The sequence below is a fragment of the Acomys minous genome (genome assembly GCF_964271855.1).
Source record: "Acomys minous genome assembly, chromosome: 19".
Lineage (NCBI taxonomy): Eukaryota > Metazoa > Chordata > Mammalia > Rodentia > Muridae > Acomys > Acomys minous.
In genome coordinates, this window is record NC_140499.1 from 41,311,265 (window position 1) to 41,599,622 (window position 288,358).

Genomic DNA, 288,358 nt, shown 5'->3' on the forward strand with positions numbered 1-288,358 from the left:
ACTTACCTGAAATCCATGATATATACACAGAATAACTGGTGCACACCTATGCAGGCCCTGTGCGTGCTGCCTCAGTCTCTGTGAGTTTATATGATCTTTGCTCATGTAGATTTAGAAGGCCTTGTTTTCTTGGTGTTCTCCATCCCTTCTGGCTTTCATGCTCTTTCCCTGAACTCTGAGGGAGGGATTGGATAGATACATCCCATTTGGGGCTGAATGTTCGAGGCTCTCTCCCACTCTGCATAATGTCTGGCTGTGGGTTTCTGTATTTATTCCCTATTGTGACAGGAGGAAGCTTCTCTGGTGAATAAGTCACTGATTTATGAATGTAGCAGAATGTAGGAATGATTTTATCCCTAATTTTTTTCTTTTTTTAGATCAGTATTATTTGAGTTTGCCCTAGATCTCTGGGATATTTAATCTCTGGTTCTTGGTCACCCAAGTAGTGTCAGGTAGGGGTTCCATCTCATGGAGTGGGCCTTAAGTCAAATCAGGTATTGGCTGGTTATTCCCACAAGCTTTGTGCCACCATTGCCTTGGCATATCTTTGAGGTAGAATATCATTGTAGATAAAGGGTTGTGGCTGACTTGGCATATGTATTTCTCTTTGGAGAGTATGCAGAGCATGTTCCTGTACAAAAGATGCTGGAACATAGAGGTAAAGACTATGTAGGCGCTGGCTCAACAGCTCCATCTTCAATGAGTTATATAGGCGTTGCCTTCAGCAATGGGGCCTTGCTGTCAGTTTGTATAGGACAACCTATAGTCTTGGGAAGAGCCTGGGTTGTCTGGGGATTCCCCGTGGGACCCCTTTGGCCAACAACTCAATTATATGTAACACAATTCCAGTACTGGAAGTTTTGTTTGGTGACAAGCTTGGGACTCTATCTCTTTCATTACCGGCGATTTCATTTAGATAACCTTCACATATGTTTGTATTTTAGGAATTTTCCACTGTATTAGTTTCCAATGTCCCCCTCAAATGTCCCTTAATTCTAGCTTTCTCTCTTTGTATTCCTCCTACAGTCCCCTCTCCTTTCCCCCTCACTTGATTCTCTCATTCCATCCCCCCATCCACCCATAACTATCTATCCCATTTTCTATTCATTCATTCATTCATTCATTCACTTTACATCTTGGTTATAACCCCATCCTTCCTCACCTCCTGGTCCCACCCTTCCTTCCTCTCCACCATTCCCTTCTCCTATTCCTCAGAAAAGAGGAGCCCTCATCTCCCATCCACCCCAGCTCATCAAGTTGGATCAGGACAGAGCCTGTCCTTTTATTTCCTGTGGCCCGGGAAGGCAGTCCTGCTAGGGGGAAGTAATTGAAAAGCTGTCAAGAGAGTCCATGTCAGAGAGAGCCCCTGCTCCCCTTACTAAGGGACTCACATGAAGCCTGAGCTGCCCGTCAGCTACATCTTTGTAGGGAGCCTAGGTCCAGTCTATGCATGGCCCTCGGTTGGTGCTTCAGTCTCAGCAGGGCCCTCTGGGCCCTGGTTAGTTGGATCTGTTGGTCTTCTTATGAAGACCCGGTTATCTCCAGGTCATTTTGTCCTTCCTCCCACTTTTCCACAAGGCTTCCTATGTATCACCCAATGTTTGGTTTTGAGTCTCAGCATCTGTTTCGAGGTGCTGCAGGGTATGAGAAGGACTCTAGCAGAGACTCCTAGTAGGAGGGGCCATAGAGATTTAAGAGGACATCCTCTAGCTAGACAAGTCCCATAGTAGATGGAGGGGAACACCAACCTTCCCACAAAAACTTCAACTCAAATTTCACCCTGCCTACAAAATGTGCAGGGATAAAGATAGAACAGATAGAGCAGAGATTGAGGGAAGGTCCAACCAATGTCCAGCCCAACCCAAGACCCATGGGAAAGAACCAACCCCTGACACTATTAATGATACTCCACTCTGCTTGCAGACAGGGGCTGAGCAGAGTTGTCCGTTGAGAGATTCCACCCAGCAGTACCTTGAAAAGATGTTATTTCCCCTTCTTAATGAGATCTATCTGTTCACTACTGCCCCATAATCTATGCTTACCCTTTGTAGCTCTGTGTATTGTTACTTGGTCATCATGGACTTCACAGCTAATGTCCACATTGTTGTCACTCAGGATGATTTTTTTCTCCAGTTCAGTTCATTTACCTATAAATTTGATGATGATTTTTTGATGACTGAGTAATACTCCACTGTATAAATGGATCACATTTTCTTTATTCATTCTTCTGTTGAGGTACATCTAGGTCATTTTAAATTTCAGGCTGTTATGAATAGAGCAGCAATGAACATCGTTGAGCAAGTGTCTCTAGTAGGGTGAAGCATCCTTTGGGTATATGCCCAAGAATGGTACAGCTGGATTCTTATCTTCCCAAGGAACTGCTGCACTGATTACACAGTGGCTGTACAAATTTTCACTCTTACTAGAAATGGATGAGTGTTCCCTTTATTTCACGTCCTTGCCAGCATGAACTGTCACTTGTGTTTTATTAATCTTAGCTATTCAGCAAGTGTTAAGATGAAATCTCAAAGCAGTTTTGATTTGCATTTCCCTGATGGCTAAGGATGTTGAACATTTAAGCATTTCTCAGCCATTTGAGTTTCTGCTATAGAGAATTCTGTTTAGATATGCATGTCATTTTTTAGCTGGGTTATTTGTTCTTGAAAGTTCTTGATATATTTTGGATAGTAGCCTTCATTTGGATGTGTTCTTTCGAAGTCTTTGCTCAATAGATTTGGATTTTGGAACCTCACAAGCTCCTTTCCCTGTAATGCATGTCAATTACTCGTTTTAGTTTACTTTTGTCAACAGAGTATTACTGCATATTTGTAAACTACAGTGTGATACCTTGCTTTGTGCATAATCACTTGTCTTTTTCTTTCATTAATCCCTCTGCACCCTTCCCCATTGAGAATTTTCTTTGGTCTTGGACAGGTGGCAGTGTCTTGGGTTGGGAGAAAGAAAGTGAACCACATTTATTTCAGACTTTTGTTTGGCTCTCGGTATTCACAATTGAACTTCTGGAACCTAAGCAACCATTTGTTTTTCAGACCCCTTTTTCCAACTAGTTCATTTAGTCTTTAAGAGGTTGTGATTGTTAGTATTCTGCTTCAGTCCACCTACCTATGATGTCATTGCTTACCTGCCATAGGGGTGTGACCCTACCCAGGGCCATATAAAAGGACAAACCTCTTTCTCTCCACTCTTTTTCTCTCTCTCTACCCCTCTCTCTACTTTCTCTATCCCTCCCTCTCTCTCTCTCTCTCCTCTCACTCTTCCTTCTCTCTCGGGGGTACCCCTCCCTCCTTTTCTCCCCCCATGCTCATTTAATAACTCCATATAACATAATATCTGCTGCCTGGTACCTTCAATCTATCATTGCTTTAATTATTAAATATAACATGGGTGCCCTTCTTATATCTTGGTACCTTGTATTCTAGCATCTGCATTAATTTTTACATATAACAGTGATGGCTAAGACTCTATTTGGATCTTGTGGCCATGAGTGTAATCTTTTGTCCTTGCTGCATTAGAAGCATACTGGGCACAGAGAACCCCTCGGCCAAGGATACCTGAGAGGAGGGTTTTTCTTTTTTCTTTCTTTCTTTTTCTTTTTTTTTTTTTTTTTGAGACAGGGTCTCTTTGTTAGCCTTGGCTGTTCTAGACTCGCTTTGTAGACCAGACTGGCCTTGAACTCACAGCAATCCGCCTGCCTCTGCCTCCCAGTGCTGGGATTAAAGGCCTGTGCCATCACGCCTGGCCTGAGGAGGCTTTTTCAATACTTCAAAAATTACCTGCAATGTATTCCTGGCTCCACCTTATGCTCAGTTCCTTAGCCTTGGGGGTCCTGGTGGGCTAGCGGCTCTCTCATGTTTTCATTTTCTGTCTTTTGTTTTTGCTTTGTCCCTATTGCCTAAAACATTTATAATTGTAAATTGGTAAATTATAGTTTCATATAGTTATAGGGTAGAGAATGATTGTGATTTATGGGTACAATGTGGAAGAATTCAAACCAATTAACATATCCATCATTCAAATACCTACCATTTTTGTGGGGAGAGCACTTGAGATTTACTCTCCTGGTGATTTTGAAACATACAGTGTACTTTCAGCTACACTTACATGTTATGCAGTCGATCTTGAAAAAGCAAGCCCCTCCCCCACCCCCGTCTAATTTGAGTTTTGTATACTTTGAATATCAACCCCCTGCCCCCATTCTTGCATTCCTTCCTTTCCTTACCATTCCAATGCCTTTCTGTTTGAACTGAGCTCAGTGGCTTTAGATTCCATGTGTGAGTGAGAACACACAGCGTTTGTCTTTCTGCGCCTGGAAACTCTCAGCGGCTCTAATGCTTTCCAGCCCTGCACATGTTGATTTAATGATAGAATTTCCTCATTTTTAAAAGCTGAATGGTATGCTGTGTACGTCCTCACCACATATTCTTTACTCATTCATCTACTGAATGACTTTTGGGTGGATTCCATAGCCTGACTATTATGAACAGTGCTTTAAGAGCCATGGGGATGCAGACAGCTCTTTAGCATGCCAACTATAAATCTCTAAATACCCAGAAGTAGGATTGCTGGCTTGTAAGATGATAATTTTTTTTTCACTTTTTGAGGAGTTTCTACACAGCTTTCTGCAATGGTGATGCAGATTTATGTGCCCACTAGTAGTGTGTTAGGAGCCCCCTTTCTCTACACCCACTGTTTTCTAAGCAAGGGTCTGCTTGGCTTCTCTCACTTCTAAACCTTCCACAGAGTGAGGTCTCAGAACTCCCCTCCATTAGCCAGGCCACCATTTTGTATAGCTGTCCACATTTTAAGCTTTTGCCTCCTGTCTCCTCTGGGAACCTCACCTCTTGGTACAGTCTTCTGTTTGCTTCCTGTTACAGCTGTTGGCTCTTCCCACAGCTACTCCACATCACCCAGTCTCTCTGCTTCGTAGGAGCACAGCCAAAGTGTTCCTGTGTGGGAGGCAGGGTGCACATGTGTGGGGAAAGCATGGCCCAGTGAGTGAGGTGGGCCCTGAACAGTTATTTCAAGAAAGGTAGCATGTTCCCAGGTCGACTGCTATGAAGATAGTATCGTAAACTTTCTCACTATGTAGCTTTGGCTGTCCTGAACTAATTATGTAGACCAGACTGCCCTGATTCACAGAGATCCACCTGCCTCTGTCTCCCTAGTGCTGGTGTTAAAGACATGAGCTACCATACCCAGTTAGGAAGCTAATTAAAAATTATAACACATACAGCCAGGTGAAATAACCCTCACAACCTAAAACTTTACCAATATGACTTTGTAAATGAAAAAAAAAATCTGAGAAAATATGTTACAACAAATGAGTTCCCCAGCAGGCAGACAGTAAAGACGCTGAAGATAAAATAGTCTATTTCAAACACTTAGAGTAATAAAATATCCACTAAACAAAACAAAGGAATGAAATACTTTTAAAGTACTTAGAAGAGTAAAAGAATCTGAATCCAGGAATGGAAATATGACAATTGAAACAAAAACTCGGTGCACGGAATATGGTAAGGACACAACTGGAGAATGGAGGTAGATGTAAAACAATTATCCAGACTGTGGCACAAAGAGATGAAAACATGCAATAGAGGCCAAAACATAAAGACAAGATATGGAGAGCAAACAAGCATTTAGAAGATGTTTCATTCCATCCCTAGCATTTCAGCCAGTAGAGCAAGAGCCTACCACAGAGCGTTTCACTTAAGAATGCTTATGGCAGGTCTTACTCACTACAGCCCAAACTAGAAACATCGCAGTGACTACATGCTGGCTAGTAGATAAACACACAGTACATTCTAATTGGGGCACATCAATCACAGAGGTGGAGATGTTAGATTGAGTGAAAGAAGCAATACATAGGGGAACACATACTCTATAGTCCTGTTTATGTGACCCCGTTTAATCCAGGGAGGAGGCCTCTGGAGAGAGGCATGAGGAACTTTCTGGAATTATTATAATATTCTGTATTTTGCTTTGGCTGTTAATAATATGGCTTTATGAAACTGTAAAAGCTCATAACTGAACAAGTGTGCTATATAAATTTTATTGCAGGTAAATTACACTTCCCCAATATGTAAAAATTAAAGTATTAGAGAGAAACAAAAGATGCATACATGAAACATACAAACATTCCTTAATTTGATGTAAGAAGACAATAAACAACTCATTGGGGAAACATGTAAAATATAATTAGGAATTCAAGGAATGGAACATTTGTAAGCCAGCAAACACATGGAAAAAGCACAATCTCACCAGTTAGCGGAGACACACGAATTCAAACCCCACCACCTTGGTGCCTATCAGACATAAACATAATTTAAGCCTAAAACAATTCTAAATTGCTGGAAACATCTGTGAGTGACAGACACTGGAATAATCAGTTTGGATAATAATGATTTGGAACTAGAACGTAAAGGAAGTGTGTCAGCTTCATTCTGGGATCTACCTTAGGTCACAAGTTTACACACTTTCTGAATGTTCTTCCTGTCTTGACCTCTGGAGTGCTGAGTCACCACAATCCGACCACTCAGGGCTGGGCTTGGTGCACGTTAGGCAAGCCCTCTACCAGCTGAACTCCATCCTCTGCCCTCAACATTTCATTTATGTATGTGCACCACTGTCCATAGGTGGAGGTCAGAGGTCAGAGGTCAGAGGACAACTAACCTGTGGGAGTTGGTTCTCTCCCATCACGAGGGTCCCAGGCATCAAACTCAGGTTCATAGGCTTGGAAGCAGGAACTTTACTCACTAAGGTATCTCTCTGGTGTGGATTTATTTTAAAACTGACTGTGAATGCCAAGGAGCTTCGGTTTAAGTAAATTGTATCTAATGACACCACACTAGAAGTGAGAAAACACTATGTGCCCGTTGTGTCACCTACCAACACCGGAGGCACTCACTCCCTGGAAACCGGCTGCCCACACCAGCCAGGGACTTAGGCAGGCGGGCAATCTTATTCCCTTCCCCATCCTCCAATTCCAATTGTGTGTGTGTGTGCTTTTAAAATTAAGCTGATAAAATTATGCTTACCCATGGCCTTTTCAAACATCCTTAGGGTTATTTCTCCTTTGGTATTTTAGCCCTCTCCTTTGCTCAGTGTGAAACCTGAAATGCTGAAACTTCTAGAAGAAGAACATAGGCAGTATTCTACATGATACAGACCAGGAAGGGCCTTTCGAGATAGGACCCCACTCACTCAAGAATTAAGGCCGACACCTGCCAAGCAGGCCCTCAGAAAATCACAGAGCTCTGTACTGCAGAGGAAACAATGAGTCCAGTGATGAGGAGGCCCCAGCCGGACACCTGATAGAGGATTCACATGCAGAATAAACAAAAGACAAAGAACCGAGAAAACAATCAGCCCGACTGAAAGTGGGCTGCTGATCTAATCAGGGCGTCCTCAAGAGCCGACATAAAAATGGCAAATACATAATGAAGGGATGTTTGGTATCTTTAGCAATTAGGAAAGTTCAAATGGAAATGCCTTGAGATTTCATCTTACTTGAAACAAATGCTGCTGGGGATGTGGGGGGCATAGGGAACTTCATTCGCGGCTGGTGCGATTGCAAACTGTTACAGCCAGTTTGTAAAGCAGTGTGGAGACTTCTCAAAACACCTCAGGGCAGATCTACCACCTAACCCGGATTATACCATTCCCCGGTAAATGCCCAGAGGACGTGGAACTCTATTCATGATAGGTAGGAAATGGGTCAACCTGAACGCCTTTTAACTGATGAACGGGGAATGAAAGTGTGACGCACAGACACCAGGGAGTTCTATTCAGCTGTGAGGAAGAATGAAACCATGAACTCTGCAGGTAAACGGATAGAAGTGGAAAATATTACACCGAGTGAGCTAACCCAACTCAGAGAGACAAATGCCACCACATATTCGTCCTTATTTTTAAATCCTAGTTCCAAATCTTTAGATTTGAACATATAACCCAAGGGGCCTTCAGAAGCTAGGGAATTAGAAATGAACCATGGCAGAAGGTGTGGGTAGGAAAAGGAGCTCTAGAGAAGAGTCTAGAAGGATACAGATGTTATGAACAAGGGAAATGGGGTTAATGGAGTGAGACTTACTATCTTTCTTAAAGCCGTAGACAAGGCATTAGTCACCTTTGAGTCCTAGGGTCGCAGTTTCACGCCAGGCATATGCTGAATGCTCACCAAGTATTGGTTAAGTTAACGCCAGAATCGCATTATTTTCAGGGATGTCCCAGGAAATGGGAGCAGAAATGATATGTGTCCACAAGAGGGAGAAGCAGGGCTGGTGATTAGAAGTTAGGACGGGCAGCATTTTAAAAAGAACCATCACTAGCAGTGAGTAACCTAATGGGAACCAATATTTGAAAATGCCATTGACTATTTGCAGCTCTGAACGACTATGAGACTTTTATTACAGTTGAACGGGCTTTTTGTGGTGTTTTTAGTGTTCTACAAGATATCCAATTTCAAAGTCAGAGCAAATTATTTTAAGGAGAGGCAGACTGATGAAGAAGCCATGGTCTCTCTGTCTCGGAAGGGAGCAGCTAGAAATGGCGCCGGCCATTGAGGACAAGGAGGAGGAAAGGTCAGGAAGCTCTGCTTCTGCAGTAGCCTGAGATACTGTTTACTGATGGGACATGCTGACGCCCTTCCTTGGGAGAACCTGGCCCAGCTTACCCGGCTGCTCCCGTTCTGCTAGTGACTTTGTTACATTGGCTGTAGAGGCTGCAACAGAATTTAACTTTATCTAAACGAAGCGGGTTCAACAGATGGTGACATTATAGTGATGCCCCAAACAGGTGATCTTACAGCACTTGTAAAAGAAAAGCAAAAGATATGGCCCTGTGAGATACCTGCATGACGAGTGGTTACAATGTCCTCAGGCACATGTGTCTGCAATATTATGGTTAATTTTCCAAGACAGACATGTCCAAATAGTGGCTTTGGCTAGATTAAAAAGATGTTGTCTTCCCAGATTTTGGAGTATGTGAGTTAGCTTTAAAAAACCAAATCATTGTTTTTCTTTTGTAAGTGAAAAGACTCTTGAGTCATTTCTTCCATATTAGGATAGATCCAAGTAAGAGGGAACAGAACATCCTCAGAGGAAATTTGATGTGCAGAACTGACTGGTAAACACAGTGGAGCATGTGTGAGCTTTCTGGCCATGCATGACACCCCAGTCTGGTGGTAATGGTGTTGATGGTGGAGAGATCAGAGATATAAATTTAATATAAAGTAATATGTGATAAAGTCAATTTCTACAAAGCAGCGAGCAGTTAGCGTGTCCTCACACGTGTGAAATACTTGTATACAGATCTATCCTGTGGGTTGTCTACTAACATGGGTGGACTGGTAACTGAAAACAAAACAAGGTAAGAAAGAATTCTAAAAGAATTCAAAATAAGAAAAGCTGATTTCTGAGTGTTGGGACCCGAGAGTCTTGGTTTCTAATGGGACCTCACAGGACTGCTCGGTCAGTGAGTCTGCCACTTACGTGCTTTGTATTTGGACATTATCTGACTGCTTTGTGACTCTTCTGGAGTCCCAGGACCAAAGTGAAATGTAGTTGCTTATTCACTGAAAAAACAATGGAATACATTTTCTTTCTGTTTCATGGAAGCACAACAGTTTGTATAACGAGGCATAAGCAATTATGCAAGCAAAATGCATTTGGTGGTCATTTTATAGACAAATGCACAAGGAAGCCAGGATTTCTCACCGACTGAGGCCCCCAGAGATGTTTTCTCTGAAGTAAACAAATTCAGTGTGTTCCGTGAATGAGGCTGGGGAGGAAATGAAGGATTCTTGAATCTGGGATATGCTTTGCCAAAGATGGGCTTCTAATGTCAGCAGACCTGCCGGGGCTGGTGGCTGCTGTATCAATACATGGCTGCAGGGCCTTGCGAAGCCTGGCAATAAGAAAGAAGACACATAGCAGCGGAAATCTGTCATATGGCTCATACAGTGGGAAAAATCATAGCTCAGCAAATGCATATACAAGCTAGCCCTGGGAACTGTGTCGCATCTTTGAAGGTCATAGAATCACAAGCACCTAACCATCCTTGCTGTTCTCTTTCTCTGCTTCTCCAGCTGCCAATTTTGCCTCTCTGTTTTGTCTTTAGTATATTTATTTTGAAAGTGTCTTCTGGAACCACTCTTCCAACATCACAGCCGATCAGGAGTCAGAGAAAAAAACCTGAAATCAATGGTAATAAAGCCTTCAAAGGCTTGCCCCCAGAGACACACTCCCACCAACCACAATCAACTAAAGGCTACACAGTCTCCCAAGACCAAAACACAGGTTGGTAGCCAAGACTGTACGCTTGTATATGCACATTTCAGATTTAAACCCTAATGGGAATCAACAAGCGGTCGCACCACCAAATGTTTGCTAACAAAGGAAGACATAGAGCCACAAATACAGTTATGCTGTATTTTCTTATTGAAATAGACAGGAAAGAATTACATACCAAGTCAGGTGCCCAGAGTGAGGTAACTGCTAGATCCTCCTGAATTAGTTTTAAAACCTTTTAAAAAAGACCATTGCTTGGAACTATTGTTAATACGATGTATTGCTGTTTCATTGGGTAGCATTTTTATCTCTTACTAGAGAATTATATAGGGCGACTTTCTCAAGTTTCTACTAAGGTGAGATTCTGCAGAATATTTTATATGAAGCATTACTTATATCAGACCTGTTCTTTACATGCTATTCTGCCCAGTCCCCAGTCTGGAGACGAAAGAGGAGAAATTGCTAGTTAACAAGCTCCTTTCATAAGGTAATGATTTGAATTCTCATGAGTCCATGCTCAGAGAATAATGGCATTTTCCTAGCCTCTATGCCACAGAAGAGATTTTAAAATTCCTTTGTCTTTCAGGAACATCTCTGGGGATGAATGGAACAATGGATCTTAAGTAATTTCTGTTTTTTTTTCCTTCCGTATAAAAACTTAGAGAACTGGACGTCCTTTTTAGGGTTCTTAAGTCATGGTATTTGTTTCTCTGCAATCCCCCTTAGCTTCTGCCCAAGTCTTTCCCTCTCATCTCGTCCCATCCTGTCTCATCTCACCTGTGTTTATGTCAGCATCACAAACAGGCCTTTGGCTCCCATGGAAAGAAAGAAGGTGGATAGAGGATAAACCAGTTACCGGGTATTTTCACAAGACTGAGCAAAGGTTAGTATTAGAATTTATTGAGCACTTACGTTTTACTAAATTAGTAAGTTCTCAAGGAATAATCAGATATGTATATTTATGTTTTAAGGATTTCTGCAAGAAATAGGAATCAACATGAAGTGAAAATGAAAACAAATTGAATTTCTGGCCACAGTTACATATTTAATCATGCTTTTTAAGGCTTCAGCATATTTGGAAAAGTGGTTTCTTCTTCAGTCTTGGGAAAGCCTGTCTGCATTGCTCCTGAGGCGACAGCTATGGAAGTGACAGAAATTTCCTTGGGTGACAAATGATTTTGATGCTCAATGGTTCTGAACCCAGGGTGGAGTTTACTTGCCTTTGAGATTATGCATCATGAAATGAAACTGGATGGATCTGGTTCACAGGAACCAAGAGCCAAATTCTAAATTAGAGGCATCTAGTTAACTCTGTCACAAAGACTCTGTAATCAGTAGTAAATGTAGCCACCTGCCCCCGCAGAATTGGAAAGTCTATGCTCTTTATAGTTAAGTTTTCAGTGGGGAAAAAAAAAAGAACTACAACTTGGCCATTTTTTAAAAAAGGATTTATTTTGCTATTTATTTGTATACAGGTGCATGTGTACATGTGCGTGGTACCCTTGGAGGCCAAGAGTGTTAGATTCCCGGGAGAGGAAGTTATAGGTGGTTATAAGGCCACCCACTGTGGTTCTGGAACCAACGTTAGTCCTCTGAAAGACCAGGAAGTGCTTCTCCTGACCCCAGAAGCAATTTTCCAGCCTTCCAACATTATTTTATTAGAATCTCTCACTGTGAAAGGTGTGAAGGCAGCATTGGCGGTTACCTTAGTAACTGTCTTGTCAAAGAATCTTCAGAATAATAAAAACATCTTTAAATGCCGTATTCTGTAGGCCTCTGAGGTTTTTAAAGACCTTATTTAACTATTTTACCTCATGTATTTATAGAATCATATCTATCTATTAGACCTAGAATATATATTCTTGTGATAAAATTAGACTAGTTTTTGACATGAGCATGATTTGCATCAATATACAAAATTCAATACCATTGAATTAAAAAAATAACCTTACTTGTGAGTAACGATTGGGGCCTTGAGATGCGGAGTAGATTCAATAATCTACCTTTTGTTCTATCCTCCCTCTGTATTTCTAGATTCCTCTTTCTTTCCTTTCAGCTCCTATCTCCTTATCTACAAAAGAAAGATAAATGAAAAGAGAGATGTCCCTGAGTTAGACCTAGTTTCTTCTCTGTAAAAGACCAGTAATACTTGTAACCAACTCCCAATGAAAATTAGCATCTGTAGACCAAGAGAGTAAACAGAAACCTATCCAATCCCCCTTAGAGGAAATGGGACATTATTGTGGCAGTAAACTAACTCAGTCATTTTTTTTTTTTCATTTTTGGAAGCTACTAACCTGCACTCCAGGTTCACTCAGGTATTTCAGTTTCATTCCTTCTCAAGTCTCTGATGGGTCTGAAGACCAGATAGTTTAGTCTTTCAGTTAAGCTTAGTAGGTTCAGGGTTAAGATGTTTTTAGATCAAGATAGATGTCTTAAGTTAATAGAGATAAGATATGATAGATATTAATCTCAATTCAGAAATTTAGACCCAACAAGATAGGAAAGATATTTACTTCAAGTTTGCCAAATACAAACAGCCAAGTCACTATGAATGTAACGTTTATATAATTCCTGACTGTCTTGTGGTTCTTCCTGCTGTATGTAGTTTATTTTACCCACGTGTAATAACATAAATGTATATGTTAAAAAGAAACATCATCATCATTATCATCATCATCATCATCATCATCATCATCATCATCATAGGGGCTGATAGTGGCTGGAGAGACAACCCAGCAGTTTAAACGTGCTCGATGCTCTTCCACAGGACCTGGGCTGGATTCCTCAGCACCCACAGTGTGCCTTATCTGTAATTCTAGCTCCAGGAGATCTGACACCCTCTTCTAAGCTCCATGGGCACAAGGCACACTCATGGCACATAGCCATGAAGGCAAAACACTCATGCATAGAACATAAAAATATTAATAAAAACATCTGTAAAGAAAAAAGAATGTTCTGGCAGATTGAGAAATATCACACAGATAATAATTTACAGCCAGGATTATTCTCATCCTCTTCCTGCCCAACTTAAGAAATGTCCCTCCAGTCCCCCATGACTCCCCTGTGTATACTCTGAGTATCTACCTTAAAATTAAGTTTATGGACAAAGGTTGATCACTGAGAACTGAATGCAGTTAAACAAGGCTAAGAAGTTCTGGTGTGCCATTGTGTACTGTGGGCTGGGAGAAAGGATTTTAAATGCTGTTGTATAAAGTGCTGAAAATATTTGAATTGATAATGTTTATATTGATCATACAGTGCAGTATGTACCAAGGGACCACATCATACTCCGATAATATGCGTGATTTTTTTTTTTGTATTGTTTTGGTTGTTTTGAGACAAAGTTTCTTTGTGTTGTCCTGGACTCACTCTGTAGACCAGGCTGGCCTTTACTGCCCAACTGCTGCGATTAAAGATGTATGCCGCCACCACCTGGCATGCATGAGTTTTAAATATACATACATACATATATATATATATATATATATATATTAAGTTAAAGTATATTTAAATTTAGTAGTCTCTTGTAGATGGAAAAAAATTAATCATTTTTCTTCTCAAATTGTTGCTACGTTTTCTGTCTTGGGGAACATCAACATCGCCCACACAGTACCCTAGGCAAGTGCTTAGGAATCGGCATACCCATTCTTTTCCATTTCCGCTCTCCAGCTCCAGCTGGTCACCAGTAATTCCTAGTTCTACTAATTCTCTTGCCTGGCCATTTGTTTCCCATTAGTGCAATCAAATACCCAAGTCTGGATAACTTTGTAAAGAAAGGCGGTGTCTTTAAAATAGTTTTTTGTTTTGTTTTGTTTTGTTTTTTTTAGGTCCAAGGCCATGACACTGGCCTAGGTTGAACTCTAAAGGGACACTGTGGCAGATGTCATCAGAATGATGACAGCATGTGCAAGAAGGAGAGATCATCTGACAAAACAGGAAGCCAGTGTGGATGGGGAAGGGCCAGGTGTGCTGTTTTTGACAGTCCTCTCTCAAGAACTACCCAGGGTTCCTCTACATCAGTCTCTTGCAGGGGCAGTGCACTCCCTGACCTAGTTTGTCCTCACTCTAGGCCTCACTAACTCCCACCATCTTCATCTGAGAACCAGATTCCTATGTGAGCCCTTTCAGGGTGGGGTAAATCACACAAACCATATCCAAAGAACGGCATCGCTTCTCTCTATTGTGTCTGCTATTACACCAGTCCAGGTCTTCATCTTAGAGGAGGCGTCCAACTTTTTTTTTTTTTTTTTTTGGTTTTTTTGAAACAGGGTTTCTCTGTGTATCCCTGGCTGTCCTGGACTCACTTTGTAGACCAGGCTGGCCTCGAACTCACAATGATCCACCTGCCTCTGCCTCCCCAGTGCTAGTAGGGTTTTTTTCCTATGCAGTTTGGGAAAGTGAACCTAGGCCATCACGCATATTATGCAAGCACTCTGCCACCAGGCTACCATATCTTTCAAACTTTGCTACAACTTCTGATACATAGTCTATTAGGCTGTCTTAACACCTGGTGATGGTGCTGTACCATCTTAACAACTTGCCTTTTCAGGAATGGATTGCTACTTTGTTCTTTGTTTATCCACAGGGTTACTATTAGTTCATGAAGCCTGGGTTATTCCATAGTTCTCCAGGGAAACAGTGATGTGGTGCATTTAAATGTGTCTCCTCTGTTTTCATAGGGGTGTGTGTATAACTTTATTAAGACACTAGACACAAGACATGTGAACTTTTGTTGTCTGTATCTGTCTCTTTTACTAGACATTAACTTCTTGGAGAAAGAAAGGCATTTTGTTTTTGCTTGTTTTCTTGGTATAATTGACCTCAAATAGCCCCCCAGCCCCCTAAAGCCCCCAACCCCTCAAAACAAAAAACCAAAACCAAAACAAAAACAGTATCTTCATGTGCTTTACTCGTGTGTGTGTGTGTGTGTGTGTGTGTGTGTGTGTGTGTCTGTTTTCAACAAAAATTTGGTTGAGTGCTGGGAGAAAAATAGAGGTTGTTTATTTTCTTTGGAATTTCCAGGCCAAAGTATGGCCCCTTTTGCTTAGTAGGTACTCAGAAAATTGCTGTTAATATAGATTGCACCTCTCTCTCTCTCTCTCTCTCTCTCTCTCTCTGTGTTTGTATGTATAGTACATGTATGCAAGTATGTGAGTGCTCATGTATGTGGAGGTTAGAGGTTCCTCTGAGGTTCTCTTCCTTTTTGCCTTGATACAGGGCCTTAGTTACTTCTCTATTGCTGTGACCAAACACCAAGACCAAGGCAACTCTATAAGAAACGGTTTATTGGGCCTTACAGTTTCAGAGGGTGAATACACTTCCATAATGGTAGGGAGCATGGCTGTAGGCAGGCATGGTCCTGAAGCAGTAGTTAAGAGCTCACATCTTGCGACAACAATCTTGTGACGGGATGGTTGTGGTGATGGTGGTGGTGGTGGTGGGTAACTTGAAATGGCATGAGCTTTTGAAACTTCAAAGCCTACCCACCAGTGACACACCTTCTCTAAAAAGCCTACACCTTCTAATCCTTCCCAAATAGTTCCACCAACTGGGGACCAGGTAGCCAAATACATTCGCCTTTTGGGGTCATTTTCATCCCAGCCACCATACAGGGTTTCTCGTTGAGCCAGAAGCTCACCATTTCAGCTGGACTGGCAGGGTACGGAGCTTCTGGGATCCACTTGGCTCCAACTCCCAGTGTGGGGTGACAGGGCCCTAAAGCTGGGCTTTTCCTGTACCTGTTTCTGTCTATAGGCAAGCTCAGTCATGGTGGAGACATTTTCCTGGACCATAGATACAGAACTTGACAAACTATTCTCTCTCACATGTAGCAACTTTGCCTTTGTCTTCCCTTGCCTATATTTATTAAATTGTTTTCCTTCTTAAGATGAATTCACTTAGAAACAAAATAAGAAATCATTTATCTATCCGTGCTCTTTCACCTAACCTCACCTTTCAAAGAATTACAATAGGACAGTCAATTAGTGCAACACAACCCATTGAAAGTTAACTTTTACTCCATTGTTCGAATGAAATCATTCTTACCAGTGACACCGATTGCTTCCTAATTATGAAAGTCAAGCTTTAACTTCAGGATTTCACATTTTGACATCCTGAAAATCCTCCTTAATTTAGCTTTTGTAACACATTGTCTCCTGGGCTACATCATCTCTGAATACTGATTAGCTAATCTAATCTGCCTTTGCTTAAATATTGGTACCCTAAGCAGTCATCATTAATTCTTTCATTTCTTATTGCCCCTCAGTAATTGCAGCCAATTCCGTATCTTTCACAATTACCTACATATGCATTCGACCCAAAATGTGACCCCTTGAACTCTATTTTCAATGTGTAATAACTTCTGTGGCTCGTAATATCCTCAAACTTTACATGTTAAATTGAATTAAGTTTCTTTGCTCAAATGTGACCCCTTTTACATTTGCTATGCCAACGAGTTAACAGTAGTGTCAGTGTAGTGACAACTTAAGTCTTTTTCCAGGCTTCTATACCAAAATACATCATAAATAAATTTCACAGAAAAAAAAGTTGTCTTTGATATATTACCAGGAGGTTTTATATGAATTAATCAGTGAATAGCAAGGCAGCACATAGTTTGCATTTAAAGCAGGATACATTTTTATTGCATAGTTTCTGTGGGGGCAGGAAGCCATCTTATCCAGGACCTCTGATCAGAGCACACACGGCTGCCACCAAGGTCTGAGAGGCTCACTGTTGTTTCAAGGTCACAGGGTTGTTGGCAGAAGTCATTGTTGTCTTACAGCTGTAGCGCTGTGGCAGCGTATTCAAGCTCTTGAGGAGAGTCTGACATGTTCAACCTCTTCTAAGTCAGTTAGCTGACTAACCCGGCTATTCAGGATGTATCATTTTATTAAAGGCATCTGAGGGACGATAATTCATATGTTAATTTTAAATTTCTGCTGTAATGTAACATAATTGTGGGGTAGACTAGCCTATCACCTTTGCCGTAGTATGTGAGTTAGAAGCCAGCTTCAGGTCCCACGCTCCACTCAAGGGGTGGAACATTATCGCGGGTCACTGGAGGTCACCTAAACTGCCCTATGACAGCTTACTTCAAAATTATATATGGGTAACAGCAAAAACCAATAAAATGCTTACAGTTTGGATAATATGACACTTAATACAGAGAATAAAACCACAGAATTTTTAACTAAAAATCTTCAAGTTTAAGGATGGTGATGTACATTAAAAAAAAAAGAAGAGGAAAAGCTATCTTTCTATTCTAATTCTATCTATACTTACTGCCTCGGACAGCAGATATAACCACACGTCTAAACAATAAATTCCAATTTACACTTTAATAAGAGCCCAAATTTAACTATGTAACTGCATTAAGAAGCACTGTATCAAGTGTTAGCATCCTTTGTGCCGAGAAGATAACTACAAATGAAGTGATTTAAGAGGTAAATAAGCCCCATAAGGTCACAAATTTGAGCACTTGGTCCCATTTGTTAATGCTGATTGCGGAAGTTATGGAACCCTTAGAAGGTGGAGCCTCAGCAGAGGAAGTAAGTCAATGGAGGCGGGACTTGTGCTTCCCTTGTGCGAATGAAAATCCAGTCAGCTTCCCGTTTCTGCTGCCATGCTTTCTTCTGCCTGCTGCTGGATATTCCCTGCCACAATAAACTCTGACTCTCTGGAACCATAAGCTAAAATAAATCCTTTCTTCTCTAAGTTACTGCTGTTAGAATATCTGATTGCAGCCACAGAAAGGTAACTAATATACTAAAGGTAATAGTTTTCTTCAGTGTGCATTAGTTCACCTCTTCCTAATGGCTTTTTAAAATACAGTGCTTCTAATGTACTGGTTTCCTTCAAGGTAGATCTTTCAGGCACATTTAAAAAATCCTATTTATTTATTTATTTATTTATTTATTTATTTATTTAGAGCATGAATGTACCATGGTATGTGGAGAGCAGTGGATAACTGCCATGAGTTGGTTCTCTTCTTCCACCAATTCAGTTATGGGACTAGAACTCATGCCATTGGGCTTGACTGCAAGTGTCTTTTACCTGCTGAGCCTTCTTACTGGTCCCACTTATTGTCTTCTTGCAGCCATAAATCGCATAGCTACAGAAGTTCCATATATATGTGTGTCTATAATTTTCCCTTCCTGACCCACATGTTCCGGTATAAACTCCGTGGCTTCTTTTTCTCATGTACTTCAGGCAGAAACCTTGGAGTTAAATACAAGAGCTGTGAGGGTGTGGGATTTACTGAGAACCCTGCCACTTTAGGCTCTCCTTAGGGATAATGGTTTCACTGGTATTCAGTGAAACCCTGTAATGCCGTGGTGGTTTTTCTCTTTGTGTTGACTCTGGCAATGCCTATTATGCATGGTCATAAGAGGCAGTGTATGTATCCCTACAGATATGTGGTCACTTCTCTGCTTTCCCTCTCTTTTGCCTGGGCCAGGGCCACATTGATGCACTGCAGCCACTCTTCTGCATTTTTCTCATCCTTGGCTTTGAAAACATAGGTCTTATTGTCTGTGAAGATTTCAAAAGCCCGAGGGAGAGAGCGATCCCGGCGTTTCTTGGCCACAGCTTTCACACTCTGTACTTTGCTGAGTTCTATCGGGGAGTCATCGGGATCATCTTTCTGAAAGGAATGGAAAGAAGACATCGTGAGCTGGCTCCTACTGCTGCCTCTGTTTCTGTCTCTTGGAATTTCCCAAGAGAGCCAGGTCCTTTCACATCCTATGGCTCAAGACTCTTCTGTTTGGGGTACTAAAGCCCCAGAGAATCATTAGGACATCAGAAGCCAAAAAAAAAATTTGGCCTCTGTTATACTACTATAAGTCAGCACAAGATAGCCAGTTTACTGAAAGTTATTATAAGTGAAATTGGGAAAATGTTTAACTCACAGTTCTTTATTTTTCTGTCACCTCCTATTTATACTAGCACTCTAAATAGAGCAAAAGGGAGCAGTGAAATCTGGAATGCTTTTACCTCCAACTTTCAGCTGAGGAGACATAGTGCTGGGTTTTTCTCTGTGGTCCTTCTGGGAAAGGGCATGCTCCTCCTGAATTAAAAACCAGGATTCTGGTGTCCGAGTAGTTTTTGGAATCTCTGCGCTAGAAGCATGCTCTGTCTCTAGATATTTTGTGATGCTACATTCGTGTGTTGGGAAAGCAGAGGCTTAGGGATCTTTGCCATACCAGAGTTAACATACTGGGATAACATGGATCATTTTAGGACAATTAAGAACGTCTAAAGGCAATGAACAAATTTTGTCCACTTGAAAATGTACTTGTGATTGGGCATCTTGCCAACTGTTCTTTCATACTCCCTCTCTGACCGTCATCTCCCCTGACTCTGCACTGAGTCTTCTTACTCATCACAAATGTTCTAGAGTGAATGTCCAGCTTGGAAACCTCAGGAACACTGGGGAAAAAACCCTATAATTCAACATATTGATGTTAGAGAAGCACTGACTAATTAAGACTCCAACATCAATTTTATTAATAGATAGCATTTCCTCTCTTGCCCCCCCCCATGCCGTGTGTGTGTGTGTGTGTGTGTGTGTGTGTGTGTGTGTGTTGTAGAAGCCAGAGGCCAACATCAGATGCCTTCCTCTATCACTCTCCACTTTATTTTTTTAACTTAATTTTTTAATTTTATGTACATGGGGATGAGGGTGTCAATGCTACTGAATCTAGAATTACAGACAGTTGTTAGCTGCCCTGTGGGTGCTGGGAATTCAACCCAAGTCCTCTGGAAGAACAGCCAGTACTCTTAACAGCTGAGCCCTCCACCTTATTTTTTTTGAGGCAGAGTCTCTCTTTGACCTAAGGCACTGTTTTGGCTAGCCTGACTGATCAGCAAGCCCCCGGGATCTACCTTTCCAGTCTGGGGTTAGAGACAAGGGTCCCCATGTCTGGGGTTAGAGACAATGGTCACCGTGTCTGGGGTTAGAGACAAGGGTCACCGTGTCTGGGGTTAGAGACAAGGGTCACTGTGTCTGGGGTTAGAGACAAGGGTCACCGTGTCTGGGGTTAGAGACAAGGGTCACCGTGTCTGGGGTTAGAGACAAGGGTCACCGTGTCTGGGGTTAGAGACAAGAGTCACTGTGTCTGGGGTTAGAGACAAGGGTCACCGTGTATGGGGTTAGAGACAAGGGTCACTGTGTCTGGCCTTTACACAGGTGCTAGGGATTCAAGTGCAAGTCTTTCTGCTTATGCAGGAAGCACTTTACCCATTAACCCAGCTTCCTGGTCTAGAACTTCCATTTTAATGTTTAATATTGATTAAATGTGGCATTATACTTAAATGCATTTATAAATGATATAACTTAAAATGAAGAACTCAGTCAGAAAGAGAAATACTTAGAAATTGGTGGTCACAAAAGTTAAAACAATTAAGTTTCAATTTATGCACATGATTTTCTTATACTGGAAAATGACAGGGGAGGACTGGACAGATGACTCGGTGGGATTAAGAGCATTAGTGCTCTTGGGGAGGACCTGAATTCAGTTCCCAGCACCCGCACTGGGATGCTCACAATCATCTGTACCTCCACCTCCAGGTGGTCTGCTAGCATCTTCTGGCTCCCATGGGCCTATACTCATGTGGAATACCCATATATGGACACATATTGTTAAAAATAAAATTAATCTTAAAAATAAACAGGAAACTGAGGCAAATTGCTAGAGAGAGGTAGTATAGAAATATGAGTTCAAGAAAAACAGAAGCAATGCAAATATCCCCACTAAAGACATTAATATATATGTTTAAAATATGCATGAGAATGACCTCAAATCCTTGGTAATGAGGATGATAACGGAGGAAACAAATAAAATTCGAAATCAGATGCAGGAAGATGCAGCCAAGCAGGTGCGAGACATAAAAGAAGCACATAGAGTGGAACTGGAAAATTTTCAGGAAAATGTAAACAACCAGATGAAAGAAATAAAAAAATCTGTTCAAGATATGAAGATGAAAATGGATTCAATGATAAACACACAGACAGAAGAAAAACGAGAACATGAGGCCTCAGAGAAGAAGGCGAATGACACAGTGCTGAGCTTTTCTAACAGAATCCAAGAGATGGAAGAACGAATCTCAAGTCTAGAAGATACAATCACAGATCTTGAAGCAACCATTAGAGAAAATGCCAAATCTGGAAAACTCCTGACACAAAACATCCAAGAAATTAAGGACACCATGAAAAGAAGAAATCTGAGGATAATAGGCATTGAAGAAAGAAAAGATATCAGACTCCAAGGCCCAGAAACTATTCTCAACAAAATCGTAGAAGAAAATTTCCCCAATCTAAAGAAAGAGATGCCTATAAACATACAAGAGGCATAGAGAACACCAAATAGAATTGACCAGAAAAGAAAAACTGCCCGTCACATAATAATCAAAACACAAAACAGACAGAACAAAGAAAAAATATTAAAAGCTGCAAGGGAAAAGGGCCAAATAACATTTAATGGCAAACCTATCAGAATTACACCTGACTTCTCAGCAGAGACCATCAAAGCCAGAAGGGCCTGGACAGAGATCCTGCATACCGTAAGAGACCACAGATGCCAGGCCAGACTACATTACCCAGCAAAACTATCAATAACCATTGATGGAGAAAACAAAATATTCCATGACAAAAACAAATTCAAACAGTACCTATCCACAGATCCAGCTTTACAGAAGGTACTAGAAGGAAAACTCCATCCCAAAGGGTCAAGCTACAACCAAAACTACTCAGGAAATAGATAACTATACCATGGCAAAAACAAAACTACACAAACGCTCAACTGGAACCAACATCAAAATTAAGACTCTTAATAGTAACTGGTCATTAATATCTCTCAACATCAATGGTCTCAATTCTCCAATAAAAAGACACAGACTAACTGAATGGGTGCATAAACAGGATCCAACATTCTTCTGCATTCAAGAAACACATCTCACCCATAATGATAGGCATTACCTCAGGATAAAAGGTTGGAAAAAAATATTCCAAGCAAATGGTCACAAGAAGCAAGCAGGCGTAGCCATTTTAATATCGAACAAAATAGACTTTCAACCAAGATTAATCAAAAGGGATGAGGATGGACACTTCATACTCATCAAAGGTAAAGTCAACCAAGATGACATCACAATTCTGAACATCTATGCTCCCAATACAAGGGCACCCACATTTGTAAAAGATCTGCTAAAAAGGCTTAAACCACACATCGATCCCCACACAATAATAGTGGGAGACTTCAACACCCCACTCTCACTGAAGGACAAGTCATTGAAACAGAAACTAAGCCGAGAAATAACATCATTAACCAATGCCATAGGTCAAATGGATCTAACAGATATCTATAGAACCTTTCACCCAAACAAGAAAGAATATACCTTCTTCTCTGCACTCCATGGAACCTTCTCCAAAATTGATCACATCGTAGTTCACAAAGAAAGCCTCAACAGATATAAGAGGATTGAAATAATACCTTGTATCCTATCAGATCATCATGGGCTTAGGCTGCAATTCAACAACAACAGAAATAACAAAAAGCCTACACGTATGTGGAAACTAAACAACTCTCTGCTAAATGACACCTGGGTCAGGGAAGAAATAAATAAAGAAATCAAGGAGTTTCTGAAATTCAATGAAAATGAAGGAACAACATACCCAAATTTGTGGGATACATTGAAAGCAGTGCTAAGAGGAAAATTCATAGCACTAAGTGCCTTTAAAAAGAAATTGGAAGCATCACACATAAGCACCTTAACGACACAACTGGAAGCCCTAGAAAAAAAGAAGCAGAAACACCCAAAAGGAGTAGACGTCTGGAAATAATCAAACTCAGGGGTGAAATTAACAAATTAGAAACTAAGAAAACAGTCCAAAGAATCAACAAAACCAAGAGCTGGTTCTTTGAGAAAGTCAACAAGATAGACAGACCATTAGCCAAACTAATTAAAAGGCAGAGAGACAGGCCGGGCGTGGTGGCGCACGCCTTTAATCCCAGCACTCGGGAAGCAGAGATAGGCGGATCGCTGTGAGTTCGAGGCCAGCCTGGACTACAAAGCGAGTCTAGGACAGCCAAGACTACACAGAGAAACCCTGTCTCGAAAAAACCAAAAAAACCAAAAAAAAAAAAAAAAAAAAAAAAAAAGGGCAGAGAGACAGTATTGAAATCAACAAAATCAGAAATGAAAAGGGAGACATAACAACAGACACTGAAGAAATACAAAGAATCATAAGATCCTACTTTGAAGGCATATATGCCACAAAAGTTGTAAATCTAAGGGAAATGGATGATTTTCTTGATCAATTTCACTTGCCAAAGTTGAGTGAATAACAGATAAACAAGCTAAATAGTCCCATTTCCCCTACAGAAATTGAAGTAATCATTGATAGTTTCCCAACCAAAAAAAAGCCCAGGGCCAGATGGTTTCAGTGCAGAATTCTACCAGACCTTCAAGGGCGAGCTAATACCGATACTCTTCAAGCTACTCCAAAAGATAGAAAGGGATGGAACATTACCAAATTCATTCTATGAGGCCATAGTCTCATTGATACCTAAACCTAACAAAGACTCAACAAAGAAAGAGAATTTCAGACCAATTTCTCTGATGAACATCGATGCAAGAATACTAAATAAAATACTTGCAAAATGAATACAAGAGCACACCAAAGATATCATTCATCATGACCAAGTAGGCTTCATTCCAGGCATGCAGGGATGGTTTAGTATACAGAAATCCATCAATGTAATCCACCACATAAACAAACTGAAAATAAAAAACCACATGATCATCTCTTTAGATGCAGAGAAAGCATTTGATAAAATCCAACACCCATTCATGTTTAAAGTTTTAGTGAGATCGGGAATACAAGGCACTTTCCTCAACATAATAAAGGCTATATATAGGAAGCCAATAGCCAAAATCAAAGTAAATGGTGAGATACTCAAGGAAATTCCTCTAAAATCAGGAACAAGGCAAGGCTGCCCACTCTCTCTATATCTCTTCAATATAGTACTCGAAGTTCTAGCCAGAGCAATAAGACAACAAAAGGAGATCAAGGGTATTCAAATGGGAAAGGAGGAAGTCAAATTATCCCTATTTGCAGATAATATGATAGTCTACATAAGTGACCCTCAAAATTCCACCAGAGAACTCCTACAGCTGATAAACACCTTCAGCAAATTGGCTGGATACAAAATTAACTCCAAAAAGTCTGTAGCCTTCCTATACACAAAGGACAAGCTTGCAGAGGAAGAAATTAGGAAAACTACACCCTTCACATTAGCCACAAGCAATATAAAGTACTTAGGAGTTACTCTTACTAAGCAAGTGAAGGACTTGTTTGAAAAAAATTTCAAAACTCTAAAGAAAGTGATTGAAGATGACATGAGAAGATGGAAGGATCTTCCTTGCTCATGGATCGGGAGAATTAACATAATAAAAATGGCCATCCTACCAAAAGCAATCTACAGATTCAATGCAATCCCTATCAAAATACCTACACAATTTTTTAAAGACATTGAAAGTTCAATTCTGAACTTCATATGGAAAAACGAAAAACCAGAATAGCTAAAACAATCTTGTACAATAAAAGATGCTCTGGAGGAGTCTCCATACCTGATCTCAAACTGTACTATAAAGCAATAGTAATTAAAACAGCATGGTACTGGCACAGCAACAGGCTGGTTGATCAGTGGAATCGAATCGAAGACTCAGATATGAATCCACACACATATGGTCATTTGATTTTCGACAAAGAAGCCAAATCCATTCGATGGAAAAGGGATAGCATCTTCAACAAATGGTGCTGGTCTAACTGGATGTCTATGTGTAAAAAAATGCAACTGGACTCATATTTGTCACCTTGTACAAAACTCAAATCCAAGTGGATTAAAGACCTCAACATAAAACCAGAGACACTAAGTCACTTAGAAGAAAAAGTGGGGAAGAACCTGGAACATATTGGCACAGGAGACAACTTCCTGAACAGAACACCAACAGCCCAGACATTAATGTCAACAATTAATAAATGGGACCTCATGAGGCTGAGAAGCTTCTGTAAGGCAGGAGACACTGTCAAGAGAACAAAGCGACAGCCTACAGACTGGGAAAAGATCTTCACCAACCCTACATCTGACAAAGGTCTAATATCCAAAATATATAAAGAACTCAAGAAATTAAACACCACCAAACCAAATAACCCAATTGAGAAATGGGGCTTGGAACTAAACAGAGAATGCTCAACAGAGGAATATCAAATGGCTGAGAAACACTTAAAGAAATGCTCAACCTCCTTAATCATCAGGGAAATGCAAATCAAAACAACTCTGAGATTCCATCTTACACCCATCAGAATGGCTAAGATAAAAAATTCAAGCGACACCACATGCTGGCGAGGATGTGGGGAGAGAGGAACACTCCTTCATTGCTGATGGGAATGCAAACTACTACAACCACTTTGGAAATCTATCTGGTGCTATCTCAGAAAAATGGGAATAGAGCTTCCTCAAGACCCAGCTATTCCACTCCTTGGAATATACCCAGAAGATGCCCCAGCACATAACAAGAAAATTTGCTCAACCATGTTCATAGCAGCCTTATTCATAATAGCCAGAACATGGAAACAGCCTAAGTGTCCCTCAATAGAAGAATGGATAAAGAAACTGTGGTACATATACACTATGGAATACTATTCAGCTATTAAAAACAAGGAATTCCTGAAATTTGTGGATAAATGGATTGAGCTAGAAATGATCATAATGAGTGAGTTAACCCAGAAGCAGAAAGACTCAAATGGTATATACTCACTTATATCTACATATTAGCCCAAGGGGCATGTCCCAGGAAAGCCTTCACTTACCAGGAAACTGAGACAGAGGGGAGGACATTCTAGTGGGACTCTAGATGAGAGAATCATGGAAGAATGGCAAAGTAGAAGGATCCAGAGGGTCCTAGAAGCCTACAAGTAGAACATTATGATAGGCAGATTTGGGCACAGGGGTCCCAAAATAAGGCACCAGCCAAGGACAATACAGGCGGTAAACCTTAAACCCCTACCCAGATCTAGACAATGGACAGAACACTCTCCACAGTAGGGTGGAGAGTGGGATACTACTTTCTCACATACTCTGGTGCCTCACCTTTGACCATGTCCCCTGGACGGGGAGACCTGGTGGCACTCAGAGGAAGGACAGCAGGTTACCAAGAAGAGACTTGATACCCTATGATCATATAGAGGGGGAGGTAATCCCCCTCAGGAACAGTCATAGGGGAGGGGAATAAGGGGAAAATGGGAGGGAGGGAAGAATGGGAGGATACAAGGGATGGGATAACCATTGAGATGTAACAAGAATAAATTAATAAAGGAGAAAAAAATAAATAAAAAATAAAAATTAGGGGAAATGTTAATTACCCTTTGGATTATGTTGGTGGCTCAGATTTCAGAATTGGAACATTAGCTATTTCCAGAAAGTGTTAGGAGCATGAGTATAATGTCAGGTAAACCTTTTACCTCCTTTTACCTTTAACATATCTTCTTCCAAGTTTTTCTATACCCACACATGTTTTTACATATTTGGGCCTTTTATTATTTTGCATTAATTTGACATTATAAGCATTTCCTCAATTATTAAATTGTTTCTGAATATAATTCTTAGTAGCCCTATAATAATACATAGAATGTATGTTTATATTGAATTTCATAATTATAATGATAATGTTTTACTCTATAAAATAAATGAATATTTTATTTGAGAAAAAAAATATGCATGAGCTGAAATGCCATGTTACGGTATTTTATATTATTCTAGTAATTATATTTAAAGAGAAAATAAGTTCTTTTTATAATGTCAACATTTGTAGCTGATAGAAATATCATAAGAAATAAACTTATGATAAATGTGTTGATGACATTTAAAATGTTTCAAGGCATTACATAGATTTTTTCCCCAAACATTCTTTTAGAGGCTACACAGCACAAAATTGGAAGACATCTGTACTGCATACTTTATTAGCCTAATTTGGTTTATATTAAGTATCTGTTGATAATAAACTGCTTTGAGGCCAGTCTATATCACAGAAATTGATACACCATTACTGATGGAGAAGAAAGAGTTCCTGTAATAATGTAAGGAGACTAGGTCAATTAAGGTAGGAACGCAGAGGGGCTGAGGAGATGGATGGCTCAGCAGCTAAGAGTACTGCCTGCTCTTCCAGAGGTCCTGAGTTCAATTCTCAGCAACCACATGATGGCTCATAACCATCTATAATGAGATCTGATGCTTTCTTCTGGCATGCAAGTATATATGCTGATAGAGTACTCATACTCATATACATAAAATAAATAAATAAATATTTAAAAAGATAGCAACATATACACGGGGGGGGGGCAACTGCTACCTAGCGGGGTTGTTGAAATCAAGACCATAAGAGTGTGAAAAATGTACTAGAGTCTATATTTGTCTTTCAGCCTGTGTTTTCACACATTTCTAGAAAAGACGACTAACTAGTAAGGATGTGACTGAATTTCAGCAGCACTGCTAACCCTGGTGGTTTTTTTTGTGACCTTGTGATCAGAGGTATTTTGTTGTATATTATTTCCCACTGTTTGAGACACATGTTCTGTTAGATTTCTATAATGCCAAACTGTTATTTCCCGATAAATATGTCAAACAAGTTACTCTTTAGGACTCAGTTAAATGGTTAAAAGTTAGGTGAGAAGTGTGTTGATCATCATTTGAGTACTTAAAATAGTCTTCTAGACTAGTTCTGTGTTTGTGCTGAGAAGCCTGACAAACACTGTATCTTCACGTCTATTCCTGAAGTCTAGAGTAAGTGTAGAAAGTTCAGATGGTCATTTCAAACACTTAGAAAAATGCCTCAATGTAAACTCATGCCAAAAAATATTTCTTTAAAGTCCACCTATGTGTGACATAAATGGAGAATGTTACATAACTTCAAAGTATCATAAAGATACCTTTTTTTTAAAATTAAAAATCATTTTGAGCAGGGTCTTATTAAGGAAATACTTTTTCAGAATTCATCATAATTTAGATGTACTATACTTGACATTCACTAAAAAATAAAATGCTGTTATAATGTCTGTAGTGAGAATTCTAAAGATATGGTGCATTTGTCCAGAGAGAATTGTTACTCTGTAAGTACTTTAACCTCTTTAATTTATTAATAAAGCAATAGTTTAGTTTATATGATAGTTAAAGATATGGGTCAACCTGACTAGGCTAATGGGGTCCCCAGATAACCTTTAAAACATGACTTTTGAGTATGCCTGTATGTTTCCAGAAGAGACCAATATCTGAGTCAGTGGTAGAAAAGATAGTCTGCATCCACACCCTGTAGAACAAGATGATGGAGGAAGGGCAATCTATGCTATGCTGGTAACCCAGACCCAGAAAGACACACATGGTATATACTCGTTTATAAGTGGATTTTAGTCATATAGGACAGGATAGCCATACGGCAATTCACAGACCCAAAGAAGATACGTAACAAGGAGGACCCAAGGGAGGATGCTTACATCTCACTCCAAAGGGGAGATAGAACAGACGGTGGAGGTGGGTCCAGTGAGGGAACAGGGTAAGAGAGGGAGCGCAGAGAGAAATGAGGGTGGAGAGCAGACCTGGGGAGAGTGGGGAAGGAGGGCTTGCAGAGAGAAGAGAAACCTTGGGCGGGGCTTCTCTGTGACAAGCTGGCTACCTAAGATAGGGTAGGCTTCTGGGAGGATGTGAGGGCGACTTTACCTGAGAGTCCTAGTAGCAGGAGTCATGGAGACTGAAAAGGCCACCCTCTAACTAGACAGGACTCCTAGTATAAGGAGGGGGACACCAACCCGCTCACAAAAACTTTGACCCAAAATTTACCCTGCCTACAAGATGTGCAGGGACAAACATAAATTGAGGACATGTTCAACCGATGCTTAGCCTAACCTGGGACCCACACTTGTAGGAAGCAGCCAATCCCTGACACTGCTGGCAGTACTCTGCTATGTTTGCAGACTGAAGCCTAGGATAGCTGTCCTCTGAGTGGCTCCACCCAGCAGCTGATGGAGACAGATGCTGAGATTCACAGCCAGACAGGAGGGGAATGCAGGGAGTCTTGTAGAAGATTGAGGGGAAAGTTAGAAGGACTTAGGGGGTGTCAGGAGCTCCACAAGAAGACCAACAGAGCCAACTAACTAGGGCCCAGGTGGACCTGTGGAGGCTGAACCTCCAACTGAGGACCATGCTTGGACTGGACCTAGGCCCCCTACACAGATGTAGATGCGCAGCTTGGTCCCACACTAAGGGGAGTGTGGGCTGACTCTGACATGGACTCCTTCATCTGCTCTTTGATCACTTCTGCCTGGAGGGGCTGCCTGACCAGGCCGCAGGGGAAGAGGGTGCTCTCAGTCCTGATGTAATTTGGCATGCTGGGTTATGTGGGTGGGGCTCCCCTTCTTTTAGGAGTAGGGGAGAGGGGATAAGGGAAACAAGGAGAGATGGTGAGTCCAGGAGGAGAAGAGGGAGGGGGGCTATGACCCAGATGTAAAGTGAATAATTAATAAAACAAAAGAAAGAAAAATAATATCACCAGCACCACCAGCATCGGCACTGCCACCTCCACCACCACACACTGGTGCCTGGTGTGGTGGCACACTCTAATTCTAGCACTCAGGAGGCAGAGGATCACTGTAAGTTCAAGGCCAGGCAATGTTATATAATAAGACCCTGTTTTAATACCTCCCTCACAGCGTCAGCATCTTGGGGGACAGAGGTAAAAAGACACAGCTTTACTATCACCCTCAGCAGCCTCTTAAGAGACCCCGACTCAGGCCAGTCTGGGATTTGTGGCTTCCACAGAGCAGGCTCAGGCATGAGGCCCTCACAAGATGAGACAACACCCAAAAGTGTGGTTGCGGCCTTCTGAGCCCCACAGCCGTGCTTTCACAATACTCATCTCTAGGGTTTTGGCGGGATGTGAAGGAAAGAAAAACAATACAAGTGTAAAAATGTGTCAAGGAACTCACAGATTTTCCTTTCTGAAACAGAAGTTGGTTACCAGCCAGGGTAAAGTAACGAGTTTTCCACCTCCTGATGAACTTCCATCTCACTTGTTTCTCTTTAAGTTTTCCTTCAATGAGAGGCTGGCCGTCTTGATTCACAACTGTGGAGGGAAAGGGCATCATCAAGCATTTATTTGCCGTTATCCATTTGGCAAGCGATCAAAGGTCAGAAGTGTTAAATGAACCAGATCCTGGTGAGCACGTTTGAAAAATGGCCAATGTGGGACTGGTTAAGAGTGCTCGATGCTCCTGCTGAGGCCCTGGGTTTGGCTCCCAGCACCTGCACTACGCCTTGCAATGCCCTGTAACTCGAGTTCCAGGAGATCCATACTTTCTTCTGGCATCTGGCAGCACCTACAGCACATAGTTCACATAAACCCACCCAGGCACATACAAAAACATATACATAAATAACAAGTAAACAAATAATTAAAAACTTTGAAGAGGAAAAGTGCCAATTAGTTGTCAGTTTGCTTATACTTTCTGCTTTGTGCTAAAAGGATTGTTTCAGGCATGATAATAAGAAAGTGTTGGAAGCCCTCAATGAGTTGTTTCTTTGCTTTTCTTTTTCAAAAAGATTTTATTTTTAATTATGTATGTGTATGTGTTCGTGCAGATAAGTGTTGTGCCCATGGAGGCCAGAGGAGGGCACCGAGACTGCCTGATGTAGGTAATGGGTCCAGCGATTGCCTTTACCCACAGATCTCTTTCTAAAGCTCCCCTTGATGAGATTTGTTTCTTCACGGAATTAGGTCATAATAGGAGAGTTAGAGGTGTTTAAGTCCGGACACCCGCTTCCTGTGCTTCTGGGCTGCCTTGTGTATAGCATCCCGCTCCTTAGATTAGATCAGAATGACCGAACTTGACATTTTAGCATAAACTATTTAATAATGCCATAAGCTTTTTTCTATTGTTGCTTTAGCTCATACCTAGGTAATGAAACACATGTTCATGCTTCATGTCACATGAACTACCTATACCTAATCATAAGCCTAGTATATTTAAGGCGTTTCCCCCAGCAAAAATCACCTCAGTGGTCTGAAGGACGTTTTCCCACGGCTGTTATACTAAGCTGATATTTTGTTTTCTGCTGTATACATATCCTTTCTTCTCTTCATCATCCTTAGTAAAAATAAAAATTATATATCCCATATATTAAGTCGTGTTAAGGACTGCGATGCATAAAATAAGAAGTGAGCTGCGGCTGGTTTGTATATACTTAAGAAGCCAGGAAATGAAACACCCAGCCTACTTCAAATAATATAACGAACATCAAAGAACCTCCTTATGGAGATGGCTTCAAATGTGATAAACAAGCCCCTGGGAAAAATGTCCTTGTTTCTACCATAGACAAGATTCTGCCTAAAAATGGGCAAGCTTGGATGTAGGCAGAGTTGACGGCCAAACTGCCAAGACAGGGTAAGCAAGTCCTCAATAGTTCCTGCCTCACAAATATGTCTGTCAGATATATTGGGCCAGAAGGCTGAAGAAGATGCTCCAACATTATAGAGAGTTTTGGGTGACTATTCAGGTAGCAAACTGTCTCTATCATCTTCTCATTTGGGAAGCTGCTCACCTGCACTCCCTGTATACTCAGGTAATCAATTTTATTCCTTCTCAAGTCTCTGATGAGGTTGAAGACCAGATAGTTTAGTTTTACAATTAGGCTTAGTTGTTAGGGGCTAAGATGTTTTTACATCTAGATAGATGTTTTAAGTTGATAGAGATGAGATATGAGAGATACTGATTTACAGTAAGAATTTTAGGTGCACCAAGATAGGAAAATGTTTTCCTCAAGGCTCAAATACAAATAGCCAAAACACTATGAATGTAACATTAATATAATTACTTGTGGTTCTTGTTGCTGTCTGTAGTTTATTTTATATATGTGTAATAATATAAATGAATATGTAAAAAATTAAAAAAATTTAAAAAAAAAAGAAGGAAAAAGCTTGGCTGTTGGAGGGACTGTTGATCTGAGAGCTCAGTCATAAGAGACTGCTCTATCTCCTCAGATGCCCCATGATGCCCAGAGCTAATGGCAGGAGACAGGAGAAACAGGAGCTCAAGTCACATTAATCAGTATTTAAAGAGGTATTTGAGTTCTTCTGTCTTTTTAAAATTAGAAAGCACCTGGACTAGATGGTTACTGCAACAACGCTCTTCATACATTTGAGTTCTTCATAAACACGGTGGTTGCTTCTTTTGTGCTGCTCTGCGCCCAGCAGTGGAAACATGGAGACTTGGGGACACTCAGTTCCCAGGTTGGGAACAGAAGATCCAAGAAGGAAAAAGAGGCAACGAAACAAACAAAACCAACCACTTCCATCTCGGATAAAAATGATTTCATGCGAAACCTTTTAATAACTGCATTTTCTTCTCTGTGTCTTTTAAGTAATACTTAAGCACATGGATTGATAGGATTTGCCACTGTATTTCTCAAGGTAGAACCAAATGATTTATTTGAAGGACCTATTTGACAGAAGTTTACTTTTATTGCATTGACAACACTGCTGAAAGAGAGGAACCTTTAGAGACACAGAGTGAACAAGGTATGTTACCCACAAAAACTGAAAGAAGGGCACCCTGAAACCATCAGGAACCCAGAGTGAAGAGCTTCAGAAATCTGCTGCCACCCCAAGGTCTCACTGCAGCCTAGTGAAAATTATCTCAGCGAGAAAGTTCACGGGAAGGATAAGAAATGTTAGCAAAACCTTAAAAATGCTGACTGTTAAAAATCAAATTTAGAAAAAAATATCAAATTTAGGCACTGTGTCAGAGAATTTAGTAAGAGCCTAGTAATCAACACAAAAAAGGAGAAAGAGAAAGAGGAAGGGAAGGAGAGAGGATAGTATTAGGATTTATGCAGCGAGTTCAGAAATCGCACCACACAGCAGATCCATGTGAGAGGTTTATTGTGGGGAGGGCTTTACAGAGACAGTCTCCTCTGGGGATTTGAAAGGTGAGAAGAAAGTGGGGGATGAGTCCCTTATAAGATGACTCAGCGCATGCGCAGAAAGTGCACATGAGGATTAGGAGCTGGTGATGGTCCCTTGTTGCTGAGTCTCTGGGGTGGCCTCAGAGATGCCTTGTTGTCCCATTGTCAAATCCTCTGCAGCTGGCTGCAGATATGTCTGACTGCTAACAGATAAAAGAGGCAGGGAAATAGACATAGAATTCTTTTCCAGATGCTAACTTATGTCTTGCAGACATTTTTGTTTACAACTCTATGTAGCTTATATACTATGGAACATGTGTCGTTTAAATAAGCTTTTCGCCCACAGAATTTCCTTATAAAAAAGCATAATATGATAGTACTGTGTCTTTATAGCCAAAATGTTGAACTATTTTTTTTATATCCCTAAAGATTATTGAATTTTATTGAAAACTAAGACATTGAGTAATGGGATGAATAAATAGTGTTTGCAATACACGGAGGATATTTCAGATTTTCTCACTTTCTCATCAACATGTTACTTTACCCAAAGCAACATGATTTGGCTAGGCCGTTCCCTACCCACCTAGGTCTATTCTTGTTCTTTAAATATCAGCAGGCTGAAAGGATAGAGTAATAAATTGAAATTGTTACTGTACTTGTAATCCCAAGTATTACCACATTTATCAACTAAAACACGTTTCGGAATGCTAACTCAAATACTTCCTTAACCGTTATCATTAACCTCTTTTGTGCTCCAAGAGTTGAAAATAAAATAATAGGAAACAAATCATGAAGATGATATTTACTCGAATGAAGTTGTGAATAAGACAGAAGCAAACAATAGTAGATCAATCAATAGCAGGCTGAGAAGCTCTCTAGCAGGAGGAGTGAACGGAACAACAAAGAATGTTCACCTAGCCATCAACCATCCATCCACCTTCCATGTAGAACCTGTCTTCCTGGGGGACTTAAGTTATGGTATAGGGTAGTTAAACACTTAGAAACTTGCACTGCTCGACAGAGGTTGGTGAGTGACGTCAGAGGAGGGCAGCCAAGAGGAAATCCTGCTGTTAGCTGAGAAGAGAAGAAGTGAGGAAGAACTCTGCAAAGAGTGCAAAAAGGTGTGTGTGTGTGTGTGTGTGCGCGCGCGCGCGCGTGCACGTAAACAACTTAAAAGAAGCTTGAAGATTCAGTAACGCAGAAGCAAGTTCCAAAGCACTTGCTTGGGGAGAAAGGCCTGGGCTGAGGGCCGAGGAAGTAAACCAGTTCAAGACTTTGCCCCATTAAAAGACTGCCAAGGGGCCTAGGGCCTATGAGGTGGCAGCAAGCACTCCAGGAAGCCTCACAGGCCCCAGGTAGGGTCTGCTGTATGACCTGCAGGGCCCTAGCAGGAAGGAGATTACATATTCAGGAAGCTGGGTAATTGAGGGGCCTTCATAAAGTACTGTTGACACAGGTGTGAGCAAGGGCAGGAAACTATAGCACTCTGAGGCCAGTGGCTATTCTGGCATGACAGACCCCTGCTAAAGAGGAAAGGGAAGCGAACAGTTAGGGTCCTGGGGGAGACCTGTCTGGATGGTGCTTGTCAGGGCCTGTGGCCTGGAAAAGAAGACTCAGTCAACCCTTACTGACCAAGCAGGGTGAGGGTTTGTGAGTAAAGAATTCCATCTCATTCTCTTCTGTTCTGCTAATCTGCTGGAGGAGGGGTCTGTGTTGATGTGCCTCCCTCTCCCATGAGAAGCATAACTGAAAGCCAGAGGTAAAGGGGACCATGTGTACCGTCTCTACATGGTAGCCTGTGGGACATGGAGTTTGGTGCAAGAAAGAAAAAGGACATTGTGTATCTAGTTGGGCCAAAGTTGGACTATATTTGGTACCTTCAGTTTGCCTCTTTATAGGTAGTTTGTAACTTTCTCCCAACTAGGGTAACTAATGTACCAAGTGCCTTAGTTAGAGGTGGGATAAGCAAGAGGAGAAGAAGTCCATGGGTCCAAAGGAGAGATGTAGCCCTTTTAGGCTTTAGCAACAGCATGGGCTAGATGTGCATGGGATGCCTACCATGGCTTCCTATCAGTTAGGAGAATTAAACGGTCCCACAGTTCTTGTCACAGAATAATGAATTCTTCTGTTTATGAAGGCCAAAGGAACTATCATCAGGACCATCATAATCCTGAACATGATGCAACTGTAGCCATCATTTCATCATAATCAAGAGATGTGCTTTAGAAATGCTAAACCTGATGGCTTCAGGAGAGAAGCAACTCCCTGCATTTATTAATAATGTAATGGAGCATATAAAAGGGTTTAAAACATTTATTTACTACCCCACTCCGTGTGTGTGTGTGTGTGTGTGTGTGTGTGTGTGTGTGTGTGCGCGCGCTTGCATACAAGTGGAAATTAGTAGACAACTTGTGGTTAGTTCTGTCCTTCTACCATGTAGGATTCACAGAATCAGGTTTGGTGTTGTTGCTTGCTGAACCATCATCACTCTGGCCTTATTTTTTCCAAACAGTAACTTATGTATAAGTGTTAGGAATAATGAGAATTCAAAGCGAGACGGGACCTTTCAAGGGCAGCATGGTAGGTGTGAGAAGTCAGTCTGACAAGGAAGGAGTGCACTTTTTGAATAACTGATTGACTTATCTGCCAAGCTGTCACCAGTGACTTGGCTGCACTGGAAACATCACCATGACATCTGTGCTTGCTCTCTTTTCTTTCTAGACCTCACCCATGTTTTTGCAATAGAATGAGTAGGCAGTAATGTTTGCATTGCTGCTAATCATTGGGCACACTGACTTCCACTCAGGCTTAGGAGCGCTTTGTTTTGCTTGCTTTTCTCATCTTGGAACACCTCACGGCATGGGGACAACCATACTTCACTGTATATAAACAACCATATCTCACTGTATTAAAAAACCATATATCACTTCACATAGACAACCATAGCTCACTGTATAGAGACAACCAAACCATACTGCATAAAGACAAACATACCTCCCTGCACATAGACAACCATAGCTCACTGCATATAGACAAGCAAACCACACTGCATGTAGACAACCATTCCTCACTATAGACAACCATACCATACTGCATACAGACAGATAATGATACCTTACTGCACATAGACAACCATATCTCACTGCACATAGACAACCAAACCTCACTGCATATAGATAACCATACCTCACTATATATAAAGAACCATATGTCACTGCATATAAACAGTCATTCCTCCCTGTATATAAACGACATATTTTGAGGCCATCACAAATTTTATTTGTGATATCTGAGCTTCATATATTCCTTTTTGGTTTGTTATAGGTAAATGGATTTAAAAGAAGGCATATTCTGGGAGAAACTACATATTTCCCGAATACTGAGTTTCAAAGTAAAGAGTTTAAAGTAAGAGCTGAGAAAAGGCATACAGTTGCCCTTAAAAGACTGCTGCTGGGAGCTGTGGCTTCTCTGCAGTCTATAGGGAATGTCTTGGTTTATATTGAGAGTCTCAAATTTTTCTTGGTAGTGTGTGTGCCAGTTCTAATAGAGGCAGCAGCCAGTACAGAGGACATGATCATAGGGGATGGAAGCTTTAGCTGTGGGTCTTGGGAGCCACATAGACTGAGTGCGGTTTTTTGAAATCACTAAGGATCTTAACAAAAGCCATCTTTCTCATGTACTTTAGAGTATACATTTCCTTATTGGGGTGGATAAATAAATATATACAAACACAAAATAATCAGCATTGTCCCTGTAAGAGGCTGTGGGAACCAAAAGAGGGACCTGAGACAGCAGCCTCGTGAGGGTACTACCACTTGATTAAGTGCCTCACAGCTCAATAGTTTCACCATGGTATAGGCCGTTTTCTAGATTTCTCTGATCAACTGCTTAGAATCAATGTCTGAGCCGGGTGTGGTGGCACACACTTTTAATCCCAGCACTCGGGAGGCAGAGGCAGGTGGATCGCTGTGAGTTCAAAGCCAACCTGGTCTACAAAGTGACTCCAGGACAGCCAAGGCTACACAGAGAGACCCTGTCTCGAAAAAACATAAAAAACAAAACAAAACAAAACAACAAAATCAATGTCTGTGAAATTTGACTTACATTATCAAGGAAACAAAATTCCTTTTTCTGTGTGTTTGTGTGTATAACATGTATATATATGTGGGTGTACATGTGTGCACGTAATATGTATATGCAGGTAAGAGGAAAACTTGGGGTTCATTTCATAGGGTATCTCTGGCTCACTGGCCTACGGCCTCACCCAGGAGGCTAGACCAGCAAGAGTCTGCCTGTTTCTATCTCGGCCTCTCACTCGGCATTGATGGGCAGTCAATGCAGGCCACTTGGTCTAGCTTTTTGTGTGTGGGGATCCGAACTCAAATCCTTACACTGCAAGATAAGGGCTTTACTTACTGAGCCGTCCCCAGTTGGGTTGAAGAAACCAAATAAAATCTAAGAAGGGAGCCTTCCAGCAGTTCTGAGGGGTTTGTGTGGTTACCTGCGTACTCTCAGGAGAGACGCAGGATGGAAACTGCCTCAGGCTTGATGACTCATGACTCACGGGTACCAATGAGAAGCGATCAGGAAGCAGAAAGGAATGGGGATAATTGTTCAATCTTAGGATTCAACTTTTAACAAGAAAGAGTTTCATATGCATATCTTGCGCAGGTCCCACTTGGTCTCATTAATGAGATCCTATGATAGGATATTACTGGCAACATCTTGTAACTATAATTTCTGAGCTACAGCAGACTCTTCGTGCTGAGAACTGAGTGTGGAGACAACCCACGGAGAAGGAAGCTGACCCAGGGCTGATTTACCTTCTCCCAGGAGAGGACCGATCAAGCGGTGTGACAGCAAAATCTACATATTATCTGGCTTATTTATTTATTTATTTATTTATTACAAAATTTTAAGGCTGCCACAAGCATGGTAGAAAGAAATTTGTTTCTGTTTTTGTTTTCCCTTCCCTGGTTGGTCAAACTGTAAATAAATCCATTTTTCTTTACCAATTTCTGTTTCTTAATCTGTTCGGGAATAATGGGGAAACAAAGATAGCAGGCCATGGACCTGTCTATCTGCTAATCATTTTGGCTCAGCCGTCTAGGAAGAAAACTTGTGGCCACCCAGTCCTCCCAGTTTAAAGCACTGAGGAAAGCCCAGCTGCCAGGAGCTTCCTCGCCTCACCCACCTTGGGTGGTGATTGCCTGTAAACACATATTGGTGAATTGGTGATAGAAAAGGCTTTTCTATAGTTGTTTGGTGTTACGATTTGGAAAGTCTCCTCCTGTGCTGGAGACTTGGCTCTTGGGCAACTTGTAAGGAAAGTTTGAAGTGAAACCAGACACATTTGATATGCTTATCATGCTGAAGGCTCAACGGAGCCATTTGCTGACGGCTTGCTTGGTTGTCTGACAGGAAACTTCTGGTTTTGTTTGGCAGAGCGTTCCCTTTGCCTGCATTTCTGCAGCCAGGTTTGGCGTTAGCGAACCACAGGGCCTGGCTGAGGCAGGCCTTTGCTTGGCAAGGCACTTATTTTGTCTGGGTGTACCCACCTATTATTGTTGGATTTGGCACTTGTGTGTTTGGATTTTGGTTTGATATTTGTCTTTACATTTGAGGCGTGACTGCTGTTTGGACTCCCTTTGTCACTTTGCAGCACTACTGGATGTGAAGTAAGTTACTACAGATGAAAATCAAATCAGGAGGCTAAAATTTCCAGGAAAGCTGTCTGCATTTGAATATATATGCACACACACACACACACACACACACACACACACACACACACACACACACATTAATTGGTATAAACATGAGGAATACTAAATCTGAGCTATCTTGGTGGTTGAATAGTTTTTCTGGAGTATACATATGCGGTTATATAAATACTAACTGACAAATACTTAGAAAGCTACCAATGAGGCTATGGGGTAAGTTTGGACACAAACTAAAATTCTAAGGACTTTTGTAATTAAGTGTTATTTAGGACATAATATCAGAATTCTTGGCCTCAGCAGGCTTAATTTTATTTGATGTTTTTTTCTTTTCCGTATCTCAAGACAAAGCTTTTAAAGAGGAAAGCAGGTGACTTGAGCACATCTATGGCTTCTGACCCCTGAGACACCATTATCCCAACCATCTAAAGGCTATGCTGACCAACCTAACAAGGTGAAGACTTTCCTGTAGTCACAAGAGGCTTGGAAAGAGAGTTCTTCCAGGGGAAGTTCAGGGGCATCTAGGTTGGCTATAACTAAAGAGTTCTTTAAACCACTTTCTAGTTCCTTGTATTCAAAGAAACCAGATTGCCTTAGAGTAGTGATCCAGTTTTAGTATAGTGTATGAAGAGGCTAACTTTAAAAAGACAAAAATCAAATATTTAAAACATGATTTCATTAGTTGTTGTTGTTGTTGTTTTAGCAGTGTCAGGCTCAATTAAATTTCTCTCTGAGCTGAAACAGTTTCAATGGCCACATTATAGTTTTAACTAAGTAGGCCTCATTTTGTAGACCAGGCTGGCCTTGAACTCACAGAGATCTGCCTGTCTCAGCCTCCTGGAGTACTGGGATTAAAGGTTAAAGATGTTAAAATAAAAGCGTCTGTATAACTATGACGCTGATATCTTTCTTTTTTTCTTTTCTTTTTTTTTTTTGTTTTTTTGTTTTTTTTTTTGAGACAGGATTTCTCTGTGTAGCCTTGGCTGTCCTGGACTCACTTTGTAGACCAGGCTGGCCTCGAACTCATAGCTATCCACCTGCCTCTGCCTCCCGAGTACTGGGATTAAAGGGATGCGCCACCACACCTGGCAGCTTGATGCTGATTTCTTTATCAGCATCTCTGATCCCCTGGGATACAAGTCCTCTTAGAACGTAAAGCCTATACATGCTTACCAAGCGGCTGTCATCAAAACAAAAATGATCAATAATGATAATTTTAATATGTATGGTCCTAATTATATTATGACCATTATTTTGGGGCACAAACAACTACACACACACACAAGCACATCCCATCCTGAGCAGAAGTGATTTAATAGTTAACAGGCTTAAACACTGGCCTTGCAGAGTCTCCTTCATGTAATGATGTGCACAGTGGGTCAGTGAGATAGTCAGACGCTCCTAACCTTTCTGGGTTTTGTTTTTGTAACTTTCTTTTCGAGCATTCTAGCTTATGTCCTCATTTTCTGTTTCCAAAGGAAGAAGAAAACACTCATAGATTTCAATGACAAAGTTAGTTTTTTCTTTTCTTTTCTTTTTTTAGTTTCACCGGTGTTTATTTTATTTTTCAATTTTATTTTATTAATTTATTCTCATTACATCTCAATGGTTATCCCATCCCTTGTATCCTCCCATTCCTCCCTCCCTCCCATTTTCCCCTTAGTTCCCCTCCCCTATGACTGTTCCTGAGGGGGACTTCCTCCCCCTTTATATGCTCATAGGGTATCAAGTCTCTTCTTGGTGACAAAGTTAGTGTTTTGAATAGGCATATCAGGAGGCTGAGGCAAAGGCCCACCTTTCAGCCAGAGGACAAGGGGAAACTTCTTTCTATCAGGCAGAGCATAAATGGACACAGAGACAAAGCTCCAAAAATGTGGAAGGCCTGGGGAGTTTCCCCACATGAGATGCAAATTAGTGAAGCATTTATAATAGATTTGAGGTAAACTCAGCCTAAGACCCCTGATTTCTAGATGTCTGCTGCTTTAATTTGATCTTTGACTCTGGCCTCTGGCTGCCTCCTCCTTCCCAGTCTTGGGCCAGATCAGATAATCAGGGGAATCATCTCATCCTGGCAATGGCGGGCAGCTAAGCAGCAACAGCTGCAACATATACAGAGAACAGGGGAGAAATAGAGTCGAAATGATGTAAGGTCCGAGGCCAAGTCAGTCTGAGCTCCAGAGACACTAACAAAGGTGAGTCACTGTGCCAGTGCTGAAGCAAGAGGCTACAGAGAAAGGGTCCTAGGCGATGTTTATCGATTCCAGCCTCACCCCTACATATATTTGCTTTTGATAGTTCTTCTAAGAATGCACATATTCCAGAAAATTTCACATCAGCTCAAGAGCACATGGCAGAACATGCCAAATCCCTCAAAACTGAGGAATGTCCAAGAAAGAAGGAAGACTGTGAGAGCAGAACTTGGAAAACCACAACAGATCCTCCATGCTGAGGGCTGGCACCAGGAGGCTGCTGGCTGAGCACAGCCAGAACCTGCTGAGACTAGAGGCAAGCAACCTGGGTGGCGCTAAGCCATCTCACAACAAAGCCTGCTTGAGACCCTGGCTTTTGGCTCATGTGTTTCTATGAACTGTAAGTCCAACGTAGTGGTGAGAACTTGGATTCTTTCTTTCTTCAGTTCAGCTAAATTTTAAATCAATTCATTTTCCCTTCTCACTTTCTGATTTTTAACTTCTTTTGGAATAGCCAGTGAGTTGTGGACCTGAATATTCAGCAATAACTAAGCCAATAGGGTTTTTTTTTTTTGTTATTTGAAAATTTTTGATTTATTCACTTACATCTTGATTGTAGCCCCTCCCTTATCTCCTCCTGGGCCCACCCTCCCTTCCTCAGCCACCTCCCGCCTCCCCTAGTCCTCAGAAAGGGGGAGCCTTCCTCTCCTATCATCTGACCTCAGCCTATCAAGTCTCATCAGGACTGTCTGTATCCTTTTCCTCTGTGGCCTGGCCTGGCTGCTCTGCCAGGGAGAAGTGATCAATGACTAGGCAGCCCCTACTCCCTATAGTATGAGACCCACAGGAAGACTAAGCTGCCTATCTACTACATCTGAGCAGAGGGTCTTGGTCCTCATCATGGATGATCCTTGGTTGGTGCATCAGTCTCTGCAGCACACCTCCACCTCCACGCCTCTTCCCCCTGCACCAGCCCAAATTTGTTGGCTCATTGGTCTCCTGTGGAGCTCCTGTCCCCTCCAGGTCCTTCTATCCCCCAACTCTTTTTTTTTTTTTTTTACCACTTTTTAAAATTAATTTGTTCATATTACATCTTGATTGTTAGCCCTTCCCCTGTTTCCTCCCATTCTTCCCTCCCTCCCACTTCCCCAGAAGCAAAAAGAGACAAACGGTATATACTCACTTATATCAAAACACTAGTCCAAGGGATACGTCCTATCCCCCAACTCTTCTGTAAGATTCCCTGTGCTCGACCCCAAAGTTTGGCTGTGAGTCTTAGCATCTGCTTTGATCTCCCACTTGGTGGAGTCTTTCAGAGGATCTCTATGGTAGGCTCCTGTCCTGTTCCTTTTCTTAAAATGTTTCCGGTGTCTATTCTATTTGCCCTTCTGAATGAGAATTAAGCATTCTCCCTAGGGTCCTCCTTGTTGTTTAGCTTCTTTGGATCTGTGGATTATAGTATGGTTGTCCTGTATTATGTGGCTAATACACACTTATAAATGAGTATATACCATGTGTGTCTTTCTAGGACTGGGTTACCTCACTCAGGATGATTTTTTCTAGTTCCATCCATTTGCCTGCAAATTCCAAGATTTCCTTGTTTTTAATAGCTGAGTACTTTTCCATTGTGTAAATGTACCACAGTTTCTTTATCAGTTCTTTGGTTGAGGGAGATCTAGGTTGTTTCCAGATTCTGGCTATTACAAATAATGCTGCTATGACCACAACTGAGCAAATGTCCTTGTTGTATGCTGGAGCGTCTTTCGGGTATATGCCCAGGTGTGGTATAGCTGGGTCTTGAGGTAGCACTATTCCCAATTTCCTGAGAAAGCACCAGACTGATTTCCAAAATGGTTGTACAAGTTTGTACTCTCACCAGCAATGGAGGAGTGTTCTTCTTTCTCCACATCCTCGCCAGCATGTGCTGTCACTTGAGTTTTTGATCTTAGCTAGAGTTGTTTTGATTTGCATTTCCCTGATGACTAGAGATGCTGAGCATTTCTTTAAGTGTTTCTTGGCCAGTCAATATTCCTCTGTTTAGAATTCTCTGTTTAGTTCTGTATAATTAATAAATGGGAGCCCATGAAACTGAAAGGCTTCCGTAAGGCAAAGAACACTGTCAACAGAACAAACAACAGCCTACAGACTGGGAAAAGATGTTCACCAACCCAACATCCAAAGAGGGCTAATAGCCAAAATATATAAACAACTCAAGAAATTAACCACCACCAAACCAAATAATCCATTTAAAAAGTAGGTGGATAGTTTTGAATGTTGAATACTTTCTCATACTCTCAGGATGTAGTAGAGTTGCCTAGTGTTGGGGTGTATAAACATGACACTGTTGGCTCTGTTTTTTAAGAATTTGACTTTATTATACAACCCACCTATCCTATACATGAGGGAAAAAAGGTTAAAGGGAAACAAGAATAAACCTTCCGGGTATCAACTCCATGGGGATGGATCCCTAGGTGTCTCCGGGCCTGCACGCTGATCCTCTCCCTGATAGAAGCGATCCACATCCTTGTGGTCTGAACCTGTAGCCTTCTCCTCTCCTCCTCTCCCCTCCCCTCCTCTCCCCTCCCCTCCTCTCCTCTCCTCTCCCCTCCTCTCCTCTCCTCTCCTCTTTGTCTGCATCTCTCTCTAGAGCCGCAATTCCTGGTCTCTCCTCAGGTTCCCTCAATAGCCTGCTGGAGTCCCCAGTCTGTTTCCTGAAATCTGGACCCAGGATGGCTCTTCCCAGTCTATCACAATGTCCATCTCAGTGGGGTGCCTGTGGTGTTTCCAAGGGGCAAAGCTGTTCAAGACAGCTTTCACCTGGGACAAAACCTACCATCCTCCCACATGACATAGTTATGCAGTTGTGATAGAAAGGGCCAACCTGTGGAGTGCATTCTAACGACTGTCCTGTCTCTACGTGTATGGTATTTTGGACTTGAAGGCATTATCCATAACGTTTCCGTGTGATTTAGAAAAGAATGCAGCAGTTTTCATCTTATAGTGCAACAGTTGACCTCAAACTTTTGGGCAATAAACAAAAGATTAGAATGTCTGTGCTAGAGGTATTGGCTATACCATGTGCTGTATATTTTATGTATATAAACAGACAAGCATACGTGTATATAAGCACATAGGTTTTCAAGATACACCTATAAAAACCTCATGCATCTTTTTAAATAAAATGATCTTTTTATGAGAGTGCTAAACTGGGGATGGTGGCACACGCCTATAAGCCCAGCACATAGGGAGGCAGAGGCAGGTGGATCTCTGTGAGTTTGAGGCCAGCCTGGTCTACAAAGTGAGTCAAGGACAGCCAACGCTACACAGAGAAACTCTGTCTCAAAAAAACAAATAATAATAATAATAATAATAATAATAATAATAATAATAATGCTAAAAGGACTTGTTTATGAAAAATTTGTTTATATAAAGAGGTAAGTGAGACAAAATAGATGCTGCAAATGTCATTGAATGAACTTCTACTTTTTCCTCCTAAAATGAATATTTATGCTTTGCTACTATTGACTGAGAAAAATGACACTGCTGAAATTGTTCTAAGATACAAGCTTTGGTTGTTGTGTAACAATTGTCTCCAAATTGAAACATTATCTCTAGGTAAGATGGGGTAGCCTCATGAGATTCAGAAAGTAAGCAACTCACAAATATTAAGAAGTTCCTGAAACAAACAAGAACCACAAGACTTCCTATGCAAACACTAAACGTATACCACCGGTGAAGACTCCACAACCAGCTGCAGTGTGGGGAGGAGACTGATCTGTCCAGGTGCCTGCAGAGAACTTGAGATGCAGCCTTTATGAGTCCTCATCCAGGCTGGGTCACCTTATAGTGATGCAGCCGCCTGTGTGTCATTCATGCTGTAAGCCATCTTTTGCCTAAGTTCCTCTAAGTTTGTAAAAAAAAAAATTCTCTTAGCCATTATTTTTCTTCTTTTGAGAACTTTGTTTAGTTCCACAGGCCCTAAGAGTTTCATAGGCTCCTTTTTAATTGGGTTGTTGGTTGCCTTAGTGTTTTGTTTTTTGAGTTCTCTATATTCTAGACACAAATCCTCTATCGGACATGTAGCTGGCCAAGACATTTTCCCCACTCTGTAGCCTGCCTCTTCAGAAGATTGTTTCCCATGCAGTACAGACTCCTGTGACATCATGAAGTCCTGCTTGTGGATTGTGGGTTCTAGTTCAGAAGGTCCTTACCTGAGCCTGCATCCTGAAGTCTATTCCTCATTCTTTCTTCTAGAAGTTTCAGAGTTTCAAGTATTACACTGAGATTTTTTTAAAAAAAGAACTGATTTGTGTTCAGAGTGAGAAAGGAGAATCAAATTTCATTCCTCTATGTACAGATATCCAGTTTTCCCAACAGTGTGCTAGCTTTTCTCCAATGTATTTTTGACACCCTTGTCAAACATTAGAAGGCTCTAGCTGTGCTGACTTATAGCTGGGTCCTTGGTTCTAGTGCCCTGTGCCGTGTCCACTGACCAACAGCTCTTGCTATGTTGCCCAGAGCATTGTCCACATCGAGCCTCAAGTGCTCCCTTTGTCCCAGTCTCTTGAGTGACCGAAACTACAGAAATGGAGTGCAATGCTGTTTTTCTTTCACAAACAAACAAACAAACAAAAACAAAACAAAGCTGGGCATGGTGGTGCACGCCTTTAATCCCAGCATTCGTGGAGGAAGAGGCAGGCCGATGTCTGTGAGTTTGAGGCCAGCCTGGTCTACATAGCAAGTCCAGGACAGCCAGAGCTATACAGAGAAACCGTGTCTCCAGAACAAAAAACAAGTAAGTAAGTAAGTAAGTAAGTAAATACATAAATAAACAAAACATTTGTAGCTGGATTTCAGAGTATGCACGGTAGATGAGAAATCATTTCTCAGTAACAAACTGAAGAAGAGTCAGGATAAGGAAAAAACAATCATTCCAAGAAGAGAAAGAAGTGTATTCAAAATTAACAAAAGCAGCAGAAGTGCTCTTATGTCTAATTCTGCCAAGCTTTTTCCATTAAGCACTAGCCACCCGAGGCTATGTGAAGGGGGTGGGGTGGGGGGGTGGGGGGGTGGGGGTGCTGGGGGGGTGGGGGGGGGTGGTGGGAGGAGGGGGGTTGTCTCAAGAGGGTTTGAGGACCTGCATTCGCACACTGCAAAGATAACCATAGCCAGCAGAGGGCGCTGGTATGCAGAAAAGGCAAATTACTACTTCAGCTCTGCAGAAGTCACTGTGGACTTAACACCAGCTTAAGCCATAGGAAATACAGGAGTCTGCAAGTTCAGTGGACCCCATTGTACCTGGAAGAGTTCAGTTCTGGAGAAAAGAAAACCAAAGAATCGGGCCCAACCCCCTCCTCTTTCCTGCCTTGTTTTTCTGGCCTTGCACTGAGTAGGTAATGAAAGATGACCTCGAACTTCTGACTTTCCTGCCTTCACTTCCCAAGTGGTGGATCACAGTACTGCACCACCATGCCTTGTAGTACTGTCACGAACCTGGGTCATTCATGCTAGGCGAGCACTCCACACTCCACCAACTGAGATACGTCTCTAGTCTTTTTATTTATTTTTTTAAATAAAGGTTTTACACTCTTATTTTTGTTCTCTGTTTACTTTCTTAGTTATGTTTAGTTTCTTTTTCATAAATATTGGGTGAATTTTTCCTTATCCTTTGTGCCCTGCCACCTTTTGCTTTACTGTACTCCTGGTAGCATTTTTACTTTATCTTATTTCTTTAAGCTTTATATTTCTAGTTTTTGTTCTCTTCCTATATTCACCTTATTTTCTCATTGTTTTAAAATTAATATTTTAGGTTAGCATGCAAATAGTGAACTTCATTATGGCGTCATCATATTTACTAAATTTTTCCATAGTAGGTAAGTATTCCCCCCCCCTTTTTTTTTTTGTATTTTTCCTTTTTATACCTCCTGTTCTTCTTCCCTTGATGGAATTCTTCTCCATTATTCCACTTTCCCCTCCATTTATTTAATGCCTGTTAAAATTTGCATCTTTTCTTCTCCCTCGTTAATTTGCTATTGCTACATTTACCCTATATGACATTTGACTTTACAGGACACTTGACATTGTTGTTGCTATTTTCTGTCTTGTGGTTGTTAGTGGGTTTGTATCGATTTTAAGTATATTTTTCTGTCTTGCTCAGTGTGGTAGTGTTGCTGTTGCAGTGGTTTGCTTTATTTTCTCTAAGCGGTACTAAGGACTGAGCTCTTGAGGGAAGGCTGACCCTTAGGAAAATGCCTCAAAATAAAGCTATGTGGTCCAGCTAAACCACTCAGGGAAAGTTAGCATACTTCAGTGATGCTGCCCAGCCATGCTTATTACTGCATCCAGTAATAAGCTGTGCAGCCAGCCTGGATGCCCTGGGTGAATGGATAAAGAAATATGGTGTCCATACACAGTGGAGTTTTGTTCAGACATGAAGGAGAAGGAAATTATTTCATTCTCAGAAAGGTGGGTGGAACCGAAGAGAATCATGTTAAGAGAAATAAGTCACACCTAGGCAAACATCTAATGTTTTCTCTCTTATATACACTACTATGGGTTTATGAATATCTATTATATCTTTGGCCTACAAGTAGAAGGGGAAGAAGAGATGTCAAGTTAAGGAGAGGAGAAACAAGAGAGGGTAATAGGAGACAACATAAAATATTGCTTCTGTCATATATAGAATATGGCTTTAACATTTGTAAACATATGTACACACACAATATATATGGGAATCTTAGAGTAGGAGGGAGAACCACAAAGCCAGAGGAGGTGATGGGAGGTAAGATGAGTTAACATGAGCAAATTACAGTGATGTGTATGTTTGAAAGTGTCATGACGAGATCCACTATTTTGTATACCAACTAAAAATAGTTAGTTCAAAAGGTGACAAGACATTAGATTTTGTTTCTGAGACCGAGTCTCACTATGTAGCCCTGGCTGGCCTCCAAATCTCAATCCTCCTCCCTCCGTCTTGCAAGTTCTGGGATCTTTCTAACTTTGTATTTCAAAACCGAATCCAATTTTCTATGATGGCTATGCTGCCACTGACATGATTCACAAATTGCTCAATTGTCCATCTATTTGTCAGTGCTTATTGAGCATGGCTGTGAGCTAGACCCGGAATCACACATGGTTCCTCTTGCAGCTTACTGTCTCTTGGGCAGTCTAATGCAGACGTACAGGCAGAAAACCCAAAGGGTAAGCGGAGTGAGAGTTTATTCTGCCTCAGAGTAGAGAGAGTGTGTCTTATATAGAAAGCTAGATTCTATATATTACAGAAGCAATATTTAATCAGTTCTCATCCATTACCCTCTCTTGTTTTCCCCTCTCCTTCCGCTTGTACGTGTGTGTGTGTGTGTGTGTGTGTGTGTGTGTGTGTGTTTGTGCCCGTGTGATGCTACAGCATTGAACTAGAAGTCAAAGGATGAGGAAAAGGAAAGGGAAAGAATTTCAAGGTGATGTGCATGATGGGAGGAAAGATGTAAGACAACCCCAACGTTGGGTAAATCCAAAGTGGGCTCTCATATTGAAGTTCTGTGAAAGTTACATTGTAATTAAAATGGGAAAGTTCCATATTAGTTGACTCACAAGCTATTTGTGGGTGTGAGCTGGCCACTCTTGGGTTGTTTAGCCCATATTCATGTTGGCATTTGTCACAGAGAGGTATTTGGCTGAAAGAATGGTGTGTGCCGAGTCACACCGCAGTCCCTAGTGTCTTTAGAGCTTGGAGACAGCCTCGTCACCATGGAGGCCCCATTCCACACTGATTTTATTTAGAACTCCCTTCTGTTTGTTTGTGGGACAGAAAGGGCAGCTTGCTCTCATACAGCAAATATTTTAAAATCAGGTCTAGAGAAGGAATCACGACAGAACATTGTTCCGAAAAGAATTCCACTTTCTTTTAGAATCCACGGAGACCTCCTACTGACAGCCACATTCAAATTCCAAATATCAAATGAGTCAGAGAGTGACTGCATTGGGGGATTGCTCAGTTTTATAGAGGATACGAGTGCCAAAATGCTAAGCTGTTCCTTTTTTTTCCCTTCCTCTCGCTTTTTTGAGGTTACAAAAACTAAGTCACCTCACATGGTTCAGGCAGCAAGAGTGAGGTATGAATTACTTCTCCCTCCTACTTAAAAAAAAAATGTTCTGCCAGCCCCAGGCAGCTCACTGCCTTCTTCGACGGTTACAGGGCCTGCAGTTCCAGGACTCCCTGGCAGCTAGTACAGAGGCTTTGCATAGTTTTCCAGAAGTCAGTTATGTTCGGCTAAATCTTCTTGCTCAACCTCTGTTCTCTCCTTCATGTGGAGTAATGGGATCTGCAGTAAATATCACCAGACAGGCCTCAGAGGGGGTACTGCGTTATTTCTGGGATTTTGAAATCAACTGCTTTGTACCTTTATAAAAATGACTATTGGTACTGAGTCAGCAATTGGACTGGAAAGAGTTTCTATTGTAATCATTGGCCACATATAATAATTACCCATTCATTATCACATCAAAGTTCCCACTCTTGTAAAACAAATCCAAGAGGCAGATCACATCTAAGCAATTAAACTTCCTTTCAGTGTTTGCAACACACTATAGCATCGTGGAATAATTGTTACTGAAGTTTTTAAAATTCCATGTTTTAATTTGGACTGACCCTAGAGATTGAAACGCCAATTTCTGGAATTAGTTTATGCAAAAAATTTGCCAGTTCTACCAGTATGTGACTGTGTGACCTCAGGGGGGCTGCGATTAATGAATCTGTGTTTTCTTTCTTCCTTCCTTCCTTCCTTCCTTTCTTTCTTCCTTGTAAAATGAGGTCAATAGTGATAATGAAAGAAGAAAAACACATGTACAACATGCAACAAGATATTAGTTAAAATGATAAAGTGATCTCAGGGCCTCTCTACTGTTCTAGCGTTTAGTTTTCTTCTGGTTAATTTCAATGTAATGGTATTGATCACTAAACAGTAAGCTCCAGTGAGTTTCTGTGTGATGCTGAAAGAGATGCCGAAGACAGTGGTAAGAATGTCAGCTGGAATGGGAGGGAGGGAAGAATGGGAGGATACAAGGGATAGGATAACCATTGAGATGTAACAAGAATAAATTAATACAAAACTAAAAAAGAAAAGAATGTCAGCTGGGCTAGGAAGTATGAGAGGTGACGACACAAGCTAGTTCCTGACTGTTGACTTCTGAAAGACTCAGAGCCTTAGTATGAACCTTCTAAGAAACATTTTATTTTTATGAATTTCTTTCCTGATGGGTAATTGCCTTATGACTTGTTTCTCACTCATGGAGAGGCTGGACAGGAAAAACAACTGGAACATCTGGGCATGGTGGCACATGCCTGTGTTCCCAGCATTTGTGGAAGCAGAGGCAGGCAGGTCTCCATGAGTCTGAGGCCAGCCTGGTCTACAAAGTGAGTCCAGGACAGGCAGGACCAGAGAAACCCTGTCTCAAAAACAACAAAAACAAACAAAATTGGACCACAGACTATTTGAGAACAATTACTGCATCACTGGTTAGTCCATGGTGCGAATGGAGGATCAGTATAGGCAGTCTTTTCCATTACAGTCCTAGCCTACATCTTCAGAGTCCTTCTCTCACAGCTGGCAGGGCATCTGGCTAACGCATGCCGGAGTGGGGCCCATGGTTGTGCACAGTGCACAGCTGGGAACAACACAGCCAGCTGAGAGGCTCACCGTTTGGTTCCTATGTGGTAAGTTCTCTCATGGAAGAAAGAGGACCTTCTCTCAGTGCCCTGACTATGGTACAGTGGTATGCATTTGATATGGCTAACGCATCATCACAGCCTTGAAGTGTCACATTCTAATATCAAGGAATATTTGACATTTGACTTGCCATTTCTAGATATTATACACACGCCCAATCATTCAATAAATGTTTAGTGTATGCTAAAGAACACATGAAGAAGAGTGCAAGCTTTTCTCTTGGAAGGCTCCTGGCCCTGACTGGATTGTGTGTGGATCCCTTCCAAAGCAGAGGCTCTGCACTGTCTTCATGTGTCGACTTCCAGGCATCCTGAAGGAGACACTTAGCCCGTGCAAAAGGCACATCCTGCATATGTGAAAAATAGGCCTAAATGTTCATTTGTATGTCTTAAGTCATCTTTCATGATGGAATTTAAGCACAATAAGAATGCAAATGCCGTCTCCCTGAAGAGTACATTTGGCTGTGGGATTATGCTAGACCTTTCACTTAGAGCAAATATATAATTTATATGCCTATATAAAAAGAAGAAGATGAAATCAACAACATATATATACTCTTCAGGGACTCATGAGCGTGAAAATAACAGTTTAAAAGAGGATTTCTCTCTGACTCAAATCCTCTTTCATGTAGCCCAAGGAAATGAGCAAGGAAATCCAAACACACTGACGTTTTCGGGGCCAAGCATTTTGATTCAATGTGTTCTGCTATAAAGTATTTGGCCTTGTTAGAGCTTTTATCACTCTGTGTTCCCAGTCTGTGCTTCATGGTGAGAAACAAAAATAAGATGGTGATGTGCAAAATGTTCTTTTCAAGTGTGTGGCAGCAAATTTGAGAAAATACATATTAAAGGAACGCCTTGTAACACTTAGCTCCATTCCCGAGGCCTCCCTCAGTTTGACTCAATATTTATCGAATTAAGGACTTAGCTCACTTGGAGCAAACACCCTGAAGGGCCTTCTTAGAGCCACCTAAGAGAAGTACTTTACTTCACCATGCTCTAAAGTCAAGTTTCTTTCATGTCCTGTCTTTTTGCAGATGTGCGGTAAAGCTCTAATTAGAAAGTTTTGCAATGGAGGCCTTCAATCCCCCAATTTCTTGTTTGCTGGTATGGCTTAGTGTAGACACTGTCATCAGCCCACAGCCTGTGCCTCACAAAGGCACCCTTGCCTGCCAGCTTCATCCTTCTGAACTTCTTCTGTGGGGCAATGCATTTTAATTGGTACCTCTCTGTCTGCCCCTCGCATCTCCGCCTGGTCAAATACCCTCCCCGCCCCCTTTTTAAGATTCAGCCTCACCATCATGGCAGTTAACAGGAGGATAGACTTGACACAGTGGGCTATCTTTAAGGTGATAAAAATCCCCAAATAGGAGGAGAAGGTACAGGAGACCCAGCATTCACCTCAATACTGTTGTACTGATGAAGGGAAAAACAGGCATCTGGCATGCATAGCACGGGGCTTTGCTTGTATCCGCTAACAGTTGCTTTTAGTCAGGTTGGTAGATAAATTCCTTGAGCAGCAGAAAGGATGAGGGATGGCTGCTGCCAATTAGCAGGGTAAATGGTTCATCCATCAAGGAATAACTACACGACAATACGAACAGGTGCTCAGGCCCTCAGTTACTGTGGCCTCAGTTTTTTGAGGCTCTGGAAGCCAGCTGGGCAGAATGTTTGCTTTCTCCAATCTTTAGGGTCATTTGGGTGAAATGATGACATTTTTTAGAGTAAAACATTCCTTCCTCCCTCCCTCTTTTCTTTCTCCTTCCTTCATTCCTTCCATTCTCCTTCCTCCCTCCCTTCCTCCCTCCTTCCCATCTATCTTCCTCCCTTCCCTCCTTCATTTCTTCTTTCCTCCCTTCTCTCTTCCTCCTTTTAAAAAATACTGGAGACAGAGCTTAGGAGTTCACACTTGCTGTGCAAAGGCTCTCCCACAAATTCAGCCCAACCTTGTTGTCTTGATAACCACAAAGAGGTCAAAGATGCTCCCCTCTCCTTTCTGGCTCTGTCTCTTTCCTTTCTAGCATCCTGCTGGTTTTTTTTTTTTTTACAACCACTCCAGTGAGAAGCCTTTCTTAGTATGAGACTGAGACCAGACACTACACTGTAAATTAGTACAACGTGGGTGACTTACCAAAAAGAAGGCCAATCAGAGGCACTGACTCCCAGATCCCCGCAGCTGAGGGGGGCCACTCACCGGTTGCCTTTTCGGGGTTGTTGCACATGAAGCATTGCCATGCCCCTGCCGTTTCGCTGAAGCCAAACACGTCAAAGAACCTCACTTCTTCCAGATGGAGCTGAAGCTGGTCCAGATCCTGTTTCAGGAACACAAAGCACAAAGGAAATAAGCCTGGCTGCTTGCTATAGAGCATCTCATGCCAGAAAGAGGGGACGTGGAGTCGGAATGGCTGATGCGCAGTAGCGGTACGGAGACCAAGAGAACACTGGGAAAGCGCACTTAGCTCAGATGCCTCCTGGGACAGTCTTTCACTGTATAGTGAGGCAACACAGCCTCAGGCCCGAGGCTTAGGGAGCCGGGAGAGACGTCAGAACCTGAAGTGACCCAGAATTTTCCTGCATTTGAAGCAGCTTCGAAATTTCTGTAAAGAAAGGACATCTGGGTGGGACTGTGGTTGGAGGACATGCTGCTGGAGAAGTGGCTTTATATTTAAGTCGCATATAAAATGGAGAACTAATTATTCACACCCCGAATATTATTTTCACAAAGCTGGCTTTGTAGACAGTGATGGAAAATTCAGGAATGGGCTCCTTTGCCCTCAGCTCCAGTACCAATTAGCTCATGATTTATCTCAGATCTCATTGCAGATGCTGTTTCCAATTTCATAGTATAGCTCTATTGGTTTTAGTGAGAAATCATCTCTGAAATTGTTTATCAGTAAATTCCTCATTGTTTTGAGTAGTTGAGTGGAACTGGACACACAAAGATGGCTCATCTTTAGGGGGGGGTGCTGTGGCATGGTGCCAGTGTCCTCTTCTTTTGGAGATGGAGTAGAGAGGGCCCATTAGACTGTCAGTAGATGGAGAGCCATTAGCCTAACCAAATGAAATTTCTCTACTCCCTCCCCCGGAGGGGGGGCTTTCTGTTATGTAAATAACCCACATCTTGTGGTACCAGGTAGCATGGCACTGCACTCTTAAGAGCTTGATGCTCCTAAGAAGGACCTGCCTTCTTGCTAGCCTTGCACTCACCTCTTCAACCCACTTTGTGTGTTGAGTGCTGGCGTACTGTGACGTCACTTTCTGGCCTTTGGTCCTGTACTTTCATCTTTCCTACTTATAGGAATAGCCAGCATTTGGAAAGGCCAAGTGATGTTTGTGCTGTTTGTGTGGCCTCAGATGGAGAATGGGCAGTCGGCTACCCAGATCGCACCCTAGAACTATGTCTTCTCTATTTGTTGACACAGATGAGAAGCATACTAGACTCTGAGCCATTTGAGAACAAAACCCAGTCTTCTTCTTTTTTTAAATTTAATGTTATTAATTTATTCAGATTACAACTCAACTGTTATCCCATCACTTGTATCCTCCCTCCCTCCCACTTTCACCCTATTCCCCTCCCCTAGGTCTAAGACCGAGGAGGACCTCCTCCCCCACTATATGGTCATAGGCTATCAAGTCTCATCTTGGTAGCCTGCTTATTCTTTCTTTGAGTGCCACAAGGCCTCCCCACCAACCAAGGACAATATAAGTAGTAAACATCGAACCCCTACTCTGATCTACCCAATGGACAGGGCATTCTCTGTGGATAGCGGGGACTGACTTTGACATGAACTCTGGTACCCCAGTCTTCTTTGATAACAGCTGCACCCCAGTGTCTATCGAGTATAGCCCCCAAAATAGAGTAGTATCAGTGGTTTGTAGGCGCAGGACAAATCCCATTTGCCAAAGAGCTATATGAGAGCATAATGGCAACGGAAGACCCTTCTTAGAGAGCATTCATACTCACTGGATGATAAACACAATCAGGACAGCGATTTTGTTTGTTGAGTTGGATGTTTGGAACCTCAGCCTCTGACAAACATGTGCTAAACAAACCCTTCTAATGAAAACCACAGACCAGGCCTTTCAGCATCTTTATTAAGACAACCGTGCTTTACACTCTGGGATTGGACATTTTGGAGGCTTATCATGCTGAATATAGTATTTTGGATTCCTAACATCAGAGGCATTTCAATAGGTCCTGCATATGTGCTTGTGCAAACGCCACACACACACATACACACACACACACACACACACACTTACACATGAATGTTGTTTTAACAAAATGATTTAGAATGTGTTCATTAGAAAAAAAGAGACTTAAAAAAAAAGAATGTTCCCCAAGATAAAGACCAAAGGAGCACCTGGGAGTTTTGTAGGTTTCAAAGGATGAAATCCATATTAAAATTTATGGGGAGAAAGCAGATGTTCATAAATATCTGTTTCAAAACTGCAAGGTCTCTGAAGTCTGTCCTGGCCATCGGCATGCAGATCAGTCTTTGTTTTTCATACAATTAAAGATCAATTCTTCATTCCCCACAAACACTACCAGCAAACAAAGGACTTAAATACCACTTTGGGCTTCCTTTATTTCTCCTGTTCTGAGACCAGGAATGTCCCAGGTTACTGCCTATGATCCACACTTGCCTTGGCAAAAAGTTACTTGAGAACATTAAGACAGATGGTGAGCTACATCCCAATGCTCAAGTTCTGGAGCCAAGAGCAGGCTTAGCCCGTCAGAGGATTTAGGTGTTGTGCAAAGGGAGAGGAAGATGGCTGGCAGTTACGCGAACTATTGAAGTTGGCGGAAACAGCCAACTTTAAATAGACAGATGAAGCACACGGAGGTTTAAATATCTGTGGAAAAACCAAAGTAAGTGAGTCACGAAACAAGTCAGTACAGACTACCAGTGACATGTTTGGGGACTGTACTTTTTAAATGTGCTTAGGGCCATTATTTGTTTTTGCCCACTTATCGTTACCCTCTGACTCCTCAGTTTTGCCCACCTCTTCTCCTTTCCTCCTCCTTTCATCTTCTCCAAAACAAAAGAATTGATGTAGAAGACTATGAGCTTCCTTTTAGATATCTAGACTATAGGAGAATGATAAAGTAATTCCTGTCTAATTCTCCGTCCCTTTCTGGGTATAGCGGTTCTCTAATGGGATTGGGGCAGATGGGCCTTCAGACAGATGATCTACCAATAATTTTCATCTCTTACTGCGCATCTGCTCATATAATCATATGCCATTGAGTACTAGAGGCTCCTCTGTCTTTTCAGACAATGGCCCAGATGACAGACTGACAGACTATCAATCTCATAACACACACACACACACACACACACACACACACACACACACACACACACACACAGACACGACATACATAAGCTCCATCTTGCTAACACATACCTAAAAAGGAAAGGCTTCCTACTGGCCTTGAAGAAACAAGAAAGTCAAGGTAATTGTGAGTAGTTTCTGGTAGTTAGCGTGAGATCAATAATTGTGCTTGTACAATGACGGACAAATGGTTTTCGCCAACAACCTCGTCTTTGGGCTCTTCTCAAAATGAAGGACAATCGTCCCCAGAAGAGGAAGAGTCAGTCTCACAGGGACTCTACAAACCAGGTCTCAGTAAAACCCGAGTGATAATGAAGCTCAAATCGTTTATGTGGACTTGGGAAGAGTTACATAATAATGGCAGTAAACATGTTCTGAGAAGTATTTTCCCAGCAAGTGTCACTTAATGAAAACAGTTAAAGAGTCACTGGAGGGAAAGTGGTCTTGTAAAAACAGTTGTTTAGATAAGTTTGTCTCCAACCTTAGAAAAAAGTCATTAATGAAGTAAAAAAAAAAACTGGAAAACTATAAAGAAGCTTGTTGTAAATCCACTTAGGGAAGAATAAACCAGGCATCAGGAAAGATGAGTGGACATTTACAACATTGTTTCATTATATTCCATAAAAGATTGTGTAGGGAAAGGCAGTGGGTGGGGGTGGGGATGGAGGTGACAAGATAGCTCAGATGCTTGGGTAGAGGGGATTTCCAGCAAGCTTAATGACCTGAATTCAATCCCTGGGATGCATGGTGTCAAGAGGGCACCTTTCCTTCAAGCTGCCCTCCAACCTGCATGTGCACACATGATGTGCATGCCACACCCTCCCCGAAGAACATAGATGTATGCATGTTTGTTTTTACAGTGTGAGGTGGGCTCTGGAGCTCACACCGTGGTCCGTGTTCTGAGAGAGAGTACCGTGGAAGAGCTTTCCCGAGAGCAGCCAGAGAGTACATCTGGAAGAACTTTGGCTCCTGGTACATTTCAGTTCTGTTCTAAAGCTCTGTGTGTCCAGAGAGAAAACACGGGCTTGCCTCGTGTGCTGTGTGTGTGCTTCTGGTTAGCAGCACTTCCAGCCTCAAAGTTCAAGTGTCTTATAAAAAATAGAAATGAAAAATTTCAAGACATCCCTAATATTTTTGCATATTAATAAGAACGTCCTGCCTTACTAGTTCTTTCTAGAGCACCCACTCTAGGTATATGCAGTCCCACGTGAGAAGAATTTAGTGAGGAGATATCATCAATGCTTCATCTTAATGTTGGCCTTCATTGCAATACTATATTGAATGCAAAAATTAGTGAAAGAGATTTTAAAGAACGCCCATCCTATAATTTAATCTTTTTATTCTTTCAGCTGCTGAGCTCAATTAATACAATGTAGTGTTAGAGCAGCTGGTGTGTCAGCGACTGTGGATGAAGGGATGCAAGTGGCATAGTTCTGCAGTCCCAGAAAGTGGGACAGGACCCTGCAAGAGGCCCTCCATATGTGTATGGTATGGCCACTGTAGAGTCTCCTGCTATGTGAACTTTGACCCTCCACTAAATGATGGCTTCGTCCCAGGAAGGCTGACTTTTAAACCATTTTGCAACTTTTGGAAATTCAGTGAATAGTAATCTGTTCATAGTATATTTCAATAAATTGTTATTTTAATAATTGAGGTACATAGATCTTCTAATTTATGACATTTGGGCTTTCTATTTCCATGCTTATTTGAGTATGCCCATTAAAGATTTGCAGAGTACTTCTTTTTTTTTGTCTTGCAAAAGATTGGTCTCGCTTTGTTTCCCAGGCTGGCCTCAAACTCTTGTGCTCCAGATAATTTGCCTTAGCCTCCTTACTTGGGACAGGAGGCATAGGCCACTATAGTTATCTAGAGAACATTTCTTTTCATCTCTAATCTGGAAGTTGAGGACGTAGCTTAGTGCTAGAGTACTTGGCTAGCATGTGCAGTGCCCTGGGCTTGCTCAGTCCCCAGCAATGCAAATATCACACAATACAATACACCCACATCTCTATGAGTATTGTAGTAATTAATTTTTACTTAAGAACTATTTAGAATAAAATCAGTAAATGAAGAAGGGCAGGAGTCTGCATCTGTCATTGTGGCCTGTTGGTTTTTTTTTTTTAAGACAGTCAGTTTTCCCAGTTCATTAGTTCTCATTTGGATTCAACACCAGGGATCCTGGGGGACCTGTGGCAAGCATCATATGCAGCTCTCATCTTTGACACTTCTCAACAGACTTTCCAAGACCTTCTGATGTATGCTGCCTGGAAAACTCTACACCTTTGGGAACAGATGTGGAGATGGCTGACCTGTGTCTAATAATTGGTATTTGAGGAATTTGCCAATTTCCTGCTGCATCTGCTCATACTTTCCCCACAGTATTTGGTTTCATGTGACAAAGTATATAGTCGGTCCTCAAAAGCACAATGTTCATTTAAAAAAAAATCAGAGATGCCATTATTCCAAATTGAGCACTGTGGAAGGAAGAGATGAGCTGTGCAAATCACTGGGCCTCCTTCAGGCATGGGTAAAGTGCTTCAGTGCTTTGGGAAGAAGGTGAGCACCAGGTGAGAGACAGACACCTAGCAGCGGCAGCATGGAGCCAGTCCTGGCATGTGGGATTCAGTATTTCAGTCTTTAACATGGATGCTACATACATGTAAGATAGGGTCCATTGGTTCTCAGTTTTCTAGCCTACACTAATAAGGGAAATCTAGGAATCCGTGGCAGGCTTCCCACTATGAAAAGAAGTCACAGATTGTGCTCTAGTTCTTGGTGTCCTTCAGGAGTCTGTGTCTGGCAGTCTAGGGAGGTCATAACTCTGGTTGTGTCACCAAGTGGCTGGACCAGAATGCCCATATTTGATTCATTTTAGAGTTCTGGAAACACTTTTATGTAAGAACTAACAAAGATAGTAGAATATTTGATTTAGTTCAAAAGACAAGTCTTCATATTCACTTAAGGATAAGACAAAAAAGAATATGACTAGAGAGTATAGGTTGATGACATAAGAGTTTAAGCAAAAATTTATGGAAAAGGTCACAGGAGAGTATGGGGTCAAGTAGAAAATGAAGGTAGCAATTTGCATCATGATACACATGCTTTACATGTATGTTTTTCTCATGTGTCCCAGGCTGGCTTTGAACTTGTTATGTAGCTGAGAATCATCTGGAACCTCCTATCTTCTTGTCCCCCCCCCCCCACTTCCAGGTGTGGATTACAGATGTGCACCACTATGTCCAGGTTTATACAGTGCTGCGAGTGGAACCGGGAACTTTGTGCATACAGGGCATCCCCAGGCCCACACATCACTTCTTTACAAATCAAAACTATTTTAAACTTTATATTGGTAAAACCTGTAATATATCTTATCAGTGTGAAAACAAGGGCAATAGATTACCACTGTGCAAAACACTGAGAAAGCTTTGAGGTTGTTACTGCGGCGTCAGCAGAAATTATAGCCAGCATTTCATGTTCTCTTTTTGTGCTGGAAAATGAAGAACTTCCGTTCTTTTCTTCTAATTGAGTACGATCATCAACATTTAACAGGGATGCTTTGAGCTTCTACTGTATGGCAGTAGCAAGCCGCTTTGCAGGGACTTGCTTTTCCCTCCTTTAGTAAGAAGATAAAAGAACTGCATTACTCAGTCAGGAGTGTCACTCTGCAGGAAGCAAGGTTCTTCTTTTACTCCCTTTTGCCCCTAATTTTACTCTTCCTCTCAGATTGGTCCCCACTATCCCCTGATACAGGTACTTCTTAAGTTATGCTACAGGTCCATCCCCATGAACTCATCATAACTGAAATGTCCCAAGTTCAAAGGCATGTAGTGCATCTACTCTACTGTCCTATTAGGTTTCTGTTGCTGTGATAAACATCATGACCAAAAGCAACTCAGGGAGGAAAGGGTTTACTTAGCTTACACTTCTAGACAGCAGTCCATCACGAGGGAAGTCAGGGCTGGAACCGGAAGGTAGGACCTGAAGTAGAAACCATGGAGGAACACTGGCTTGTCCCTCTGGCTCATGCTAAGCCACATTTCCTGTATAACCTTGGACCACCTGGCATCACTCATAGTGGGTGTCTTAGTTAGGATTTTATTGCTTGAAGAGGCACCCTGACCACGGCAACTCTTATAAAGGAAAACATTTAATTGGCTCTGGCTTACAGTTTCAGAGGGTTAGTCCATTAGCATCATGGGTGGGGGGGGGGAGGCATGGCGGCATGCAGGCAGACATGGTGCTGGAGCTGCCAAGAGTTCGACATCTTGATCCATAGGCAGTAGAAGGAGACTGTGTGTCACACTGGGTGTAGCTTGAGCACAGGAGACCTCAAAGTCCAACCCCCCAGTGACATACTTCCCCCAACAAGGCCACACCTACTCCAACAAAGCCACACTTCCTAATAGTGCCACTCCCCACATGCCAAGCATTCAAACACACGAGTCTATGGGGTTCATACGTATTCAAAGCACCACAGTGGGCTAGGCTTTTCCACATCAATCAACAATCAAGACGACTTCACACAGACATAGGCACAGTCCAGGCCTGTCTGGGCAGTTCCTCAAGTGAGTCTCCCTCTTCCCAGGTGACTATTGGTGGCATCAAGGTGACAATGAAAACTAGCCAGGACATCTGCTGAACATCATAGTCTCAGGCAGGACATGGCTATTGCCATCTTGAAGTCAGAGCAGGTGCGATTACCTGAACGAAGCCTTCACTTGAGACACAAGCCACCCACTCACTTACTGTAGTGGCCTCCCCCAGTCCTCAGCTACATATAATCCTGCCCAAGCGATGAGTCTCAGGATGAACTAGGCTATAGAGAGATGGACAATTAATTGAAGGGGGGACTACGAAGCATTAGGAAGGTCATCACCACTGCAACAGGTAGGACGTTTTGGTGATACAGCTGATTTATAACCACACGTGCCCCTGTAAGTAAGTATATGTTCTTATTTGTGAACCCAATAAACTCATTGGATCCATTTGCTGCAATGGGTTGGAATTTTTCTTCAGTTTCCTGGTGTCCTATCTGCGGTGTATGGACGTTTGTTTGCCTCTCCTGGAGACAATCATACAGCCACCATAACATAGGCTGCCTGCTGTTTCCCCTGATGATCTCCTGGCTGAAAGTGCTGCCTGCTGAGCAGTGCAAGAGAGTGTCTTGACACAGCTCACCCAAAATTCAAAATCTAAATTACAATTACTCTTCAAGGCATACAACTTTTATGATGCTAAGCAAGGTAGGCATGGACTCTTATTGGACACATCTTTAAAATATTCCTGTGGTATTTTTTTTTTTCAATTAAAATTTTGGGTGAAATGTTAGCATTCCCAGAGGATTCCTGTCCACTATCTTTCTGATGCAAGCTGAGCATGCTCAACATCTTCCTGACTAGCTTTTCAGACACGGAACACGTGCATCACGACCTTGAGCTAAGCATGCTCAAAAAATGTGTTCGACACCTATCCTTGAATGGAGCATGCTCAGGAATGTGCAGACCCCTGAGGTGCTTTCCTGGGAATATGTGCAATCTCAGTGCATCTGGTTACACTTTCACACCACCAACAATTTGAGAGATCTTAAGTCAAGCCATTGTGAGATGAGCTTTGTTTATAAAGTTATTCATTCTATGACTTGTATCTCAGGACCAATATCCATTCTTGAAAAGTGTGTATCAATGTTTAGTAGCATTTTCACTTTTACAGTTGGTCTTATACCATAGACTTCATTCTGCTTAGTCTACTCAAGATCTCTGCATGAGGGCAGGGGAGATGGCTCAGGGAATAAAGTGCTTGCTACACAGGTATGAGGACCTGAGTCTGAATTCTCAGAACGGACACAAAAGCCAGCAAAATGCTGTGTTCCTGTTAACGCAGTGTTGAAGGCTTGGGTCAGAGACAGGTAGTCTCTCTTGCTGAAACAGTGAGATCCAGGATTAGTGAGAGACTCTGTCTCAAAAGAAAATAAGACAGAGAGTAAGAAATAGTCATGTTGGCTTGTCCATATGTGTAAGCATGGGTAAGGGTACCCCCTACATTCACAAACGTGTACACCCCCCCTACACACACCCACACACACACCTTCATCATGTCTTGCCCACCAGCCACCATATTTCTAACTATTGGTACCCATTATCAAGGGGCTGTGTAACTTTTGTCCTCACATGAAACAGAGAGCATCGTCACCTGTCGCTCTTGTAGAATGAACAGGGACAGAACAGGGTTCTGGGATAGTCTCTGCAGAATGGAATTTCTGAGTCATAAGGTGTTCATGTTAGGCTGTAGAGGAGTGTGTGTGTGTGTGTGTGTGTGTGTGTGTGTGTGTGTGTGTGTGTGTGTGCGCGCGTGCGTGTGTTTCTCCACAGTTAGGGCTTTCTGGGAACTTTCTACTGAACAGTGTGACCTAATTTAATGGGTGGCTAGAACGTGAGATACAGGACATTTATTTTCTTAGAAGTGTTTATGATTCCGTGCGGGATGAGACCAATGACCCTGAGAGAAGTCCTTGTCTGTTTGGGTGTCCAGTGGGGCCTTTGGTCTCATCTCTTCTCTGCAGTAGGTTATATATATTCCAAAGGACAAAAGTAGGAACCCAAGCCTTTCCCCAAGGAACATACATTTTCTCTTCCCTCCTTTCAGAAGGTGAGGAGGAGGCAACTGTCACCTCCCTCCCCCTCCCCCCTGCATATAAATGACCAGAGTCAGCTTTTCAGGGTTCTTGCCTGTAGTACAGACCCAACAATGTGCTGGATGACATCTGGTTCTCATTGTGTTGCTGGGGGCTAACAACAGAAGCCAAAGGGAACTGGCAAGGCTATTTGCTTTCAGAAAATAATAATCTGCTCAACTCCAGAAACTTGGTTTCATGAGATACTAAACATTTTATATTATGCATATCCTTCATGTCACTGGGTTCCGCCAAAGTGCTTTCCAGAATGGCCTTCAGTTCACTGCCCGCCAGCTGAACCTCAGGGTTCTCTTTCCACCCCAAAATGGGAAACCTTTCTGGGCTCAGAGTTTTCTGGGGGAAATTAGAGTGTAAGCTTTTTCTCATGTCTGACTAGGCTTTTATGGACCATCAGTATATGGGGCTTGATTGTCTCAGGTGCCTGCAAGGCTCTGCAATGGCTTCTTAAGTGGTTGCCTCTTAAAAACCAGCTATGTTTCTATAAAGAACATTTTGTTCTTCTCTTGTTACTGCCTCTTGATGGTGAGAAGCATTCCAGGTTCTGGGAATCACAGCAACCAATTTAAGTGCCAATTATTTTAACATGCCAATTCATGTCAATGTTTGATCAACATTTAGCTGTAAGAATTATTTTGTTGCGTGGCTGTGGTGGCACACACCTTTTATCCCAGCACTTGGGAGACAGAGGCAGAGGCAGGCGAATCTCTGTGAGTTTCAGGCCAGCCTGGTTTACAGACTGAGTTCCAGGACAGGCAAGGCTGCACAGAGAAACCTGTCTTGAAAAACAAATGAAAACAACGTACAAAAATTATTTTGTTGCTGTGTGTTAACTTGAAGTAGTAAAAAGGAGATAAAGCTGATTCTAGTGGGTCGAGAGATGGCTCAGCAATTAAGGGCATTTGCTGCTCTTCCAGAGGACCAGAGTTTGGTTCCCAGATCCCAAACTGGTCACTCTCTTCTGGACTCCGCTGACACTGGCACACATGTGGCATGCACTTATACACGCCCCCCCACATGCACACATGCATGCACGCACGCACAGAGACAGAGAAAGCTTAAAAACACAAAAAAAGCCTGCCTTGATTTCAGTGCTCCAGCACCCCTACAAGCATGGGGGAACGGTCCTAAAACCCACCAAGCTTTCTATAAGAAATATGGCAAACACACCCCACAAGTGGCACAGTACCCGAAGGGACAGAAGCAAAGTGGCCTCGGTGGGCAGATGGAGTCTATTTTCAGTAAAATGGCTAAAACTACAAAGAAGCGAGTACTGAGGTTTGTGGATGCCGAGCCCAGCTGCAGACTGAAGAGGATGCTGGCTATTCAGAGATAGGAGCATTTTGAACTGGAAGATGATAAGAAGAGAAAGGACCACATGTTCTTTAGATAGAAGGTATTGCATCCATGATGTTGGATTTTTAAATATCATTATTTAGTCATTCAACAGACAGAGCTAAGCATAAGTGAAGTAACAGTGACCCAGGCAGAGGCCATCAGCAAGACAGTTACTATGTGGATGAGAAATGGACACAGCTAACTATGGTTTCTTTACACAATCGGATCTTATAGAGATGGTAAAGTGAGGTGATCAACACGCATAAATATACTTCAGTGTTATTTGTTATGAGCATGATGATGATGTGTGAGTGATGTATGTGTGTATCAGCATGCATGCCATGAGACCTGTGTGGAGGGCAGAGAACAACTCCATGGAGTTGTTACTCATCTTCCTGTCGTACAGGGTCACAGGAATCTAACTCAGATCACCAAGCTCAAAAGGCAAGCTCTTTATATACTGAGACAGCTCACTGTTTCAGCGAGATGTGCAGGCTAGCGTAACTGTCGTCTGAGTGGCTTCACCCGACAGTTGGTGAAAACAGATGCAGAAACCCACAGCCAAACATTAGGCGGAACTTGGGGAAATTTGTGGAAGACGAGGGGGAGGAAGGGTTCAAAGAACCAGAGAGGTCAAGGACACCACAAAAAACCCTGCAGAATCAACTAACCTGGGCCCATCGGGGTTCACAGAGACCAAACCACCAACAAGAGAGCATGCATGGGACAGGCCCCCTACAAGTATGTTACAGAAGTATATGTTGATCCTCCTGTGGGACCTCTCACAGCAGGAGCAGGAGCTGTCTGACTCTGTTGCCTGCCTTTAGATCCCTTTCCCCTAACTGGACGGCTTTGTCTAGCTTCAGTAGAAGAAGATGGGCCTAGTCCTGCTACAACTTGATGTGCCAAGGCAGGTTGATACCCATGGGCGGTCCCCCTTCTCTGAGGAGAAAGGGAGGGGGCGTAGAGGGAGGGGGTGGGACTGAGCAGAGGGGAGGGAAGGGAAGCTGTGATGGGAATGTAAAGTAAATGAATTAATTAATTAATGAAAAAATTCTAAGTGCAGAAAGCATGCTGCAAGCGTATAGGAAGCATGGTTATATCTTATCTTAAAGCCCAAACAATGCTACAAAAATACGTATGGGGAGCATATGAGCCAATCCCAGTAGAGAATCTCTGACTATTTCTTCTTCTAGAGGTTGGCACTTGAAGCAACTGTCAAAGAAATATAATCATTTTCTATCTATGTTGAGAAAGGTGACATGTTTCTGTGCTTATCTGAAATTTGTGAACCATTTTTAGGTCCTGTACATGTTGGGCTGCCTTGATGTCCCTCTAGACACTTGTGGAGTAGATGTATGACTTTGCCTGTGCAAGGCCTCTCTTGGTAGGGAAAGCCAGTAAAAGACTGCTTGCCCTCCTGATTATGTATCTATCCTTGTCAAAGGGCTCTATGTTGAGGGTTAAAAAAGGAGATATTTGTTTTTTAAGTGTGTGTGTGTGTGTGTGTGTGTGTGTGTGTGTGTGTGTGTGTGAGAGAGAGAGTGAGAGAGAGAGAGAGAGAGAGAGAGAGAGAGAGAGAGAGAGAGAGAGACAGAGACAGAGACAGAGACAGAGACAGAGAGACAGAGACAGAGAGACAGAGAGATACACAGAGAGAGATGGAGATGGAGACAGAGGGAGAGAAAGAAGGGAGGAGGGAGACGGGGAGGGAGAGGGGGAGGGGTAGAGGGGAAGGGAGAGACTGCCTGTGAGTGGAGGTGCTCAAGGAGTGAGATGTGTCACATGTCAAAGCTCATGGAGTTGGAGTTACAGGCAGCTCTGAGCCACCTGACAGGAACGAAACACAAGCCCTCTGGATGAGCAGAAGTGGCCCTAACTACTGAGTCATTTCTGTGGCCTCATTTTCAAGTTTTTACCTAGTTCTTCAACCTTGGAGACAAAGAAACAGGCATGAAATAAAAATATATTCTTTTTTTTTCTTTAGAAAACAAAGCAGAGTTAATTCTGCTCTTAGGAAGTATCACAGAGTGGATTGAATGACCCAGGGGTTACTTCAAATAAGGCTTTTGGGGGGTGTACACTGTGTGCTACATTATAAAGGACAGACTAGAGCAAGAATAGTTAGTGTCATTCACTATCATTATCTGGAAAACATCCTTATTTCCTTAAGGCCTCCAATGTGCCCTTCCAGCATAATACAATGACCCCTGAACTTCAGGGAGGAGCTGCCACAGCATTCGTGGGAAACTGATATACATCGAAAACTGTAGAGAAATAATAAAAGTAGTAAGAATGACTTCTAAAAATGAGGCCAAGCCTCCTTTCACATACATAAAATATAACGCTTTGGATCTTTGAGCTAAATAAGTATATGCATTTTTCTCCCTGCAATGAATGACTCGTTTAAGAAACACCGAAAGTCTTCTAAAAGCAAGACATAGTTATCTGCCTGTTTCTGTTAGTCGGTTGTCAGATGTGGGAGCAGTGGACGTAATGGGATGCCAGCATAGAAGGCTGTGAGGCAACATGGATGTTTCAAGGGGCAGTAATGACATGCACATGCTGGATGGGGCCATAATGAGGCAGACACATAGCAAAGCACGCAGAGCCATGCATCGGTAATGGTAATGATGCGACGAGATGCATAAATGGATGAGTGTAATGTTGAAGACATGGCGGCATGGTGTGATTTGTAAACGGGAGCTTTAAATGGGAGGGGTGGGGAGGGCAGCCCATGATGAGAAGCAGAGGGAAAGGCGGAGGCTCTGTGTGGGAGTGGGCCAGCTAATCGCACGCGCATGCTGAGGAGGTAATGAGATAAGAAATGGGATGGGATAATGATGTTCACAGATGGAGGGGTGCAATGCGCTGTGTGGAAAGGGAGGAGCGGCAGCAAGCATAAAAGGAAGGGTTTAATAGCTAGAAGAAAGAAACGGCATCAAGAGATGCGAGGACTGGAAGGAGGTGCGGAAGAGAGGGATGCTGGGGAAGAGATGGAAATAACAAGACGAGCCAATTAGCACTCTAATGAGGTACCGACATGAAACGGTGCAATGAGGTGTGTCCATTTAGGGAATAATTAGACGTCCACATGGGACAGCAGTGACGAACCCAGGTTCTGATGAGACACAGATCAGACTCTTTAGTTCTTACCAAGGCAGTGAAAACTGGGGAAAAAAATCTAGAAGAGGCTACAGAGAAACACTGATGGCTTTTTTTTTTTTAAATAGAAAAGATGGCAAAGCAGGTGGTTTTTAGAAGACAGCCTCAAGGTTGGTGAAGAGATGGGTTTATGGCTGCTGTGTCTAAGGCCCTGTTCTGGTCCAGGCTTTCTTGTTACAGTATTTTGTATCCGTTCGGCCTACAAAGCAAATAACTGACACAGGGAGACTGAAATGTACTTTAAAGCTGCCAGCATCTTGCCGGGCAGAGTTTGAACTGATTCTAATCTACTCGTAAACTAAACATACTACTCTAAACCTTATAACATACATATATTCCAAGCACTTGCCACTATGACCCCGGGGCCGGTCTGTGTCAAGTTCCCACTGTCCTCCTCCAACTGTCAAAAAACCCCCATCCCTCTCCAACCATCAAACTTTTCTCCTCTCCTCCAGGAAGTCCCGCCTTCCACTTCCTGTCCTTCTGCCCAGCTGATTGGCTAAACAGCGCTTTATTGATGGTTGATACATTCACTTAGCACTCCTCCACACTCTCCGCTAAGCTTTTAAGAAACTGTGTGGCCTTATTGCACCTTCCTGTGAAGCCCATGAGGGATGGAGCTCATTTCTAGTTTGAAAAAATGAGCCGTAGTTTGAAAAACTGAGCCGCAGTTTGGGGGTGTCCATTTGCCCAGCACATTAACATATGGGTTGAGGATTTGGGAGTCCTGTCAGTGGGGTTACTACAGCTTTTGACTCCATGTTGGTGTTTTGGAAGATCTCGTGGCCAACACCTATTAGGATCACCTGGCGTCTTGGTTGCTTTCTATCACTGTGATATGACACTGCAACCAAAGCAACTCATAAAAAGAAAACATTTAATTTGGAGCTCACAGTTGCAGAGGCTTAGAGCCCATAGCCATCCTGGCAGGGGACAGGCAGCACACTGGAACAGTTGTAGCTGAGAGCTTACATCCTTAGCTGAAAGTAGGAGGCAGGGAGCTAACTGGAAATAGCCCCCAGTGGCCTTTGAGGGCCACACTCTCTAATCCTTCCCAAACAGTTCCATCAACTGGGGAGCAAGTATTCAAACTTATGGGGCCAGTCTCATTCAGACCACCACACGTGGCAGAGGTACAGAGATACGCATTCACCCCAGTAAGTGCACCATTTGCAAAGTGTGCAGAAGCTCCAGGAACTGATACTGCCTTTTAGCAGCTCTTTGTTTGTTTTGTTTTTTCTTCCTTTAATTTTTTTTTAAAGACAGGGTTCCTCATATCTCAGGATGGTCTTGAACTCCTTAGGTAGCCAAGGATGACCTTGAACTTCTGATCCTCCTATTGGCATCTCCAGAGTGCTGGAGTTGCAAGCGAGCACAGCATGTCTGATAGTTTATGTGATGCTGGAGATTGCCAACAGGGCCTCTTGCATGCTGGGCTGGCATTCTACCAACTGAACTCGAACTCCAGCCTCGCCCTGGCATCAGAAGTAGCTCCTAGGCCTGGGAGGTACTCAGGAAAATCAGTGCTAGTTTGTGTGCTGACCTAACGCTATCCTCAGTTCCAGGGAGAAGAAGGCTGTAGAAGCATGAGACACCTGGGTTCACTACAAAGGGAGCTGCCAGAAGTCAGTCAACTCTACCTATATGAGGCGTCAAGTGATTCCATGGACTGTCATTTACCATGAAGAATTTTTATTTCTTTAAAACAGGTTCTCTTCCTTTTAGACTGATATTCAATACGAATACCAAGTAATAATGAATATAAAAATAAAAATGTACTGGAAACACATTTTGGCAGTGATGTGGTCCTAGAATCACGTTTGCCAATTTGCAGGCAACTCAGGATTTTACCATTGAAAACAAATGCCACCGACTACTTCTCTTCCCTTGTGTATCTGTCATTGAGAGGTGTAGACTGGTCTGAAATTTCATGGACAAACTAGCATTTATATTTCAAAATTAGTGTTAAACCTGAATGGCTACTCATATTTAGGGGCCCAGGATCTAAAAACAAAACAAAACAAAACAAAACAAAAACCCTAGCCTTTGAGACTTTCCTTGAAACCTTTTCAGGAGTTGGAATTGTTCTGAGAGTATTTTTTATCATGGAATAAGAGAATATAAGAAACACATTTCATTGCTCCCATGTAACCCAGCTTTATGTGTGTGTGTGTGTGTGTGTGTGTGTGTGTGTGTGTGTGTGTGTGTGTGTGTGCGTGCGTGTGTGTGCATGCCATGGGGGCAGGTAGAGTCCAGAGGACACTCTGGGATGCTGTTTCTCAGGTGCTGCTTACCTTTACTTGGAGACAAAATCTCTCGCTGGCCCAGAATTCATCAAGTAGGCTGCTCCCATTGGCCAGGGATCCTGGGGGAGTCTACCCGTCTCTGCCTTCCCAGTGTTGGGATCACAAGGCTATATGCTACCATGCTCGTTTTTAAAAATGTGGGTTCTGAGAATTGAACTCAGGTTCACACATTTTCCCGACTAAACTATCTTCCCAAGACTGCAGGCTAGGGTTTTTTTTTGTTTTGTTTTTTGTTTTTGTTTGTTTTTCTGAGACATATCCCGATTGAACAGTTCCCTTCTATAATGTATTTGGACACAGATAAAATTTGGGTTGCTAATGAAAAGGAAACTCATTTCCAAGTGGTGAAACTTTTGTTATGATGAAGAGCATATAGCCTCATGGGTATTGGGGAATGCAGACATGAGTGGGAAGACCTTGATCCCACAGGTTACAAGAGGCACAGAGGCACTAAACTGAAGCGACTCTGCAGTATGCTGATTGATTTCCTAACAGGTATAAGGTTATAGGAACATGGCCGAGGAAGTAATTTTGTTTGGTGGAGACGTGCAGAGGAGTTGTGACGCTGTAGCCCTCCCTACCTCTTACTGAGCTCCGACTGTCTGCCACACACTTGCCAAGGATTTTGTATACATGGTCTCATAAATCTAGAACAGCCCCATGGGTCTCTGCAATTTTCATGCAAAGAAGCTGAGGCACAGGGCAGTAAAAGAGCAGGTAAAGTAAACAGCAGGGACAGGAGTCAAGCCCGGGTCCTGTATATTTAGTCACGTCGCTATGATGTTGCATAAAGACGTTAGTGCCTAGTGCTTGCAGGAACTTACATGCTATTTACAAGAGCAGTGGGGGAGATTCCTTCTGCGCCCATAAAATAGAGAAATTTTATGCTTGCACTGATCACTTAGAAAACAGTGCAAACTTCCACTGGGTTAGAATAGACATTTCTGAGGGATTGCATACCTCTGTTCCCCTAGGAATAGAATTATTTTGTTAACTATTCGTGAAAGTTAAAAAAAAATTCCTTGACTGATACAGAACATCTGGTTGACTGCAAAGGAATGTTCATGACAGTAGTAAAATCGGCATGCTTCATCATCAATCTGGCTTGAGAGACAAGGAGGAAATACAATACGATGATAGACCTCACTATCAGCTAGCTGAGAAAACATTTCTATGCTAACTTAAAAATAATTTAAAGCAAATGCACAGGATAAGTAAAGTGCATGTGGACAGCAAGTAGAGAGAAATGATAGTATAATTTATTAGACGAGTGTAAGGATAATGATTTCCTAGGAGGGATAAGAGTATTCAAAAACAAGGATGGTAAAACAACAGATCAGTGTATAACAATGAAAAGAAATATGTTTTTGCATGGTGAATACACTGCCGTTTAGGCAGATTCATTGTGGCTACAAAATCATATGTAATCACTTAGCATAATGGGCCACAGGGACAGAGCTGTGTAAATAGGGACCCTGAAGGATAGCTGTCAAGGGAAAAAAAGTAATATAGTTGAAGGTAGAGATCTCTTAGGGAGGCAAGAGTCAGAATCGGGCTGGATCTCCAAACCTAACAGTCCCACAGTCTTCTGTAATAGGTATGCTTGTAGAAATGTCTAAGGCCACCAATTTTTCTTTCATGGACTCCTCACCTTCTAACCCCTCTTCCTATAGCAATTATGTTAATGGCAGATAAATGAGTTTGGCTGCAAAGGTGGTGGAGCATATAGTCAGTCACAAAGCAAGCCTCAAAAGATACAAGAAAATTGAAATAATTCCCTGTATCTTATCAGACCACCATGGACTAATGCTGAAGTTCGACAATAATAGAAATAACGAAAGACCTGCACACACATGGAAACTGAACAATGCTCTACTCAATGACAACTGGGTCAGGGATGAAATACATAAAGAAATTAAAGATTTCCTAGAATTAAATGAAAATGAAGGCACAACATACCTAAACCTATGGGACACAATGAAAGCAGTGCTAAGAGGAAAGTTCACAGCACTAAGTGCCTTCCTAAGGAAATTGGAGGCACCTCATACAAGCAACTTAACAGAACACTTGAAAGCCCTAGAAAAAAGAAGCAGACACACCCAAGAGGAGTAGACTCTGGAAATAATCAAACTCAGGGCTGAAATCAATAAATTAGAAACAAAGAAAATGATTGAAAGAATCAATGAAACCAAGAGTTGGTTCTTTGAGAAAATCAACAAGATAGAAAAACCCTTAGACAAACTAACTAAAAGGCAAAGGGAGAGTATCTAAATCAACAAAATCAGAAATGAAAAGGGAGGTGTAATGACAGATACCGAGGAAATCCAAAGAATCATAAGGCCTTACTCCAAAAGCCTATATGCCACAAAATTGAACATCTAAATGATATGGATAATTTTCTTGATAAATTCCACTTACCAATCAAGATCAGGCAAACAAATTAAATACTCTTATATCCCCTAAGGAAATAGAAGCAGTCATCAAAAGTCTCCCTACAAACAAACAAACAAAAAACAAAAAACAAAACAAACAAAAACAAAAACAAAAAACCCAGCCCAGGGCCACATAGATGCAGCACAGAAGTCTACCAGACCTTCAAAGGAGGACTAATATCAATACTTCTCAAACTATTCCACAAAATAGAAACCGAAAGATCATTAACAAATTAATTCTATAAAGCCACAGTCACTTTAATACCTAAGCCACATAAAGACCTAACAAAGAAAAAAAATTTCAGATTAATTTCCCTTATGAACATTGATGCTAAAATACTCAGTAAAATACAAACTGAATCCAAGAACACATCAGAAATATCATCCACCATGACCAAGTAGGCTTCATGCCAGGCATGCAGGGGAGGTTCAATATATATGGAAATCCATCAATGTAACCAACCATATAAACAAATGGAAAGATGAACACCACATGATCATGTCCTTAGATGCCAAAAATGCATTTGATAACGCTCAACATTCTTTCATGTTAAAAGTCTTAGAGAGATCGGGGATACGGGACACATATCTACACATAGTAAAGTCAATATACAACAGGCCTATAGCAAACATCAAACTAAATGGAGAGAAACTTAAATCAATTCCACTGAATTTAGGGACAGGACAAGGCTGTCCACTATCTCCATTTCTCCTCAATATAGTGCTTGAAGTCCTAGTGAGAACAATAAGACAACTGAAGGGGATCAAGAGGATACAAACTGGAAAGGAAGAAGTCAAAGTATCACTATTCACAGGTTATATTATGGTATGCGTAAGTGACTCCAAAAATTCTATTAAACTTGTTCCTTCCTATTTGACACAAATACTTTATTTTACACTTATGTATGACAGGGTTTTATCTTTTAAAAGCCTTTATTTTTTTATATAACTCTCTACTCCTTGACAGATTACATTTATAGGGTTAATTAAATTAAAAGAAGAAAGAAAAACACGCACAAAGAATAATGTAACTAGTGACCATGAGCTTGTCTGTTATATGGAAGAAATGATATTTTTTCCTGATTATTTAAACACAAAATTACAGAGGTGTTTGTGGTGGCCCCTATCTGTGATCCCAGCAGACGCAAAAAGAAGGAGTGTGAGGCCAGGGTAGACTATATAGTGACATTAGAGACACTGCCTCACACATCACAATATGTAAGTAAAATAAGATATAGTCACAGGCAAAACTGAGGTCTACTTAATTCCTCCCACCAACAGTGCCCTCGCCCCCTCTTTCTAGGCCTTGCTTAGGCAAAAGCAGCCCCGTCAAAGCTGTAGCATGATTCTGAATGAATTGTTATGGCAACATAAGACTGCTTAGTGCTTATGTGAAGTTTTGCAATTTGCTTATTGAAACATTATATCTAAAAGATTCATCTTGTTATTTCATATGTATCTAACTAGGTCATTTTGTTTTCAGGCTCAACTTTGTGTCAATGATTTTCTTGGTTATCCTGCTGGAGGTTTATGTTGCTCCTGACATTTTGATGCAAACAACACCGGAGTTCATATCTCTGCATATGTTTCCTGTTGCAGGTATGTGAGTGTTTCACCTAGAAGTGGAACTTCGTGGTAATAGCACACATGAATAAATATGTAACCAGCTATTGCCAGATTACTTTTTTTTTTTTATTTGGAGGTGTGGGGGAGGAAGCTGTTTTGGGTTGGACCAAGGGCCTGGTGCATGCTAAGCAAGTTCACTCTTTAAATCTTGAGTCAAGATATTGCTCATTTGACAAGGTGGGCCTGGAACTCACTCTGTAGTGTCCAGACCAGCCTTGAACTGGTGATCTTTCTACTTTAGCCTCCCAAGAAGCCGCATCAGGGCTGTGCTGCCAGGTCTGGCTCATCGTGCCTTTTAAAGGAGGCTGAAATGAATAAATGGTCTTAAGCCTTGTTTAGGACAAAGTACTTTTTGTATTACAATACAAAACTTCCTTATGCATAAGTATTTCTTTCCTGATAAACTTAATTATAATTAAGACTTTTTGAGAGACAGTTCCTCATCCACTCTGATTGTCAAACTTATGATTATGTAAATTTTTCTTAAGTATATTTGATTGGGTCTGCCTGCTTTGATATGAATAGAACATAAAATCTCCAGTTTTTATTATCATTGTCATTTTGGGCATCTTGGTATTATCACAAGTTTTTATTTTTATCATTCTGGTCATTACGAGATTGCATAAAGTTGTTGTAACCTGCTTAACCTGCTTCCACCCTATAGCCCCTCACTGGGTCCTGCTTTAGTTCTTAGCATAATTGTAGCTCCTCTGTTAACACCTGTTGTAGCCTTTAGCATATCAGAAGCCATTCCCCTGCCCCCACCCCACCTCCAAGTCTCCATTTTGATTATAAGGTGAAATAGAGTCCAGGTTCTCAGGTCCTACCTGCCGGAGACCAGAATACAATTCAATAGCTCAATACTTGCTGCTTAGAACAAAATGATAGCTGAGAAATGCACGTTCTTCTTGAGTTAAAGATAAATGCATGTTCTATTAGAGTCAAGACTGCAACATCCTGCTATGTTCCTTTCTCCCAGAACATGCAGAACTGGAAAGTCCCCAAGCCTATATCTTAGCCAATCAGCTTAAAATGCTTTGTATAGCTACCTAGCAATACACTTGGAACAAAATCGATTATGTTTAGCTAGTCAAAATGATGTAATGCTGCCCTCCACCCCCACTTCCTACATCTGGCTACCTAATTGTTACCTGGTTTGGCTTTTCATATAAAAAGCGTGCCTTAGAAACAGTCCTGAGTTCAATCTCAGAACCACATGGTGGCTCACAACCATCTACAATGTGATCTGATGCCCTCTTCTGGCCAGCAGGCGTACATGCAGGAAGAATGGATACACAATAATAGGTAAATAAATCTTTAAAAAAATGCAAACTAGTCTCATTTGTTTATCTGACTATATATTTTACACCTTTCTATTATTATAATTTTTATTATTTTTGGGTATATGATGTGTATATGTGTGTCACACACGTGCAAAAGCATGTATACCTTGGCACATATGTGGAGGTCAGAGGAGAAAATTTGAGAGCCAGTTTTCTTCTTTTACCATCAGTTTTTAGTAGCCTCAGGACATGAGGCTTACACTATTAGCACTTCTACACGCTGACTACATCATCTTGTTGGTCCCTTTTTGACAAGATTTTGCCCTGACTTCAAAATCTTAGAAATAACTCCACTAGAATTTAAATTGGAACTCAATTCGTATATTAATTAACTTAGAGGAACTATTAACATTTTTTTACTACTCATTATTCTCATCCAGGCATTGGGCCTGTTGCTGTGTTAATTCTGATACTGTTGCAATTTATGGGTCTGTGTCCTTGAAGAAATTAATTTTTTCCTGCATAATTAATTACTCATCTATAAAATAGGAATGATAATGCATTCATCTCATAATTCTGGAATTGGGGGCTGAGAATCTTACTCAGTGCAACTGTTTACCTATATGTGTGAAGCTCTCAGATTGTTTTTAATTAGGGTTCAATACCTAATTAAAACCAGTACTGGGGGCTAGAGAGATAGCTCAGTGGTTAAGAACACTATCTACTCTTCCAGAGGTTCTGAGTTCAATACACAGCAACTAAATGGTGGCTCATAACCATCTATAATGTGATCTGGTGCCCTCTTCTGATGTGCAAGCATACATGCAGAAAGAACACTGAATATGTGATAAGTAAATCTAAAAACAAAACAAAGCTTCAGACAGTGATAGGTACATCCTAAGTGCTCAGTAAGAGCACTATTATTTATTTCAATAGGATAATTTTTTTCTCTCCTTTTCTTTTCACTTTTTATTTTACCTTTTTTTTTTTTAAAGACAAAGCAAAGGAGCACAGACTGGTGTTGAACTTGCAATGTGTCCCCTTGCCTCCCAAGTGCTGGGATTAAAACATTTGCTACCAGCTGGATCTAAAAAGAATCTTTATTTCTACACTATATCAGTTGAATGTTGATTTTATCTTATTTCCAAGAGTCTACTTGTTATTTCTATTTGGTGTTGCATGTGTTTAGTAGGTCATTGTTACTGTTTATAGCTACAGTGAGCCACACATGCTCTTTAGGTACCCAAATCATATGGATTGACAGTTAGAATTTCTGCTCTACCCTTTTAGACAATACTATTAAATGATGGTGTATATTTTGGTTTTATTTGGAAATTAAGGAAGACATATCCAATATTTTATATAATAAAATATTTTTGTTAGACAAGCATGATTTTCTTTTGTTAGACAAATTTGCATAATCCTAAAGTATTTCTTGTTATCATAAGGTTATTGTGTAATTCGAATGCTGATTTCTATATCTCCCATGGTTACAAGCCTTGTTTTGAGACTTTCTTGTCTCAGCGTTGTATAAATTCTGCTCCCCAATTGTCCCAGTATGCCAATAAAGCAGCTTACAGCCAATCACTGTGCACGGGAGAGAATAGGGCTGTACTTCCTGTCAGCCAGAGGTGGGGAGGAGTTAGAAGAGGAAGTAGGGGATTCAGCCATAGCAGAGGTGCAGGAGAGATGAAGAAGATTCAGAAAGAACTAAAAAGCAAATAACTTCGAGATTTTGGCCAAGATGGAATCAGGATAGCATAGAGGGTTCAGAATAGACTTAAACTGCTTAGGATTGTGTTGTAAAGCCTTATATACAAATATAAAACAATCTCAGTTATTTGTGTGATAGTCAGGCTAAGAAATAAGAAAAACAAACACAGTAATAGAAGAATAACGGTAACAATTTCTATTTCTAGTTAGTAACATTGTTCATTCATTTTACTCAGTCAACACATATTGAATGACATTATGTCTTTGTGATTCTCTGGGTGCAAAGGATGCTTCTCGTATAGGATAAGTCTCATTAGGGAGACTGTGATGGTTTGAATGAGAATGGCCCCAGAAGCACAAATATTTGATGTCTTGGACCTCAGTTAGTGGAACTGTTTGGGAAAGATTAGGAGGGGTGGCCTTGTTGTTGGAGGAGGTGTGTCATCGGAGTGGACTTTGAGGTTTCAAAAACCCACACCATTCCCAGCCTCTCTCTGTATCCCTTTCTCTGCTTTCTACTTATGGATAAGGATGTAAGCTCTCAGCTACTCCTCCAATGCCATGTCTGCCTGCCTGATGCCTGATGCCTGATGCCATGTACTTGGCCATGATGGCTAGGGGCTTTAACTCTCTGGAACTGTAAGCTCCCATAAACTCTTTCTTCCATAAGTTGCCTTGGCCATGGTCTAAAGTAACTAAAACACGGACAATAACCTCTGATGCAAAATGTGTGACTGATAAAAGTTTGGATCTTATCCATCCTTAATACCATGAGTTTATAGAGATGATGGTTTCTTCATTTGACCTAGTGAACATAGGCATTATCCAAATAATACTAACTTGCATATTTGGTAACTTTATAGTATTATATAAAGATGTCTCACTTCAATTCTGTGAGATTGGCAAGAATTTGCAAGTGATAAACGCATTGAATTTCATGTTTAAAATTCACAGGAATCTGGAGAACGCTCTCTGATAATGCTGGTCTGATTAAATTACAAACCATAAAAGATTATCCTCCCAATTCATCTCTGCATCTCCATTCTGATTCCTTCACAGTGCATCTAAGGCAGTGTGTTATAGGAGGAGGGTGACAGGCCATGGCCACGGCCAGGGATAGGGATAGGGATCTATTGAGGGGAGGGGCACACAGGAGGAGGAAGAGATGGGAAGAGAGATGGAGGGGGGAGGGAGGGAGAAAGAGAAGAAAACTGGGACACAAAAACAAAGGTCCCAACGAGTGGCAAAGGCAGGGTTTAAGCCCAGGTCATGCTAGTCAGTGTGTATAGACAGAGAAAGGTAAGGAATGATGCTCCAACTAATAGGAAACTCCAGGATTTGAGAGAAGAAAAGCTCGGTCATTTCTCCTGCATCATGAGTGATGGATGGGATGAGCTTTCTTTTCAGAGCTGCAGTCCTCCATGAGGGAAATAGGAATTCCAGGCTTCTTCCACCTTCTCTCAGCCTAGTATCGGCAATTGCTTTTAGTCACCATGGTAGCAGAAGAGAGGAAAGGCAGACACTCATACATTTACTTTTAAAGGTCCAGAACCGGACAACACACAACTCTTCTCCTGTCTCATTGGCTGAGGCAAGTCTCAAGGCCAAGCCTTTCTTTAAGACACCAAGAACATGGTGCTCTCCCTCACTAAGATGAGAGAAGAGCCAGACACATTGGTAACAGTCTTGATGTCACCATGGTATGCAGCCTAGCTCCAATTCTGCCACTCATTTTCAAAAGGTCCCTTTGCTTCCAATTTTAACGTTTGAACATAACAATATTTGTTTACCCTATGGACACATTGTTTGGGTCAAATACTGTATGACCATGGAAATAAAATGATAAATTTAAGAAATCTCTACCCTTGGAAATTTGCTATTATATCAGGATAACATGTGTACCCTATCATATGTAGCCTTAATTTAATGAATCTTAGTGATGGACTTCAGTCTAAAATTCCAAGTTTCTGCTTACAAAATACTGCAGAGTCACATTCTAGACTTTCAAGCATTCTCTCAGATGTATCTTCTCTTGAGAACCTGCTTCTCTTGAGAGCCTCAATTCTCTAGACCAAAGTGAAAGTTCAGAAGCAGTCATACAAATGCCATCATTTATATACCACTGTGTGTGTGTGCGTGCGTGCGTGTGTGTGTGTGTGTGTGTGTACCCTTGTGTATGTGGCATATGTAGAAATAAAGAAGTCTCGGCATAAGTCTCAGCTATTTTGAATTTAATATGTAGAACTCTTCATGAAAGATGGTAGCAAACATGCGTGAGTAGGAAATTTTGCAATAGACAGCTTTGCCACACCATGTACATTCCAGATACCAACATTTTTCTGTTCTCATGACTAAACCAAATTATGAAGCTTAGACCATTTCCAAAACTTGGCTTCACAGTTACCTTTTCCCTAGAGGAATACTTACTGGCATAAAGTAGGAATATGAGCAACAGTAATGGCAAGTACAAAACTGGTTGATAAGTTGTTTATTTATTTATTTAGTTAGTTTTTTTTTTGGTTTTGTTTTATATCTCTTAGAACTCAAAGTAGGTGCCAAGTTTTAATTTTCTTCTTGTCTCCAGTTAAAATACCTAACGATTAAATTTTTATAAGAATTTAATGCACTGTCTTTAAGCTTAATGTAACAGTTGAAAATTTGAGTGAAATATGCAAAGAATTCCATTCACTTCCTGTAGATGTGATTGTGGGATTTCCTTTCTCTTTCAATACCAAGTGTCAAATTCCTAACGCAAAGCCAAGGAACAGTGAAACACAAGATGAAAATTTCTCTGTTGTCTATAGAGTCTTCTGAATAAAAATTCTGACTAGCTACATTTCTCATCCTGTCGTTACTCTTCACAAGAGACATCTCCACAGTGTAACACGTTTTGGTTACTTTGTCACTTGTTTGAACTTCCTTCCTGTGCACATGTGTTGTGTGTGTGCATGGGCTAGTGTACTCACATGCAGAAGACAGAGGAGGACGTTGGTGTCTTCCCCTCTTGCTTTGCGTGTCATCCTGAGACAGGGTCCCTCACCAAACCAGAAACTCACTGTTAATGCTAGGCTGACTGGCCTGCAAGCTCTTAGGATGTGCTTCCTGTCCCTGCACCCAGGTCCCAGTACTGGGGTTATAGGCAAGTGTACCCATGCTTTTTAAAAGAAGTGCGTGCTGGGGATTTGAACTCTTGCTTGCAGAGTGAGAATCCCTACTCAACAAGACATCTAAGCTCTTGTTTGTACCTTGAACTTACTTAATACTGACATGCTTATTTCCCTTCTCAAAAGCAAAATGAGTGGAAGGAGAGAAGAGGAAAGGATGGTCAAATGGCACCAAGTTATAGCTAGATGAGAGAGACATGGTATTCTACTGTGCAGTAAAGCGACTATTAATAATGACTATGCATATATATTTAAATATATTTCAAAGAGCTATAATAACATATTTTGAACTTTCTTTCACAAAGATGTGCTTATTTTTGAGATTGAGATATTTACTCTGATTTGAATACTATATAAGACATTCATGTATTTAAATATCTCATAATGCTCCATGAAAATGTACAATTTTAAAAAATATATTATATTAATTTATTCATATTACATCTCAACTGTTATCCCCTCCTTTGTATCCTCCCATTCCTCCCTCCCTCCCATTTTCCCCTTACTCCCCTCCCCTATGACTGTGACTGAGGGGACCTCTTCTCCCTGTATATGCTCATAGGGTATCAAGTCTCTTTTTGGTAGCCTGTTATCCTTCCTCTGAGTGTCACCAGGCCTCCCCATCCAGGGGACGTGGTCAAATATGGGACACCAGAGTTCATGTGAAAGTCAGACCTCACTCTCTACTCAACTGTAAAGAATGTTCTGTCCATTCGGTAGATCGAAAATGTGCAATTTTTTAAATAAGAAAAATCAGTAAAATGATCAAATACCATGATCAAATACATCAGAACTTCTGGATTTCCCACTTGGCAATCCAATACTTATTACTGGGAATTCTTGAAAGTAAAAACAGTAATTGGAGTCCTTGGGACCAGATAGAGCTTATTGCAGAAAGCTGGTACTGGTCAGAGAATCTCACAGTAGCCATCTGTATTTGCCAGATGCATCATCACTTGTGACCCAGCGTACTGCAATCATAGCAAGTGCTGCCCTGTGACTACAAAATCCATTCTTTCAGTCATGCCTTTCTTTGCAAGGACCACACTAACCCTTCAACCACCAAAAACACACAAGCATGGCACACTTCCTGCCTTAATCTGCTGGTATTAACAAAATAACCCGAGGCTGAGACACTTGCAGAATTTATTTCTTATACTCCTAGAAGCCAGGGTATCTAAGACCAAGGGACTGGAATCAGATGTGTGGTAAGAGTGTGGTCTCTGCCTCCAATGCATACTGAACTCAGCCTGCTTCACGGATGACATAAGGGGCTATATATGTCCTATCACTTCTGTAAAGCCCTTAGAGGCGTCTGTAAAGGTTTCACCCCACGGCTTAATGAATTCCTTAATGCCGCACGTCTTCATTCCATCACACAGCACATTAAATAGGGTTAGTGACATTCAGAAATTTGAAAATGTCCGTATTACCTTCAAACCATGGTGGTCTCATCGACTCCAAAGTAGTCCAGCCTTCCAAGCATGCTCTTCGCTGTCTTTCAGGCTCTCAGCAATTGTTCCGAGTTCCACACAGCCCCATGGCTTTGCTCACAGCAAACTCTGAGTGCACCAGAGTCCCTGTACCACACGTTCCCGCTATCCAGGGCCTCGTCTGTCCTGCCCTTTCATCTCTTTTGGGTGCAGCTGCCTGATGAAGAGGTTTCAGTCTACCACGAAGGGGATGCTACTGCTTCTTGGGCCTCGAATTCTACTTTCCTGACACCACAGAGCTTTGTCACCCTGGCCACATCTTATCTCCCCCACCCAGCTTATCTTCATTTCCTTGCTTGGGGGTGACTGCTGAAGATGAAGGGAAGATGGACGGTGAAAGGAAGCCGGGAAAAGCATCAAAGAATCTGGAGCCAAGAGTCCTGCTGCTCTTTTTAAAATTCTAAGTGTTTAATAAAATAAAAAAAAAATGACTTATTCCTTTAATGGGCATAAGTTAGTGCCTGTATGTCTAAGCCTGATGCCTACGGAGGCCAGAAAAGGACATCAGATCTTCTGGAATTGGAGTTACGTTGTGAGATGCCATATGGGTGCTGGGAACAGAACCTGAGTGCTCTGGAAGTGCAGCCACTGCTCTTAACCACTGATTCCTCTCTCTAGTGCCTGTGTAAAAATGTACTGATTCTATATAGTGCTTGTAGTTTTATTCATGTTGTCTGAGAGGACTATATTTCATCCATCTGTGGGTCTAAAGGACAGTTGCCCTGTCTACCAATGCCATGCTGTGTTGACTTTATTATGGTACTACAGAAAAGTTGTTGTTTTATTATTATTATTATTATTATTATTATTATTATTATTATTATTATTATTATTATTATTATTATGCTATTATTGACACAGGTCTCATTAGGTTGTCCAACTCAGGCTTGAACTTGTAATCCCTCTGCTTTGGCCTCCTGAGTGCTAGGATTACAGGTATACACCGTAAGACCGAAGTACAGAAGTACTTGCTTTACAAGTACTTTCTGATAGTAAGAGAAGGGGAAGAAAGAAGAGAAAACTGAATCATAAAGGGGGAATGCAAGACATTTAAAGGCAATATTGAATCTTGCTTTAAAATAACATGTGTGAGAAGAAAAGCACTTACCTTCTGGTGTGGAAATGTGGACTCGGTCATGGCGACTTCAAAGCTGTGGGTTCCTCTGGGCTGTGTCTTTTCCCACAGGGCTTTGAGGAACTGTACAGACCCACTCTGAATGGACAGGGGTTCGGGAAACAGGCTCTGTATAGGCATAAAGATGGAGACAGCACATTACTTTTTGGCCCAGTGATACAATCTAATGGGCTCCAAGGTATTATTATGTAGGCCTGCTTTGAACACCAACATGATGTAACTTTAAGTGATACAGCAGAAGTGTACACTGAAGAGCAAATATATTACTTAGCTCACACTTCTGAGTTTCTAAGAGAAATTTAAAAGTAATAAGATTTTTAGATTCTTGCCCATATTTGTGCCTAAATCTTGCAATATACTGTTATCTTGGTTTCCCAATAAACATTACTTAGTTGGAAAGTGGTAAATATAAATATTCATATTGTCTTAATCAAGGATCTGAGAGTGAAGGCATACAGTTAAAAGTAGGGCTTAAAAGACTATATTTATACACAGTGGACTATGAAGAATGGAGATCAAACAATTGAAGAATTCATTATATAATGGTGCAATATGAATGTTCCGAAATAGTATGGGACAAATAAAAAAATCTTAATCCTAAAATGTGAGATGAGTGAACAGTCTTAAAGATCCAACTTCTCTGTGTTGTCAACGAGACATTACATTTAGCTAGAATTCACTAGAGCCAATGAGAATCAGCTTTTTAATGTTCATGTTAAAGTTATGCTTACATATTTACTAATCTATGATGTGACTGCCAATCCTAGATATGTTGGAATGGTCTATTTATGGATGTGAGGATGCAAATCAATTTAAGAGAAGAATTTTGAGAAAACATACAGAATGACAGTAAGTGACATAAGTATCATTTATTCACATACAGTACCATAAAAGTTATTCTTTATCATAAGGTGGGATACAATAGTGACTGGCTTATCAATCATATTTCATGACAATGACTGATACTTTCTAGACAGTCTATGTGCACAGCCTTCTACTTAGTGAGTGAAAAATACTAAATATTTTCTAAGAAAATCTCATGATTGTCATGAAAATGATCGAGTGGTCTCTTGTGCTAATTGGGAAAAGCAGGGAACTGTGGACCCCAGGTTAGTGACTGACAGGTTTTAAAAGTTTATGACCCAGCAAGTGATCACAGTTTACTTTGTGCACATAGCCTTGAATTTTTTGAGTATTATCAGAGTCATACCGTCCATGATGTTTTGTTTCAATAAAAGCAGGGCTTGATTTAATGAGTCACTAATCCAAACAGGTAGATAGAGCTAAGTCTGAGAACTCCATGAATGTGGAAAGTTGACATGACAGCGAGAATTGGCCAAATATATAAGACCAATGATGGGTTTGTAATTACCAAATAAATGAAAGTTTGTTGTGGCTTTACTCCAAAGGCAGGATCTATCCAGATTGTATAACATCATAGGTGAGAACAAAGAGAAAAAGCAATACAGTAAAATAAACTGGAAGAAAACATTACAAAGAGACACTTCCTGTCTTCCTTTGAAAACAAATCAGACTGTCAATAAAACAGATTGAAAGAGCAAAAAATTTTTTTCCTTTATCCTTTCAGAAAGTTAAGAACAAAGCCAAAGATGAAGCCAAATACAAAATCACTGATGAAAACTATTTGAAAAAAAATGAGTAGGAAATGAATATTATTCTTCTAAGAGAAAAGTGAATGTTATTTCTTTTGTTTATATGCAATTTGGCTCACACCAAAGTCTAAGTTGTCCTTTGCAAAATGTTACTGTGTTCTCAAGAAGTCATACTGCAGTAAAAATTGACAAATTCCACACGTTTTCTTAATTACTGTAGTTACATTTTATGATTATAATGCAGCCAGCATGAAAATTCACTGTTTCCTCAATAAGCCTGACTTTATAAAGAAATGTTAGACTATTTTCACTTGTGACTTTCACATTTTATTTAATTTTGATTTCTCTTGCTTTTTAAAGAACTTTTTGTTTGAAAATTTCATATATGCATATAAGGTGTTTTGATCAAGTCTACTTCTGTAGTCTCTCCTCTGTTCTCCTTCCAGGTTTCATGACGACTTTCTTTTCTTTGCAAGCCTAGTGAGTTCAGTAAGTGCTAGCAGTGTCTATATGGCTGTTTGGCCGTCCTCTGGAGCAGGGCGGCCTCTCAGGAGCTGCAGCCTAGAAAAGCTAACCAATCCTCCTGAAGTGACTATCGGTTGCCAGTAGCTTCTCAGCTAGGGGTGGGGTTTCATGGCCACCTTTGTCCTCTGTGCTGTGGTTTTGTCTGCCTTGACCTATGCAAGCTGTTGTAATTACCGTAAACTGATGTGCAGCTGTTATGTTGTGTTTGGAAAACCCTGTTTTCTGTGGTGCTCCACTACCTCTGGATCTTAAAATCACTCATTCCAACCCCTCTTTCACCATGATTCCTGTGTTGGGAGGAAGTGTGCTATAAATGTCCCATTTAGGGCTGAGCACTCTGGCCTTTTAGGCTTTACATGTTGAGCAATTGTGGGACTTTGTGTTAGTTGTTAGTTGCCATATACTGTAAAAAGAAGCTTCTCAGAAAAGGGTCAGGAGACACACTGTTCTATTGGTATAACAATAAGATTAAGGGATAGTTTAACACTATGCTCATTTAGCAGAAAAATAGTAGTACTTTCTCCCTGAGAGTCTGTGATCTACCTAGCCATGGGTTCTTGGCCCTGTTAATGATGCACGCTTAAGTTCCATCTGACGGAGTGGACATTAAATCCAGTCAGAGTGTGTTTGGTTACTCCTATATTTGTGCCACTATTGCACCAGTGTGTGATCTTTCCAGGCCAGTAACTGTAACTTGCAGAACTTACAGCCGGGTAAGGTGGATAATAACTTTTCTCCCCTGGCAGCACATATGCTGTCTTCGCTATAAACACTAGCCACCAGATGAAACGCTGGACAGTAGGGATTAGCTTCCAGATTGATATCAGTTTAGTTTCTCCATATTCTTTGATTCTAGTCCATGCTATCTTCAGCAGCAGAGACTAGCAACAGAGTTCTACAGGGTAAACGCAAGTAATGATAATAGCTTGTAGTGTTTAAAGGTCTTTGAGAGATCACTGGCCAACAATCTGAAAAGAGGTAAGCTGTATTGGGCCAATGCTTTTTATTTGATCACCTATGATGTCTACGAAAGGCACTGTCCACCTGTAATTTTTAAATATTTTATTAAATTGAAAAGCATTATTTATTTGTGTGTGTGTGTGTGTGTGTGTGTGTGTGTGTGTGTGTGTGTGTGTGTGTTTATGGGCATGTGAATGCTATGTTATACAGTTATACATGTCAGAAGACAACAGGTAGGAATTGGTCTTCTCTCCTCCATGTGGATCCAGTGAATTAGACTCAGGTCATCAGAGCCACCTTACCATCACAGGTGACTTTTGTAGGTATTAGTAAAGAAATAGTTTATTACCAAGTAATTTAATGGTTGCATGACTTGGCCTAATTTTCAAGCATATTACAGCACTCACACCCTGCATCTTCTACTTCTGGCCACTGGTCTTTTACCCACAAATATTGGCTATTGTGTTTTCAAAACACAGGGAACAACAAAAAGATTACTATATTGGACATCCAGTAATATGAGTTCTGCCCTTCAGTTTCCTTAGTCAGTAAAAATGGTTTTTAAGATCTCTTCTGGTACTGACATTTTATAGTATAATTTATATTTTAAGTGCAAATTTAATGCTTCTGATAAGCATTTCTAAATAAGAGTCTCTTTTCCTGTTGACATTTTGGCATAAAATTCTTCATCACTGAGAAGCTTTTCTTTGCGCAGTTTCTTCTGTGTCCATATATTCATTAGAAGGAAGTGGATTTCAGAAGCTTAACAATGTCAAAAACGATATGCTCACACTAAAATTAATTGGATTGTAGAAGAAGGTAGATAAAGGGTAACTCTGCAGATGGTGGGCATCCTCCCAAATACGCAGCTTTTACTGCTACTTAACAGGAAGCAGTTTCTTTTCTTGATTTGACTTTAGTGCTGGGGTTGAACCTAGGGCTCCCAAGATCCTGGCAAGTGCTTTACTGTGGTTCCCAGACCTTCTTCGCTTTCCCCACCTCTCCCTCCCCCTTCTGGGTTAAAGCTAAGGGTATGCAAGATGAGACTAGATTGGATTTGCTGATTCATGATCCAGTATATATATATTTAAAGGTAATGATTTTAAAGTATAGAAAAATCTGTGCTAAAATGAATGTAAATGTGTTGTTGTTGTGCACATGCTAGTTTTTTAGCCAAAGGATAAATAATTCAGTAAAAGTGGTTATAACCTCACATCCTAGCAGCTCATTCAGGGGCCCCAGGAGCATGACTTACACACACCTGTTGGAAGAGAAACATGATCTGGATCCATGGCTGGGGCGCTTGGCTGATGAGGGTGAAACTGGACTTGCTGTACAGGCAGTAATGACCCTTTAGGGAGCAGGTAAAGAACAGCTTTGCCACACAGCTGCTCATAGTATCTAGAAATAACACAGCATTAAATGTTAGTTGTGCTTTATGATCCAGCACATGAGCTAATGGTTAAGCAGAACACAAAATGGTTCCTCAAGGCAGTGAATTAATGACTCCAAATGACTGTGTATTTGGGGGTGGATGCATTTCATGGAAGGTATTTTATTTTAAATGTGTGTAAATGTAAATGTGTTTAAATGAATATGGTTTAGACATATCTTATTATGTCATCTATGATTTTGTTTTAAACAGCATGCATCAATGAAAAAAGATCAAACAACTCCCAGAGAAATGAAAGACATCCATTTACTCCAACGGTCTGCATGTCACCTTGTTACAGTCATCTGACTAGACACATCGAATTGGTGACTTCAGAGAATAAACTCATGAATGAGTAGAGGAAATGATGAATCTGCCGGTGGTTGGTCATGTGCTGCCAACTGTTGATGCTCTTCTTTTGGCTATGTGTGAGCCACAGAGATATCTTCCAAGAAGTGCCTGTCAGAAATGTAGACTCCTGTGCTCTGATCTGGTCTGGTTTGAGATGAAATCTGTTTGAAGATCGATAACCAATAGATTCAGAGATCATTCCTTAAGGACAAGAAAGTAATGGGATGGTGACGTGGGGCTTAAGCAGTGAAGAACCATACATTCAGGCAGTCAGGAATGAATGAATGAATGAATGAATGAATGAGACTGTATGTGCTAAGCACTGTGTGAAGTTCTGGACAGTAACTGCTATCATGGATTGACTTCATGGATTGACCATATGTATTGCCTGCTGGATTCCATTTAACGTCTCCAACCCCACAAGATGAATGGTGTTATTGCTTGAATCTTAACTGCCAATAAAAGACCCCTATGCTAAAAGCTTGGCTGCCGACTAGTGAGGATGAGGGTGACTAGTCCGAGTTCTAGCTCTATCAGCGGATACATCTATTAAGAGGCTCATAATTTGATGGCACTACTGGGAGGTGGAATCTAGTCGGAGGCAGTACTCTCACTAAAGGCACACCCTGAAAGTGTCTTTCTTTACCCAGCCCCCACTTCCATCTGCCATGACCAGAGCATCTCATTTTCCCCTTCTACACACTCCACCACCATGACATTCTATATTACCTTGGGTATAAATCAGGGAAGCCGGGTCACCATGGACTGAACCTCAGACTGAGCCAGAATAAACCTTTCCTACTGGCATTTGTCACAGCAATGGAAAGCTGACTGATGCAGACATTATTATTCTGAAAAGACTCGGAAGTTGCACTACTATTTTAAAGTCAGAAAACCATTTTAAATTAGAGAAGACTAATTAGAAATTAATTAGAAAGTTGATCTAGTGAGCCATTGAGACCACCACACTCACCACATAACCTTGTTTGCTGTGGGTTAGTAGATAAATTGTTTTTGCACAGATGAATGATGCTCAGGGATACAGAAAAAAATCGTTCAACTTTATTTTTCGGAGACAGGGTTTCTCTGTGTAATCCTAGATGTCCTGGAATTGACTTTGTAGACCAGCTGGCCTTGAACTCACAGATATATGCCTACCTCTGCCTCCCAAAAGCTAGGATTAAGGGTGTGCACCACCATTTCCCAGCTTGTTGAACATTTTAAACCCTCCAACAGTTTGAGCCTAGATTTGAACCAAGTAGGGCTGACACCATGTTGAGATATGTAGTGTGTAGATCTACATACTAAGGGATATTTAAATTTGTAGAGACATTGATAAATCATCAGAAATTAATTATTTCAGATTAATTGGACTTTTAAATAAAATGCTTAATTTTTTTTCAGATTTATTATGTCTTACTTGTAAAGGTAGAAATTGATTGGAGTTTCTTTTTCTTTTTATAATAAGGTATTTATTTTATGTGTATGATAAAAGTTTTGCCTGCAAGTATTTCTGTGCGCCACTTGTATACCTGGCCCTCATGGAGGCCAGAAGAGGGCACCATGGTGCCTTTGGACTGGGGTTACAGATGGTTGTGAGCCATTATGTGGGTGCTGGGAGTTGAACTCAGGTCCTTTGGAGAATCCACCAGGTCTCTTAACTGCTGAGCCATCTCTCCAGCCCCTGGAGTTTCTTTGAAGTTGATGAGAGACTTAACAGAGTGGCAGAGTCAGAGTCAGTAATCACCCAAGGCAGTGTACTAAAGATGGTTATCTCTGGAATTTTATTATAATGATAGGAAACAGACTAATACAATGACAGCGTATTAGGTGTAAAAGCCTAAATGTAAACTGATTTATGTCGAACCTGCCCTGGGAGTGCACCCTGGAAATTCAGCACTTGGGAGGTGGAGAGGTAGCAATCATGAGTTCAAACCCAGCCTGAGCTACATAGCAAGAGCCTATCACCAGTCAACCAACCAGCTAACCACCTACATTAAAGACACAGGAAACCAAATATCTGTAAGTGCACATACCCAAACATGGTACCTGAAACAAATGCAAATGTAGCTAAAATGGACGCGTGAAATAGGAATATGTTTTCCTTCAATAAAAGGTTTCAAAAGGGAACACGCTCCCCTCTGAGAGCCCATACAGTCAGCCACGCGGCTATATTTTGTACCTGGCCACAAGTAAACAGCACTGTCTTTTTCCTTTCCCTGATTCTTACTGCCTGTTTATGACTTATTGTAAATAAACATTGCTTTGGTTTACTTTAGTCGCACTGGAACTCTGTTTTATATACCAACCACGGGGTCTCAGAGCACATAAGATGATCAAAGCGCTAGAAGAGGAGAGTCTGTACCCGGGAGCATGCACACTGGCTGTGGGAACGAGTCAGCTCTGGGCTGTTTCTGTTAATGTTAAAGCAAACTCGGTCTTTAACATTCTCATTTTTCCCCAAGCTTTCCAAGCTTGAAAAACATTTTTCCATATTTTTACATTTTAGTTGTTACTTTTTTCCCCCAAAGCATTAAATAGTGAACATGGAAGAGTTGCTGGATGAATGGATGGATGAATGAATGAATGAATGAATGAATGAATGAATGACTAATGAATACTAGACACTAGGATGTGAGTAATTACAGGCCACGGTACTGCTGTGGCTATTAAGATGCTTATACTCAAATGAGAGACGCATTTGTAAGCAATGGCCACAACTTGTTCTAAGTTCATGAACTAACATAATAAAGCTATGGATGCTGAGAGAAATGAACAAAGCATTCCAACTGGAGATCAAGGGATGACAGGAATGCAAGCCTTATATAGCTTACTACAGCTTGCGTCAGGACTGGAAGACCTGCCGATTTGAGAAACTGGGTGCCATTCTTGTCTTGATGGAAGACACCCGCAGACTGCCACAGCATGCCTCCTCTGGCTATGGAGAATGGCCTTACACGTCACAGTGAGCCTACACCAAGAGGGGAGTACAATGGTGATTTTGTGACGTGTATGTTTATTGGTAATTAAAAGAAATAACAAAGAAAATAGAAGTTCTTATAGTTTGAAGATTTGAATAACAGAGCTTGTTCTGAGAGCTTGCCAGCACTGTCGTTGCATGCCAACTTCACCGCCACAGAATGAGGGCAGGTCCCCCTTCTAGAGCAGTGGTTAATGGCGTGCAAACCTCAGTTCTATCACCTAACCAGTTCCATCTTTGCAAACTTGAAAAATGTAGTTGTGGCAGAGTCATAGAGGCTTCCACGGAAGTTTTAAAAGGAAAGCCTGCGAGGCCAGCCAGATATTACATAAAAATGTTTTTACGTTATTTTTAAAATTTATGAGTATTTTAATTTTATACCTATGCGTATTTTGCCTGCATGCATGTATATATACCATGTGCATGCCTAGTGCCTACAGATGTCAAAAAAGGGTGTTGGATCCCTTTGGAACTGGAGTTATGGGTAGTTGTGAGCCACAATGTAGGCTGGTTCTCTGGAAGGGCAGCCAGTGCCCTTAAACATTCAGCCATCTGTTCAGCCACCATGCATATATACCTTGAAGTGTTTCCCTCCAGAATTACAGTTCAAGGGTTCTGGTTTCACTATAAGGTTTTTAAAATCTATTTTGAATAAAAAATTTCATCATAATGAAACTCATCAGTTTGTACAGGTCATATACTCTAACAAGAGACTATCCATCTTACTTTGGACAACACCTTCAAGAAAGGAATTGTGTCCAGCACATTGTACCTGCTGCCAACTCTTAGTGTACAAGGGCTCACAGGGCCACTCACAAGTTATTCTAGAGTGTTTATTTGTGCAGTATCTGCTGCTTGCTAAGTTAGAGCTTGTTGCAGAATGGCCATACAGTTAGGTATTTTTATTACGGTAAAATACAATAACATAAAGTTGCTATTTTGACTATTTACAAGTATAAAATTCAGTGGTATTAGGTATGTTTATTATGTGACTGATGTGTAGTTCCAGAAGTTTCTCATTATTTCAAAGGGAAACTTTATACCCATTGATTATTTATTACTCATTCACTAACCTCCCTCTAGTTCTTTGCAACCACAAATCTGATTTTTTCTCTATAGATTTTCCTATTTTGGGTATTTCATATAAATGGAATCATATGCTAACCAGCCTTTTGTGTATTATTTCTTCAATTAACATATGTCTCCAAAGTCATCTGTATGGTAGCACAGAGCAACATTTTCTTTCTTTTCAGGGCTAAATAACATTGTGTGGATATACTCCATTTATCTAGTGATGGGAATGTGGTAGTCTCCACTTGTTGCTTTTGATGAACAGTAGACTATCTATAAACATTTAGAAGCATTTTTATTTGAGCATTTGTTTTCAGTTCTTTGAAGATATATAGTATATATATAGTATATTTCAGTAATAAGATATCTACTTTCCTTTGGCTAACACTGTCAAAAAAGGAACTCTGCCTAGCACATGACACCTACAGCCACCCTTAATGTAGAAGCCATTTTATAAGTTATTCTAGAGTGCATATATGCGTATACATTTATATGTGCATATACACACATGTACACACAGGGGATTTCTGGGCCATACGGAAACTTTATGTTGAGGAATACTCATATATTTTGAAATAATGATCTCTGTATCCTTGTAACATCCACATTTGAAAATGAGGCTGTGCTGTTGCAAAGGAGATGGGTTTGAACAGCGAAACCTGCTGTGACTTTCCTGGTTTCCAGATGACAGAGATGGAGAAACGGTCTTAGGCAAATAACTCTCAGACCAGGATCTTTTCTGATGAGGTGATTTAACGCCTCATGCTCACAGAAAAGGCTTATTGTGGCAGCATTATTTATATTTCTAGACTGATTTCAAGAACGTGGTTAATAACCTCCCCAAATATGATTAATCAGACTATAAGTATGAAATTACGTTTGATTTGAACTTGGTACTGAGAGACCGCATTACACTTGTGTTTAATATATACAAGTGGAAAGGCCGGGTGCATCTTCTAACTCCAGCCACATGTACTGCTGTGGAGAACCTGGTGGAGCCTTTGCCTAGTCACAACACCCGTCAGGGCAGAGCATTTGGGAGGAACGCAACAATTCCCTGCCATACCTTCCTGATGTTTGCCAAATACAAGCTAGCTCTCCACCCATAACGACTCTGGAGAAAAGTCAACATCAAACAAAATCAGAGATAAATTTAGGATATTTTCATAGGAGCCCCAGAGTTTGTAGACATGAAAGTACGTCTGGAATTTATATGAACTTTAAATAAAAAACATGCCGTTCCCCCCTCATAATGCTAATATAGTTGATTTCTGGCAATGATACAGAGTCATTCTGTGGTTACACTGAGTCAGTGGGAGGCCATATGTTATAAATAAACATTTGGCTCTCCCAAGCATAGATTTATCAAAAGTTGTGCAGAGGCAAATGAGGCCGGCAAGTTGGGGTCCCCTGCAGGCATTGGCCCACGTTGTGACTCCTGCAGGCACTGTCGCACGTGCTACCAATTTCTTTACAATTCTGCATACTACATAACAACAACCAGATTTGAGGAAGAGAAAATTTTAGAAAATTTTATGATTAAATTCCACTAAAATGAGCCTATTGACATTTTCCCCCCTCCCCTAAAAAGACAGGACAAACGTTTGATAGTCTGGATGTGACTCATTTGCCTGTTCCATCTCCAGATGCACGATCTGAATTTAGTCCTTGTGTCCCAGCTGATGCCAGTGGTGTCTTGGCCAGGGGACTGACGGTGTTGGTCTGAGGCACTTCCACAACGTGCATTACAAACCCTGAAGCTCTTGTTAGAGCTTGCCCTGTAGTCCTAATGAACACGGCGCTTCTAAGACATTGACTACTTCTATGTTCACTGAATAATTATGTGGCTGTCATAAGAAAGTTAGGGAGCATTTTGTTCAAGTCACTGCTGCTAAATAAAGTTCATTGAATAGAAAGGAACAAACCCTGTGCAGCTAATTCTGGAGATATACTGTAAATTTGGGTGCCAAATTTTGAACTTCTGTCTCAGAACAAAATGTCTTCATATATAGATATAGATATAGACATAGATATAGATATAGCTTTATTATGGATATAAAAATGAACAGTGTGAGGTTTAGCATCCAATTAAGAGTCCTAGTATCACTGGAGGCAGAGGAGAATTAGCCTTGATGATTGAAGCTGAGGGCAGTAAAGAAGCTACATCCTGGACACTGACTTTGGGGCAGGATGGGAATACACACATGGGAGTCACTGAGGGTTAGAACTGAGGGCTGTAGAGGAGCAACAGCCTGGTCACACGCATAAGGACACGGATGAGAATACATGCTTGAGAAAAAGTATGGAGCATGAGGCAGGGACATAGCTATGAGTCAGGATCAAGTCCTCACTGTGTCACCCACTGGCCACATGGATAGATTTACTCTCTGAATCTATTTTGTCACTCATAAAACTTGGACTAAAAACTTGTCACTGGGGTTAAATAAAAAGTTATTTCGTTTATTATTTTATTCAATAACCACTCACCATGTATCATAAAGTGAAGTTAATTACTTTTGCTACTGATAAGTGTACTGATTTGGAAAGAGCAAAAGGCTGTGAGGACAATGACCGCAGCCTGAAACTAGAGAAATGATCTGTATGCAGACATGAGGAATGGTCATCATTAACTCATGGAAACTCAGGCGTGGCACTGACACCATAACAGAGGGTTATGCTTCTTTTTGAAAGAGAAGAGATGCTTAAGAAGAAAGTGACTAAAACATGCCAAGGCTTGGTTTTTCCTAAACAGTCTGTAGATACGTATTAGATAAATACAGATCTATCTATCTATCTCTCTCTCTCTCTCTCTCTCTCTCTCTCTCTCTCTCTCTCTCTCTCATGTTTAAACTAGTAAAGATTCCTATGAGAATTTTTCAAAGCTCATCATCTCAATATGTATTTAATGACTTCCTGTAGAATGAATATCAGATGTACAGTTTATATAAAACACAACTTTGTCTAGTGGAATAAATAAATAAATAATAAAAGCTAATACACAGGACTGGAGAGATGGCTCAGAGGTTAAGAGGACTGCCTGCTCTTCCAGAGGTCCTGAGTTCAATTCCCAGCAACCACATGGTGGCTCACAACCATCTATAATGTGATCTGATGCCCTGTTCTGGCTTGCAGGCGTACACGCAGGCAGAATACTGTATACATAACAAACAAATAGACAAATCTTTTTAAAAAGCTAATCTGCAGAGCACACATGTGACAGAAACCACGAAGGAAGAAACAGACACCTCCAAGAACAATATGGAGGCAGCTAATTTAGAGTGAGGTGTGGGTGGGCGCTGCTGTGAGGATGGGGGGTCTGCAGTGAAACTCAAGGGCAAGCCTGAGTGAATGAGCAGACTGGGTGCAATGTGATCTGAATCTGGCTCTGAGATGGGATCTGGAAAATGGCTTCTAATGGGGCAGGTGAGGAGAGACGAGGGCTGGGTCGAAGTCATGCTACCATTAATGACTACCTCAGACCCCCATTTCCTCCTCATTCTCTCTTGCCTTTCTTCCTTCCCCCCTCTCTCTTTCTTTTTAAATTCATATAACCCATGGCTGTGCTGCATGACTCCCTGGTGAAGTTAGTCCAGGTGACTGCTAAGATCTTTTCGCTCCTTGCAGAACAGAACATTGAAAGCTAACTCTGGCAACAGCATAAGCCGTCAGTCTCCATGTAAAAGACTCCCCAGATGTCACAGTGGCAAAAAGCAGCTGAAACAGGACAGATCCAGGGAGCTCTGGGTCTCTGCTGTGTGCTAAGAATAGAAGGACAGTAAAGAGGGAAGCACAAGCCAGGCATGGTGGCACACACCTTTAATCCCAGCACTCGGCAGGTAGAGGCAGGCAGATCGCTGTGAGTTCGAGGCCAGCCTGGTCTACAAAGCAAGTCCATGATAGTCAAGGCTACCCAGAGAAACCCTGTTTCAAAGAGAGACAGAGACAGAGAGAGAAAGAGAGAGAGAGAGAGAGAGAGAGAGAGAGAGAGAGAGAGAGAGAGAGAGAAGCTGTTTGACTTAATTTTCATTCTTTTTATAAATAAGTTGTATTTTTAGTTAGCATACATAGTATTAGGTTTCATTATAAAATTTTCAAAGGCAATTTGGTTTTGTTCCCTTCTGACTCCCTGAGTCACCTGCACTTTTCCTCACTTTCATATCTCACCTGTCCTGATGCCCTCACAGTGGTCTCCTTTCTGGTGTCATAGCCCAGGCTACACTGACCTTCACATACACACATTAATATAAACATAATCTAAGGTCTATATAAGAGATAGGGTTTGTTATTGTTGACATTCTGAGTTATCTCACAATATAATTCTTTCCAGTTCTACCCATTTTCCTGCACATTTCATAATTTCATTTTTCTTTATAACAAAATAAAAGTCAATTATGTACACAAATGTGCCACGTATTCATTAGCATTCATTTGTTGATGGACATCTGGGCTGGTTGCACTTCCTCACTGCTGTGAATAGAGTAGCACTGAATATGGATGAGCCGGTATCTCTGTGCTTGGGTATAAAGTCCTTTTGAGTAGAAACTCAGGAGCCATATAATGGGGTCACATGGCAGCCCTATTTTCAAGTTTTTGAGAAGTGAGCAATGTAAACCAATTTTATTTTTTTAAGGTTTTATGTCTTCTTGAGCCATGGGACCCTTATTCTGAGTGAGGTGGTCAAAGCTCTTCCTACAAGCAGGTCTCACATGGCAAATGCCTATGATTTCATCTCCCTCTGACTTGATGAGTTGATGCTTCCCCCAGTATAAATATCATGTGACATAAATGCAAAGGTTAACAGCTGGGATGTCCTTAAAGAGGGTCCAAGGTAAGCTGGTATCTTCATGATCTGCACTGAAGTCCCACTGGCTGGATCCTGAGGTGCCACCAGGGACACTGACATCTGTGGATGAGTTATGGCACAGGCATTCAGTTCAGGAGAGGCCCCGTCTCTTTTATTTCCTGCCTTCCCTGCTCCACCTGGGGAATAAGGCCTGCTGAGTTTGATTGGATTCCTTGGTCCATCAAAATTGAAATCAGAGTGCTGGAGAGATAGCTCAATAATAGGGGCCTGAGCTGCTCTTCTAGTGGGCTCACGCTTGGTTCCCAGCACCAATTGTTTGCAGCTCCAGCTCCAAGGGCATCTGATGCCTCTGGCTTCCATGGAAACATGCACTTGTACACACACACACACACACACACACACACACACACACACACACCACACCACACACACACACCCTGACACTTCAGTAAACAGCCTTCTCACCCAACCACCTTCATTAACGTTATTATGATAGGCACTTATAAACTGCTTTGCTAAATAGTAGGGACTCCTTAGAGCCCACAAAGTAACGAAGAACATGACATCTCTGTCTTCATTTTGTACCTATAACCTTTAGTATCTCAATGCCATGTTTTACAGTCTCTTTTCGTTAAGATCCCTACCCCACCCCCCAAATCCCAGGGGAATCCAAACTTGCAGTTTCCTTGGATACTATAGGTAACAAGTTGGATTAGTAGACACCTTTACTACAAGAGATTAAAACTAACCTATATACCCCAAACACACACGTAAGGCACCACAAACAATGGTGAGCAGTAAGATCAGTCACCTTCCAAATGAGGGCAATTGTCTATGGTAACAAGGCTGCATCCTGGAGTGGCAGTGTCATCTGATGGGAACCAGATTGCTTCCTTCAAGCACTGAGGACCGCTTGCAGCCATGTTGGGAACCAGAAGCTCAATCAGACAATGCCAAAGGCTGCTTATTTATGCACTGTCCTTGTCCCTTGCCTCTCTGTTGAAAGCTCACATCAGTGTCCTGAATGTGGACTGAGCCACTAAGCCACTGAACCCCTTTATCTGTGCTTCTCAATGGAGGTACATTGCTCCAGTCTCCCTCATTTTCCACCGTTACGCTTCTCTTTAGTTGGCATATTGGGACGGTGGCATTGTCCAGCCTGTTGGCAGCCTGGGTACTTGCTCAGAACTGCCAGTAACACTATTACCCACAAAGCCAGTGAGCTGATCTATAAACCCCGGCAGCGGAAAAGGCAGTGTCTGTGAGCACTCTGGTACTGCGATGTATTTTCTCATTGTCATTCTGAAAGGAGTAGGGCCACCATGTGTAGGAGAACAGGAAAGTGCATGTGACCAGGAAGCCCAACCATCAAGGGCAGGGAGAAGACTGAAGAGTTATTGTGAGGGAAGAAGTCAAACTGAAGGGAAGCCAGGCATGCCCTGGTGGCGGTGAGAACCAGAAGCTGGAATGTTTTCCCTCTGAACAGTGCACACCGGGCCTGAATATAACCAGCGTCTGCTTTGAGAGAGAAGAGGGAGACAGCACAAAAGTATAGACTCTACAGCATAATCGTCCAACTTTGCATACTCTCATCAGGTCTGCAAATTTGCTGCTGGGAAAAAGAGCCAGGACTTCCAGGCAGTTAGTGAAGCGAGTTAGTGAAGTTCAGCTAGCGAAGACCCCAGTGACCCATGAAGTTTGCATCTGTCGCTACCAAGCACATCACTCCTAACACAGCACTCTGTCTGCGGCACAGCCCGCAAGGCACCAGAGCTACCAGCCTCCTTCCATCGGCACATGCCAGGCATGCCAATCGGCACCCTAGAAACCTCCTTTCGGCTGCTTCTCTAGAGTCTTCTGCTGTGCCTCACTTGAAAGCATCTCATCAGTGATACCCAGTCAATGCAAATATTAACAAATATTTCCCTGGGGCATTAGGTGAAAAAAAAAAAAAGGAGATAAGCTTGGAACAGCTTAAAGGCAGTACGGATATTGTAAATTAAACTGCTGGTTATTCTTGGCATTCTTTCCACATTTGTCATGGGTACCAAAATATTTAGTTAGAGTCAGAACATGCCCCCCCCATTTAATTACATACATAGAACTTTATGGACAAGCTAAATGTGACCTCTTGGACTACCTGTATGAGGTTAGGACCCTGCTTTTCAAAGGAGCAGCATGCCCCTCCAGTGATCACCAGAAGGTCAACAAAACTCTTTGAAACCCTCTTCATGAGCTATGGTGGGATCACCCAGAAGCATATACTAAGTCAGTGAACACTAGCAGGTACATTTTTGGTATCCTGTGCTTGAATGAAAATGAGGGGACGAGGAAAGGTGGTGGGGGGCGGCCTGGGAGAAGTTGGAGAGGGGAGGAGGGATGTATGTAATCTAAATACATTATATCTGTGTATGGAATTACCAAATTGAAATAAAACTTAAAAACATAAAAAAAAATCAAAAGAAATAACTAAAATTTCTAACACTGGTTAACTGGTAGTGTTAAAGTGATTTTTAAGCCTTTCCTATGATTTTCAAAAATTTACCGTGAACATTATGTTTTTATAGCAATAAAAATATATTCAGCAGAAAAATTTCCATCAGGAAACAACAGATGAGAACTGGGCTTGGGACAGCTTAAAGTTAGTATGAATATTGTAAATTAAACTGCTGGTTATTCTTGGCATTCCTTCCACATATGTCATGAGTACCAAAATATTTAGTTAGTGTCAGAACGTGTCCCCCTACCTCTTTGCTCCTAATTCAATTACATACTCAAAGCTTTGTCCCTCTGAACAGTGCATGAAACTAAGTCCAGTGCTCAAAATGAAAACAAATACGTTGTCTTAGTCTGGGTTTTATTGTGGTGAAAAGACATGACCAAGGCAACTCGTATAAAGAAAAATATTAGACTGGGGCTGGCTTACACTTTCAGAGGTTTACTCCGTTATCATCAAGGTGGGAAGCGTGGCAGCACATAGGCAGACATGGTGCTGGAAGAGCCTGGAGTTCTTCATCTCAGCCTGAAGGTAGCAGGAGACTGGATGGGTTTCACACGGGCCAGAGCTTGAGCATATATAGGGCCTCAAGGCCACACCTCCACAGTGATGCACTTCCTCTAACAAGGCCACACCTCCACAGTGACGCACTTCCTCTAACAAGGCCACACCTCCTCCAATAAGGCCACACTTCCAAATAGTTCCGTTCTCCATTGCCAAGCATTCAAACACATAAAGGAGCCAAAGCTACTCAAACCACCACATTCCATTCCCTGCCCCCCAGAGGCTTGTAGCCATAACATAATGCAAAACGCATTTAGTTCAACTTCAAAAGTCCCCAGTCTATCACAATCTCAATAAGGTATAAAAGTCCAAAGCTCAAAGTCTTCGGAGATTCATGCAATCTCTTAACTGTAATCCCCTATAAAATCAAAATAAAAAGGCAGACCAAATACTTTTAACATATGGTACAGGATGTACATTACTGTTCCAAAACGGAGGGAAAGGAACACAGTGAGGAAATACTGGACCAAAGCAAGACCAAAAACCAGCTGTGTCTCTCCATGTCTGATGTCAAAACGATCCTCAGACCTTCAAATGCTCTCAGCTTTGTTGACTGCTTGGGCTTCCTTCTCTTGGGCTGGTTTCACTCCCTGTTAGCAGCTCTCCTCGGCAGGTGTCCCACGCTTCTGGCCTTGCTAACATCTTGAGATCATCAAGGCAATCCAGGCTTCACCTTCACAGTTTCATGCAATGGCCTCTCTGGGCCGCCATGCAGGGGCACCATGACACATTCCTGGTCTCAGTGGCTTTTCCTTAGTTACAGAGGGAAATTTCATCCTCGATTCTAAAGCCAGAACTATGTGGCTGAAGCTGCCAAATTCTTCTGCTTGCTGGGGCTGGAGCACCACTCCCTTTATTCAATTACACCTTCACCAGATTTCTGTTTTTTTTTTATGCTTTCCTTCACTGCCTAACCTTGGCCATCCTGGAACTTGCTCTGTGGACCAGGTTGGCCTTGAACTCAGAGAGCTGCATGCTTCTATCTCCTGGGTGCTGGGATTAAAGGCAACTGTCCAATTGGATCAAAAGCATATATCATCCCACTTCAAGATCTGAACCAGAAACCTGCGTCTTCCAGCCTCAAAATCTACGTCAAATGCATGCCGTCTTCTTGCCTCATGATCTGGATGACAGGTGTGTCCTCCACTTCTGGATTGTAACTTGTTCCAGATGTAGTCAAACTGACAACTGAGAATGGCGGTCACATACATTATTATCCCTGTGGACTTGATGTCTCAGAGTTAAGTGATCAGTTACATTTATTTTATGCATGAAATGACCTCAAGTAATACTAGCATCAGAAATGCAAAATACTCAGATTAACTGTGTAGGGCTAGAAAGATTTCTCAGCAGATGAGGTCACTGGCTGTTCTTCCAAGGGACCCAGTTTGGTTTCCAGTACCCACATGGTGGCTCATCTCTGTTCTAATACCCTCTCCTGGCCTCCAGGAACACCGTACAGACATGTGACGTACAGCTATTGCAAGGAACACACACACACACACACACACACACACACACACACACACACACACAGATAAATAATGATACAAATTATATATAAAACTTGTGTATGAAAATCATCAGTTGCATGTAAATTAGCAACTCCCCTTTAAAGAATTAGCTGATAAAGTATGTATGAGTGTCCTGGGGAGATGACTCTCTGAGTTTGCACCTCAGTTTCTCTCTTTCTTATTGTAGAAGAGCATAAGGGGGGGGTGCAGGGGTGAAGCCTGAGTAGAGGCCTCTGCATCTAGCATGGTTGCAGAGCCTGTGCTCCCACCCACTCAACTGCCTCACCCCGTGTTTCTCCTCCACTTTTATGAATAACTGATGGAGTTCATTTAACCAGCGGGAGCCAAGGATCGCCATCGCCTGTCTAGAAAGCCTCAGCCTCTCTGTCTGGAGGAGACAAAGGCGGCATTGTTAGCAGAAGTGACTTGGGCTTCTGCAGAAGTGCAAGTTAATGGGGTGGGTTGATAATGGGTAGTGACAGTTTCTATGATGTTTAAACGTGTTTATTTTACTTAACGCGCCTCGTGTGCTATGGCAGGTACTCAAGGCAGCCTTGCCTATAATGAAGAAGCAGTCGCATCTCCCTGAGCAAACTGTTTGTTCATGCCCGGCTGGCTCCTTGTCAAGTTCTTATTATTTTACTGCGTCTTGAATGGAAGGAAAGGACTGTGATCAAAACTAAAAAATTCTTTTTTGCTTCAGAAGTCAGTATGGTTAACATTCTGATATGTGTCAGGTTGCTTCTTAACACTGGCAAAGCTCATGTCGTGGTAAGATTTCTGCTCTGGGGGACACCCCATGGAGATCAGAGGAGCTTCCCAGGCCATGTCTTGATGGATAAAGTGGAAATGAATTTTAAACACATGGGTTGCATGCTTTAAAAATATGCTTAAGTTCAAAAGTTAACAAAAGTAATACTTGGTTAAAACATTTGGGGATTTCTTAAGCCTCAAGTATTTGAAAACTCAGTTTCTGACCTGAAATTTGATGTTTCCTTTCTCTTTAGAGAGTCATCATTACACTAAATATATTACAGATAATAGTTTAACCAGCCATGGGTGCAAACATGCTATTCTAGTTTTTTCTTTTGTAAATTTCCTATTTTAGAATTTATTTTTAAAACTGATTTATTCATATAACTACTAAATTACTTTAAGGAAATATAATTTTTCCTGCTTCACATTACTTCAAAATACACAGTTAACCAAGGAACTCAAATTTAAACATGACACGATTTCTAAAAATAATAACACAAATCTTAAATGGCCAACATATTTGATACTTGAATTATTGAGATTGGACAATATAAATACTGCATAAATGTGAAGAATGTTGGTCTTGAGTCTTTTATGGTAGACTCATACAACTTTGAAGACTTTGGTAAAAAAAGAGAACAAATAAAAATTCCCATGGTCTGATTATACTTATGAATTGGCATGAAAAGTTCCCATGGTATGACTGTATTTATGGGTTGACATAATTATAAGACCAAAAATTTATACTAAGATTTACTGAGACTCTCTTGGTTAGGCCTAATTGTCATCTTGACACAGCTTAGAGTCATTTGAGAGGAAAAGCCCTAACCGAGGTATCACCTAAATTAGATTGATGTGGGGGTGTAGAGGGCCCAGCCCATTGTGGGTGGCACCATTCCTTAGGTAGGTGGTCTTAAGCTAATATGGCTAGCTAAACCAAGCTAATTTGTGATCCAGAGAGCCAGTTAGCAAGCATCATCTCCCACGGCTTCTGCTGTACTCTTTGTTATTTGTTATTGGTTATTTGTTATTTGCTTTCAGGTTCTTGCCTCGACTTCCTTCAATGATGGACTGAGACCTCAAAGTGCAAGATAAAATAAACCTTTTTCTTTCCTAAATTGTTTTGGTCATCCTGTGAATAGCCTCAATGATTTTAAGGCAACACAGCTTGAAAACCCACAAACTTAGTACATTTTGGGGGGCAGGAAGCATAGGATATGACAGCAAAGGAAATGAAGCCACCTATCCAAGGAATGGGAATTGACCCACAGCACAGCTGTGACTAGAACACAGTTAAGACAGGATGCCCTCAGAAGTCATGGGTTATTAAGTGGAAATCTCACTTAATTTATGGGTTACTTCTTTATGAAGTCAAGGAGCCCATAGGCACCCAAACCAAGTCACTCTATTTCCATTGCCCGTGGTTGTGCGCCATAGTAGATGATAAGACAGTATTACCACATTCTTCAGTTGTAGGACATAGAGAAACTAAGATTGAACTGACCAGGAAATTCTCCCTGCTGGCTAGCTTTCATAGTGCCAGAAGGTGCTACGTAAGCTGCTTGGGGAGAAAAGACCGCAGCGGTCTTACCTAGCACTGAATCATGAATGCTATGGTAATGATCTGCTCTGCAAGATGTGCCCGTTGGTGTCATAGTGTTGAGTGTTCATGGGAGTGATGAATCACTCTCTTTGAGGACTGCTTCACAGGAGGGAATTCATGCCTGGTACAAATTTGGCTAGTGAAGCTATAGGGCCTGGAAGAAAACTCACCAGTGTTGTTTTACTAAATTGTCATGTTGTGAAACTACTTTCTAAATGTTTATTTTTATAGCTAAGGATCTGTGATGCTCCCAACCTTGGTTGAAGAAGTTTCTTACTCAGTGGGTGGTGGCTAATATCAGGAGCCATAAGTAGTCAAAGCACTGAAAGTAAGTGGCTGTGAGGGTTCAGCTGCAGATGGGAGCCCTACACCAATCCCTATCTCTCCCCAATCCCGGGCTCAGGGGACATTGTGGAAGAGGGGCCAGGAGTGAAAGAGCCAGAGGAAGAGGAACAGTGCTGCAAAGGGCTGCTCTCTACATAAAGTGTGTTAGACACATGAACTCATGGCAGCAGTGGTTTCTCACACAAGACCTACGTAAAGATCAAGACAGTTAAATGATTGCATCTTGGAGGTGGGAGGAGCTCCCATCCACAGGTGATGGCTGCTTGGGGAAGAAGCAGCTTTTCTTCGGGGAAGGGCATTGGTAGGTTGCCCATGCCCCAGTGGATGGCATGAACAGATGCACAGCACTAATTGGCCTTCGTGGATTACCCTTAAAGGTACAAGCCAAGAATGAATCCTCAGTGAACCATGTGCCGAGTGGTGATGTGTCAAGACAGTTTCACCAACTGCAGACATGCTCTGTTGTTTTGGCAGATGGGGATAGTGCGGGTGGTTGTCTCTGGGTGGAGCAGGGTTTAGAGACACTCTGCACATTTTTTCTTTTGTTAGAGTTTTATTTTAATTTCTGAAACAGGGACTCTCTAGGGAGTCCTGGCTGACCTGGAACTTACTCTGTCAATGTTGCTAGCCTTGATCTCACCGAGATTCTCCTGTCTGCTTCCCAAGTGCTGAGATTAAAGTCATGCACAACCACGACCACTGAAACTCTGCACCTTTTACTTTGTTTTGTTGTGACTCTAAAGGTACTTTTAAAAAATAAGACTTAATACCTTTAAAAAACGGACAGCCATCCCAGAATTCACACGCCTAAAACCAAACTTTATTTCCCATCTCTTTGTGCTCTCTCTTTCTCTAGTCTGAGTTGTCAGAGTATGAGCTGTCTCAGGAAAGGATGCTTTTATCCTTTGGGCGATGAGACCCAGCCTTCCTCCCCTCCATCCCCTGGTCCCTGCCCCATCCATCACTGCTGACAGCTTTCCTTTGCAACATACAAGGTGTGGATACTTGTGGCCACCTGCAGGTCATCCACCCTGGTCCACATTTCCTGAATGAAACATCAGTCTGTCTAAAGGGTTGGAGTTTGCTATCCATTCCTGCCTCATCTCTTCAGGTGACCACAGCAGGTCACCTTTTGGAGAGCCTTTCTCAACCACCTGGTCTAATTGCAATCCCATCCCTCATCGATCTCTATCTTCTGGCTAAGTTCTGTCTTATATCACCATCCATGACTTGGCATTATGTTATATATTTTCTTTCTTAATCACTTCATCCCATAGGATGTTTCAAAAGAGCAGGGTCCTAATTTTATTTCCAGCAACATCTCATATATATAATAGATAGTCAATGGATTTTTGTTGAACGAAGGAATGGATATCTTCTTGTGGGAGGGCAGAGTCCTCCTGGGAGCCTCTTTAGCCTCCTTACAGATGACACATGGGTAGAGGATCTTTCCACACCAGATTCTTCTTAACAGCATTAAGTAGTTCTGGTTTAGCACTTGTGGGGGCTAGCCTGGACTAACTTCAGCCACAATTCTTTCTTGCTTCACTTCAGTACTTCCCATGGTTACTTTTCAGGCCCTGGCATGGCCTGTACTCTTTCTCCAGGTCCTTTGCAGAGGCTGGGTCCAGGCCTGCACCTCTATTCACACTTCCTGGTTTTCCTAGAAGACAGTTCTAGAATCTGCCCGGACTTTCAGTTTGGGTTAGACTCTGTACTGCCTACCTGTGAAGACCCTCATTCCTGTTCTGTGGACAACTTATCCCACTTTGTACTCATGTATTGTTGACTGTGGTTAACATCTTCCTGAAATGAGCAGTGCTTGGTACCCACTAGATTCTCTATTTGTGAGTGAGCATGATGGTTTTGTACCCAGAGAAAGTAGAAAAGGATCTGTCAGTCATCACGAAACATTTTACAGTTTGCTAAAGAAGGACACTCTAGGCCTCTGTCTACATGTCACTCTGCCTAGCCCAGCACCAGGTCTTAAAGGGACAGATGACAAGGTTCTTGAGCCTTGGGGCCTTGAGAGTCTAGTTGGGGACACAGTCACCTGCTTTTGTTGCTAGCCATGCATTGTTCTTGACACAAGCAGATGCAATCTCTCAGAGAAGAGAGATTAGATTAGGGGAGAGCCTTCTCTAAGAGGAGCGACCCCATCCCCTCAGAGTTTCTGAGAACTGGTGGCTTTTTTCTAATGTCAACATGATATGCTAATGTCTGTAAAATGCTTTGTGTAAAATACCTATCTGAAAAATCATTATCCCTGTAATACTATTTTTAAAAGTTTGTTGAATCTTTGTATAAAATAAAGAAAAAGGTTTGATATGTTTCTTCTTACCAGTTCTTTAAAGTACAAAAAAGTGACCCAGGGATATTTTAAGTGTCTATGTGGTCATTTCATGCAAGTCTGTCAACAGGTGCTTGAGCCCTCACAGACTCACCTGCTTGTGTGGACATTCAACTTCCTGAAAGCGAGCTGTAACTCACGTTATCGAACACCGGGATTCTTGACTGCCCACATTCTTGGGGGAAAACATGTATGTATCCTTATCCTCTGAAGTTTGGTGCAAGTGGAGGTAAATTACCCACGTTCCTCAGCTACCCATCCCTTTCTCTGTCCCATCGATCCTTTACCCAGTGGAATCATGCTGTTTTCTGGGTACCAGAGCTTCAAATGCAGCTGAGACCAAGATACAGTGTTTCTCTTCTGTTTTGAAATGAGATCTGATGGCTACTGGAGGCTGCCTAGTTCTCTACAGGGCAGCATCATGGTGGAATTTCGTGGAAAACAGAGGATGCTCTACTGAAATCTCAGTGTGGCACTGGACTAGAGTGCCTCCTTCTGCAGGGGACTCTCAGTAGCTCAATGTCACTGTTACCTTTAGAGACTGCAGTCCCAAAACAATGATAGTGGATGACCAATAAAAATCTGAATGTAAGCTCCTCTGAAAAATGGATACAAATACTGACTGGAGGTGAGTTTGCCACCATACATCTGTATAGTTTAAAGATGCTGCCTTTAGGAGACTGTATTTAAGACTGTATCTAAGAGATGCACCATAGCAACCACTTCTTTTTTTTAAATAAAGGTTATCTTTATGGTAAAGTATGTGAATTACATTTGTGTACATTTTTGTCTCATTTACAAGCGTATTTTCACCTCTAATTACTTGTTAGCAAGGCCCCCTTTAAACCATCAGAGACATGTCCAAGGTGAACACTATATCAAAAGGACTGGTTGTTTGCAGGTTTTGAGTGTCTGGTTTCATTGACAGACAAATAAACCTTTCTGGATCTCCACACAGGCAGCCTAGGAGCACACCAGTGCTCACCAAGTTGGCTTCATGTTATTTCCTAGTTGGGTGATTGAGCATCTTTCTGGTGGATAAACTTCATGTCCCAAGGCAACACAGGGTTTGCAAGGAAGACGGTAAAATGATTTTCTAGTTTAAAGAAAACCCAAATTTTCTTTTCAAGTTGAAACATAGCTAACAGGTAATGACAGTGCCTAGTGTCTGCTACTGGAATTTGGGATGAAAGTGGGTAATGTCCTAGGCATTGATTTGTCATCGTAGGCCTGTGTGAACCTAACATCTGCTCTTGCTTTGGTACACAATGCACATGGCTGTAGTCTGGTGTGAACTCATGAAAGCAATGCGTAGAGGACCCTTTTCAAAAGACTTACAGATCAAGTCCCAGGTGACTTGACTCCATACAAGTGCTGGCAGGAAGTCATAGAGGAAGCCTCCTCAGCCACGGTGATGTCGCCTCCTTTAGCTGAGATCCACTCCTTGGAGAAACAGGCCAGGGAGTACCAAGAGAAGCATTTCTAGAAACTGCTTCAGACTTCCCTAATCAGTGGCTCAGAAAAGGGGCCAGGGTAGCAGCACAATAAAGCAAAGCTGCTCTTCGCTCTCGAATTTTATAAAAAGTTTTCAAATGATTTCCCAGCTCCAGGTTTTCACAACTTTTCTTGATGGAGAAACTATCTTAATCCTGAAGTTCAGCACCAGTAAATAGATGCGCATTATCATCACTGCCGGACTGTTTGCTGCTAGGCAAGCTGGGTACCTTGAAGGAGAAAAGACTTCCGACGAGCTTCTAATTGTCTGTTTCAGCATTTACCCGGAGCATCACCTAGAGCTCTTGGTGATGAAAGCCCAGGCTACCCAGAGGCATTTCCGCCACCATCTTTACAGTACAAGCAGTCATGCCCAAAGTGCTCTTGACCAGAATTTTAATCCCTTAAACTCCATATGTTTCATGACCTTGATTTTCAAATGCTCAAACCATGTGCTTGTCACCCATCCTTTAACAATGACCTAAAACTGAGCATGCTCAGGAGTGTTCCTACACCTAAAGTGTTTTCAAATGTGCCCCATCCCTGGTAAAAGCCCCATGTGTCCACCCAAGATTCCTCTATTGTTTCAGCCTATGCCTCTCTCTTCACCCTTTTCTTTCTCAGGAATGCCAGCTTTGGCTTTGCATTCATCAAGATGTAAGCCACTGTGCAATTGCACTAGAAGGGCGTGGGGACCGGTGTTGACAGTGCCCTCTCAGTGACCACAATACTAAGTGCCTGCCAGTGTTGTTAGGAGGCTTTACTTGTTGTTAAGAGCACCAATCTTTCTTGATTTTTACAGTGAATTTCACTTCAAGGAGCAAAATCGGCTCATATGGACTAGTTGGAGGAAGGATCGTCTTCTAAGGTTAAAAATAAGTTTTCTGCAAGTCAGGCTTGCGATGCGATGTACAGATGGGATGTATTTTCACCCAGTCAAGAAGTACTTCAAAGTAAACCAAAATAACACTGATGGGTTCTTACAAGCTCAGAAGTTCTTTGCAGAGCTCCAGAGATGGACCAGATTTTCAAAGATTTACTTAATATTATCTGTGCATATGCTTTTGGCCTCTGAGTAGTTTGCTCACAGGAATCAATACCAGTGATTCAGAATTTTAAAACATCCTTCACTAGGTTAAGTCCAATATTTTTGGTCTTGTATGTAAATATAATCAAATAGTGACAATAGTCCATGTTTGCTTACCCGTACATGACTTGCAGTGATTGGCAACTTGGCCAACACAATAGCAAAAATGCTGCAACACAAAAATGATCCAACCAACCACCCCATGGGAGAGAGCCAACCCCTGTCACTATTAATGCTCTTCTGCTATTCTTGCAGACAAGAGCCTAGTGTAACTGTCTTCTGAGGGGCTTCATCTAGCAGAGGATGCAAACAGATGCAGAGACCCACAGCAAAAAAAAAAAAAAAAAAAAAAAAAAAAAAAAAAAAAAAGGTAGAGCTCTGGGAGTTTTGTGGAAGAGTGGGAGGAAGGATTAAGGGAGCCAGAGGGGTCAAGGACACCACAAGAAGACCTACAGAGTCAACTAACCTGGGCTCGTAGGGGACCACAGAGCCTGAAACACCAAAGAGCATACATGGGCTGGACCTAGGCCCCTACACATATGTAGCCAATGTGCACTTGTTCTTCATGTGGGTCCCCTAACAATTGGAGAAAGGGCTCTTTATGAGCCTGTTGCCTGCCTTTGGATCCCTTTCCCCTAGCTGGGCTGCCTTATCTGGCCTCAGTAGGAGAGGATGTGCTTAGTCCTGCTGTGACTTGATGGGTGGGTGGGTACCCATGGGTGGGCCTCCAAAAGGGGAATGGGGGAAAGGGATGTGAGGGTGGGACTGGGAGGGTTGTGATCAGGCTGGAAAGTGATTAAAATAATAATGATCCAACCTCAGCAAGACCTGAGATTTGACAATTTTTTTTTTCCAGAGATGATGTCAGATTTATATAGATCCACTTTCCCATTATTGTTGATTTCCATTGTGACCAAGGTCAGGGTTTAAAATGCTGTTTGTGACCTTGAGTCATCTCATACTGATTTCTGCAGTTTTGTGACAAGATGTCTATTTTTAAAAATCATTATTTATTATAGAAGTATCAGGTTAAGTCACATGACATTGATGTTTTTGGTTTTTGTAGATGAAATAGTTGTACATTTTGCATGTTCTGTCTTCCTCATATGAACTAACCTAAAATCTGGAGTCTCATGAAGGTTGCCTCGTCCTGTTTTTACACTGTGGACTTTAGTATCACTCCCAATATTTCTTATTTGTTGTTGTTTCTTACTGATTGTCTCTTTTATTAAATGTTTCAGAAAGTTTTGTTTGTTTTTGCTTATTTTCTTCCTTGTCTCTTTATTATTTTGCATAATTTACTCAGAAAGGGCAAACATTTCATTTAGGCTAACACTGCACTTGACATTACGATCATTTCTCAGCCCCGTTCTTCAGTAAGTTTTAAGGACGAAGAGGTAAATACTTTTGTGCCAAGTTAATTTATGAAACAAGAGAAAGCATGTCAGCCAGAGGACGGCTGGTGTCTACTGAATAGCTCACTCAGTCTTTGCAATATCAGCAGCTTCTTAGACCAAATACTTCATTGGTAGATGCATCACCAGGGAGTCATATAAATATTCTATCCCTTACACATGTCCTTGTACAGGGATTTTCTAGGAAATTACAAAAATATGAAGGAATCCCAACATGTCAACTTTAAAAAATACACACTCAGTTCCAGGTTATCCCTGGCCAGAAATATCACTATCAAAAGTAAATACGCTTTTCCACCTTTTTCTTCCCCCCCCCACCCAATAATGCATTCATTCACATTTGGAAAAGAAAAGTCCAAGTCAATTGGGTCAAAAGCTAATTTTAACTCCTCAGCTAATTCTTGTAGCTGGATGTTTGAAGTAATTCTGTAGGTTTTCTTATACATTGCAACATGATTAAAACTCATTATAGAGCAAACCTTTTATATTTTTGGCCAGGTTTGAAACACACACACACACACACACACACACACACATACACACACACACACACACAGGCATGCATGCACATATGTGCAGCTTACTCTAGTAAGTGAAATGTGTTTAACTCTCTTTGGTACAAATACCCTTTATGACACTCTAAAATTCACTTATCATTGCATTGCATCTCTTGGCCCCACTACATAGATTATTAGCAAAAGAACAATTAAGAAGAGGTCACCCAGATTGAACTTCACTAAGCGAGGTATCCCCACAGCCTGTATACTTTGTTATAAAAAGCATAGTATATAAGTATCCTTCACTATATAAAACAGTTGAATGTGGAGGCTGGAGAGATGGCTTAGAGGTTAAGAGCACTGACTGCTCTTCCAGAGGTCCCAAGTTCAATTCCCAGCAAACACATAGTGGCTCACAACCATCTATAATGTGATCTGATGCTCTCAGCTGGCATGCAGGTGTACATGCAGGCAGAGCACTGTATACATAATAAGTAAATAAATAAAAAGTCATATTCTTAAAGAAAAAAACAGCTGAATGTATGCAACACCACTTTCATTTTTACCATTAGAAAAGAAATGTAGGGGGAGTGCTGATCAGACTACTACAGACACTGAAAGTGCCAGCCTCTGCACAGATACAGAACAACTAATTACATTTGTCGCACTTGGACCTCCTTTCTTTGGCTTAGCAGAATAAATTCTTTCCTCTTGTTGTAAATGGGATAAAGGATGGAAAGCAGAGTGTGTACAAGTGGACCCTCCAGGGATCTCTGCCTTTCTGCTCTTTCTTTCTGGGGGCTGGGCTCCCTGGCTTTCTTCCTGGGGGAAGACGGTATGCCAAGACCTCAATTTCATTAAAGAGAAGGTGTCTTTTGTCTGTGGATTGCTCTAAGAGCCCCACAGTCTCTTCGACACACACAGGTCAGTTCCACCTCCAATCTGCCCTGGGGGTGTTGCATTTGTGTCTCGAACATTCCCAGAGTCAGGGCACATGACACGGCATGTAAGAGTGTCAGGAGATTCGTTGATTGATATAAATAACATTTAAGAGATTAAAATAATGCCAAGACTCTGTGATAACCAAAATGTCAAAATCATAATTAGAGAAAGCTTCAATATGCTCAGTGATTATTTTGTGGGACTAAGGATCCTTTATAGTGTGACAAGGCACTGTGACTGATCCTGTCATGACTTCAGTCTGACTACGTCCTTTGTGCCACTTTACACTGTGTTCCCGTGAGTGGTCTAGCCCCTGGGAGCCTGTCTTTACTTTGTCCTTCATTGTCTCTGTGCTCCTCACTTTTGCTGGCTTGTCATCTGCACCACCACACTCCCCTTGTACTCTGACTTCTTGGAAATCAGAGACTGTGTTGGGTACTCAGATCTTGAGTCCCTTAGTGGCCAGAGCAGAACACAGCAACGGAATAAGAGGACACCCTCCCGGTCAGAGCGATGCTTAGCTTCCCTGTTTGAGTACTTGGCTGGAAGCAGTCTCTGGATGCCCTTACCCTAAAACCTGATTCCAAGCCACTGTTTTCCCCCTTTTGTATGTTGGGAGTAAGGAATCCATTAGCAAACTCAGGAGACTTAGAAGCATCCAAAGGACAAAACCCAAGAATGTTTCAATTTTACTCAAAGAGAAGGCACAAGGATGCTAGAAGATGTTTTCAAATGATCTATTTTGCAAAAGGTCCACAAAAGGGTATGAGCACTTAGGTGTTTTTAGAGTTTTGTGGTCATCATTGACACCTGAAACTTCTCAAGTGTGGCAAGTTCAAAGCGCTTACCTTCAATGGTGCACTGGTCTGGGATTGGGATCTTTCTTGCGATTTCCACAGCATAAGCTTTCACTTTGCTGAGGTTTTCCTTTAAATGCAAGTAGAGCTTATCTTGGTATTCTGCAGGCCTTGTGGCTGTCTCTGGAGTTTCTTCCTTGATGTTTTCTTGAACACTTTCAGGCCCAGTCTCTGGTTCTATATGTACAATAGTCGGGTGTGAAGCTGAGGTGTTTCTCAGCTGTGATTCGCGCATGTCTATCTTAAGGGTCAATTTGCCAATTCCGTGACTAAGTGGGTCTATTTCGGAAAGAGAGATGCTGGCGTGCATCCCTGCCTTTTCACCAGCTTCACCACCTTCCGCACTCACAACGTTTGAGAACACTGTATTCAAAGCCAAACTTCGGGACCTATAGTGAAAGGTTAGAAGACTTAAAGATGCTCTCATTCCCTGGCAAGAAAACCCAGCCCCATAGGACAACAATGCACTTCCCCCAAAGGGAGACACTATTAATGGACTGGGGAAAATGAGGACCACCAAAGTGTGTGATGAATAGCATTCTGTGGATACAGGGCTGGGATACAGGTTCAGTGGCATAGTGCACGCTCCATATGCATGAGGCCCTGGGCTTTATCCTCAGCCTCAGAAAGAAAAAAGAAAGAAGGGACTGTCTAGGTGCATTCTAATGAAGATTTAAATCAATTTCGTAGTGAAGTTGATTGTAAAATGGTAGACATATGAGTTTTTGTTTTTTCTAGCTTTTGTCTCTGATCATTCACTAGAGTGAAGAGACGTAACTGACGGCCAGTCTCACAAACTAGCATTGTTTTCAAAAGGCATTTTAAAGCTAAAGCCAGATGCTTGCCTTCCGTTTACATCCACTAAGTCAGCAGTTCCCAACCTGTGGCTTGTGACACCTCCGGGGGTTGAATACCAGATATTTACATTAGGATTCATAACAGTTACAAAATTATGAAGTAGCAATGAAATAACTTTATGTTTGGAGGTCACCATGACATGACGAACTGTATTAAAGGGTAACAGTGTTAGGACAGTTGAGAACCACTGTCCTGAGTAAATAGGAGGGATACCTGAATAATGAGAGCACTATAGGTAATATTTAATTCATTAAAGAATAGAACTTTGGGTAGCTACAGGTAAAATAAAACAAAACAAAACAAAACATAAACATAAAACACCCCTAAAGTACCATGACAACAGAAGCAATAGCAAATACAATCCCATACTTCAAAATGATGACTGAACAAAAGTTATACCTGCTAAATCTAATGTTTCTTCGTTCTTCCTTAGAGTTGTGGTCTAAGCTGTATCTCCGTGCAGAGCCAGGGGTGTTGCTCTCAGCACTTATTTTCTCTTCAAAGGCTTGGATTTTAACTTGGAGTTTTTCCTGGTCTTCACTTTTAGGCTCCGTGGTCTTAGCTTCTCCCAGTTTCTCAGGAAAGCCAACATCAGTGTTGGTTTTTCTCCTACGAGAACAGAGACGAGGGCATGAGCTTCTTGTCATCCACACCCTTTACAACAGAGAGACTTTCTTCCACCTCCCTTTACCTGGAAACGAAACTCAGCTGGATAATTTTCTCACTGGTTGTATGGCAACCCTTTACTGACTATTGTAGACAGGCCTTTGATATTGCTTCTACTGCTGGCTGGTTGTGCTGGAACGTTAGAAACATTGGTGATCAAGCCAACTCTGCATTAAAAATTCTTTCCAGGGGCTTGGGGAATAAAAGCAGGTCGATCTCACATTCTTTTTTAAAAAAACTTTTCAAAAGTAAGGCAGTAAGTAATTCATACCGCACATCTCATAGAATATTTGCATGTACTGATATATGTGTTGGTAGAAGTTGTTGATGGTTTCTGCAAACTTAACTTTAGATAAGTCACCGTAAGTCTTTCCTGTTCAGAGTTAAGTGTGTCTTCTCAATTTTAGGATATGGGAAAAATTAGTTTTTAAAAAAAACTGGTGTTAGAGGCTCTCTTTATCTATTTAAGATTTATTTGTATTTTTATATGTATATGTGTGTTTATGCCATGTGTGCTGGGTGACTGCGGAGGCCAGAAAAGCGAGCAAGATCCGTCCTTGTTGAAGATACAAGTGGGTGTGAGCTGCCCAACATGAATGCTGGGACACAAACTCGGGTCCTCTGAAGAAAAGTAACAAGAACCATTAACTGCTGAGACATTCCTCTAAATACATTTTAAAAGAATTTATGAAACATTTTGTGGGTCATTAAAATGTGGTATTATTTGAGGACCCCTGAGAACCAAGAGTCTCTTGGCAGGATTAAGAACTGCAGATGAAAAGGGTAGAACAACAGGTAACTTATATTGCTAATCCCACCATGGGACTAGCTCTGAGACTGGCTGAAACATGAATGTCTAGGCATAGACAATGCTTCTTATTGACTAAAAAACCCTTATAAATTACTATTAGATGCCATTCTTCATATGGCGTGAATGAAGATTTACAGATGTCTTCTTTTCCTGCTCATACAAACAGTAGAAATCCAGCCTTATTTGTTCCATGCATCACACACACCTTTTATACACTTATAATTTTAGGACTGTATAATGCTTGTGAGAAATTATATGCTTTCAGAATAAAAGAACCAGACACTGACCCTGGATCAGACCTGACAGGATGCATTCCTCACAGAACACTGGACATTGACATCCTGTTTGGAGAAAGTGGTTGAAAAGAAAGAAGGGGGAATATAGAACTGTACAGGGAAGATAGAACAAAAAGTAGATTAGTGAATCTACTCCTCAACTTAAAGCCTCAATTGTCACTCACAAGATATTTTTAACTCACTGATATAGAATTTATATATAGATGCAAAATAAGTTCCAGATACAGTGGTATAGAATTAAAATGTAAGATTATTCTTCACACACACACACACACACACACACACACACACACACACACACGAGTTATTGTTCCCATATAACTCAATTATAATACAAGGTTTACTTCCAATGCTTTGAAAGTGCTATAGCAAGCTGTTTAGGAGAAATGAGTTATACAAATTAAATGTTAGTAGATTAAATCATGGTCATCTCAATTGCTAGTCTACTTTTGTCACAAGAATATACATCTTAGATACAGCAGATAGATATGATTCTATAGAAGGACAAAGTCTTCAAAAGTCCCAGAGACATGCAGAATATGGCATTTAAAATGTTTTTATTACTTTAAAGATTCACTGACAATGAGACAGGTTAACTCCTAGCAACACCCAGCCTACCTCAAAGAGGATGATGAACATCAAAGAACCTTCTTATGGAGATGGCTTCAAATGTGGCAAACAAGCCACTGGACAAAAGACCCTCATTTCTACCACAGACAGGATTCTGCCTAAAAAAAAAAAAAAGGCAAGCTTGGATGCAGGCAGAGTTGACAGCCAAACTCTGCCAAGACAGGGTAAGCAAGTCCTCAATAGTTCCTGCCTCACAAATATGTCTGTCAGATATATTGAGCCAGAAGGCTGAAGAAGATGCTCTAATGTTATAGTTTTTGGTGACTATTCAGGTAGCAAACTGTCTGTGTCATCTTTTCATTTGGAAAGCTACTAACCTGCACTCCCAGCATACTCAGATAATCAAGTTTACTCCCTCTCAGGTCTCTGAGGGAGTTGAAGACCAGGTAGCTTAGTTTTACAATGAAGCTTAATTGTTTAGGGGTTAAGATGTTTTTAGGTCTAGATAGGTGTTCTAAGTTGATAATGACAATATATGATGGAGATTGATTTACAGTCAGAAATTTAGATGCACCAAGATAGGAAAGATGTCTTCTTCAAGGCTGTCTAATATAAATAACCAAAACACTAAGAATGTAACAGTTGTATAATTCCTGATTGTGTCACAGTTCTTCTTGCCATAGGTAATCTATTGTATATATGTGTAATAACATAAATGTATATGTACCAAAATATAATAATTTTTAAAAAGGAAGGAAAAAATAATTGCAGATGAGCCATGGTGGTGAGAGATGGACAGATCCTTGACACTCTCTGAGCTGGACGATGATGACAGGAGGCAGAATGTGTTTCTCTTCTCTATATCCTAATATTAATCAGCCATAGGGTACTTGAATTTGTTAAAAACAGCTTACCTATTTTATGTGTATGTGTTTGTGCCTGAGTGTGTATATTTGTACCACAGCAGGAGCCCACCTCAGTCAGAAGCAGGCATTGGATCCCTTGGTACTAGAGTACAGGCTGTTGTGAGCCACTATGTAGGCGCTGGGGGCTGAATTTGTGACATTTGCCAGAACAGTAAGTTCTCTTGAGCACTGGGACATCTCTCCAGCTTGAGTATACTCGCCAAGGCAAAAAGGAGCTGTTCTTAGTCTCCACACTTCTGACATAAAATCTGTATCTTTGTCTCATACAAAATAATTCTCCATCACCAGCTCCTTGGCCCACGGTTCTGTACAATTCCAACACTAGCTATGTGGAGTTAGCATTGGCCTGCACACGTTTCCGTGCTTTGATGACCAGTTTCAAGTATGGGCTCCCAGGCCAATAACACTGTGACTAACTTGAGAACGGAGTCAGAGGATTTCCACATACACACCTCTTCTCCAAGGTTCAACAATTCACTAAAGAGACTTTACACTCAAGAGACTCTAAAAGGCTCAAGACCTTTACCTACAAGTTTCCTTAGATGCCCACTGACCCTGTAGGTTGGGGTTGCCAGTAAAATACAAAACATCAGGTCAGCGAAGAATTTCAGATAAATACCAAATATTTTAAAGGTGTATTTATTATTCAAATATGGATTACATGGAATATCCATATATTATAAAATTAAAGTAATATATTTTTAATGCTTTATGCCACATTTATTTATATATATTCATGTATTTTATTAATTATTGGTATTCATTTATTTTTTAGTGCATTATTACTAAAATGTTTTCATTAAGCTGATTATACTGAAAAGCCTAAATTTTTAAAATCTGATATTCATCTAGATGCCCCGTACTTTCTAATAAATTATACCCAGCTACCCAGCCACCTGGCAACATCGCTTTGCTCCCTCCTGTGTTCACATGCAGGGCACGCGTAGCAACCTAGAAGGTTTGTAGAGTAAGAGAACTGGGAAGGCTGGGGTCTGAATTCTGGCCGCCCATATCACCTCAGGTCTACCAGACACCCACGTGACACTGGCAGTGCCTTGTGACTCATCCCAGGTGGAGGGAAGCATAACGCGATCTGCTAAGTGGGACGTGTGACAAGTAGCTGAGAGGAAGAGTGTGAACAAAAGTCCCCCACCTCTGCCATCTTTTCACCTTGTCACCCAGCTCAGAGGGAGCACAGCAAGGCCTTTGGGAAGGAGCAAGTGGGAGTCAGGGATGGATAATAAAAATCTCTGACTGAAGAAATGGTCTCCATGCATGAGGCTGATGAATGTGGCCGGTGTCACAGCTGTGTGGCCACAGAGACTTTTCACTACTCACAATTTTCCTTGTTTTGGACTTTTCAGACTTGGAGTGCACATGAGTTAAGGAACGGGGGTGGGGGTGGGGTGGGGGTGGGGGTGCCACGAATGGTCATGATTCTACTGAAGCCTTAAGATGGGTTAAAGAGACCTTTTAGTCACTGGCTACCACTTCCCTGGACATGCCCACTCTCGCCAGGGAACCAGGCAGGTTTTGATTCTAGTAGGGTAGAAGGCCAGAAAACAGTAGCCAGAAGGATTGGGCTTAAGGTATCATCCCTTACTTAAAAACAAAGCCCTTTTCCAGATAAGCAGGCGCCCTGCCTTCCTTCCAGAACAGAAAATACACAAACATGAATGGGAGGGGGGCTGGCAGGCCTCCCCTCCTGTGGGTGGTTTTCTGGGATGGGGGCACATGGGCTGGTCTCTTGCAGGGGGGGGGGGTCCACTGTTTCTTTTCCATTTGTCGTTCAAGCCCAGAGGCAATTTACAGAATGCTTTGCCAGCGTTCTGGAGTCTCTTAAATATTAACTTGGCCTTAACTCAACAAGGCACATTACAAGGGGCTCAGATGATTCGGACTGAACAGTTTCTGGTCTCCGCTGCCAAAGTAAAGTCTTTACAAGTAGTTCTAGGGATACCCTGGGGGAGGCCTAATTGCCTCCCTTGTGTGCACGCTGGGACTCTCCTAAGAAACAACCAGGCCCTCAGGCAGCGTGGCTGTGTTCTCTCTGAGCTGGGTGATGAGACAATAAGCTAGTAGGGGTGGAGAGATTGGCCAGTTCTGTTCCTGGCCCCTTGAATCAAAGACAAATAATATTAGTTCATGTTTGATGGTCTTGGCTTTCGAGCCGACGTCTAGGATACACGCTCCTGCAGAGTTAAGCTGGTGAAGGAGGAAGGAGAAGCCAATGGGCTAAATCCACACCAGAGTTCTACACTCAGGGGATGCTCATCTTATACTCTTCAGCAGTTTCTTGGGTCATCACCGGTCATCAAAAGGGTGACAGAGACAATCCCGGGGCCCATAGTCCCCACTGCCTGTTTAGGGACTTCAGTGCCTCCCGCTGCTAGAGTATGAAAAGGCAGAGATGCCTCTGGGTCCTGGGAACTCTGTTCTTCTTTTGAGCTGTTGTTCTGTGGGTTTAATTGGAGCTATGCAAAGGGCCCAGTTATGTGGGGATTAGAGTGCGGTCGTGTCCACAGTACAGATTCACTGAAAAGAAATGCTGCCACAGTTGATCTGATTTGCATTAGATTTTTACACAGGATTTCAGGAGAGGGCACTGCAGAAGCATGGAATGATCAGGGCCTTATGAGAGAAAGGCCTAAGGGTGTGCTGCCAACTTCCCGCTTACTAATTAATGATGTGCTAAGTCCCTTTCTGACTCCAAGGCAAATTCTGTTCAATAAAAATGGGATTAATGACTCTGTGTCACTAGGCAGTTAAAAATGTTATATATAGGAGAGGGAGGAAGGAGGGTGGAGATCAGGTGGGGGAGAGTGCGCTTGGGAAGTGAGAAGGCTAGGAGAGAGAAGGGAAACAGACTAGGGGAGCATCTCAGACCTAGAGCTCATCAAATTTGGCTCATCAAACCCGTGTCCCCATGTCTGTTTTATGAGCACTGGGCCTGCAGGTTGCGGGCTGGGGATCTGAGCTCACGTCCTCACACTTGTGAGGTGAACACTTTACTCACAGAGCTGTCTCCCCAGCCCCATCAAGGTCATCTTTGCAAGGTCAACTTGTCATATTTCATCAGAATTTTTGTGTTGGTTGTTTTTGTTTTCTGTTTCTTTTCTTTTTCTTTCTTTCTTTCTTTCTTTCTTTTTTTGTCAACTTGACACAAACTAGAGGCATCTAGGAAGACAGAGCCTCAGTTGAGAAAATGTCTTCATCAGCTTGACCTGTAGGCAAGTCTGTGGTGCATTTTCTTGATCAGTGATGGACATGGAGGACTCAGCACAATGTGGGCAGGGCCAATCTTAGTGTGCTGGTCCTGGGTTGTATAAGAAAGTGGGCTGAGCAAGCCATGCGGAGCAAGTAGTAAGCAGCATCCCTCCATCCTTTCTTCATCAGTTCCTGCTTCCAGGTCCCTGCCCTGACTTCCCTCCATGATAGATAGACTGTAAGCTATAACATTAAATATGCCCCCACCTCCATGTTGTTTTGGTCATGGTGTTTATCACAGCCATAGAGAGCAAACTAACAGTTTTCTTGCAGTGTATCTTGGAACATTTATATACTGCAGTTAGCTGGGTATAGTGGTTCACAGGTTTGGCCTCAGCATGTGGGAGGCAGAGGCCATCTGATCTTCGAGTTGGAGGTCAGCCTGGTTGACATAGTGAGACTCTATTTGAACAGATAGATAGTTAGATAGGTATAAATAAATATTCCAAGAGCATCTGTGAAGTGCTTGCATTACTTTATTAGGGCCACATAAAGTATGTTTCAAATTCATTTGATAAGAAATATTATAATCCTGTGCAATAGAAGATCCTCTGGAGGAATCTCCATACCTGACTTCAAGCTGTACTATAGAGCAACAGTAATTAAAACAGCATGGTACTGGCATAGTAAAGGCTGGTTGATCAATGGAATTGAATCAACGACTCAGAAATAAATCCACACACACATGGACACTTGATTTTTGACAAATAACCCAAATCTATTCAATAGAAAAAAGAATAGCATCTTCAACAAATGGTGCTGGACTAACTGGATGTCTACTTGTAGAAAGATGTAAGTAGATTCATATTTATCACCACGCACAAAATTCAAGTCCGAGTAAATTAAAGATCTCAACAAAAAACCAGAGACACTAATCTGTTTGAAGAAAAAGTGAGGAAGATCCTGGAACTCATTGGCATAGAAGACAACTTCCTAAACAGAACACCCACAGCCCAGGCCTTAAGGCCAATAATTAATAAAGGGGACCACATGAGGCTGAGAAGCTTCTGTAAGGCAGAAGACACTGCCGACAGAACAAAGCGACAGCCTACAGATTGGGAAAAGATCTTCACCTGCCACCCTACACCTGGCAAAAGACTAATATTCAAAATATATAAAGAGCTCAAGAAATTAAACACCACCAAACCAAATAATCCAATTAAGAAATGGGGCTCAGAACTAAACACAGAATTCTCAACAGAGGAATGTCAAATGGCTGAGAAACACTTAAAGAAATGCTCAATGTCTTTAGTCATCTGAAAAATGAAAATCAAAACGACTCTGAGATTTTGTATTACACCCATGAATGGCTAAGATAAAAAACTCAAGTGACAGCACATGCTGTGAGGATGTGGAGAAAGGGGAACACTCCTTCATTGCTGGTGGGAGTGCAAACTTGTACAACCACTTTGGAAATCAATCTGTTCTCTGTGTGTGTGTGTGTGTGTATGTGTGTGTGTGTGTGTGTGTGTGTGTGTGTGTGTGTGTGTGTGTGTGTATGTGTGACCTCTTACCCACTAAGTCTTTTTTTTCTTGGAGTCCCAGAGGAAAGTGTGGGGAGTAAAACGTTGGACATTAAGCATCACTCTCAGATTAGTGTATATAGCATTAAGAGACTTTTCAAGGTCCTTGGGACAAACAACTGCTTGCTGTTTTTCTTTTCTGGTAATAGACAAACTAAGCTTGCAGTGTCTATTGGCTGTGTGCTTGGCTGCTGAAATACATATTGTTGCAAGTGCGCCAGGTTCTGTTTTTCCATTTCTGTAATAATTTTGCTGGGATCTGATAAGAAAGAGATTGCAGGTGAGCACTTATCTATGGGTCACCTTCCCAGCAGCTTTGAGTAACCTAAAGTCACCTACCTAATGCTCGCCTGGCACACACTGTGAACATTAATAATTAACACTTGCTGTGGGCTTTCTATCCGTAGGCAATTGATGTTCTAAGTCTAGTAGACTTGTGACCTTTTAGCTTCAGTGTTGCTTTATGAGGGTCCAGTTACCTGTTACATAAAATGGAAAATTCCAGAAACAAACAAATAATTGAGTATTAAACTGGGCATCAGTCTGAGTAGTAGGATGGATTATTCTAGCATCTCATTCTGTTTCACCCAGGACAAGTGTTATCCTTTTGCCCAGAATATCATGACTATATAGTACATATTCCTCCTCCCCCCAATAGGTGTCTCAACAATTCTTGTAGTATTAAAATGCTTGTATTTAAGTAACTTTTTTAAAAAACTTAATAAAGCACAAGAGTAGTAATTTTGGCAATTTGCATAAGTCAGAGACATGTTAGCCATTTGGGCTCACTGTAATATGCTTCCTTTAGTGAAAAGGCACAAGAAAGTACAATAAGATGTTGTGTAAGGGTGAAAAACCAGATAATACTATATCGTCATAATTGTTCTATTTTATTAAGTCATTTATTGTTACTATTCTCTTTCTGTGGCTAATTACGAGGATAAGCTTTATTATAGACATATAAGTGTTACACATACAAGAACTAGACATTAGATTTGTGGACTATCTTCTATTTTAGGCTTGTGGGTCTTAGAGCACGGCCAGCGCTGACGGCAGCGGAATCTGCCCTGCAGGATTGCCTCTTATACTAATGAGTGAGGGAGACTCTATTAGCGGCTCCATTTGTAGAGGAGGGAGCAACTCAGAGACACGGAGTGCCATCTTGAGTTACTTGGTCAGCTCAGCACCGGGCAGAAGCGTCGGCTTCCGAAGCGAGCTCACTCAGTTTCCCCTGCCTCCCAAACACACGGCCTGTCAGGAGGTGTTCGCTTTGGGCTGTGTTTCAACAGATCCCAGGAGTGAGTGATTCGTCTTATGAGACTGGAGATGGCACGCTGACTAAGAATGACTGACTGTAATATCTCTGAGCCATATGCTCCCAGAACAGAGTGCTACGCAGTCACTGAGAAGCCCTCACACTGATTGGGAAGATAAGTGTTTGCCCTTCTTTTAGCCCCAACTTTCACGACTCAGAAAACACCACGCAAATGGTAACTTTAAAATTCAAACATTAGTGGATGGAGAAAAGGGACAAGGACGGCTTCCTGAAACAGAACATCACTCAGGCGATGAGGGTCTGCTGAGAGCCTGCAGAACTGCCACCTCCCGTTGGTAAGGGAGTCTCACTCACACCTCCCACAAGGGTCCTTTTTCTCCTCCACGCGAGAACCTGGGTGTTCTCTACCTTGTTTGAACGCCAGCCCATAGGCACTTCACAAAAGCCGGTAACTAGGCTATTGCTGTGTTCCTACGACTCCTGGCCAAACTGCAGCTGCAGCTGCATTGCTCACACTTTAGCCAGGGACACCACCACTTCCAGCGGCCCCACCCCCACCGCCCGCCCCACTTTGTCCACACCCTGTAGAGCCATCCCTGCTGGGGTCTCATACTCACTGGCCTTGCTCCACTGTCTCCAAAGCCGATATTGATGTCTCCCACCCATGATTCTTGTTAATAAATGAATTCCTGAAATACTTTTAAAGACCTTTCCTTAGTACTGGTTAAGGAGGGATGACCAATGAGGAAAAGGAATAACAGATGAGACGTAAACAGTACCACATGTGAGCTGCAACCTACTTGGTAAGGAGCAGGACAAAACCTGAAGCTATTATTTCCCATGTATAGAGGGGTCACAGCAGCCACGCAACCGACACAAGGGCCGTTAGGATCTCCTTTTGATGCAGGACATGTCTAGATGGAAAATAGACACGATTTTCTTACTGAAACTCCTGTTTTATCTCTAGATGTTACCTTAGTGGGGTAGAAGTACTTTCAACTTTTCCTAAGCAGGGGCAGTACTGTCCGGAATGTCACATGGTTTCAATCATGTCCTGAAACCACCTGTGTGCATTCCTTGAGCCAACAGATGGTCTCAAGAAGTCAGTCTTCCCTGTTGTGTAAACATGTCTTGCCTTTAAAAAATGAAGTTTTTTTTTTTTTAAACGAGCACTTTGTATACTATATTTCTGTTGAATACTAGTGCTCTAGTTTGGAGACAAATAGGCCACAAAGAGATACCTAGCGATTCGGGAGCTGGAGGGATGGCGAGGGATGTAAGCGATAGAAGTTCAGAGGAGAGTAGGATCATGGGAAAGAAGAGTGGCAGGACCTCACAGAGGAGTGGTACCAAAGCACAGCTGTAGAGAATAGCAGCCTTTCATGGGAAGAGAGGAACGAAGAAGGTATTCTAGGATGTGATGGAAAAAGTAAGTAGAACTGGTCTGAATTTTGGTAGGGATTTGCAGAAGTCACCTGGACAATTATATATTTATATAAGCAGTGTTTATACTACATCTCTTACCCACACTGAAATCTGCAGCCCCACTGGATGAGACTAAAGGAGGAAATGAAAGGAAGCTTCGTGAGTTACTGCCTGGCATTTACATGGAAGTTACCTCAGGCCCACATGGGGAGTAGTAGAGTTAGAGTAGAGGCTTGGATTTTGTGCTAGATTATTGATTTATTTTTATTTATGCGCATGCGTGTGAGCCTGTGTGAGTTTATGTGTACCATGTGCATGAAGGAGTGCACGGAGACCTGGGTTGGATCTCCTGGAGTGGGAGATACAGAAGGTTACGAGCTGCCGCATGGGTGCTGGGCACTGAGCCCAGGTCCTCTGAAAGAGCAATAAATACTCTTTGCCACTGATCCATCTCTCCAGCTCTCCTTTCTTCTAGGCGAATTTGTTCTACTATGCTTCATATGAAGTCCCTGTAATTCTAAGGCACAAAAATATCTTATTGTGAAAATGAAATAAAATAGGCTGGAGAGATGGCTCATTAGTTACTGGATGCTCTTCCAGACAGCCCTAGCCACATATTGATCCAGTGCCGTCTTCTGGCCTCTGTGGGCACCGTGTGCCTATAGTGCACAGATATACATGCAGGCACCCAAAATAAAAAAAATATGGAGAAAAGATTAAATAACATTGGTAGGAGTTGGTTTAGGCTTGATTAGACCCATTGGCAGCATCCTTGGCAAAGATGTAGATGAGTTGGAGGTCCTTTGTTCTCTGCCATTTCCGTCCTGGAGTCAGTGAAGAATCTCCATTCTAAGTTATTGCTCCATGGCTCGGGGAAAGATGTGCCACAGCAAGGATAGGTGGAGCCACCATGATGCCAAGATATGAGCTCTGGTTGCCAACCCTTGTAAAACCTCGTCTTAGTATGCTGCTTGGCTACATATTGGGGCAAGACATGAAATCAAGTTCCTGGTTTCATTGTAGCCTACCTCATACCGCCACTCCTAGGAGGGCCATATTCATTTGTACTTAATCTCAGTCCCTTTCCCCTCCGATCTTCCCACGGGCTATGGTATTATTTCATTTAACCCACTGTGTCATCTCTTTCCATCTGTCTTAGTTATTCTTCGCAATGCTGTTAACAAAATTCCTGACAGTATTAACTTAAGTACAGAAGGATTCATGTGGGCTCACAGTTAGAGGCTACAGTCTATTGTAGTGGACGGATCACAGAAGCAGGAGCATGAGGCAACTGGTCACACGCCACTAACCACCAGGAGGCTGAGAGGGGTCGATGCTGGGCTCTGCTTATTTTCTCCCTTTTCACTCAGTCTAGTCATGGAATGTTAGCACGTACATTCAAGATAGATTTTCACTCCTCCGTTAAGCCTTTCTGGAAACACCAAATAGACAAACTGTTAGGGACGTTTCCATGGTGAGTCCAAATCCAGTCAAGCTGACAACGAAGATAACCAGCAAAACCACCCAGCCCTTGTCAGATCCACTCAAACACATCAGTTCATCATAACATGCCCCCAACACTGCCAAAGTCTCATGTTCATATCATAGTGTAAAATATATTTAGGGAATCTTTAAAACTCTGCAAAAAATTTTTTTAAACAGTTTTAATATCCCAAAGTTTTGAAGTCCCTTTTAAGGCCTAGGGAAAAGTTTTAGCTTGACCTCTCATAAAATAAAATAAAAAATTTAAAATGTGATATACAACGATATAGGGTAAATATTTCCATTCCCAAAATGAATAACAGGAGGACAGCAAGGATACATCAGTCCACAGCAAGACTAAATCTCAACAGGAATAATATCAAATGTTGCAAATATCAAATGTTGCAAATATCAAATGTTGCAAATATCAAATGTTGCAAATATCAAATGTTGCAAATATTAAATGTCTGGCACTTGGGGCTTATGATGGAACCATGTGGGCAGCCGCAGTCCTCTACTGTGCTTCCTGTGGTACACACAGCCTCTCTCTTGTGCTAGTTCTGTTTCACATTTGCAGCTTTCCTTACTAGATGTGAACACCATCCTGCCATCTCAGCATCCCGTGGTTTTCACTGGAGCTTAGACCGTACCTTTCCAGCTTCATTCCTAAGGCTTCATTGAAGGGAATAGAGCCCTGCCATAGCCTGCCTGGCTTCAGCCACTTTCTGACATTTTGAAACATTGCCTCCATGACCCCCTTCTCTCTTGAAATCTTCAAGCCTACAAAGCCAATGCAATATGAATGATGCTACCAGGTTATGTTGCCAGTCTAAGATCTAGCTTGGCACTCTTAGATCGGAGCTTCAGTAGCCTTTGTGTGTCCTCAAAGCCAACCCTAGGAAAAAATTTCCTTAGGTGATCACTTAACGATCCAAGTTCAGGCTCTGCTCTTTCAGTTGTGTTTGCCTGGTCATACTCAAGAATCTTCAGTGAATAAGGGCTTGCTCTTGGCCCCTTCTCTATTTTCCAAAACAAAGTCAGGGGTTCTCTCTCAATGCTAAACTCTTTAGCAATTATAGTTAACTTCTTTGTACCCTCCTTATTTTTAACATCAAAATTCTTTAATGCTTCTTTCCTTGTCAAACTTTTCTCACTTACTTGTTGTTTTCTCTCATTGTACCCAAGACAAGAGTAGTGAGCAGTAGCCATGATAAAGCCCAATGCTCTACTGTCTTGAAATTTTCTCCACCAAAATAAAATTGTTCATGACTTCTGAATTTTGCCTCACTTAGGTTCTCATGACATGATGTGAACAGAATAAAGCCACATTATCTGCTAAAATATGACATGATTGGCCTCTAGCTCGGTTCTCAGCAGAACCTCTGTCTTCTTTGAATCCTCTGCACTCCTCATGGCATCCTAATCTCCCAAATCCCAACAAGAATGTCCCACTAAGCTCTGCTTACAGAATTCTTGGGCTCCTCTGGTCTATAGCTTAAAACCCTTCCACATTCCTCCCACAAACCCATCCCCAAAGCCTATGGGCCACAGTACAGTTTGTCACAGCAATAGCCTCAGTCCCGGGTACCAATTTTCAGCATCAGTTACTTATCTCATTGATGTGACAAATGCAGTTTAAGGCAGGAAGGATTAATTTTGGCTCAGAAACAGGTCACTGTGGTGGGACTGTCATGGGAGAGGACCATGAGACAGGGGGTCACTCTGCATTTGTAGAGGAGTCAGCTGAACACTGCTTACTAGGTCAATTTCTCCTTTTCAGTCTAGAGCTCTAGCTCTTGGGACGGTGCATCCATCTTTCACAGAGTGTTTCTTTCAGTCAAACTTTTCTTTTAAATGACCTCATGGACTTACCCAGATGTGTGTTTGCATAGTGACTTAAAATCCAGTCAAGCTGACCCCCAAAATTTACCATCATGCCATCATGCCCTTCATTTTATGCCTACCCAACTGGTTTCCAACTATAGTTTTCTTTTCATTCTCATTTTTAATCTCAAGGCATGCTTCTGTAAAACCAAAGAGAGACATAAAATTTCTACTGCCACCACTGCCACTAAAGCAATGTTGAGCAACTACCCACTCAACTAGGCAAGAGGCTCAGGGAATCGTTTTGTCATGAACTTTTCATTCGAATACCGCCTCCTCCCATGACTCCAATGGCTTTGACTGGGCTCCAAAAGTCCCATCTAAGCGAACAGTTAGTCTACTTTCCTGGGCTGGACACTGTGTTCCTACTTTTTCTTTTTCTGCTCTTCAATATCACCATCCTCTACGGTCTCTTTCATCTTCTCTCCTATTTATTTCCCTATCCCTCTTTCTATAATTTTTTATTCCTCAAAAGTTTCCATTTCTAGCTGGAGCCTGAGTCTGTCTTCCTGCTAAGAACACATATGAAAAATTGCTCCTTTTTGCTGGTGCTGGATCAGATGGGCGTCTCTGGTGCCGCACTTGTTTGGTGAGGGCATCTTCTAGTGACTGAATTCTTAAATGGAATGGGAGGGTTGGGAGAAAAAAATTGGCTGTAGCCAAAGGTTTGTGAAGGTGCAATGGAAGAATATTAATTCAAAGATCAAATATGTTAAAAAGCCCGGTGTAGCTTCTGGCAATGCTTACTAAGGTTGCATGCACAAACTCACACACAGTGGCCTTGGTTTTGAGCATGCAACATGTGCACTTGTACTGTGCATGCCACCATTCCACACGCCATCAGCAAATGCTACTTGAAACACTTTAGCTCAGTTTCAAGACTCTGGTATGTTTTTTTTATTGCATGTGTGAAAGTTTTCTGCTCTTATATAGACATAACTTAATTATGGCTTAATTATGGAAACAAACTCCCAGTGTCTTCTGAACACAACTCTCAGCACACAACTATCAAATTGCCATGCCTTTGGATTGCATTGTGTTAAGATGTTTGGTTTTAGAAATTGCTATCTGAAAGCCCAGAGAGCTTTATTAAAAAAATGGGATAAAACATTCTGACTTGGGATTTGGGTAGATTATCTAACAGTGTCTGAAATGGTCCTGCATGGACTTCTTTCTTTTTGCTCTGTGTGTTCATATGTCAGCCCTGATAACTATAAATTTAAAACAATGATCAACTCTAAAGAATATTAAAGATGTTCTATGTCCAGCAGCATTAAATATTCAGCCAAACTTCAACTTTTTCTGTAAAAATAAGCAAGGACATCTATCTCATCAGTAGGCAGCTCTGTTAATTGCATACTATATGCCAAAATGATAATGTATGTGCATATATGATATTTATTAAAGTATTTTTTGTGATTTATTATCAGTAAGTGTTTGATTTGTCCATGTATTTTTACACACACACACACACACACACACACACACACACACACACACCCCTAGGGTCACAAAAACTTCTTGGCTGTAAAGACATTTCAAGCAGGAAAAGCTTGAGAAGCTGTGATGAACTGTGGTAGTCACTGAGCTCAGTGGGACTGCTCAGCTAGGCACGCAGTCACCAAGAACACACTCTCCCCTTCCAGCTTTGACGGTGTCTGACAAGAAAGCAGCCCAATTGTTAAGGGCTGTCCCAGAAGGCCACCAAGGGCATGCCATCTGCAAGGCATAGGTCTTTTTCCCTAGCTCCTCACCTTCACCTTGTCAACCCACAATTGCCGTTATGACTCCTCTTCTTTTTCCCCAGAATTGACTTCGAGAGACATGCCCCTTGGCCTAGTGTCCAGATATAAGTGAGTTTATACTATTTGAGTCTCTCTGCTTCTGGGTTAGCTCAGTCATTATGATCATTTCTAGTTCAATCCATTTGTCCACAAATTTTGGAAATCCCTTGTTTTTAATAGCTAGCATCATATTCAAGGGGAGGAGGTCCCCATCTCACAGTCATAGGGAAGGGGAATGGGGTGAAAGTGGGAGTGAGGGAGGAATGGGAAGATGCACGGATGGGATAGCAATTGAGATGTAATATGAATGATTTTATTTTTCAATAAAAAAAAAGAATTGATTTCAAAACTTAAATGCTCTGCTTGGTTCTGTCATTTGGGCGTCGTTGGCTTCTATTTAAATACAAACACATTTTTAGAACCAGAGGAACAGGGAAAAATGCAAATGGGTTCACCTGCTGCCCTTTACAAAACTCACCCAATTTATTCAGAATCTTTGGCAAGAGAAGAGGCTCGTCTGTTTCAGTTTCTCATTCTCTCTGGGATGCTAATTGTTTTTCTTTCGATAGTCTTGTTGTTTTGGCCCGAAGTCTAAAACCTGGCCTGCTGAGCTGTGTGTGTCTCATTTGTAAATCAGTTGACATCTGCTTTGAGTTTTATCATCTATAATTTTCTTTCAGGATCGCTTCACTTGTTCATTTTCTCTTTAATTGTAAGAATCAGGTTTTTGTCTTTGCTTTACACAAAGGTAGAGACCTTTCTGCTCTTGGGGGGCACGGACTCAAATGAGTAGAATCGCATGGTTACAAGGAAGGCTATTCAGGGAAAAGATGTTGGGGGAGAAGCCTTAGCAACCATCCCAGAGAGGATGAGCCCTGGATACAAAAGGCTAGCTGTCCACACCACACGTCTGAGGTTCCCACTGAATAATTACAATCTGTTAGAAGGAGATTGACAGGGAGGCTTGAACTGGGAGAAATGTTTTGAATTGAGAGAGGTTGATGTGACGGCCATATGTGGGACGAATGCTGACCTTTTTGTTTCTTTATACACACACACACACACACACACACACACACACCGCCTCCCCCCAACCCCCCGGCCCCAATTGCTGGAGAATAAAAGCAGAGCCTCACAAGCAAGGCAAAGTTTATGTTCCTGAGCTCTATCCATATGCCCTTTTCTTTCCCTCCATCCTCCTCTCCCTCCTTTCATCCTTCCTTTCTTTTCTTCTTTTTCTCCCTTCCTCCCTCCTCACTTCCTTTATTTCCTTCTCTTTTTCATTTTACCACAAAAATTGCTAATAGGACTAGGGATTATTTATCGAAGATTAATTTCACTGTTCAAATATTGGGTGTGACAGCCTTGTAACTTCTCCTCATTCTACTTAATGCTTTCATAAACACAAGCTCAGAAATGTTTGTAGGCAACATGTCCCCTGGCCAGGGCACATGCGAGAGCCTTCCTTCTGGCAAGTGTGTCCATAATGGCGGAAGAAGACACAAGCAGGTTGGCTGTGCACACACTGTAAAAACTTTTCTTAATTATCAGCTGCAGAGACTCTAAGCTACACTTTGAAACTATATTATGAATCTTACCTGAGAGTGGTTTTGGGGTTTCATATATATTATTGGATGCTACTATGTCAAATGATATTTTTGAAATACACACACACACACACACACACACACACACACACACACACACATACACACACACACACACGGTTTTTAACTGGAGAACTCTTTGTCTCCAAAAGGACATGTAGAAATTTCACAGCCAAGTTCATTGTCACAACTAACAGTGGGGACTATGATTAGGCTCAGGCTTCTGATAAATATTCTATCAAGCACAGGGCAGCTCACAAGAATAGAAAGGGTGCCCTGTGGGCACTATGCACTGAATTCACGCTCAGTCTTCAGTTCCAGTTACCTTCTTTCCACATCAGCCACATTTTGGTGGCTCATTCACCACCATCATCAATAATTTCCCCCTTGGCCAACACTCATGTTTGATTTTTTTTTTTAAATGTGAATCTCGTCGTCTTCTTGTTGCAACAGTCTCTGTACTAGAGCAGCCTTCTTGAAATGGGTTCTGAGTTTATCCCACCATCTACTAAATCCCACAGTGACTTCTACAGAGTAAAATCCATGCTTCTACGAAAGGCATGCCAAACTTCCCATGTCTCTTCCCTGCCTTTGCCTCATCATCATCGCTAAGGGTTGTTCTTCTTGTAACACACACTTTACTCATACAAAATGATGCCTTGTTTCAAGAAAGACATACATGCCACCCAAAAGGCAGCCTGCTACAATCTGGATATCTCCCAAGACTTGGTCCAAAATATCTTTTTCTCCAGGGGATATTTCTTGGTCTCAATTTTACCCTTTCTTTGCCCATAAACAGGTAGATTTGACCATCTCATCATTTTCCAAATTCCTTGAACCCATCTTTATTAGTATATCTTTTCTCTAGCCTCTAATTGTATTCACTCATTATTTAACTATTTATTGAATCTTTTAAACAGTGACCTCCTTGGGTACAAGGACTGTTCTCTGTTTATCTCTCTTAGATTCCTGGTTCAGAGTAAACAGCTATCAGATGCTTATTGAGTAAATTACTGGGCACTTCTTGGCAATGCCGTTTCTACTTCATTCTTATTTCTTTTTCATAGTTTGCCCTTCTTTTAGACTTTTGCTATATTTGGTTTCTATAAATACAGAAGAATTCTGGCAAGTGACCTAATTCATTCAGAAGTTACTCTTGGTTGACTGTGGGTGTGGCTTCCTTTGGCAAGTCTCACTACTACCAAGGAAGGCATTGCTACCTGGGCTTTGTCTCCACGGTTGGTTCCCAGCATCTCCCCAAGGAGCTGCTCAGAAGTGCCTGCTCACCTGCCACTCCCAGCCTTGCTGTTTTCCAGTTGTCGGGAGAGCAGCTTGGCAACGTTGGTGAAGCTGTTGCTCATTCGGAAGATGTCCCTGCTGTGAGGGCCCAGGATGGAGGAGAAGGTATCAGTGATGCTCTTAATTTCCAGCAGGAGAATATGGTGGAACGAATGCTCCATGTTAGCCAGCTGGCTTACCAGATATCGCAGGCAGCTCCTGGCTCTCTCCTGCCAACAACAATGAACAACAGAAGTCTGTAGGACAATATAATATCAAAGTACAAGAACTAAGTTTCTTCAAAGAAATATGAGTGATATTCACAGTGCAGGCACTTTTGAAGACAGTGCACCTGTGTGAGCTCATGATATGAAATGTTTCACAGAGACATTTCCTGTTCTCAACTTAAAGTCACAAGACAGAAGTGGAATATCTTCATCACATGCCAGGCTCATCTTGGAAGTTATGAGCACATCTCAGAAGGATAAGGATGGGAATTTGCTGTCATGAGGAAGCAGACAGACAGTCACAAAATACCTATGCAAAATACGTGGTGTGTTTGAATGAAGAAATGTGCCTCAAAATAAAGATGAGGCAGGAATAGGAGATCCCAGGAAATTAATATTAAACAGTACACTAGGCACATCTCAGAGAGAAGGTAACATTCAAATTCTATAAGGTTTTTTTTTAATAATTGATACCCAGCTGTTAGAGTTAAAGTTAGAGTAAAATTCATCCTGCTTGATACAGGGAGGTAGGGAGATCTAGAAGTGAGGCCACGTGGGATATGACATTTTATTTACTGTTTGCTTCGCTGACAGTGTAAGTTCAAACTTGTAAGTTCCCCAGCCTCACGGTGGGATTCTTCTTTAGCATTCTACAGTCATTCCACGAATGTTTATGTGTCCCTCTGGTTTCAGGGACAGTATTTGCTGAGCTGCCAATGTATCTCAGTTGCCACAGCAGCTTCGTAGCATGTGTAAGGCCCTGTGCTGATCCATACATTCTTTCTCCACCATCAGTCCAAACACTTTTTCACCATAAAAGAAAAAAAAAAAAAAAGAAAAAAAAAAAGAAAATTATTTGTCTTAGAAGCATTTGTCTTCCTGGTGGTGAAGGTGGCCGTGTGCATATTTGCTGAAATCAGCCTCATTCTGAATGATCCTCTGGAAGCCAAACTGAGTTGAAGGGAAAATTAATCACATTGCAGGAACAAGAAAACTTCCAACTCCTAACTGCTTAGGACCCAGCATATGAATCCATGCCAACTCCACATCATCTGTTCTGAAACCTTGGAGCACATCCAGGTACCTCACAGGGGTAACAGATGTGATTTTGGATGAGAAAGTGTGATGCTCAAGCAAGAAGGGGATTAGGGAATTCTGATTTCTTTCTCAGATCCCAAATATTTTGTCTCTGGGGCTTCATACTGCATCTTTGTGCTTTCTGTGTTTCCTCGATGGGGCGGGTCGGCAGCACCTGTATGTCATAATGTGGTCCAGTCGCCATCCACCCAGACACATTATTTAGTATTAAAATACAAATAGTGGCTACACGAGGACAGTTAGTCTAAGTGTCAAGGCTCGCCCTCCTCCTCTCAGTACTCACGGGATCCTCAGAGTGACATCATGAGGTAAGGAACATGGTGGCTATCATTTTACAGGGTGGACACTGAGCACAGACTAACATGCTCAAAGCCACATATAACTCTCTGTCTCTGAATTGTACCCTCACTGGCTATGGGACCAGCCCTTCCTACCAAACGCAAGGTCATGAGTTAGTCCATACCCCTTCAGGCCTCTTATTTGCAATCATAGTTATGCAGTTCTTTTTGCTTATTCACATTTGATTTACCTTCTAAGTATCATAAATACTCTGTAAGTACAAAATAGGCCGGCAATTTTCAAGCCTTTTGTTTGTAGGGACCTTTGCCTCTTTTTAAAATGTTTGAAGGCTCCAAAGAGTGTCTGTTTGTCTGGGATGTATGCATTGATATTTGCCATTTGGAAACTAAACTGCAAAGTTACACTCACCAGTTCACCTACAAACAATGAACCATGTGTATGTTAAATACATATGTTTATGAAAAACTCACTCTCCAAAACAGAACTTTTGCAAATCTCTGTAGTATAACGATTGTTCCCGTGGATAAAAAAACTGTATTGTCATATCTGCTTTTTATCTGCCGAGTTATATCTGGCCTCACATAGATTATAAAGCTGGAGAAAGAAGGACTGTTTTCAAAACAGTCTTGATAATTAAACATATTCTTCATGAATACTCCATGAAACTCAAGAGGTAGTAACAACATGCAATATTAATATTTTTGCACTCTGTTACATTAAAATCTACCAGTCTATCTTGTTGTTTGAATGAGTCTCTTACCCATGCATGATATTATCCCATTAAGCATTGGTTATTTGGCAAGACATTGGTTCACTGAGTTAGGCATATCTTCTAAATGTGGATGCACTTTATGCTATCATAACAGAAAACATTGCATTTGAAAAAGGGGGAAAGGGCTCATGAGTTCCCACCCAGAGCTAAGGAGCTATTGACAACTGATGGCCTTAAGTATGGGAAACAGTTTACTTTAAGGGTGTTGTCCACACTCCAGTGGATTGCCCAACATCTATGAACATATGGGCAGCATAAAATGACTCAAAGGATTACTTTTTTTTCTTAAAGAGGACATAATTTTGAAGGAGTTGGGATTGACAGGTGATGCTGAGAGCAGAGGAATATTGGAAAATATGATTGAATCACAGGTATAAAATTACCAATCAACTAATAAAACATATTTTTAAAGGAGAAAACATCAACAGCAAAATCCCCAAATCTCAACTGTTAGTATTACCATATCTCTCATCAGAAAATCCCCTGTACTGGGGAAACTGCCACGTTCAGATTGGTGGGTACAGACTTTAAAAACTCGAATTTTCATTCCTACCTGAGATTTTATCACCAGAAACTGATGCAGTCTGTGTCATGGAGATAGATCCACATCTGTGGATTCAACAAACTGCAGATTAAAATATTCAGCGGGGGGGGGGGGGGGGGACTTGGCATCTGTGCTGCACGTGGGTGGACCATTCTTGTCATTATTCCCTAAGCATTTCAACATGAACTTGGGTCTGCGCGGCACTTTCATGGTGTTAGATGGTCTAGGTCATTTAGGGATAACATGGCATCTACAAGAGGATGAGCACATTAAGCGTTGTCTTCTGTAAAGGAATGGAACACTTATGGGTTTTGATATCCACAGTATATTGATTCCCCTGACACACACACACACACACACACACACACACACACACACACACGCTTTCTTTTGTAACAAAATACCTGGCAAGAGGCAACTTAAGGGAAAGGTTTATATGAGCTTACAGCTCAAGGGGATCAGTCCATATATTTGAATAGAGAATGACATTGCATTAGCAGTCTGAAAATAGAAAAACGACAGGAATTAGGACCAGGCTAAGAATGTGAAAGCCTGACTCTAGGAACCTATCTCCTCCAGCTACGTATCACTTAGCACGGCACCCTCCCCCCAAACACACACAAAGTAGAGGGCTATGTTAGTCAAGGTTCTCTAGAGGAACAGACCTTGGAGAATGGATCTATGGATCTATCTATACCTATATCTACATCTACCTCTGTCTCTGTCTATCTCTAACTTCCCATCTCAAAAGATCTGGATTAAAGGTTTATTTCCCTGCCTCAAAGATCTGGATTAGAAACCAATCTTCCCACTTCAAATGATTTAATTAACAAAAATTTCCTCACAGGTATGCCCAGGCATTTGAGGTTTAGTTAATATCATATGTAGTCAAGTTGACAACTGAGAATAGCAATCACAAGTCTGTCCCTTGTCAACTTGACACACAATATCTCCTTACTTCCTGTTTAATTTCCAAATGAAAACAATAACCATGTTATAATGAAATCTAACATGATATAACTATCCCACGCACAATCACAAACACATTATGTATTTAATCAGGTCATAATTATGCCTAATATGATATAACTATCCTCATACAACCACAAATGTATTACATTTAGAATAGGTGGCAATTTCCCTTGAGGGACACTCTTTTAGTATCTCTTCTTAAATATGATAACCATTCATAATCCCTTAATTGATGCTATATCACATATTAAAACATTTCAGTAAAGAAAACAACTATTTGTACAAACACGTTCTTAACAAAATACAACAGAAACACTCATGTCATTTATAATTCTGTTTTTTTTTTCAACTGGCCATATGGACTTAGCTAATATTTACAACTACCTTGCTCTACTATCCATTCTGTATTTCCTCCACCTTCAGCAAGTACCTCAGCTAGCTGTGGTTCTTTTCCTGGAAGAGTGAACCATACTTCCTTTCCTGATGTGTCTGTGACCTTTTTCATCCTCCTGGTTTAGGCTGCTGCAGTTTCCCATTGACTTTAATAACAGGTCATGGTAGCAGCAGGAGATGCCCAAGAGGATCTCCTACACTCTAGACTCAGTCTTTCTTACCTCCATGTAGAGAAGCAATCCACTTTCCCCCTATGGGGCAATCACCCCTCCTAACACTGTTATTCCTTTTCTTAGCCTGTTGACTTTAGGGCAGCAGAATGCAAAGTGGCCAGGGGGACTTCTGAGCTTCCAGTTCAATGGATGTTTGTTGTGGATGCTGGTAGGAGTGTTCCCTCTCTAGAACCAAAACTTTGAGGTCAGCAGAATATAAAGTCATGGGATAAGTAAGCAAAAAAATTTCCTAGGGAGTCACTAGAGGTGATAGCGAATGGACTTATTACCCTTTCCACCCCATGGATTCCTGGAGCCATGGTTTCTGGCTACAGGGGAAACTATACCATATATTAGATACTCATTCAAAGCATATAGTGCCTTCTGGCACACCTAGTTGGCACAGTAGCCTTCAAAGGGCCATTCTGTCTTTCTATCTGGCCAGCTACTACAGGATGGTTGGGAGCATAGTTAGACCTGCCTCCACAATCCTGGGCCCAGTGTCTCACTTCTCCATCTATGAACTGAGATTCTTGATTAGATGCAATATCATGTGGAAAACCATGATGGTGGGATAAGGCATTTTGTGAATTCATGTAGGTTGGTTTTAGCAGAAGCATTGCATCCAGAAAAGGCAAAGCCAGAAACAGAATAAGTATCTACTCTAGTAAGAACAAAATGTTGTCCTTTCTACAAAGGAAGTTGTCCAATGCAGTCAGCCTGCCAACAGGTTGCTGGCTGGTCATCCTGGGGAAGGAATGGTGCAAAAGTGGAGCTCAGTATTGACTTCTGCTATTGGCAGATCTGGCACTCAACAGCAGTTGGAGCCAGGTCAGCCTTGCTGAGTGGAAGTATATGTTCTTGAGCCCACACATAATTTCCATCTCTGCGACCATGGCCATTTTGTTCATGGGCCCATTGGACAATGACATGAGTGGATGTTGACTGTCCACTGAATGGGTCATTATGTCTACTTGATTATTGAACTCCTCCTTAGTGGAAGTGGCCTTTTGATGAGCACAAATACCTTCCCATCCTTTGCTCATGTGGAGAGATCTATCCACATGCTTATACCCCAGATGCCTTTCCCACCAGTTTTCCAGTCATGCTCTTTCCATGTCCCTGGCCATACAGCCAATCCATTGGATACAGCCCGTGTATCACATCTGGACATTTCTTTTTCCAAACAAATATATGAACATATGTACAGCCCGAAGTTTTTCCCACTGTGAAGATTTCCCTTTGCTGATGTCCCATAAGGGGACTATGATGGCTGCAGCTGTCCATATCTGGGTGGTTCCTACAATATGTGCAAAGCCAACAGCAAACCAGGTCCATCCTAATCCTCTCTTCCTCACTCAACTGATAATATGGAATATTCCATGAGGCTATAGGTGCATGCTTGGCAGCAAATGGCATCATAATAGGGGGAGAAAGCAGAAACCATAGGCATTTGCCTCAAATCTTCATATAACTTTCTTGTGCCTTCAGGACCTGCTTAGACCAGAGCAGATATACACCACTTCCATTTGATAATAGATTGTTGCTGTGCACACCCTGCTTTATGACCTGGTGGATCAGATAACACCTAGTTCATGATGGGCAGCTCAGGTTGCTCATTGTCAAATGTCCAGTTTCTACTAAGGTCCAATAGCAGACAAAGAGCTGTTTCTCAACGGGAAAACAGTTGTCTGCAAATGCTGGTAGAGCCTTAGTCCCAAATCCCAAAGCCCTGTTTTGAAATTCACCTACAGGAACCTGTCAAAGGCTCCAAACAGCATCTCTATTTGCCTCTGACACCTCAAGTACACAAGGTCACATGCTGGATCATATGGTCCAAGAGTAGAAAGCCTTCTCCTATTCCAGGCCCCACATAAAGCTGGCAGATTTCTGAGTCACTTGGTATATGGGTGGGAGTAATACACCCAAGTAAGGAATGTGCTGTCTCTAGACTCCAAATAGACCCACTAAATGGTGTGTGTGTGTGTGTGTGTGTGTGTGTGTGTGTGTGTGTGTGTGTGTGTGTGTGTTACTGATGGGAAAGGCCAGGTGCAATAACTTATCTTTCATCTTAGAAAGAATATGTCTGCATGTCCCACATCACAGGACTCCTAAGAGTTTCACTCAAGTAGAAGGCCCTTGAATTTTGGTTGAATTTCTTTCTCATCCTCTGATGCATATATATGTTACCAACAACTCCAAGGCTGCTACCTCCTCACTTGGTCCAATCAACATAATGTTATCAATGCAGTGAACCAATGTGATATTTTGTAGAAGAGACAGATGATCAAGATCCATTCTAACTAAGTTATGACAGGGGGCTGGAGGGTTAATGTATCCTTGAGTTAAAACTGTGAAGGTGTACTGCTGGTCTCACCAACTGAAAGCAAATTGCTTGTGGTGGTCTTTACGGACAGGCACCAAGATAAAGTAATTTGCTAAATCAATTGCTGCTAGCCATGTATCAGGAGATGGCTGATGTGCTGGTATGGATATCACATCTGGTACAACTTGTCACTACTTGAATGAGTTTCAATACTTAAGTGTCATTCTCTATGATCCATCTGTCTTCTGCACTAGTCAGAGTTAGAGGGAGATGTTGTAGGAACCACCACCTATGCATCTTTCATGTCTTTGATGGTGACACTAATCTCTACAATTCCTCCAGGAATTTGATACTATTTTTAATCTATTATTTTAGGGGCAACTCTAAAGGCTTCCATGACTTTCCAACCATGCTAGTCCTCACTGCACAGGTTAAGGAACCAATGTGAGAATTCTGCCAATTTCTAAGAATATCGATCCCATTTATACATTCTGGGATTGGGGAAATAGCCACGAGATAAGTTTGGGGACCTACTGGACCTACTGTGACTTGGACATGCCCACAAATTCCATCAATTCCCTGACATCCATAAGATCCTACTTTAACTAGAGGGTTGCAATGTTTTGTGGGATCTTCTGGAATCAGCATGAGTTCAGAACCAGGATCTGATAAAGCCTGACAAGTCTGATTGTTTCCTTCCCTCAATGTACAGTTACCCTTGCAAAAGGCTGTAGGTCCTGTCACAGGGCCCCAGGCCTTACTAGACCCTGAGACCTTAGCACAATTGACTCCATGATGAAAGTGCCGTTCAGGCTGTAAAACTCAGCATGTAGACTGCACCACCTACTGAAACGAAAACAAAAGCCTAATCCATCAAAGGCCATAGTTCTGAGAAAGTCTCAAAGTGCACTAAATTTGTTTTTTAGCTTTAGTTCCACTTCTGGCTAACTGATCCTGTTAACTGAAATATGTCAACCCAGTAGTTATTTTTTTTTTTCTTTTTCTCAAAAGCTCATCCTGAGAAAGAGCTCAATGCTATGCTGGGATCCCAAGCACCCAGATAATTGCTGGCCAGTTCATAAAGACTTCCTATTGGGTTAAACCCTCATCCAACCAGTCTTCTCTGGTAAATAACCCACAACATGTCCCTCTGGGGGTAGTACTGGGGAAAGGCTAACAGTAAAACTTTTAGGGATTTTTATCAAGGTTCTTCCTCCAGGGAAACTGTCTCTTTATTTAAGGGGTTCTGCTCTGAAAACTGTATCATTTGGAAATTGATTCCTGGGCTGGGACTCCCTTTTGCCAATGTCCAACGTGGCCTTTCTTTCATTAGTTTGAGAATGTTTCCACGTATATAGATCACACAGAAGTGTGTGGTTTTATTTAGATCAAATAAAAATTTAATTAGGTTTCTTATCTCTTCCATGTCTGGAAACATCAGGATTGATTAGCCAGTACTAAAGGTCCATGTGAGTTACACCACTATAAAATTCACTTTATCCACGCTAACTATCACGGGCCAGGCCATTATGAGTATTACTTTGTCTGTGCTGCCCATTATGATAACTACATTTAATTCATCCAACTGAGGAGAAGCGTCTCCAGTCCCAAGGTCTGGCACAAAACTAAAGGTGACAACAAAGCTCTTCAAATATGCTGGTGCCCCTCTCACCATTTTGTGTCTTATAGGATTAGTGAAGGGCATGTCTTCTGGGACTTCCCATTATGGAGGATGGGTTTTACACAGCTTATCCGCTCTAGCATTATGGTTTCCCTGAGCCTTAAAATCCCTTCATCAACACTAAGTCAAGGGATATCAGGCATCTCTGACTCTTTTTCAATAGGCCATCCTTTGACAAATGCTTCAGCCAAACATCCAAAGACACTTCTTTTCACTCTTAACTGTGTGAGCTTCCATAATACAACCCAGAATCCCCACTCATTGGACCCGCATCAATAAAATCAGCCTGATCCAGTTTTATGTTTCTTCTACCATTATCCCACACCCTTAAAATCCATTCCCACAAATATCCCCCAGACTTCTGCTTGAATGAATTAGCAAACTCGTTAAGCTCTTTAATGTTGTAACACACATGCTCATGGACTACACTTTCTTCCTCCCCTCTAGGAGCCTGCTTATCCTTCAGTCAGGTTATAGGTCTAGAAGCAAGTATTAGGAGGCCCTGGCTGACAATAGTGTCTTGCCTGCCATTTCCTTCAGAGAAAGTCACTGCTGGTTTAGCTGACAATGAAGGGTTATTTTCCTCAGTCAAAGTTGGTTAGAGCAACATTTCAAGAGGTGAGGGTAGGAGTCCATCTTCTGCTGAGTGTGGAGTGACTACTTCCTCAGGTGAGATAAACCCTTGAGAATGTGAGGGTTCAATGTTCTCAGCTTCTATAGGGTCCTCTCACATATCCCCAACCCAACATACAGGATCCCATCCTTTACCAAATAATGCCGTGGCATTAACTGCCAACACCTTCTGAAGCTGGGACTTGAATTTTTCTGTAATTCAGCTAACCATATAATGAGGGCTAAGGTCATTTTTATACAACTTGAGCTCTGTGGCTGCTGGAGAAAAGATTTTCTTACAGGGCACACTGAAAAGCTTTTATGCTGTCTATGTATCTGGGACCAGTCAACTTTATAATGCATTCATTGCCCTTTGCCATATTCTGAGATGGAAGACATTGGTTAATTTGATCAAGGAGGTCATTCTTTTCCTTTGTCAATTTATCCAAAGATGCTTGGACCAACTGTCCAGCATCATCATTTTCCTTACTTTTCCACAACAGTCAAAATTTTATATACAGAGTCACCAAAACAGCTTCCTCTCACAATTGGTGAATGCATTTGTTTCAAGTTTGTAAAACAGTTCACACCATGGGCTTTCAGTCACTGTAGGTATTGACAAATTAAAAAGCCTGTTCCAGGTACTTAAAATATTCATCCTTATATCTCTGTTGCTCTAGAACCAGTTATGGTAACAAGTCTCTATTAGTTAGGGTTTTCTATAACAACAAAACTTATAGAATGAATCCCTCTATCATTTAAATCTATACTTATAAAGAAGATTTTTAGAATGATTTACAAGCTATGGTTTAGCTAATCCAATAATAGCTGTCTGTGAATGAAACTTCCAAGAATCCAGTAGTTGTTCAGTCCACTAGGCTGGATGTTTCAGCCAGTTTTCAGTATTTGATGGAATTCTGCAGAAGTGAATTCTAATGCCAGTGAAAGAATAGACTTAGTAGGAAGAATAAGAACAAGCAGAAAAAGAGAGTGAGCTTCCAGTCTACCATGTCCTTTATATAGGCTGCCAGCAGAAGGCATGGTTTAGATTATCATATCAAAGATTCTCATATCAAAGATCTGGATTAGAAGTAGAGCTTTTGGTTTCAGATGATTTAATTAAGAAAACAAATCCTGGCCTGCCAGGACTCTTGGGGCACAGCCAGCTGCAGTGAGCTTTGGTCTGTTGCCTGGGCTCCATTGTCATGTCTATATCTCTGTCTGCCTTCTTGAGGAGATCTGCATGGTCCTAGGAACATTCAAGTCTACCTGGGGCATAGCCATCAAAGATGAGCAGCATGCTGTTCCCTGAGCTCTATTGTGAAGCCCATGGACCTCCTCAAGGAAGAGCCCTGCCAGTATCAGGAACATCTAGCCAGTACCAGGAACAACCAGGTGGCTTAAGGACACAATAGACAAGAGGCAGGGCAACATGGTACCACCTGAATCCAGCTATCCTACTACAACAAGCCTTGGATATTCTCACACAGCTAAAGCACAAGAAGATGACCTTAAATCCAATCTTATTAAGATAATAGAGGAGGCCCTTAAAGAGGAAATGAATACATTCCTTAAAGAAATACAGGAAGCCAAGCAGTGGTATATGCCTGTAATCCCAGCACTCAGGAGGCAGAGGCAGGTGGATCTCTGTGAGTTTGAGGCCAGTCTGATCTACAAGGTGAGTTCAGGACAGCCAAAGCTCGACAAAGAAACCCTGTTTTGAAAAAAAGAAAAAACCAAAAAGAAAAGGAAGGAAGAAAGAGAAAGAAATACAAGAAAATACAACCAAATAGGTGAAGGAAATAAATAAAACTGTTTAAGAACTTAAAACAGAAATAGAGGGGAAAAAAGAAAAAGAAAAAGAAAGAAAGAAAGAAAGAAAGAAAACACACCGAGAGAATACTGAAGATGGAAAACCAGGGAAAAGAACAGGAACTACAGACACCAACAACCAATAGGCTACAAGAGATGGAAGAGAGAATTTCAGGCACAGAAGATACAAGTGAAGAAACTGATACATTAGCCAAAGAATATGTTAAGCCCAAAAAGTTCCTGACTCAAAACATCCAAGAAACCTAGGACATTATGAAAAGACCAAATCTAAATATAATAGGAATAGAAGATGGAGAAGACTCCCAGCTCCAAGGCTCAGAAAATATTTTCAACAAAATCATAGAAGAAAATTTCCATAACCTAAAGGAAGAGATAAACATACAAGAAGCTTAAAGAACACCAAATAGATTGGACCAGGAAAGAAAATCCTCCCACCACTTAATAACCAAAACACATTAAATATACATAAACCAGAAAGAATATTAAAAGCTGCAAAGGAAAAAGGCCAAGTGAAATACAAAGGCAGACCTATGAGAATTACTACTGACTTTTCAACAGAGACTCTAAGGTCCAAAAAAGCCTAGGAAGATGCCATGCAAACTCTAAAAGACCACAGATGTCAGGCCAGACTTCTATACCCAGCAAAACTTTTAATCACCATAGATGAAGAAAACAAGATATTCCATGACAAAACCAAATTCAAACAAATCCAGCCCTACAGAATATATTAGAAGGAAGTGAAATATACCCAAGAAAACAGAGGAAATAAATAACTCCACCCAGCAAAACCAAAAGAAGGGAAGCATGTGCGCGCACGCGCACATACACACACACACACACACACACACACACACACACACACACACACACACCATTAACATCAAATTAACAGGAATTAACAGTCATTGGTCATTAATATCTCTCAACATTATTGGACTCAGTTTCTCAATAAAAAGACACAGACTGAAAGCATGGATGTGAAAACAGGATCTATCACTCTGCTGCATACAAGAAACACACCTCAGCAACAAAGATAGACATTATCTTAGAGTAAAGGTCTGGAAAAAGATTTTCCAAGCAAACAAACCCATAAAGCAAGCTATAGTAGCCATTCTAGTATTTAACAAAATAGGCTTTCAACCAAAATTAATCAGAAGAGATGAGTAAGGACACTTCATACTCAAGAAAGAAAAATTGCACCAAGATGACAAGAAGCCATCTCAATTCTGAACATGTGTGCCCCCAAATGCAAAGGAACCCACATTCATAAAAGAAATATTACTACAGCTTTATTTATAATATCCAGAAACTGGAAACAACTTAGATGGTGCTCAACCAAAGAAAGGATAAAGGAAATGTGGTACACTTACAGAATGGAATATTACTCAAATATTAAAAACAAGGAAATCATGAAATTTGCAGGAAAATAGATAGAACTAGAAAATATTATCCTGAATGAGGTAATCCAGACCCAGAAAGACATGCATGCTGTATAATCAACTTTTAAGATGTTATTAGCCATAAAGTACAGTATAATCATGATACAGACCCAAAGAAGTCATAAAGTACAAGATAACTAACTATGTTACAGACTCAAAGGAGCTAAGTAACAAGGAAGAATCTCAGAAGAGGAAATGAAATAGACATTGGAGGTGGATGGAGGGAGGGGAACAGAGGTGTGGAGGGGGAAAGAGGCCTGGGAAAGTGAATGGAATTCAGTGGAGGTACAGCTTTGCAATGAGTAGGAAACCTGGAACAGGGCAGAGCCTGAAGTGGCCACCTCCTGTAGGCAGGTGGGACTTCCAGTGGAGGGTGGGGGACTCCAACCCATGTGCAAAACTTTTGACCCCAAATTTCTTCACATACAAGATGTACAGGCATAAGGATGTAACAGAGGTAGAGAGAATGGCCAGTGAATGACTGGCTCAACTTGAGACCCATCCCATGGGAGAGAGCCAACCCCTGACCCTATTAGTTATACACTGCTGTATTATTTGCAGATAGAAGCCTAACATAACTGGCTTCTGATAGGCTTCATCCAGCAGCTGATGGAAATAGATGAGGGGCTCCACAACCAAACATTAGGCAGAGTCTTGTGGAAGAGTATGAAGGATTGAGGGAGCTGGAGGGGTCAAGGACTCCACAAGAACAGCTACAGAGTCAACTAACCTAGGCCCATGGGTGCTCACATAGACTGAAGCACAAACTAAAGAGCATGCATGGGCTGGACCTAGGGCCTTTACAGATATGTAGCAGATGTGCAGCTTAGTCTGCATGTAGACTTCCTAACAATTGGAGCGGGAGCTCTCTCTGACACTCTTGCCTGTCTTTGGATCCATTTCCCAGACAGAGGTGCCCTGTCTGGCCTCAGTGGGAGAGGATGTACCTAGTCCTGCTGTGACTTGATGTACCAGGGTGAATTGGTGTGCATGGAGGGCCTCCCATTCTCTCAGGAGAAGGGGCAAGAGATGAGGGAGAGGGGATGTAATCAGGATATAAAGTGAATAAATAAATAATGAATAAATGAAAAAGAAAAAAGAAAAAAATTCTTCACAGTTGTACATAGCGATTTGGAGTTTTAGTTAATTCCAGATGTAGTCAAGTTGACAGCCAAAAATGGTCATTACAGGGACCAAGTGTTCAAACACATGAGACTATGGCAGATATTTTACATCCAAATCCCAATACATGGGGGCACTAGAACTAGTCCCTCATAGATCTCCAGGGTTACCGTAATACTATCCACAGTTTTGCTGAAAGTGGAAAGTTTACTTTGCTCTTTTCTCCAGATAACATTCACCAACTAGTTCAAACACAATAACCACAGGCTGTTTGTCAACATTATCTCAAGTAAAAAAGTATTCCTCAAAAAAATTAGGCAGATGATCTAGTAAACCTAAGTCACTTTCCTAAGTTAACTTCTGTATTTCTGTATTTAAATACGCATTAGAAATTCTGAGCCAATACATAGTTCCCAGTAACCACATTGAATATTAAAAGCATTCAGGATTGAGATTTAATAAAACCATTCATTTCTACTGTTTCATCAAGCTAAGTTAGTCCTTGTCAGGGTGGGCATGGAGACTAGAAAGTCAATAGAGTGATGTTTGCTACCAAGGAACCTTTGGAGACTGTCTGGAGATATTTTTGGTTATCATAATTGAGGAGATAGCAGGGTAGAATGGCAGAATCTAGTGGGGGAAAGGCCAGAGATGCTGTCAAACATCACATAACACACAGGATAGCCCCCAGCAAAGGGTCATCTAGCCCAAAGCGTCAATGGTGTCAGGCAGAGAAATCCCTAGTTAAGTGAAAACTGGGTTTCCCCCTGGTCCCATAACTGTCAATGCAATCCGGTGTCACTGTCCTGATTTGTGGTAATCACTAGAGGTTTGCAAACTATTGCTTTGTGCTATCAGTGCCGATGTTAACCCAGCAGACACAGTAAACAATGCCTTATAACCACTGCATGATTGTGAAGGTAACTCTAGCATCACAGGTCCCTTGAAGAGTCCTAGGGAGTCACGGGTCACACAGAGAATTGATGAACTAGAGTCATGCTTGCCAACATATGTAGGGAACAGATAGGAAATATTTTTAACCTAGTGAGCCATATGGACTCTGTTTTTGAAAAACAGTTGTCAACAGTACTGCCTGGCTGAGCATGACTGGATTTGGTTACAGGCAAGGATTTGTTGACCTCTGAACTGGATTACGTATTGGCCAATTGCATTGGCCATATTTTTTTATTTGTAATCAGCATTGCTATTTAGTTTTAAATATATGTGTGATAATGCTATCTCATAAATCTTTCCTGTTATCCCTAATCAATATAATAGAAGAATAAGAAAATGACAAACAAAACAAAACAAAACAAAACAAAACAACAACAACAAAACAGGATAGCCTGGTTACAAGGGTAGTTTTCCTATAGTAACAAATCAGTATATGCCAGGCAATTGAAACATTTACCCTTAGTCCTCATAAGATTATAAAATGGTTTATCAAAACGAAGGTACTGGTACCAAAAGGACAATAAAGAGTAAAGTTACACAGGTAAGAGTCACAAGTTGGATACCGATGCTGAACTGAGAGCTGTCTGATTCCAGAGTTTGAATGTTTTCAGTTTCCGGGCTTAACGACAGCCAAGTTAGTACAGTCTTCCTCATTACTTCCTTTCCTTCCTGTGCTCATAGCAAGCTTTGCCGGGCAATCACAGCATCCTTTCCCACTGGACCTACAAGCTTCTGAGACCCAGTCTCAGCATTCCTCTTGTGTAATGGAGTCATCTAGAACACCATGAGGATAAACGGAATGTGCAGGAAGTTCCCATTTTCCAATTCCTATTTAATTTCATTGAAATGGGCAGGATCCATGTTTAAATGTTTCAGATAATTCTACTGGGAGGCCAGAGTTGAAAACCATTAGTCTATGTCAGGTTTTACAGCTCTGAAATTTTGAGAATTTGCTGATTTTGCAAATGTGGATTTGGCTTCAAAATGCTCATTTTCCTTGTCTCTAACTTTTCTCAATGTCTGAAAGAGTAATAAAAATAATATACTTGGTTGACTGAAAAATATTTTATTCACCACATGTTTGGTATCTATTATTACTTATTTAAACATTATCCGTTTTCAGAGATCAATTTTTTGAGAGGCCCCCCCCAGCGAGGACCATTAGATTGTAGTGTTGTCAGTGGAATTTTGCCAGGTGATCCCAAATCCTGCTTAGGAGTGCTTAGAGGCCTGAGGGTGACCCAGTGCTTAGCTTCTTAAGGATAGTGCCACCTGGCATGTCTTTAGCAGAGCAGGAATTAGCTAACCTCACACCAAGAGTTGGAAGAGTCTGTATCAGATCCTTTTTTCATCCCATTTCTTTGGCTCTGAAAGTTCAATTCTTTCTGTTTGCCCCCAAGATTTTTCAGGGTTTTTTTTTCTTTTTCTTTCTTTGTTTCTTTCTTTGTTTCTTTGTTTCTTTGTTTCTTTGTTTCTTTCTTTCGTGTGTGTGTGTGTGTGTGTGTGTGTGTGTGTGTGTGTGTGTGTGTGTGTGTGTAAGACATGTTTCTATGTGTAACCATGGCTGTACTGGAACTCATACTGTAAACCAGGTTTGCCTGGAACTCCGAGATTCACCCTCTCTCCCTCCCGAGTGCTGGGATTAAAGGCGTGCACCAACATCGCCTGATTAGTTTTTCAGGTTTTAACACTAAGATTTCCTTGCCATGGTAGATGTATTTCTGTAGCTCATATGCTACACATCACCCAGAGGCCCATACTAAAGACGTAGTCCCCAAGAGTGGCACCAGTGGACCCTTTAGGCAGTGGGACTTACTAGACACTACAGTGAACCTGCTGAGGGGAGAAGAGATTTTGGTCTATTTATCTTTCTCTTTGTTCCTTGGCACATTACATAAAAGCCGCTTTGCTCTGCTATTCCCTTACTGATGTGATGTTCTGCCTAACCACAGGCCCTAAGCACTGGAGACAACGGGTGAGAGACTTGACCCTCAAAACTGTGAGCAAAAAAGTAACCCTTTTCTCTTTTAAGTGTTTTGTTTGAGTTGTGGAAAGCTAACTCTGGTTATGAGCAAATCAGGACACCTGATAATTTGTTAGTTTTATGGCTAATAGGAGTAATGGAGAAAAGGCTTTGTTAATTATTTAATTATTATTAGCAGGTTCTCACTATGTATCCTGGCTGGCCTAGAACTCACTATGTAGACCAGGCTGCCCTTGCACTCACAGATCCATGTACTTCTCCAGGAAAGTGTTTGGATTAAAGGAGTGGGCCAAGCAAAGGTTTATTTTGACTCAGTTTTAGAACTTGTAGTTCATCCAAAAAAGGAAAAGCCTGATCATTTGAGAAAAGATGCAGCTAGGACCTGTCAAACCACAGTTGTGGACAGAAGCAAAGAGCACAGGCCAGACCTGTGACCAGTCACAAGTGTCAGAGGCCTACCCTACTGCCCTCCCCCTACCAGCTAGTCCCTATCTCCTAAGCCTCCACCATTTTCAAAATAGTACCACTAGCTGGGCAAACATGAGACCATGAAGGATACGTCAAACTCACAAACCGTAACTGTCACCTGACTCTGGAGTCTGTGGAGAAATAGAAAAGCACATTGGCTCAGTAGATTTATAAAAAGGTGTATTTTTTTTATAGATTCATTGAGAATTTATACATTCACATGATGTAGTTTGATCACATCCATGCATCACTTCTCTCTCTGACTTGTCCCAGATCCATCCCTTCCCTCCCAATTCTGTGTTTTCTTTTGTTAATAACCCACAGAAAATAATTTGTGCTGCACAAATACTCCTGGGTGGGGCCATTCTCTGAAGCAGGACTGACCAACCTATCAGGGATCTCATCCTCAAAGAAAATGCACTCTCTTTTCCCCAAATCCATCAGCTTGGGGTGGAGGCGTGTGAGCTCAGTGGGGTTTTGCTTAACAGAATATATCGCAGGTGCAATGATGATGCATCATGTTATATACCCCTTTCTTTTCACATGTATGTGCATGTATGTAATATGTATATGTTACATGTACCATAGATGTGTATGTGTGTATCACACCCATTCTTTGAAGTCACCACAAATGCTGAGTTGGAGAACAATAAAGAATATCTTGCAGAGAAACAGAGGGTTGGGCGCCTATAAGCTTCTGATTAGTAGCATTTTTTGTCAACTGATCAATACATAAGCTTATTTTGTGTGTATTTTTTCTAAAGACAACATTTTGTTTTTATTGGTATATGTGTGCTGTTAAAAGCATATGTTTCATAATAAGAACATCTTATTTAATAAATACTATTGATTCTTAAAATTGAACTCATAGCCAACAGCTGTGTAACTTATGCTGGAATGATTTTTATCTAACATTTGGATCTTTTCTAAAAGATCTATCACAGCCCTTTTTCACTTAGGGACACTACAGAGCACTTAGCAATATATGTGTGTGATACGTATATTGGGAACACACACACACACACACACACACACATACACACACACACTTGCGTGTGCACAAGGAGATAAGAGAAATACAGTACTCAGCTATGAAAAGAACATCTCTTTTGAGTGATGAAAAGCTGGCTCAGTGGTTAAAAGTCCTGACTCTTCTTGGAGGGCACCTGACTGAGGCTCCCAATACCCATGCCATGCAGCTGTGGACCAGCTATAACTCCAGTGCCAGGGGGTCTTGGCTTCCATGGGCACATAACTACACACAGATATACATGCATATTCATAATTTAATATCAAATAAGTCTTTTAAAGAGAGTGGTTCTCTTGCAGTAGGATAATTGAAATAAGCAGACAAGAGTGCTATATTTCTTGATCTTGTCTGGGGAAAATGTTGGCTATTCTGAGCATGTCTATGGATGACCAGGGAGCAGCATGGGCATTTATTCAAGGTCACGAAGACATTTTAGTGAATGGGTGAATTTGCTAACTTGAAATCACTGAGGTAGATATAGTTTGCAGGTAAGTAGATATACAGACAGATAGACAGGAGGTTATGATAGATAGTAAGACAAATTGATTGATGGCCATATTATATCTTTGAAGCTCTTCTAGAAAAAGACATTCCAAACTGTTAGAACATGATTTTCTACGAAAGCATCTCAATCAGAGGCAGAGGAATGCAAATACAGCCTTCCGGAGACCAGTTGGCTCTTCTTGTTCTGGAGACTGAACCCAGGTCCTCCCAGGTGCTAGAAAGACACTCGAGTGAACCACATCCCTCAGCTGAGCACTTTGTGCAAATCTCTTGCATTATCTTCCAGTTTGCCTTTCCTAGTACTTTCCATCGTGGGCAGGTTTTCCTACCGCCTTTGCACTAACCGGACTTTTCTCTCACTCGCAAATGACTACATATAAGCATTTATGTGAGACGGAGATGTGCTGTCCTCAAAATGTCATGCTTCAGCCATTTGCTTTTTAGTTACAGCTCAAGCTGCTTCCAGAAGAATGAGCAATGGTGGGCAGAGCTGCCATCCATATGCTGACAGCTTTTGGTTTTCTCTCTTGATTCTACCAATAAAAGATAATTAAAGAGATTCTTGAATAATGTTATTTTTTTATTTTTGAAATCAACTTCGCACATAGTGTTCACTGCCATCACCATTAGCTTATTGACAAAACTGAACACGGCTCACTAATTCCTGTTTATCTTACTTTTTAAATTATTTTAAAAATGGAAAAATTTAAATACAATTTTCATTGAATAGATATTCTTTGATCCTTATGCAGTTCTTTTTCAGAAAGTGGAGTCCATCACTTTAAAATTATGGTAGCAATTTAGCAACCACATAATCAGTTTTCTCACTGTAATGGAAAAATTACGGCAGCAATTTCCACAGAAGCTCTGAAACTGTGGAACTGTCATTTCAAAGCATTGGCTCCTTGTCCAGATCTGTTGCTTTTAGCCTCATTGCTACATAAGGAGACCTAAGAGATCTGTAGCTAAGCTCACAGCCATGCTCTCTTTCTACTGAAAATCTATATGTTTTGAATAAAGGTTGCTTAATTAAGGCAGAACAATACTTGGGCAGCACTTTCTGGGCAGAACAGCCTAAATTACACCAGCATTGTCTATCACCCGAAGCAGGAAGGGAAAAAGCAACCAAAGCAGGCAGAAGGGCCTGGGTAAGGTGAGGACACCCAAGGACAGGGCTGGCTCACTCCCCGCGGGCCTTCAGCTGTGGGTGGGAGGCTGCCTGCCTTACCTAGCTGGTGACCTCAGGCTTAGCAATCAGCACCTGCTCCCTGGACAGAGACCCTCCATGTCTGGAGCCTATGCTCGCACGGTTTGAGTAACATTATTTTCAAAAAAGAAAGCATTAATTTGTATTGGGACAAAAAGTCAGGGGACACTTTGAGTTTAGCTATGGCTTGTTCTACCGAGGTTCACGTGGTAGGACTTGTTTCTTATAGGAACAGTATTTAGAGACGGCGGCGGAACATTTAGGAGGTTGGCCGCGGGCGCACTCTTCCTCAGAAGAGACTAACACCTAGATCTCATAGGCACACAGTGGATCGATAATTAAACAAAGAATGGGCTGTAGTAAGGCAAGGTCCCCAATGTATATTATTATAGGACGGTTAATGTGCTTAGGAGAAAGAAGAAAGGTAGAGCTCCTGGACATACATGGAAGTAGGGTACCACCCAGCTCTCAGCCCAGAGGCTTTTCAAAGACTTAACAGCGGAACTAGAGATGCCTTAGAGAGATGAGCTGCAGTCCAGTCCATCCATCCACAAAGTGCCCAGGTACCCCTAAATCTGGCCATGTCCTCACATATTGTTTCCAGGCAGAGATTGTTCATTTAGGGGAAGGGGAAACACAACATCCCTCTTGGCACAAAAACCCTCTGTAAATTCACCTTCCTTCCCATTGTTAATGGAATTAATTATTTAGACATTTGACTCAAAGGACACAGAAGCCACTGGCCTGGGGTCGTTCTGGTGACTGTTGATTTGTCTGACACCCTAGCACCCCTAGTTATGTTCTTCTGAGAGCAGAGAGACAGCCTTCATGGCCCTGAAAGAACCACTATTCCCATATCAGCATCATTGCTTGGTGCATGCTCCTGGCCTGTGACGTCACCCTCTATGTTGCGAGAGCGCCCCAACACATACAGATGCTTGATCTTGCCTTTCCTATGCACAGGGCCACAAGGTAAGCACAGCAGCAGCCTCAGATATTCTGTTAGCAACCTAATGCAGATTAAGAAAGAACCCATGTCTGGGTGAGAAGCATCATTATGAGTGAGTCAAAGGGGAATTTTATTCGATTGTTTCTAGTAGATTTTGATATTGCTCCATAGAATAGTTGTAAAGTATCAGTTGGAGATACTGAAGTTTGTCTTACTTTTGGAGATGGCCTTGTCTCTACTATTTGTGACCATTTTTAAATTAAGACAATTAATACCTGTTACTATTTGTGAGAGAGATGTGTGGGGCATATGTATGCTATGATATACATGTGGAGGTCAGAAGATGATTTTCAGGAGTCAGTCCTCTTTTTTCTACCATGGGTTCGAGGGACTGACCTCAGATTGTCCCGCGGTCAGGCTTGCCCAGCAAGGACATCTTGCTGGCCCTTGTGGCCATTTATTTAAGGAGTTTTTCCTTTTTTCCAGAGATTCACTGACAACTCAATTAGAAAAAGGCACTTTCTTTTAGGGCAAACCTTGGCTATAAGAAATGCTTCCTCCCCTTCATTTTCTGATATATGCCTATCATGGCCAATTTTATGTGTCAGTTTGATTGGGATAAAGAATAACCAGGCAGCTGGTAAAAGATTGTATTTAACCTGTACACACACAGACATGCATATATACCACACATACATAAGACACACACACATCACACACACACACACACCCCATGTATGTATACGTGTAAGCACATTGTAAGCACATGTATAATCAGTAAAATACATGCACAATACTGGTGAAGAAAGTAGACATCAAAGGTCTACTAAAAGATGACTCATTTTTAACAGAATAATGAGAGAGCAAGTATCCCGTATCCCCTTCCCAAGTTTTTTTTTTCCTGGCAGAATAATGTAGAAGGTGAACATAAATCTTAGTTATCTCCCTTGGGTTTCTAATCTTCTAATTTTTGAGGCAAATAAATTAAATTTTTTACTTATGGGTGTGTGCATGCCATATCATATGTGTGAAAACACATGACAATGTGTGAGAGCTAGTTTTCTTCTTCTACCAGTGGGCCCTGGGAATCTGACTTAGGTCTTCAGGCTTGGTGAAAGTTCCCTCAACTCTGAGTTGAATCATCAGCATGAAACATTTTTATGCTTAAAGGAGTTCTTCTCTTTTCCCCCTCACGCATGTCTTGGTGTCCTTATACATTCTCTTGGGGTAATTAAAAGTTTTTTTTTCTTACTCATTGATAACTAAAAATTTCAAGCATTTTAACAGTTTCAAAACCACACAACCAAAGTACAAGAAAGACATTTTCATATCTTTACTATTTATGAATCAGTTTGCATGATTTCAGGAACATAATTTCTGGAGCACATGACGAGTAATAAATCATGCCTAGCAAAAATGCTGTCTAGACAAAACAGTTTCAAAAATAAACTTCAGCAATAAAAGTTAAGAAATAGCTGATGAAAACAGATGTATCCTTTGTTTTGTATGAATCTCAGATTTTTGTCACATGGCAAAAATGAAGGATAAATTGGATTGAGTTCAACTCTGGGCATTTGGCATAAAATACTAAGCAGAATTCCCCCAACGAAGAAAAAAAAATCAACAAAGTCTAAGTTTTTCATTTATAAAGCAATTATGGCTTAGAATGTTTAGGTCTGGAACTCACTAAGTCTTTCTCAAAAACTTGTTTGAACAAAAATGATTTAGGATTTAAAATAGTAACCAGAGAAGGAAAGGTAGTGCAACTACATGCCTGTGGGATTTGAAAGAATAATATAAGTGTGCAAATTAAGTCTTCGTTTTGATTGACTTTTAGAGGCAAAAAAGACATAGTCTGCCACGAAACAACTTTTTCCAATTTATAATTATTTTTCCTCAAATAGAGCTAAATGTAGTCCTGTTTCTGTCTTACCCCACCCCCACCACCCCACCCCCACCCACCCCACCCCCACCCCATCCCCACCCCACCCCGTCCCCACCCCCACCCACCCCATCCCCACCCCACCCCCACCCTTCCTCCTACTGGTTCTGCCTCTTTTCCTTGCTTTGGTCCCTCCAAATGCTTACCGACCTTAAACCTTAGAGAAGGCCCGCCAGCTTGAGCTTCAAAGATAGTGTTCTGATTGGTAACAGATTTAAGCGTTCTATAGCTCAGATTTACTGTCTTAAAAAACTGGGAGCTTGAGAAACGCAGCCTGTGAAAGACAGACCTTTTGTGTGGAGCCAGAGGGCATTCTACCGAGCCACTTTCTTCTCCCACAGCACAGGGTCCCCTCATGTAAATGACCTCTCACCGATTATCCGGAACAATGGGTCCACTATTTCTTTTGCTTTAATTAAACACATTTTGAAAGACCACTGGGGACACAGCGCTGGAAAACTTCTGCTAAAGCCGCAGCCCACCCTTCATCATACAGGGATCTGCTGGCCAAATGAGGTGCGAAACAAGAGTGAGAGAAAGCAAATAATTAATGGAAACCATTTGGAGGAAAAGCGGCTGTGTTGTAGGTCCAGAAAGAAAAAGGAAGAAAGAGAGGAAGGAAGGAAAGAAAGAAGAGGAGGAAGCGAGGGAAGGAAGGAGAGAGGTAGGAGGGCCCGGGAATGATTGCACTTGGAAGGTTTTTATGTCAAAGAAATATGCAGGGGGCAGGCGGATCGCTATGAGTTCGAGGCCAGCCTGGTCTACAAAGCAAGTCCAGGACAGCCAGGGCTACACAGAGAAACCCTGTCTCGAAAAAAAAAAAAAAAAAAAAAAGGAAATATGCGGGGTTGTTTTTGTTTTTGTTGTTGTTGTTGTTGTTGCTGTTCATCAAGGAAAGCAACAACAAAATAAAATTTTAACTTAAACTATGTCAGTTACAACAAAACTCTCCACAATTCACTCTTCACACATGTTCTGTTCATTATATAATTAGAAACGAGGCACCTAATTTTCTTATACTTATTTCAAAAAAAAAATCGCCAGACTATCTGACTGGTGATAGTTGGGATGCAACATCTCAAGTACGAGGTAGAAAGACTTGGTGAGTACCGATTTAGTTTTACTACTCACAGAAAAGGAGGAGATGGAAGAGCCACCTTCTTTTCAAATTGTAACCCTGGCATCTTAGCCCATCATCCACGCAGCTTTGCCTGTTTCCTCTCCTCATAGCAACGGTGTTGTTTTCACTCGGCAAAGCTAATTCCTTCTCGGAAGTAAGCAGGGGATGAAGGAATGAATGAGTGGGTGCAGGCAAATGGCAGCTGATCGGGCGGAGCTGTGAAGGTAGCTACGATACACCCTAAGAGGAAAACATGTAAAGCGCTCCTTTCCAAAGCAAACAGCCACTTTCCCAGTTGCTTTCCACGTATCCCCTTTATGTCAACGTGCGGGCAGCGCAGTAAAGCTGTTTAGGAAATGCAAAAAGTTCGGAACCAAGATCGTGAATGGATGCCATGCTTAATCCCGTCATTTCTCCAAAAAAAGAGCAGAGTCGCCTCACCCTACCCAGGGATCCCACTGCATTTACTGTAGGGGCTCCTAAAACCCATGCCCGTCAACCTCGCGCTCATCCTCACTTTGCAAGATGGAAGGTGGTAAAGTATTGCCTTCAGGGGGCACCTGCGCTGTTACTGCTTCCTCCGCTACCCCCACCCCTTCAGTATGATCTGTCTTTCCCAGCCATGAAGGAGAGGAGTTGGTGGCTCCTGTGTTCTGATTGTTTGTCTCCTAACAGCCTGTTGAAACGTAATCGCTACTTTCATAGTTTTTAACTTTTGAAGGCACGAGACCTTTAAGAGGTGATGCGGCTGTGAAGTTAGAGCCTGCTCTCATCAATGGAACAGTGATGCTACTATCTGGGAACACATTTGACATCCATATGTATCTTCGACCCTGTTTGCCCTTCCTCTTTAGAATGTTGGTGTAAGAAAGTACTCTTCGTTATATGCATCTCCCGTGACCTTGGGCTTCCCAGCTCCTGGAATCACGAACCAACAGTTTCTGTTAATTATTAACTAACCAGCTTATAGTATTCTATTATGCACTAAGGCAACTTATAGAAAAAGGTAGCTCATCACAGCAAAAGGAGCTAGGAAGTGTTTTAGAGGAGGAAAAAGCAACCTGAATGAGAAAAGACAAGCAGCACGGAATACTTACTGACTTCCACTGAAGGAAGCTGGCCCCCTGAGACAAAAGTAGGGGGAGGAAGTAAGAACGAATAAGGAGACACAGTAGTGCAGGCTAAACCACAGATTTGCCAGATCAGTCCTATGGGATGCCTTAGTTACTTGCCTTCTTGCTGTTAGAAAATATCCACAAATACACCATAAAGAAGAGCTTATTTGGGCATTCAGTTCCAGGGAAATGTTTCCTCACAGCAGGAAAGCCAGCAAGACCAGACCAGGAGGCAGCTGGTGACACTGCCAGGAAGCAGGTAGTGAGGAACACTTTCCGACTTTCCACTCAGTCAGCTTTCCCTCCTTTTACTTAGCCTGAGACCGCAGTCTCTGGAAATAACCCACCCCATTTAGGGTGGATCTTCCCTACCTCAGCTAAAGTAGATAACACCTCCCAGACACACCCAGGGCTTGTTTACATGGTGCCCCGAAACCCTTCAAGTTGGTCATTGTGAACATACATTGCAGTGGCGGGAGATAGGGAAGGGTAACTCCCCTCGCTTCTGTGAATAAACTGTTAACTATGCAACCCATAGATGGGGAAACCTTCTCGGTGCACATCTATTTGCTGATCCACTACTCTGGAAAATACTGGCTTTCCATTCATCTCAGATTTCTTAAAGACAACTGTTTCATCATTTCACCTATTTCTTACCAAAAAACAAGCTAATGTGAAGAAATGAGACATTCCCTACTGTGACTGTGATTTCTTATATCTTATCTATATGGTCATCCTGGACCATATAATGAGCTATATAGCATGCAAACATTTCATGTGACAGCCATCTGCCAGGTGTGTCTTTCCTTACAGGCCTTTAGTTCAGACCAGGAGAGCCAGTGCCAATACTTTAACACACAGTAACATAAATTCAGGCTCTTTTTTTTTTTTTTTTTGAGAACTAAGGAAGGATTAAATGTAATGCCGGTTGAAAACAGGATAGCCCCAAATTTGCAGCAGAATGCATCTGCTTTCAGGCGCCCTCATGTCTTTTGAGAGTACGAATCTAGTAACACCCTTTACCTTGCAACACAGTTTGTATGCAAAAGCTGCTCAGAGTTGTGTGAATGCTTCCAGATTTTTCTTGAACTATGATTTACCAAAAAAAATTTTTATTTTTTAAATCAAAATTAAAACTTCAGCATGAGGGCAACCTTGCTCACGTTCCATGGAGTGGTTAATTATGAATACTATCTTCCATTATACAGAAAGAAAGGCAGATTAAGGAATTCTAAAGAGATTATCCAGGAAGGATCAACTCGACACCATTTCCACTACATGGGGGATAGATACTTCCTAAGAGAACTGAGAAAGCCACACCCTCTGGAAGCACAGGCCAGGACCTTCTTTGACTTTGTATGGTCCAGTGCTTTGTTCAGAGCAGGAAGTATGGTAATTGTCCATAAAGTCTTTTGTAAATAACAGGTTCCACGTATTTCAATGTCCAAGATGATAACGCTTTAAAAGGCATTGGTTGCTTACACTGAAACACGTTCTGGGAGTGTGGCTACATCACTTCAGAAAGCATCATTTCCTACTCTCACATTTGTAACTGTTTGTCCTTTCATGTACTCGAGAGTTTCTTGGGAGCTGGGAGCACTGGAAGATTCCTTGTTTACACTATTGACAGAGACAATGGTACTGTTCCCAAACCACCTGGGCAGAGCAGAGTGAGAACACAGCAGTGGTCTGCTGAGTGAGTGCTTTTCACAAGCTGGTTCCAGACCAGCTCCATCCTGACTCAATTCATCCCATCCCCCAAGACAGTGAAACTCTTCAGGGTCCAGAAGATTCAGGGTCTCTCAGCAGCTGGTACTGTTGTCAGCAATGTGCTTCTCTCCTCTTCCTCTTCCTCCTCTTCCTCCATAGCCTTGTCACCTTAGAAGCCAAATTAACTAGCACTGTCCCAACCCCCCGTGTAGGGTTTCTTCTTTCTTTCCTTGTCCAGTTCAAACTTCAAAACAGAAATTCTGAACATAAAATTACAGTCCATATTTCTGTTTACATCTCTCTTGCCTTATTCCCTATGAACTTCTCTAGGGTAGGGACCACATGTCTCATGTCTCTTCTTTCAGTGTTTTCATCACCTGCATCAGGACTGGTACTTACAATCAGGAAGTAAGCAATATCAGCACTTTTATTGGAAAGAATTATATGTATGCATATATGTGTATTTATGTAAACTTGGTTTTAGAAAAAGTAGACTTTTTTAAATTTAGAAGCTAACTGTTGGTTGGTGAAGCTGCCTGCTATACAGTTCTACTAAACCATAATCAGTTGAGAAGGATATTTGTTTTTCTAAAATAGAAATAGCTTTTCTTCCTTCCTTTTCATCTTTGCTGGGAATTGAACCCAATTTTGTGCACGCTAGGTGATATACATGTGTGTGTGTGTGTGTGTGTGTGTGTGTGTATGTGTGTGTGTGTTTACACTGTTAGCAGTACACTTACTATTATTAATAACATGAGTAATTTTCATAATATAAATATAATATCTTGTCCAGAGGTTAGAGGACTTGTTGAATGTTTACCTAGGGTGCCGGCTAGTCTTAGTTGCCAACTTAAGTACATCAGGAATTGACTAAAACCCAAGTGGCTGCGCACACCTATGAGGAATTTTTCTCTTGATTGAATTATTTGAAGTGGAAAGACCCACCCTAAGTCCAAATCTTTTGAGGTGAAAAGATGTGCCTTAAATCTGAACCACACTTTCTGGTTGGAGCCTGTACGAAGGATGTGCTAGGCGCAAGTGCTTGCTCTTCGCCTGCTTGTCCTGAGTCTTGCTGCAAGCTCGCTCCTTCGCCAACATTACAGCCTACTTCTTGGGAATTCCAGCATATCTCAAAGACCAGCTGGGACGCCCAGCCTTGTGAACTGAACAACTACTCAACTCTTGGACTTTCTATCAGGAGACAGTCATTTTTGGAATAGTTGGACCGTATCCTATATACATATCCAATCAGTTCTGTTTCTCTACAGAACCCTGACTTAACACCTAGCATGCACAGAGTTGGGTTCCATTCCCAGAAAAAATGAAAAAGAAGGAAGAAAAGTTGATTCTATTTTAGAAAAACAAATGCCCTTTTCAATTGTGGTTGTTTTGTAGAATTGGACAGCAGGCAGCTGCACCAACCAACAATTCACTTCTACATGTAAAAAGTCTACTTCTTTTTAACCTAGTTCATTATCCCTGGGGCAGCTGAGGTTCCTGGTTGCAGCTCCTTCCTCTAGCTGAACAATTACAGCCCTCAGATTCTTCTTTGCATACTGAAGTCTTGCTTTGCATACTGAAGATGCAGATGGATTGGCCACCTCCACTCTGCAGCTCATTTTACACCAGCCAGAAGGAGGACAGTAACATGATTCTTAGTGGCCTTTGTCGTCCTTTTCCTCTCCCTCCTGAAACTCTTTCTGTAGGGCTACCGGATGTCGCAGAAATGCAACCTGGGCAAAATGTGGGTCACTTCTCTATTTGAATAGCGTCCATGACTCTGAGCCCAGAGAGGATGTAATAAGCATATTGTGTTGCTTAGCCAGCGTTTTCCAGCCAGTTAGAAAAACAAGACAGAGGGCACAGGACTTAACAGCCATGGTGGCCACGCCTGCACTTTGGGGCATGCCACTCGACCCTTCACAGGTGCAGCCTGGTGGTCTGTGGCAGCTAAGGAAAAACAAGTGGCTGTAGCATCCTTCCTCTGGCTATGAGATCACTTTGTCTTTGTGTTTATGCGTAGGTCAGCTGCCTCTCAGCTCTGGAATGGACTCAAAATATGGTGGCAGAGCACAAGGCACATGCTGGATCAGCATTCTAAAGGGCTTAATGAGGATGTGTCTGGTAAAGAAAAACAGGCTTAGCCCATCCATACGAGACTTAGACAGCTGGAGAGAACCCACAGATTTAAGTTGGCTTCTCAAAATAAACAAACAAACAAACAAACAAAAAACAGCTCTTGAAGGCGTCTTTTTTTGTGTTTACTAAGATTGGGGATGAGAGCTGGGATGACTTCAATGACCAAAAAATGTGCTGAGACCCTTTGCATGGCCAGGACTCTAATGAGAAAAGAAATGAGAGAGAGAGAGAGAGAGAGAGAGAGAGAGAGAGAGAGAGAGAGAGAGAGAGAGAGAGAAAACAAAAACAAAAACAAAAACAAAAATATCCTCTGAAATCTGAACAACATTAAGTTTTTATCCTCCAGGGACAGGAATGCCACCCCACTTTGGATTCAATTTAGCCTCCTTCATATGTTGCTAATGTGAATTTAGAGACAAAATTTGCTGTGAGCATACTAAATGGTTTTTATAGGTGGGGAGCTAGAACCACCTGCCATTTGTAGAAAGCAGTGTGTTTCTAGTGTCCCAAGAACTAAACACGAAACTCGTGAACTATGCTTTATATTTTTGTTATTCTTACTTTCTGCAGAATGAGGAATAGCATTATAGCTTTCATACAGTAGCCGTTTGTTCAAAAAAGGGTGAAGGTAATTGGTCTGTCTTCCATCTTTAATAATGCCTATAGCTGTCTCTGGCGATTTATTCTAATTCTCTTCCCCCATATTTCAACTTGCCCCATATATGTTGTAGGATATTCAGTAATGCTGTGAGCCCTGAGATTTATTGGAATCTCAGTTTACAGGAAGAACCTGTTTCTAGTGGTGGTGTGTCTCAGCCCTAGCACACACCTTTAATACAAGAGCTTTCTGCTCAAATAAAGTCAACCATGGGTCAAGAGGCAGAGCAAGCGACCACTTGACAAGGAGTGAACATACAAAAAACCATAGAGAGTAGCGGAAGTCAGGAGGGCAGACAGAGAAGCTCACAGGAAGTGGAGGGGAGGAATATGGAGTTTGAGGAGTTTTTGAGGTGGTGTGGAGAAGCAGCTCTCCCTCCTTGTGGGACTTTGGCAGAAGAAGAAGGTCAGCCGGGTACTTTCTCTGCCTCTCTGAGCTAGCAGGCTTTCACCCCTGCACCTGGCTCCCGAGTCTTCACTGGTAAAATCAAAAGATTAAGATTAAAAATAAAAACTATGGATACACACACACACACACACACACACACACACACACACACACACACATACATCCTTTCAGCCTTGCAGCACCTATGACCAAGCGAGCCATTTACATGGCTGATCCTAGTCCCCAGTTTCAGTCTTAGGCCCAAGTTTCAGCCTGTCTTCCAACAAATGCACTGAAAAAGGATCAGACAACAAGAGCGACAGAAAGCGCTGACATCTATTGGTTATTTATTCTTTTCTAGACACTGATTTACAGTTTAACTCGTTACATTCTCACAACAAATTCATGAGATGGCTAATGTGACCAGCTCACCGTTTCCAGATGAGAAAAGCGAGCCAAGAAAAGTTGCATTAACTTACCTAAGGCCACATAGCTGATAAGAGACTGAGTCTGCCTGGCAGCCGATCCCAAGCTCTTGGTCACCATGTGATACTGTGTCGATGGTCCCACAGTAAGCCAGCTCATTAATGAGCCATTCTTGTTGGTGACCATCTCACTGTCCACAGAGATGAATGGACTTCTCTCAGGTATACTCCTGAGAATCTTCAGCCTGGGGCTTTTAGGCACTCATTGTCATGATCCTTTCAGAATTATCTTTTACTTAAGTCACCTACCAAGAAGGCAGGGTCCTTCGGTATTAGAGATGGCGGTGGCTCTATCTCATGCTTTCTGGACATTTTTGCATATAAAAGAGGTCCTGTGTCGTCTTCTTCTTATTATTATTTTTTTTTATCGTTTTTCACTTGTTAGTTACCAGGGATAAATTGTGTAGGCTCCAATTCTAATTAATATCCAATTCTCCTCTATTTTTAATTGAGTCTTTATTTATTTAACTACTATAGTACTGGAGATTGAACCCAGAGCCATATGCATTACCTGCATGCTAAGCATTGTTCTGTTAGCCCCAGCTCTTGTCTTATTTTTTAATTGATACAATGTTTCCGTGTGTGTGTGTGTGTGTGTGTGTGTGTGTGTGTTACAATGTGACTTGATTATTTTCCTCTCTTGTTACAGCTATGTCCCATAGAAGAATTGGAGAATGATGTTATCAAGTAAAAGTTCAAATAAGAATCCAGCATTAAAATCATTAACTAACAGTACTCCTAAGTGCTCATTAATTCAGGTGGTGTCCTAGTTAGCATTCCTTGTCAACTTGACGCAGCCTAGAATCTTGTATAGGAAGTGCTCATTGAGTAACTGTCCTCATCAGCTTGGGGTGGTCTTGATAATTAATTGCTGCAGGAGGGCCCAGCACACTGTGAGTGGCACCATACCCAGAGAGCTGGATTTGACTATGTGAGAAACTAGCTAAGGATGAGCCTGTAAACCAGAACGTGAGTTAACAAACAGTACTGCTGCATGATTCCTGTCTGCATCTGCCTGGAGTTCCTGCCCTAAACTTCCCTTAATAATGAATTGTGACCGGGAAGAGTAAGACTTAAACCCTTTACTCCCCAAGCTGATTTTGCTCAGAGTGTTTATCACTGTAACAGAGGGACCTACAATGGGTGGATACAAAGTGATTCACAGTCTCTGGAATCTCAGACACTGGAGGAGAAACAGAGCTGGCACAGCTAGTATGTATGAGGAGCAGCCCAAGCATTATGGGAGTATAGACTGTGTGGTGACTCATTTTCCTAAGGAAGTGTGCAATAATCCACACAGGAGGCAACACTGGATCTAGGGTAGGAAAGGTAAGTAGGGGAGGAGGTAAGACTATCCACCCAAAACAGGTTGCAAAGATCATGATGCATGCTGGAGCAGGGTGTGTTCAGGAAAGTATTAAAATTCCAAGCAGACAGAAAGTCAAGACACAAGAGAAAAGTGGGAGCAGGGATAAGGTGGGCTGAGCCAAGACAAATATTTTCACAGTTTCCTATAATAGTGGATAAGTCTAGAGAGGAGAGGCCACAACATCTTTGGGAATAAAACAGGGAACCCCAGGAGAGATGCACTAGAGTGGGAAGAAGCCCCTCCCACTAGCCTCTACATGGGCGGGGTTATCATGTTGCTGATGCTGCTGTGTTGTGTTGTCAGTTGAAACTCACCACGTATTTGTAACCAGGCCAGGTACTTAGAGGAACTGCTTGCTTGTGTGCTTGGGGATGGGCCGTGAGGAGCAACTAAGAAGTTATTGCTGCTGCTAAGGATGCGCCACTTCAATCTCTTCATTAATAAAGGAAAAAGGACTCCTATTTTTTGCTATGCTAAGGATGGCCACTTCAATCTCTTCATTAATAAAGGAAAAAGGACTCCTATTTTTTGCTAAGAGTCTATTAGGATGAGTCTATTAAATTATTGTTTTGTGTGTGTTTATTTACTTCAGCTGAGCATCCCAAAGGAAGAGAGTAAATCCTAAAGTGATGGAGTACTGATACAGCCTTTACTGGATGGAACGGGGATGCCTGAAGAGCATGTTTCTCTGCCACTCGAACTCTCCATCCCATAACTATGCTTCAGAAGCAAGCACATGCTTGGAGGTGGTCTACCAGTCGTTACCTAGCCTCTCACAGTGACCCAAGCACAATACATCAATTTAGCAAGACTCCATTTCAATCTGGATGAAGAAGATTTCTGAGTTCGTTTTGTGGGGTAGAAGAAACAGGGTTTGTAGGATTTTGTGTTTGGGTGTATTCATACAACTTTTCTCTGCTGGTCAACACAGATGGGGAGATTGTGCTGCCGCTGTCAAGCTGTTGAAACAGTTTGTGTACCCAGATGGGCCCTGATTTAACAGACAATCATATCTGGGTTGGTTCCCGGCAGCTATCTCAAATCTTATGCCTGGCTTCATGCGGATGCAGAAGGCGAGCCTCGAGCCAATTAATAACGCTCGGCCCCACCCCATGGCCATCTCAGGCTGATGACTATGAACTCGTAGGAGTCAGGGATCTAAAGCAGGCTCTCTCCTCTCAGCTCCAATTTGTACATCTTAAAATTTGGAACAAGACCCCAAATTTGGTTTGACATTTCTGTATTTCTTTAGTATTTTGAACGCCTAATGTGCTGAACCCCTGAACACAACTGAAATGTTTACTTGGGTGTCAAGAAGAAAAATTCTAATTAAGCTAATTTTTAGATAAAGATCAAATATGGGCTAAAGGAGATGCTCATAGAGTCAGGGCTTACAGAGGTCATGTGGCTATCTTATAGGGAACATTTACAATCATCCCATGTCTCATATATTCCCACATCCCACCAACTTCCCGTGTCCTGAGTCCTCACTGAGAGCAGTGGAGCAAAGTTGTTGCTTCTCCCTCTATATTATACAATCATAGGTATCCTGGATGTTGTATTGGACATCCATTCTCAGGCTTACTCTCTGTGTGCCTTAGTGAAACTCCTTGTTCCTTTTTGTTTGTTTAATTTATTATAATTTATTCACATTACATCCTGATTGTTATCACCTTGCTCATATCTTCCCAGCTCCCACCCTCCCTCCCTCTTCTGCCCTATTCCCCTCCCCCAGGCCTCTGATGGGGCTGGGAGGTGGGGTTGGGGGGTGGGGGGTGGCTCTTCCCCCACCATCTGACTACAGTCTATCACATCCCATTAGAGTAGCCTGCACTCCCTTCCTCTGTGTGCCCACAGGGCCTCCCTGCCAAGAGAAAGTGACCAAATTGGGGGGGGGGGCACATCAGAGTTCAAGTCAGAGGCAGTCCCCATGCCCCTGGCCCCAACTGTGGAAAATGTGCTGTGTCCTTGTTTCTTTTTTTGAAAAAGCCTGGGTGGAAGTGCACATCTATCCAGCCGACTGGTTCTAGCTTTAGAGAGTGTTGTACTACAAGCTTTGCTGTATGGAGAAAAATAAACTCACTCCAATTCAGCAGTGATTTGCTACTTATTCCTGAGACACATGAGCTTGAGAATTTGTTAAAATTCCAACTCTAAGGCTAATACAAGTCTTTTGAATGGTAAGGTTTTTAATAATTAGAAATATGGAGCAAGGAGCATTATTTCTGAGGAGAGGCAGTTTGGCATTCATAGATAACCCTGTGAGACTGATCTTAAATGAGATGAAATAATAACATAAAATATGTCAGAGGCAGAAAGGAGATGGCCCTATGTAGAGCCATTCTTCCTGAGGAGAAAAAACAGACTCAGAGAAACAAAAACCATTTAACCAGCTGCACAAAGACTATGACGTGTCCTTCATGACATCTGTTTTTCTCTCTTGATTATCTGGGGAAGTGGCCACCAGGATCAGGACTACCCACCATGTTTAGCTTTGTTCTATTTAGCTAATGACATGTTTTTTCCCCCAAAAGATGACATTTGATTATCTGGAAGAGACCTTCTTTCCTTCTCCTTCATGTTGGCTGAGATTCCGACAGGATGGGTGCTGCTGCTAAGTATCTCTTCCCATGAGATAAGAGCCATGCTCTCTGGTTGGTCTCATGGGTAAGAGAGGAGCCAGATGAGTAGGAAGTAAGGATCTTCCTGCCCTTTGTACTTGTGGGTTTGGTATCCATGTATTCAACCAACTGTGGGTCAATATTTGAGGAAAAGAGCCATCTTCCAAGAACATGCTAGATGTGTTTTTGTCAGTTTTCCAAACAACATAGCATAACATTACATATATAGCATGCATATTATGGTAGGTGTTTGTATGTCATCTAGAGATGGTTTAAAGTACATGGGAAGGTGTGCGAGGGTTTATGGGAACATTTTGACATTTTACGTAAGGAAGTAAAATCATCTACTGATTTTGTATCCTTGAGGTCTTGGACCCAAAACTTTGAGGATACAGAAAGAAAATTTGCATTTATCTATACTCAGCTCTTCTCCTTCCTTTGCATATTCAGAATCACACCAATGTGACCACTGCTCACTCTTAGTTTAGTCTTATATCAGGTAGTGATGTGCATAGTGGTTTTTGTTTTTGTGTTTCACTGAACACTTCTTAAAGAGAACCTTAGCCACCTCAACATGTATTACAACACATTAGTAAATTATAAATGCATTTATGACAAAATAATTACTACTACTACTGTGCAAAGAGGGTATGGTCTTTAAATATTCCACACACATCTAAGGCCTAGCTGCATATCTATCATCTATCTATTTATTTATACTATTCATCTACATCTATTCATCTATAGCTATCTGTCTATCCATCATCTAATTTTTTGGTACTTGCAATGAATTTTAAGGTCAGTAGATTCAGTCAGAAGAAAGTGTCAGATCCCCTGGATCCAGAGTTATGGATGGTTTGTGAGCTACCATGTGGGTGCTGGAAATCTAGCCTGGGTCTCTGCAAGAGCATCCAAGGTTCTTAGAAACTGAGCCATCTCTCCAGGCCCTTTCTGATTTTTTAAATTTATCTTTTTACAGAATCAAGGTACTAAGGCAAATGAACTATATAGCATTCTTTAAAAATATCAAACAATTTCATATTTATTTAATTGATTGTTATATGTAAGTCAGCCAGTAGAAAACCTTCTTTATTATATATTTACTTTTACTTTTAGTAGATAAGTAAAAATTCTGAATCCCCATGTAAAGCCAGCAGAGATACACAATGCATATGTGTTTCCACATACACAGTCTTTAAAATCTGGACTCCTAGATGCACTCTTCCTTGTTTAAGGCCCACAACTTCTGATGGTGTCCCACTGCTCTTGCAAGACTCCCTTGTGCAAATATTTACACTAGAACTTTTAAACATCCACAAACATTTATTTTCCCCCACCAAATAACATCACATGGAGTGCTCAGAGTTCTCTATGACATTGTAGCTTTGGGCTCTCAGGATGGGCACTCACAGTTTCCCAGGCTGAGCACAGCCAGCTGCAGCTGGGAATGGGGTAAGTTAAGGGCTGTTGGTTGAATATAGCTAGAGAACATTTTATTCCATTTTAACTTCCTTCTACATCAAGGGAGACACTAGCAATGGGATTCTCAATTCTGGAACTTTCCTCAGACGCTCGCTTCCGTGATCTAGAGGCCACGGTGACACAAACGTTTCAAAAGAGAAATGGAAATTCTCCGAGGCTCCTGGACAACTTTGGAGATCAGAGATGTTTCTAAAGAATCCAAGGAGCCAGGAAGGAAGGAAGGAAGAAGAGGGAGAGAGAGAGAGAGAGAGAGAGAGAGAGAGAGAGAGAGAGAGAGAGAGAGAGGTGTCAAACTTACTTCATCTACGTGCCCAACAGCACCAAAGATCCTTGCCATTTGTCCGGTGAGGTAGGGAAATCTCTCTCCAATCTCTTTTAGCACCGGGAGAAAATCACTCAAAGCCAGTGGCTCGTACCCCGCTATTTCTACGAGGATGTTTATGATTATGTCATTGTGGGTTGAATCCTTCACATGCCTGATCAGGAAAGGAACACATCTTTGAACCACCTGCAAGGGAGAGGAGGGGGGGGACGGGATAAAGAAGGGACAAAGAGAAATGTTAGTCAAATCAGAATCACCTTCAAAAGAAAACTCTATTGAGACAGTCTCATCCTGTAGCCTAGGCTGGACTCAGTTTACAGCGAACCTCCTGCCTCAGCTTTCTGAGTGCTGGGATGACAGGCCTATGGACAGCAAAATATTAACTAGGAAATCAGGAAGCAACACATCCTGGGATTATTAGACTCATGGCAAATCTCCTGACTTTGGAATTTAAACATTACAATAAAAACCACCTGAGCCTACGTCTGCTTTCCCTTTAAGTCCTGCGGTCCCGCGTTGCTGTGCTGTGTGAATGCTGCACCTCTTCCAGCAACCACCAGAGCTGTGGCTGAGGGACAGCCAGTGAGGAAGGACCCTTGTGGACTTTACCAAAGCCTCCAGTTCGGGAAAATTCAGCTTAGAATGCCTCAGAGTAGTGACAAGAAAGCAGGAAGGGCTTCTCACTTGTTCTCAATCTCCAATTTTATCAGAGATTATTCATCTTCAATTATATCATGATAAGATATAATTACTAAAGCAGGATGACTGTCACCATATTCCCATTGCCTAGTAATGCCCTTATGAATATAAGAATTAAATAATTTTTTCAAAAGAAAATGTGACTTTCTGTGAAATACACAGACATTAGGGAGAAGGGGGTCTTGTGTAGAATTACTAAGCAGGACAGACCAGATAGTTTTGAGATAACTAAAATCATCCTACATATAGATTTAAACTTTATAGTCACTCAAGTAGGTGAGGGGGAAGAACATGGCTAGTTCCTGATAAGGCACACGTCCACAGTTCTATAAACGCTGCCTGTGTATTTGGGAGGGATTGAGTGTCCTTCAGGAGACACCCTGAGAGGTCTCTGGCACACACAGCTAAAGTGTCCGCCAACTGGCCTGGGTCAGGGCAGCATACCTGACCTGAGGCATTTAGAAGTGGAAAATGCACACACATTTCCTGCCCGTTCTAGAAAGCTCCATTTCCTAGCCCTTGCCCTTCAGGTCCTGATCTTGGAACAACAAGGACTGTGACACCGCGTGGTTCTACACATGCCAACTTTATGTTTTCATTTAAACCCCAGCCACATAGCCAAGTCCTCCCATAAAACTGTCTGTTATCTGTCTGTTCCTCTATGTCAAAAAGAAAAGAAGCAGGCACCAGGCAAATAAATTCCCTCCTCCACCCGAGGGGACAGATGACTCTGTAGAAGGCACAGAACACAGAGCTGTTTTGGACGCTGTCATCAGAAACGATGACTTTATATGTGAAACAAAAGCTGAGTATTTTTCTGTGAAGTCCTAATAGTGTTAAGTTTATTATGATGATGATAGAAAAGGAAGATATTTTGAAGTGCGTCCCAACATATGAAAGCAAAGTGGTGCCCTGGCAGGAGGAATTTGCTTTCTACCCACAGGGCCCCATCTCCGCTGCTGCCTTGTTGGGCTGACTTCATGTCTGGGAGAAGGTACTATGTGTGCTGAGGGGAGAGCAGCGACAGACACGATGCAGGTGGCAGGCTCAGAGGGAGCTGGCATGACTGTCCTGTCTTTGTCTTCTGTGCGTAGGCTCCTCACTGCCTCCAGAGTACCTTGTCCTAAAACCCCAGTCTGATGACATCAAGCTTCCAATAGAGAAGTTTAAAGATTCCTTTACAGCCCAGGGCCGGAAGCCCAACGCTATGGCCTTGTAGTGTCTTCACTCAGGCTGCTTCTGCTGCCTCTCCCTCAGGGACAAGGCTAAGCTACCTGGAACTGCTTCAGGGAAACAGAAGGAAGTATTTGCTTTCCTATGTGGCTTTCCATCTGCCCACCCTATAGACAGAGGGCCTGGGCTTGAGTTCTGCAATCACACATGCAAATACTCAGCAGGGCCTTACCACGTAGTCCTGCTACCTGGTACATGAGCCTTGCAACAATCTGGGGTGCTTGGTTTTCACTTAGACTCTTCGGCCTACTTACAGGAAGTAGGGAGAGACAGCCCCACCCCCAGCCCCACCCACACCCCCTCGCTTTTCATTCTACCCTCGTCCCTTTTGCCTGGCTAGCCTGGCCTCATTTAAGGCACCTCTCAGTAATATGAGGTCACTTAGCAGTGTAACGTAGGACCAAAATAAAATTTTTTTTAAAATTTTCCAGAAAATTTGTTAATAATAATAGCATGAAGCCCTGTTTCTAGGAAGGAGATCCCCCTCAGGAAGATTTCTTACAGTTCTGACAGCTTATCTCACAGTGAAATCTACTTACATGTGCTTTCTGCCTCTTGTCCCACTTTCCCCCCTACAAATTGTGCCACTGTAATAGGGAAGGTAGAGAAAACTAACTTTTCCTCTTTCCTTCTGGCCCACGCTATAAGTAAACTTCTTTCTCTTTATCAATTCCTGAATTCTGATTTTTTTTTTTTTTTGGTAAGAGAAGCAAGCCCAGGACTCAGAAGAACTGTAGTCAGCCATACTCCTGGGATGCTCATAACCCTGCAGACCCAGAATCAGGCCTGTAGAAGCACCGGAGGCAGGCTCAGGGTGTCTAGGAAACCTCCAAAGCCCTAGTGCCCTGGGCTGCTGCTTAGTGAGGGGTGGGCGTAATGTGGGAGCACAAGAGGAAGAGGCCCAAACAGAACTCTCTAAAGCAAGCAGCCAGGGTAGAAGATGGACCTCTTGGTTTCTCTGGTTCTTCCTAGACACTAGTGTCTTCTCTTCCCATCTCTCATCGCAGTTCAAAATGTGGCTTCATCACAGAGTTGAAAGTTTGTAGATAGCTATCCTCAAGCCAAGGGCACCTTCAGAACAGACCCATCTAAAACTTAATGACATTTCAAGACCTGTATGTAAAATAGAAAGCAGTGGTGTGTGTGTGTGTGTGTGTGTGTGTGTGTGTGTGTGTCCTACCACTTAAATTAGTCCTCAAGCAAAATTTTCTATTTGGCTAGCTAGTTATTTTGGCTAGCATCAAGACTCCACTAATTTCTAGAAATCTACAAAAATGATCTGCCATTCCTTTTGTTTACGGCTTCTTTCCTCTACGGTGATGCTCTGGAAAGAAGGTCCTACTCCACAGACTGTCTCTGCATAGCCTGTATACCCCTCTGCTCCATCTTCATGTTTTGTAAATGACTTCAAGTAATTATGCAAAGTGACCCCTGAGCATTGTGGGCCTGGCAGCTGGCCTGGTGGATGACGTGTTAGGTGTTGTAAGATTTGGCACGAGAATTGGAATGTTCTATTCTGTTGTGTGAAACCCAGGAAATGACTCTGTCCTTTCAGGACCAGACCGCAGAAGCAGTTCCTTTGGGTCTGAACACTGAGGAGGGAGAGTGCTTTCACTTGCCACTCTCTGTCACTCATCTCTGCATGCCTGGGGCCAGAAGCCCATGCCTGGGGCTAGTGACATGTATGCATACACATTAATAAATTCTGTTCTGTTTGCTAGCTAGACGGCAGGATATCCCGTGGCAGCCGAGGAAACACGGACTTTATTTCTTATAAAGGAGATTTGGAAAACTGACCACACTGACTTTTCCTATAAATGGATCCTGAGGTTTCTCTCTGGGGATGATGACCATGAGTCACTAGTCAGGAACTGCCTCTCTATCTGGGAAGAATACTGTCTTATAAAGAAAGACACCCAGTGTTGATGGTGAGGGATAAGGACTTAAGTGACGACCCATTTATATCATAGAGATTACAGATGTGTGGATGCTAAGACTTCATGGATCATCAGCTTTGCATAGAGAAATCGTCTCTACAGGGGCTTGAATGGAAGTCTCTAACAAGAGAAATGCTTTATCCCTGCACTGTATTACAGGCTGAGGAACAGCTTTTCAAGGCCCACTACTGACCCTGAGAATCATGTTGTCACCAGTCACAGGAAGTAGGTGGTAAGAACCACATTCAACAAACAAGACAAACCAACCAACCAACCAACCAACCAACCAACCAAAAACCCAAGAAGCATCCCAGACTACTAAACTCAGTAGAGATATCACTAATAATAGCCTCCATTTTATCTATTTTTTTTTCAACAGAAAAATGAACAGAAACTACTTAGGGGCAGAAGAATTTGGTTTAGCTCACGGTTTCAAGGGTTTTAGACCATCATGGTGTGGAAAGTTTGGTTTGGTAGCCTCGGCTCCTGTTGAGGGTTTTTACATCATGAGAGAGCATGAAGCACATGTAACTCACAATTGTCTGCCCTTAGTGGTCTGTATCTGCACCATTCTGAGCCAGCACTATCAGCTAGGAGCCAAGTGTTCCAGCGTAGGAGCATGTGGGGGACATCTGAGACCCAAACCATCACATCCCTCAGGCAACAGAGGGCAAGCCTTTGTCCTAAAATGTGGAGTCACACTTCTCCACATCTACCTACTTATTCCATCTATAAGAAAACGGGTCAGATTTAAGTTAAAATACGGCCTACACTTCTGGTTGTTCTAGGCGTCTCTGTAAACCCTCTCTCTCCGTGACCATGCCTCTGGCCACTGCCTCATGGGAGCACGGATGAGAAGAGGTAAAGTGGACATTCTGTGTGTCACTGCTTACGGCAGTGTGGCTTCCAAGGGTACCAGAGAGAGAACGGAAAGGGCAAGCAGAGGAGCCGCTTTCACACGAAGAGAAGAGATGGGAGTGGCTGGCCAGTTTCCTGTTGCCGCCTCTTCTGTAAGTTATAATCTCGGTACACCGAAGTCCACTCAGTCGCTCCAAGTGCCCTCTAGGCTACTCTTCATTTTGTGGTCCACACGCAGAGCCCACAACCTCATTTGGAGCCCGTCTCTCACTCAGCTCACTCCTGTCTCTTCTCATCTCTCCAACACATTCTGTTGCATCCTCTAGAACCTTCATCTGCTTTAAAAGTCATAGTGCTCCAGACTCATTTCTTCTTTTCTTTTAGTATCAAAAGGTTTCTTGGATGGAATCATATGAGATTTAAGTCATGGCCTGGCCTCGTCAATGAGGCTTTCAAATCATGGCTAAGGTCCATTCTGGTTATCTGTGTGTGGCGACTTTAGGCAGGGCAGAGTGACTATGACCTAGAGAGGGAGACAGGAGCTTGTGCACATGAAGGCCCGGGGGCTGACCAGCATGAGGACAGTGTGCATAGTCACCTCACCAAGCCACTCCATGCCATGTGAGTGATCCAAGTTTTGAATTTTCCATCTATAAACTACAAAAAGCTTGTTGTGTGGGATGGAATGAGGGGGTGACAACAAACCATTCACCCTGTTGGTGTACGCAAGGTCAACCAACCACTCTTGGCATCCCTTGTCCACTGTGACCAGCATTGAGAAACTCATTCCCCCCCCCCCCCCCCCGCCCTTGTAACCATCTCCAGGGGAAGCTGCTCAGGCTGAGAGAAGAAGAAGGTGCAACTAGGACAGCCTGGCTTCAAAATGTTTCTTAGTCTTCAGTAAGTGTGTGGAAATAAAGCCAGTTAACCCCTTGGGGTAATTGTTTTGATTGAAGTAAAAATGGATGAACATTAACACACTATAGAGTAACATAGGATTAGTGAGTTACTATGTGTGCTAGAGTCCTTTGTAGATGGCCAAGCTATCTGCAAATTCAGGCACCAATTCTAACTTCCCCATGTGAGAAATACCCATGAAAGGAATGTTGTATAGCAGGTTCTAAGCCAGCCATGGGCTCCTTCCTTGCCTGTGAACCAACACTAACTATGGTGGGACCACAACAAACTAGCTCTCATATCTCAGGGTGCTTCCGACGAGTGAGGAGGCAGCAAGTGGAGAAAAGGGATTCTGAGAATGTTTCTAGGGGTTTTTTAGCTGCTGTCTGAAGGACAGAAATAGTTAGCTCAGAAGGGTAGAAGCTGTGATGGAAGAACCATCCAAGAGGAAAAAAACACAGTATGCGTATGAATGCCCAATGCCCACCCATGTGACAATACCCACTAGCCCCCTCGGACTAACTTTTTAAAGTTTTAAGGTAAAGAAATGATGCGAACTGGCCTCACAGCCCTTTCCCGAGGCTCTCGGCAGCTGTGATGTGTGGGGCTCAGGGACCATGCCTCCAGGGGGACTGCGTTGGAATGAGCGAGGTGGAGCATCTTCAAGGCCCAGAAATCTCAAACTTGAGAGTTAAACTCTCACCCTGAGAACAGAAGGTGTGGGACAAATCTCTTTCCCTATTTCCGTGCCTGACTCAGAAGCATGTGACATACCCCACAAGGTGGTTACAGGTGGTAAGTCTACCTTTCTCCAGGTAGATAGAGCATTGCCACCACCCACACCCCAGCCAATGAAAAGCATCCACACCCAAAACCGCGCCCCACTGCCCAAGGTTTATAAGTCCCTGTTTCACATGAAATAAAGCCTGCATCTATTCCATTGAAAATCGTCTGAGACTGTTTACTGTGAAGCACTCCCTTCTCTCCCCCTCCCGCCAAACAGACTTGACTGTTGCTGCGGGACTGTTGTGGCTACCATAGCTGTGGTTTGTACTGCTCTGCTGGGAGCAGTGCCCGTCTGTGGTACTGAGCTGTTGGCTCACTAACTGAAGCAGCTATTCTATTCGCCCCAATCAGGTTGGGCTTCCACTGCTGTCTGATGCTGGTAGTCCAATGAAAAGAGCCCTAACACTTCGCTGTGGAGACATCTTTTTCCTCCCGCATCTCCGGCCAAAGCGGAAATCCTGTGGCACAGAGCTTGTTCCACAGTCTAATCTTCCTGTCCTGGAGCCTGACATTCCTGAGAAAAGCAGAACTCAGGACCCTACGCCTGGCCCTTTTCTGTTCAGAGACCAATGGTACTCAAACCTTCTGGCGGAGAAGCGAGCAATTCCAGCACGGTGCCTGGCAGCATCATTCTGACCGAAGCTCTGAGAATGCCACATGTGGAGTCACCCTCACTCTCAGACGTCTTTGCATTGAGTGGGTGACTTCAGGGCATTTTCTCCTCCCTCGTTTTATAACAGCCTGCACTGGCTTTTCTGTTCTTCATGCTCAGTCCTCACCCCATGGGAGATGAACTAGTATACATGGCATTAGTCTCTGTAGTACCATCTTCTAAAAACCACATTTGTTTTGCTTTAGTTCCCAGGCCATAGATAAAACAGGCCTGTTAGCCATGCAGGGTCCCCTACTTTGTACGTCACCTTCTCTCCAGCTCCATCCATGTTAGTCATAACAATGGTTCCTGTAGAAGACTCATAGCCCTTTCTTCTGGGAGCCCGTGAATGCGGTACCTTATGTGGCAAAAAGAAGTTACCTTATGTGACTACCTGTGTAGATATGATTTTGAGATGAGGAGACTCCCTTGGGTTATATGGGTGGTCTCAGTGGAATTCTCAGGTCTGTAGGACACAGAGATATGGACCAGTGTCAGAGAAGACACAGAAAGAAAGGTAGAGACAAAGATGACATGGGTCAGGAATCTGGAAAGCCAGTAGCCTCTGGAAGCCATCAGAGGCGAGGGAGCAGACCCATCCCTAAGCCTGCAGAGGGAATCTCCCCTTTTGGATTATGGCCTGAAAATCCCTATGCCTACCTCTGTGGTTTTTAAATCACTGGATTTATGCTATTTGTCTAAAGCAGCGGCAGTAATGAACTCACCACAGCGTTGTGCTCATTCAATGGGCCTTCAGTTAGGCGGCTCAAAGCTCCCACAGCTCTGCTCCTCACCCCACCTATCCCCAATGTTCCCCAGCCTTTCTGTCCCTCAGCCTTTCTGAAATTGCTTCCTGCCCTTGTGATCTGGGCTACATTGCCTAAGGCCGTCGGTATCTTATTTTACGTTGCACTTCCTCTCTCATCTTCCACCTCTTTATGCCTACTGCGTTACTCATTTTTCCTGTTTTCTTTGGATTTCCTGAGTCTGCCGTCCATCCTTGCATGGTCACTTCCTAACCTTTCCTTCTACGTGCAACCCACAATAAGTGACTGCCCTCACCCTCCCCCCCACTCCCACCCCTCACTGCAGCTCCCTGGACATTCTCTGGGGTCGCTGGTGATTCCAGATTGCCAAATCCAGGGTCAGTCCCCATTTTAAATCTCCTTATTTCTCTAGATCATGACTCTCTTGAGTCATGTTTCCCTCTTTAGAGACTATACCACAACTCTTCCTTGGTTTACTAAGGTTTCTACTTCTTTTCTCATTCATTCATTCATTCATTCATTCATTCAATAATCTCAATCCAACCACATTGGTGTGTATATATGCACATGAGTGTTCCTGTTCATGTATGTGCACACACATGTGTGGAGATCGGAGGTCAACCTCAGATGTTGTTCTTTAGGATTGGTCCACCCTCTCTGTTGAGACAGGCTCCACACGGGGATCTGAGACTTGACAATTGAGCTAAGCTGACTGGCCAGTGAGCCTCAAGGGCTTTTTGGTCTCCACCTCTCTGGTGCTAGCACTAAAATCATATACGACTATACCTGGCTTATTATGTGGGTTCTGGGGATTGAACCTAGGTCCTCGTGGTTATTCAGTGAGCATTTTACCTGCTGAGCTGTCTCTTTGTTTTTTATTGAACTCCTATTATCTTCCCAGTATGAAGTTAGGGAGTAGCTATGAATATGTAGACATAAGTCCTATGGTCCTTAAGGAGTTTATAGTAAACTAGAAGAGGCAGACACATAATGATGGTGATGATGATGATGATGATGATGTTACCGATAATTGTTTATTATTATTGTTGTTGTTGTGTTATTATTATTATTATTATTATTATTATTATTATTATTATTATTATTATTATAAGGACAAGAGTGAAGATGCACATAGGCAGCAGACCCCTGCCAATCCTCTGACTCTGTCCTTTAGTTTGTGATCCCTGAGATAGTAACAGCTTATGGTCTGCACCTGACATACTGAACAAGGATCTCTGAGGGTGTCGCTGAGGTATAGGCCAGCTTCCTGGCCTTCCGTCCTGGGGCATCAGGCTATACTTAGTGTTCAGGACTCCTGACCATGCTCCTCTTCCTGGAGGCCCATTGTCCCTCTCCTCCTCCAGCAGACTGTATTTTTAAGGCTCTAACCTGGATGCTACTGCCATTAGAGGACTTCACTCTACCATCTTCCCCCAAGGCAGAATCCATAACCCTGCAAAATCTATGTCTACTATTCCTTTCTCATAGAATCTGATTTCTATCTGAGAAACATACACACACACACACACACACACACACACACACACACACACAGAGAGAGAGAGAGAGAGAGAGAGAGAGAGAGAGAGAGAGAGAGAGAGAGAGAGAACTATTTAATTTTTATTATTTGAGCCCATTGTCCTAGCCCCATGTAATTTTTGTTTGTTTGCTTGTTTACTTATCATCACATTATCTATAAATTCCTTTCCCCATTGAAACCACTGTGGTTTGTTAATTACAAGCATCCTAATTGTTCGTATGGTACTTGGATATAAAAATGACAACTGGTTTGTTATCTAGAAAGTGACCCTTTGCTCGCACTTTGGGTACATTTACTCACAAATTAACTCATGTCAATCTTTCTCTTGGCCCTGCTTGAGAGAATATAGATTCTTAGAACTGTGCCTGCAGATTAAATTGAATTGATGTTGCCCTGCAACGGCTGCAGATTCACACTTGTGGCTTTTTATCACTGTCACCATGATGGTTAATTCTGTGTCCATTTGACTGGATCATAGGGTGCCCAGACATTTGTTAAACGTTTCAGGGTGTCTGTGAAAATATTCCTGTACGTGAATAGCATTTGAATGAGTAGACTGAGTAAAGGATGGGCATCAGGCAGCCTGTTGAGGACTCAAATAAAGGGAAAAGAAAAGGAAGAGAGAATTCACATTCCATGTGATGTCTTATACTAGAGTATTGCCCTCAGACTGAGACTTATACCATTTTGAGAATTTATTTTTTTATTTTTTCCCAGCATTTTTTATATGAACTAGAACTGTACCCTTGGCCTTTTCTGAGTCTCTAGGACAGATGACAACATTTATAGTTGTATGAACCAATTTTTCTCTCCCTCTCCCTCTCCCCTCCCCTCTCTCTCATACACACACACACACACACACACACACCTCATGTACATAACACAGCCTCATGTATACACACATATCCTCATGTACACACACACTCTCTCTCATGTACACACACCCCCCTCATGTACACACACACACATACATGCATGTACACACACACAGACACCCCTCATACAAACATATGAAGCTTTCACTTCTATATGTCTGTGCAGGGAAATACTAAGCACACAATCATGCTCAAATTATCCAGAGCCATATCTGGCTGTGTGGGCCATCACAGAGAGTGCGTATAGCGCATGGTGCACTTTTTACCTCCGTGTCTTTTCTCTTTGTTGCTACATGCAGGAGCCTTAGTAGATGGTACTGTTCTGTCTGCTCCAACTGAGACATCAAGGCCAGGAGTTTCGCCAGGTGTCTGTTGATCGGTTGAGGCTGCTTTTCATACACAGCAGGTAACACCCTTAGCAGCATGGCATTTCCTATTGGGGAAACAATAAAAGGAGCAGCAGTGGCTTTATCAATCTCAAAGCAATAGAAGTAACATTATCGTCAGTGTAATAATCTTTGCACTTAAGTGGTACAGCCAACAGCCACATGTTCTGCTAAAAGTAACAGTATCTCATTCTGAAGAAACTCGTCACTAAAGCACCATTCCAACTGATTTAAAAGGGGGTGGCGGACTTAGTGATACAATCAGCATTATTATGTAGTGAAGTTTTTCCTGAGTAATGCTCCACTGGGCTAGAGGCACACTTGACAGTAACCAGACCGCGCCCCCGAGGAGACAGTTCCGATAAAGAATTCCCGATGGGAAGCAACACTTGGAAGATGTTGAAATGAAAAGTGAGCAGTGTTATAAGCATGAACCTAAATGAAACTGAAGCGAAGAAAAAAAAAAAAACACCGAGGAATGTGCTCACATTCCTGAGGGGCGGGAGGCAGGGTTAGACACATGGAAACTGCGCCTTATTTTTATGAATAGTTTGAAAGGTAGTGATGCAAATTTAAATCCTCAATTTCTGCACTATCTCAAGGAGGATTTACACTCAGCTTGTTTGTCACATGTGATTTGCCTCAAAGATGTGCGTGACAACTGGATTTAAAATGGCAAAGCCTGAAGAAAAAAAAATTTCATAAGCTTGGGATTTATCTGCAACGTGTGAGGAATGGCTGCTTATGGCTCTGTGGTATGGCGTGTTCACCTGAGAGGCCTGTCAAACACTCACTTAAGTGCCCTAGAGGATTTGGTCTCTAGAGGTTTCTTGAAGAAAACTGTCTGGATTTTATTTACGGTTTTTGTTGTGACAGTGGTGATGGGGGTGAACCTGGGACCTTAAGCATGCCAGCCGAGCACTCGTGAAATTGCCACACTCGCCCCAACACAGTTTGTGGCTTACTGCTATGTTAAAGTTAGCTTTATTCACAGAAAGAATCAAACAAGCGCACAAACTATACACTTCATTAAGTGGTGGGGACATGCTAATGCAAATTTTAAAAAAAAACCACACATTCAATTGTAAGTGTTTAGGAAAGGAAGCTTGAATTTCTAGAATGTTAGTGTTAATGTTCAGTTAAAATGTACAGACAATGTATCTGGATAAAAAAAAAGCATTGAGATTTGCTTTTCATAGGATAGTCTAAATGTGTCTTAGCAATATAACTACAGAATAAAAGATCTTGGAAATACATTGTGTGTGTGTGTGTTTTTTTTTTTTTTTAAGAATTTGTAAGAGCCAGGTGTAGTGACGCATATCTGTAGCCTCAGTACTTGGGAGGTTGAGACAGGAGGATGGCCACAAGTTTGAGCCCATTTTGGCCAACATAATGAGTTCAAGACAAGTGTGGGCTACATAGCAGGACCTTGTCTCAAACTGAACCTAACAACTTAAACATGAGTATGTTTATCTTGGGACAGAGGGATGACTCAGCATTTAAGAGCATTGGCTGCTCTTCCAGAGGCCTAGCGTTTGAATGCCAGCATCCGTGTGGCACACGGCTATCCATAACTCCAGATACAGAGGATCCAATGCCAGAGTGAACCTGGCATTCACTCACACCCCAAACACCAGCACACAGAAAATAATAAAATAAAAAAAAATTTTAAAAGACACTGTTCCCATCACTATTTTCAACAAATTAATAATTTAATACCAAACTATTTATTTTGCTTGGCTTCTCTTTGTTTTATATATAGCTTCTTAAATCAGGGGAATTTTAATTTGGGACATAATCGAGCACATTAGGTCATTGAACGTAGCTGTGTGTGCACACTGGTCAGCTGATGGGAAAAGCCACACTGAATGGGAGTGTAGCTAGAGTCTGGCACAGGAAACTACTGCATGACTTTTCAGTACTATCTCCAACAAAGGCCCTGAGCGCTTTGAAGGGGAAATCCCCAGATTAGTAATTTTAAAACTGACTTCAATTTCAGTAGAGACTGATGAAGAAATTTGGATGTAGAATTCCTGTAAAAATTCCATTCCTAAGTTCATATATACAGTTTTACTACTGAATGCTTCAAACCCACAGGCAAGCATAAGAAATGACAAGAACAGTAATGTGTCCATCATCCAGCTTTACCCAAACTTTGCCTTGTACCTAGGTGTTTCCTGACCATGTTTTATTCCTCTTCAGAGGCAGCCATCTCTCTGAAGTCAGTATTTCTCATTGTTCTGGATGCTTTTGTATCATAATTACACATGTACATTAATAAACAGCTTATAGTTGTTTGACTGCTTTCTACTCTCTCTCTTTTTTTAACTTTTTATTGATTCTTTGTGAATTTCACATTATGCACCCCAATCTTGCTCATCTCCCCGTTCTCTCAATCTGTTCTTTACTCATGAAACTCCCCCCCAAAACACCACACATACACATACACACATGTACACACACACATGTACATACATGCAAAAGACAAAGCATAGAAAACATCTCATCATGTGTGTCACAGTACGTCACACAGTATATCCCTCTGTGCACACGTCTTCCCTTGCAAATGTTCATTGCAATGAGTTATTGGTCTGGTTCAAGATCTTTGGCTTCTGTGACACCATAAATCCTCACTGGGACTTCTCCTGGTTATCCTGTCGTTTCCCTGTGTCATGGAGCGCCTGCAGCTTTGGGTCAGCAGGACTGGCCCTTTCATGATTCCCAACCATTTGCAGATGATATTGATTTTGGAGTGGGCCACCAGAGAGCCCTGATTGTGGGCCTGGGTGGCAGCTGATCTGGTCAGTGCGCCAACTCTCCCTGATCTGCACCACCATGAGGGCTAGCTCCACTGTGTGGCCCAGGGGAGGTGCAGGGCCTGCTCTCCCAAATGCTACAGCCAGTAAGGGGGCAGGGCTAGCTCTCCCGCGATCATGCCTTTAGGGACAGCGCTCCAGACTACTGTAGGTAGTGAGGGTGGAGGGGTGGAGGAGTGGAGGGCACCTCCCCTACATCCATGCAACTTCATGGCAGACAGAGGTGCGGCCTGCTCTCCCTCATTCTTTCCATTGGGGCTGGCCCATCCTTGCCTGCTCAACCAAGGACCAGGACTACTGTGCCTCCCAGGCGAGGTGCAGGGCCAACTCTCCTGAGTACTGCAGCTGTGGAGAGGCAGGACCAGCTCTCCTATTGCTGCTGGTGGCAAGGGGCAAGGGGAGCTTGCTTTATAATTTAACATGAATAGATTCGTTATATACAGAACCCATTGCACACTAGTTTGCTCCATCCATCTTTATGTTGGTTTCCATTCGAGTTGACTCCTTATGTTTATTCCTCCTGCTTGTTCTTCTACCCAGGGCCACCATCTTGCTGATGTGCTCCATGGCTGGAAGACATGATTTTCTATAGCTTCCATAAGAAACCATCAGAAAAGGCCTGAAGTCACTCAGATTGTTATCTTCTGTTTTCAGAAGCCTGGGCACGAATGCCACTGTGTTCAAACCAAGGGGTAGGCAAGTCTGCAAGGGTCCTATCAGAGACTCCAGAAAGAGCCTTTTCTTTGGCTCTTCTAGCTTCTGGAGTCTGGTGTGTATTTGCTGGTTTGTGGACCTTTCCATCACCTTCAAAGCTAGAAACACGATGACTATGTGGTTGTGCCTCTTTCTGTCATCACCATTTGTCATCTGACTCCATCTTATGCCTCTCTCTCTCTCTCTCTCACTTTCTTTCTTTTAAAGTATTGTATCTATTGTAAGTGTGAATGTGTGTATGTGACACAAATACGTGTGTCATGACACGTGTGTGGAAGTTGGAGGAGACGGTCAGGCATTGATCTTCTCCCTCCACTGTGCATTCCAAGGACTGAACTCAAGACCTCAGCCTTGCACTGAAAGCTTCTATCCAATGACACATCTCATTCTCGTATCCTCTAGGACTTTTAGGAACCCTGTGATTGCAGAGTCAACCTGAATGGTCTAGTGTTATCTCCTTACTTTGTGTAGTAACTTTAGTTCTTTCTCAAATGCAGTGGCGTAGGGCGTGTTCACAGGGTACAAGGATCAGCACATGGACATCTTTGGGGGCCCATTTTCAGCCTGCCAGCAAGCATTTAAACACTCACACTGACACCAGCTGTCAGCAGCGTGAGCTCTTTGCTGCTCACATCCTTCTGATGCTTTGTCTTCTCAGACCCTGCCTTTCCTTAGCTTTTGATAATTTGATGGGGTATAAGATTGTATCTCAGTTGTTTTAACTTTCACTTTCTTGTTTGCTTATGACACATACATAGGCACACACACACACACACACACACACGCATGCACACACACACATATACTTTTGTAGCAGATCACTTCTTCTCTCGTGATTTGGACATTCATAGGCTTTATACATTTTCTTTTATCTGTCTTATAAATTCATTAGCACTCTCTTTGGTTTTGCCTAGTTTGGCGTTTAATCCATTCCTGATCTTTTAAAAATACTTTTAAAAAAATTCTTTAATTTTTAAAAAAATTATGGGAACCACTTATAGTTCTTTAAAATATTCAGCAGCTTTACCCTTAACATATTGTGTCAGTGTGTGTGTGTGTGTGTGTGTGTGTGTATCTGCGCAGGTGCATGTGTGTGTGTGTGTTCCTGTGGATGCATGTTTATATAGGTACGAGTGCATAGAAAGCCTTTGATGTCAGCTTCTGGTGTGATTACAGGCATCTTCCACCTTGTATTTTTCCCCTTTTTAAGATTATTTAGTTTTGTGTCTCTGTGTGTACCAGCGTAAGTTTTCGCATGTCACAGGTACTTGGAGAAGTGAAAGGACATAGGATTCCCTGGACCCAGAGTACATGGTTGTGAGCCTAGTGATGTGGGGCCTGGGAATGGAATCTTGGTCCTTTGAGAGAGCAGTAAGCATTTTTACACAGCGTTTGTACATTGCTTTTTGAGAGAGGGCCTCTCATTGCCCTGAACTTGCCCAGAAGGCTTAGCTGTCTGGCCAGGGACCCTCTGGCCCTCTCCCCAACACTGTTCTTAGGACCTTGCATCACCACAACAGGCTTTTCAAGGTGAATTCCGGAAATGAAACGTGGTTCCACGTCCTTAAGAGAGAAGCACTTTACTGAGCTCTCTCTCCACAGTGCCCTTTAAACAATGTCTTACTGTCTCATAAAGACTTCTCTTTCTTTTAGGTCTTAAAAACGGTTTCAAACATACTCCATTTTAGCTGCTGTTTTAAATAAGCGAAGCTCTTGAGCATAGCCCTAAGGCTTTTGACTGTCTGCTGATTCTCACTTATAATGTGTGATTCCCTCCCATGTCTAGATATGTTTAACTGTGAGTTCGTTTTTTACCGTGGTGGATGGCATATTGCATGTGTATTCCAGATGTGTGAGGGCATAAGGCCCTAGTTACAAACTCTTAGGGGTCCTGAGTCAAGGCAAGCCATCCACGACTCCTTGTGCAGGGGCAGAAAGAAGAGCTGACCTATGGAAATCTGAAAGGCAGCCTTGTGGGAGGCCTGACTGGAGGTTAGCTACTCCTTGGGATTCCACAGCTGTGACTCATAACTCTCTGCTCCATCTCCTCTGTACTGGGGACTTGTGTCAGCGCAGGAGCTGCCCCTCAGGGCTTGCTTCCCTCTTGATCTTTGACTATTGTATAGTTTTTGTTTGTTTGTTTTTGTTTTGTTTTTGTTTGTTCTTGTTTTTGCTTTATTTGGAGTTCAGTTGAATGTTTTAAAATTTTTTATTTTAAAATCACCACTATTATGATATCAATACTTATCTAGGTACTTTTAACAGGTGGGATTTTCAGCACACATGCGCGCGTGTGCCCACACATGTGTATGCACACATACACATTTAATTTAAAAAATTAAATCTTCACCTCTGAGCTTGACAGAATACATCTACCCAGTGCCTAATTAATTACATATATCAGAGAATACCCAAGCACCTAAGGGCAATATCTTTCTATCCCCCCCCCCACACCCCCACCGTGCACTTTCCTGTTTTATTGGATGTTTACCCAGTTGTGCTGTGTTTATTAGTTGCTACCACAGAGAAGTAAAGACAAATTAGTCAGGATAGATTTGACTTCTAGAATCAGAAGTTCTTCATGTGTTGGGTTTTCTTGGAGTTACAGAATGATTTTTTATAGTTTGGACTTGAGAAAGCATCCAAAAGAAAAGTGAAAAAAAAAAGTTTTCTATAACTTAAGGGATTGAGGAATAATGAAAGCCCACACCAAACGCCAAAATAATACTTTTCCCGCACCTCTGTGTGTCCTCACCACCAATAGTGCTACCAACTCAGGTTACAGCAGATAATCTTGGCGGGTAGGTGCGGGAAGGCAGCAAAGTGTAGTTTCCCTCTTTTTTCCCCTGACTCTCCTCTAATTAATCTGCCCGCAGTGTGGACCTTTGTGGCTTAACATTGTGCAATTTCTTCAGCTCCCTTGCCCTCCCACCCAACCCCCTCCCCCAAATCCAGGGGAACTCCCTCACGCTGTGCCACTGGCATTACTCATGCATCCCGGTTCAGGCTTTGGAGCGTTTATTAAGGGCTTTGCTCCTGCCTCGCTCTATTCTCCGGAGCTCAAACTCGGCTCACCAGAGAGCCTCTCTTCTTTCCCTGCGGCAGGCAGCTGCGAGCAAACTTGGTCCCTCCAGCAATGCATCTCCCGGCGATTCTGCTTTGCGCTCTCTGGTCTGCAGTATTGGCTGAGACCTCCGATGACTATGAGCTCATGTACGTGAATTTGGACAACGAAATAGACAATGGACTTCATCCCACCGAGGACCGTAAGTTCATTTTAACTTTCTTAGCAACGTAACCCACTTTTTGGGGGGAGTGTGTGTGTGTGTGTGTGTGTGTGTGTGTGTGTGTGCGTGCAAATAACATACATGTACTTAGCAGCCAATGAGGCAAGCTAAAAAGTGTGCTTTGTTTTGTAAAAAGTGAGAACTATCTGAGAAAAGCCAGAGGTTTTTAAATTATTTTTGTAACTTATGCTGAGTTAGCCTATTCGAAGTCGCTCCCCTTTGTTTTTAGCCACACAAATGGCAATTCCCCTAGTTAGCTCAACTTGCCCCAGGGGAAAAAATGCTGCTGTGTCATTTTTGAGAAGTTTACACACACACACACAGACACACACACACACACACACACACACACACACACACAGACACACACACACGCTGTTTTCAGAGCTATCCTTAGAAGGAGGTGGGTTCTAGGGACAAGCTGAAAGTTGGGTTCACCAACGGTGCAATCTAAGGCTGGGGCCGGGCTGGTAACGTGTGTGTGTCCTGCGCCCTAGCCACGCCATGCGACTGCCGCCGGGAACACTCTGAATGGGACAAGCTCTTTATCATGCTGGAGAACTCGCAGATGCGGGAGGGAATGCTGCTGCAGGCCACCGATGACGTCCTCCGAGGCGAGCTGCAGCGGCTGCGTGCCGAGCTGGGCCGGCTGGCGGGAGGCATGGCGAGGCCGTGCGTTGCCCGGGTCCCAGCGGACGCCAGGCTGGAGCAAGCGCTGGAGTCGCTGCTGCAGGACAGCCGCGATGCTAGCCGCAGGCTGGCGCGCCTGGAGGACGCGGAGGCTCGGCGGCCCAAGGCGACTGTGCCTGGGCTGGAAGCCGTGCTGGAGGAACTGCGGAGGACGCGCGCCGACCTGAGCGCGGTGCAGAACTGGGCCGCCCGCCACTGGCTGCCCGCAGGTAAGCACCAGGAGCAGAGCCCGCCATTGGCATTGTCTCTAGAGCCACAGTGCTTAGTCACAACAGGCAAGCTTTAGTGGGGACCCTCACACTCAAGAGTTCCAGTACTTTTCATATGGACACCCACAGAGTTCAGACAAACCACGCAAGGCAGGCATGTTGTCTTTTAAAAGCATGTCTCAGTCCGAGGAACCGAAAAGAAAGCGGGGATTTAACCATCAGTCTGGAAGCACTGGTAGGGGTCCGAGGTCCCTGACACCGGATCCGACCAGATATTACAGGAGCTCCTTTGGCAGGTGTTTGACCATGACCTCCTCGCTGTGCCTCCGTTAGGGATTTCCACCTCTTCTAATTTCATCCTGTTGCTCTCTTTAGGCGAGCTCTAGTCACCCCTCCTCCCCGCCCCCCCCCCCCGCCCCCCGCACTGTTTCAGAGTCTGAGCTAACTTCAGCGACTTTACCAGCCCCTCTGCCCGACTCCTCCCCACTCTGCTCCTTCTGAGCTGACTTAAGCCAAATCGAATCTCTTGCAGACTCAGCAGAATTATGCCAGGGCTCCCTCATGCCAGTTAGTTCCACAGTGAAGGCCAAGGGGCGTGGGCTTGCAGCACGTCCTATAAAGTCAGGCGCAGGAGTCCGAGGTTGTCAAAGCCCACACTCCGGTAAAACTCCCCAACTGTTGAGGGCCCCAATGGTACAGGGGGACCCAGTAATATGCTTCTTACGTCAAATTTCTGATGGGGCAATGATGTATTGTTGTAGATTATTCTAGAAAATTAGAGTGTCCTGTGTAGAAAAATGCTGCTGATACTGCTCGTGAGTCTCAGAAGCAACGGCAAACAGTGTCGCCCTATCCCGTGTTTCCAAGGAAGCTTATTGGATGGGGTAGGAGGAAGAAGCTCCAGAGCTCGGACCACTCCCTTACAGAACCCACACCACTACAGCCAATCCTTCCTAAATATGTGAGGACTGTTTGTCAGCGTGGGGGCCATGGCCTTAAATCCTAAGTAGGTCTTCTGAGAGAAAAAGCATAAAGAGAAACCTAAAGTAAACGCTCAATGTGATAATTTTGCGACAAGTTCAAATGCATGAATTTTGTCTTGCAAACCGGATAGAGCTATGTATATATAATATGCCCCCCCACACACACACACAAAGGAAGACTTACTTTAATATGTACCTTTGCCTGCATTAGTTCAAAGAGGGATGTATACGTCCCTAAATTCTAAACTGTTGGTGCTTAATACACCCAATAATACTTTCACCCACAGGCTTTGATTTGTCCTCGCTCGCTCTCCTTGCCAATATGGCTCCCAGGGGGACTCCAAATAATGCCTCCTAAGAACCTGGTTTTCATTTTGCTTGGTCTTTGATAACATAATTACAAAGACCTATTAGTTAAAAGCCATTTCAGGAGAGCGTTTGTGACATTTCAAAGAGGTCTCAAGAGCTTCAATCACTGTTCAGCAAAAGAATTCCAACAACGTCTGCCAATATACCATTTTATGGCATGAACTCAAGTCGCTGTCACAGCCCACAGGGATGCTGGGTCTCCCAGGCATAGTCATGGGCAGCCCTGGAATGCAATCTTCACTGGTTGTCCTTATTTAAACAGGAAGGCAGTTAATTAGATTGTAGTGGATGCCCTCTTGAACAGTTCTCTATTTAAACCTACAGAGGCCAGGAGATTTCAAATGCACACAAACGGAAATCTTTTGTTTCCACAATCATTATTTGATTTAATTGTTGTAGCTAGAGAAAGAAGTCTACCTTGAAAGTGCCTCATTTAAAGTTTTTTTCATGAATGAGTAGATATTTTAAGAGTTCTACTATTATTTGGGGGGCATCACTATTTTATCATGGTTGCTGTTATATTTCAATATTTTCTCCGACTATTACTTAAACACATGGTCTATATTTCTTTGATGATTTCTGCACAGAGTCCAGGTCAGAGCTACTTGCAGGAATTTACCACACTCTTCAGGACATTTGATGCCCACCTGCAAGTTCTACTGATTCACCAGTTAGTCTGTAAATGCTCTGGGAGTTGACTTTTCAAAGTCACCTCATGGCATCTTCTTTGGGTGATTATGAAGTGAACATCTAGCCCACTTTAGTTTTTTTTTTTTTTTTCAGATCTATCATTTAGCAGAGCCCATCTCATCTGGTCAAGGCTTTGGCACTTCCTTGGTCTTCACTTTGGCAACTCTGCTTCTGATGAGCAGAAGTGGCATAGATGAGTCCCTCAAAGTCTTCTGAATGTTCTCAGCAGAAACACAATCTCTAACAAAGTCCTTTGGAAGAACTCCCTCTTTTTAAAGCATTTTCTGTAATGGTGTGACTAAGTTTTAAAGCACATCCTTGGCCTCCTCAGATTTGCGTGTTGTATACTTGTAACTCACAGACTTGCAGGAAGAGAGGCAGTATGATGTGTTGGCCTCTGCCAAACAGACCCACCAAACTGAAACCTGAGTTCTGACATTTATCAACTGGAGAAACATAGGTTATTTTTGCCTCAGTTTTCTTACCCATAAAACGGGACTGGGAAGACTTTAAAAGCAAGTGTGAGGATGTATTAAAATGAGGACCAAGTTGATTATAACACTATCTGGGACAGAGTGGCTAGCTGATAAGCATTAGTCACCATTGCTACAGTTTGCTTCCTGTCAAACTGGTCCTGGTGCTGTACACCAGTAATTTCAGTGCCTTGGAAGTGGAGACAGGAGAGTCAGAAGCTAAAAATTATCCCTAGCTACATGGCCCATCGCAGGTCAGCCCAGGCTACATGAGGACTGTTTCAAACAGACAATAATAACAGTAAAATAAGGTAGTATTCTATAATAGCCAATAATAATAGTAAAATGAGGCACAGCAGCATTCTATAATAGCCAATAATAATAGTAAAATGAGGCACAGTAGTATTCTATAAATGCTGCAAAGCTAGCAATATCCAAGATCATGTGGTATATGAAAACGCACTCCCACTATCATGAAAGATTGTTTTAAAAGACATGCTCATAATGGCTACCTGGAATGAACTAGGCTCACTGAATTTTGTAGATTTATTGTTTTAAGATTGAGGCAAAGGGAAGAAGGAAATAAGATGGATTTTTTTTATCCTTGGAAATAACAGAATCCTCTGAAATGAACTCATTGTGATTCAGTATTTTAATGAAAACATAAAAAAGAAAAGCAGATTGAATGGGAGATGCTTATTCAACATGGTTTTTGTTATTTGTTGGTTGGGTTGGCATTTTCCTTCTACTTGCAATCTTCTTTATTCGGTTGCTTCATCGAATAAGCCACACAACTCTTTCTTACTTTTATTCTCTTTACTCTACGGAGACCAAACTGGAGGTCCCGTAAGTCATAACACACCACTGTATATAGTTATCAATTAAAGGTATCATAACTGAATACGAAAATAACTCTGAATGAAACTGAATGTTGCTTTTTTTCTTGTATTCTTTTTGCCACTCTAGGTTGTGAAACATCGATTTTATTCCCGATGCGTTCTAAGAAGATTTTTGGAAGCGTGCATCCCGTGAGGCCAATGAAGCTTGACTCTTTTAGTATTTGTATCTGGGTCAAAGCCACGGATGTATTAAACAAAACCATCCTGTTTTCTTACGGCACAAAGTGGAACCCCTATGAGATCCAGCTCTACCTCAGCTCCCAGTCCCTAGTGTTTGTGGTGGGTGGGAAGGAGAACAAGCTGGCTGCGGACACCGTGGTTTCCCTGGGGAGGTGGACCCACCTGTGTGGCACCTGGAGTTCAGAGCAGGGGAGCATGTCCTTGTGGGCAAACGGGGAGCTGGTGGCTACCGCAGTGGAGATGGCTACAGGTCACTCTGTGCCCGAGGGTGGAATTCTACAGATTGGCCAAGAAAAAAATGGTTGCTGTGTAGGTGGGGGCTTTGATGAAACGTTAGCATTTTCTGGAAGACTCACAGGTTTCAATATTTGGGATCGTGTTCTCAGCGAGGAGGAGATACGGGAGAGTGGAGGAGCCAAGTCGTGCCACATCCGGGGAAACATCGTCGGGTGGGGAGTCACAGAGATTCAGGCTCATGGAGGAGCTCAGTATGTTTCTTAAGCATTGTGAAACTCTACTTGAAGCCAAAGGAGACTCACACTTTAAAATATCTGCCAGTTGGGAAAGTCTAAATACTTCGGTGCGTAATATGAACACTTGAGACTAATGAAGGAGAGACTTGAGATCGTCTTTATTTATCTTGGCAAAATAGTGAATAAACAGTTGAAGGAAAGGCTTGGGAGGAGGCTGGGGACATTATTCCTAAGCCTTATGCAGTGGTGCTTTCAGATTAATGTCTGCCTCTGTCAGATAAACCCTCAAATAACTAACAGGACTGGCCTCTGAACAGAAGGACGATTGTGTTGCTTTTCCTCGGTTAATTTTGTTTTGGCCAGAGACATTTCTATATTGGAAGCATAACAAAAAAAGCTCTGTTGTTCATTGTTCATTCTTCATGGTGTGTACCTTGTGACAAAAGAGATGATGAGAAAAACATATTTATGCCACCAAGTGACTTATTAACAAACATAAATGTAGCTTACGTGTTACAATCCAGTGTTCCACTTGGGAGAAGATAGTTGTGTAACTTATATTGTGAAATGGATTTGTATTAATTTTATTTTTGTAAAAATTCTACTGTAAATAAAACGTTTTATAAAGCTAGCCTGTGTCCCCTAAGGTTAAAAGCTGTTTTGAAGCAAGTCTATACTTTTCCTTTTTTTCATCTAGAGTAGGCAAGTCGTCCTCAGAGACTGCTGTGAGAACGGCAGTAGTTAATATTGTTAGGAGCAAACTCTACTGCCTAAGCTTTGGCATCCCACAGGTTGTAAGGAATAGGGTCTTGGCTAAATGCATCCATCTCTCTGGGCTTTAGGTTTTTGTCAACTAAGGAACCAAGGAAGAAATTATTTGATGAGTCTATGAGCTTGTACCCTTTTCTGCTCTGTTGTGACACAAACAAACAGGTATTATCTGTGTTCTCCAGGTAGGCATGACACATGTAAGCAATGGTTGGGTGCATGTTCTAGCTCTTGACATTGCTACACCAAGGTGTCATCTGCAACATTCATATTCAAGAATCACACAGTCAAGTTATCAGAAAAAAAATTGAAAGAGCTCATAATGTTATAAGTAAGTTAGGGTTTTGTGCATTCATAGGTCTTCTGGGGTGTGTATGGCCTACGGGTATACACATAGTAGGACTATTACAGGAGAGAGCTAAGAATCTGGAAAAGGAGCAAGGCCTATTCCATTTCTTCCTTGCAAGGGAGAGACCAGAGACTGCTGCACATTCAGCAGTGGGTAAGATGCTCCTCCCACCCCACCCCCGCCAAGCTATCTCCACTTGAGGATTCTATGCAAGGGCTTTTAGGACCTTATAGAGCTGCTACGGAAGCACCATAGAACCACAGTAAGCATGTGTCCTCCTAAATACAGAGCTGAACAGCATGGCACATTCCATGGATAAATCTGTAGCTATCTGGCTGAGCCTCCTTAGACACTGATCTCCTTGGTAAAAAGAAAGGAACAGTGTCTTTCAAACACAAAGATTCACAAATCCAGTAAGTTTGGAGGATGTCCAAGGAATTTGTACAGCTCCATTCCACTCTTGAGGTCTATACTCAGCCCTATGAGTCTGTAACAGAATTATCTGCAGCAGCTATGAGCTTATATACACAGGCCAGTCTTCCACTCTTGGGAATTATACAACTCAGCATTTCTGGTACATTGACCCCATGCGAAGTCCCTATCCAGCTAGTCTCTATATGGCTGAATTCTCATCTGGAATAAATATTAGACCCATCATTACAGAGTTAGGCATTCTTTCCGTCTCTTTACATGAGCTTATACAAATTAGATCTGCTTAGACACCTCAGAGCATACGGGCAAAGATAAGCATGAGCTTATTATATGCTGGCAATATTAATTGTACGCTATATTGGTCACTCTAATATATATTTATGCGTGATTAGTACAGTGACATTTTGTGCACAAAAGCAAAGCACAGTTAATTTTTCCTTGTAATGAAAATTTGCCTTTAAGTATTAATTATCTTATAGTTAGAACATTTGAGTAGTAAATATCTATCATGAGATGTCAATGCTGACCAAATTAACTGTGACTGAGGACAATGGAGAAACAAATAGATGAAAATAAAAGCATCATTGGGCTAGGAATGTAGATATTACATCTGCTACCCCAGTAAGTCTGACTGGATATCATTCCAAGGATTTTTGATTGTTCCCTTTTCTCAATTTTACCTCTTTCCTGAAGCTGCAGAATTCTAGTGTTAGTGGTGTACACAGCCATTAAGACATCGGTGTTTCTCAGCATTACTTTGTCAAGTTCAGGTCAGCGATGAACTGTTGCACATGATTTCTGTTGTACGTGTTGTATGTGATTTCTCTGCCTTCCTGCTTTGTTTTGTTTGTTTTTTTGAATGTGGGAAGGGTGGCTAGAATTTCAGCAGCCATGTGACCACATGAAATTCAGAGTAACACTATAGCAGAAGCCCACGTCACTGCATGGCTTTTTGGCTTTTTCCTTAACTTCTTTTATATGAAAGGAAACTACAAGTCCATCTTTTTAATTCATTGTAAAATCTCATCCAGATCTAGTAATTAAAAAAAAAGTTTAAAAAAACAATGTACTTCATTTTTACAAAATACTAAGTGTGCATATGATAATAATATATTTTGCAAATTCTCAGGAAGCTAACTAAAAAAAAACCTACTTACAGAGTTTTAGACTGTAAAGGTATCAGCCAGAAGAAGACATAAACAATATGTTGAACTGAGAGAAAGCATCCCCTTGGCTTAGCACCATGGCATGTAGTTTTATTCACCACGGTGTTATTGCGAGCATTATCACGTGATGGCATAGTAGAAGAATTGTACAAGATGAGTCAGCTCATTAGGATGAAAATGTGTGCATGGCTAATATATAATACTGTCTATATGGTTAATATTATTACTGTTATAAAGCAGGGTGACTATGTTTCCTGGGTTTCCTGGGCCTGATCTGGCTGTATCAAAGTCCTCATGCCCCTGAGCAAACCAGGACAGCTGGCCACGTAGTGTGTATTTATGTATCATTAGTAGGGCACAGTTGATGTTTTCCTTGCCTATCACAGTCAGCAACAATTGCCATTTAACTATTAATTGCTTTATATTTAGGACACTTAAAAGTATCTATCATGGAATGTCAGAGTGTGGGTTTACAGTTTGATACTTAAACACCTTCACATTCATAGGAAGAAGAGTGCTAAAAAATAAGATCTTATCATTGATTTCTATTTAAATTCTTCTCTAATCGTATATTAGGAGGATCTTTGTTTTGGGGAAAAAAAATATACCAAGACTAACTATTTCCAAAATTGTCTTTTAGCCAGTTAAGAAGTAGCGCTCCTATGGGTAAAAGCCATAGCTAAAGCAATTGTGGATACTGATTTGCATTATTCTTGGGCTCTACAAATATGAAGGTATCAGATTATTGATCAATCTGCAGTGTAGAAGAAAGTTTGGAGGGCCCCAGGTCAGAAACCCAGTGCTGCAATCCTGGCATCACCAAGTACTGGCACGCGAACTAGCAGATCCTTGCAACTAATCTCCCCACTTCTTGAATTACAAAACAAAGCTAAATCTCCCCTTAAGTGCAGAGTTATTAAGCAGATACCGTACAACAAAGTATTTTCTGGCTCATCAAATCACTATGGAAATAAGATATTCCTTAAAATATTTCCTCCATGTTATTCCCATGTGCTTAAACATAAATAAGCAATGAAACAAAACTGTAACAAAGGGACGAGCCTCGGGGTTGTTGTGGATGGTGTTTTAAGATCAGACTACGCAAGTTTTCTTTACCTCACAGCTACATCTGCTGGCCAAACAATGAAGGTGCAAACTGGCTGGCACCAGCTCTGAGACAGCCACTCGCAAGTCCTTGCCTCTGGATCGACTCTTTCCCATGCATGTTACATTTAATCTTTTCCTACTCGTGTTAACATTCAGGTTGGGTTTCTGTAACAGGATTTCAATTTAAAGAATGAATCTTTACTCTTTCCACAGTGAAAACTGGTCTACTTGTGATCCTGTGAAGTTAGTAATAGCTTGTTCTGACAAAGGAGCTCTACCAAAAAATAATAACGACAAAGGAGCACTGACTAGCTTCCCTTAAACTAAAACTAAGACAATAGTTGGACGAGATGACTCGGGGCACTAGTATGGAAATGTATGCGCAGCAAACATAGACTAGTATCTGTACGGTTAGTGTTGTGATCTGTGTAAAGCAGGGCCAGTAATGTTCCTCTAATGGTGTGTGAGATTGTAAACGTAGACTATTTTAAATCAATAATTATGTCGTGGATTTTGCATGTGTGAGGGGTACATGTGTGCATGCCTACACCTCTGTGCATGTACAGAGGCGAGAGGAGGGCGTTGCGTGTTCTCTTTTATCACTCTCTGCCTTTTTCCGTTGATAAGGCATAGTCGCTGTATTGTTAACATTTATTACTTTATCCCGTTAAGCCGGCAGCACCAAGCCTCAGACATTGTCTCTCTGTGCTCTCTGCTTCGTATACTGCTGAGGTTACAGGTGTGTGAAAGACCATGGTTGGCTTGTTATACGGGTTCTGAGATCCCAAACCAGGTCCTGTGGTTGTGCAGCAAAGCACTCTTGGTCACTGAGCCATCTTTCCAGCTCCTGTCACGGAAGCTGACTGGCTGAGCATCCCTCTAGGGATATCAGGAAGCTCAGCGAAGGGACATGGTCCTGCCTCCAATCTTTTCATATGAACCTGGGACACTGCAGATATTCAGATGGAGATAGGAAAGATGACACTGGTGACAGGGAGAAGAATCGCCATGGCCAGTGGGCTGAAGAGTGTGTGTAGTGTAGGTGTTTTGTCTACATAGGCCATGTGCGGTACGTAAAGTCGCTGCCGTAATATGTGTGTGTGTGGGCGGGGGGGTTTCAACTTTCTTCATTTTTTCTGAGACAGATCACCATTTACTAGTCTGAATTTTGTCTCACATATGGAAATAAATGAGGTAAATTTGTCATAATTAACTGGACAGTCTTTTCCAGGCTGTTGCCAGCAGCACTGTCAGAAAGGAATTTTGGACTCTTGCTAAGACGACCTTGCATTCTCTCAAAGATTTTCTACTTAGGTTTCAAATCACTGGAGCTCATCTTGTGGCGTGTGCCAAAGGACTGTGTAAAAGGGTCTGTGGACGGAAAGGTGGATTTCTATCTGACCTCTGATTCAGAGAGAGGCAGAGGAGAGGGCAGCGGTGCAGGTTTAATAGTAGGGACAGGCACAGCGTCATAGAGTCACAAGTCAATTGTTTACAGAGGGCTTCCCCGCAGACCCACAAGTCACCACAGGAAGTTGGAGACACTCTCATTTTATAGGCCTTCTGTAACACCGTCAGCTGTGTAGGTCTAAGTTACTGCGACTCATATTCCACTGAGCCCTGGATGCTCTTCTGCTCGCTGATACAAGCAGCATCTCATATCAGAAGGCAGAGAATAAGTCTGCAGGATTTCTCAGGAGCGTAGGCTACCTCTCCTCTGAGATTCTGACATCACGTGACATAAAATTACACATGGAGAAACTAAGTTCATCCCCCAAGGGCATGAAGGATGTTCTTGTTTCAGTTTTTAATCCAAGGTTTTAAGTGCTTTTTTTTTTTTCATTCTTATAACTTTGGTCTAGGTTTATTTTTTGTAGTTATCCCTCGTTAGAATAACGGTCTTACTAATTAGACATTGGGAGGAGTAGAGTTTCACATTTTAAATTTAGGTCTTTATTCTGTCTGAAGTTAATTTATGTATGTTTTGATGTAAACAATTATTTCACCACCGATTACTGAATAGTCTTCTTTGCTGCAAAAATTTCCCAGCACATACTTGATTTTCATGTTGCCTAGGTTTGTTTGGCACGCCCTATTCTGTGGCAGGGCTGTTTCTCTGTTGTTGTAGCACTTTTATGCTGCAGTAATTCCTATGACTTCATAGCCAAGCCCTCCTTCTCAGGAACTCCTTAGGCTATCTAACTCACTTTATCTGAATTGTAAATTTTAAAATCAGTTTGTCATCTTTCATCAAACCTTCCATCGACATTTCCTTAAAATTTAACTAAGTTTATTGAAGATTATGTCTTTGCTACACCAATGTTTTCCACCCATGAAGATGGTATAATACCCCATATGTCTATGCTTAACTTGATTACTTTTAAAAATATTTATAATTTTATTATAAAAAGTTATACATGTGATTTTCTAGGTGTTGTATATAAATAATATTACATGTGATATTTTTTTATTCCCTTATGATTATATAAAGAGTATTATCATTTATTTGGGGTCTCAGGTAGCGAGCGTTTAGAATGTAAGTGTTTATGCTCCCCTTACCTCACCACAATGAGAAGGAAAATTGGAAGGTTTGTTTTGTTTTAATCTTATCAGACACCTTTACTGATAACATGGTCACTCCCTGCTCAGTTCTTACTATGGGGTAATTTGAATAGAAAATCACGTTGTATTCCTGGGACAAATCAAACTGGCTCATTATGAGCTGTACAGAATGGGGTAACAGCAGTTCCTCCCTCTCAAAGTTTATGGAGGAACAATATGAGTCAACAGCTCAGTACCTGAGATCAAGTTGCACTCAGTAAGCATTGTATACTGAGTGGTTTTACTAATGTGTTTATTTGTGGTATGTACATCTATGTCCATGGCAAAGGTGAATGTGTCTTTTCCTTTCTGACAATGCTTTTGTCTGGTATTGGCTTGGGGATATACCAGACTTGCAGAATTAGATGGGACATATACTTCTTTTTAATTTTCTGGAAAATTAAGAAAAGGTTCTAATGATCTATTCAGTGTATTATTTGCTAACATTTCACAGCAAAGCTAAATGAGTTAAGGCTGTATTTTTCTGGTGGCTGGCTTAAAGACACTGGTATAATTGATTTGCTGATATTCAAGTTTGCTCATTCTTAGTGCCCAGACAGCTAACACACTGTACCTATAATAGACCTTTTACAATTCTCCTCTTCATTGTGAGAGTTATAGGATACCAAATAGGTAAGTGGAGTCTAAACAATTTGGCTAAAATTTAAAGATTTAAAGTAAACATTACATATCTACCTAGTAATAAGGAAAAAATTGGAAAATTTGGCTTGGAATTATTTAAACATTTTCCTTTAGGGGTAAATATACAATTCCATTTCATGTGTTTTCTCTCTCTCTCTTTTTTTTAAAGATTTATTTATTTATTATGTATACAGCATTCTGCCTGCATGCCAGAAGAGAGCACCAGATCTCGGTATAGATGGTGAGTCATCATGTGGTTGCTGGAAATCGAACTCATGACCTTTGGAAGAGCAGTCAGTGCTCTTAACCTCTGAGCCATCTCTCCAGCCCATTCATGTGTTTTCTCATAGTTGAATTATAAATATATGTGAGGAATGTGATTTGTAATATATCAGACAATTTTGAGAAATATAATCAATAGTCATTGATTGTGAGCCAAGTCTAAGTGATGGTAGACAGCACTGACACACCAAGGCACTGGGCTTCATGTGGTCAACCTTTGAACTGGTGTTTGGAAGAAAAGGGTGGCACTGTCCAAGAAATGTACAGTCGACAAAGACCTTGGAAGAACTGCAGACACATTGAAATGCAAGAAACATATTTTATAAGTTTTGGCCTGAAAAACATTTAGCTGAGTCACATGGGGAAGGGGGAAACAGTAAATAGTTTAAAGTGCAAGTACTATGTGACACTTAAAAGATAGACTTAAAACCCAGACACAGAAGAAATTGCTGAATATATAAAATAACTTGTGTGTGTACACTTTAAAAAAAAAAGAAAACTTTTGGTAGCAGAAGATGAAATCAGGGGGGCTGGAGAGATGGCTCAGTCATTAAGAGAGTTGCATGCTCTTCCAAAGGTCCTGAGTTCAACCCCCAGCAACTATATGGTGGCTCACAACCACCTGTAATGTGATCTGATACCCTCTTCCCACCTACAGGTGTACATGCAGGCAGAACACTGTATACATAATAATAAATAAATCTTAAAAAAAAAAAAGAAGATGAGATCAGTAGAAATTAAAGGTGTGCTTGTGGGGCTGGATGACTAAAAGGTTGCCTTAAGTTTCTACACAGGAAAAAACACTCACTTAAGTTCTTACAGAGACAAAGCTTAGGCATTATGGTCAGGCATGAACTACACACTGCATAGTGCTGACAAGAAAACCAGAGAGAATTCAAGGGGGCAGGCCACAGGGACACGAGGCCAGAGTGCATCCTGAAAAGTGACTCAGAATTAAGTCCTTTTTGCATGAGTCAGTGAACTAGGAGGGAACCTGCTTGTTATGACTGGAGAAGAAAGCAAGGGTGTAGATACGAGGAGTTGGGGAAGATGTTACTCCATCCTTGAAAGTTCAACCCACCAAAGTTCACACTAAAAGTGAAAGGCCATGGGGAGAGAACATCATAAGAACCAAATACTCCAGCAAGATTCGGGTTTTCCCAAGAAGAAGTGAAGGTCCTGGCACTAAAGGTACTCAGATAAGGGCAGGCTGGAGTGGTGAGTACATCACCACCTTAGCTAGCATCTATTTAACTAGGCTGCAGTGTTATGCCACTGTCTGAACATGCTGATTTACATATGAAAAAAAACCCCAATGTCCAGAAAAAGACAATATTCATGGAGCTGGGGCAACAGAAGAGTAGCTGTGAGGTGAAAAAGCCAGGGTTTAGCTGCTTGGGTACAGAATGGCATGGTGGGCCTTGGTGGCTTCTGTGCAGTCCACAGCAGCCTGCAGATCTTGTGGGATCCATGCTTTCCTATCTCTGCACCCACGTGGTTTGCTGCAGCCCACTGCCATCTATCTCCTTTTCGGAGGTAGCTCATGGTCTCAGCAGTCAGCTAATAAACAGTATCTACCTGCAGTGATAATGGGTCCGGTCAGAAACAGTCAGGTTGCCAGGGTTGGGCCAAACACAGACACTGAGATTGGACAGGGGCTTTGTGTAATTGCTATTCATAATGACGTGATCTGGGTGGTGCGAGGGGCCATGCTGTGGGATGTAAAGCAGTGCACCAGAAGGGTGCTGAGCCATGCTTTTGGGGCCACCACTGAGGCCCGAGTCCTGTCAATGGGAGGTCTGATCCACGCATGGTCCTCCCAGTCATGTGCCAACAATGAGCTGCTTTTCTTCTTCTTCTTCTTCTTCTTCTTCTTCTTCTTCTTCTTCTTCTTCTTCTTCTTCTCCTTCTTCTTCTTCTTCCTCTCCCTCTTCCCTCTTCTTCCTCTTCTTCCTTTTCCTTTTACTCCTCTGCTTCTTTTTTCCTCATTTCCTCCTCCTCTTCCTCCTCCCCTTCTTCCTTCCCCTTTTCTTCTTTCCTCTTTCCCTGTTTCTCACCCTCCTCTTTCTTTTTTTTCCCTTCCTCTTCTTTCTCCATTCTTCTTTGTCCTCACCTTCCTCCTCTTGTCCTCTTTCTCTCCCTTGTTGTCTTTATCCTCTCCTTATATCAAATTACTTACATCAAATTTTTATGTGACTTAAAGTTGTTACTGCCCAGTCCAACAGAATAATAGGATGTCTGTTTTGCACTTCTCATGAGTAATGTTGATCTAGGTAGTACAAGCGCGTTAATACAATGTTTGGCATGAAAGCCGCCTGATTTTATTACTATAGTGTAATTGTAAGTGTTGTTATTGAACAGATGACCACTAACCTTTTTGTGAAAGTAGAAGCCCAGGAAAATGAATATTAGGATACCACAGATCAAAGGAGACAGTCTAACGGTCAGAGGAAATTACCGGCAACGAGGAGAGCCGCACCAAGGAGTTCACCGACACTGCTCACAAGGGAGCATCAGATGAAAATTTGCAGGGGCTTCATAGTCATGTCAGTCCTCAAAGCCAAAACCCTGGACTACACAGCCCAAGCCATTCTTAGGTCAAGTTACGGCTGAATCTATTGCAATTTTCATAGTGCCAGATCAAATAAATCAAATCATTTGTTTATTTCAGATGCTTGAAGTGAATTCAGAGTTTATTTTGTGTTTCAAATATCTCTTTGTCATTGAAATAACATTTCAAGGGCCCCTAAAGCATGAGCTAAGCTCCTGGCAGCCAGAAAGGGAGAATTCATTTTTATATAAACCTGTTGCTCACAAGCCTGCTTTAAAATACCTGGTGTGTCTGTAACTTCTATGAATGTTATTTTTCAAAAAAAAAAATGTTGTCAAGGTGGTAAAAGAAAAAGCATAATTGTTCTCCTGCACCTGCAGCAAAGTTAATCACATGTCAAGTAAAATTAGCAATTTGACCCTGAGGCCAAAGGAAATGAGGAACAAAACTACTGGCAAATATTAATGATGGCAAATCTTTACAGAGGCTGAATGACAATGTCACTGTCCCTGGTGCTCAGACATATCTGAGTGTCTGGCAGACATGGGGCTAACCTGGCCAGGATCCTAGGGTAGCACTGAAGAGTCCCCTCAGGAGTGTCTGATACTTGAGTTTGAGGTGGAGACAAAACCTTTGTCCTTGGCAGGCAATAGGCTTTCTGAGAATGGGGTGGTGGTGGTGGTGGTGGTGGTGGTGGTGGTGGTGGGGTAGGACAGGTGTGTGGGAAGGTGGATGGGACAGGGGTTATTAGTGGACAGTTGATTGCAGATTACAGGAAAGGACAGTGCTTTGTGTTTGTTTCTTTCATACCATTTTTTTTTCTCAGCAGTGGGAATTGAACCTCTTGCCTGGCTCAACTGGTTGAGAGGTCTACTATTTGAGCCACATACCTGGAGAGAGTGTACCCTCTATCTTACTGAAAACATAGTAAAGCAAAGTGGCACCCGAAATAAGCATCCTTCTTTGGGCCCGTCTACCAAAGTGTAACAACAGGAAGAAAGACTACTGCTGTCCTGCCGGAAGCTGCCACATGGAACTCGTGGTCTGAAGCTTCAGGTGAGTAAGCACAGCAAGGCAGAGGCAGGGCCACAGCCAGGGCAGCGTGGAGCCTCCAGATGGACCCTTCTGGGAGCACAGTCATGAGGATGCTGTCACACTGTACCAAGCATGATAGGAAGCCTGGCCAAAAGGACATAGATTGTGTGCTAGCCTGGGATCCTGGGAACAGAGCACAGTCAGGACATCCTTGCAGACTCCAAGAAACCCTGGGGGTAGGAGTGTGGGAGCACTCTGTGAGAAATTGAGCCTGTGTGGTCTGATTACATAAGCCATCTATGGGCAGCATTACCTGCAGACCTCATGCATTTTTATCAGGGAGGACTAAGATTGTCTGGATGCATATCAAGGCCTTGGATATATTATCCTCTGACCTGAAATCTGGTTTTCTAAAAAGCAAAACAGAGTTTCAGATAGGTAAGAAACAAAAACAAACAAACAAACAAAGGCTTATTATATTTGGATTAATTTGAGCTTCTCTTTGATTCTAATGATGTAATAACAAAGTCCTTATAATAAATAGCCCTTGTTTGTTTGTTTGTTTGTGTGGGTGGGTGGTATTTAATGTACTTATAAATCAGCTTCAAGCCATATTTGAGTTAGAGAAGTCATCACATGTCTTCCTGTATTTTTTATCTTTGCTTTATTTTATTTGTTTCTTTGTTTGTTTTTTTGAGACAAGATCTCACTATGTAGCTCGGCTGTCTTGGACTTGCTTTGTAGACCAGGGTGGCTTTGAACTCACAGAGATCCACCTGTCTCTGCCTCTGCCCCCCAAATGCTGGGATTAAAGGCTGAAGCCACCACGTCTGGCTCTGAGTATTTTATATAACCAAAGGTACGTCTTACTTTTGAAAATCAAAGTAAAGATTCCTTTTCATCGCCACTGGCAGGCCTGCCGCAGGGACGATCTCTCCACAGCCAGGAACTAGACACCGTGACAGGAATCATGGGCAATACATCTCTCTCAGCTGAGAACCATAGAATTTTCAGGAAGCTCACTCCTTCTCAAGCAATAGAAGTAATTCATTTGCCAGGTGAAGAAGAGGCTGACTCAGTAGGCCCAGGAGGCTTTTTGGCATGGTCACAGGTCAGCCAGCAACAAAGCAAAAAATCTAACTCACTCCTTGGTGTGCCAGGCCTCCTCACTCACAGGAACCACAAGCAACAAATCCCTGTGAGACACCGTACCTTGGAGTATGCTCTTAATGATCCCCTCAGTGTGATCAGCCAGGAGATCTGCCTTGGCGATGGCGGCCAGGGACAGGTAGTTGGACATGTTCCTACACAGCTCCTTGTTGCCTCTGTGGAGGAATTTCACCGCAATGGGGACAGCTAAGACCATCACTGGGGTCCGGTTGTAATTCTGAGGAAATATAAGAAGGCAACAAAACAAGTAACTCACTGTCCATTCGTTATTCAGTCACCTCAGAAATATTTGCTGGGCTGCTAGAGTGCAGCTGTGAAAACGCAGGCCCTGCCCTGTTTAAACGGCTTGTGCCCTCCCTCCCCCACGCAACCCCTATGGTCTTAGAGGAAGACTTAGGGGCAGTTGATAGCATATGCTGAAGGTATGGCCTGTGAGGTGCCAGGTGCTAAGGAGAGCCCACCCATTCAGGAGGTGTCAAAAAAGACTTCTAGAGGAAAGGATGCCTTAGCTGGGGCTGATGGGATGAGTTGGGGGGGAGGGGGGGAGGTGTGGTGGGTAGTTGGGTGATGGTGAGGGAGGCAAAGACTGGAGAAGAAAGAGCTACTCTGGGAGGCACAGAAGTGAGGGAGAATGTGGCACGCCTAGGGAGCTGTGGGCAACTCAGTGTAGTTGCAGTGTAACCTGTGGGAAAATTGACAGGAACTGGAAAGGCCAGTAGGCAAGGCAATACCAGGAGGCTGTGTAGTTTGTCACGAATCCTCACAGCAACCTGGGGTTAAGGGGAGGGCAGATCATCAGACCAAAGGAATATTGACCACCTTGAAGTTTGTTGATCTTTAGACCCAATCAAAGATAAATAAATGCATAAAATGTGATACATTTTACATATATAATTCATATATATATATGAATACTATTCACTCATAAAAGAGAACAAAATCAAATAAAGTTCAACAACATGAATGGAAGTGGAGAGCACTGTAAAGTGTGGATATACAAATATTACATGCTCTGACATATAGTTAAAAAAGGTGATTTTACATAAATAGTCTGGCATGGGATTGAAGGGGATCAGATAATGGGTACCAAAAACATTGATAAAGGACAAGTGCTGGTATTCAAAGCTTGGCAGGACAAAAAATACAATCTCAAGGGGGAGGAAGTGCCAGTTACTTTGGCATCATTGTGTATTATAAGTATTGACTGAAACACACTGAATTAATTCAGGTACATGGATGGCTACTATGTGTCAATTAAAAATGCTACTTTTTAGCTAATGATATTCAAAAGAAAAAATAAGCCTAAGACTAAGACCTGAAGACATTCTAGATCCTAAAAGAACTCCGTCTCTTTTTAATTTTGTGACTCACTTTAAGGGTCTCATATAAGCTGTCATTGGTACTCAGTTATGTAATTAGGGAACTATTATACATAAATTGCATATATTCAGGACTACCACCCCTACCACTTAGACTGACTATGAGAAGAAATACATTATATACAATGTGTTTGGGAACTGACTTCATACCATTAATTATAAATAAACGAGGCTGCTTTTCTCTGTGTGAAAGGAACTTGTCATTCCACCCATAGGTTATGATTTCTACTGTTTCCAACAATTCTAGGCTTATGGTAGCGCTTCTGTAAATACAATAATGAGTGAGTAAATGGTAGTAGGGCTGAAAGATGGCCACTGTCTACCACCCATATAAAAAGCCGAACATGGTGTCATGTGCCTGCAATCCCAGCACTGGGAAGGCAGATACAGGAGGATCTTTAGGGCTTGTTGGCTTGTTAGTCTTGTCAAACCAGTGAGTTTCATGGTCAGTGAGAGTCTTTGTCTTAAAAAAATGAGGGTATAGTAAAAGAGGAAGAAACCAACATCAACTCTGGCCTCTATATGCTAGTGCACATGCAACCAATACAGACACGTAGACACACAGAAACATGCACACCTACATATACCATACATATACAAGTGGGGAGTAGGTAAGAAGGAAGAAGATACTGTGGATACGTGGTGATGGCTGTCACGGAGAGCACAATGTGTTGGGAGAGGCATGTGATGGAAAACAGGCTCTGGATTCCACTCTGGGCTTTGTCACCCTCCTGCTGGCTGATCACAGAGATGTCACCCAACTCTCTAGATCATTTGTAACAGCGACTGTCATCACGTTTTCCCAGCAAGCAGTCACTGATAAATGGGTCTCACGGCAGACACAACATCAACTGGCTGGCACAGGAAGACTTTCCAAGCTGTTAAAGGACGAATGACCTTGGAGAGAAGGTCAAGTAATGACTACCTTCCTAATAGGGTGCACACTGAGTCACTGTTTAGGTTTAATCTGCATCAGATTACAGTTATTGCAGGGAAGCCAGGAATGGTGGGCAAAGGTAATGGGATAGAAACTCCGACTTCTCCATCAGTAAATGTGCATTTCTTTCTTCTTTCGTAATTACTCTCTGGGTTTCTGATGGGAATAGCCACATGGTTGCAGACAGCATTTCCCACCTTCTTAGCAAGTAGATGTGGTCACGGGTAGACAATGAGATAAAGAAAGCTTAATGTGTCCCACTTCTAGGCTACTATTAGCATGACGTGACTTGGCTTTTTATTCATTTTCACCTTTAAATCCAGTTGGAATAAGGACTTGATAACAAGGACCAAGGCAGTCATGTATGACCCTGACTTAGAAGCTGTGTGTAGTACAGAGAAGAGAGGAACTTCCCATCGGCCCTGGGCTGACATTTCTGAATTGTTTGATGAGAACTAAAAATGCCCTGTGTAGTTTAACTGACTGTTCTACTTGGCCCTTTGTTACGGCAGGTGAGCCTTCATCCTGACTAGACCAGTGATCATCCAGAGCCATTTCCATTCTTGAAGCGTCCTCTGTAGCTGGAAGGGAAAGTTATATCCTTAGGCAGTAGGGAATTTAGAATTTCTTAAAAAAAAAAAACGCAAACCCTATAATAAAGATCAAAGAAGGAACATGAGGCCAGGACTGCCACACTGCTACAGGGTCTCTGAGCAGCATTATGACATCTTAGATGTGGGGCAGTTAGATCAAAAGGAACATTTAATGGGAGAAGACAGTGTCTTGACCCTTATACCAACTAAAACAAAAATAAATTCCAGGCAAATTGCATATCTAACAGCAAAGTAAAGGTGGAAAAAGAAGATAGTTAGTGTCCCTAGTGGTTTTGGGTCAGAGAGCAGTTCCTCAAATCTAACTAAAATGTTACCATAAAAAAAGGAAATGTAAAGTGGATAAAGTAAGGATTTCTAATCCAGTGATATTCTAAGAGAATAAAAAGATAATCCAAGGGACATATGTTATTTGTGATCCATTTACTCAACAAAGGTCTATCCATAACCAGAAAAAAATACACACACACACACACACACACACACACACACACACACACACACACACACACACACCGAATCAGTAAGAAAAGGCCAAAGAGCAAAAGGAGAAAATAGACAAAGGATTTGAACAGTTGCTTCACAAATAAGGGTATAGAAATTGACCAAACACATGGAAATTTGCTCACTTTCATTGAAATGGATTTTGGTCTGGGACTATGTACAAGGCTTTTTTTTAGCCAGGCACTGAGATATGAACTCTCCCCAAAAGGAGGCACCATCCTACACATTCAGTTTACAGTTAGTTTTTTAAGTGTCCTCAGAGGATTGAATGTTCTATGCATATCAACACAACACCTGTTTTAGGATTTTTGTGAATGACCATGACATGCAGTGGTGAATCCAAGACAGCCAACAGTACAATAATGATAGTGCCAGTGCCAGGAGGATGAGTCAACTGCTCACAGTGAGAGTGTGTGTCAACCAAAAGAAATGGTATGGGGTAGCTGGGACACCCAGGTTAGTGAGTTGGGAGTAATGACCTTGGAGCACTCATATCTTGGTATTGAGTCCACAACACTCCCCAAAGCCATGGATTCCCTTCCACTCCAGCTCAGCCTCACTTAGCCCTGCTGGATATTTGGCTTTCTTTCTTTTGGAGACTCTACATCAATTCTTCCTTGAGGAGCTTTCCAGTGTTTCTAGTGATGGCATTTCTACTCTTGGTCTCTAGAGGGATTAAGTGACTCAGCCTATCAGAGAGCACCTTTCCCAGATCCAAATGATGATCCAAGAATAAGCATTCCTCCGTAGTTAATTAGGGATTCTTCAGTGAGCTCTGTGTTTGTGATTTTTCTGCTGGGTTCAAGGGACTAAGAGTTTATGGGTGTCACTATTACGAAACCTCAGCAGGTAGGAAAGAACATGCATGAAGTGTGAGAAAACATGGGGTCAGAGAGGCAAGTTGGGAGAAATCAGGACCTGTTAAAATCATTTGAGCTTCCTGATATTGGGTATGCCTCGCCCATCTCCATTCCTAAATTTTTCTAAATAAGCCAATTAAATATCTTTTGCTTAAGCATTCCTATTTTCCTAGTCATCACCAGGAACAAACAAACAAACAAATGAAATGCCTGATATGTTTTAACTCATTCCTGTATTCCATCAACTTTCCAGACACAGGGTCAGGACCATGGCCTGCCTTGAGTCTTCTTGGATGGCCTATCTGAAAATCTTGGTCTGCCTTCTCCTTTCTCCCATCACACCTATGTGGGCCTATTGGACTGGCCACTGATGATGTGGTAGGTTATGAGGTCTCTCTCCCTGAAAGACAGGTTTCTCCTTTCTCCCAGACCTGGTCCTTACCAATCCACATAAATAGCTTTGATATACCGAGGCTAACTCACATTAAAGGATTTCCAGAAGGTTGACCCATAATAATGCACCAAGGGAACTCATAGACAGCAGGAGACTGCCTTCGGTTAGAACTTAACATCTCTCTTGCATTCTCAAGGTACTAAGAAGCTAGGTTAGAAACTGGAATTGTTACCAATCAGCAAAGAGCTCCTGAGGTATGTTCCATCAAGACCATGGTAGATCATGGTTAAAATAACACACTTACTCACAACTGAATCTCCACCTGTGATAACTGGAATGGTCCATCCCCCAAATTCACTCTTTAATATCTCTGATTAGTAACACTTGAGTCCACATGCCAAAAATAGTCACCCATCTTCCTTTTGCCCAATACACCACTTCGGACTGTGGTGTTCAGCAAAGTTAACTGATTTTTCATTTGTCTCAGTGACCCTGTATTGCTACTTCTTTGGATTCAAATTCAAGCTACTTCTGCTACAGCACTGGTTGCTACCCTGACCTCTTGGGCTGTGTTTATAGTCATCTAATTTCTGTATCACTTAGAGGCTTCTGATAGTTAAACTTTCAAATTTTATCCCTATAATGAGTAGTCAAAGCCCTAGCATTAGGACTTTGCCAAGAAGAACTTCATGCCAAGGGTACTATATCCACATTGAGTCTTTTCCCAAGAATAACTTGAAAGTATAAAGGTACATGTCTTCTGTTAGAGGATTAGATCTTCAGGCACTTTTTAATTAATTAGTTAACTAATTAATTAATCAATGTAGAATCTCACTGTGTAGCTCTGGCTGGCCTTGAACTCACTACATAGGCTCTGCTGGCCTCAACCTCACTGAGATTTGCCTGACTTTGCCTCCTTAGTGCTGGGATTGAAAGTGTGCACCATGGTCTCAAGCATATTTATGTGTAACTTGAAAAGCCAAAGGCAGTGGTCTCTGGAAATGGCCCTTGCTAACTGTGAGCACAGACAAAACACAGATAGGGATGGGATCAATGGAAATAATTATATTCTGTTTTAAACTCTGGAGTGAGCTAGCTCCTGGCAGCAGCCATGAAAGAACAGGCTTCCTTAACCAATCAGATTGCATTCTTTTTATAACAGTTTTAGATGCCTCTGAAGTGAAGATCCAAAGAAAAAACATAAAACCCTCCCCTTAAGTGTATAATGTCATCATTAAAAGAACAAAAACAAAATAAACTTTTTTTTTTCTGTCTTTCCCCCACACACATATAATTTGGAAAATTTTCAAATGAAACAAAAAGTAAAACATTAAGCAAAGAGCAAACAGTTCATCTAAATCCTAAGGGATCAGCAGCTGAGGCATTCCATCTCAAAACAGTGTCTAGACAACCCCTTCCATATCAAAAGCCACAAGCACCACGGATGACAACAGGATGTGAGTAAGGGGCTGGGAGACAGAATGACACCGACAAACAGGAATCTTCTGGACCTAACAGATAACAAACAACTTCTTCTTAGCCATGAGCTTCATTTCAAAGACATCTAACGCAGCAGATCTGGGCACAGCAAGTCATTTTATCTTTAGAGTGATTTGGATCACAGAGTTGCTAATGGAATACAGGCAGAGAAAAGTCCTGTGGTCACCGCTCCACGGCAAATAAACCTCTTTAAGGGCAGCTGATAATGCCACTGCCTGTGACAGAGCTTGGCCCTCAGCATAGATGTGAACAGGCTGGTGTGAATATTATCTTACAAGCTCAGAGCTCAGGGAACAAACGGAGGTCACTGCATTGTAGAAATGAACTTCCTCCCAGGAACCGCTACACTTCGCTGGAGACATGAAACAAGTGGGCCTTGTTCTGCCATGCAAAGGATTCCATTTCTCAATTTGATTAGCACCATTTGAGCTCTTGCTGGAGATTTTTTTTTTCCTTCTGAAAAATGCGCTTTGGGAACCTTTCCCGGTGTTTTTAAGATTGGAAAGAATAAAGCACTGAATTCAGCTGGAACCATAGAACAGCACCAGTGTCAAGAGATGCTCCGCTTTGTTTATTGAACGAGGGATCCCTGGATAGTCATCCAGCCTCATCAAGCAGATAGACAGAATGCTTGATTCCTACCAGTGTAGTTGTCCATCAATCTAACTGACACGTAGGTTTCCTGTCAGGTGGGAAGGGAGCTGGTCTACCGATTGTCCCCATGCTTCATGTTTCATCCTCCTGTCCAAGGGCCACGTCCAGAAGCCCATTGGAGACAATTGTGGATGCTAAGGAAGCCAGTGACTAAGTGTAGTTATTGCTCCTGAGAGCATACATTACTTCCCTCAGTGAATATCACTTGCCTGTGACTACTGCTTGCCAATTGCTATTTTAGGTGCTGGGACTACCTCAGTGAAAACAATAAATTGGGGAGGTAGAGACAGGCAAGGAATCACCAATGATGTTTGTTGTTGTTGTTGTCTTGTTTTGGTTTGGTTTGGTTTTTGGTTTTTCAAGACAGGGTTTCTCTGTGCAGCCTTGGTTGTCCTGGATTCGCTTTGTAGACCAGGCTGGCCTTGAACTCACAGAGATCTGCCTGCCTCTCCCTCCCTGAGTGCTGAGATTAAGGTGTGTGCCACCCGTACCTAGCAACAATCACCAATGTAATTAATGAATTAACAGATTGCTGTGAAGAGGTGAATGCTGCGTGGAGTGATGGCTTGGTAGATAAAGCACTAGCCACATGAGTATGAGGACCCACCTACGTGAAAGCTGGGTAGGTGTGGTGGCTACCTACTATCCTAGCACTTGGAGGTGGAGACAGGGCAACCTGGTTCTCTCTGGTTTCATCAGGAGATCCTGCCTCAATAAAGAAAGTAAAGAGCAATGGAGAAGGATACCCAATGTCAGCCCCTGGCCTCTACATGCATACCAAACACACACTGGCAAAATAACAGACATACCGTGTTGTGCAGTGTATTATAGTATCCTGCATATGATATTGCCAACTGGAGTTAATGATCATATGGTATTTCCTATATCCTGAATTTTTTTTTCTTTATTTAGTATCTGGCTATTTACTCATCAAAACAGACCCACAAGGCAGTTACTTCTGTAATGTGTACTTTATAGATGAGGGAAAAGCACAAAGGGTTAATTTGCCCAAGATAACCCTATAGGTAAACCAATGATAGAGAGCTTGCCGAAGAAACTTCTAGTTTTATATAAGCAGCCTCCCCCTTAAAAATTCTGAAGGAAGTACTCTGAGCCATCCCAGGTCCTTAGTACTCAAAGCCATCACATAGTATTGACTGAGGAAGCCTACACGAGCAGTGTGTGTGTGTGTGTGTGTGTGTGTGTGTGTGTGTGTGTGTGTGTGCAGTCAAGGAGGTTAGACATTAGGTCCTTTTACAATGCAGAAAAATGTACACTTGCTGATTTGTGAATGACTTCTAGACCTTTTGAACCCCTTGCCAGCCATCTTGGATTATTTCATTCACAGGCTCTCCCACTCTGGAAGCTGAGATGGGACAGCCGATAGTGCAAAGCTGATTGACACACGGCATCAGGTCTACTAAGCACAGTGGTTGAGGAAGCGTGATTGCCTTGACTCATTTGATGAGATGAAAGCTGGGTACTGGCTCTCAGACTTCTGTCAGCTCTCTAGAGTTTCATTCTAGTACACCGACTGTGCAATCATAATAACACTACATTTTCATCCTCATCTGCCCAAGTGTGTATCTATTTAGAAAGCAGAATGTCTTGTGTATCTTTCCTTTTCTGGGTTGTTTTTTTTTTTCTGGGAGATGGGCAATGACTGAATCCATACATAACTTGCTTGGTTAGATGAAGCTCCTAGCCTCAGTTGAATTGTGGCTTGACCACATTGCCGACCCTTATGTCTACACCACATACAGAAAGCTCTGTGTATTCACCCTCACCAGTCTGCAGTATAAGACTTTAACGCTTTTGTGTCCTAGCTAGAGTTAGTGTCTATTGGCTTATAAGACTTATGGACTTATTTTCTAGTTACAGGCCACTATGTTTACTGGTCACTGACTGACTGCAATTGTCATAGGCAAGTCACTTCACATGCCGTGTCACCTTGATGTCTCACAATTCCAAACAGTAGGTATTGACTGTTACTTTTAGTTTACAAAGGGTAAAGCAGAGATTTAAATGAATTTGCCAGTCTCTCGTCTATAGAATAGAAGGATACTCACAGTACATAGAAAAATAGACTGAAAAATGAGTTAGTCAGGCTGGGGAAATGGCTCAGTAGACAGAAGCTTTTGGTGTGCAAGCATAAGGACCTGAGTTCAGGCATCGCACATCCTCATAAAAAACTGATCATGGCTGAACATGACTGCAATGTTGATCTCCAGGTTCAGTGAGAGAGCCCATCTTGGGAGAGCAATGACATTCTCCCTTGGCCTCCCCAAGCATGCTCTCATGCTTGCTGCCCCTATTGTTTTATAATTCTTTACAATATAGCTCGTATACAACAGGGACTTGGTAGGCTTTTCTCAGTTTATTAGTTAGCAGCCTGCTGGTTTAGCTACCAGGGGTTTGCTGTATCTTTTTACAGTATCTAAGAGGCACAAAAAAATAAAAATTGCCTCTCAGGTCAAAGACATCATGTGCTCGCATAAGCTGCCAACCAGCTCAGTATCAAATTGCCCACTGCTGTGCAGTCACATACCTGTAAGATGCAACTCATGATATCAGATGCGATTTTCGCATGTGGGGTGTCTTCGTCTTTCCCTGCAGGTCTCAGATTGTGTTCCAAGCAGGAATCCCACAGCCCCACCAGGGCCCTGGCGTGCTTCTCAATGGATTCTGTCTCTCTGATGGCTGTTGTAATTCTGGTGATACAGATTTCGACCACTGCCTGGTCATTATTATTAGTTTGGTAATCCTATTTAGAAAACAAAACAAAACAAATTATAAAGCCCTTCAAGTTAGTATGTGCCCTAGAAGGTTGCCCATCAAGGAAAGCAGTTCTGCGTCATTTGGAAAATAATGTGTGTCACTCACTGTGTGCAAAGGAGTGAGGTTATAAAGCCCATTACAGTTGGCCTTCCTTTTGCAGGAGAGGCAGAATATACATGCAAGCTCCTGCTGTCACTAACAAAAGGAAGGGTGACAGCTGACTAGAGGAACTGGGTCATTCATATGCAAGCTGGTGACTCCTCAGGCCATTTCAGTTTCAAGTCACTACAGGACAGAAATTACTTTTTACAGTGACGTTTTAGTGACATGTATGGAAAAAATTCAAATTACTTTCCAATTTTTCCCTTATTAGCTTTCTTTCAGAATCCAGTGGAACACAGTGTTTTCATTTCTTTCTTTTCAACTCAAATAAGTACCAAACCCAGGTTGTGGCTCTCACCAACCAAGTTTCCTTCTATCTCCCTGTCTTAATTACCTTCCAAGTATTTCATCATCTTTACTAAGACAAAATATCATCCCTTAAAATTTCTAAATGTGACAAAACAAACATACACAACAAAAGTGCTTTTGGCTCTGAGTTGAAAAATGGGTCTGACTAAATACCACAGTGGGAGGCTCAGGGAATCAAGACTGACAGACTGAACAGGAAGAGAAGCGTCCAGATGCCTGCCACCGTCATGTCATTCTGAGTTAGCCAGCTGGGAGTTCTCACTCCTGACACTCTTTTTTACTGTTACAACAGGGGCAATAAACACCTCCATCCCGTGCCTACACTGCCATTACCTGTACCCCGAATTTCTTTCTCCAGAAGAGTAATTTTCTGAGGCAAAGGACAGAAGTAGTGTTGAGGCTCCTAGTACTATTAAATTACCTCCCAGAAACATGTCACTAGTTTAAACTCCTTGTATCTGGGTGAACACATGATCTCATCACTGCGATTCTGCAGGAACAAAGCGGTTTTTTTTTAATTTTTGCTAATTTGACCAGTGGAAAACAGTATCTCATTACAGTTTGGCATAGGTACTTCCTTCAGCCAAAGTGAGGATGCATGTCTTCATGTGTTTGTCGGCCATCTGCATTTCCTCCACGGGGAATTGGGCAATGGGTATTAAGTCTGTTTTTCCTCAGCTGACCTCATTTTCTTTTTGATCTTCCTTTGGAACACTATTTTTTTTCCTACTAAGGACATTGAGGCAACATGTGAGTTAGAATTCTGCACCGGCTTCATTATTCCTTTTCAAAATTGCTATTTATTAACAGACTACAGAGTTCAGACAGTTAAATCCATCAAGCTTTTGAGTTTTTGTATGTTTTTCTTCTAAAATTAGAAATTTAAATTGTTTATTTTTTGGACTTAAATTTTTAAAAAACGTTTTATCTCTATCTTATGCCTATGGCTGTTCAGCACGCATGTGGGTATGTTCTCGTGTGTAACAAACACACAAGTGCCTGAGGAGGACAGAGAGGGTATCAGTTCCCCTAGAACTGGCATCATAGATGCTTATGATCTGCCACAAAAGTGTTGGCATCCAAACTCAACCACGTCCTCTGCAAGAACAGTGAGTACTCTTAACCACTGAGCTATCCAGCCCCACATTTTTATTAATTTAAAAGAAAGAATAGATATGGTGCAAACAATGGAGAAAACAAGACTCCCAGTGTAGACTGGAGCCCCTGGACCCTCATCCCACAGCCTCTAGTTCCCTTCTCCAGTGGAAACATGTCCCCAGGGCCTTGGGTTTCACAATGTAATTTTCAGCAACTCAGAAATTACTCACCTTCTTTGTGTGTGAGTCCATTAACTGCAGTATGAACATAATTTACCTTTTTAAAAAATTATTTTTTTTATGTCTGTGGATTTTTTTTCCCTCTGTGCAAAACTTCCATGCCTGATGTTCATGGATGCCAGAGGATGAACCTGGATTCTTTGGACTGTAGTTATGATTAGTTGTGGGCTACCATGTGGGCGCTGGGAACGGAACCTGGCTCTTTGGGAAGAACAGCCGGTGCTCTTAACTTCTTAGCCCGTCCCCCTCAGATGACGGAATGACGATCTGGACATAGATAGATTGTCGTAATTAGAGGGATAGTTGATTGAGTGTGCTGCGTGTAAACTCACTGAACAAGAATTTGTATTAGGGGCTGGTGAGGCGGCCCCTAAGTTAAAGCACTTGCTGAGCTAATGCCCTGAGTTTGCCCCTGGAAGCAGATGGAGAGAACAGACAATAAGTTTTCCTCCTTCACACACGTGTGCTCCTACCACACCCATCAAACAGATAACAATAACAGATAAAATAAGAGGAATTTGTGTTGCATTCACTTGAGAAGAATAGAAATAAAAAGAATGTCATCTTTAGCCCTGGCTAAGACTGTATAACACTTAAACATTTAGAAAGGATTCATACTCCTTAAACAGAGATCGAGGAGGTTCAGTTCCCAGTACCAGCTGCCCATAGCTATCTGTGACACCAGTTCCAGAGAATCCAGTACCCTTTCCTGGCCTCCATGAGCACTAGGCAAGGAAATGTATAAAAAAAAATGGAGAAAAAACCCCATAACTCTTTTTTAAAGGTAGTAAAGAGGCCTGAAATAAGTATATGGAAATATAATGTCTCTGGAAAAGGAAACATTGCTATTGTGGTGCTAATTTCTTTTCAAATTAGTTTAAAGATACTATGAACTTCCAATCCGCAGATTGTCAGAATTGCTCATAAAACATGCGTATCTAAATGCAAAACTATTAGAGAATAAAGACAAGTTAGAGTGGATTTAAAGAAGTTTGGAAACACACTTCTTACCAAGCATACACAGCGCAGGGCAAGCTGCGTTTTGGAATACTAGACAAACAGCACGCCTAAGTGAGCAAGAAGCAATATAACAACCAAAAAGACTATTTTAAAACCTTCAAAAGAAAAGAGAAAATAAGCCAGGCATGGTGCTGCACACCTGTCATCCTAGAACCCGAGAGGCTGAGACAGCACGATCAAGTCTGTGTCCACGTCAGCTACATGCACAGTGCCAGGCCAGCCTTACTCTGCAAAGCCCGACCCTGTTTCCATGTCCTTCCTACAACAAAAGCGAAAAAGGAAGTAACTGCTTTCACACAGACCCAGGGGTAAATGGCACACAAGCACATGAAAAAAACAAAAACAAAAACAAAAAAAACCCGGTTGCCCTCACTAGCAACCAGGAGGCACAGGCTTAATTAGCACTTGCACACTGCTTCACCAAATTTCTTTAGATCAAAAATAAGTTTTCACACCTGACAGATGAAGGAACTGATGTAAAAAGCACCCGGGGCCTTCATGCCCCTTCACCTTAGAAAGAGACGTGATGTATATTACAATACTGGGAGTACAAAGACCTCGCAATCCCATTGTTCTGCTCTATACTGAGAACCTCAGAAGTGCATGTCTGCCACAACAATCAGCTATAAGAATGTTTAAGGTAGCAATATTTAAGTAATGAAGGCCAATCACAAAGAAGAATAAGTAAATAGCGGTATGTTCATAGAACAGAATATTATGTCAACTAAAGGAATGAAACTACATGTACCAAGGTAGATAAATTAAAAACAGTTTTGGAGCTATGATAGCATTTGTATAGGGTTAGCAGCTTTCCTAGTTTTTAATGAACTTTTAAGGTTTTCAGGATAAAGAAAAACAACTGGTTTTAGTGATCTGTGTATTTCAGATACTATGATATGCATCAAACTGCTTTAATTTTTCTGCCTTTTAATCTTTACAGAAAAGTTTACATTTTTCTACTAATGATTTTCAAGTCATTCATTTCAAATACAAAAGTTAAAACACACATGACTAAATACCACAGTCCAAGCACAGGTGAACTTAAGGTCCTCAGGCAATATGGAAAGGAATATGCAAGCATGTCAGTTCTGCCACACTTTGTCTGTCTGCCTATCTGTCTGTCTGTCTGTCTGTCTGTCTGTCTGTCTGTCTGTCTGTCTCTCTCTCTCTCTCTCTCTCTCTCTCTGTCTCTCTCTCTCTCTCCTTCCCTTCTTCTCTCTTTCTTTCCCTTATTCCTCTTTATTTCTTTCCTTCTTTCTTTATTGCTCTTTCTTTTTTTTAAATATAATGATTTTATCAACTTTTAAAACTTCATACAATGTGTTTTAATCATAATCACTTCCTACTCCTCCCAGATTTTTCTTGATCTCCTCACTGGCTCCTGACTTTGAGTCCTCATTTGTTGTTGTTGTTTTAAAATAGCCTCATATTGAGGGCTGAAGAGTTGGCTCCATGGTTAAAAGTCCTTGTTTCTGTGGCAGAGGATCCAAGTTCAATTCTCAGTGCTCACATGGTGGTGACTCACAACTCTCTGTAATTGAGTGCCAGGGATCTGATACCCTCTCTTTACCTCTGAAGGAACGAAACACGCATGTGGCACATACATACATGCAGGAAAAACACTCATACACATAAATAATAAGATAAATAAAAATTTTTAAAGTCATCAAGACAAATCTGTGCTGTCCACATACTCGTGGATATGTCACCATCCACTGGAGCATGGGTGACTCACCAGGGGCCACACCCTCAAAGAAAATCTTACTTTCCCTCTCCCAGAAGCCATGAAGTGCAGCTGCCTCCTTCACTGGGGCAGGGTTTATAAATTCCTCCCTCCTTTGTGCAGGAATGTTGGTTGGCTCAGTCTTGCACACGTCTTGTGCAAGTGACCACAGTTCCTGTGAACTCATGAGTTCAGTTCGGGAGCTTGTCACTCCCAGAAGACACTGCGTTGTTCTCATTCTTCCTGCCCTCTGGTTCTTACCGCACCACTCTCCCCACCACCCCCCCCCCCCGCCCCCTTCCTGGGCCTTGTTGGGTATGGAGTGGGATGATACAGAGAGCTACCATTTGTGGGCGCCTAATATTTTAAACGAGGTGATATTGTTTGCCCAATTCGTTTCGCTGTTTTAACATTTCCAAAAGAACTGGGAGGGAGGTTGGGCAAGAGTGTACTGAGAAGTAATGGCTGGATAAGGAGATAGATGATCTCACGTGAAGTTATCTGGAAAGAAAGCTGAGTTGACAAGAAGGAAAACTAATAATAAAAGTAGCCCGGAAAATATTTGGATTAAAAAAACAAAATTAAAGGCATGTTTGGGAACTTGGTAAGAAATTCCAGTGAGAATTCAAAGCGAAGCACGAACTAACAGGCAGGTAAAAAAAGTGGCTAGGAAACTGGGGACTGGGATCCAGTAAGGGCCCATTATTTTCCAAATAACTCTGGGGGAAGGAATTAAGGCTTGCCTGACAAATGTTCTGATTCTACAAAGCTTAAAGTAATGACTAAATGTATTTGATAGAATCATGATACACAAGGGACACAATTCTTAGTACAAAGACCTAAACACACGAATGCACTTACAATGGCTTAAATGTAAGCCATTGTAAATGGGGGCACAGACCCCATTGGTCTCAGCGCTCTGCTGGCTTCCTATGTATGTTGTCCAGCATCCAAACCTAGGCAATGGTGACAACCATTATCAATATGGATCTCCCACCTCAATTCATCTAATCAAGGCAATTCCTCACAAACATTCTCAAAGAGGAGCCTGAGCTAAGTCATTCACGTGTGCTTGGAGGCTTGTCTCCTAGGTGATTTCAGCTTCTGTCAAGCTGATAATGGCTTACATTTACTTAAAAATGACCTGGCTATAGGATTTGATCCACCTCCAAAGTCTTGGACTATCCCTGGATGAATGTGGAAAATGTGTGCTACTGCTATTAAAATGATATTTTAGAAGCAGAACACTTTATCTAATGAGCATCAGCAGTGGCTCTGAGCAACTGGCCCAAGTATCAAGCAATGATAGATTACAATAATAAACTAAGATGATGAGAAGCAAGGGGGCCCAAGTGTAGGGAGCACTCAAGAGCTACAAATGAGGTATTTGCCAAGAAGGTGGACTCAAGACTTCTCTTCAAGAATGACGTCAATGAAGTTGAGTTGTCTGAATGGGGTCACCTCAGGGGCCTCAACAGAGACACAGTGCAAGAGATCGGACAGGGGAGTTGGATGTTTTTCCAGAAGTGAGGCTTGAATATGACAATAGTAGGGATATAATCAATAATAATATTCTATCTCTGAAAGCCAGAGCAGAGACTTGGGGAGAAGGAAGCACATGAGACAAAAAATTCCGATACATGTGAGTTATTATTTTATTGTAAACTGATAAATTATTGTTGTAATTTATAACTCTATCATTAATATAGCATTATTTGGATAGCTTTGACCACATACTGACAAACTGAATTTTGTTGACAACAGAGTTAAGGGTTTTATGCAGAATGTCAGGTGGCACCACCTTTCCCTGACAGAGGCATCTTCCTTACCATGGGGAAACCCACAGGTAATAGGAATATTTAGCTGGGAAGAGAAGCCATGGAATAGATCCAACATTTTTTTCCCCCAAAGACTTGACATTTTTTCTCGAAGGACCTGAAAGTGGATCTTTATGGTTGAAAACAGAGACTAGAACAAGTCAAAAGGCTGAATGGCAAGATTTCTTCTGGGTAAAAGGAGGAACATGTTAGGTATGTATTAGATTCCTTTGCTGTTGCTGTAATTAATGTTCTGACAAAGGCAACTTAAGGGAGAAGGGGTTTGTTTGGGCTTAAATTCCAGGGTGCTGATTATCATAGCTGAGAAGTTCTGGTGGAAAGAACTTGATGCAGCATCGTCTAGTTGTCCCCAAAGTTAGGAAGCTGAGACCAATGGGGTCTGTGCTCTGCTGGCTTCCTATGTATGTTGTCCAGCATCCAAACCTAGGCAATGGTGACAACCATTATCCATATGGATCTCCCACCACCTCAATTCATCTAATCAAGGCAATTCCTCACAAACATTCTCAAAGAGGAGCCTGAACTAAGTCATTCATATGTGCTTGGAGGCTTGTCTCCTAGGTGATTTCAGCTTCTGTCAAGTTGCTAATCGACACTAGTCACCATACACGGTAACTGTTTAAGCTTTCTGATCATTGTCAGGAGCGCTGTGTCTGGCAAGACTCTTGAATCATAAGCAAGTGTGGATATGCATAAAACGATGATGCCAATGGTTTGTGGTGGCTGTGAGAAATAGGTCACAGACTTGAAGGCAAAGCCGAAGCGCCAGGTCTCAGAAGACGCAGTGAGCGAGCCGGACACAGTTTCAGAAAGCAAGGAAACAGTGCTTTGCCTCTTCAGAAAGCTATCATCGTGACAGGCCATCCCCTACTAATGTCTTCCTCAGAATTACTGGTAAGCTAAATTGTCATTGCTAAGCTTTGATGGAGGGTCCAGCTTTTTCCTACCCTTCTGTTGGTAGCAGAGTAGGGAGCAATTCATGGTAGGAGCCTTGGTGAAGGCCCCATCGAAGAGCCTATGATGCAGAGAGGATAGTTAACACAGAGGGACTGAGGGGAGGGAAAAGGTAAGAACAACTTCCCCAGCCTTACTCTTTAGCAAGCAGAAGTAGGCAACTGGGGATCAGTGCTGGAAAGATGTTGGAAAAGGCAGCCCAGAGAAAATCTGGTTCTGTTCTTGAAGAAGAATTGAGAATAAGAATCAAGTAGTAAGATCCAGAGTCATCAGGAAAGGCAGACCTGTGCCAGGTCACAAGGAACAGATTTAATACACCTAACAGACAAGTCAGGCAAGTAGGCAGCTTGGACCAATCAGAAAGGGACAGGAGGAGCTGCTGGCACCAGTCTCCTCAAGCTTAACACACTTAAATGATAAGTAGCCATCTTTCCTGCTCCCCTTGGATAGGTGAAGGAAGGGCAGTATGATGGAAATTAATAGTGAAGAGGCAGGTAGTTCAAACAGCCCTCCTACTGGCACACTGCTGCTGGACCCAAGCAGTGACCCTGCTGAACCACTGGGGACACAGAAGGGACTCACCAGTCATCTGTGAGCCACCTGGGACTTAACCAAGCCACCTGACATCTGAGGGGGCTGGCTCAAGGAACCAAAGGAAAGCACAGCACGGGCAGCTAGTGACCTCTGGTGGAAAATGGCTTTCAGGGACCTTAAGTACTCTGAGTACCGAGGAAGATAATTCAGCGGGTTTATTTTCAGAGGTGTGAGTGAAAATGTACCAGGAGTACTTTATGTTTTGAGTTAGAATAAGTTGATTAATGGTTTAGAAAAAAATACAAAGAAGTAACTGCTGTGAAAGACATTTACCTGGGCAAAACAGAGTGTCGGGCAATGGCCTCTCTGGCCAGCGGGGTAACTGGTATATTAAGAACGAAGAGCAAATGAATAAGCTGATAGACATGTGGAGAAAGCCTTGCTGTTTGCCGGCGCTCTGTTTAAAGGTCTGATTATGGAAGAGGGCCGAGTTTCCCCTGAACTCTGAGCTCATGTCAAAGTCCGGAGCCCCACAACTTCCCCCTCCCCATAGGTGTCTGTGCTAAGTGTTGGCAAACACTACTGAGTTGTGAGGATGTGGGTGTGACAGGCGCTTAGTGGTCTAGGTCTTTGAAGTAGGACTAATCTCAAGGTCCAGGCCCGACCAAGAAGGTCAACATCGGGCAGGCCACACTGGGTACGCACATCTCTGCTTTGGGATGTGTTTTCAGAATATATCACCTTGACGCGGAGACAAAGGAAGGGGAGGCTTGATTGGAGTCTTAAATGCATGTGCTCATATTTGTGACTAATAATGGAGTTAAATTAAATGGAGACTGGAGGGTAGAAAATGAAGGAAAGACAAGAGTTTGAACGCGAGTGAGGCAATGCATAAGTAAACAGAATCAGCACCGTGAAGCCCTGGGCAACTGTCATTTCTGGCAGCAGCGCTCTGGCAGTCCGTGTCTCATCTTACCCGTGTGGCAGAGGTGTCACCTGCCTCCTTTCATTATTCAGCCTCCACCACACACCCTGCCTTGTTTGCTGATGCTGTTGTGCAGTTTGGCAGGTCTGCTTTTCTTAAATTTGTTACACCTCTCTTCTCTGTGTCATTTCAAGGATGTAAAAATAGTCTCTAAAGAATCCATTTGTGAGAACTCCACTCTAGTTTGTGATTTCTAGTGCTCAGGTCTCCATGAGTGGGCAAAAGCTGGCCTAAGATAACGCTTTGCTCACTTGCTTAGTGTTATTTATTAATTTTTTTAAAGATACAATTAAACCACATATTGCATTTCTCACTGGTCATTCCCTTTACCCTTCCCTGAGAGGCATATGGTCTTTGGCTCTGAGATTGGCCACTCGTCAGGTCTAGTCTACAATTCACTTACCAGAGATGAGCTAATTACTTTAATCTGCTCCAAAGCTTCTGTCAGGCTGTCTTCAATTTCAGCATCCTCTAAAGAGAAAAGGTCCCCAGCTCTTGAAAGATCTTTCTGTCCCAAAACCAATCGGAAAAGCTGATGCATTGTTGAGTTGGCTTAGTTGGCTTCCTGTGGACCCAGGGCCATGCTCAATTATCCAGGGTTAGAGATCAGAAAACCTGGAGCAGGAGGTGCACTTCTTATCTCACGAAGAGCCACTGTTTTTTAGACTCTGAGGTCTTCTCTGGCAGTCTCTGTAACGGAAACAAATGACAGAGCATGGATAGTGAAGGAACAGCAGATGGCATGAGCTCAGAATGTGACCTTGGTGCAGGGGGGGTGGGGGAGGGACAGGAAGGATAATAAGGAGGAGGTTGAAAGGGAGAGGGGGAAGGAGAGAGAGAAAAGGGGGAAGGGAGAAATGGAAACACATACATAGAGCAATTAACTCTTCTTTAGTGGTATTTACATGAGCTCATCTTTACCTTTTTTATTTCAGAGAACTATTTCTTTTCAGAAGTTATCATATTTCTTCAGAATTTAACTTGAAGCTTTGGAAAAGTGACATAAGACTCACACATTTTTTCTCCTGGTTTGTCCTTTCTACGCCCCCACCCTGCTTTTCTCCAGGCAGGTGAAGAAGCAAAAGAACAAGAAACAAGCCCAGTGCTTGCGTGCTTGCTAGACCCACTGCAGGCAGATCCCATGGGGGATTAAGCAGCAGTGGAGACAGAAAGGAACGGGACACCATAGGAAACATCTCTTAGATCGGCTGCTAGGTGCTCATTGCTCTAGAACCTGACATAGAACCAGTTCACCTTCCCTAAGGTATCTTAGTAGCTACTGTGGGGGCTAGGCTCCTGCTTTCAGGTGAGTGGACACCACAGTTTTCAGTGAAGTGGATTCTCTTCATACATGCAAGCAATGTCCAATGCAGCCACTTTCTCAGATAGTAAGAACCCGGACTCCGGTTCCTTGGATAGCCTCAGCTCTCCCCAGTGACCTGTTGCTGTGGGAGTGCCTCTCTATGTTGTACGCAATCTTAAAGTTCCAAGATGCTTATTATCCAATCACTGTGGTATCTAGACACAAGCCAAATCTTTCGTGAGCCATTAAAATGAATCTATCTGCGGTACTTCAACTATTCATGGGCTATTTTTTTTAATGATTTTGAGAGCATTATTGTCTGTTGATGTACAATTTTTATACTACCTTCCATCTTTAGAAAAATAAGGTTCACTCTGGCCAGAGAAATGGGTAGGCAAACACACCTCTCCCTCAGCTACGTCAAATCAAATCCCCATGTCTCATCCCTAGCTCTACAGCAGCCACACCTGCTAAGGGACGCCCCACTCCCCTAATGAGTGGACTACACAGATGTTCCCTTTCAACCTTCCTCCCCCAACATTTTGCTTTATCTCATCCCGAACTACGCCAGCCATGGAGGGAGGTAGGCTAATTGCAGATCCTCACCTCCCCTTCTGCTTCTTCAAATCTAGTCATCCTTCCCCCACCCCCCACCCCCGCCTCATCCCCAGCCCTGAAATAGAACACCTGCTGCAGCCTCCCTTCCCCCTCTGTACCCATCTCTTGTGGATCCCACTGATCTTCCCCTCCTAAACTCCCTCCCTACACTGTTTGCATGTGTACCCAGCCCCAGCAGGCACTCCTGGAAACCCACAGGCCACTCTGAAGAGGGAAGCGAGAAGGCTACCTGTAGGTCTTCATCACTCCCTCCAGTCCTTCAAGGCCAATGCCCCAGTCACATGCCCAGCTCTATAGTGGACACTGAGCTGTAGTCTTTCTTCACTCTCTGCCCCACTTCCAGGGACTAACTAAACAGATCCTTGTGGAGCAACCCCTCAGCCCACCATCAACCCATCCCTATTCTGAAGTGTCAGCTCCCAATATCCAGAAACACGTTTTACCTGGAACCCCCAGTAGCCACACCTATCAGGACCCCAGAAGAATGTCCTATCAGGCAGCACACAGCACGACAGTTTCTTAAGAACCAAAGAGGAAGGAGAGACCGAGGAACAAAACAGTCAATCAACAAAGACAAGACCAGACAGCAGCACCTAGAATTACAATCCCAATCCCAGATGTCCAAATGACAATGTAAAAACACAATAACTGTCAGGACAATATGTGTCCACTAGAGCCAAGAACTCTTTTTTTTTTTTTTTTTAGCCAAGAACTCATGCCACAGCAGGAGTTGAAGCACAAGGCAAAGACCTTGAACAACCTTTGTGAAAATGATAGAGGTACTTAAAGAGGAAATGAATAAATCCCTTAAAGAAATATATGAAAACACAAACAAACAGTGGAAGGAAATGAATAAAACCATTCAAGACCTGAAAGTAGAAATAGATTAATAATGAAGGCCCAAACTGAGAGAAGGAAAGTTTTAGTAATTTGAATAGGAACCATAGAGGCAAGCTTCACCAACAGAATACAAGAGATGGAAGAGAGAATCTCATGCATCGAAGACATAATGATATATATGGATATGTTGGTCAAAGAAAATGCAAATCTAAAAAACTTCTGGCACAAAACATCCATGAAATCTATGATAGTATGAAAAGACAAAATCTAAGATAATAGGAATGGAGGAAGGACAAGAAACACAAGTCAAAGGCACAGAAAACATTTTCAACAAACTCATAGAAAAAAATTTTCTGTAACATAAAGGAGATGCCAATCAAAGTACAAGATGCATACAGAACACAACGTAGACTGGATCAGAAAGGAAAGTCCCTTTGGCACATAATAGTCCAAGCAGCAAATGTATAGAGCAAGAAAAGAAGACCAAGCAACATAGTGATGACTATTTTGGTTGTCAACTTGACTATATCTGAAGTTAACTAAAACCACCAAGATGACTGGGCACACATATAAGGGATTTTTGCTTAAGTAAATCACTCAAAGTGGATCTTTAAGATGAGAAGAAATATTTTTAATCCAAATATTTTGAGGTGGGAGAACCTACCTCTAATCTGGGCCACATCCACTGAAAGCCTATATGAAGACTCAGAGGCAAGGAGCCTCACTTTTAGTCTGCTTGGTCTTGCCCTCATTAGCAAGTCCATTTCTTTATGAGCATTACAGCCTATTTTTTTCAGGATTCAAGCATCCACCAAAGACCAGCTGAGATATCCAACCTCATAGTTTGAACAATTACTGGATTCTTGGACCTCTGTTGAACCATTGCTGGATTAGCTGGACCACTGCCTGTAAGTCATTCTAATAAATCTTCTACTATCTATCTATCTTTCATCTTTCTTCCATCCATCCATCTCTCTCTCTCTCTCTCTCTCTCTCTCTCTCTCTCTCTCTTTCTCTCTCTCTCAACACACACACACATACACACACACACACACACACACACACACATGACAGGCACTCACATTTGTAAAAGCAGCACTGCTACAATTTAAATTCACCCTCACATACTGATAGTGGGAGACTACAATACCCTACTGTTTCCAATAGACAGTTCATCCAGACCAAAATTAAAGAGAGAAATGTTAGCGCTCACTGATATTATAAGCAAAGTGGATCTAACAGATATTTATAGGATATTTTACCTAAACATCAAAATATATCTTCTTCTCAGCACCTCATGGAATTTTCTTCAAAGTTGTCCACATACTCAGACACCAAGTCTCAACAGATACCAAAAAATTGAAATAACTCCCTGCATCCTGTCTGACTACCACAGAGTAAAGCCGGATATTAACAACAAAAGAAACAACAGAAGATATAAATTCATGCAAACTGATCAAGTCTCTCCTGAATGAAAAATGGGTCAAGACAGAAACTAAAAAAGAAATCAAAGACTTTCTAGAATTGAATGAAAATGAATACAAAGCATATCCAAAATAATGAGACACAATGAAGGCACTTCTAAGAGGCAAATTCATAGCACTAAGTGCCTACATAAATTTTTTGGGAGATACCATTCTAGAAACTCAATAGCACACCTGAAAGCTCTTGAAGAAAAACAGAAAAGAAATCACATCCAAGAGGAGTACATGTAAGAAATAAGCAAACTCATGGCTGAAATCAATAAAATAGAAACAAATACAACAACAAAAAACATACAAATAATTAATAAAATGAAGAATTGGTTCTTTGAGAAAAACAATAAGATTGACAAATTCTTATCCAAATTAACACACACACACACACACACACACACACACACACACACACACACACAGAGAGAGAGAGAGAGAGAGAGAGAGAGGACATTCAAATTGACAAAAACAGAAATGAAAAATGGGACATAATAAAAGACACTGAGGAAGTCCAGAGACTCATAAGGACACACTTTAAAAACTGACACTCCACCAAATTTGAAAATCTAAAAGTAGTGAATAATATTCTTAGTACATATCACTGATCAAAGAGCAAACAATCAATTTAAACAGCCCTAATGAAATAGCAGTCACTAAAAGCCTCCCCCCCCAAAAAAAAAAAACAAAAAAAACCAAACCAACCCAGGGTTAGACGGTTTTAGTGAAGAATTCTACTAGACTTTCAAAGAAGAGTTAATGCCAAGTTTTGTTAATTCATTCGACAAAATAAAAACAGAAGGAATTTTAGACAATTCATTTTACAAGGTCACAGTTACCCTGATATTCAAACCACATTAAGACCCAACAATGAAAGAAAATTATAGACTAAATTCCCTAATGAACATAGATGCAAAAATACTCAGAAAAATATTTGAACACTTAGTATAATAACACAGCAAAATGATAATCCACCACGATCAAGTAGGTTTCATCCAAGAGATGCAGGGATGATTTAACTTACCATCGATAAATGTAATCTACCATGTAAGCAAACTGAAAGACAAAACAAGCAAACAAAACAAAGCAAGACAAGATCATCTCAACAGACACAGAAAAGGCCTTTGACAAAATTCCAACACCTCTTCATTAAAGCAGTCCATAGGGGAAAGGGGGACATGACACAACATGTCAAAAGAAATTTTACAGCAAGACCTTAGCCAACATCAACTTAAACGGACAGAAAAAGCAAGTCCACTAAAATCAGGAACAAGACAAGTTTGTTTGCTTTCTCCATACTTGTTTAATATAATGCTTAAAGTCTTATCTAGAGCAGTAAGACAACTGACGATCAAGGTGTTACAAATTGGAAAGGAAATCCATTGTATAAATGTACCACAGTTTCTTTATCCATTCTTTGGTTGAGGGACATCTAGGTTGTTTCCTGATTCTGGCTATTACAAATAAAGCTGTTATGAACATAGCTGAGCAAATGTCCTTGTTGTATGGTGGAGCATCTTTCAGGTATATTACCAGGAGTTAGATAGCTGGGCCTTGAGGTAGCACTATTCCCAAGTTTCTGAGAAACCTCCAGATTAATTTCCATAGCGGTTGTACAAGTTTGTACTCCCACCAGCAATGGAGGAGTGTTTCCCTTTCTCCACATCCTCGTCTGCATGTGCTGTCACTTGGAATTTTTATCTTAGCCATTCTAATTGGTTAAAGATGGAATCTCAGATTCATTTTGATTTTCATTTCGTAACTAAGGACACTGAGCATTTCTTTAAGTGTTTCTCAGCCACTAGGGACTCCTCTGTTGAGAATTATCTGTTTAGCTCTGTACCCTATTTAGTAAGATTATTTGGTTTGTCAGTATTTAATTTCTTGAGTTCTTTATATATTTTGGATGTCAGCCGTCTGTCAGATGTAGGGCTGGTGAAGATATTTTCCTAATCTGTAGGCTCTCGTTTTCTTCTGTTGACAGTGTCCTTTGCCTTACACAAGCTTTCCAGTATTAAGTGGTCCCATTTATTAATTGTTAATCTAAGAGCCTGAGCTGCTAGAGTTTTGTTCAGGAAGTTGTCTCCTGTGCCAGTGAGTTCAAGGTTCTTCCCCACTTTCTCTTCTAACAGATTTCATACAGGATAACCATATTACTTACAATTCACAGACTCAAAGAAGCTAAGTAACAAGGAGGCTCCAACAGAGGATGCATGAATGTCACTGAGAAGGGGAAACAGAATGGACACAGGAAGTGCTTGAAGAGAAGGAACAGGTTAGGAGATGGAGTGCTGAGGGAATGAGGGTGGGGAAGAAAATCCATGGCCCGAGGCATCTCTGAGACAGGCTGGAGACCTCAGACAGGGCAGGCTCCTGGGAGGATGTGGGGGTGACTCTAGCTGAGACCCTTCCTAGCAGTGGGTATGGAGACTGAAGAGGCCACCCTCTAACTAGACAGGACTCCCAGGAGAGGGAGGGGGAAATCAACCACCCACCCACAAAATCTTGGACCCCAAATTTACCCTACCTACAAGAGGTGCAGGGATAAAGGACAAGCAGAGATTGAGCACTGTCCAACTAACGCCTGAGCACATCAGGTAAGAGAGCCAGCCCCTGACACTATCAACAATGCTCTGCTATGCTTGCACATAGGAGTCTAGCATAGCTGTCCTCTGAGAGGCCCTACCCAGCAACAGATCGCAACAGATCCTGAGACTCACAGCCATACATTGAGCAAAGTGCAGAGAGCCTTGTGGAAGAGTGGGAGGAAGGATAGAAGGCCCCCCAAGGGAACAGGAGCTCTACAAGAAGACCAACAAAGCCAACTAACCTGGGACCAGAAGCCCGTACAGAGACTGAAACACAAACCAAGGACCATGCATGAACTGGACCTAGGCCCCCTACACATATGTACACAGTGGGCATTTTGGTCTTCATGTGGGTCCCCTAGTAAGGGCAGCAGGGCCTGTCTCTGGCAAGGACTTTCTTGCATGTTTTTTTTTATCACTTCCCCATGGTGGGGCTCCCTTGCCGGGCCACTGTGGAAGAGGATGTTCTCAGTCCTGATGTGACTTGACGTGCTGGGATGGGTAGGTGAAGGAGGCTCCCCTTCTCTGAGAAGTAGGGGAAGAGGCATATGGAGAAGAGGGAGAGGGGGAGGGTAAGATTGGGAGGAGAGGAGGGAGGGGGCGATGACTGGGATGTAAAGCGAATGAATTAATAAATTAATTTTTAAAAATTAAAAACAAATTGGAAAGGAAGATATCAAAGTCTCTTTATTTGTGGATTATATAATAGTATATATAAGTGACCTGAAAATTCCACCAGGGAATTCCTACAGCTGGCAAACACATTCATCAAAGTAGTTGGATATAAGATTAATTCAGAAAAATAAGTAGCCCTCCTATATATAAATGACAAATGGTCTGAGAAAGATATTGGTGAAACAACATCTTTCACAATAGTCTCAAATAATATAAAATGTCTTGGTGTAACTCCAACTAAGCAAGTGAAGGACCTGTATAAAAAGTTCAAGTCTTTGAAGAAAGAAATTGAAGAAGATACCAGAATATAGAGAGATCTCTCTCATGGTCATGGATTAGTAGGATTAACAGTAAAAAAAAAAAAATCTTCAGGTTCAATGCAATCCCCATCAAAATTCCAACATAATTGTTCACTGACCTTAGAAGGATAATTTATACACACACACACACACACACACACACACACACAGAAAGAGAGAGAGAGAGAGAGAGAGAGAGAGAGAGACAGACAGACAGACAGAGAGAGACAGAGAGAGGGAGAGAGAGAGAGAGAGAGAGAGAGAGAGAGAGAGAGAGAGAGAGAGAGATCAGGATACCTTTAAAAAAAAGTCCTGAATAACAAAAGATCTGTTAGCAGTATCACCATTCCCAATTTCAAGTTGTGCTACAAAACTATAATAATATAAATAGCACGGTGTTGGCACAAAAACTGACATGTTGATCACTGGAATAATTGAAGATCCATATATAAATCCATACACCTACAGGCACCCAATATTTGATAAAGAAGCCACAAACAAACACTGGAAGGAAAGATGGCATTTTCAATAAATGGTGCTGTTCAAACTGGATGTCTGGCAACATACAACCAGATACACAGAACCTGACAGAAGACAAAGTGGTGAATAGCTTTGAACTCATTGGCACAAGAGACAACTTCCTGAACAGAAGTTTCACTAGTATTAAAACTAAGAAAAATAATTAATAGATGGGACCTCATGAGATGGAGAAGCTTCTGCATGGCAAAGGAAACTATCATTCAGACAAAGGAACACCTTGAAGAATGGGAAAAGATTTTTATCATTGCCCATCTGATAGAGGGCTAATATCCTAAATATATATTTTAAAAACTTAAGAAAATACATAGCAAGAAAACAAATAATTCAGTTAAAAATGGTGTACAGATCCAGACAAAATTCTCAGTAGAGGAAACTCAACTGGCTGAGAAACACTTAAATAAAGTTCAAAGCCTTAGCCATCAGGGAAATGTAAATCAAAACTACTTTGAGATTCTACCTTACACCTGACAGAATGGGTAAAATCAACAAAACAAATGACAGCTCATGCTCTCAAGGATGAGTTGTTACTTGTATGGAGTAAGGGGAGTGAGGGAGACACTCATTCATTGCTGGTGGGAGTGTAATCTTGTACAACCACTCTGGAAATCAACATAGTGTTTTTTCAAGTAGATGGGAATTGATCTGAAGATCCAGCTATAATACTCTTGGGCACATACCCAAAGGATGCTTCATCTTACGACAGTTATCTGCTTAATCATGTTTATTGCTGCTCTATTCATAGTAGCCATAAATTGGAAACAACCAAGATCTCCCTCAGCAGAAAGATGGTAAATAAAATGTGGTATATTTACACAAGAGTATTATTCAGCTGTTAAATTTTCAGGCAAATGGATGGAACTAGGGAAAAAAACCATTCTGAGTGATGTATGCCAAAACTAGAAAGACAAATATGGTATATATTTGCTAATATGTGGATATAAATTGCAATCCTGCAGAGGTTGGGAATAGAGTAAGGGACAGAGGGTACAGGTAGAGCTTGTTAGGAACAGGAAATAGACTAGAAAATTATGGCCGGACGAGGAGCTGAAATGGGAGAGTCAAGTAGGGAGGAGTTTAGAAAAGAGATATTGGGAGGGAATACGGGGAGAAACAATTAAAATTAAGGCACACTTGAAGGGTAGCATGGAAACCTAATACAGTAGAAGACTTCTAAAATATATACATGTATGAAGGTAATCTAAGTGATGGTGCTAAGTAATGAGGGAGGCAGAGTCCTACCTGGCTGCCTCTTGTCACCAAGCAAGGCTTCCGTTGGTAAGATTAGGTTACGTCTAATCAAGGAGTTGTTTGCCAACGTGGACCCATGGGACTTCTCAAACAACCCAGGCTGTCCCCAAGACAACAGGTTGATTTCCAGAAACTGACAGCAAAGCCCCATTGCTTAAAACACCCACATAATTCATTGGGCACTGATAAGTCAAGATAGTACCTACATAGAGACTTTACCCATACATTTTAGCATCTTTGGTTACAGGAAGGTACTCTATCAAAAGAGATATACAATAGCAAGTCAGCCACAAACCCTGTGATCTACAGTGGTGTCCTCACAGCAAGATATGCTAGAGCAGTGGTTCTCAACTTATGGGTCATGACCCACAAGGGTCAAAGGTCCCTTTCACAGGGGTCGCCCAGGAAGATACAGATATTTGCATTATGATGCACAACAGTAGCAAAATTGCAGTTGTGAAGTAGCAACAAAAATAATTTTATGATTGTGGGTCACCACAACATGAAGAGCCATATTAAAAGGCTGTAGCATCAGGAAGGTTGAGACCCACTGTACCAGAGCAATGGTGGCACAATACTTGTAGGAGTAACCAAGCACTTTTTTGACTTAAGGCCCACCCCACTAGACTGTGGGAGTGAAGCCTCTATGTAGGCACAAGTGTGATTTCTCCATGTTCATTGAGTTGTGTGTCTTCAGCAATGGGGCCTTGCTGTCACATGTAAACACACACTGGACACTGCTTGGGTGACTGAGAACCTGAGCCTAGGAACATAGGGTAAAACCAAATAATAATACTGGTTTAAAAAAAAAAAAGAGCCAGGCATTGTGGCACATGTCCTTACTCCCAGCATTCAGGAAGCAGAGGCAGGCAGATCTTCCAGTTTGAAGCCAGTAAGGTATACAGAGCACATTCCAGGACAGCCCAAAGATACACAGAGAAACCCCACCTCTTTACTTATCATCAAAGATGCTTCCTCCTAAAGAGGTTGGGAACAAATGCAGAAAATACAGAGATCAGCAGCTGGAATTTACACACACATGTGCACACACACACACACACACACATACACACACACACACACCACACGGGAGGGGGAGGGAGGGAGGAAAGAGGGGAGGGGGGGAGAGAGACAGACATAGACACAGACACAGACAGACAGACAAAGAGACAGGGATACAGAGAGATACAGAGACAGAGAGAGACAGAAATTGAAAAACTCAGTCCTGAAAAATGTCTCTAACAAATCTCTCCTCTCCGGGTCCATGGAAGCAGGAAAACACAGAACCTACCTGGTTCTGCACCAGGTCCTCTGCCCTTATATTATGGCTGCCAATTTAGCGTCTTTCTGGATTCCTGAGAGTGCATGTGAGTGGATCTCTGACTCTTGTGCCTTCTCTTGGACTCTTTTCTTCCTGTTGTTTTCCTTGTCCAACTTTGATATGATAGTTTTTGTCTTATCTTATTAAATCTTACGTTGTAATATTTTACTATTACCCCTTAGAAGCCTATTCTTGTCTAATGAGACACAGAAAGGGAGTGGATCAGGATGGGGAGGGAGTTGGTAGGAGGAACTGGGAGGTGTAAAGGGAGGGGAAATCATAATTAGAAGATATGAGAAAATAATCTACTTTTAATAAAAGACAAAAAATTTTAAAAAGGGTCTAAGACCTGAATGTCTTCCTTCATGTGCCAAGTGTAGACAGAAATGTGATAAATGTTAATTCATTTGATTTTTTACAACAACCATAACAGAACATATCATCCCCGTTTGACAGATGAGGTTTGTGAGGAAATTAAATAACTTGCCATACCATGTAGACATGATTTGGAATCAGAGACTCAAATGCTAGGCTCCAAGTTAAAAACAAAACAAAACAAAACACTCTGTGTTCACCCTGTTAGGGAGAATTCTCCTCGAGCAGCGGTCTTCAACCTGTGGGTCACAACTTTTGTGTGTGTGTGTGTGTGTGAGACGGCGGGGGGGAGCTATCCTGCATATCAGATACTTTACACTACAATACATAACAGTGGCAAAATCACAGGTATGAAATAGAAATGGAAATCATTTAATAGTTGGGGTCACCACAACCTGAGGAACTGTATGAGAGGGTTGCAGCGTTAGGGAGGTTGAGGACACTAACATTCCAGAATGAAGCTGTGGGCAGAGTGAGGACGTTACCAACACGATGGTATCTTCTTCCCTGTATCCTTGCCCATTTATACCCCGAGGTTTAGAAGAGTCAGAGAGCAGGAGAATCAGAAGGAAGAGCAGCTCCGGAATTTAAAAGGAGGAGTGTGGGGAAGCTTTGAGGGGGGTATGGGGTGGGGAGGGGGGGGCAGACTGAGTGTATCCCAAAACAGTTTGCACTGTGGAAAATGAGAAAGGGTAAGTTGCAATATCTTTAAAAAAAAAAAAAGATGTTAGGTTAGCTCTCCACCTGAGTTTTTCTTTTAATGCATCCTTTGCCCAGTTGCAGACCTGTCAGGAGATAATCTCCATAAAATAATAGCCATAAACATAGAGAGGAGATAGAACTGAGTTTTGACCTGCTCACTGGACAACGTCTCCCAGTCACTGAGAGATTCAGTTGCTCCGGAAACATCAGAGATGGAATCTGAAAAGGAGCAGAAGTGCATGCTATGGAGAGGAGTGCCCGCCCATGGAGAGGGGTTGGTCCCAGAGCATCTTCATGTTCCACGTGATGCCTACTGTGGAGTGTCACAGGCATGCTTCCAACCTGGTCTCCTGTTCTTGAGTCTCTTCATGTGAAAACATGTTTTAGGGCATCATGATGTTAGTGTTGACTACCAACTTGACGGAACCTAAAATCTCCATGGAAACTAATCTCTGGGAAAAAAAAATTATCCAGATTAGGTCAATTGAGGGGAGATGACTCAAGGCCCTGTGCCTTGAGCTGGGGTTCCAGACTGAATAAAACGGAGCAAGCGAGATGAGCATAAACATCCAATGCTCTCTGCTTCCTGGCTTTGGATGCAATGTGACCAGCCGCCTCCTGCTCCTACTTCCATACTTTCTCAATCATGATTGCCTGTATTCCCTAGAACTGTGAGCCAAAAAGAGGCCTTTCTTCCTTAAGATGGTGACTGAACTAAACAGTCTGCAATGTGCAGATTAAAGAAAGACTGAGTGAGTACAAGAGAGTCAGAGGCAGGCCGCCATTAGCAGAAGAGGATACAAAAGGCCCCATAGATGTTGCATTTAAGCAACATCTTCTAGGATGCCAAGATATTTACAGATTTCACTCAGTGCCCATGCGCTAAACTCAGGGTAAAGAATGCTTTTTAGGGATGGGATCCCACACTTGGTTTATCCACTTGGCACTCATAGGACCATTAGTGCATATTTTTCCTCAGCTTATCTGCAAGAAGGACTATTCTACCAGGCTATCTTATTGATCAAAACTGATGATGGGTAAACGATCCCCTTGTTAAAGGAGATGATGATTGGGATGAAGAAACTAATACCCCACAGTGCAGGTGCTAGAAGATGCCTCGGCGTAACGTTTCATTATGACCTTCTGTCCTCTTGTCTCCTGATTCCCTTTCTTCTCCTCTCTGGGCAAAAGGCAAGCCACAGAAACTAGACTCTCTTTTTCTCTGAGGCAGGTCACAGAAACTAGAGCCCCTTTCCCCACAGCAAAGCCCAAAGCCAAAGGAAATCAACCTAACTTGCTCTTGCCTTTCTGTGTTGGAGCTGGCTATGAAATTCTCTCACAGCTTTTCTGGTAGGAAGACTTTCTCTCTGGAGAGGGGGCTGTGTCCCCAAACCAAGAGTAAGAAATGCTACAGGGAGCACTGAGGAAACATCTGAGGAGAGATGCCACCTTGCTGGATTTCCCCATTCAGTATATTAGCATTACACCAGCCCTTTCTGCCCAGTCAGATTTCGATGTGGCTGTTTATGCATCGATAACTCTAAGCTTAAAAAAAGGGGGTGGGGTGGGGGCGGTTCACTCTGAGTTTATGGGTCCTCAGTTTGATCACATAGACCTGTGATCAAATGCCTCCTCCCGTCTTTGCCTGTCTTTTGATCCTTCACGATAAGCAAGAAGTGAATACAGCCTCTGTCTTTTCCCATACACAACCAAGGGCTGGTGTTTGCCATAGTTCAGCATTATTCCCAGTGCTTCCCAAGTTATGAGAAACTTGATTATGAGGAAACAAGCAACGAAAAACTGAAAGAAGAGTTGTAGAGCTGGGGCAGAAAGTTGTAGGACACTAGCTACAAAGCCCTCCCAGGTCCTTGTGTCGTCGCAGACACTTTTCTGAATTAGGGTTGGCAAAGCAGTTATTTATTTTCTGGTCAATGTTTGGCTTAGATGTCTGGTTTCTCCTGTTTGTTTATTTTGCAACTGAAAGCAAAGACATGGCCAGGGCTAGGCAGATCTGCCTAATTTAAACTACTTAACTTTCCAGATACCGTAGTACTGGGGAACAGGTATGTGCACATATGTGCATGCTCGGCAGGCACGTATGTGCACACATAAAAACAGGGATGTACATATGTATGGATACTCAAAGCCTTTCTGCGCACCGAGCTCTTGGTTAGAGGCTTCTCAGTACACCTATTAACCTTGCAGGTGGATACAGAACAGGATTCATTCAGTACTTTAAATGCCGTGCTCTGAGGTCACACAAAACCAAGAGGAAAACTTTCATAAATTGTCTTTTTAGTCTGCGTTTTTCGTTTCCCCCATAATTTGTCCCCCTCGATGTGTAAGTGAACCTAGCTTGAGGCCTACTCTCTCTTCTTAGTTTTAAATTGTTTTCAAGGAGGCACCTCTTGACAAGTTAACTTTCCTAAAAACAAAACAAAACAACAAAACAAAAACAGGGGGAAAAAAAACCCAGGCATGTCAAGAGCTCTGATTCTGTGTGGAGCGGCCCATTGCAGAGAGTCGCAGCTGTCCCTACAAAGTCAGTTTACCTGCAAGCTACTCCTCCAAGAATCACTTGCTGTCACTGGCAGAAAGCTTCTAGCCCAGGCGGAAGGCCGCAGCGGGAGCCCCAGTACAGCTCAGTGACCCCCGCAGCTGTCCACCGACCAGTGCAGCGTGGAAGAATTCCAGGAATGCCGCAGGAGCCACTGGCTGCTCCCGGGGCGGGTCAGGTGACTGACTGCTTTGGCTCCCGGCAGAGCTACCTCCAAGCACAAAGGCAGCTCCAGTAAGTGAGAGCCGCTGGAGACCGGGAAGACAGAAAGCCCTGTGTTCGTGGAAATCTACACTTTCCCGTCCGAGATTGGGTGGGGGTGGGGTAAGCCACGCAGGAAGCCGGTCTGGGAGGTAGGCCAGGTTGGAGCAGGTGATGGGATGGCCGCTCCCCAGCGGGACCAGGAAACCCAGTGAGATATAGGAGTTGAAAACACAGAGCCTTGTGTGGGGTCACAGCCTGGAAGAAATGATCCTCTCGTCCTGCCTCTAGATTAATGTCAGTGCAAGGTTTAGGATACAGGGAGTTACTGGCCGACTAAACAATCGTAAAATTCTTCTGTTGCCACTTCCTAGTTGTAATTTTGCTACGGTTATGAATCGTAGTGTAAATACCATATCTGATATGTATCCCCTATGAAACGGACGTTACACCTGCAAAAGGTCGAGACCCACAGGTTGAGAACTGATGCTGTACATGGATCATATATTATGGCTTTTATGTTTAAGTATTGTTGCAGAGTCAGAAAAGTCTATCCTGTTCAATCTATTGACAGCCAAAAAGTGTCAGGCAACTCCTTATTTCTTGGAGAAGTAGCTTTACTGAGGTCCTTCTTAGCTCCACCTCCACCATGGCTTAATAATAACAGTGCTTTTGTTTACAGGCCAGAAACAGACTAGCGTGCAATGTATCTTAGACTTTGCATGGCTGGGTAATCCAAATAACCTGTCTTTTGCATATTAGTATAATATTTACCCTGCTGTTTACCAGGCTGAAGGGGATACCCTTCCAGAGAACCAGGACTTTTCAAGGTGACCTATACCGTTGTGCACTTATGAATACATTAATAATTTACTCTGTCATGGGTCTGTAGATTCGGTTGTATGAAAGTAACCATGGGACCGAGTCTCTCTAACATTGGGGCAGTGCCTGCAGAATATAGGAAGTTCTTTAGGGGAGACTTTGATAAACATAAGTAGTTCAGAAAGCCAATTTGTTCTGAGAAATTCAAGCCTCTACCCTACAACTCGGGTTAGAATAGGCCTGCCTGGTTTCCTGCTTCAGAAAATTCTAGAATAGCAAGTTTATATTTTGTGCAACGTGACTACATCGAAACATTTTCATTTAATTTACCTGAGTTAAAAATGCCTACTGAATAACATAGGTCCATTTGGATGCTAAGAAACTTTGAATAAATTTTCCAGATAGATTTTTTTTCCCTTGAAAGAAAGGATTAAAGATTCTTTTGAGGGAACATCTTTTTTCACACAGTGTGAAAAGACTACGGGCGTTCCCATGGGAATCACTGGACTATATTTCAGCCCTTCCCACAGATGGCTTTTGTTCTCCGGGCAGCTCTGGGTCCCTCTGCTGCAGCATGTTGCTACATTTCACTTGTACCCAAAGCTTCTAATGCTACATTATTCCAAGCACTTCTAAGGGACTTGTACCTCAGGGTTTTTGTCAGAATCCATACAGTTCAAATTTGTAGCATATGTATTATCAGAACATAGAAAATATAAGTTTTGCCATCTGTTAGTCGAAAGCTCAGAGCATGTTATTTTATACATGAATTGCTAGCTTTGAACACAAATGGAGAAGTGTTTTCCTTTATGGGCAATAAGAGGCAACCTACCAAGTCTAACAAACTTCCTAAAGCTGAGAATTTTGTGGTCTTTCAGAATGATTTCATAGTATGTCCAGTTTCATCTGGAACTTTTGACTTGGCAGGTCATATTTTCTCTAGAACGACGCATATCTTGGTTTTCAAAATCCAAATCCAAATTCTGTTAGGCTTATTTTTTTCCAGGAAAGGTGCCCAAAAATCTCAAACCACTCAGTGCTGAGTGTGTGATTGTTTCATTTAAATTTCCAATATTACTCTGCTGTACAAAGAAGCCAAGTAATTCCCTATCTTTACCATCTTTAAATTAAAAAAAAAATGGATGCCACTGAACCCAGTTGCTGATCATTATACCAATTTAAATGTGCATTTGAAAGACCAAAGAAATGATCAGATTAGATCATGATATGTAAGATGCGCACAGCAGCAATGATGAACAAGCCCCAATGAGTGCTCAAACTACCAACTGGAATGATGCTCTTTAGCTTCCTGAAAAAAACAGCAGCAGGGAAAGAACACCACAGTTCTGGAGTAAAACAATAATATAAGCACTAAGTGTCCAGCACAGCTATCTGGTCCTAGGAGCGTAGAGACAGGTTTTAATCACTCACAGAGAAGTGGATAATTCTTGCCCTAAATATGTCCACATACATGGTCACACACAGCTCCTAAGTACACTCCATCTGCATAATCAGCCAGCCCTTGGAAGTTTCTCTGCTCTACTTTCCCGAGTCTCTCTCCGTCCTTGCCTCCCCGCAGTTTCTGCCCTTTGCTTCAGTTAGCTTTTGTTTCTGCTGAACAAAAGGACAGGAAAGAAGACAGCCATACCTCCTAGCACGGGACACTGGCAGGTGCAGGCAACAGAAGGCAAAGGCTTGATCCTTGGAACACTTGAGCTGGGACCCAGGACCGTGCTCAGAGGCAGCCCTGCAGCGCCTGCCTGTCCCGTGTCGGTGGCTGCTGGCACATCCCCGTGTGCTTGTCAAGCCAACACTGCACCGGAGTCCCTCCTGTGGACTCACCGTGTGGTATCAGGCGAACGAGTAAACTTTCCTCCCCTTTCCAAACTTCTGGTTTAGATCTAACAATTGGAGCAAAAGCTTCTCGTGCTTCTTTGGTAGATTTACAGCAGTTTCTCTGAGCCGATCCGTAGTAGGAAAGAATTGGATTGGCTACCAACCAGTAATTTAGGTCCTGTTAATGAATAACTTGCTTTAAAGAATCAAGGAAGTTTTAGGTTTAATATCAGCCGTGAAGCGTTTACACAGGCATGAGGGAAAGAGGTAGGAAGAGATGGGGGTCATGGAATCGGATAGTATTTAAACCAAATATGATAGGAAAAAAAAAAAAAACCACATAGCAAGCAAAATGTGCCTGAAGGAGCAGCCGTCCAACTACACTACCAGTATTGCTAAATGAAAGGCCGAGTGACTGACTGGAGCACCCCTGGTAGCCCTAGGGATTTTTCTAAGCCAGCAGGGTTTCTTCTTGTGCCTACTGACATTGCTAACTCATTTTCTTTACCTTCCAAATATGGAACTGTCTTTCAGGCTTAATGCATAGGGGATTCCTTACAAGATGCCCCAATGTCTCCACAGATCTGTCTTTTAAGGACAATCCATTGCAAAACCTCTAATGCATAAATTAATTGGTGGTGCCCAGTGGACTTATATGTCTGGAGGCTCTTCTCTCCCCTAACAGGGTTTTTCCTTTATTGATCTGAGGGTTTTTTTTTCTTTTTTCTTTTTCTTTTTCTTTTTCTTTCTTTTTTTTTTTTTTTTTTTTTTTTTTTTTTTTTTTTTTTTTTTTTTGCCTACATAGAATATTTCTGAGTCTTTCTAGAGTTTTCAGTCAAATTGGGTGAATGGATTGGGGAAGAGCAGAGGGGGAAAAGTGAGGTGTAAGGTACACAGCCAAAAATATTGTATGTCTTTGTCATAGCCAATTATCCTGCTGCGTGTACAAAATCACACTCAGTGTGGATCACATTTTCCTGTTTGCCACTCAGCATCTTAGTATCCTAGTCAAATATGCACTCCATCTTCCCTTGGGATGCCATATTCTTTGGGTAGAAATGGGCCCACGCACAAGATGGGCCCAAATTGATCTTAACCAACCGGAGAACTGCACTGTCCTGATAATAGTGACTAACTTAGGGAAGACATACCAGTCCTTCTGAGTCAATCAGAAAACAAAGGCAAATGTTTACTCTCATTGGGAATTACCTTTGTAGATGATTTCGTTGACAAGAAGAGACCAAGTCACAGTGCTCTTGCCATACAGCCACTGAGAAATCCAGTGACTTCATTTGAGGCCTTTAAGCTAGCTTCCTCTAAAGATATGTCTTCCATGTCTGCCAACACAGTGGTTCATAATGGGACTGACTTGGGCTTGGCTTTTCTGCTGCTTCTAGTGTGTGTGTGGGGGGGGGTGGATAATCTGCCTGACAGAGTTAGCCAGCCTAGGTTTGCAGGTAGACTGTTGCATGGGCATTGCCTTGAGCATTAGTGAGCCCATAGATTCACCAGGACACATTTGTGACAAATGTGACCCTAATATTTGTTTTTTTGCTTTTGTTTTTTGCTTTTTCCAGACAAGGTTTCACTGTGTAGCCTTGGCTGTCCAGGACTCACTTTGTAGACCAGGCTGGCCTTGACCTCAAAGCGATCTGCCTGCTGAATGCTGGGATTAAAGGTGTGCTCCACCACTCCTGGCTAGCTTTATATCAGGGTTTTTTTTAAAATGAGTTTTTCTCAACTTTTTCACTTCTCTAATACTTCCACTGAACCTCCCAGACTTGGATGACAGTGTCTGGCATGGACTTAAACAGATCTGATCGTGAGAGCCTTCCATGTACACATTTTTTTTTAAACCAATCATTTGTCTTTTACAGAGTTTGCTATGTCTCTGTTCTTTCCTCAACTCTGGTACAACTTGAAACAAACAAATACACAAACAAACAAATAAACAAACAGAAACATTATCAAATCATTAAGCCAGAAGATGTTTCTTTTACAAACAGTAGGTAAAAGCCAAGGTAACTTTATATGGGCGAAGTACAGGTAAGCACACAGAATTCCAGAGTGAATAAAGTTTACTCTTTGGGTGCTACAGAGACAATGTCTCATTGTGAAGTCCAAGCAGGCCTAAAACTCTCTACATAACTTAGCTTGGCCTCAAACTCATGGAGATCCTCTTGCCTCTGCATGACAAGTACTAAAATTACAGGCATATGACACCATGCCTGGACTGAATAAAACTGTTTTTTTGTTTGGTTTTATATTTTGTCAAGTGCAATATTTCTTGGTTCAAAGCTCAGGTGGAGTTTATTGTAGCCACAGAAATGAAAAAAAAAATATTTGGAGACTTCTTTTTAGCTCAGCAAAATTGCATGGGGATCAAACTGTGGCAGTTAAACTTTTTAAGAACTTCAGAATAAGGCTGTGTGGCTAAGGTTTATATAGTTTGTTTTTGCTACAATAAAGACTATTTTCATAAGCATATGATGGTGGAAGCAATATTATTTACCATCCAATTGGAGAAGACTGGTTATTCATGCCAAGCAGTTTTCCTCTGTATGAAAAGCCTGTTCTACTTAACTAGGAAATTAAACAGGAAAGCAGAGGGCCGCCCTGTACTCCCCTCTGTCCTTGCCCCGCTGGTATCAACGGAGCTCATAAGGTCTCTCTATTGTAGATGCTTACCATTTCTTATGATCTGGGGTTGGTAGCTCCTACTGCGATCCTCAGTGATGCCCTGGCTAGTCTGTCTGTCTGTATGCTCTCGTGTAACTTTCCCTCCTTGAACATGGCAGGGGTTGTGACTTGCTTCTAACACACGGAGGAGCTTTACCAGGATGCTAGAATGTTAGTCTCATGACTCTCTTGTTATCTAAGCCGCCATCATGCTGCCAGACCCAGTCTAAATGTTCTCTTTCTGGTTCAGCGAAGTAACTGTCCATGTGGAAAAGCCCATAGGACAGGGAACTAGGAGTGTCCTCTAGGAGCTGAGGGTGGCTTCATCAAAAGCTAACAAGAAAGAAGGAAGGAGCACGCTACCAAGATGAGACCTGATAGCCTATGACCATATAGTGGGGGAGGAGGTCCCCCTCGGTCATAGGCCTAGGAGAAGGGAATAGGGTGAAAGTGGGAGGGAGGGAGGAACGGGAGGATACAAGTGATGGGATAATAATTGAGTTGTAATCTGAATAAATTAATTAAAAAAAAAAAAGAAATTGGGGCTCTCATTCCTATGGACACATGGAAATAAATTCTTCCCAAGCTGAAAGGAACTTGAGAAGAATTTTCCAGTGATGTTTCTAGGTGTGAGCTTGGCCGACACACTTGATTCTTCTCCTGTAAGATCCTTAGCAGCCACATGCCACCACGGATATCTATCAGCGCAGGCCAATGCAAAATAGCAAGTTTACTCAAAGCACTTTGCTTTGTGTTATTTTGAATTAAGAAATTGTGAATATGTATATGTGTCTGTCTGCATGTGTGCACATGCCTGAAGAGGCCATACGAGGGTTCGGCTTCCTAGGGGCTCAAATTATATATAGATCCTTGTAAGCTGCCCATTGTGGGCACTGGGAACCAAACTTGGGTCCTCTGCAAAAGCACCAAGTGCTCTTTTCTTAATGGCTCAGCCATTTCTCCCTCCCTACACTTTTTTGTTTTTAATTTGTAACTCAATTCCATGACTTTCAAGCATGAATTTTAAATGAAAAGTTGTGTTGTAATGCCAAAAGGTTGACATGCCTGGGTGCTTCCGAACGATCCTATGAAATTATAAGTCATAACTGACTTCACCTGCAATGGGATGCTTTTCCATCTTGAAAAGAAAGTGGACAATGCCTCCAGCCTCCAGACGCAAATGTCCACATGCCCAAGGTCCCTTTGGTGATCTGCAAACCCATATCTACTGCGGCTTCCCCTCTCTCTGTGTCTCTGATCACTTTTGCTTTGGGTAGTTCCGCTCTGGCTATACTGAGGTTGTATACATGGCTGTTCCTGTAGGAGGCCTCTGTACTTCCTGCTACCTCTGTCTCAGAAGGCTCCCCTAGAGGCCCACAGACGCACAGTCCTGCTTAAGATTTGGATCTGGAATGTTGTCACAACCCCATGTTTTGATGGCTTGGTCCTCAGCTTGTGGCACTGTTTTGAAGGTCATGGGCTTGTGGGAGGTAGCGAATGGGACACTCATGGGGGTCTTTGAAGGTTATGCCTGCTCTGCTGTGGTTTTCAGACTGGGCTCTCTGCTTCCTGGTCTACGTCATGTGAGTAGTTACCATATCCCCCCCCCCTTACTCCCTCCCCTCGTTCCCTCCCTCCTTCCTTCCCACCTCTTTCACCTCTCTCTAGCTCCCTTCTTTTTTCTTCCTGCCTCTCCCACCCCTACTTTCCATCTCTGCCTCTGTTTTTTTTTTTTTTTTTTATTAACGCTCCTTCTAAAATATAAACTTTGGTAGAGTGTTTATTGTGAGTTTGTTTCCTACAACCTGTGTAAAAAAAAAAAGCCTGGTGAGATGGCGCACAGTTGTAAACACAGAATGAAGGAGGTAGGTAGAGTCCTGGCAGCCTGGCACAAACAGTGAACTCCAGGAAAAACAAGAGATAGTGTCTCAAAAATAAGGCAGACAACACCTGAGCTTGACCCCTAGCTTCCAGACACATGTGCACACATGTGTATAGACACACACACACACACACACACACACACACACACGCATGTGCACATGCACACAAATACACACACAGACATGCGCCTCACAAGGCATAGATCGTATCTTTTGGTTGCTCTCTGGAGCCTGGGATGCTATCTGAAACATGCCATGAACCTAAGTTGTCAAATCCACTTGGACTAAGCAGAAATCAGTTAAAGCTCAGGCGGGCCTTCCAGGCAAGTCTGGTTATGAACAACCCAAAGAGGAGCAGCTGTGCAGAAACAGGGCCACCTTTTGACTTCGGGAGAGAAACCTCTAAGGTTTATGGCCAAGCATGGTTGCCGAGTCAAATCACAGACTCTGCATTGGCACCCATGGGTGTGGTGTGTCCCTCAGAACCTGGAGCCCTCTCCTATCAGGTGTTAATGCTCCAGTCCTCCTTACAATTACAGTAATTTCTATTATCCTTTGAATAAGAGTCATCGCAATTTAATGAGACAAGAGGGACTTCTGTCACTTGTAACAAAGAAACACAGGCTGGTAACATAGTCGTTATGCTGCCTCTATAGCTTGCTCTCACTGGCTCTTCAACAAGAAATGCCCCAACTGTGTCACCATAACCACACACCCCCTTTCTCCTGTCAGAGACGACTGATCATGTTTCCTTTCTCTCTGCAGGGTCACTTCATTTCTGAACCGTTTTACTCTCTTACAGTAACCAAACGGTGTTCAAGAAGGGCCAAGGGTTAGTTCATGCATGTATCTCTAGCTCTGGTTTACCATGAGGACAAAGGAAGAATTCAACTTTAAAAAATTCGTAAGGGATTCCTGCACAAACACACCAATAAAAGAATAATTCTATACTGAAAATTATTATGTAGAAAGGAATGTAAGAACAGCAAAGAAACCCCTGGGGTGAGATGCAACTTTTTTCTTTCCAATTTTTACTAGAATCTAAATTTCTAGTTATCCTGGTAGCAGCAGAGCCTAAAGGACAGGACATCCCTTTGTTGGGGAAGAGTGTCAAGTGACAATTGGAAAACCAGAGGTAAGGTCTACATCACTAATGCCAGGGATAAAAGGGTAGACATCTTCATCCAGTCACGATGAAAAGAAAACTACAGTGAAGGGTTCTTCAAGGTGTCGACTGAGGCAAGTGGCATGCCCCTGTTCCGCACAGACCGGAAGCGATGGTTGTAGACCTGAGTACCAAGGTGAGTGACTGTGGAGAATTCTGGAGATTGACAGGAGAAAAATTTAAACACTGCAAGATCCAGAGACCTGACCCTAGACAACAGCAAAGTGAGGGAAAAAAATATGGCCACCCTGGCTCTGCACCCAAGGGAGGAGGAAGGATGTAAAGAGTAAGGAACAGAGAGCACTGTGTCGGCATGGATGCTGGCAGTCAAGGTGGCAGAAAGGTCCTGTAGCTCTCCCAGCCCTGTAGCCTATATAACCAACCAAAAATCTGCCTGGAGCCTAGCTTTTGAAACTGAAGTTTTAACATTTTCTAGGCAGCACCCATGGTGCTATCCCCAGGAGCCATCGTGAGTAAAGGGCTGACTGCTTGAGTTTCGACTCCTCCGGGGTTCAGAGCGCCCTACCTAGCCCCAGGTTTAGGAAGCCCCGCCCTTATATCCCAGTGCATTGACTGAGCAGTTGGCTGTCTTATGAATCAGATGTGGCTGGGTAGAGTGACTCTGACACAAACTGTCTAAGCATACATATTAACTTATGTTAATATTAAAATTATAATATTGCATGAAAAGAGCAAGCCATGGAAAATCCATTTAGAATGTCTCCTTTAATAGATGCGAAAGTTATTAGAATATATCAGACAACATTATCTTAAGGACACCTTCACGCATAGTAAAATTACCTTTAAAGAAGCAACATAATTTTCAGAATTAAACTCAAGATAGTATTACCTGGGTAGGAAAAGGAGCAGTGTGTTACTGTGGAGAACAGACATTGTGACACAAAGATGAATTGAGGAGAGAACCTTTAAGAACTGGGGGGGCTGGGGATGCTCCCTTTGAGACCAGGAGCATGGCGCATCATATGCAGTTTCTTGTGAGTGCCAGTACTGACAGTAGTCCCCTGTGCATCATGGCTTTGAGCTTTGCCTTGTTCCCAGAGCACAAAGTGCAAGAAGATCTAGAGGGAAACTTGTCCTGGTGTTTGCCACGTTCCACTCTGGTTCACTCTGAGAAGGATTATTCTTTGTTTTAGCTACAACTCACTCCTGCTCAGTGATCTGGTGGACACTGTGGCTGAAATAATTGAGGAGGAGAAAAGTCCCAAGCACATCGCATGTGCATGTGGCTGAGGAGATGTGAGGTCCTGTACTTGTGAGGAGATACAATGACATCAGAGGGGAACCCCCATAACTCCTGCATCTACTAGACTCATGTGAGTTTATACCACAGGCTGTCACCATACACTTTTGGTCACAGGCTATTGACAAGACTGGATGTGAAGAAAGCTTATCAATACAGTAAACATGCATTGATGAGTAAGCCATCAAATGGCATTGATGAATAAGAGAGGAAGACGTGGAGGAAAATGCACTCAAAACAACCAGAAGTTGCAGAGAGGGAGCTGTGATTCCTGTGATAAATGTGCTTCTCCACGTGAATCACCTTGATCCCTCCAGGGTCTAGTCAGAGGCAGGGGCTTTCTGGTCTCTCACCACTGTTGGTGGAGCCAGCACTAGAAAGTCTTCTAAGCAACATCAACATCAGCGGTTACGTAGGACATGGTAGGGGAAGCAAACCTGTATTTGTTTTGATCCCAAGTGTGGGATGAGGAAGAAAGCAGGATGCTTGCCACTTAGATGTGAGAGGGCAGGATGTCTTTTAGCTTAGAAGTTGAACTACTTCATGGGGGAGCTTGGTGGAAAACATCCTTGAACAGAGATTTTCAGGGGGCTGAGAGCTTTTGTTTGGGACTTGGTTTTTGGCTGATCACTACTCCACTTCAAGAGGCTCCTAGAGAGAACTGCTCCAGGGAAGGTTTCAAGGCTTTGGTCTCCGACTGAGGCTCCTGGTTCCGGTTGCTCCAGGTTCCAGCAGCAACTTTGATGGGATTTCTGGTCTGCTGAAATCCTGCTGACTATGCCAGGAGAATCGTTCCTAGGAACTGATACCCAGGTTTCATTCTTGTTCTCCTTAATCTCCTTTTTTCTCTTATTTAGGTTAGTTGGGTTATAAGGAGGTACGCTCTTTTATTAAGTTCATAATAAAAAATAATTGTTAAGAAAATTGAGTCTACAGGACACCGTCACCCACTAGAAGCTACCACTTCCATTGTATATGCAACCACACAGTGTACACCTCAAACATGCCTGTCTATACCAAGTGTGCCTCAACTGCTGGAGTGTTCCCATTCTTATGAGACCTGCCAATACCAGGGGTAAAAGGATAGACATCTCCATCACTGTGTCACTATGAAAAGAAAATTATAATAAAGGACTTCCATGGATATCTCAGTATGAACTGGGCCCAAATGTGCTAATCACAATAAAAAAGAAAATTATTGTGGAGCCTGACTGGAATGAACTTAATGTCACATAACAGACTGATACCTTAAAGCACGTTTTCAAGCAGAAGCCACTCACTAAGAAGGTTATCACATGAAAGTGTTAGATGCAGCCATCCTACTAGGCACACAAAGCTCACTGGAGGAACACAGAAAAGAGAGAAGGGTAATGTGACTTGTCCTGATGATCACAACTCTCAAATAACTAATTTCAAAGATGTTGAAACAGATAAAATGGCTAATAAGGAATTCAGTAAATTATCTTTTTAAAAACTCAATGGGATACAAGAGAATACAAATAAATAACTAAATTAAGAAACAGTAGGGTATGAGTAGAAATTCTGCAGAGAGACTTTGAAAGGATCAAGCAGGAAACTTGGAAATAAAAAGGATAATATGTGAATTAAAAATTAAGGTAAAAGCTCAAGACAAAAGACGAGATCAAGCAGAAAAAAAGACTATCATAGCTTAAAGACAGGACTTTTAAACATACCACACTCAGACAGCTTCAGCTCTTCAGGACACCATTAAATCAACAAGCCTCTCTATCAGTACACTCAAAGAGAAGGGAGATAGAGGCCAAGGAGATAGAAAACTACACAAAACAAAAGCAGAACACTCTCATAAGTTGGTGGAAGACATGAGTTCAATACACAAGAGGTCATAGAATCCTAGAGAGTCAAGTCTATAAACAATTTTCAGCAGTCAGGTCTGAGAAAGAATAAGTATCCCCAAAGAGAAAATCAACAAGTCACAGTCTGGAACCGGCACATTAAACTCACAGCGATTTCTCAGAAGAAACTCTGTAAACCAGGAAGACCTGAATGATACAATCTCAAGTCTTGAAAATCACCATACCAAAATGTTTTAATTTACAAAGTAAGAATAAATAAATACCCTATAAACAAACAGAAGCTAAGGGATTTCATAACCACCAGCCAAGCCTTTTAAAGGATGATTGAGGTCGTCCTCTACCCAGAAGCAGAAGAAAGACAACTCCCACCATGTTAGTGTGCTGAAGTACAAATCCCACCAGAAGAACAGATACACAGATGAGAAATAGAAATTAATAAAATATCATCAAAATATAAAACTGAATAAGAAAGGAAGAACTGAACAAGAGACACTCAATCAGAAGAAAATAAACAAAATGGCATGAATAGGTTTATAACTTTCAACAATAACTCTGTAAGTAGCTTTAGTTATTCAATTAAAAACAACAACAACAACCGAGTTAAATAGTTTTAAAGAAAAAGGAAGAACCAAGATTATGATGCTTAAATCAATAAGACTCTGAGATTTCATCTTACACAGATCAAAAGCTCAAGTGACAACACATGTTGAAGAGGATGTGGAGAAAAGGGGACAGACACTCCTACATTGATGGTAGGAGTACAAACTTGTACAACCACTTTAGAAATCAATCTGGTGCTTTATCAGAAAAATGGCAATAGTGCTACCTCAAGACCCCCCTATACAACTCCTGGGCATATACTCGAAAGATGCTTCACCATAAAACAAGGACATTTGCTCAACTATGTTTGTAGCAACCATATTTGTAATAGTCAGAATCTAGGTGTCCCTCAACCGAAGAATGGATAAAGACACTGTGGTACATTTACACAGTAGAATACTACTTAGTTATTTAAAATGAAAGCTTGAAATTTGCAGGCAAATGGATGGAACTAGAAATGATCATCCTGAGTGAGGTAACCCAGACCCAGAAAGACATACATGGTATATACTCACTTATCAGTGGGTATTAGCCCAAAATAGGTGTCCTTTGAGAGTCTCTACTCAGTGGGGGATTGGGACAGATGCTGGGACTCGCTACTGGACTCGAGTGAGAGTGGTGTGGAAGAATGGAGGGATGGAAGGACACAGAGGGTTCAGGGGCCCCACGAGGAGATCACCAAGGCTGGTGGATCTAGACCCAGGGTGGGCTGCAGAAACTTTTGTACCAATTAAGAACAATGCATGCAGTAAACCTAGACTCCCTGTTCAGAGCTAGCCAATGGACAGCTCATTCTCCACTGTCATGGCCAGAGCAGGGACTGCCTCTGAAATGAACTCTGGTGCCCTCAATTTGATCACTTTCCCTTTGTGGGGAGGCACACAGAAGAAAGGCTATCTGGATGAGACCTGATAGGCTGTGGTCATATAGTGGGGGAGGAAGTCCCCTTCTGTCAGAGGTCTAAGGGAAGGGAATAGGGTAAAAGAGGGAGGGTGGGTGGGAATGGGAAGATACAAGTGAGGGGATAACAATCGGGTAATCTGAAGAAATTATAATTAAAAAACAAAGAAAGCCACCTGATGTAAAAGAGGTGGGAAAATATACACATCCTTAGTACTTGTAAAGGAACCCACCAGCCAGGGCAGCCAGTCCTTGAGTTTATTAGCAGAGGGTGCAGACAGCTCCCCACTGACTAGCACCTTCACCTGTTCTGCTAAAACCCTTATCTTCTACTGACAATAAGTACACTCTGCCTCCTGTAAAATATTTAAAGGTAAATAAATATATAAATAAATAAATAAATATATTCACTAAAATCAAAAAAGAAAGAAAGAAAGAAAGAAAGAAAGAAAGAAGAAAGAAAAAATACTCGTATTACTGGTAAAAACACACTTACACTGTAAGTGAGAAGATGAAAAGATTCCAAACAAATGAAGTCCCCAAACCAAAGTATTTATACTTAGTTTCAACAAAACAAGTTTTTCAATGAAACCAGTAAGAACTAAGGAAGGCAACTATATCATGATCTTGGGATTAATTTGTCAAGAAAATATCACAATAGCTAATTTATAAACAGTTTTAGAGCACTCAATAATATAAAACAAACACTATACTAAAAGTAGAGATGGGATCCCATGAATAGTCAGGGATTTTAATGTTTCTAATCTTACAAATAGATAGATCATTTAGTTTAAAGAGGATTCAACAAAGAAACATCATATTTTTCTGTATTATAAATGTATACTTAAACATTTATGTACATTCATATCAAATGGACTTAGAAATGTATATAACAATCCACTCCATGCCCACAAAATACACATTCATTCATCAGAGCACTAAGCTTCCTCTAGAATAGACCATATATTGAGTCACAAATCAAGTAAGCAAATTAAAACACTTAATATCAATCCTGTATACAATAAATCACAATGCAATGAAACTAAGACCCATTACAAAAAGCTTCAGCAATTGCAGATATTTAGAGTTAGTACAACATGTTTTTGAACCAATGGCGGACCACTGAAGCAGGTGGAAATTTAGGAATTCCTTGAACTGATGAAAGTGGCGTGTGCTACACCCCAAGGCCTCTTAGACAAAAAGCCTTGAGCAGCGAATGCCTACATAGAAACAGGAAGAGCTTAAATAGCCTCGTGATTCATTTCAATGAGTTTAAAGGCAAGAATGAATCGAAGCTCAAATTAGCATAGGAGATGAATAATGAAGGCCAGTGCATAAGTAAGTGGTGTAATATTAAAATATAGCATGAAAGATCAGCAGGACAGAGTCGGTTCTTTGCAAAGATAAAATTATCAGCTAGCCTAACAAGAATGGGAGCAATGGGGAAAGAAGTGTAAGAGGGGGATGGACAGAAGGAGGGAGAGTATTGGTGGCTGAGAAAAAACTCAAAATCAGCAGTGAAAAGGGGGGCATTACAAAAACAAATAGAAAAGGATAGGTTACAACTGATACCAAAACACTCAAAAGATCATTAATAACTTTGTAAAAGTATAGCTTAACAAATTGGAAAAATCTAGGTTAAATGGACAAACTTCTGGCCACATATGACCTTCCAAATTAATTTTAAAAAAAAAAGGAGAATATTAAAAACGTGAACATGTGAGCAACTAACGCAATTCAATCAGCAATAAACAGCCTTCCAACAAAGAGCCCAGGGCCAGTCAGCTTAGCTGTTGAAATTTTACCAAATTTCTAAAGAGCTAAAATCAATGTTCCTCAACTGTCAGACAGAACTGAAAAGAAGGGGACGCTTTCAAACTTGTTCTGTGAGGTCACCATCATCATTACCATTACTGAATTTAACAAGGACACCATCACCACCACCATCACCACCACCATCCCACCACCCCACCTTGATCACACCACCACCACCACCACCGCTACCGCCATACCTTAACCACACCATCACCGCCATCACCACTACCACCACCACCACCATCACCACCACCACCACCACCACCACCACCAAGAAAACTACAGATCAATATTTTTTTTATCTGCATCTATTCAAGATGTAAAATTCTTTAACAAAATACAACTGAACCAAGTGGAATAGCACACCACGAGCAAGTTGTTTTCGTGCCAAGGATGCAAAGATGCCACGATGTATGCAAATCAAGAAACATAGTAAATACAATGAAAGGTAAAATCGTATGATCATTATAATAGGAGTAGACAAACATTTGATAAAACTCATTATCTTCTGTTGGTTCAGTTTATAACGTGTTTGGCACACAAGTGTGAGGGCCTGAGCTCCTATCACTAGCACAATTATAAAAACTTTAACACGTGATTGTGGCTGGAGGAATTAATATTGTCAAAATGTCTATACTCCTGAAATCCACAGCTAGGAGACGGAGTCATCCTGGGTGTTCACCAACAATGAGTGGATGAAGAAAACGTAGTTTATATGTACAGGGGACTATTAGTCAGTCATAAAGAAGAATACAACTGTTTTGTTCTACAAAGTAGATAGAGCTGTAGGGCATCTTATTAGGTAAAATAAGGCAGGCACAGATACACATGTGTTACGTATTTTCTCTTATATGTATTTTAAAAACCCTAAAATCCAACTGCTGAAATAATAGCAATTTCTAGGGTCTAGGAAAAGTGCCACCATAAGAACTGTGGGTATTAAGAGTATCAAAAAGAAATAACACTAATATGTATAAGACACAGGTATTAATTGAAGAGAAAAGGAAAGTAAAGAAATACCAGGGAAACTGGAGAGATAGCTCAGCTGTTAAAGATTTGGTTTACAGTCAAAATGTCAGGAAACATTAGAACATTTGTATTAATAAATTTGAAAACTTAGATGAAATAGACAAATTCCCCATAGGACAAAAATTATCAATGAACAGTACCTGTGTTTTGGCAGTGAACAACAGCTGCCTAATCAGAGTCGATGTCCGAGTAACAGGAGGGGATGCATGCGTGGTACTGGGAACCTCACCAACTGCATTGGTGGTAGTGGATCAGAAGAGAACCTATTATAGGCAACTTCCTAAGCCTGGACAATATCTACCTGCATTCTAAATTACTTATCCTTACGTCACTGATATGTGCAGTCCTGACCCGAGTCAAAGAAGCGTCTTTTCGCTGCAGAAGGAGACCATCACAGAAAACCACAGCTAGTCAGAATGCAGAGGGCAACTGACTGTGGGGTGCCCCTCCCTTGTGGGCACATCTACAACACAAGTTCTGTACCTAAGGCTCAGAGAATGTTGTAACAACGTGGTCTGGTGCTTTGTATTTGATTGCTAATTATTTCCCACCCTGAGGTCTGTTCTCTTTTATAGCAGACACTCACGCACTCCTAAAATGATGCTTTTAAGCTTTGCCTCCAAGTTATCCCTGATTGGCTGAATAAACGTCTACACACCTGGGCGTTGCAGAGTGAGGAGGTGTAGCCAAGGTTCGTGGGCTTCCAGGAGAGAAGGATCTTGGGTAGGAGACAGTTAACTGGAGGAGGGAGAAAGAACAGATTCGCTAAGGATAGGAAAGAGGCGCGTGGGCCAGGAGGCGGAACTCTGAACCTGCGCATGGAAAAAAGTGGCCCAGATGAATCCTATAAGCAAGTATTTGGAGATTATGGATGGGAAGTAGCCCAGATAGGAATGATTAAAGCAGATAACCTGGGATTGGGGCTGGAAGGTAATGGACGATAGTTTAGGGGGTTAATATATACCCTGCCCCAGGTAAAATGAGGCTATTCTAGAGTACAATAGGTTTCTGTTTTTTAATTATTATGATGATAGCGGGTTAGATATTACAGGTATAATAATTATAGCCAAGTTTTGTAATAAACTTTATTAGATTTAAAAAAAATTTTTTTACTACAACAGAACATTGTGGGAAGGGGAGTGGAAAGATTGTAAGCGCCAGAGAACCCGGGGTCTGCTGGGAGATTGTGCCTTCTAGCTACGCCAGGGATGCTCCATCCGTGAAAGCTCAACAGCACAGTTGCCTTAACAAAACCTGAACAATTCCAACAGCAACCGGCATCCAAAACAGATGGAGGAAATCTCACTGGCCCACCCTCGCAGATGACGAGCTACAAGGAATTAGCAACTCCTGATGGAATTAGTTTTCCCCATGGATGAGGGTTGGTTACATAGTACCAACGGTCAACCCTAAAACACACACAGGCAGCACTGTACAGACCCAGCAGGCTGTGTATTTACTCATTTAAAGAAGAAGGGGACAGGAATTTGGAAGGGATGGGGTGGTGGAAATGGGAGGGATAGCAGGAAGGATGCGGGTAGGGAAAAATGATGTAATTGTTTTAATTAAATAAATAAAAAAAACCTCATTCTAAAAGAAGAAAAGTGAAGCCTCCCCCAAACTCCAGGAAACTGGATAACCAGAAGGCTTCTATATTTATTTATTTAAAAATTTGAATTAAGTTTAAAGCATTTTTGTGACAAAGACTTGAGGCTCACGCATCTTTATCAGCAAATTTTACAATAATCTTAAGGGAGAAATACTGCTTTGCTAGTGTATACAGAGTCCCTCAGAAGTCCAGCTCTCTCACACGCTTTCCCTAAGAGTACTACTAAACCTGCTGCCAAACCCAGGCAGATCAGTGTCACCACCAAGAGCTGACACTTAGGCCTGTACTGCATCACACACACACACACACACACACACAAACACACACACACACACACAAACACACCATACACATATCACAATACACATCTTACACACATCCCACACATATCACACACACATCACACATACATCACATACATCTCACACACATATCTCACAACATCACACACACACACACACACACACACACACACCATACACATATCACACACACACATCTTACACACATTACACATCATACACACATATCACACACACATCACACATACATCACACATATCTCACACACACATCTCACACACATCTCACACACATATCTCACACATCTCACAACATTACACACATATCACACACATAGATTACACACACAACTGGTTTTTGTGTAGCAGCATTCTGGGGAGAGGGATCACCTTTTCCACAAATGACTCTGACACAATTAGACATTTATGCATTTGAAAAGACTTATTGATTTACAGTTCATACCACAGGAAGCAATTCACTATCGATCAAAGGCCTAAAAGTCAAGGCTGAAACTAAAATTTCTAAGAGAAACATTAGGACATGGCATGTTTAGCCCTAGCTGAACTCAAGTTTTCTTAGTGGTGGCACCAGAAACATGATTCATAGAAGCGTAACATAAGTGAATTTCACCAAAGAAGATTATATGGATGGGAAGTTAGCATAAGAAAAGGTATTTAACATGATAAGTCATTAGGGCTAAAACAAAATAAAATAACATCAAAACGACAACAACAACAACAAAAAGGAAGTAGCTGCTACTGTGCATACACATTAAAACAGCTAAAGTTAATACAACGAGCAAGCAGAACTGACCATACCAATGATTGAATAAGATGTAGACACTAGGACTGTCAAGTGATGGTGGGGAAGTCTAATAGGACAAGTCCTTTGGACAAACCACTAGCTATTTCTTAAAGGGTCACATGTATTGACCCAGCCTTTCTGTGTCTATTTTTTTTTTTAACAAAAGAGGAATAAAAAAAAATACAGATACACTAACACATGTGAATGTTGTAGCAGCTTTATTTGTAACATGTGAAATTAGGAAAGACCCAAACCCCAGTGTTTCAATTACAGGTTATCTACACAGTGGTATGCTAGTCAGCAATGTGAAGGATGGAAAGACAGATCCAACCACCTGGATGAATCTCAACGTAATCACACACTGTGAAGGTAGCCACTGAAATAGTTCTATTGCCTGGTTCCATTAAAATAAATCCAGAAAATTAAAGCTAATATTCAGTTATGGAAAGATTGGTGGTGGGTTACCTATGCTGGGAAGATGTCAGATGTGTGGAGGAATTGCAGAATCAAGAGGAAATTTTGATGTCAATAGATGTTTTAAGTTGATAATGACAACATGTGATAGAGTTTGATTTACATTCAGAATTTTAGACGCACCAAGATAGGAAAGATGTTTTCTTCAAGGCTGTCAAATACAAATAGCCAAAACACTAAGAACATAACATTTATATAATTCCTGATTGTGTCATGGTTCTTCTTGCTATAGGTAATCTACTGTATATATGTGTAATAATATAAATGCATATGTAAAAATTAAAAAATGTTTAATAACAAAAAAGAAAAACAAAGAGGAAGACAGGCTACTACTGTCTTCATTGACATGGTTTCTTAAGTGTGAACTACAACAAAACCTATCAAAAAAGCATACTCAAAATATGTGTAATTGTGTTAATTATACTTTGAGAGCCTTGTTTAAAAATTATGCCTAGTCGGGGCAAACTTGGAGAAAAAACACATGCCTACACTGTTGACGTAAATGTAGGTGCTATGTCCTCTGAAGGGCACAGCTTATTTTGTGAAACCTTTGGAGATACATACTCTTCAATACAGATTTTCAACTGACGGGACTTGGTTCTAAGAATATTGATTACAGTGTTATGAATCTCACAGTCCTGAGAAAGAGAGAATCCTGAGCGTCCAGCCCTGCTCACCACGGTCTGGGGGTGGTACAGTGTAAGGTTTAAAGCCTTGCCCTGCCTCTAGTTCACTAGTTCTGCCTTCTGCATGAGAGTGAAGGTGTGGATTCTCAGCTTCTTGCTCCGACTGCCTGCTGCCATGCTTCCACCACAGTTACCGACTGCCTCTGGAACAGTAAGCCAAGATACACTGCTTCTGGTCATGCTGTTTTATCATAGCAGCAAAAAGTAACCAATGACCTCAGCTGCAGTAAGGAGTTGGTGCTAAGGGTGGCCCGAAGCTGTGGCGTCTAGGTTCACATCCTAACATTGACTAGCCGTGTAACTTTAGGCAGCGGTCTTAATTTTATTTTTAAGTATTTGATTTTTTTTTTAATAGGGTAAAGGTCTTTTGGGCGGGGGAGGGGCTGGTTTGAGACAGGGTTTCTCTGTGTAGCCTTGGCTGTCCTAGACTTGCTTTGTAAACCAGACTGGCCTCGAACTCACAGCGATCTGACTACCTCTGCCTCCCAAGTCCTGGGATTAAAGGTGTGCGCCACCATGCTCATCAGGGTAAAGGTCTTAATGGTGCCTACTTCATAAGGTACTTCTGGGGATATGATGGGGTAATATTTATATACTCCTTGGAATTATGCCTGGAATGTAGTAAGTGCTACATGAATGTTTGTTAAACACACATCAAAAAGAATGCCTTTGCAAGTGCTTCCTTTTACTCAGTGTCAGCAACTTGTCTACAATTCATATCTAGAAGGAAAATTCTGGGTTGTCAGATATGGAAAGTGTTAATTTTGTAAAACACTAGCAAATTACATTTCAAATGACAGTACCAATCAGTATAGTCACAAGAAAGACACTCTTCCTTTTATTCTCACATTTGACAACCTCTTAAAACATGCCTTGATTTCTTTTATTGGTAAATGAACCTGGTACCTTCTGTGTTAATGTGCCTTTATGTGATAAGTGATGAGATTAAATTTATGTTAAAATTTGAATATATTGATAAGCGCTCTGTCTCTGTCTCTCTCTCTCTGTCTCTCTCTCTCTCTCTCTCTCTCTCTCTCTGAGATAGGGCTTCTCTGTGTAGCCCTGGCTGTCCTGGAACTCACTGTGTAGACCAGGCTGCCCTTGAACTCACAGAGACCCACCTGCCTCTGCCTTCTGAGTGCTGGGATTAAAGGTGTGCACCATCACCGCTAGGCTAAAAGTGTATTTTCATATGATTAGATAAAAACATATATTCTAAGAATATACTGAATCTTATTACATATGTACATTTTACATTTGTAAAATGTACTACATTTGTAGGTATTTTGTATCAGCTCTAAAAAATTAGTTTTGAAAGTTCAAGGGTGAGAGGCCAATGGATGAGAACACTTGTGGTGCAGATTTGATGGATTTGAATTTTATCCCTGGAACCCACGGCAGAATGGAAGAGCTGATTCCTGGAAGTTGTCCTGTGATCTTCACATGTATGCCCCTGCATCTGTACACATGTACATTCACACACACACACACACACACACACACACACACACACACACGCGCGCACACACACACGCACGTTCAAGACCTTACATTGTGAAGCAAAAATTCCCTTGAAAAATGTGAAAAATCAAATTGTTCCTTACTAGCATACATAGCTATGGTTCTTTGTGAGTAGGAGTGTCGCAGTTGCCAGGGAAACCTTAGACCTAATTGTTTTAACTATGAACCACCATAAGAGACTTGCACATAAATTTCCAGGTGAAAACAATGAGTAAATTTTCATAACTGACTGAGACTTCAGAAAACAGTGTCTTAGTTGGTGTTCTATTGCTGTGAAGAGACACCATACTACTGCAACTTTCATAAAGGAAAGTATTTTAACAAGAGCTTGCTTACAGTTTCATAGGTCTAGTCCACTGTCATTATAGTGGGAAGCACGGCTGTACCCAGGCAGACTTCATGGTTTTGTATCTGGATCTGAAGTCAACAGAAAGAGAGAGACATAGACAGAGCCTGGCTTGAGCTTTTGAAACCCCAAAGCCCACCCCCAGAGACACACCTCCTCTGTCAAGGCCACACCTCCTCTGTCAAGGCCACACTTCCTCCAACAAGGCCACACCTCCTGCAACAAGGCCACACCTCCTCCAACAAGGCCACGCCTCCTAATCCCTTTCCCATAGCACCACTCCCTAATGACCAAACTTTCAAATATATGAGTGTGTGGGGACCATTTCTATTCAAACCACCACAGCTATTAAAGCTGGTATGAAATGCATGCTAAGAAGGGTAGACTATGAAACTGAGCATTTTTCATGTCAGTACTATTGTCTTTTTCTTAACTACCTCAAAATGAATAGTTTGTAGGCTGGATGCAGCCCTTATGTCTGATGCACTTCATTATTAAAACAACACTTAATTAAGTGGCGGACAGAGCCAGAAACAGGCCGTGGTTTAAGGAAAGCTCTTAGGTTCTTTTCAGATGTTTCTAGTTTGGCAAAAACTGAATAATATTTTGCTGAGCACATTTTATTCCACTGTGTATTTTAAGGGAAATCTAACCCATGTGTTTTATTTTGTTAATCTTGCCAAGTTAAATGCGTCTCTTGTAAGATGTATTTAATGTTATGCTACTTTTATGAGGCTTTCCCCTTGGACTGTGAATTCATATGTCACCTTAAGTAAGTGTGCTTTTATCCAAATATCTTGTAGTTATAAAGTCAGAAACCCACAGAACTTGGTGATTTCCCAATGGTGCCAAGTGTAATATTTCACCTCTACTACAAACATTGTGATTTCCCCCTTATAGTCATCCATCATCAGCTTATTGGGGAACAGTTATCTGCCTTTGTGAGCCCTGCTCTGTGATAAGTAAGAGCATGCCCCAACTCAGCGTGGCCGCTAGCCTCTAATTGTGGGTGCAGTCTGTTCTTAAGTATTTGGGTTGCAGAAGGACGAAATAGTAGTTACAGTTACTTTAAAGTATGATTTGCATCAGACACATCAGAAGGTGTGGTGCCTGCTGACCCATAAGAGGGATTAAAAAAAAGGGGTGAAGGTGTGGAGCTAAGGGGACTTTCAGTCCGTGCTTGCAGTGGGGAGCCGGGGTGGACATGAATGGAACACTTTAGCAAATAATTAGGACTGGCCAGTAAAGTTGTAGCTGTCAGGTAATCCAACCAGTCCACCCCTCATTAAAGCCCTGGGGAAAGGGACACACACACACACACACACACACACACACACACACACACACACACCATAGTTTGATAATTTTAGATGGCTGTAACAGAAGCCATCCAGAGGAACCTAAACGCTGGTAAGGAAGGTGTGGATTCATACATTGGGGTTGTACGAATGGCCAATGAAAATGAATGAAAGTCACTTTATCCGCAAGTGGGTCTATCTCAAAAGCTGGCTGAATGAAAAGGGAAAGGAAGTGATCACAGGCTGGGGCAGCGTGTTGTATTTCCATGAAGTTAAGAGCACGTCAAGAGTATTTAGTCTTTAAAGAACATACACAAATGGGTAGCTGAGAAAACAAGAGCAATGGGAGGATGGGCATAAAATTACTTCTCCCAGGTGACGGAAAGTACAGATGGGCACTGCGGACAGAGCTCAGGCGGTAAAGCGCCCACCTTGCAAGCGCTATGACCTGCAGTCCAGCCTCAGAAACTGTACTGGAAAAGAAATTTTTCTAGGCATGGTGGCCACACCCTTGTAATCTTAATGCTTGGGAGGTGGAGACAGATGGGGCTCTGGGCCTGGAGCTGGCTCACACTACCAACCCAGATGACTGACTGAGTGAGTTCCAGTCAGGTGAGAAACCTTGTCTCAAAAAGGGGGGCCACCCAAGGTTGTCTTTTGACCTCTACAGGTATGTGTATACACATTCACTCATACTCACATGAACACACACACACACACACACACACACACACACACACACACACACACTGAAAAAGAATGTTCAGGAGAAACTTCTAGGATTGCATTGAACTTTTTTTTTAAAGCTGTGTGTTTTGTAATAGGATTTTAAATAATCATTTTTGTAATTTAATATGCAGATAAGAGCAATTAATGAAATAAATAGCCATGAATTTGAAAGTGAGCAAAGAAGGGTACGTGGGATGGTTTGGAGGGAGGAAAAGGAGAAAATGATGTAATTATATCATAGTCTCAAAAAATAAAACAGCTATAAAAATGAAATATGTTGTAAGTACAACATCATATTTATTCAACTCAAAATCAGTGAAAAAAAATCTCCACAGACTGAGGCCTGCAGTCAACATATTGGATTATTTACCTACAATATCAGTTCCAATGCAAAGCCAAGGAGCCACCTTCGGAGCTCAGTCATATGCTTAGGGCACTCCTTCCTGCCCTGACTTCAGGAAAAGAAAGCCCCTGGGGTCTCCCTAAGTCTCATATAGCTGCTGTAGTTTTTATACTTCTGGATTAGACGAAATACTATCAGGCAGCTTCTGTCATTTCACGTAAGCAGTAGCAATTGCTCGATCAGAAAAAAAAATCTATAATAACACAACTTAGTAGTTGATGTCTGACAAGCAGGTCTCAGTGGTGCGATCCAGCTGTCAGTGCAGCCGTTGGTAACCTGAAGACACCAAGGGCTACATTCTACAGAAGAACAGCGCGCTCTCGATCCGTCAAGGCAACCACAAACTCCTCCCACGCGACAAGGAGTCTACTTACCGTGTAGAATCGATCATCACAAACGCAGGAGCAGCTCCACCAGCCTGTTCTCAGAGTTTCTTCTCCTCTCTCTCTCTCTCTCTCTCTCTCTCTCTCTCTCTCTCTCTCTCTCTCTCTCTCTCTCTCCAGATTTATTAAATAAGAATTATGTTCCAGATGCCAATTGTTCACATGTGCACCGGCGTCCCAAAATAGCGAATGAGACTTTTGGCAGTGTCCTCTGAGTGTTCTGGTCTGCTTGTGTTACCTGTTCTTCGTCAATGGCAAGCTGATTTGCGGCCATTTTTTTTTTTTTTTTTTTTTTACTGTTACAGAGACAGTGCTTTGGACATCCTTAATGCACCATCTCCTGAGCCGCATGTGCAAATGTTTGGTGTGGGTCTATGCTTGGCACTGGGGTTAATAAGGTCATAAGATATGTGGGCACCACACGTTAGTAAAAGGTACTTATCTTCCAAAGTAAGAGAAGTACCTTGTTTGTATTTTCCCTTGCAATGGGTAGCAGGTCATTAACTAACTTCATCCCCAACAGTTAATAATAGTTTACTTTTTAGTTTGTGCCAGTCTATTGAGTGTGAAATCTCTCCTTCACCCTCCTCTGATCTCTCTTTCCATTTCCCTCTCTCCTCCTCCCTCCCCCACCTAGTGTGGTGTGTGTGTGTGTGTGTGTGTGTGTGTGTGTGTGTGTGTGTGTGTATGATAGAGGTTAACATTGGGTGTCTTTATTGATCTCCATCTTGTTTCTTGAGACAGGGTCGTTAACTGAGCTTGGAGCTCACTTTTTCAGCTAGGCTAGTCGGCCGGGTAGGGTTCCTGGATACACCTGTATTGATTGTCTCCATTTTTGGATTACAGACACATGCTGCTGGGCCTGGCTTTTCCCTGTGGGCACTGAGGATCAGACTCAAGACCTCATGCTTGCTCAACAAACCCTTTTCCCATCGAACGTTCTCTCCAGCTCTTGCCCTGTTTGGAAATGTCGACTTGTAGCATTGAAAGGGAGCATTGTGGTGTCTGAGCCTCATGGTCAACTCATCTGGGTTTAGAACCCTCATGAAAACACAGTTGTATCCATGAGAATGTTTGAAAGGCCTCACGGAGCAAGGACGACCCTCACGGTTCATGGGCAGCACCATCTATGGGCTGAGATTCTGGTCTGAATAAAAAAAGAAGAGAGTGACAGCATTCACCTCTCTGTTTTCTGATTAGGAACAAAATCTCAGCAGCCATTCCACACACCAACCATCAGGACTTCCTCTCCATGATGGACAGAACCCTCAGACTGTGAGACAAGACAAAGGTTTATGCTATTTTGTCATAATAGTGACAAAAGCGACAAATGTAAGCATCTTTTAGTATTTATTTGCCACTTAAAGTTCTGTCCTGCAAAAATGAAAATTCACTGTTTTCTTACTTTTCCATTTGCTTGTTTAGCCTTTTCTTCTTGAATCAAAAAGTGTTCTTAAAACCAAGAACAAACCAGGGTCTCATGTAGCCGAGTTTGGTCTCCATGTGCACCTAAGGACTTGTGAAACCGAGTAGATACATGGTGACATGGTACTGTTGACTAAACTCAGGGCTTTCAGCATGCTAGGTAAGCATTGTGGCCCAAAGTTCCCGGGAAGATGCTGTGCCTACAGAGGTGGATCACCTGATTACAATTGCAGTAATTTTGGAAAAGTTAGCATGCTGCAGAGTCATAGCCTAAGTACAAATTCTCTTGGGTTCTCTCTAGTTTCCTTAAATGGCCACCTACTGTCCACTTCAGCATGTGACCTAACATCCATATGATCCTTAGGGAAATCCTTTGGAGTCTATGAAGAAGGCTCCATCAACCCCAAAGCTAAGTCATCAGCTAGCATCCGAGGCCTAGAGCTGACCAATGTATCCACCAGTGCATTGAAAATGTATGCTGACTTGTGACTTTGTTCTATGACTATAAAATGGGACCTGAAACTACCGCCACATTGGAACAGGGACTTTGGGTGTAATGGTTAATCGCAATCATCAGTTTTATGAGACATAGAATCACCTGGCTGACGGGCCTTTGGGCATGCCTGTAGAGGATCATCTTGATGGCACTATTGAAGTGGGAAGATCTTTCCTCTGGGATTAGGATCACTCCCTCAGGGGGATTCAGGACTGCATTGAACAGAGAAAGTGAGCTAAGCACCAGCATTCATCGTTCTCTGCTTCTCAACTGTGCATGCAATGAGACCAGTTCCTTGAGTGCTTGCCACCGTGACTTACATGCCATGATAAGCCTTGTCTTTGAATTGTGAGACAAAATAAGCTCATTCTCCCTTAAGTTGCTTTGGTCAGCGTATTTCATACAACGGAAAAAGAAACCAAGACATTGGATTAACCTAAATCTGTATTCCCAGTCATGGTCACTCGTACTAGACTGCTGAATAATCTGTCTCTCATTCCCTTTGAGGTGAAAGCTGTGGTTTGCATTAGCACACTTCGACAACTGAGAGACAATCCTAGCCTTCAAAAAGAGAGGCTTTATGCACATTTTTAATGAATTTTTCCAAATAAATCCATTCAAGTGTAAGTATGTTCAGTTCAAATATGTGATTCAACTGTGTGTCTTTTAATGATATTTTTCAACATATTTGATTTATTGATTTAATGTAAACAAAACCCCGAATCTTTTCTTTCATGGCTTGTGTTTTCTCTTTCTTAAGAAATCCCTGCAGTGAAATCAGAAATGCATTATTTTTGCAGACTCTTAAACACTCTTGAAGTTTTGCATTTTCTGTTTATGTCTTCAATTTATAAGGAATTATGTGTGGTGATATGAGGGAATCTGTTTTATTTTTTTTATCAGACTGTTAACACTAGTCAGAAAACCATTGGCTTCAGGGCTTATCACTTCCAGAGTGACCTGCATTGTCATGTCCATCTCTGCCAGCTTCTTCCAGGGAGAGGTCTGTTCCTGACTCCACGCTTTCTTCTTTTGGATTCTGCCCTTACATTCATGCCACCTCACCTTATTTACATATTCCATAGGCCCACTTGCTTGATCTTCAATATTTTTATAATTATAATTATTCTCCACCCTGTGCATTTCCTTATAAACCTCAGAATCAGAAGTAAGATTCTTATCTAAGTTCTTTTGTTAGGATGGGATAAAACTAACAGACAGTTTTGGAAGAAATAACATCCTTACATTGTTGGCATCTTCTATTCTTGATCATGTCCTAATCTCCAAATTATTTCTGTCTTCTTTAATGCTTTCCCATGCACTGTTTCCTCACATCTGGCTTGCACTTTCTCTTGCTAGTTACTTCATTTTAGTTGCCATTGAGCAGATATACTGATCAGAGTGTTTTGAAGGAGGCAACTCTGTTATCCTAAGGGGTTAGAAAACACATCCTAGGACAGAGCACTAGCAGCTCCTGGCCTGTGCTCCTGGGAAGTGCTTGCCACGACACCAGGAACACAGATACATTGCTTGGAACATGAAACATCAGGACAAACTAGATGCCCGGTGGCAGTGCAGTGGGCAAACTGCTGTGGCATGTTCACTGTAACACTGCATGTATGTAAAATAACCAAGTCTACACATATTAACTTGTGTTAATATTAAAACGATAATGTCAAATGAAAGTGCAAATCATAGATAGGACTGGAGAGATAGCTCAGTGCTCGCCAAGCAAGTGTGAGGATCTGAGTTCAGTACCAGAATCCACGTGGCAAAGCTGGGCATGGTGGCACATGCTTGTAATCTGGGGTTGGGAATGCTGAGACAGCAGGTCACTGGCTAGCTCCAGGATGACAAAAGATTGGGTCTCAAAAAATAAGGCAGAACAGGGTACGGTTGTGCACACATTTAATCCCAGCTCTCGGGAGGCAGAGGCAGGTGGATCTCTGTGAGCTTCAGGCTAGTCTGGTCTACGTAGCCAGTTCCAGGACAATCAAATACCCTGTTTCAAAACAAACAAGCAAAACAACAAAAATTTTGAACCCAATTACCCCCCCCAATCCCCCAAAAAAGCCCCACTAAAGGTAAATGACGCTTGAAAAGGAACGCTGACAGTGATAATCTGGTCTTTGTACACAAACAAACCCACCAAAGATCAAACCACAGAAAACCTTTTGGCACCACTTGCCACTTCTTAAACATGAACCCCTTTCATTTCCTAATTAGTTGGAGGAGGTGTTTGTTTTGTTTTTTAAAAACTAGGGTTATACACATGCATATATGACACATATTTATATAGTTGCATGTGTTCAATGTGTATCCTTTGTAATACAATCTTACTACAAATATGATCAAGCTTTTCCTAATTGAACCCTAGCTTTGGTGATCCCACACTCTCCTATGGCTTCCTGGTGGTTCCTTGGTGTGCTCGCATCTCCAGGGCATTTGCTAGTTCACACCTCTCATTTTGTATTTTAATGTTTCCTGGAGAAGTAACCCCAGTGGTAGGTCCTTTGCTTGTATACTGTGACTTTAAAAATTAACACCTTCTTGCTGATGTTAGTGGGAGTCTTGCAGGGTAACACAGAAATCCAGGTCTGGCAGTGATGACAGCACTGAGTGAGTGACAGAAAGTGTCACTGACACACAGTGTGAAGGCAGTATCTATCAGCCCTGGCTGTTTTCTCTTCCTGAGCTTATGCTGGCAAATGGTAGTGACATGTAAAGGACATTTTAGGCCTTTCTTTTATGGCCATTCTCATATGTGTGTGTGTGTGTGTGTGTGTGTGTGTGTGTGTATGCTTTATTCCTCCATTTTTTTGCTTCAAATTTTGTACCTCAATATATTGGTTCATAGACAGGACTGTAGGAGATTTTCTGATCTAAATATTTTAGTCCCAATTTTCATTTGTTTAAACTGCTGTCACTTGAAAGCTTCTTTATAAATTCCAACAAATGCATTCCTTATATGTGTTACTACTTGTATAGTACTTTTTCTTTTTCTTCAATCTGCTTTTATTATCTTAACCTTAAAGAAATACTCATGAAATTGTGGCTGTGACGCTTTATTGCTGGTTTGTCAACTGCTCCTCAAAATAGAATTGTGAACATCTGTAGAAGTCAAGTTTCTTCATATCCTGTGTTTGACCCAAAGTCATTCCCATTTCACTTGAGAAAATCTGATCAAATTTAGAATGACAATCCCTACCCCCTCCCCACTCCCCTACCCTCCCATACCCCACCCCCACCTCCGAAAATCCAACTCCAAACAAAACAAAAAACCCCAACCCTGTTCCCCTGCCCTCCAATAGTGTATACTGAATGGCAAGGCAGCCTGCAGCCAGCTCCAGCCCCGGCACTCACCAGCCTGCCAATCTTCCCTTTTGTCTGTAAAGCATTCCCCTTTGGACTTGCTTGCTGCCCTTTGTTCAGTACTGCCATCCTTCTGTTGCCCGGCTCCCTCTGAAACGTGGGTAAATTTATGCCCTGGGAACCCAGCATTCCCGCAGCTGCAGTGCCAGCCGGGCAGCTAGCTCAGACACAGCAGCTGAGCAGACCTACCCGACCAGTGCTCAGTCCTTGTTTGTCCATGGGCCAAGTCACTGGGGGGAGGGGGGGCATGGGTGGTTCTGTTCAGAGTGGGCTGTCAACCTCCCCATCAGCATCTTGTCAATAGCAGAGGGACAGCAGACTTCTGTGACAATCCAATTTGCACATCTCCTCTGTGATCATCTGCCACTTGGGCGTAATTGATTTATATTCTTTAGCCAACTCTCTAGCTTGGGCATTCTTGGTTTATTAAGTCCTGATTCCTTTTCAATGGTGTGGGGCATTTCTTACAGTGTTTGATTAAAGACTCCTTTCTTTTCTTTCCTTTATCCTGCTCTTTCCTTCACTCTTTTCAAGATCAGATGGTTTGGGTATTTCCAGCAGGCTGCTACTGCCTTTTCGTGCCACATGTGTCTATGATGCCACTGGCAGGGCCTTCTACTTGCACGGCTGAGTCTATTAAGAGCTATCGAAGCCTGAAAGGGAGAATCAATGTTTCATTTGCATCAGAAGGCTCCACATAGCATCACATCCTGCTGGACACAGGCTGGACCGCATCTTAATGTTAATCAGCTTTATCCAACATTGAATTTTCAGGATTGCTATTTTGAAACGCACAAATGTTAGCTCTGGCCCTGCCCCCTGTTCTAAGACACTCGTCTGCCCCCTTGCCAGACTGTACAATTTGACACTCTTGTTCAGCGACTTCTCGCTCATTAAACTGATCAAGATACAAAACTTGTTAGTTAATTTTTCATGCACTTGGGGGAATCTGGTTGCATATTTTAATGATCTGCTCTCAGAATGTGCTGATCAAACTGCATATTTTGTTGATTCGCTGTGACACAGCCCTAACTACAGAGTTGCCTGCGCAGGGTCCTGGCTGATGTGAGCTGCATCCGGGAAGCGCTGAGTAGATACTGTGTGTGCTAATTGAGCTGTGCAGCTCCACGGAGGCGCTGACACATTCTCTACTGATTGATCTGAATAATAACCATTTGGAAATTTCATATTCCGTATCTCAGGGCTCGGATGATATCAAAACCAATATTTATTTGAGTAACAGTCATCCTACTTAAACCTTGAGGCTTTTTTTTCCATTTCCTTGAGGTTAGGCTGCAAAAATGGAGGAGACAGGCACACACACACACACACACACACACACACACACACACACACACACACACACAGACGCACGCATGCGCGTGCACACACACACACACACACACACACACACACACACACACACACACACCATGCATGACAGAGATAGACAAAGAAGCCAAGGAGTGAATCTAGACAAAGCCAAGCCGAAGACAATGGCAACACTGAGCTGAATTTTCTAGATGCTATTGCTGCTTGGCTCAGGCATTGGTTTTGTGCATCTGGAAGAGAAACTATATTTAATCTGCTATCTCTAACCACAAAAGGGAGAAACATCAGGTAGAGGTATGCAAAGCCACTGTGGATGAAAAGTCAGAAAATTCCAGGGCCTTCTCCAGAAGGCCGAGGGTAGGGACCTCTTGTCTAGACCCGGCCTGCATGTTCCAGGGTCTCTCGCCCTCACCTAATTTGCTGAAGCTGTCAAGGTCATAGGCACCTCCAACTCTGAATCCTCTAAAACAGGAATATCCAGGTCACGAGTTTAAAACATAATCCCAGCCAAACTAATATGGACACCCAGGATGGGACAATGCACAAAGAGTGAGAACCTTAGAACACTCAGTCCTAAACATGTTTCCATCAAACGCCTCCCCTAAGGGCACAGGGAACTCTGCAGAGGAGAAGACAGGAAGATTGTGAGAGCCAGTGGGGTTGGAGGACACCAAGGAAACAAGGTCTTCTAGACACAACAGGACTGACGCAGAAATGAACTCATAGACTGCAAGAGGACGCATAGGGCTGCACAGCTCTAAGCCACATGGGATCTCAGTGATGAGAGGGGAAGTGGACACCAGCTCATAGGAGCTGTCTCCAACTGATAACCACTCACAAGAGAACAATTAGTTTCTCCAGTAGAGTCTCATCGAGTACAATACTGTGGTATGTACCGTAGTGAAGGGCAGGCCCCATGCCCAGCAGGAGAAAGCCAACACAAAACAAACTCAATGGTAGTTTTGGAGGGTTTCAGCTTCAAAATGCTTTAGCTCAGCATAGTTTCCCTTTACCTTACACGTCTTTTTGCTTATACTTGATGGTTTCTGGTTTTGTGTTTTTATGAAGTGTCTGTTAAGGTGTGTCTGTGTCATGTGTGTGTGTGGGAGTTGGTGTGTGTGTGTGTGCTTTGTTTTTCTTTTTTTCTATTAGTTTTCTTTTCCTTTAAAAATTTTTTTCTACCCCCCCCTCTTTGCCTGTCTGTTTTCGAATGAGAGAAAGCCAGAAAGGGTGTGGCTTTGGATGGGTGGGGAGGGGAGTTAGAAAGGATCTGGGAGGAGGTGGGAGAGGGGGACTAATCAGAATATGTTGTATTAAAAATCCATTTTCAATAAGAAACAATCCCCACCAAGCCAAATTATTTTACATCATAGACAGTGTTTAATATGCTACAAGGCACGATACGAATAAAAATGGAAAATTAGAATTAAAAACAGGGTTGAGAGTAGTTGAGCTTCCCCGTCAGGCAGCACGTTTTGGACAAGGCTGGACTTTTTTGGCTGCTGGTCAATATGAACCTATGGAAGTGCAATGTGGTAAAATTGGAGTCTATATGGCTGATACATTTTCTGTCACAAGTACTAAGTTCTCCTATTCTAATGGAGAAGTTGCCACAAACCAGTGAGTACTGCTATTTGCAATAAAAGATTGTTAAAGTCAGACAGCTGGCTGCATTTGGCCCAGAAATGGCAATCCGTTTCACTCTAGCACTGAGCATTTCCCATCATCCGCCAGTTAACCTTTCTGTCGAGATGACTGTGTAATAGTAAGCACGTTTATGGGCACAGTGGTAGAGTTAAACAAGGCAGAAGAGTGTGTGGTTTTCAAGTTCTTAGAGCTGTGACTTGGACATAGCAAGCACCAGGACACTATATCTAAATGTGGATTACTTTAACTCTATTGCTTTAGCATTCTTTCCAACAGTATTTAGGAAAGCTATACTATGTCATCACTGGGCTGTAGAACTTTACTTGTGACCTAATCCACCAGGCCCTTTTTTGTACCAGAGCATACATAGAACTGTGGTGGTCAGAGATGGGACAAGAAATGGTCATGTGATGTACACCTGGGACACTCTGAGACTACCCAGCTTCTCAGATATTATATTGTCACAGCCGTCCCCTCTCACCGTAAATGCTCTCTGCATAATGCATATACCTAGAGGGACATAAACGTGTCATTGAATATTGTTTCAAATGTTTTTTTGTGCCACAATTGATTGAATCTGTGAATGCAGAACCCACAGACATGGCTGAATATGTGTGCGTGTCTATCAATGGGTGTAGGTGTGTATGTGTGTATGTGGGTCTCTTTCTCTCTCTCTCTGTATGTATGTGTATGATAGAGGATGTAATATCTTTGACAGGAGAAGCAGCCCAGAGGCACATATGACGTTTTCAGGAGGAAGCAATTGCTAACTTAAGTATGGAATTCCAGCAGGACTTAGCGAGCCAGGAAGGATGATGGAGGATGGGTGACACCATGAGGAAGGTAAGGTGTAGTCAGTCAGACAAGGCAGCTGGGGGCAACTGGATGGCACATGATGTGGAGAGAAAGAAAGAACAGAAAGAAAACATGACTAGAAGGTAGTGAAGGAGTGAGTGTCAAGAAAGAGAATGTTGGGCCACAGGGAACTTTCCAGAAAGGTAAAACAACAACAACAACAACAACAAAAAAACAAAGTCCTGAAGAAAGTCTGGCAAGAGTTCCCAAAAATGTGCTTGGGAGAGGGAGGACCATTGGCTGCTCTAAGGGCAGTGGTCCATGAAGGTAAACGTGGGCATCAGTGTCAAAGAATTTGAAGGAGGAGCAGGAATTGAATTGCAGATTTCTTAGGTACTGACTCACTGCTGTGATAAATACCCCGAGAAACCAGCTTAGGGAGGAAGAGCTTATTTTAGTTTATAGCTCCAGAGGGATACTATTCATCGTGATGGGAAGACATGACAGCCAGCAGCGGGGAAGCCTAGTGGTAGACGCAGAAGCAGAAGGCTGGCAGGCCGCATCGCATCCACGCTCAGGAATAGACAGTGGGCTGAGATACAGACGCTCAAGGCCTGCCTGCTGGTGACATACTTCCTCCACAGAGGCTCCACTTCCTAAAGGTTCCACAACCTTCCCAAACAGGACTGCCAGCTGGGGACGAGGACAGTTTAGACACGAGAGCCTGTGGGGGCATTTCACCTCCAAATCACAGTAAGCATCACAAACCGAAGAGAAAGTCCCCTGAGGGAAGCTAACAGAAAGGTTCGCTGATGGGACAGAGCACTTAGAGAAGGAGCCTAGGGTCAGGATCTCTACAGAAGGTGGGACCAGCCGTGGCACAAAGAAGAACTAGAGACATAGAGGATGAACAGCAAATGTCATCTTTTTTTTTTTTTTAGGACAAAAAAAAAAAAAATCTCAGTCTCTTAAAGCAAAACATGAAGTGTGATTTCCTGAGAGTAGAAAGAGGTGACGGCAGACGAGGAGGAGGTATGACTCAGACAGAATGCATGACAACGCAGTGGGACAGCGAGGAGAAAGGAACAGCACACTGGAAGGAGGCCTTGACACCCCAGATAAAAGTCTGGAACATACATATATGTCAGATTCCAACTGCACTATTTGAACGTCCCTCATTAATGCTTGACAGGCCACATAGAGAAAAACAATCAGAGAGCGTCACCGACCTTGAGGTGGGAGCTGGTTGAGCGGGAACTGAAAGAAACCAGAGAGAAAGGCTGCAAGACACTTGGCTCAGGCCAAGGGGTGAGCCGGGGGCATCCAGGGACCAGAATGGACACACGGAAGCCTGGAAGCCCAAGACCAACGATTAGAATCAGCAACCTGGTTTTATTTTACTTCATAATATTCTCTAGGATAGATCAAGTTTCACAGACACTTGAGCTGCCTTTTAGTAAAATGGGAAATCTAAAGAAACTTACTCCTTACAAGTGAGTAAAGGTGCATGTGTGTGTGTGTGTGTGTGTGTGTGTGTGTGTGTGTGTGTGTGTGAATTAGGGAGGGGCGCTTCCTAGTGCTAGTTAATTGTAATTCTGTTATTTCCGATTGGATGATGATTTTAGGAAAGCAACATTTGAAGTCCAACTTGGGGAGGCCTTGTTGGAATGATACAGTCACCTGGCTAGTGTCTCTGGCAGGCATCCATCTGAAGGGCCGAGCATGGCTGGTGAGGCCAACAGCCCACAGGCAGAAGCCGCCTGCCTTTCCCAAGAGCCTCTCTCCCCAGCTGGAGATTCTTAAGGGCATTTCGACATTCTTAAACCCTTGAATTCATTGGTGGCGTTGGCACATTTAAGGGAGTTAAGAGATAAACTTCCCACAGCCTTCCTGTTTTTCCTCTGCTTGCCTACCCACACCGCGTGACTGCTTGAGTGGAAGTGCCCTTGTGTTTGAGGATGGCCCCCGAGCTCTTTCTGAGGCCCTTGTCTGATTTTTCTCATTTCTGCCTTTCCTCGCCACTCACAGTGAAGCTGACCGCCCTACCCACAAACCAGCCTTCTCCCTCGGCTTGTACAAACACACACGCTCTCCTGATATACTTGAGCGCTCACAAGCATGTACCATAAGGTCAGATCAACCTGGTTTCTCTCTCAGGAACGGCCCTACACAGAGGCTTAACGTGTCCAGCCTCACAACTTTCATAGGCTTTCTTGTGTGGTTGGTCAATGCCTGTTTGTAAACACCATTTTCACAAACAGAAAGCCAAATGTCCTTCGCCGGTTTTATGTGCACACACTGGTGACAGAAGTAGGCATCTTAGGACAAACTACCTAAAGACACTTTCCAGGCGTCATTTTCATTTGCCCCCCCTCAATACTCCACCTGTACCAATGGATATCTAGTAAGACCCCCTGAATGTTTTGTAGGGAGGATGACTGAAGCTTAGAGCAGCAACGGAGAGCCCTAAGTTCACATACTTACCATGTCAGAGCTGAGATTTGCACCCAGCCAGGCTGAGCTCCGGAGCGGTCCTTCCCCACTATCTTGTGCCTCGCTTACAAGTCATCATAAGTGGGTCAAGCTTTCTAGACCGGAAGACCATCAGTTTGACTGGTTCTCCTTCCCACCTTAGCTACGCTCCTTTCCTTATTTCATAAAGTGCCGTTTTTTCCCTCCGCAGGGTTCTTTACAATGTGGTCAACAGGATTTATTCATTGTTTGTGCCTCTTTCAGCCTTGCCCACCTTCACTAGCCAAGGATCTGAGCACAATGCATTCGGGCTCGACCAACCTTACACATTCCACAAGGGGGCACTGTCTGACCATAAAGCTGCCGAGGCTCTTGCCTGTAGGCTAAAATACAACCAGAGTCGCCCTAATGCTTTCACTCTGTTATAAGAAATGACCTTACTCAAGCTACATGCCTCATTGTTATTTCACGGAGAGGAAACAAAAGTTTAAAAAAAAAAAAAAAGGAAACCATATAATGTTTGTGAACTGCTTCACCATAATTCATTCACTGGGTTTCTGTTAGGCTGTATGGAATCCATTAAGCAGGATATTGAAGCTTATGAATGGAAACCTAGTAATTCCTCTTTAATAACATGAGTATCTTTATTTCTTAAACTTTATTAGGCACTTACTCAAAACATTACTGAAAAACGCCTGTTAATAATATGAATGATGATTTTGATTCCGTTTGCATTATTACTATGTCTAAAGGCCCCAAACCCAGAGTCTGGATTATTCGCAGAGACTGGGAAAATGGATGGCATTTGAAAGCAGATCTTTGTGCCTGAGCTTAATTCCGTCTTGACACTTCTCACCAAACCTTTTGAGGAAGGTGGTGGCGCCTACCACAGTGCTTTTTTTTTTTGTGTGCAGCGGAAGAAGCTAACACAGGAGCCTTCAAGAGTGAGTCACATCCGAGGGTCAGGAGTGGCTATCCTTGGCTTCCTATGGGAATAGAATGAGGAAGTGACACAAGGAAATGTAAACACACATCTCACTGTATGGTCCAGTCTATCGTGTCTTCCTACTGGCTAGACTTGTGACGATCAGGCTCCTACTGAGGCTCAGTCTGTTCCTACGCTGTGCACATTCTTTTACGAGTCTGAAGGTCATGCCTCGTGAAGCCTCTCCTGATCCGATCCCATCTCCTCCTGCCTCTCCTGTGACACACAGCCCCGACTCATCTCCGTTCCTTCCTGACGATCCATGGAGGCAACACAGCCGTATAAACCGAGTCAGTGCACGGGGGAGCAAACGGAATATCACCACAGCTCTGAGAGAGTCCGACATCCAGGCTCGCTGTTTGCCTGATTCTGGGAGTGGTCCTCGTGTGTATCCAGTGACCGAGGCCATGCACCTGAGACTCATCTCAACAGTCAACACATTCCAAAGCTCAAACACATTCATCTCCTTGATTCCATATCTAAAAACACATTGTTTTTTCTATTTTCTATTTTCTCCCATCTCATGTTAAAACAGATCCCGTTGCCTCTGGCCTGGCTCCTGTAGCAGCCTACCACTGGGCTCCATTGCTTCCCTAACAACCCAGCCCCACAGAAACAAAGTTAATATCAAATATAGACTTGATTGTAATACCTGTGCTTAAATCACTTCCATAGCTTACTGCACATAGCACAAAATCCAAATCTGAACCCATAACCATGGTCCACAAAGACCTGTAGATTCTACATTTTGTCTTTTGGTCAGTATGACCCCGCGCATTGCCATACCTCTGGCTTAGTGGGGTGCGCCCCACAAAGAGAGCCAAACTCTTATGTAGCATGGCTTGTGCTATTTCTTCAACAGCGCTTGTCATCACCTTGCTTGAGGACCAGGGTTAGATCCTATTACTCCAATTACCTCCTTCCTAACGATTTCTCAGCCTACTATTATTTTATTAACTTATTCTCTACTTATCTTTCTTTTCAACAGTGTAACCTTTAAACTGAGCTTAGTAAATCTCACTGCCCATAACAGGCACTAAAAAAAAAAAAAAAAAAAAAAAAAAAAAAATGACTAAGTGAATAATAGAATTTGTTTGCAAATCTCAATTCTGAAAAAAGAAAAAATAACGGAAGTTCAGGTGGTCCTCTATCTACTTTCCTATACCCAGTGGGTAGCACTTATATGGCTATTATCTGAAGACCTCATGCTTCAGTGGACAACAGAACCCATGGAGATACACTTGCTGATCTTCTGTCCTCTGCCAGTGGCTCACAAAGGTCCCCAGAGACACGTTGTCTCCCCAGCCACTACTACTGTGTACTATCCCACAGCTCACCACCCAGAGCATGCTGGTCTATGAAGCCTATTGTCACAGACTAACTCTATAGCTGGATTCCTGTTGACACTTCTTCAGCTTCCCTGCCCTCTGTGTCAGGACATTGTCCTGAAAGAGGTCTGAGGAGAGGTGGGAGCCGGTTCTTACCTTTGCGAGTTGCTTCCTTGAAGATCCCGTCTATATTAGGTCCAGTGTTCTTCCATTGGCCTGGTAAGATGCTCTCCTGCTTTCTGTTTCCATACTACTTCCTGAATCTATGGAACTTGACTGGATGAACTAGGGGAAAGAGCTTCACAGGGAGGCGGAAGCTGGATGAGGTGGTGCGGTGCATGCCTTTCACCCCAGCACACAGGAGGTAGAGGCAGATAAATTTTTTTGAGTTTATAGACAGCCTAGTCTCTACAGGAAGCTCCAAGGCAGCTAAAGCTACCCAAGAAGTGCTTGTCTCAAAAAATATATGGAAAAGGAGATAATAATAATAATAATACACAATAACACAGTGCTAAAGTATTGACAATTAGAGACTTGGGAAGGCAGTTGCTCTTGTGGTGCAGACCTGTAGTCCCAGTGCTTAAGAGGCTACAGTAGAAGGACTGAGTTCAAGGCCAGCTGGGGCTACAGAGTGAGTGAGGTCTTGTTTCAAAAAGATTAATAAAGAACTGACTGACTATGAACACTTGGTTAATGCGTCAGGAACCTACAGCTAGGTATAGAAACATAACGAATCACAAACTAGAAGTGGCCAGCGCCACTCACTACCCTCCTCCTGTTCAGGCTGCCCTGTTCACCTGACATAGCAGCTGAAGAGTTTGAAATGGAGACACAGCTATGGCCACTTCTCCCCATGTGGTAATCATCACTTTGCGGAGTTCTTTGAGTTCCTTAGAGCAACACAGGAACTTGAGAACTTCCTTTGTGGAAGTTGGTTTATTGTAATGCAGTGTCTGTAAGTAAAATACTCACCAAGATTCCTCCAATAAATTATCTTGCAGCCTTTCTTACATCATAATGCAACGAATAGATGCTCAAGATTTGTTGAGAACTTAGATTCTTCCAAAAGAAGACAAGCAATTCTTCACCCAATTCCTCTCTTCATTGGCATATAGATAAAAGCCATAATACTTGAAGAGAAAAAAATTGTGGCCCTAATTATTTGTTTTTCCCCCTACTTTCTTAAATTCCTTTTTTAATTAGCACACAAAGTATGGATTCCATTATAGCATCTCCATATATGTGTGTTATTCGGTACTAATTATAAAAAAACATAAAACATACTTGTGCTCTGTGAAGCTGTGCCTACAGCCTTATGGTGCTGTTCATTCTGTAAAACTGTATTAAACAATGTCTACCAGGGGTCATTCTCTAAATTACTTACCTGTCAAAAGGCCCAGCAAACGTTAGCTGCTACCAGGTTCTGTTCTGTTCTGATATTTTACAAAGTAGCAAAGCACCTTTTCTACTTATCTCCTGTTGCACAGTGAAACATTTTTAACAATGTCCAACAGTATATCACAGATCCGATGGGCCAGATAGATAAAAGTGGTACCGTGGGCATACTCAACTTTCTGAAAATTCAGCCACCTTGGAGTCACCCAACATTGGGGCAAGGACAGCTGAAGGCTGTCTACTCAGATGTCTGGCAATCAGTGCTAAGAGTCAGTGGGGTCTCATTTGGGGCTCGGGGCTAGACCATTTAGTTGGGGTTCCTCCACTCTCAGCATGGTGGGTAGGTTCAAAGGGTAAGCACCCAAACAGGCAGTTGGAAGCTGTCTCATCTTTTGTGCTTCAGCCCTGGAAATCTCACAGCATTTCATAGCTCTGTTCCTATCCACCACAGCATCACTCTGCTCCCACCTACTCCAGCATCACTGTGCTGCCATCCGCCACAGCATCACTGTGCTCCTATCCACCACAGCATCACTGTGTTCCCATATACCATAGCATCACTCTGCTCCCATCTACTCCAGCATTACTGTGGTCCTATGTACCACAGCATCACTGTGTTCCCATCTACTCCAGCATCACTGTGGTCCTATGTACCACAACAAAGCACAAGAATATACAAAGAAAAACAAGAATACTGTTGCATAAATGGTACAATTCAAAATATCTGAAATAAAAAGTATTTAAAGATTAGGCTTATGCCAATGCAGGAAAACACTGGCTCATTTGTTCTATTTCATTGGTTCCCAGATTATTATCTGGTTCACACCACACGAATTCCAAGACTTACTGCAAAGCTGTTGTAATTAGGACAGTGTAGCATTGACAGAAATGTGAGGTGAGTGAAACAGGGAAGCAGTGAAAAGGCCAGGAAAAAAAACCCAACTCACATCTGGAAACTATGTTTAATAACTGACATTTCAGAACACTGGGAGTATAACACCATTTGGTAAATGCTGGTGGGATAAATAGTTAGTTAAATCCAAAAGTGTTGCAAAATTGTAATTTTATGTCACATAATAAATGAAGGCATGTATAGACAAACAGTATAAAAATCAAAAGTCAAGTGTAAAAATGTTAAATTTGTTTATTTTATGTGTATGCGCATTTTGCTTGCCTGTACGTCTGCACACCAAGCACATGAATGGTGGCTGCTGAGGCCAGAGTGGGCAACAGATCTCTGAGTGGAGTTACAGATGATTGTGGCTCTGGGTTTGAACCCACTGTCCTCTGGATGATCAGCCAGTGCTCTGAGCACCAGATTCAGCTTCATCCTCCATAGAGACTCTTTTTTGAATTGAGGACATAAAGGTATTTCTTCAGACCAAACAAACAAACAAACAAAACAAAAAAAAAACCCTACAAACAAAAAAAAAACCAAAACAAAAAAACAAACAAAAACTTTAAATGTATTATACTATAACTTTAAACTTCTGCTAACCCAAAAGTAGCACAAAATCAAACTCTGGTTCCAGCAAGAACATCTTTAACATAAAAGATTCTCACCCAGGTTACGTAAGGAATCAGAAAGAAAACAAAGGGACTCCGGTTTGGACAATGGATTTAAGAAGTCTGTAGAAGAGGAGTTGTGGGCAGTCCTAACCAGCAGTAGAGACCAGTAAAATGCAAAAGTCACCGTTTCAACGACAGAAGTTGAGGGAGCATCCAGTACCAAATGTTGCTGAGGAACGCAGGCTGCTGTCCTCTCTGAGGAGAGGCAGAGGCACCCGGAGTTTTTAACACCTGGTAGAGCTGGCATCAGCTGGTACCAGCACTTCCACGTCTTTATAAATGCATGCATATGCAAGTCAGGAGATGTACAAGAATGTTCACAGCATCGTTTCTGCAAACTCCTCTTCTTATCCATTCCAAAAGGAGAAACCTAGGAGGCTTGGTCACGGAAATGTAGACTAGGCACACAGCAAACTTAACACAGCCACAGAAACTTAAGCCAGAGCTGGTGTCGTGGTTTGAATGAGAGTGGCTCTCATAGGCTCACACATTTATAGGTTTGGTCCCCAGCTGATGGAACTGTTTGGGAAGGATTGGGAGGTGGGGCCATGTTGGAGGAAACGCATCACTGGGGGCAGGCTTTGAGGTTTCAAAAGCCCACATCATTGCCAGGAGCTTTCTCAGCCTTGTGCTTGTTGTATCAAGCGTGCCTGCTCACTGCCGTGCTCCCTATCATGATGCTCATGAACTTTAATCTTCTGAAACCATAATCCCAAGTAATGTTTTTCTTCTGTAAGTTGCTTTGGTCATGGTGTCTTAGCACATCAATAGAAAAGTAACTAAGACAGCTACAGTGTTCACCATAGGTTCAATTGCTCCATACACTTGATGACCTGAGTTCAAAACATGAAACGCATAATGGAAGAAGAGAGCTGACTGCCAAGAGTTATCCTCTAACTTTTTTTTTGTTTTCTCCTGAGAGATGAGGATGACATCATAATGGCTGAAGCCCCCACAGCCAACTTTAGACTAGAAGGTGAGTTTGGAAACGGAAGCCATGAGCATACAAGATCAGGGACCACCGCACGGGCTATGCGCAGACCAACTTCACGTTGATTTATGGGCCAGTGAGATCCACTTGTGCTTTTGTGAAAACCTCTGTCACTTTGTTGCCTCCTGCTGCATCTATTTGTTTCTATTTACATTTGACGCTGGAGCACGCAGTGTACAAATATAGATAAGTTCTAAAAATATGCAAAGCAACCCGCTTGCAGGAAAAACCTGACATGTAGTGGTCAACAACTTTGGAATAGTGAATTACTGGTGAAATGTGGTACTGAGAAGGAGATGGAAAATGTGCGCACAACATATATTGAATTTCATTTATTCCCTTTATTCCCTTTTTGTATGTCTTTAAACACTGGTGCAGTACTGGTAATACTCCAAAATACAAGGGGCTTCTGGAGCTCTGGGAGCAGAAATTTTGTGGGGTTATCCTCCAGACTCTGTCCTCCATTTACCTCCTTGTGCTGTGACCCAAGCTGGGTAAACAGAAACAAACCCACTGATGTTCTTGATTCCTTTCCCCGGAGGTCTAAACATCTCCTCCTCTCCATCTTCTTAGCTTTTTCTTCTGTCTATCAAAGAGATCCAGAGGTTCAGGAAAAGCCAGTCTTCAGCTAAAGCCATGCATATTGACAAGCTAACTTTCCAGGAGTCACCCCAACATGCTTGCTTGGAAAGGAGGAGGAAGAGGGAGAGGAGGAGGAGGAAGGAAGCCTCGACCTTCTCTGCACACTGGGATTGCATGTGCTTGTGCCCCTCAGGAGGTTTTCCTGTGTGGGATGGCATCGCTGTAGCTGGCTGCAGTAGTGGGCTGTGTTATGGGCTAGCTGTGGTGGGTGCACCAGGCTGCTGTTGCCCCCCCCACACACACACACTAAGAGGATGTCAAATTTGTTGGACATCCAGGCGCGTGTCGGGACACTGAAGAGCAGAGCATCTTCTGCAGTGACAGGGAGCGATTTCCCTCTGCAGTGTTTCATAGACAGGTTGATGGGATCAGACAGTGTGCCTTCCGTAAAAGTCGTTATAGACACGACCACTTATATAAAGATGAAAGTGGTGTTTTGGGGAAAATGCCAAGTTGCAAATCTGAGGTGGAGAAGATGTTCCATTAACCTTGTATCTACTGGGCTGTCTATTAATTTCAGATGATAAAGGGATGTCAGATAAGGCCAATTAGCATAAAACATTCTTAGTCAGCTCCGCAAACCTTCAACAAACAGCAACAGAGATGAAGGGCATTTAGGAGTGGACCTTTTCCAAGGGGTTATTGAAAGTGATGGTGTCTTCCCTTGCTTTCTCCTTGTGTGCTCTCTGTGCTACGTCCTAAGGCAACCACTAAGTGATCTTTGAAACCCACTCTTTGTCTTTCCTTTTATGAGCCCATGCTCTGCTTTTCTTGGCAGAAAAGAGAGAGATGGTGGTATAGTCACCTGATACCCAGAATGCCTAGCAGTCTCTCTACTTGCTGGGAGCTGTGGCTTCTATATACATCTGTATTCTGCATGAGAAGTGATAAGATTTCTGCTTCAGGTGAATTCAGCACTAAAGAGTGAGGGCTGGGGCACCATGGATGAACATTCTAGTCATATCACGCAGCCTTCCATCTGATACTGGAAACCAAAAGGCAGGGTCTGTTTGTGACCTGGGCCTCTCTAATGAGGTTCTTAACTGTGATTTCACACCTCCGGGGACCCCAGCCTGTATCCATACAGCTCAGTCTGTGTGCGATGGGATCTTCACTCCCCAAATAGATCTCTGCAGACAAAAAACATTTCAAATTTTATTCATTTGTATGTACCATATCTTTTGGATTATAAGACATACCTGATCATAAGACGCACCCAGTTTTTAGAGTTGTAAAACAAGAAAAACAGTAAAAACAGCAATCAGACCATAAGGCGCACCCTAATTTAGCCCCCACTTTTGGGACATGTGCATGGTTGTATGTGTGTGCATGAGTATGTATGGGCAAGGGTGTGTGCATGTGGTGTGTGCCTGTGTGTGAAATGTGTGGGAGTGCAGGTACATGCATGCCACAGTATAAGTGTGGGGGTCAAGGGACAATGGTGGGGAGCTGATTATCTCTTTCCATTGTGGATCCCAAGATCAAACCCAGGCTATCAATCTTACATGGCAAATATTTTTATCCAATGAGCCATCTATTTGGCTAGTATAATTTTTTGTATTATATCTTTGGTGTTATTTAATAATTCATTCATTCAAGCAACTTCTCTTGATTGTTTTGGGCAAGAGAACAGATACAGGGGACCAAACCCAGCACCTCGTACACGGTAGGAAAGTGCTCTACCAACAATGACTTACACCCTTAGTTCAGATTGCATATGTGCCCCAAAGGCGAACAGGGCTTCCAGCTAGTGGAAGAAACAGAAAGCAGACAAATAAAATGGACTGTGAAGGAGTTAGGACTCTGTACACGGAGCTTTAGAGCAAAGGTTCTGGCTTCCACAGCCCGACAGCCCCACTCCATCACCTTGCAGCAGGTGAGTGTTAAATGTTCGCTTCATGCTTGGGTTGGGGCAGATCAATGAGGAGGGCCCTGGAACTGTCCAGGTTTGTAATTCTCTACTGTCATATGGAACTTGGGGTGAGGTCTGTGTCTCGCTCATCTTTCTCTTTCTAGTGCCTGGCACTTAGTGGGTGCTCAATGCAATTTTTGTATGAAGGAATATCATCAATTAAATAATGGATGATATTACCATATGTATTAATCACCAAGTGTAGAAGCATAGAAGCTGAAGTACAACGGCCACATGCTTACAAGCTGATTGATCACAGAAGCGGATATTCACAATCTTTCTGGCTCCAACACGTCACAGTCTACAACAGCCTGAACACGACACCGTATCCGCTGAGCCAAGTCCACTGTATTTCTGCTAGACAGACCAATGGAGATTCTGCGGTTTCCTGATGCCGTCTACTTCGCTGCTACTTTGAGCACACCGTTTCATAGAGCACTGTCAGCATTGGCAGTAAGCTGACAAACCAGGGGACAACAGGGTTAGAAGGTAAGGTTCAGGAAATGCCCGTTTCCCCTCACAGCTCTCTTGCTTCCCACTCCTCCAGCTTCTGGGGCTTCCAGCATCCCTTGGCTCAAAGCTGCCTCCTCTCAGTCATCCTCAGCTTGCTGCCCCTCTTCTTCGTCAAATCTTCCTCTGCTTACCTTTTGCGGGAGCACGTGTGACTGCAGTTAGGGCCCAAAATATAAATCAGGGCACCCTTCTGCCACCAAGTGGTCCTTTTCTTACTTCAGTTGACCGAGCTCATATTATGTGTATCTATATTTTTTATTATTATTAATTTATTCTTGTTACATCTCAATGGTTATCCCATCCCTTGTATCCTTCCATTCTTCCCTCCCTCCCATTTTCCCCTTATTCCCCTCCCCTATGACTGTTCCTGAGGGGGATTTCCTCCTCCTGTATATGCTCATAGGGTATCAAGTCTCTTCTTGGTAGTCTGCTATCCTTCCTCTGAGTGCCACCAGGCCTCCCCCTCCAGGGGACATGGTCAAATATGAGGCACCAGAGTACATGTGAAAGTCATACCCCACTCTCCACTCAACTGTGGAGAGTGTTCTGCCCATTGGCTAGATCTGGGTAGGGGTTGGAAGTTTACTGCCTGTATTGTCCTTGGCTGGTGCCTTAGTTTGAGCGGGATCCCTGGGCCCAAATCTGCCTATCATAATGTTCTACTTGTAGGTTTCTAGGACCCTCTGGATCTTTCTACTTTGCCATTCTCCCATGCTTCTCTCATCTAGAGTCCCATTAGGATGTCCTCCCCTCTGTCAGTATCTATATTCTTTAGTCTTTACAAAAGCAGGAAGTATGATTTCCGGTTTACACATGCGCATTGAATGCATGAGCTTTGAGTGGCTTCACTGAGTAGAAGCCTCTCCAGGAGGACCCTTCCCTCCTCATCTCTGTAGCTGTCTTTCAAAGCCCACAAAACTGGTCGTTTCTCTGACCAACACTGTGACAATCAAGTACGTTTTTCATACAAATGAGGGGAACTGTTACCTCTAGGTTGCGGGCCCAGCTTATGGGCTATAATATAAAAATTCTAAGCTAGAGCTGGGACTACAATGTCAGCGGGTCACAGTCAGGTGCTTCCGACCTGTCAGTCTTTTCCTCTGTCACCCATTGTCCTCTTTGCCCTTATTCACAAACCAATGCATTGTAAGAGGCACCAAAGCTCCAGTAATTGAGGGTTCGGGGGGGGGGGGTGAGAGGGGGAGCTTTAAAATAGGACAATTTTATTAAATTAACTTTTCCATATTGTGGTTGAAAGAAGACCTGATGTCTAATTTAAAATTTGTATTTACTTATTTATTTATTTAGTGAGGTGCACACATGCATGTCATAGCTCCTGTGTGAAAGTCAGAGGCTGACTTTCAAGAGGCGATTCTCACCTTCGCCTTCAAGCACGTTCTATTAGCATGGCTGTGCGGAGTCCTGCAGGCCTCCTGGCAGTTCTCCCATCTAAGGCCCTGTCTTCATATAGGAGTGCTGGGGTAACAGACGCACACTTTTTAGTTCAATGAGCCATGCCCACGTATCACCACAGATGTGTCTCGTTTTGGCAGTGAGATGTCATTAGGTGTAGCTCTTAGTGTCTTGAAGGAGGAGTATTCGTGAGATACAAGTCTAGAAATTTGACAGAGGCAGATGCTGCTGCTAGGAACCAGCCACACAGCCCTTTGGTACCAGAAACCTCCTTCACTTCTGTGTGCAGGGGCAATAGGTGACATATTTTTTACACTAGATTCTGACTCGCCATGGCTCTGGGCTGGGCTGGGATTCTACATTCAAACAAGCTCCTGCGCTGTGTGCTGCTGGAAACTGTGACATGCCTCTTGTTGTCTGAGGGACACAGAGCCAGGGAGGGCCCTGATCTGATTGAGTTCCTGCTGTGTGCTGGCCTGTATGGCATCTGTGGCTTCATGCTGTGTTCCATATTTACCAGTGTGAGTTTGGGAATTGGTGCTCTGAAGTTAACTTAATAAAGCCATAGCTATAAAATGGTAAAGGCAAAATGTAAAGTAGATTTACTTGTCTTCTACAGAGTCATGGCCTGCCCACTAAGCCTTGCTGATGTAATCACTGACTCTTTTGTTGTAACACGTACATATCGATGGATCATGCTGAGCCATGTTGATCTTGCACAGGAGATCATGGAAAAGCAGAAATGGGGTCACTGTGAGAAGACAGTCATCTGACTAGAGAGGTACTGGGTTTTCTTTGACCCCTATTCTCACACTAAAAAGAGACTATCATATTCCAAATTAGAGAAATCAATTGTCTATCTCATACAGACAGGAGGAATAAGCTTCTAGAAAAAGACAGTAATGAGTAAGACCAGAAAAGACATTTAGTAAAATATTTTTAACAACAAGAAAATAAAACAATAAGAAAATAAATAAATTAACAAATTCAGGCAGAATGAGCTAGACACTAAACACACACACACACACACACACACACACACACACACAAGCATATAGACACACAAAGATATGCACAAACACATGCACACAGAAGTAGGTACACATAAACACATATACACAGATATATACATACATTGACATATAAGATGCAAAAAATTCAAAGTGAAAGTGGGGACATCATTACTTATTTTATAGAAATAGGAATTGTGAGTAAATGCTGTGAAACTGTAGGGTACCAAACTAGGTAACCCTGATGGAATGGACTAATTAGAAACGTATTCTGCCAAATACATGACTCAGAAAAAAATTAAAATTGAAGCAATTTATGAAAACAAAAAGATTGAATTAGTAATCAAAATCTCTCAATTAAAAAAAAAGTACAGAATCAGATGGCTTCTTCAGTGAGTTCCATCAAACTTTGAAGGAAATTGATACTAGTACCTTTTATTTTTCCCAAAAAGTAAACAAGGAAAGATATAACATCCTGTGTGTGGGGCATTATCCTGGCACCAAGGCCAGAAAAGACACCACAGGAAAGCAAAACAAGAGACCAAGATATCCTCAAAGTAGGTTCAAAAGTCATTAACAAAAGACTCACAAACTGAAAACAATAGAAAATCAAGTCACTTATATTACATGGGAAAGGAGAATTTACCTAGAAACACAAAGGTGGGCCAACATAAGAAAACTAAAATTTAATGCATCATAGTCACAGAACAATGGAGAACAACTCCACAATCATCTCAATTGTTTAAAAATAAACAGCAAACAATTGATGTGCCGTGCCACAGTCTCCTTCATGATGAAAACACTGTGGTGACAACTAGGAACGGAAGCAGCTCCCGTCACATGAGGAAGGGCACTTCTGAAAACCCACATCCTGTGCAGAAGAGCCTAAAGCACAGCTCTCGGGGATCAGGAATAAGACAAGACTCCTGCATTTCTCAGTACTGTTTGTAATTACGCTGGAAGTGCTAGCCAGGCCTGTTTGGCAAGAAAAACAAATAAAGAAGTCCAAAGTGGTCGAGAAGAAAGGAAACCATCTAAACGTGCAAACGGCATGATTCTACACGTAGAAAATCATGAATCTGAGTATCCAAGCTGTGACTTCCAAAGCTGCAGAATATGAGCTCACCACACAGTAACGAACAATCTAAAAAAGAAGTAAAAAAAAAGTTTACAGAAAATTTTATTACACTTGTTTCTTGCATGTGTTGGGGGGGGTGTGGGCGGTGCAGAGCAAAGGACAACTGTGGGAGTTGGTTCTTAAGGATCCAGCTTAGGTGGTCAAGCCCAGTAGCAAGTGCCTTTATCCACTGAGCCACCTCACTGGCTCAAGCAAAAAAAAAAAAAAAAAAAAAAAAAAAAAAAAAAAAAAAAAAAAAAAAGAACCGTTCAGGAGAATGAAATACTTAGAAATAAATTTAATCATAGAAGCAAGTGACATCTAAGACTTACAAAGCATTACTAAAGACAAAACCCCAAGCAAATGGGAAGATAACCTATGCTCATGGATGGAGAGACGTAACACTGTTAAGATGTAGTAGTACTCAAAGTGATGCAGAGACTGAACGTGGCCTGTAACAGATGTCAACAGTTAGCTGCCCCCAAATGGAAAAGATAATCCTCAAAATAAGTCTCAGGGAAACAACATTGGGATAGAATGAAATTGGAAGACTCACGCTCCGTGTCTTCAAACCTTGCTTGCAAAGGGCTGGTAATTAAAACAGTGCACTACTGGTACAAGGATAGCCATACAGACAAGTAGAATTAAACCAATACATGACCCGGGCTGCCGAGGTTCAACTAATGTTCGGGAGGAGGATTCTCCTGTATAGGGACAGAACACAAGACACGAAGAAGGAGAGCAAGTCTTTGATCAAGCTCTCAAATTGTATTTTTCAGGTAGAAGGTTTTATAAGGCAGGGGGCAGGGAAGCATATTGCTATGGCAACCCAGCTGCAGGCTATCTCAAGATGCGAGGAATCCCAAGCAGGTCACAACGTTCTGCCACACTGAATATTTTGCTATCTTTATCTAATCTAACTGCTAAACTACAACAGGGTGGCTCTATCTAAATCTTATCTTTAGTCTAACTGCCAAACCATGACAGGGTCAGCTGGTTTCTGGTAAATGACAGACTACTGGAGAGATAGAAACGTAGGCTCTGACAAGATGGCTGAACATTGGCCATATGGCCTGTCCCCAAAAAATACGTCTATGGGTAATTGATTTTTGACAAGGATATCAAGACCCTTCAATGGGTGAGGAATTTTTATTTCAAGAATGGAGCCTGAACAACTGGCCATCTTCATGCAAAGTGAAATTGCTTACCTACTTAATACTACATACAAATATGAACCCAAATTGGGACCAGGGAGGATATCTCAGTGGGTAAAGTGCTTGCCATGCAAGCATGAAGACCTGAGTTTGAGTCCCCAGCTTTCATGTAAAATGTTAGGCCTAGGGGTGAGGAGTGATGCCTAGTCAGGCAGATCTCCAGCAAGCTATGCTTCAGGTTCAGTGAAAGACCTTGTCTCAAAAACTAGCACAAGTGATTGAGGAAGACACCAGACATTAGTCTACACACACACACACACACACACACACACACACACACACACACACATGCATGCACACACATGCACATCCACATCCACATGCGCACACACACACACATACACACACATACATGCACACATATGCACATCCACATCCACATGCACATGTGTGCGCACACACAAACACACACACACATGTACACAAAGCACTTGCACACATACACAGAGCTTTAAAAACACTGATGGTGAACATATAAATGCTAAAACCATAACACTTGTTGAAGAAAACATTGGGATAAGTATTCATGACTTGGGTTTGGCAATGGTTTCTTAGGACATGATGCCAAACACTTAGACAAATAAAGAAAAACAAATATGTTGTACTTCACCAAAGATCAAGAAAATGAAAAGTCAACAGAAGCTGGGAGAAAATATTTTCCAGCCATGCATACTGCTCCAAAGAAAACATACATATGTTTAATAAGCACCTGAAGTGAGGCTTGGTCACTATGGACACAGCAAAACCACAGGGAGGCAGCGTGTTGCGCCAACAGTGGGAAAGAAGTATTGACAAAGCTTTCAGCAAACTTCAACTTTTGTATATTGATGTGACAAAAAATATAGCCACTGGAAAGTAGGCTAGTGGTCCTTAAGCAGGCAAACATATTTACCAGTATTCCTGAACAATTCCACTCCTGGATATAGATGCAAAAAATAAAAATAAAAATAAAAACAGGTCTTTAAAAACTACATGTACATTGGTTTGGAGCATTACTGTATACAATGACCAGAAACGTGCAAATAATCCAAATTTTACTCTTGGATCAGTAGCAAAACAATTTGTGGTATGTGTGTGTGCGTGTGTCTGTGTGTGTCTGTGTGTATGTGTGTGTGAACATATATATAAACATCTATACACATATGCACACACACACACACATATATACATGTATATGCCAGCATTTTTTCATGATAAAATGCAATACATTACTGGTGTGATGACCTTGAAAAAATACTAGGTGAAAAGCTAACATTAAGGTTACATAGAATATGGTTTCATTTCTTTATAAAATGATCATTAAATAAACCCATAGAGCCAAGAGACAGGTGCTTGCCAGGGTCCATAGGCAGGATAGGAAATAAGAAATAATATTTAATGAGCTTAGTGTTTCCCTCTGGGAGATGAAAACATTTTGGAAGTAGGTAAAATTTGTGGTAACCAATTTTCATGAATGTACCAGAGGCCAATGAATTGTGCACTTAATCATTTATTTTATATTATGTGAGTTTTACTGCAATTAAAATATCTAATCTGAGTGTAATTTTCCGGCAACGAAATTCGCTTATGTCACATGTCTATTTGTGAATTTTGATATTTATCTAGAGTCAGGTAACTACCACCTCAGTCAAGACACTGAGCATTTCTACTGTGTATAAAATCCCTTTGGCCTTGCCACCACCTTCCTCACCCACCACAAGATCCACTGATCTATTTCTTCATACTGTACATAGTGTCTTTTATTTTAGAAATTCTTCTGAATTAAACAAACCCTTTAAAAAAGATAAAGTCCTTTGTTTGGTGTATTTTTGAGGATCATCTATTTTGTTAACCTGTCAGTGGCTTGTTCCTTTTTAAACGTAAAAAAGATTCCATTGTAATCCACAGTTTTTCTTTTTCCTATTTAATGCACTGAGTTTTTACCAGATGTTGGCACTTATGACTAAATCTGCTATGAGAAACTATATTTAACTCTTTGTGAGACCATATTTTTATTTCTTGTGGGTGAATATATACAACGTCATTAAGGTAGACACAGCTTTAACATTATTATTTTTTAAGTCTGTGTTTTCCCCCAGTGCTTAAAGCATTTTACTCTTCTAACAGTCTGTGGTGACACAGGCCTCTTGCCAAGCCTTGGCAGGATCAGTCTCTTCCATGTTTGTTAAACATCATAATTGGTGTAGTTGAGTTTCATTGTGGCTTCATTTTCATTTCTATAATAGTGTACAAATTGGAATATCTTTTCACATTCATTTATCTTCTTGTATCTTCTTCCATGAAGTATTCAATTTTTTTGTCTCATTTTAAACTAGATTTCTAAGTTATTACTCTTGAATTGGGAGTTATTTTTTTTTCTTACATTGAAATAGATTTATTTCAAGTTCCAGGGACAGAAGCCTTTGGAAGTCTCTGCTGAGCTCTGCCTGCAGTCCTAGAGATAACAGCCATTGGGGACTACAGTGAGTCTGTTCTCTGCCCTCCACTCACAGGTTCCTGGGCCACACTCTGCTTACAATCTCAGAGGTGGCAGCCATCAGCAACAGCCATGAGGGACCACCAGTGGCCTCCAAGCCTGTCAACATGAGAGACAACCAGAAGGCTAAAGGACAGCACAAGAAGACATTCAACAAAACTCAAGGCCAGAGGGCTCCACCAGAACCCAGCTACACTACTACAGCAAGCCCTGGATATCCTAAC

General features: G+C 42.1%; 2 protein-coding genes across 6 annotated transcripts; one reads left to right on the forward strand and one right to left on the reverse strand.

Annotated features, from left to right (window-relative positions):
• Positions 1 to 16,853: 16,853 nt before the first annotated feature.
• On the reverse strand, positions 16,854 to 238,454 carry VEPH1 (ventricular zone expressed PH domain containing 1). Of its 5 annotated transcripts, none has more exons than XM_084768525.1 (14): positions 238,315 to 238,454; positions 221,315 to 221,601; positions 211,820 to 212,035; positions 202,475 to 202,649; positions 178,427 to 178,593; positions 167,893 to 168,102; positions 131,949 to 132,169; positions 113,544 to 113,753; positions 112,278 to 112,675; positions 86,989 to 87,128; positions 82,603 to 82,737; positions 53,078 to 53,258; positions 30,340 to 30,476; positions 16,854 to 18,948 (listed from the first exon to the last, which is right to left on the reverse strand). In XM_084768525.1, the coding sequence occupies exons 2-14, from the start codon at positions 221,450 to 221,452 to the stop codon at positions 18,712 to 18,714; spliced, it is 2,565 nt and encodes an 854-aa protein (XP_084624651.1). In that variant the 5' UTR covers positions 221,453 to 221,601; positions 238,315 to 238,454; the 3' UTR covers positions 16,854 to 18,711. The 5 variants fall into 5 exon arrangements, with proteins under 5 accessions (XP_084624651.1, XP_084624653.1, XP_084624650.1 ...); XM_084768527.1 differs by having other exon boundaries at positions 53,141 to 53,258; positions 238,121 to 238,454; XM_084768524.1 differs by having other exon boundaries at positions 238,121 to 238,454.
• PTX3 (pentraxin 3) lies at positions 185,048 to 190,960 on the forward strand. Its single transcript, XM_084768523.1, has 3 exons — positions 185,048 to 185,342; positions 185,861 to 186,262; positions 189,744 to 190,960. Exons 1-3 carry the CDS (start codon positions 185,213 to 185,215, stop codon positions 190,355 to 190,357), a joined length of 1,146 nt encoding a protein of 381 aa, XP_084624649.1. The 5' UTR covers positions 185,048 to 185,212; the 3' UTR covers positions 190,358 to 190,960.
• Positions 238,455 to 288,358: the final 49,904 nt, after the last annotated feature.

Excerpts from the sequence above, each read along its gene's own strand:
- PTX3 (XM_084768523.1), top strand. The coding sequence starts at position 185,213 with ATGCATCTCCCGGCGATTCTGCTTTGCGCTCTCTGGTCTGCAGTATTG. Across the intron at positions 185,343-185,860 it reads ACTTCATCCCACCGAGGACC|CCACGCCATGCGACTGCCGC; the intron begins GTAAGTTCATTT and ends CCTGCGCCCTAG. Across the intron at positions 186,263-189,743 it reads CCGCCACTGGCTGCCCGCAG|GTTGTGAAACATCGATTTTA; the intron begins GTAAGCACCAGG and ends TTGCCACTCTAG.
- VEPH1 (XM_084768525.1), bottom strand. The coding sequence starts at position 221,452 with ATGCATCAGCTTTTCCGATTGGTTTTGGGACAGAAAGATCTTTCAAGA. Across the intron at positions 212,036-221,314 it reads AAGTAATTAGCTCATCTCTG|GATTACCAAACTAATAATAA; the intron begins GTAAGTGAATTG and ends TTTTCTAAATAG. Across the intron at positions 168,103-178,426 it reads CAAAGAGAAAAGACACGGAG|GTGGTTCAAAGATGTGTTCC; the intron begins GTAAAAAGTGCA and ends TCTCCCTTGCAG.